This window comes from Talpa occidentalis, unplaced genomic scaffold, assembly GCF_014898055.3.
Source record: "Talpa occidentalis isolate TD23 unplaced genomic scaffold, MPIMG_talOcc4v2.1 talOcc4.10, whole genome shotgun sequence".
Taxonomy (NCBI): Eukaryota; Metazoa; Chordata; class Mammalia; order Eulipotyphla; family Talpidae; genus Talpa; species Talpa occidentalis.
The window spans coordinates 84,490,769-84,705,925 of NW_023600993.1; the positions used below are offsets into that span (position 1 = coordinate 84,490,769).

A 215,157-nucleotide genomic window follows, 5' to 3' on the forward strand; every position below is an offset into this window, starting at 1 on the left:
GAAGAAATAGGCGGGAGTCTGGAGTGTGAACTGTGGCTTTTTATCTCATTTTCCTCCCCAAGACTTGAACCCTCCTCTGCTCACTCACCTGACCCTGCCTAGGGCTAGCGGATGGCAGTGGGAGGGCGGCTGCTGCCGGGAGGACCTACATCTGCGTGAGCACGTGTGTTGCTTGTGAGCACTTGGCGGGGGAGGGGATGCATGTCCATCTCTGTCCTCTGCAATCTCAGCCACACAGAGGGCTGAGAACCACACAAAGCCACTAGCCAGGATGGTGACCCCTGTGTGAGCTCTGAGGGGAAAAGAGAAAAAGAATGAAAACTCCAAGGTCAGAGCAGGGGGAGCTGGGAAAAGGAAGGACATGGCAGGTGCCCAAGGCTGCCCTTGGACTGACGTCGTCTTGTAAACAAGCTAGTTTAAGTTCTCGTTAGATAGAACAAGTAAAAAGACCGCAGTCTGGAGGCTGGGCCGGGGAGTTGCCGAAGTCCATCTATCTAGTCCGCCACGGCCGGCAAGAGGAAAAAAGTGTTTTATAGTTTTTGTTGATTTTCTTTTTGTGTGAAGTCTTCATAACCTAAAGCTGGGAGGGACCCAAAAAAGCCAAATTGTGAGCCCTTGAATGCGTCAATTGGAAAGTTGGCTCAGGGTCTCTGGACAGAATGACCATACTAAAGGTTGAGAAAATTTTGTTCCATTTGCATTTAGTTTGTGGTGGTGTTTTTTTTAATGACTTAAAACGGTTTCCTTCCTGGTCTCAGAGCCGGGTCTGGGCCTCAGGGACATAAATCTCGATGCTGTCTGCGCTCTCTGTGGCTGAGTTCTGCCGCACGGAAGCTGCCCGCTTGGCCGCCAGCAGTCTCTTGCGGGCCTCCTGACGCTGCTTGTCCCCGGCGTCGGAGGCCTTGTCACGGCTCACTGCCGGCTTGGATTTGGCTGGCTTCTTTGGGACTGGAGGGGGTGGTTTCTTCTCTTCCTTTAGTGAGACAGTGAGGAGGGAAGAAAAATAAAATAAAGGTGCCACGTTTTGTGTGGCAGTACCCCCACTAGATGGTGGCAGCTGGACTGTCCAGCCCAGCCTCCCCGCATCAAGCAACACACATTTGGAATCAGGAAGCCACAAGAAACGATGATAGTGGGAACAGCACAAGGCGTGGGAGCAAAACAGCAAGCTATTAGAATCCTAGAATGCTCTAGCAGGAAGGGATGGACAGATCATTGTTCCCACCCCTGAGAGCCTGAAACTCGGGACTTAAATTCAGGGCCTCTGACTCCCAGGTCACCTTTCACATGCTGTTCTAGGGAATGAGAAGTCCCAGGGGCCACAGTCAGCAGTAACCAGTCAGGGGCCACTGTGCCTGTTTCACAGAAGGAAGTCTGAGCCCCAGCAAAGAGGCTGGCGTCTTGAGGCAGACTTGGGTCCAAGACCCCCGACTCCTGGCAGCATGGCCCCAGGGGAAGGACTGGTTTTTGCCAAAGCTCCTACAGCATAGCTACACTGGTGCTCGAGGCTGTGGGCATGTATCTCCTAGGAGCCCCATTTACTGAACATGCAGGGCAGGTATGGGGGAGCATGCTTTTGAGGGGGCAGCCTCAACTACATAGAGCGAGCGGCATGCTGGACAAGTGCCAGGCATGGACCCCGCGCACTGATGGACGTGAGCCCCCAGCTCAAAGACGACACACGGAGAAGGGAGCCAAGCAGCACTGACCGATGTGGGCAGCGTTATTGCCGACCAGGAATTTGTCCCTGGACTTCCCCTCCGCACTGCTCCATGCTCACCTTCCTCTTCTCGGGGGTCTCCACCAGCTGCCAGCTGTTGGCCTTGAGGTGGTAGAGTTCATCAAACTTCATGCTGATGTCCTCGATGGACAGCTGTAGCAGGTCCCAGAACCCTGCCAGGTCCTGGGCTGTTGGACGTGGGTTGGCGTCAGGGTTCTGTGGGGCAGATAGCAATTAGTGGGGCAAGCCATGCAGAGGCTTACACCCCACCCCAAACATGCTATCCTGGCCATAGCTGAAGTCTCAGTGCCTCGTCTTGCTACCCATTGCCAGCATCAAGGTCAGTATCTACAGGCACGAATGAAGTCAGTCCCTGGTCATCCCATGATAGAGATCTTTGGGAGAAGACAGTCCCCTCCTGAGAGTAGATCCTGCACATACATGGGGACTGAGGCCTTCGCCACCACTGCAGGGCTACAGGGAGGAAGGCCCTATGTCCCTGTTGCGTGCCAGGTGGAGAACTGTTTCTATTTAACAGAGAGGACAGAAATGCTTGGCTGTGGTCGGGTAGTGAAGTAGGGCGAGTCGCACCACTCCGGGTGGGTGTGATTACACAATCCATGTGTTTTCTCTCCCATCACATTCCTCATTCTGACTGCCCCAGATCCCTACGTGTCCTGAAAGCACGTTCGTCACCATTGTCCTCCACTCCTACGAATGCACAACCGTGGCTGGCCGGAGAGAGATTTCCACAGGAGAAGTCATCTTCCCAACAGGTAAGGTGAAGGGGAAGGAAATCCTCCAAGCCAAGTGGTGGTATTTCATTAGTTCTTACCTTGACTGTCTCCTCGGAGCATGGTGCACATAAATAAGCAGGGATAACTGATTTTTAACGTTCACGTAGCTGTTTCTTAAACAGAGTTCACTTTTATATTTCAAGAGGTACTAGAGACCTCAGAGGACCATTCCTAGCTCTTTCCTACTGCTGGGCAGTGACAGGCATCACTGTCATCTTCCTCTGCCTCGAGGGAACAGCACCTCCCGGGAGGTGCTCTCAGAGGCTGAGGGCCTGGCTGGCAGTCAGAGCTGAAAGAATCACACTCACCAAGTTTTGCTCACAGAGGCCCCGGAACTGCTGGAATTTCTGGGACATCAGTAGCTGAGCACTGCCCACGGCACTGAGGACTTTTCCTAAGACTGAGAAAGAGAAAGTAGAAAAAGACTGAGCAGAGTGCAGGGTCTGCCATGTGGGATCAGGGTCACGGCTTTCCTCTTACCCCACCTTAGGACAGAAACCATTACCTGGTGATGGCAGTTGGTTTTCATTTTATTTATGTTTCAGTTTGTTCTTGTTGTGAAAAATGCAAACAACAGACATAAAGTGAATCCCACTCCCTAACTCCCCACGAACTTTTATTGCAGTAAGTATTTAAATGGGAAACTTTCCTAGGAAATCAAATTACTATTACAGACTCAAAGGTTAATGAGATTTTCTGTTTCTTCTTAAGAATCTGAAGTTTAAATTCTTCCCAGAAAAGAGGAACCAGGCCTATGTAGTTATGCAATTCTATCCTAGAATTAAATAATCTTAGGACTCCTGCAACAAGCTGTCATTTTCTGAGAGCAGGTAGGACATACCAAGAATAGACGACTTTCACTGTGACCAGAAATGTAAGTGTTAATAGATCATCAGAAGAGTTAACTGTTTTCTAACACAGGAATATAAGGTTAATCTTTCAATGTGACTTCCAGTTTTAAAATGGGGACATAAAGACTCTACTACCTTCTACCCACCCTTCCCGAGAAATCACTGGACAGCAAAATAAGAACTTGAAATGCAAATTATCTCTGATCTATAATTCTGGAGCAGAGTAGATGAGAAAGGTTGCCACATTCAGTGACTCCCGCACATTGGGGTGGGAAGTCTCTGATAAAGATGGCACCTTTAGGGGAGAAGCCAATAATCTGTCATTTGAAATAAAAAGGGGGTATGACTACAGTAGGAAATTTCCTGAAACTGGCTCAGTACCCAGGGGCCCTTATAAGCAGCCCTACAGTTGCCTAGGAGAAGCCAGTGCTGAAGAACATAACCCTGCACCCACCCTCTGCCTTAGGAATTCCTGCTGGCTTGGGATACAGTTCTGGCCCCTCTCCCACAAGGATCTATTTTACAAAAGCTCACAGATATTATGGGAACAGCAAATGGCAGATGGATATTCACCAGAAAACTTGTGCAGTAGTGAAAGTGACATTTCACTAGAGGAGACAGTGGTACAGGGAAAAAGAGACTTAAGACAATAGAAGGAGAGAGTACATGAGCTAGAACTAGTGAAAGAGAAAAACAGGCCATCACAGATAAAAGTATGATTCTGGAAGCAGCTGAAATATATTAAGGACATGGAGACCAGGACTGAAAAAGTTCCTGTTCAAAACACTTGATTAAACTGCTAAGCAACAAAAGTAGACATCTTTTGAAATGAACAGCTTTAAGTGGAAATAGTGTGTCCCACAGGGTAGACAGATAGTGGGTGGGAAGTGTGCCTGGCTGGAGTGGAAATAAAAGGAAAGTTCTCCTGAGAATTCTTTTTTTTTTTTTTTTTTTTAATAGAGGCATGTTTTATTTGTTTGTTTGTTTTGTTTTGTTTATACATGCACTGGGTACAGTCAGAAGCACGGGAGGGTGAGAGAATTCACCAGAGCCAGAGCGGGGAGCAGAGCAGGCAGAAGGACCGAAGTACACTGCTGAGGGGAGCAGCGGGCGGCAGGAGAGGTCTGCGCGCCATGTGGGACCCTCACCTGGTGGCCGGGGAGCAGCAGGGGATCGAACAGGCACTGCAGAGGCTGCGGGCAGCTTCGCAACCCAGTGCTCAATCGCTATGCCACCGGGGAGGCCCTCTCCTGAGAATTCTTAACCATCAAAGCAATGAGCTACAAATTAAACAGCAAACTTACCAACCACACTGATGGTCAAGGTATTAAGAGAAAAATATTAATTCTTTGGGTGTAAATGGATACTAGTGGGGAAAGAACAGTCTCTTCAACAAATGGTGCTGGAAAAACCTGATGCAAAATATGAACGTACTGTAAAATGTTTTGGGAACAGGATCTCTCCCTGCTCTAGCACAGAGAACGAAGCCAGTAGTACAGATTTGAAGTCTGAAACAAGTATGCTGCCTGCGGGTAAAAACAATCTTTTCATCCCCTCTGAGGAAGAAGGGCCCAGATGAGCGGTTAATAGCTGCACCTCGCCTTCTTGAGTAAAGAAAAGAGTAAAGCCCTGCCTGCCTCTGCGCATATAACACCAACATATCTTCCTTTTTTTTTTTTTTGAAGATTTATTTATTCATACATACAAGAGCTGGGGTACAGGCCGGAGATGTGGGGAGTGAGAGGATTCACCAGAGATAGAGCGGGGAACAGAACAGGTAGAATGACTGAAATACACTGCTGAGGGGAGCAGTGGGCGAGACAGGAGAGGTCTGCTGCGCCATGTGGGTTGCTCCCTGGCCAGCCGGGGATCAAACTCATGCTGCAGAGGCTGTGGATTGCTTCATAGCGCGGTGCCCAACCCTTTGTGCCACCAGGGAGGCCGTAACACCAACATATCTTTAGGTCAAAACAACCTAGAGCCAGAAGTCCTGTCAAGAATAATTACATTTTTAACATCACTGAATCACTGTTCCTACCTTTATGAACTAAATCCAAACTTGTCTTTGTTGAAACAGTTCTCAGAGTAAAATCTATTGGACTAATTCCCAGGTTTGAATTCTCACTTTGATTACTTAAAGTGGATCAAAGATCTAAACATAAGAGCTAAAACTAAAGTTCTGACATGAAAACATAAGAGCAATTTTGGGCCTCCCCTGGTGGCGCAGCGGTTGAGCGCTGGGCTGCGAGGCTGCCCACGGCCTCTGCAGCGACGGTTCATTCCCCGGCTGCCGGCGAGGGTCCCACAAAAACAAACAAACAAAACAACAACAAAAAAAAATAGGAGCAATTTTCATAACCATGAAAATTGGTAAGCGTTTCTTAGAAAAGAAAAACAGTAAAACGGACATTAAGATCAAAAGCTTTCAGGCACATAAGGATACTAGAAGAAAGTCTAAAGACAACCACAAATGGGAAAATAACTGCAAATCATGCATTTGATAAAGGTGTGTAACAAAGAATGCCAAAAGTTATGTCTGTAACAACAAAAAGGCAAACCATCCAATTAAAAAGGCAAGGATTTGAGTAGACATTTCTCGAAACATACAGAAATGGCCAGATAAATATGCCTGTCATTAGGAAACTGCAAATAAAAATAATCAGATACTAAGCTCAACAACCAAAAACACAGAAAAGGTGTTGACAAAGGTGTGGAGAAATTGGAATCCCTATGCACTGCTGTTGGGAACATAAAATGGTACAGCTGCTATGGAAATTTTGGCAGTTCCTCAAAAAGTTAAATGCAAAATTAAAGATATGGAAAAAGGTATGCCAGGTAAATACTAAAAAGAAATGCTGGTATATTTATACTAATATAAAAATGGTGGAGCCTCCCCTGGTGGCGCAGCAGTTGAGCACTGGGCTGCAAAGCAGCCCGCAGCCTCTGCAGCGCCGGTTCGATCCCCGGCCGTTGGTGAGGGTACCACATGGTGCGACAGACCTCTTCTGCCTTGCCTGCTGCTCCCCTCAGCAGTGTATTTCGTCAGTCTGCCTGTTCTGTTCCTCACTGTGGTGAATTCTCTCACCCTTCCGTGCTTCTGACTGTACCCAGTGCAAGATAAGTCTACTTTCAGAGTGGAAAAACTTACTATACCTCACTGGGTAGCTAGCAGGTAAAAAATTATTAGTTAAGGTCAGAAAATTTGATTCACTTAATAAGCTTGTTTTAATAGACATATAGAACCCTAAATCCACTCAACATAGATCTGAGTGGGAACACTTTGTTCTCACATCATGGGAACACTAATACTGATCACATTCTAAGTCATAAAATAGATCAAATTTAAAAGAACTGGACATCACAAAAGATTTTTGAGGGGTATAAATATAGTTAGAAACTAGTAATAAAATTACAACTAATACATTTAAAAACAAGCATAAAAGGTTGATGCTTGACCAGCACTGAACTGTGTGGGTCCATTTACATAAACACAATGTAAACTTAGAGTACTGTTAACACGTAATGCTGTAAATATATTTCTCTTACGACTTTGTTTTTTCCTTTCTCTAGCTTACTTTATAATACAAAATACATGTTAATTGATTTTGTTACTGATACGGCTTTGATCAACAACAGACTATTAAATTAGGGGGGAGTCTAAATTTACATGCATATTTTCAGCTGCAGGGGAGTGTTGGTATCTCTGACCACTGTGTTGCTTAAGGGTCAACTGTACTTCTAAATAACCCACTGGTCAGAGAAACCAGAGTGGAATTGATTGATTTATGCATAGAAGAACTGGGGCGTAGTCCAGAGGTGTGGGGAAGGGGTGAGAGGATTCACCAGAGACAGAGTGGGGAACAGAACAGGCAGATTGACTGAAATACACTGCTGAGGGGAGCAGCAGGGGAGACAGGCGAGGTCTGCTGTGCCATGTGGGTAGCTCCCTGGCCGGGCGAACTCATGTTGCAGTGGCTGGCAGCAGCTTGACAACGCTGTGTCTTTAACTCCTGTGCCACCAGGGAGGCCCCACTAGAGTGGAATTTAGAAGCATTACATACTCTAACTTGATAGATATGGCTAAAGTAGTAATTTAAGGGAAGTTCACAGACTTCAGAGTTTGTATTTTTAAAAAGTGAAGCAACACAATTAACCCAAAGAGAAAATTAATGATTAACAGATAAAAAGGAAGATCAATAAAAGTAATAAACTGGTCAAGATAAAAAAGATTGATAGGAATAAAGGATGTAATCATACTAGAAAACTCACCTAAAATGAAAGTTCTAAAAAACAATGAATAAAAGATAATTTTTTTCTTTTCTTTTTTTTTTTTTTTTTTTTAATATTAAATTTTATTTTTATATTCCCCCATACAATTGCAAACGCCCCATTCTAACCCCAATCCTTCCCCACCCGCCCCCCACCCCCCAACAAGTGTCTCTGGTTCATAGTTTTTTGTTGATTTTGATTTTCACTTTCTTATATTCATTTTCCTGGTCCCTTATTTAAGTTTTCTAGATTCCTGCTATGAGTGAGACCATCCGGTATTTTTCTTTTTCTTTTTGGCTTATTTCGCTGAGCATGATCCCTTCCAGTGCCATCCATGTTGCTGCAAATTGCATGTGTTTATCTTTTTTGAATGCTGAGTAATATTCCATGGTATATATGTACCACATCTTCTTGATCCAGTCATCTATTTTTGGGCATTTGGGTTGTTTCCAAAGCTTAGCTATTGTAAACAGTGCTGCTATAAACATAGGAGTGCAGGTGCTCTTTGGAATTGATGTTTCTGTGTCCTTTGGGTAAATACCTAGGAGTGGAATTGCTGGATCATATGGAAGCTCTATGTTTAGTAGGTCCAGAAATCTCCACACAGCTCTCCATAGTGGTTGGACCAGTTTGCACTCCCACCAACAGTGCACAAGAGTTCCTTTTTCTCCACATCCTCGCCAACATTTGTTGTTGCTAGTTTTTTTAATATGTGCCATTCTCACTGGTGTGAGATGGTATCTCATGGTAGTTTTGATTTGCATTTCCCTGATTACAAGTGATGTTGAACATTTTTTCATATGTCTGTTGGCCATTTGCATTTCCTCTTCAGAGAAGTTTCTTTTTAGCTCTTCTGCCCATTTTTTGACTGGATTATTTCCTTTGTTGTTGCTGAGTCTCATCAGCTCTTTGCAGATTTTTGTGATCAGTCCTTTATCATTAGTGTTGGGTGCAAAAATGTTCTCCCAGTTGGTGGGGTTTCTCTTTGTTTTTGTTATTGTCTCTTTTGCTGTGCAGAAGCTCTTTAATTTGATGTAGTCCCAGCTGTTTATCTTTCTCTTCACTATCACTGCTTTGGGTGATGTGTCTGTAAAGATGTCTTTGCTGTGCAAATCCCGTAGTGTTTCGCCTATATTTCCTTCTATGTATTTTATGGTTTCAGGTCTTATGTCTAGTTCTTTAATCCATTTTGAGTTGATTTTTGTGTATGGTGTGAGGTAGTGGTCAAGCTTCATTCTTCTGCATGTAGCGACCCAGTTTTCCCAGCACCATTTATTGAACAAACTTTCTTTGCTCCAATGCATAGTCTTTGCTCCTTTGTCAAAGATTAGTTGACCATAAATCTGTGGGTTTATTTCTGGATATTCTATTCGATTCCATTGGTCTGTATGTCTGTTCTTGTGCCAATACCATGCAGTTTTGATGATTATGGCTTTGTAGTATAGTTTGAAGTCTGGGAGTGTGATGCCTCCATTTCCTTCTTTTTTTTTTCAGTAGAGCTTTGGCTATTCGGGGTTTTTGGTGATTCCATATGAATTTCATCAATAATTGTTCTATTTCTTTGAAGAATGCCATTGAGATTTTGATTGGAATAGCATTGAATCTGTATATTGCTTTTGGTAGGATGGCCATTTTAATAATGTTTATTCTTCCAATCCATGAGCAGGGGATGTCTTTCCATTTCTTTGTGTCTTCTTCTATTTCTTTTAACAGTGTTTTATAGTTTTCTTTGTATAGGTCCTTTACCTCTTTTGTTAGATTTATTCCCAAATATTTGATTTTTTTGTTTCGATAATAAAAGGGGTGGTTTTTTGATTTCTTCTTCTTCAGATTTATTGTTTGTGTATAGGAAGGCTACTGACTTTTGCGTGTTGATTTTGTATCCTGCCACTTTACTGAATTGATTGATGAGTTGAATTAATTTTTCTGTGGAGATTTTGGGGTTCTCTATGTATATTATCATATCATCTGCAAATAGTGATAGTTTGACTTCTTCTTTTCCTATTTGGATTCCTTGGATGTCTTTCTCTTGTCTTATTGCTCTGGCTAGGACTTCCAGTATTATATTGAAAAGCAGTGGTGAGAGTGGACATCCTTGTCTTGTTCCAGATCTTAATGGAATTGCTTTCAGCTTTTCACCATTGAGAATGATACTGGCTGTTGGCTTGTCATAGATGGCCTTTATGATGTTGAGGTATGTTCCTTGTATCCCAAGAATTTCAAGGGCTTTTATCATGAATGGGTGTTGCACTTTGTCGAAAGCTTTCTCAGCATCTATTGATATTATCATATGGTTTTTATATTTCTTTTTGTTGATGTGTTGGATAACGTTGATTGATTTTCGGATGTTAAACCATCCTTGTGCCCCTGGAATGAATCCAACTTGGTCGTGGTGAATTATCTTATGGATACATTGTTGGATTCTGATAGCTAAAATTTTATTGAGGATTTTTGCATCAGTGTTCATTAGGGAGATTGGCCTATAGTTTTCCTTTTTTGTGTTGTCCTTATTCGGTTTTGGTATTAGTGTAATATTGGCTTCATAGAACGTGTTTGGTATTGTCCCTTCCTTCTCAATTTTTTGGAAGAGTTTGTGAAGGATAGGCACTAATTCGTCTCTGAATGTTTGGTAGAATTCATTTGTAAATCCATCAGGTCCTGGGCTTTTGTTTTTGGGGAGGTTTTTAATTACCATTTCAATTTCGCTGCTTGTAATTGGTCTGTTTAGGTGTTCTATTTCTTCTTTATCTAGCTTTGGGTGATTGTAGAGTTGTAGGAATTTGTCCATCTCCTCTAGATTGTTGAACTTGTTTCCATATAACTGTTCATAGTAGTTACTGATTATTCTTTTGATTTCTGCTGTGTCCGTTGTGATTTCTCCTCTTTCATTTATGATTCTGTGTATTTGTGCTTTCTCCCTTTTTTCCTTTGTGAGCCTGGCTAGGGGTTTGTCTATTTTATTTATTTTTTCAAAGAACCAGCTCTTGGTTTCATTGATCTTTTGGATTGTTTTTTTAGTTTCAATTTCATTTATTTCTGCTTTGGTTTTTATTATTTCTTTTCTTCTACTGGTTCTGGGTTTTTTTGTTGTTCTTTTTCTAGATCTTTGAGCTTCGAGATTAGGTTGTTTCTTTGAGTTCTTTCTTGTTTTTTGATGTGAGCTTCTATTGCTATATATTTTCCTCTTATTACTGCTTTTGCTGCATCCCATACATTTAGGATATTGGTGTCCTCCTTGTCATTCAATTCAAAGAATTTTCTAATTTCTTCTTTGATCTCCTCGTTAGTCCAGTGGTCTTCCAGTAGTGTGGCTTTTAATCTCCATGAGGTAGGATAGTTCCTTGCCTTCTTTTTATGATTTATTTCTAGTTTGATGCCTTCGTGGTCAGAAAAGATGGTTGGTATGATTTCAATCTTGGTGTATCTGTTGATGTTTGTCTTGTGCCCCAGTATGTGATCGATCCTGGAGAATGATTCATGTGCGCTTGAGAAAAATGTGTACTCCGTTTTTTTTGGGTTTAGTGTTCTATAGATGTCTGTTAAGCCCAAATGCTCTAGGTCCTTATTTAGAGCTTTAGTTTCTTTACTTATTTTTTGTCTTGTTGATCTATCCATTGTTGATAGTGGTGTGTTGAAGTCTCCCACTACATATGTGTTTTCTCTGATGTCTGTTTTCAGAGAGGACAACAGTTGTCTGATATATTTTGGTGCTCTTTCGTTTGGTGAGTATATGTTAATGAGTGTTATTTCTTCTTGAAGTATTGTCCCCTTAATCATAATGTAGTGACCATTGGGGTCTCTTTTTATTTTTTTGAGTTTGAAGTCTGTTTTATCTGATATAAGTATAGCTGTTCCTGCTTTCTTTTTTGGCCCATTTGCTTGTAGGATTGTTTTCCATCCTTTGACTTTGAGCCTATTTTTATCTTTTGTAGCTAAATGTGTTTCCTGGAGACAGCAAAAGGTTGGGTTTTGTTTCTTAATCCAGGCTGCAACTCTGTGTCTTTTTATTGAAGAGTTTAGTCCATTTACATTTAGAGTTAATATTGATATGTTAGCATCTGTATTTGCCATTATGTTTGTCTTTCCTTTGATTTTATTTATTTATTCTTTTAATAACTTTTTTTTTTTTTTGGTCTTCTTTCGTTGTTATTCGTCCCTCTGAGGTTCTGGCTTTAGGATTCCTTGTAGTATTTTTTGGAGTGGGGGTTTAGTCGCAATGAAATTCCGGAGTTTCTCTTTGTCTGGGAAGGTCCATATTCTTTCTTCATGGAGGAAAGAGAGCTTTGCGGGATAGAGTATTCTTGGTTGGCATCTGTTTTCTTGGAGTCTGTTGACTATGTCCCTCCACTCTCTCCTTGCCCGTAGTGTTTCTTCAGAGAAGTCTGATGTCAGCCTGATTGGTTTTCCTTTGAATGTTATCTGTTTCTTCCCTCTTGTCAGCTTCATTATTTTTTCCTTGTCCTGGATTCTTGGGAGCTTTACTATTATGTGTCTTGCTGTGTTTTTCCTTTCGTCGTGGAAGTTTGGTGTTCTTCTTGCTTCTTGTATATCAATTTTCAGCTCCTTCTTCTCATTTGGGAAGTTCTCTTCAATTATATCCATGAATATTTTCTCTGTTCCTACATCTCTCTCCTCTCCTTCTGGAATTCCTATAACTCTTATATTTCCTTTCCTCATGGAGTCAGATAGTTCCCGAAGTCTTTCTTCATTCTTTTTCCTTCGTACTTCTCTTTCCTTTTCTGTTTTGGTTCTTTTTATTTCTGTGTCTTCAAGATTACTTATTCGTTCTTCCATTTCATCTATTCTGCTTTCATTGCTTTTCCCAGAGTTCTTTAGTTCCTCCATTAATTCTTTGATCTCCTGCATTTCTCTTACTTCCCTCTTTAGGGACTCAATTTCCTTCTTCTGATCTATCACTTTTTTAATCATGGCAATTTTAAATTCTCTTTCTGGAAGGCTCAGAAGTTCTTCCAATTTGCTGTCGTTGCAATCTGGGGAGTGGTTTTCTTTTTGTGGTGTGCTTCTTTCCTGAGGAGTTTTTAGGTTGCGTGTGGTTCTTCTACTCCCTACTGTCTGTTTTCTAATTTGTCGTATGCGTTGGGACACTGTGTTGCTCGGACTGACTGACATCTTGGGTGAACTTCTCCGCTCCCCTCTGGCTCTTCCAGGAGCCATCTCTGTCTTCTGGGGGAGCTTTCTGCTGGTTTTAGGCAGTTTTTACTGAAGAAATGTCCCTGTTCTCAAATGGCGAAGCGGGATGCAGTCCCTGCGCCTCCGGTTTCAGGCACACTCTTCTGCGCCCCCGGTCTGCCCCGGACGTGGGTGCCTGCTCCCTCTGTGGGCTCAGACTGCTGGTCGGAAGGGGCCTGGCGTGGAATAACTTCCCGGCTGGCCCCTGCAGAAGCCTTCTGCCCTTTTCAAGCAGTCTTAAGAAATTTCCTGTTCTATGGGGTGTTAGTGACTTTTTTTTTTCCTGGTCACTAGGTGGCGCCAGAGATCTCTCCTATTGTCCTTGGGGGGCTGTTTTTCGTCCCCCCCACCCCGTGGGACAGGGAACAGAGCGGGAATGGTAGGGTACACCTCAACAGCTTTGGGGTGCTGTGTCTGCCTTGTGCCCCCCCGTCGTGGAGAACCCACGCCCCGAATTTTCGTGCCCCGGGTCTCAGTTCAAAGCCCTCAGTTCCAGGACGCGGGCTGTAGCCCAGTTCAGTGGCGCGGGAATGGCGCCTTTTGCACCGCTCCCGTGCCCGGGTGCCTGGTTCCTGCTCACTCAGGGAGGGACCTTCACCTCAGTGAGGACCTCCGCGCGTCTCCCCGCAAGCCTAGGTCGTCTCCCTGCAACCTAGGTCGCAGGCGCGGGTACCTGGGCAGCCGCGATTCCGGTCTGCACTGGCTTTTCAAGCTCCCCGAGCGCGCCGCGTTTCCGCGCCAGCTTACCGGCAGCCCGGGCTGTGTGCGCGTCTCCCGGGGTCTTTGTTCTTCTCTAATGGCGCCCGGAGCCGTTCGCTCACCGCCGCGGCGGATCCTGCAGGGTTCGCCTCAGCTCCCGTTCACGGGGTGTGGTGGCTGCAATAGTTCCTTTCCGCTCACAGTCCCGCTTGCTGCGTCGTTTGTTCTTGTGGGTTGTTTTGGTTTGTTGTTTTTCTCCCTCTCTGCCGGTCGGAGAGTGCCGCCTCTGTGGGCGGGGGAGGGGAGCAGGGTTCTGCGCTTCCCTCCCTTCTAGTCCTCTTTTATGGCCACTTTCTTCTTCGGGTAGTTTGCTGGAGTCACCCGTTTATCTTCCGTGTCCCAGTTCTCACTGGGACCTGCCGCTTTTCCTCCCTATTCACTTTTTTTAATGGGAGATCTTACTCGCAGCGTCTCCTCGCCGCCATGTTGCTCCGCCCACCCCTCTGCCTACTGTCTTAACTCGATAATTTTTTTCTTAAACTGAAGGGAATATTAGCAAACATCTCAAACTCATTTTATGAAGCTAGGTAACCTAGATACTGAAACAGGCCAAGAAAGGAAAATTACCAATTTCTCATAAACAAAGACAATGATATTAAATCACATATTCACAAATTAAGTTCAGCAACATACTAAAATATAATTCAGCTGAGTTTATTCTGGTAATACAAGACAGACTCAGCAAAGACAGTGTTTCATGATTTCTCATTCTGGCCATGACAAGCCAGTTAGTATCAGACAAACTGAACCTCCTACAAAGAATAAATAAAAACGAACTTAAGAGTGTTTCAAGGGGGCCTCCCCGGTGGCGCAGCGGTTGAGCGCTGGGTTGTGAAGCTGCCCCCAGCCTCTGCAGCACCGGTTCGATCCCCGACTGCCGGGCGAGGGTCCCACATGGCGCGCAGACCTCTCTAGCCGCCCGCTGCTCCCCTCAGCAGTGTACTTCATCCGTCTGCCTGTTCTGCTCCCTGCTCTGGCTCTGGTGAATTCTCTCACCCTCCCACGCTTCGGACTGTACCCAGTGCTTGTATAAATAAATAATAAATCTTTAAAAAAAAAAAAAAAAAAAAAAGAGTGTTTCAAGGAATTAAAAAATTACCAAAGCAAGCGTAATTTGATAAGCTAAGATCCCCGTGAGAAGGGAAACAATACTGAGAGGAGCCTGACATTCTGAAGTACTTTTTACCCTAAGTGACAAATAGCAGAGAGGCTAAGAAGTCAAGCAGCAGGGGTGGTTAAGGGGCTGAGAAGCACTTGTGGCAGTTTTAGGGGGACACACAGAATTTAGAGCAGATGGAACTTGAAATTCATCAAGGATGTACATTAAGCTGAGTAAACGTCCAGCAATCTTAGCTCCCACTGGGGTTACCCCTCAAGGGCCCACACTAGGATAAAGGCACAATAGAAACAGACTTAGTCATCATAAAACACTAGCTAAGAATGAGTTCAATTAGTCTGGTCCTACTGCAACTGTCTGCCATTTGTTCTTAAAAGATTAGAAAATCTTGAGCCTCAAGTTCTCTCTGGTTTTCATACATTTCAGGCAGTGAATAAAAATTATCAAGCACACCAGGAGATAGGACCACACAATAGCAAAAGTTTTGGTGATAAAAAAGAAATAAAACAGAAATAAAACAGAAATAAACAAATAAAAAAGACCTATAGGGAAAGGAATAGAGATACTTGAGTTATTGGACAAGAGCTTTAAAATAACTGAGTATGGGGCCTCCCTGGTAGCGCAAGGGGCTAAGCACTGCATTATGAAGCAAGCCGCAGCACGAGTTTTATCCGTGGCCGGCGAAGGAGCAACCCACATGGCGCAGCAGACCTCTCCTGCCTCAAACGCTGCTCCCCTCAGCAGTGTACTTTGGTCAATCTGCCTGTTCCGCTCCCCACTCTGTCTCTGGTGAATCCTCTCACCCCCGCATCTCTGGCCTGTACCCTAGTCCTTGTATGCACAAATAAATCTTAAAAAAAAAAAAACCAACTGAGAATGTTCATGAAAATGTATGACAAGATGAAGAATTTCAGTGTTTCAGCAGAATTTATCAAAAAGTCTAATGGAAATTCTAGCACTAAAAAAAAAAAATATATTATCTGAAATTATAGACCATATAGGGTGCAACAGTTGAGTTACAGGAAACATCCAGACTGAGACCCAGAGGAGGGAAAAAGAATCCAGAAGAGAGTTAAAATTAGACATGGTAGTCTAATGTGTGTGTAACTGAAGAGTCCAAAAGAAGAGAGAAAATAAAGTGGAGCAGGAACTTGAGAAAATGAAGAAATAATGGTCAAGACTCTCAAACTTGGGTCTCCCCAGTGGCGCAGCAGTTGAGTGCTGGGTTGTGAAGCTGCCCACAGCTTCTGCAGTGCCGGTTCGATCCCCGGCCACCAGAGGAGGGTCCCACATGGCGCGCAGACCTCTTCTGCCGCCCGCTGCTCCCCTCAGCAGTGTACTTCGGTCCTTCTGCCTGCTCTGCTCCCAGCTCTGGCTCTGGCGAATTGTCTCACCCTCCCGCGCTTCTGACTGCACCCAGTGCTTGTATAAATAAATAAATCTTTAAAAAAAAAAAAAGACTTCTCAAACTTATGAAAGTGATTAAAGCTAAAAATTCAAGAAACCCTGTGACATGTCAAGTTGGAAAACTGCTAAGAAAACCAGACCCAGGTAACAGAGTAAAACAGATAAAACTCAATCACAAGGAGAAAATCTTTAAAAAGCCAACAGAGGGCAAAGAAATTATTCTTCAAAGGAGCAGCAGGAAGATCAATAATGACTTTTCAATAGAAAGACTAGAAACCAGAAAATAGTCAAAGACATATATTTGAAGTGTATAGCAATACCAACCTTGGGGAAAAGACATTTTAAGGCAAATAATGCATTTTAATAAATACTAAATGGAGTTTGTCAGGCAGAATGAAAGTGATCCCAAATATAAGCAGAGAAATAAAGCAATGAGGAAAGGATAAATATGTGGTTAAAGTTAAATATTGACTGCATAAAGCAAAAATGTCTCGTGGCAGTATGAATATACACAGAACTAAAAAACTTCACTGCGACAGTACACAGCTGTAATAGCCATGATGGTATGGTGCTGGCATTAAGAATACACATGGGGTGAGGGGGCCTCCCTGGTGGTACAAGGGGTTAATAAGCACAGCACTGTGAAGCTATCCTCAGCCTCTGCAGCACGAGTTTGATCCCCGGCTGGCCAGGGAGCTACCCACATGGCACAGCAGACCTCACCTGTCTTGCCCACTGCTCCCCGCAGTGTGTACTTCAGTAGATCTGCTTGTTCTGCTCCCCACTCTGTCTTTGATGAATCCTCTCACCTCCTGCCCCCGCACCTCTGGCCTGTACCCCAGTTCTTGTATGCATAAATAAATCTTTAAAAAAAGAATACACATGTATATCAATGTATGGAGGAGAATAGAGAACTCAGAGAGGACAGCTTATATTTGAAGTCAACTGACGTTTTGACAAGTATGTCAGGACCATTCAACTGGGGAATGAATAGTCTCTTTAACATGTGATGCTGGGACACTGGACATTAAAATATAAAAGAATGAAGTTATAGTCATACCTCACACCATACACAATTGATCCAATTAAATTGAAGAGAACCGTTGTCAAATTTAAAGGTCTTTAGATTTGGACAAGAAGATAATGCAAAATCTGTTCAAGAGAGGCAACCAACTATGTGGGCACTGCCCAATTTCTCTAAGCAGTCAGAATATTTATCTTGGCCCTAAGGGCAGAACCATGTGACTACTTCTGTCTTTAAGTAGTAGTCACTGAAACAGGGTTGTGTAAAGGTCTCCATTTAGAGGTTGGGTTCAGCAGCAAAGGTTGGGGTCTGGTTATTAAAAAAAACTCCTTGGTGGTGTAGGGGTTAAGTCTCAGTGCTATCACTGCTATGCCCTGAGGCCTGAGTTTGAGCCCCAGCTAACCCACAAATGGTGCAGCAGAGCTCTCCAGTCTTGCCTGCTTCTCTGCTTAGCAGTGTATTTCAGTAAATCCACCTGTTCTGCTCCCCACGCTGTCTCTGGTTGAACCCGCTCACCCCCTGCACCTCTGGCCTGCACTCCAGTTCTTCTACACACACACACACACACACTAAATAAAAATAAAATACTTAGTGTGAAAAAGAATGTTATACTGCAATAATTTTTTATATTGAATACATGTTAAAACACATTTTAGACATTTAGGGTAAAATGCTTATTAAATTTATTTCACCTATTTCTTTTCACTTTTTGATTTCTTTTTCTATATCTATGCATACATAGAACTGGGGTATAGGCCAGGGGCGCCAGGGGGCGGTGAGAGGATTTACCAGAGACAGAGTGGGGAGCAGAACAGGTGGATTGACTGAAATACACTGCTGAGGGGAGCAGCGGGAGAGACAGGAGAGGTCTGCTACGCCATGTGGTTTAGCCACAGAACTCATGCCACTGTGGCTGGCGATGGCTTTATAGCACTGAGACTTTAACCCCTGTGCCACCAGAGAAGCCCTCTTTTTACTTTTTAAATGCAGCTCCTAGAGCATTTAAAACTGCACGTGGCTCATATTTTTGTTGAACAGCACTATTCAGCTGCCCAGAACCTAGGCCACCAGGCAGCATTGAGGGCAATGTCTGATACTGTGGATTAAATGAGTTTGCCAAACTCCCTTCATCCGCCCTGCTTTTGAAATGCCAGGAACCAGATCTGTTCCCCCTAGGGAAACTAGAGGAGTCTTTTCTGAAGAAGATTCTGAAGGGTTCCAGCAAAGACTGATTTTTCAAGGTGCTCTCCTAAAGAACGGGCAAGCTTGTCGCCCAATCGCGCTGCAGCAGGATGTCCTTAAACTTAGATGGGCAACAAACCCGTTTAATTTTATGTTAACAGTAGCTGTCACTTTATCACTGATAGAAGAACAGATAATTTCATGACATTGCAGTTTCACAATTATCTTTTTTTAAGGTATGTATACAAACCCCAACATTTATTATGTGAGCCAAAATGTACAGAAATACAATATATGGAATTCAGAGCGGTGGCTTTTTTTCAAGAGGGCTTGACTCTCACTGCCAGGCAGATAAAGAGACTGCACACTGGTGGAAACAGACCAGGGGTTGGCTCCGAAGTTCTGCCTAGAACTATCTAAATGCCATCCCCTGCACAGAGGATAAGAAGGGAACGTCCTTCTAGTTCCCACCATATATGGAAGCTGCTGTATTTCATTTTATCAGCACCAATATACATCTGGATTAAATGTTCACACAAAAATGAAGCTAGTACATAAAATTCTGGCTAAAGAGGGCACTTTATTCTCATTTAAATGTATCAAGTAAAAATTAACCTAAAGGGGCCTCCCCTGGTGGCGAAGCGGTTGAGCGCTGGGCTGCGCCGGTTCGTTCCCTGGCCGCCAGCGAGGGTCCCACAAAAAAAATTAACCAAAGATTTCAGTGCATTGTAAGCACAGGTTTAGTGTGTAGTTTTAATCAGCTGAAAACAATGGTTTAATGAAACCGAACACTTGCTCCATCTTAAGCTGTGAGTTCTAGGCTTCCACGTTGATGGGCTCCACCTTGTTTTACTAGTTCTTTCAATTAACTGATGTTCCCAACACATTTACTTAGACCTGATCTCATATTTTATGTTGTTTGGGGGAAGGAAGGGGGGGAAAGACTAGACGAGGGGGAGGGGAGGACTAGACGAGGGGGAGGGGAGGACTAGACGAGGGAGGGGGAGGGGAATGGGCACAACACACAGGATGGAAGAAGTGAACATTATTTTACACCACTAAGGGGAGCAGTGGGCAAGAGGAGAGTAGGCCCAACTGCACCTTACGTGGGCGGGCGGGCTGGCTCCCCAGGCTGGGTATCGAACTCAGGCCGTAGCAGCAGTAGCACTGCGCCTTAACCCACTAGGCCACTGGGGAGGCCCTTCTCACTACCTGGCTTATAAGGCTACTAGTACTTCTCTGGAGGGAGCGCGTCTAGCCTTGGCAATGGTGAGGTGATTGATGTAAATGCCTCATAAACTCGGCATCCGCAGGTGTCGCCCATGTCCTGAGAGGGCAGTGAGGGGTAAACACGGTCTGGTATCTGCTCACTGGGAGCCTGCACTACAAGTGGGCCTCAAGTTTACAGTCAGTGTGGCCTGTGTCACAATTATCTTGAAATAGTGTTTACTGTCAGCATTTCTTCAAAATTATAGTAATTTGACTGTTATTGCCTTAACAAAGAAGTACATGTATTGCTATGTCACAAATATATTTAATAACCGCACATTAGTGTGATTGTTTACCTTAATTATCTTGATATAATTTTTGTTATTTAAAACCAGTGCTCCCAGAAGCCAATCTTTCAAACAAGCCCTGCCCACAGAGCTGCCAGTTAGCTTCTCAGTGCTTTGCTTATTTTAATTTGTATAAATTAGTAGTCATTTGTTCATTTAAAAAATAAAAGTAATGTAAAAAACCCCAAATGGACTTCATCTCCCCAAAAAACCCAACTTTGTCTTTGTACATCATAGGACATGATTAAGAAAGTAAAATCTACAGAGTGAGAAAATATTTGCAAATTATGTAGCTGTTGAAAGCTTGTTATGCAGAATATATAAAGGAATTCTTTAAACTTAACAAAAAAAATAAAATAAACAACCCAAATGAAAAATGGATAAAGGAACTGAATTAAGTCTCCAAAGATAATATCCAAATGACCAATAAGAACGTGAAAAGATGCTCATCATCATTAGGGAAATACAAATCAGAATGATAATGACCTACCATTTCTCACACCTACTAAGATGGCTATAATATTTTTTAAAAAATGGAAGATAATTACTAGTGAAGATGTGAGGAAATTAGAACCTTGTGTACTGCGTATGGGAATGTAACATGGTGCAGCTGCTCAGTTTGATGGTTTCACAATAACTACACATAGATTTGGAGCCTCCTTGGTGGCATAAGATGTTAAGTCTCGGCACTGTGAAGCTATCAGCAGCCACTGCAGCACAAGTTTGATCCCCAGCCAGGGAGCTAACCCACATCGTGCTGCAGACCTTTCCTGCCTCGCTCGCTGTTCCCCTCAGCAGTGTATTTCAGTAGATCCACCTGTTCTGCTCCCCACTCTAGCTGGTGATTCCTCTCAAACCCCTGCACCTCTGGCCTACACCCCAGCTTTTGTATGCATAAATAAAGTAAATCTTAAAAAAAAAACAAAAAAAAAACCTACACATAGATTAATTACCATAGGGCCCAGCAATTCCACTCCTAGGTATATAAGCAAAAAACTTGAAAACAGGCACTGAAACAGATACTTGTATGCTACTGTTCACTGTAACAGTATTCCCAGTAGCCACAGAAATAACCCAAGTGCAACAGATGAATGGACAAATAAAATGTGCTATTTACATACAATAGAATATCATTCACCCATAAAAAGGAGTAAGTTCTGATATATGCTACAACATGGATGGACCTTGAAAACACATCAAAGATAAAAGGACAAACATTGTAACATCCCACTTTTATGAAGTATCTAGAATAGGCAAATTCATAGAGACAGAAAGTACACTAGAGGTTACCAAGGACTGGATGGACAGAACGGAGTTAATGTTAAATGGGGGCACAAAATCTCTGGCGTATGAAAAAGTTAGACGCAGAATTACCATATGATCCACCAATTCCTCTCCTAGGTATACACTCAAAAGACCTGACCATAGATATTCCAACAAAGTCATGTACTTGAATGTTCATAAGCGAGTATTTTTCACAATAGCTTTCATCCTGCTATTAGTTTTTATCCAGATGCTTAATTATCTTTGATGTTATTACTATGTCATTAACATACCAGCACATTACCATGACTTACTTTTTTTTTCGTTTCCTGTATTAGCTTTTACAAAGCCTAAAAATTTTATTTGAAATTAAATCATAAAATTAAAAAACAAGTGGAACTATTCAGTTTGAACAAAGTCATCCCCTGCTCTAACCCTTTCCTACTCCTGAGTCAGTTCCTCACTTTTAAATACGAACAAACCACCAATGACCACTGGACATTCTGAAGGTCTGACAAACCTCTAACTCAAAAGACAAACAGAAAAAAGGAACCTAAAAAATGGTGTGGGAGGGCCTCCCTGGTGGCGCAGGCAGTTGAGCGCAGCGCTGAAAAGATGTCTGCAGCCTCTACAGTGCCGGTTTGATCCCCGCTGGCCGCGGAGCAGCCCACATGGCACAGCAGACCTCTCCTGTCTTGCCCGCTGCTCCCCTCAGCAGTGTATTTCATGGGTCTGCCTGTTCTGTTCCCCGCTCTGTCTCTGGTGACTCCTCTTACCCTCCTGCGAATCTGGCCTGTACCCTGCTTCTTGTATAAATAAATCAATCTTTAAAAAAAAAGGTGTGTGAGTGAGAGAAGTGGCGGGGGTGGGGGGGAGTCGTGGGGAAAGAAGTTACTATAACCATAAAAGGACAAATATTTTGGAAAAGGAACAAATTAAGAAAGAATTCTTATGGATGGCCATAGTAAACAATTGCTGGAGTTTGGAGACAAAAGTCAAGAAAACCCCCTAGTCTCAATCCTAATAGAGTTCCTCCAACAAAGATATACAAATAGCCAATAATTTCACTTTGCAAAAACATTTGACATTAGTCACCATGGACATGCACACAATGAATTTACCACCACAATCCTGTGAGAATGCCTACAACAATGTTGGTGAGAATGTGGAGAAAAAGAAACACTTATTCAACTGTTGTTGGGAATGTAATTTGGTGCATTCTCTACTAAAACTGGCATGGAGATACCTTAAAAAAAAATGAATATGAATATGATCCAGTAACACTATTGCTAGTTATTTTTTTTAAAGATTTATTTATTTATGCATACAAGAATGGGGGTGTAGGCCAGAAGTGTGGGGGTAGGGTGAGAGGATTCACCAGAGTGGGGAGCGGAACAAGCAGATCTACTGAAATACACTGCTGAGGGGAGCAGCAGGTGAGACAGGAGAGGTCTGCTGCACCATGTGGGTTAGCTCCCTAGCCGGGGATAGAAGTCAGGTTGCAGTGGCTGGTGATAGCTTGATAACGCTGTCTTTAACCCCTGCACCACCAGGGAAGCCCAATTTCCAGTTATTTACTCAAAAACTATGCAAACTCTAATATGAAAAAATTTATACACTCCTATGTTCACAGCAGCATTATTCACAATAGCCAAGTCATGGAGTGCCCAACAACAGAGGACTGGATAAAAAAATTGTGGAATACTATCCAGCTATAAAAAAAATGAAATGGTGCATTTTGGGACAAAATGGACGGATCTTGAAGTGATTATGCTAAGTGAAGTAAGTCAGAAAGTGTAAGACAGATATTGAATGGTTTCACTGATTTGTGGAATTTAACCAAAGAATGCATAATGGCAAAGCACAGCAAAACAGAATTCTTAGATCGTGCGATAAATATACCAGCTACCAAATGGAACAGGGAGGAGGGAAGAAGGAGCAAGAGAAGGAAGGAGGCAGGTTATGGGCATGGGAATGCTGGTGGAGGGTTGAGTGAAGCATGTGCACATATGGAGGTGTGAAAACGTTACATAGATGCTTAAAAGACTGACAATAAAAAATAAAAACAAAGTCACAACAGAATACTATTTCATACCTGTTAGGATGGCTATAATCAAAAAGAGCAGTATACAAGTGATGAGGATATGGAAAAATCAGAACCTTCAAATATAAGTTGGGAATATAAGTTGGGTAGTCACTATGGAAAGCAGCCTGGCAGGTTCCTCAAAGTAAAGTATAGAGTCACATGACCTAGAAATTCCACATCTAGGTATATAATCAAAAGAAACAAATATGCACCCACATAGAAACTTGTATACAAATGTTCACAGCCACATTATTCACACTGGCCAAAAAGTGGAAACATGAAGAGGTGTGAGCCTGTATTCCTAATACATACGCAGCATTGTAAACCAATGTTACCTCAATTAACAACAAAAAAAGTAGAAATAACCCAAAAGTCCATTAACAGATGAATATATAAATAAAATGCAGTTTGTCCATAAAGTGGAATATTATTTAGTAATAAAAATGAAGTAATGATACTTTCTTCAACATGGATGACCCTCAAAAACATGCCAAGGAAAAGAAGTCAGATATGTTACACGTAATATGTATGTAAAAGAAGAGCCCATGTATGGTATGATTACATTTATGTAAGTATCCAGAACACGTAAATCCATCGAGACAGAATTAATGATTAAGAACTACAGGGAGGAAGAAGTGACTGCTTATGGTTGGGAGTTTCTTTTGGAGTGATGAAAATGTTCAGGTATTAGACAGTAGTGATGGCTGCACAGTACTGAGAGTACCAAGTGCCACTGAACTGTACACTTTTTTTTTCAATTTAAAGATTTATTTATTTATTTATACAAGCACTGGGTACAGTCAGAAGCGTGGCAGGGTGAAAGAATTCACCAGAGCCAGAGAGGGGAACAGAGCAGGCAGACCGACGAAATACACTGCTGAGGGGAGTAGCGGGTGCAGTAGGAGAAGTCTGCCGCACCATGTGGGACACTCGCCGCTGGCTGGGGATTGAACCAGCGCTGTAGAGGCTGTGGGCAGCTTTGCAGCCCAGCACTCAACCACTGTGCCACCAGGGGAGGCCTGAACTGTACACTTTAAAAGGGTAGATTTTATGGCATGTGAATTATATTTCAATAAAGTCATCCTAACTTGAAAGAAAGAGAAAACCTTCCAGAAAAGAAAACAAAAAGGTAGATACGAGGAAGAAAAGATCAGAGTCCGAGGATCAATCCACCTGGTCCAGCAACTGACCGGGATTTTAGAAAGAATATAGACTAAATGGAAGTGAGGAAAGTATTATAAAAAATTAATGCAAGACTCTTCCTCAGAACCAGAAGACCCAAGTCTTCACGTAGAAATATCCTGTTAATGGGCCTCCCTGCTGGCACAGTCAGCTAAGCGCAGTGCTGTGAAGCTGTGCACAGTCTCTGCAGTGTGGGTTCGCGCCCAGCCGGCTGGCGAGATACCCACATGGCGTGGCAGACCTCTCCTGGCTTGCCTGCTGCTCCCCTCAGCAGTGTATTTCGACTGGTCTGCCTGTTCTGTTTCCCGCTCTGGCTGTGGTGAATCCTCTCACCCTCCCACATATCTGGCCTGTACCCTAGTTCTTGTATAAATAAATCTTTTTTTTTAAAGATTTATTTATTTATTTATACAAGCACTGGGCACAGTCAGAAGCATGGGAGGGTGAGAGAATTCACCAGAGCCAGAGCGGGGAGCAGAGCAGGCAGAAGGACCGAAGTACACTGCTGAGGGGAGCAGCGGGCGGCAGGAGAGGTCTGCGCGCCATGTGGGACCCTCCTCCGGTGGCCGGGGAGCAGCCGGGGATCGAACCAGTGCTGTAGAAGCTGCGGGCAGCTTCGAAACCCAGCGCTCAACCGCTGTGCCACGGGGGAGGCCCATAAATAAATCTTAAAAAAAAAAGAAATACCTTGTTAACTACTAGAACAATAAATGAAAAAAGACCCATTCCATGGCACATCATTGAGAAGTTTCACAAGAGAGGTAAAGCTTCAAGAAATTAAAAAAGTACAAAACAGTGACAAATAGTACTGAACTTTTCAGCACAAGTAATGGAACCTAAACACAACTTAAGAATCTGAGAGAAAATTATCTTCAACTTTATTTTTATAAATTATACATATGTAAATATATACATTTATATATGTGAAAAATCTATATTCATTATTTTGAACTTTATACCCAGCCAAGCTATGTGAGGTCTGAATAAAGACAAGCAAAGTTTCCAAAAATGTATCTCCAACTGAAGATGTGCTCCAGTAAAATGAGAGAGTAAAATCAAGAAAGCAGAGGCCATGTGGTCTAAAAAGCATATCCACCTCGGGAAAGTGGCCAAGGGCAGTCCCCGGTGACAAAAAGGGAAATCTCTAGATAGGCAACTGGTCCAAGAAAGTAACCTGGCTGGACCAGACGAGAGTACACCAGGAAAAACAGGAAACGGTGAGATGATCTGATACATTTGCACATTAGGAAAATAGTATTGGTAAAGGTTTGAAATCTGAGGAAACATGAAAAAAAATACCACAAAATTTAAAATGTATTTAAAAATGAGGCAACCATTCATTCTAAGGAAAAACAATGTGTCAGGAAAAAAAGGATGAAATCATAATACAGCATTAGGCTCTCCTGTGAACAATATTTATAAGCTCATAATTAACAGATACATTGTGTTGTTATTTAGCCCAAAACTATGACATAAATAAATGGAGAGGTAGAGCATGGAAGGTGGTAGCCATGCCCAAATTGGCATCTATTATAGCAGGAAATCAATATATATTGACAATTTTAGAGAGGAAATAAAGGGTAATCATATTTTAAAAAGAAAGAAGAGGCCTCCCTGGTGGCGCAAGGTGTTAAGACGCAATCCATGAAGCAGTCCGCGGCCTCTGCAGCACGAGTTCGATCCCCAGCCGGCCAGGGAGCAACCCACATAGTGTGGCAGACCTCTCCTGACTTGCCCGCTGCTCCCCTCAGCAGTGTACTTCGGTCAGTCTGCCTGTTCTGTTCCCCATTCTGTCTCTGGTGGACCCTCTCACCTCCCACACCTCTGGCCTGTACCCCAGCTCTTCTATGTATAAATATATATTTTTTTAAATAAAAAAGAAAGAAGAAATATGAAGTCAAATACCAGAATATACAGCTAATGAGAGTTGAAAGGAGAGAGATGAAGGTAGGGCAGGGGGCTGGGCAATTTCCGTGAGAAGTCTTTTAGTGCTCTGATCCTTGCCTCCATTCTGATTTTTAAAATACTATTATTGCAGAAGTTATTAGGTTTATACCTCACAACAGTTCCCTGCACAACAGTGGGTGTGACATCAAAGCTGGGAACCAGCCTAGAGGGTAGGGAAAAACAAAGACTGAAGTGCTCTCTGAATGATCAAAGGGTGCTTTCCTCAAGTCCTACTCCATCAGTGTCAGTGGGATGTCAGCTCTGTCCCTCTGAGCCCTGTCCTTCCTGATGCTCGATGGAGGGGAGCTAACTGGGAACTGGAGCTTTGGCTGAACTAGCTCAGTGCAGGGTGTGATGTTGGACCACGGCCTGGAGTGTCCCAAACCTGCCCCCAAACCATAGTGAATCTAGGATCGTCTGTTCAACCACAGTGAATCTAGAATCCCTACGTATCTTTCTCGCTCTTAACTAATTTCTCAGAGGAATTTTGAGAAATAGGTCTGGTCCAGTTAAAAGCATAAGTGGACCGATAGATTTCTGTCTCACCCGTTTTTCCTCACACCCTGTTCAGACTCACACTTAGAGTCCTGGTGCCTGGCACACAGCAGGCACCCAGTAAGGAGATGTTGAAGGCATAATTATGTGACCAGCACTTCGGCAGATGTTTACATGCATTGCCTCATTCAGTTAGAGGGCACAGTTAGAAGGCAGGACTAGTTCCACGTCACAGGTAAGGAAACTGAGATTCGGAGTAACCTGACAAAACTTCACTAGTAAGCAAAGAGCTACTATTTAAACCCAGAAATGCCTGACCCTACATCCTGTACAACTAGCAACTCTTGCCATAAATCGTTTCTGGAAAAAGGTTCGCTTAGGTAGATGAAAGAATGAAAATGAGATGAGTTCACAACTGACCCAAGAAGAGCACTTAGGAGACTCCCTGCTCAGAGGTTCTGAAGTTGGAGAACGAGGTGCATCCCTTGTCTCCTCACCAGAGGGACTGTTCCCAGGGTACTCACTTTCTTCAGAGAGGTTGTTCTCTTTGGTCTCCTTGTCCATCTGGCAGCACCAGCCTTCTAGCCGCTCCGTTTCTGCCTGAAGTAGCTTCAAGAACCAGTAGCCATCTCGGCGGCAAGCTCCTGGCGGTGCTGGTTCTGCTGGGGAGCTGGAGGAGGTCTCGAGCCAGGGGTCGGGTGGGGGCAGCGAAGATGCCTCTAGGGCAGGGTCGCTGTTGTCTCCATAGGAGAGGTTGCGCTTGATCTGGGCAATCTTGGGGGCCTGCCGAGGGCCTGCATCAATGCTGATGGAGTTGGGATGTGGGGTACAGTCCGGGAGGCTCCTCTCAGATGACTTACAGCTTGAGTCATTGGCATCCTGGGTATCTGAGTCGGTGTCCCGTCGGGAGGACATGCTGTGAGAGGGCACACTGCTTCTGTGGGTGGGGGTGGAGCGGGGTGGGGACAGGAAGGAGTGCATCACCAAGAGAGTCCAAGACCAGAGGCCACCCGACTGGGACACACGGGAGACAGAGAAACGGATGCATCATCTGCTCACCATGCGCCTGAAGCGGGTCCCACAGCGCCTGTCTCATTCTCTGCTCAGCCCTTGCCCCGTCCCACCCATACACACACGCACACACACACATGGACAAGGTCATAAGGTTGCCTGTTTACTGCAGTGGGGCCAGGAAGACCACCAACGTCAGGGTAGCCGGGCCATGTTTCAGCCTGGCCTTAGCCCCGCCGGGGCTGATTAATCTCACAGAGCAAGTGCTCATTTGCCCGCCCACCTGCCTGCCCAGCCTCCCATGCCTGGGCCACCGCCCGCACCCCAAACCCAGCTTGGTTATTAGAAATTCAGCAGGAAAAGTGGGTTAGAGCGGGAGGAGAAGGCACAGGAGAGGTGACAGCAGAGGGAGGGAGAGGAAGGGGGAGAAGCAGCCACCATCTCTGTGTGACTTACCGCCAGTCGTCCTCTACCTGAACCCCGATGGACTGGAATTTGGTAGCGGGACTGGGCTCCTCTTTTGGCACTGGCTGAATGCAGTCAACCTTATTGAAGGACAACGACAGCAACGGCACGGAGACAAAGACAAAAATAAAAACAAACACCACACTTGCTGCTGAAATTCACATTAGTGGGACGACGCAAACAGACATGTGGACAGACACAGGCATGCGGACACTGCACGTGGGTCCGAGGCCGGACCAGGTTAAGCCGGGCACTGCTCATTCGCGCGGAGGCGGGCGGGCAGGTGGGCGGGAGGTGGGATGGGGTGGAGATGACTGGCTTTCCCTACTCTGAGGAGGGTGCCATCACATCGATCGCTTTGGGTCCGTTGTCCTCCGAGAGGTGGGAACCGTTCCTTCTAGTCCTCTCCTTTACACGCATCCGAGAGAAGGGAAAAAAAAGGACGACGAAAGAGAAAGAAAACACACACACACACACACACAAGGCCACAACTGTTATCTGGTGTAGTTGAAGCTGGGGGCTGTCTCCAGGTAGAGATCACTCCCCCAACCCTGCAGCTGAAGGGCAGGCTGGAGGCAGCTGCACTAAGGGCAAACATTGGACAACAGTATTGGAAACTACCACCAAGGTCCGTGAAGTGCCAGGACACTATGGGATGCCATCTCGGTGCCTCAATCACACTTGTCTGAGTTTACCTTCAAGCACTGGATGGGCCTGGGGGGCAGTAGGCAGGACAGGGGCAAGGGTTGAGTGCAGCTAGCACTCTTCCCCAGCACCCCTAAGAAATGAAGGCAACATGTCAACAGTGCTGCCCTAGGCCTGCCTTTCTTTTCTGGGACAAAGGACAGGCAGTCATCATGGCTCATGAATGAAGAAACTACACTTGACCTAGGACCTGAGACACCAAGGGGTAGGAAAAACATTGACGGGACATTCTTCAAAACTGGGTTACTCTCAGCTTCTTGACTGTGGAACAATTAGGACCAGGGAGGTTTTCTGGGGCAGGGTCTCAGGGCCAGAGTCATACTTGCTTTGGGCATGCAGCTGCATTTCTCCTTCAGCAGGAGCCAGCTCAGGAAATGCAGCATCACTATCTCAAGGAGCTGCTTCGTGGGTGGTGTGGGGTGTGGGTGAACCTGGGAAAGGGGTAGCCCAGGGCAGGCCCAAGAGCTAAAATCTTTGTCCCCTTGTGAACTTCTAGGTAAAAGAATCAAGGGTGGACCTCACTCTTTGTCAGGCCTTCTGATAAGATAAGGGCAGTTGGTTTGGTCAACAAGAGGGTGGGGTTACTGGAATAAAGACCCTTGGTGAACAGGTCCAAAGGTCAGGAACTAGGCTACTTTCTTTGTTCTTAAGAATCTTTCCTGGAGTGGTCATTAGGGCAGGGGCTGGACCCCTATGGAGTCCAGAAAACAGGAATCTTCCGGGCGACTCCCATATCTGGGGAAACTGAAGCCCAGAGCTGCCTTGGAGGAAAAAAAAAAATTCAGCCAAGTGCAAGAAATTCGCCAATGGACCTTTTTGTGTCATTCAGTGCCCTCTGTGTTCCGTGTTCCTTCTGCATTCTACTGCTTTGTCATCAATTTGGCCGTGTCCAACTGCTCTGAGGTGGCTAGGGGAATCCTGCCAACGCTAAGCTATGCACCTCCTTGATCACCCCAACCCCTGGGATTGGAAGGCCCCCAAGTTCTTGCCCACTGCAGAGGCCTTCCCTCCCTGCCCCAAGTGTGCTCCATCTTAGTCTGGAGTTCCAGCCAAGCAGACGGAGGCTGCTCATTTTGGATTTAGGGCAACTCTTGAAAACTGCAAGGCAGAGCCCTACATTTTCCCAGGTTAGCTAACAGAAGACAGATTACTTATGCTGAGTGCATGCAGGTGGTGCAACAAAGCAGGGGGGCAGGAGCTGGTGTACTCTGTGCTGTTGCATGCCACAGCTGCGGGTGCACAGTGAGTTTGGATTCTGGGAGGATCTACTGGCTTTGGCTACTTGGTCCTAGGGAAACTATCTGCCTGGATCCTTTCTCATGGAGAGAGGCATCAGGACTGGCACCACACTTCTTAATTTGACATGGGCCTGGCGCCTCAAACCACCTACCTGTCCCCAAGGCCCGAGAGGGCTCTGGGCAAAGTTCCCTTGGTGTAACCCCCATGGCTCAAAGGCCCTGGGTCTTGGGTCCCTGGCCCATCCGCGTCTATGTTCCACGCTGCTCCCACAGCCAAGCAGGGCTATGGTCTCCGCACCCGAGCTGACCTTGGATTAGAGAACTGTTAGGCCAGTCCCACCTCCCACATGTTGACTGGCAGGGCAAAGGGTGGAGTGGACAGACAGACAGTGGACAGGCAAACAGTGGACAGGAGATGGCTGGCTGAGTGTAACTACATTCACTGGGACATCCCACTGGAGGAGCAGGTGCACATGCCCATGGCTGCAGACTGCAACACGCATGGGTAAACTCCAGGAAGGTGTGGCTATGGGTGGAATTTGGCTTGGCCACTTAGGACCAACCCCCCAAAACAGATAAAACTGCCTTTTGCCCAGGAGACCTAGTGGACCTCCACGAGATGTAATTACACGCAGGTAGGTGCACAGAGCGAGTCAAGGACACAGTGCAAAAGGCGTCCCTACTTGTATTCCTATAGATGATAGCTTCCTTTTGGGGATGGCCTCAAGGTGGGATTCAGAGCTGGTCAGCGTTCCTTGTTCACTCTTCAGAGCTGCATGTTTTGGGGGTGGCTCAGGGGCCTCAGGCGCTGGGATGACTCCACCTCGTGTCACACTGGGTGGTCGGGTACTGCTGTCCAGGCTGTCTGAAGAGTTGCTCAGGCCTGACTGGCTTGTCACCTCGCTCTTGTGGTCCTGGCTGTCCAAGTAGGTGTCCTGGGCAGACTCAGTACTGCTTTGGACGGTGACTGAGATGAACGGCTTTGATGTGGTGCGTGGAGGGACCGGTGGCGGGGTCTTCTTATATGCCACTAAGCATGATGAACCTGTAGATGGATGAGAAGAGGGGAGTGGAGGTGAGGTCCTCAACCCTCTTAAGCCCTTTCCAAATGTAAGGCCCTACCTGACCTGGCCCTAGCTCTGGGCCTCAGCCATTCCCTTAGTGAGAATTTCTACAGCAGGAGAGTTGGGGTCAGACACAGCAATGACCAAGACAGACAGACACAGGTCCTGCCCGCCCTCATTGCAGGTAAAGGAAAAGCCTAGTAGGGAGGCCAATATAGACCATCTTCCACCTCACAGTTACACACACAGTTATTATCGAGCTGGAGCCTGGGCTAGCTAGCAGTGTTCCTGGTGCCACAGTCTGATAGTCTGACCTGTGCCAAGGCATGTTAACCTTGTTTTCCTCAAGCTCACGGAGACACCTACTGTTTCCCTCTACCCCTATTCCCTCTGCTTGGATGCCCCCCCTCCCTGTCTGGTCAAAGACCAGTTAAACTTCCCCCCATCTTGCTGTTCCCACCTACCTTCACCTCATTACATGAAAACCGATACACCAGTCCACCTCCCGCAGGACTCCATCATGGATGGGAGGTGGGGTCCTCTCTGAGTCCCATTCCCAGGCTGGTCTGGGGCATACCATAGACCCACAGCTTGTTCATTAAATGCTAAACTTTTTGCTTGAAACAGAAGGTGCTTTTCAAAAAAGCAATAGCTACTTGCTGTGAGGGACAGGATCACAACCAAGAGCCTTTCTCAGCAACTTAATTCTAAAAGCCCTTTCTCCAGTGAGGTTTGAAACAAGTCTCTTCCTGGGTCTCTGCCTAGGCTGGGAGTGGGAGTCAGAGGAGTGACTTTAAACCCTTCCTTCAAAGGATTACCAATCACAGTGATAGTGCCAAACCAAAGGAAATCTGTGTAACAGGCTCAGTGCCACAGATGCCATGGACAAAACACAGCATAATCCATTCATCTGCCACTATGAGAAATCACTACACAAACCTATTGGAAAAACCAAAATAAAAAAACAATCACACCACCAAATGCTGGTGAGGATATGGAGAAATGAGTTAACTTGTACATTGTTGTGGGAATGTAAATGATACTATTACCATGAAAATGGTTTGGCAGTTCCTTTAAAACTTAACATACAATTACTATAAAACCTAGTAATTGCACTCTTGGTCATTTATCCCATAAAAAAATGACATGTCCACCAAAAAACTTCTATGAATGTCCATGGCAGCTTTCTTCATAATAGCCCCAAACTGGAAGTAACCTCGATGTCTTTCAATGGGTGAATGGTTAAACAAACTGTGGTATATCTAAACTGTGGAATATTACTCAGCAATAAAAATAAATGAATTATTGATACATACAACAATCTGAATGACTGTCAATTATAAAAAAAAAAAACACACAAAAAAAAAACAGTCCCAAGAAGTTACATACCGTATGATTCTATTTATATAACATTCTTGAAATGACCTAATTATAGAGATGGAAAACAGATTAGTGGTTGGGGGAGGAGACTAGGAGGAAAGGGAATGGCAGGGGGCGGGAAGTGGATGTAGTTATAGAAGGGCAACAAGAAGAATCCTTGTGTGCTGACTGATGGAACAGTTCTGCATCTTGACTGTGGTGGTGGAAACATTAACCTATACACGTGGCCAAATACACACAAGTGAGTACCGTGAAAAGCATGAAATTCAAGTAAGATTAGTGCATTGTGTTCTCACTCCAAGATACAGATGTAGATATTATAGTTATGCAAGATGGCATAACTACCACTGAGGCAGACTGGGTAAAGGATACACAAGATCCTTCTGTATTATTTCTTAGAACTGCAGGTAAACTATAATAACCTAAAAATTAAAAATTCAATTTAAAAAGTTCATCTGTTCATCCAACAGACATCTAACCCAGGCCTGTAATGGATTCCAGGAAAGCCAGGAGCCCTGATGAGCAGAGAAACAAACTATGGAAAGTTGAGTGCTTCAGTGTAATAAATGCCACAATGGGAAAGGTCAGGGGCCTGGAGCCTAGTCTTATGCCTGACCTAGTATAGAGATGTTAAAATGCTCTGGGAGATCAGAGCCAGGAGCACTCAATTCACACTCTGTTCAAAATTTCCCAGTTTTTATCAGGCTTTGGTAAGAATTGGGAATCCCCCGACAGCTACTTTTGCAGTCTGACTCCCCAACCACGGAAGGGGAGTGCACAGACAGAAGTGGAACAAAGGCACCTTGGGAAGGCAGAAGGGGGGATTTTGGTCAACGGGAGAACGACTCTCCAGTGCACAGCCCTGTGGAAGAAGGGGCCTGCTCAGGGAAGATGAGCTCGTGTTCAGCTGGCTGGAAGGCACAGGCTGACAGCCAAAAGTGGGTCATTTGCTGTGCTATTGTTGGCAGCAGTGTGGCTTTGTAATTTAAGCCTCACTGTGACTCTGTAAGGTGGGGCTGTGACTGCCCACCTTGCAAATGGCACACGGGGCTAAGGAAGGTTAGAGAGCCTGCCCAGAACTGCATTAAGTGGCACCCACATCTGTTTGTCTGCACATCTACCTACTTCTGCTCCCCAGGCCTTCGGCCCCTCTTTGTAGGTCTGGGGTTGCAGGTGTCTTGTGTCTTCACTGATCACTGTACCCTTCAGCACCCTGTGAACCCTACAGCTCTTTGTGGGGCACACACAAGCTGTAACTTGGTTGCTAGGTAGGAAAGACCTAAACTAAAGGCAGGGGCCTGACTTCTAGGCTCCTCGCACAAATCCAGATCTGGCTGTGGACTTTTCAGTACCTTTATCTATTCAGTTGGGCAGGGGTGGAGGCCTGACTGAGTAACATTACACCATATTCATAAAGCCCTTGACAAACTCAAGGCATTTTCCCATTTGTTCTTTCACTCAAGGATGAGTGTGGAACCTTCCATCACTGACTGAACAAAAGATCTCAGTTCTGAATCCCTGCTCCCCACTGCCTGAATTCAGATACCAGCTCTGTCGTTTACCAGCTGTGTGACCACTGCCCCCGTCCCCCAGGGAGTGATTAATTGGCTATATCACAGAGGTTAAGGCTGAGCCAGGCCCAGAGCTGCTAGGGCTCCTATTTGTTATAGAAGAAATTAGACCTGGAGGAGGATGTGACCCAAAATTTTATCACTCCCCAGCCACTGGTGGAGAGGCTAGGCTGACTCCCTGATCAGCTCAGGGGCAGTTTCCCCCAAGAGCTAGACATTTAAAGCAGTCCAGTGGAGTCAATGGCCACCAGCACTCAGTAGACAGCACTCTTGAGGATTTCAGGATTGATTTGTTTGGCCTACCTATGCCCCAAGGAAACAGGGCTTCAGTGGAGTTTTCTGCCCAGATCAGAATCTGCTCAAAATATTTAAGGGGCTGAGGGGCAGAAGTGAGTATGAGGAGCCATAACTAAGCTCTAAGCCTGGCTGAAGCAGTCACTCATCAGAAAGAAAGTGAACTACTGAGAGGCCAGGAAATGGCCAGATGTGATAAAAGTGAACTAATCTTGGATTCTCTCTGTCTGCTGAGGCACAGGGCATAGGCAGATATGAGATGTGATTAGGAGAGAGAATTATGGGCCTCGGGTGTCTCCCTGAGTGATAGGAATCCATTTGCTCCGAGCACAATGCCCCACTGCCCCTCGGAGTCCTGAATGTATAGGACAGTGCTCATTTCACATGCATGAAACAGCCAACAAATGTTTACACATGTTCCTTCTGCCTGGAAAGCTTCACTCTACTCACATCTCAAATGTCACTTCCTCAAGGAAGTCTCCCCTGACTGCCCTCCAGTGTCATTATCGCCTAGGATCTCCATCAGACAAGCCTATCACATTTGTCATCAGCTTATGCAGGGATTTACTTGCTGATCACAGGTGTGAGAGGTTAGGGGAAATCTGTCTGTCTTGGCACAGCAGGTCATATCCCAGGTCCAGGGTAATACCACAAGCACAAACCTTGTTGAATAGGAAAAGTAACCTCATCATCGCTCTAAAAACTCCGGAGTTGTAAATAAACAAAAATCACAATTATTTACTCATAGCAAAGTCTCCCAACACTTTAGTATCCAAGGTTGTAGTCCCCCTCCCAAATTTGGGGCCCTTCTGCTTGTGCTCCCCTCCCCCACCTCTGCAGCTTCAACTATCCTCCCATGCCCTCAGCATGCCCCTTCCAGCTTCAGAAAACCAAATGCACCATTTCCCAAACACACCACTCTTAGTGCACTCAAGCCTTTGCACATGCACTGGTTCCTTCTAGAATCTCTTTTCCAGCCCTCCATGCCTCTTCTCCTCCTGCCAGTCACTCCACCCCCCAGGCTGACTCTGTCTCTCTCCTTTCTCTGTGGATCAGCTGGAGCACTGAGGGCTGTAACCAGGTCCCCAACAGAGAGCATGCCCCATGCAATTTGGTGGTGGAGTGCTCAGTCCTGAGTGTATATAATTATCTTATGCCAATTTAACTTTATTTTTATTTTTTTTTTTGGTGGGACCCTCGCCAGCGGCCGGGGAACGAACCGGTACTGCAGAGGCTGCGGGCAGCCTTGCAGCCCAGCGCTCAACCGCTGTGCCACCAGGGACCAGGGGAGGCCTTGCCAATTTAACTTTAGAGGGAGCAAGAGCCCAGAAACCCAAGGCTGGACCTGGTCAGTCTTGCATCCTTCAGGATGTGACCACAACCATTCCTGCCTGCTGAGACTTTCTATGTCCTAGAAATTACAACAACATGACATATGGATCCAACTCTTTGCTATTTACTATGGAAAATATTCAGATTTGCCTGGAAGCTTGGGGATGAATATCCCTCCATGAGAGTCTTCTCCAGCTGGCCCTTGTGTACAGTTTCAAAGATCCTGAGTGAAGTGCCTCTGGAGCCACAGCAGTGTGTGCACACCAAGCCACTGTCCCCAGGGCCACATGCTCCCCTGCCTCCTCCCCCCCATGCTAGCCATGCCAGTACCTCATGCCAGGCCTCAGACAGGAGACAATGTGTGATTCCCCCCATGCACCCTGCCCCAAGACCCAGATGTGCAGTCCAGTCTCCCCACCCCAAGGTGTACAATTCTTTGCTTCTTCTAAGTAGATACTCTCTTCTGTCCCAAGATTTTATCCAGCAAGCTCCACTTAACAGATAAGAATGAATTTGTTTCTACACTTGTATTTTAATGTCAAGGTGTATAAAATGATCAGCTTCAGATTCTGAGAGGAGTGGCTATGACCTTACCACCTAAGGACCTAGAGGACATATCCACCCCTGGAAGCTAGCTCCCTGCAAGCACCTTAGAGGCCAAGCTGGATTTGGTCTTGAGAACCAGCCCAGAATAACCCCTATTGGCTCCCAGGGACCTGAACCTGACAGGGTGGTTGAAGAAGAGGCCTAGACTCCCCAAGAGGAACAGATGCAGGGGGCCACAGACTGTGGGAGCCATGGCAGCAGGCTTTACAGAAGAGGTGGTAGGGCCCACTCAAGGTTCTATGTGAATGGACAGAGCTGCTCTTAGAGCCTGACCCTGCACTTTTCCTTTGCTGGCTCTGCCAGGCTGAGGAAAAGGATGGTCACTGGAAGAGCTATAATTACAGCCTAGAAGATCCCCTTCCTCCTCTTACCCAAGTAACCAGTCAAACCTGCTACATCAGGTAACCCATTTATGTGCTATAGTAAAAACAGAAATCAAGGTCCCTACTCAGCCGCAAACTTCTCCCTCCTTCCCTGTTTCTATCCCCTGGGAGAAAATTCTAAGCACAAGTTCTAGGTCAGGATCAGGCACAGACTGACCTCTGAGAGCTACTTTCCTGTTGACAGCCCATGTGACCCTCACTTCCCACTGTGTTGTTCTGAAAGTTGTGCCTGAAGAGTGAGCAACATCAAACTTTAATTTCAAACTCTAGCATGAGAGACTGTCAGCACCTCTCACCCCAACACCCTCCAAGTGGGTACCTGTGAGGTAGTGTCTCTCGCTGCCCACTTCAGATGAGGCCCAGAGAGGTGGAGCGACTAGTCCTAGCTCACTTGGGAAGTGTTGGGCTGGGGCATGAACTCAGGCTGCAGGCACATAAGTTGTTTTACCCAGAAAACAGGGTGTTATACCCAATATGCTCTGAGTAGGAACCAAAGAGATGACAAGACACCAAGATGCTTTGTAATTGTGGAATGGGCCCCTGCAAATTCTGTTAACATGGTTTCTGGATGAAGGAGAGAGTAACAATCTCCTGAGCTAGTGAGCCTTTCTGGAAGATATTGTAAAGCTGGCTAGGAATGGAAGGATGGACCAGAGTCAGTGAGTGGCAAGGATCTTCAGGGTTTTCAGGTGAAGGGATCCTCTGTGAGAGCAGGGCAGAACAGCTCAAGATACAGGAAGATAGGTATGAGCAAAACATGGCTTGCCAGAGCAGAACTCAGGTTATTTTAGCTGGTGGAGGAAAGGGAGGGGCAGAAGCAAGGAGGTCTAAGAGAGGGCAGCCTCTTCTCAGTCCTCAGCTATCTGGAGCCACTAAGGCAGAGGGAACAGAGGCATTTTCCTGCCTGCAGCATCCCTCATAAAGTCCCTTCAAAACTGGCCCCGAGTCAGAGGATTTTATAACAGGAAGACCTGATAGCACCCGGATGGACCTATTACCTCCCATCTCAATAGTCTAGGGCACTATGAAGCTGTGTCAAGGACATCTCAAGAGGGGGATGTCCAGAATGAATCTGAATCTTCTCCTCCTCTGCATCAGCCTTATTCTCCCAGGAAGAAACCCCATGCACTCAGTTACAGCCTCCAGAAGCCTCTCTTCCTACCCCTATCCCTCTACCACAAAAGCACGTCTTACAGAGACCTGCTTCTCTCCATCCCACTAGCCTGGTCTAGGCGTCCACTCTCTACCTTCTGGTCTTCCTGCCTTGTTTGTGGCCCAACTCACTTATAATCACTCTCCAAACAACAGCCTGAGGAATCTTTTAAAATTACAAATTGGATTACTTCCTTCCCTTTCTACAGCTTTTCAAAGACTCCCCACTCCATGAAGAATAAAATCTGTATTGGCAGCTTAACCTGCAGTGGAAACTGGCCCCCACCCACCTTTTCCAGGCTCAGTTCCTACACTTTCCCTTTGCTGATCATTCCAGTCATGCCGGCCTCTATGCTATTCTGCATATACTGCAAACACGAACACACCTCAGGATCTTTAAACTTGCTGTTTCCTGTCTGAAGTGATCTCCACACCCATCTTTGCATGCCTACTTCTTTTCACTCTAATTTCAGCTCCAGGTGTCAGATCCTCAATGAGGGCTTCCCTGACCACCTGTTTAAAGCTGCTGCTCTTTCGTTGAGGACCCTGTGTGTTTCATTCAAGCACTGGCCCAATAACTAGTTAACTTGTCTTTTTTCCTCTCCCCCCTACCAGACTGGCATCCTGAGTATTTAATATAGGTCCCTGATGATGAGGTCTTTGATGTTGTCTCAGCATCAGGCCCAGTGCGTGGTTTGGCTCAGAAAATATTTATTAAAAGAATGAAGAAATCCCTATTTTACAGCTGGATACACTGAGGTTTCAGAAAGCAGAATGATTCTGAGCTGGAATCTAATGCCCTGGGTCAGGACACACACACACACCATTGGTCATTGAATTAGTGCCTGTCTTCCCCCACCTGCCTGGAAGCAGCATCAGGACTGAGATTTTTTGCCTGCCTTTTGTATTTTCAATCCCTGTCACAGTGCTCAGCACCTAGTAGGCACTCAGTGAGTGACAGTGAGCAAATAAATCAATCTGAAGGGCCTAGCCTACTGCCTGTTTCATAATTTAACACCCCCCCCCTTGTCTATAAGAGTACAATCTGGTTTGAGGTACAGCCCTGAGCAAATCTGCTTGAAGTTGGGCAGTGGGCCATGGAAATGAGAGCTCAACAAACCCTAAACACTGAGCAAGCATCAGAGATTGTTCGAAAGAGAAGCATTTCTGAAAGTCGCCTGAGAAAGCAAGCAAGCAGTGCTTCCAGCAACATACACTGTATGCACAGATTTGAAAGAACAAGCATTACTAAGCAAGTCCTGGGTTAGGTGCTACTTAACTCCAGATACAGGCCTGGGGTAGGGGATAGTAATCACTGGGGCTTCAGAGATAAAAAAGAATTTTACCTTTAAAACTGGCAGTACAGGAAAGCTCTGCTCTGTGAGGCTAGGGTGCCAGGTTCTAAACTCAACACTGGCCACGGTAGGCTATGGACCTTGCACAGGGCTTGATCATTTCTGGACTTTAGTTTTCACAGCTGTAAAGTGGGTTGGCCTTGAATGAGGTTCACAAGTTCAAATGTCTAGCCTCTCTGGCTCACGGCTGCCAGGTAGAGACCTGGGCCTAGCATTGTCTGAGCTACCAAATGTGTGAGAGAAGCAGAAGTCTGGATTTGAAAAACATAATTTCTGGACTTTTAAATGGAGTTAATTCAAAGTTTAAAAAATATTGTAGGTAAGTGCCCACAAACTAACATGGCTGGGGGCACTAAAGTTTCTGACGCTAGAGCAGATGTCCCCAGACCTTGTTCTTTTCTGCTCCTACTGCCCAGGCAGCCAGTTCACAAAAGCCTCCCCCTCCCCCTGGGAAAGCCATGAGCCCCACAGGAACCTTTAAGCTGAGGCAGCCAGGAGCTATTTCTGGTGGTTTCTCAGGTCTGGCTGGGCAAAAGCAGAGAAAGCCACTTTTTCCCCCCGGTTGGCAGGTCTGTTTTCAGGCTCTTGGCATCAGGGCACAGGTGGCAGAAGAGCCCCATCCAGAATTCAGATGGACCTGGGGCAGTTGCCTGAGGGGGACTTTCTTGGTTGCCAGGGTAATATGCTACACTCCCTCCAGTGGCAGCTGCTCCTAGGGAGTGTTCACACAAAGTGAGGAGGTCTTTTCTTTAAATGTTCAGGCCAGAGAGGTTTGAGAAAGGAGTTAAGCAATGCTCTCTGGATCCACCCACAGTTTAGGTCAGCTGGTTTTTAGAGGATGGGGAGAGTCCATCAGCCCCAGGCTATCGCCCACTGACTGAGGGCTGGCAATGAACTTGCTTAGCATGGAGGGCTTTAATTCTATCACTTTATCAACTCTCCACAGAGTCTATCACTGTCAACTCAAAGAGGAAAAAACGGAGGCCCAGAGAGATGTGAATTGCCCAAGGTCACACAGCCAGTAAGTGGAAAAGTCAGGATTTGAGCTCAAGCTTTCTTAGTCATGAGCCAGCTCTGTTATAGTTACTACGTCACCATATTGCCCAAAGCTGGAGTTAGGTGCCTCCTAGTGGGGCCTGGCTGAGATCCTGGCCAGGCCAATTCCCTAGACCTCCTATCCTGGGGTCCTCATGCATGGTGTGAGGATTTCCTCTAAAAGGGTTAGATGGTGGCAGTCTCTGGCTCTACCAGCCACAAAGGCAGATGCCTGATGACCCCTGTGTCAGAATCCCAGAACAAGAAAAAGGCACCCGGCCCTGCTTATGACCACTGCTGCCTATTCTCAGGCCCTCCTCCAGTCACATGGTCCCAGTTACTCTGACACTCTCATCAGAAAAAAACAGAACCCCTGACAAGTGCCTCCTAGTAGCGCAGGACTTTCCCAGCTTGGTTAAGTCTTACTGCAATCTCAAATAAAGCTACTTGTGCCACAATGTGCCACTTGTCCCAGGTCACACAGTTGGCTGATGGCATGCTGGGACTGAGATAAGGATGTGGAACCTCCTAATTCCAGGGCTGGAGGAATTCTAGGAGACTAATTGCAGTGATTTTCAAAACAGGTTCAGGGGAAAGTTTTTTGACTCCCACCCTACTGTAGGTCCCTCAGAGCAGCTCCATTTTTTCCCCTCCATATGGAACTCCTTCATGGTATTTTGAGACCCCACTAGAATAATTCAGGCTCCTCATAGTGTAAATAAGGAAGCCAAGGATCTGAAAGAGAAATATACTGTTTGTGGATCGGGTGGCAGAGGAGGAACTCTTGCTGGCGCTTTGTGTAGGTGCGTTCCCCTTCTCAAGCCCTACCCCACCCCCCCAAACTGAGAATGGACAATGCCTCCAGATTTCCCAGGCTGAAGACCATCAGCTCTAGGTGTTCAGAGAGGTACCCACCAGTGGCTGAACACCCTCTTTCCAGAAAGAGCAGGCTATTTCTCAAAATCCACTTCTACCACTACCACAACAGTATCCAGGTAAGCAACCTGACAGGCAACTCACTCATTCTGTGTTAAAATCTGCCAAATATCTTATTTATCCTCAGTGACCCGCCTGCAGAGTCTGTAGTACCAGCAGCTCTGCTTTGCTCCCACCCACTAGGACACCTTATTACCACCACTCCTGGGAAGTCTAAATTTTAAAGAGATGCCATCTTCCAAGATTTGGTTATTGAATCATGATTTCCTTGTTGTGTATGAAAGCAATAACCTCTAGTAGGGGATACTGATGAACAGAAGATAGCCGGTTTCTAGACTTTTATGGCTGCAGTCCAGTGCAAAATTTTGATGGGTACAGTCTGTCTGGTCTGGTGGGGGGAGGAGGAGGCAGGGGGTGGTGACTGCAAAATTTGGGTTTTCAAATCCATTTGGCTTTTCAAAGACTGGTTATAACATTGGGACCTCACTGTTGGTTTTCCAAAGCCCTAAGGTCCCAGGAGCCCAGCTTGGGAAATACTACTTAAAAGAGCCTCCCCAAACCACCCTTACTCCTAGAGGGCTAATGTCAAACTCTGGTGATGGGTGGCAAAAGTCTGGCTCTCTGTCAGTTGTCACATGCATCCGAGTCCAGTGTGCAAAGCCACATACTATCAGGCCCTGCACACCTCGATTGCTGGCCTCTTTCATCATTTTGAATGACCAAGCGGATCCCAGAATAGAAAGACTGTGTTAATAGGTTCATTCACTATGCCTGGAGTGACAGGTGGCATATCGGGTGACAGAATCAAGAGCCAAGAAGCCTGGGCAGTCGAGAGATGGGATGAAATGAATAGTGCGGAACTGAATGGAGAAAACCGTGAGTTCAGCTGAGGTCAGCATGGGCAATGGCTGCCTCCCTAAGTGCCAGGCCAAGGGACAGAGACAGAAGAGATTCCTGTCCTCACAGCTTATATTAAGATCCTGAGTTTGGGATCCCAAATAAGAGACAAAAGACTAACATAAGAAAGCAGCACGTGCGGCCTCCCTGGTGGTGCAAGGGGTTAAGACACAACCTGTGAAGCTGTCCGCAGCCACTGCAACACGAGTTCAATCCCTGGCCGGCCAGGGAGCAACCCACATGGCGCAGCAGACCTCTCCTGACTCGCCCGGGGCTCTTTGGTCAATGTGCCTGTTCTGTTCCCCACTTTCTCTGGTGAATACTCTCACCCCCCACACCTCTGGCCTGTACCCCAGCTCTTGTATGCATAAATAAATCAATCTTTAAAAAAAAAAAAAAGCAGCACATGTGCAAAATATCTTAGTGACCCTAGCTGACCAGACACTGAGGCTAAACTAACAGAGGAAAGGTGCAGGATCGGTCAGTGGGCATCCTCCACTGACCTCTGGATAACACTGTGGGTACTGTTGGTGATTCTGGAAGAGGGACATTGCCAAACTAGAATGAGAGAAGAGAGCAATCTGTATAGGGAGAAATCAGACCCATTCCAATGCCGCAGTGTTTATTCACAGGAGGAGAGCCATACATCAGGCTCTAGGCGGGCACTAGGGCCCAAGATTAGTAGTTGTCCTCAAGAAACTCACAACAAAATGCTGAGGTAGCAAAGAAATGCTCCCTTTCTTGATTGGGTGTAGCTATAGGGAGCACTGCATGAGAAAGCCTGGGACTGACTGAACTAGACTGCTATGACTGATTGGAGATGTCTGTCACTGATTTGCCACAAATGAGGTATATGACCCACGTGTACCACGAGCAGTGTCTGTGGTCTAATGTGAGGGAGGGTTTGAAGAGACAGGGACGGTGTTCTGGAAGTGGTAATTCAGAAAGGCACGGCTACTGTCTTCAAACACCAAGCAGACTACATACACGTGTGGCCAACCAGAGCGGGGATGGCAAGGTGTATGTTGGGGTGGGGGTGGGGGGGCTACTAAGGGGAAGATTATAAGGAGATACTTTCTAAGTGGAGCTGCCCAGGAGGTGGCCAGGGAGGCTAGATACAGGCATGATGGATGCTAGGAAGGAAACTCAAGCCCCTGTGGGTGTGACCTTTATGATTCCTCCCCGGCCAGAGCTGTTTTTTTCTTTGCTCTCCTACTTTATAGCCAATTCTGGATGTGACATCAGACATTATTTCTGTGTGTATGACATTCAGAGTTTGTTCAAACTTATTCTTTCGCCTCCAGAGAATTATCATCACCAAGCAGAAAAGACAGAGGAAGAAAACGTTCATACAGCCTAACCACAGGGGAAAGGGGTGATGACAAACACCAGGCCCTCAGTCCAGTCAAGACTTAAATGCCTTCATCTGGGAGCAGGGCAGCACAGAATCCCTGCTTGAGATGATAAACCCATTCTTAGAACATGAGATCAGTGACACTTGCTCCCACCCTCTAAATTCCTGCTGCTGAGTTCCAAAGCAGCCCAGGGGTTAGGAGTCCCTGAGTGTGAGCGCCAGTTCCCTTTCAACTGCATGACTTGGGAGACCAACTACGACATGTGAAGAACACTGACTTGCACTGCCCACTGCTGCAGGACGGCTGTGAGAGTCTCTTGAGAAGACAGGAACTGTCAGTACAGTATCTTGAGGGGCCTATCCAGCTGCTACTCAATCCCAGGTGCTCCAGAAGGCAGGAGCTAGGGCAGAAGTGAGGGGCCATATCCCTTCAAGGGTTTGGGTTAGAAGTTTCAGTGCCCTGTCTGAGGATGTATAGCTATCCATCCTCTTCATGCCATGTTCACATCAACGTTGTAATATTTTAGGGCAGTGACCTCTGGTATCCCAGCCTTGCCAAGCACCCCTCTAACCCCTCTCCACACCTGTTCACACCAATGCACTATGTACCAGCTGCCCTCTGCCTGATGCTCCCTGCCTGCAGCACCCTTCCTCCTCCCTGATTTCACCTCCTTCATTAGGTCTCAGTACCAGCATTACTCCTTCCAAAAGGCCTTTCCTGATGGTCTCTTGAGCTCCCATCTTGGTTCCCCCTCATAGTCAATACTCATTTCAGACGTACACAGGCCTTTCCCACCACATTGTTTTATAGGCCTGTTTACATCTCTGCTTTTTTTCTTTTCGAAGGAGTCCCCTGAAGGCAGGAATCAAGTGGTTCCCATGCCTGCGGGATGGGAAAGAAAAGATAACTAAGCAAATGCCTGCAGATACCTATCAGGACCCCTGTCTGACTACTCCCCCAAAGTGGTACAGGCCTTTAGGAACTTCCCTTTGAATGACCCTGAGACCCATTAAGTAGAAACAGGTGACTTAGCAAGCAGAAATCAGAGGCATTGGGACAAGTCATGATTACAGGTTCCTCTCACTTATCTGCACCCCCTGCCTACTCTATTTTTTCTCTCCACCACCTCTGAAACCACAACATGGTGACATGTGGAAAGATCTCTTTGAAAGAACTTATCCATAGGATGGTTACCAACCTCCTCACTCTGACTACAGAATTCTGCCCTGCCTATGTCAGTGTTAGGCACACTCTAGGAAAAGGTTGAATATTAGTGGCTAATAATCCATTACTGGTGTTTTTGTCTGCTTAGGAATCAGTGGCTACTGTAGGGGCCCACTGACTCAGTGTCTCAGGTTCTTACACCTGCACCTTAAATTTGAGATTGTCTCACCATCTCTTGTAATACTGAGGAAATGGAGGCTCAGAGGGGTTGAAGATTTTCTTAGCATCACATAGCAAGACACCTTTTATCTGCTGAGTGTAAACCTATACTTTTCAATCTCCAGAACCCAACCTTCACAGCATCATCTCACAAGTAACAAAAATACGAGCTTGAGGCCTCCCAGGTGGTGTAACTGGTTAAGACACAGCACTATGAAGCTAGCCACAGCCACTGCAGCACGAGTTCAATTCCCAGCCAAGAAGGTGACCCACATGGCACAGACCTCTTCTGTCTCGCCCGCTGCTCCCCTCAGCAGTGTTTCAGTCAGTCTGGCTGTTCTGCTCCCCACTCTGTCTCCGGTGAATCACCCTCCCACACCTATGGCCTGTCCCCTAGTTCTTGTATGCATAAATAAAAATAAATCTTAAAAATATGAGTAAGTAAGCAATACTGACTCACGTTCCTACGAAGCTTAGAAGTCCCTGCAGGTTACGTTTGGTCTCCTCCTGCTGGCCGATTGACCTGAATGCACTTTCACAAAGACCTTAATCCTAAGGAGGACCTGAAGAAAGCAAACTTTACCGTGACAACTTCCACTCCTATGGGAGTAGTGCCCTGATGTTTCTGCAAGTGTACTGATCACCTCCCTAGGCTCTGGGTCTGTCTTGCCAGACCCTTTTCTGCTCTCACAAAGAGACCTGTGACGTCACTTGTCCCTCAAACAGTCCCTTCCCCTCCCAGGACTGTCACCCCCCTGTAGAAGCTGGGACTATAGTAGGTTGGGATAGTACAGATTGTATAGGTTGACTGTTAGTGCATGTTTGTGTTAAGAAGGACCCTGAAGCTGTGTTGGGACTCAGTGGGAGTATTGTGATTAATGCTGACCTAGTAAGGGAAGTGCCAAGTGCAAGGTTATTGTTGTACCTGTACAAGATAATCATCACAGAAATGCCTTAGGACTCTCTTTCCATCATTGTCCTTAATTCCCCACTAGAACCTTTATTTCTCAGGCTTCTGTGCAGGCCCACTGACACCAGAGCTTCTTGGGCAAAGTTATAAATCCAGTAAGATGGGAAAGCAACCATCCGTTTCATTGTCTATGTCCTTTAAAGTACTGACCAACAAGGAACTCTACATAGCTGCAACTTGTAGAGTGGGGGTGGCTGTGTTTGTTACTTATGTGCTATGTGACCTTGGGCAAGTCACTTCTAAGTCTGCTTCTCCTGTAAAATGGGGATCAGGAGCCCTGTTTTCCCTGTATTTAACCACATCTGAACACTGTGCTAGGATTCTCAAGGCTGCATTATCTGTATCATTGACTTCAGGACATGTAGGAAGTACTGTCCCATTTCTTAGAAGAGGAAGCTGAAGCTAAGAGTGTTGGAGGGACTTGGCCTAAATCCTACAGCATGTAAATAGTAGCCAATTTAGGAATTAGGTCTGGAACCTGTGATTAAGTCCACTTTCCTCCCCATCCCATTTACTTGCCTCCACAGGGGGGCTGTGGCCAGGCTCCATGCAGCCACCACGGGCTGTGGAACCAAGACTGCCTCTGAGGAAAAAGCCATCTCAAATGATTAATCTTTTAACAACTCTGCTGGAACACAGCCACATAAAGATTATATAGTTGTGTGTATAACCTAGAGAATTAATCATCACCAAAAGAGTTAACTATTCAGACACATCACCTATTCCCCTTTCAAATATACCTCCTAAAAGAGGGCTACTAAGACTAGTCAAATTCCTATCAACAGAAGCAGAAAGATGACTGTTGGGGTGGGGTAGAAGGGTTGGGGAGGGAATGGGAAGCTGTTGTTTAACAGGTATATTAAAGTTCCAGTTTTCCAGAGTTTTGGAGATGATAAACTTATTATATAACATGGAGAAAAGTCATTTTGCCCTAACAGTACTACTAAATCATTCTATACCAAAACTTTTTATTACAATAACTTTGGAATGGCAACCTTGCTAAAAGTATAAACTTTTGACTCAGCAGTGTGTTAGAAGAGAAAGAAAAGTGAATCTGGACTTCAAAATTTGATTCAGCTGTGTGACTTTGGGCAAGTCTCTTTACCTCTCTGTTCTATCACCTCTAAAAATGATGAAACTGCAACACACTTCCCTCAGCAATAGAAACCAATAGGTCTTTGTGAACCATGAAGTAGTATGGAGAGGAAGTTAACAATAGGGAGTGCTGAAGAAGCTCTATCTTAATGACTGATGATCAGTATGAAAGCCAGTAATTAGGTAAGTATCTGAGGTTCTGATGTTAATTTTAAAACAAAATCACTGTAGTACTTTATCTTTTTGTTTTTTAAAATCATATCTCTTAATTAAGTGACACCTCTGTCTCCTACAGGTGAGCAAAGCTGTGCCTAAGAACTAGCTAGCTCACCAGGCCAACAAGCTCTGCCTTGTCTGACCTTGCCGGCAGCTCCAGATAAAACCAGTACCTCTCCTTGCTCTCTCAATATCCCGAACACACTCCACCTCACAGTCCTGTCCCTGCCAGTCCCCATCTACCCCTGACAGCTTCCTTTTGCTCCTCCATCTCACTTTCTCTGAGATGCCTTCCCCATCCTTTCTGAGTATGTCCTTCTCCACACATATTTGTTTCTCTCAGGGCTCTAATTACCATCAGTATCTTGAGTATCTGTTACCTGCTTGGATGGGGACTCCAAGTTGATGGATGTTCCGTGAGGAACGAGACCAAGGCCTTTCCTGTTCTGTTCCCTCCCTCTCGCTCAGCACCTGGTACTCTGAGTACAAGAATGGCTGACTGGAATGCGAAGTAGAGATAGCGTGGGGAGAAGGGAGGAGCTGGCTGAAATGAACTTAAATCCTCCTCTCTTGGGCTATCCCCACGCACTGCTGCATGTGCTCTTTAGAGGGAACTGCTGGGGTAGTAGTAGTAGGGGCAGCCCCGTTTTCATAGGTGCTGTTAGACAAGCCCTGCTCCTCCCATTCCGGCCCACACTGGCAGGCAGACACCTCCTGGCTGCCACCACACCCCTACGCAGGGCAACAGCCACATCATGAAGCGTGGGAAGCATGGGAAGGCAGAAAGCTCCATGAGAAGCTAGAACTATCAAATCTATTCACAGCACACTAAAAAACAAGTTTCTTGTTGCAACCCCCAGCAGAAAACTGCCCTGATGGATAGAGTAATGACCCCGAAGAGAAAAATCTCGGTTCTTAACTCTCAGCATATGCTCTGACAGCATTGGGCAGGGTGCTCTAACCTGATCTTGGCGCTCCTCGTCCCTGGCCAGACCACCGCTAACTTCCACCCCTACCCTGAGCATCCTCCCCTCAGAATCTCTCCACCAAGAGCCTACCCAGTTTTTGAGGTCCTGAAGATCACCCCTCTCTAAAGCCTACCGTGATTCACTCCATATCCCCCATCAAAGCCCAGCGCTCAGCAAATAACCGTCACATGACTGACTCCAAACAACCTATCGAGCCCACCTGCATCTTTACAGGCACGGGCAATCTTTAGCTATGCCAAGTCTTCTCTCTCAGTAACGGCAGCAGCTAACATTTTTTAAAGTAGTTCCTCTATATCAAGCACTGCATGCTTTACAAACATTCTCTTGTCCTCATGCTTGACTGGTATTAATAATATTATCATTTCTTTGGCCACTACAGAAACTGAGGCCCGGAGAGATTAAGTTACTTGCCCAAGATCTCAGAGCTCTAGGTGGCAGCCCAGATCTGAACCCCAGAAGTCTGACACTAATTATGCTCTTAACTACAGGTCTGTATGACCTTTGTTTGGGGCGAGGGCTTTGCCCCACGCTGCCCGGCACAACTGTACATGGTTGGGCTTCATAAATGCCAGCTTTCTGCATCCCATGGGAGCAGCATGACCAGGTGTGGATCATCAATGCAGCCATTTCAACAACACTTTCCTGATCACCTACTGTCTGCCCTCAAGTAGTGGACCTGAATAAACACAGCTCTATGCTTGTGTCTGTGCGGAGGGGAGGGGAGACACAACAAATCATAAGTGTTGAAGCAACAAAACTGATATCATCTCTGTTTTGGCAAGTCTGAGAATTTCCTTCAAAAAAGCATAGAGAAACAGGAACTTGAAACCCCAGCTAGTTAGATAACAGCTAATCTTTGAAATACACAGGCCAACAAAGATACTCTCTCATCAGCTTCCAAGGGACCAGCATCAATTCAACCAAACCACAGAACTAGAAGAACTCCTTCCTGCTAAGAAACAAATGGGGGATCTGAGGGACAGAGCCGGGAAGGGCTTGCATATCAGCCACAGAAACACAAAGACCTGAGAAGCTCCTGCCCTGACAACTGCTCCACCCCGCCCTCCCGGCAGCGGCAGCGGCATTGAAATCAGGGAAAGAAGACTCCCAAGCTCCTGGGTCCTTAGGAAGAAAATGACAGGGGTTAAGGTAAACAGTCACGGTGACAGAAAGTTTAAAAGTCTTAATGATGGAGACGGGGTGCTGGTTCTTACCTTCAGGGAGAATGGAACTATTCTGTGGAAGCAGGACTCAGGCGGCCAGGGTTTCTTTCCCAGGCCAACACAGGCCCAACTCCAGCTCAGCCCTGCCCCGGAAGGATAGGAGTTTAAAAGGCACTAGCTCTCCACCTGGGGCCACACCCAGGTGAGGCTGACTTCACCAGGGAACCTGTCCGACTGGCCGTCTCCCAGACAGAGCAGGCCAGAATGCCACCTCCTGTCTGCAGCCTGGCGCCTCTTCTGGAGGGGCCACACCTCCCCCCTCCAGCTACCCCCCAGCACACGGGTAGTAAAGCGGTCTCCCCTCATGGGGAGGCCGGTGTGGCCTGAATTCCCCAGAGCCCACCCCAGACTGGGCTGAGTCTGAAGCAGCTGCTTCCTGCTTTGCCTTTTCCTTTCACTTTGGTTTTTAACCCCAAGTGAAACTAAAGACTGGGCCGATGTGGGAAGGATGGTGGGAGTGCGCACGAGAGTTTAGACTTCCTATAAACTTGACTCACTGGGAAACTTGGGAGGTGGTCCTCAACTCTATGGCTCAGTTTCCCCATTAATAAAATGGGAGGGACTAGGCTAGTGATTTTAAACATCACTTTAACGTAGGCAAACAACAGAACTTCCCCTTCTTCATCCCTGTCACAACTGAGCGTCAAAGGAGCTGTAGAAATGACCCATGAGGGACCCAAAAGGGCAAGGTGTAGGTTGGGACCAAGGGTAGGCAGGAGAAGGCAAAAACTCTGGCTGCTAACTTCTTCCCTGACTTCTTCCCCGTCTGGCATTTTAAAGCCTTTACCCCGAGTGGGCTCTGGCATCCCAGGAAACTGGGATAGAGCATATTCAGGAAGCCCCTAGACATAAGTCTGACCCTATCTTGGCACAGCAAAAGGAGACACCCACCAACAGCTGCCTGAAAATCCCCAGCCCTAGGGCTGACCAGGTCATCTGCTAAGACAGATAGCACCTGGGTGTAGTCCAAACTTTAGATTCTCTTCTGTCCCAATAGTGCTAAGACCACTAAATCTGTCTGATGGTGTTTTCCCAAAAATCTTCCTGCTAGCCCAACAACAGGAGAAAGAAAGGCAGGGACATAGTAGCCAAGGGAGCATGAAGATTCAGGAGCTCGGTAAATATTTGCTGGATGAATGAGCTCACGGGGGCCGTTGCCAGTTGCCAAGCAGGTGCGGCATGATGCAGTGTGGGAGTGGTCTCTCCCAGGAGACCAAATCACAAAAAGGTCCCAAGTACCCATAACAGACACCCCTCCCCCCAGTTCGGGCTCTACTCCTGCTGCCCCCACCAGCCCACTTCGTTCCTCACTTCCTGCCTAAGACACTTCATTCACCTTATGATAGAGACACTTCGTTGGCTGAGGACTGTTGAGTGACGCTGCTCAATCTCCTTCCCCTCCTGAGGTTGGGTTAAAAAAGTTGATTCTTAACCAAGAAAATGAATTTGAATCCTGGGGTGGCGGCAGGGTGCTTTACATATGTTTTTAGAATACAAAAGAAGGTAATTTGAAAATATCTGATAAAATTTTAGCTACACAGACTCTTCCAAACAGCAATTCCACGTGGAGGAATGGCTCCCAAAGCCCTGCACCCACTCACATGCACACGGACATGTGGGCAAGGTGCTCCCTGCTGCCCTGCTCCTACCAGCAGGAAGAACCACCTACATGACCTTGAGTAGAGCAGTGGACAGCTAGCGGCTCACCCATCAATGGACTTCTCGTCATGGAAAAGGAGGCCACAGGGAGTAACCTACGACAGATTTGTAAAGCGACTAGGTACCGAACCAGAGGGAGAGAGTATGCCGTTTATGCAATAAAGAGATGCTACTGACATAGATGCCTATATATGCAGAACATTTCTGGAAGGAAACATCAAAACTGCGCACAACTGTTATCTTGGAGTCTAGGTGAAAGAGATTAATTTTTCACTGGGCAATGTTTTCAGCTAAACATTTCACTGAAATGTTTTGCCTTTTCAATGAAAATATAATTTTATACATGTATTGCCTTTTCAGTAAAAATATAAATTTATACACAAAAAAATAATTCCAGCAAAACACTCTCCGACAAGCCTCCCTCTAGGTCTCAGGAACAGACTCCCTGGCTGGAGGAGGGACATAGGAACCTGTATTCTGCAGTCTCCTCATAGGCTGCTGATCTAGCCTTGCAGAACAGATGGTTAGTCTCTGAGGGCAGACAGGTAGCCTGGACACTCTAGGACTCTGGGTGGGAGAGAAAGTGTCAGAAGACTCAGGAAAAACTTGGCCTGAAGCCATAAGAAGGCTTTGAAGAGGGCTTCAAATTTTAACGAATACTGCTGGGAAGTGAGGATTCCCACCAGAAGGGCTAGGGAAATGAAATCAGGCTATAAGACAGGGGAAGGATGTCTCTCAATGTATGATCCCAGCATGTCCCATCCCCTCTCTCCCGCCCCCATGCTTGGTTCCCACTCCTGGGAAGAGTGGGGTTGTGTTAGAATCCTCTCCAGACCTGATATACTAGGATCTGCCTGTACCTCATCTAATATTAAAGGATGCAGGGAAGGTCCCAAGCTCAGCACATGGTCACCGGGCTCCACACCTGTACAGATGGTAATTAAGTATTTGGAGGCTACAGAAAATTCAGGCCAGGATCTTAGGTACAGCAGCCCTTAGGCGACTTCCTCTGGGGAGAAGCAGATGGCTTTCTGTTGAAATGTCCTCCCCGTCTTCTTTAATAATTAAGTCATAACTGAAGATTGCTTTTGTCACTTTTGAAATTCAGTTTGCAGAGGCTTGCTTTACCATGATGCTTGAAGCTGAGGGTTCACAGGTTACAAGAGTCTAAATGTAACCCATAGGTCCAAAATATAGGAATCTGCAGCGGGAAGAGCTCAGGCTGGAGATCAGGAGCACTGGGGTGAATCCTGACTAGACCTACTGTGGACTCTGGAGGTCGGGAATTCAGGTTCTTCGACTACTCCGCTTGCCACCGTAGGCCCAGGTTCACCATCTTGGAATGATGGCCTTGGTTCACCATCTTGCACAGAGCAGACATCTAAATATTTTTTTAATAAATGAGCAGCTCAGTCAGCCAGCAAATCCTGGAGTGACCTTAGAAAAGTCACTTTCTAGATAACAAGAATAGTAATAACCTCTTAGGATTGTATAAGGATCTACTGAGATAAGGTGGATGAAAGTGCTTAGCCAATGAAAAATAGGCTAGCCAAATATAAGGATCCAGCACCAAGGTGCTAAAGACAAAATAAGAATGGATATACACGAGGATGATCAAATTTAGGAGAAAGCACCTGGCAAAAGGTAAAGCACTAATCAAATGAGCTACAATTGAAAAGGACAGCACAAAATACTTAAGTCTACTCTTTCAATGTCAAAATATTTCTCAGGCTCTGTCTCAAAAGAGTACAGAAATCCCTCATCAAAAGTTTTGTCCAGATTTTGGTATGAAAAGCAATGGTACAGGGGCCTCCCTGGTGGCATAGGGGTTAAAGACAGAGCTATCAAGCTATCACCAGCCACTGCACCAAGAGTTCGATCCCCTGCAGCCAGGGAGCTGACCCACATGGCATAGCAGGCCTCTCCTGTATTGCCTGCTGCTCCCTTCAGCAGTGTATTTCAGGATCTGCCTGTTGTGCTCCCCACTCTCTCTGACGAATCCTCTCACACCCCACTCTGCACCTCTGGCTTACACCCCAGTTCCTGTATGCAAAAATGAATCTTAAACACACACACACACACAAACCCACTGGTACAGTTACAATCATATTCTGCAAACAGATGTGTTCAGAGAATATTTGCCAAAATGGACTGACAGAGGGATCCTGAGGGTGTTTACTGGAGGCAAGGGAAGAGTGGGGTGAGGGGAACATGGACGCTGTGCCTGCCATGTGGTTACTATGCCTCATTACCCAAGGCTAAGGCCCTGCTGGGGGCCGGTGGGGGGCGGGGGAGGACACACACAGAGGACAAAGACTGGCTAAGCCAACAGTTTCCAGCTGCACACTGGGACCAACCACTATCTTCCATAGCATCCACTTGGTAAGTACCAATCCCCTCCCGTTTCCCTCTGCCCAACAGGTATCCCTGGCTGCAGCCTGGGAAATCAGACTGAGCTCAATCACTTCCTCTCCTGTGCTGAGCACCTTGGGACAAGTCCCTTCCTGCCTTTCTGGGTGACTGATTCCTCTGGCTGGGCCAAGGAACACCCTCCCTAGGGGGTGGGAGTGGGTGCTGGATGAGAATCCCAATGGGTCCAGTCATAGACATGCCCACTGTTGACTGGACACTTATGACGCCAAACTCTGGAGGTTGCTCAGTCTGACAAGTAAAACTGCTGATGTGAAGGCCCTTCACTTTGCTCTCTCACACTGAAGAAAGTTTGAGCTGGCAACCAGTCCTGACCTCCTGGCCTGTTCAAAAGGCTGGGTTTCTAGGCTTTAGGGGATATATTTAAATGCCCCCCAACTCAGGGTTGCAAGAAGGCTCATATTCCTGGGACCCTAACAGCTGGATTTCCCTTTCTAAGCAGAATTGAGCTATGGGAAGAGCCAGGGTTTGGAGACTCAGCCTTGGGTCTGAGTCACATTTTCGTTATCTGTAAAACGGGGATGGTAAGTCCACCTGCCTCAGGGTTGTTGTAGATTTCATGAGAGCGCCTGTGGAGGCCCTGGCACAGAGCCTGGTATACGACAGGTGTACAGGCAATGTGCTCAGACTGTTATTTCCTGCCCCAAAGCAGCAACACCCAACATCTTTTCCTCTGGCCCATCAGGCTTTGAGTGAGCTCTCTTCAGGGAGTACAACATCATCCGTCCTCCAGCTGGTCCTTCCCACTCCCTGGGCTCCACCAGAACCTCACCCTCTTCTTTCATCTAGATGCTTGCAAAGCTTTCATTTACTCCAGTTCATTTTGCCTGATTCACCTTCTGCTACCACTGCATTAAAACCTTCCATGGACCCGCAAAATCTCTGCTTTTCAGCTGATATTCAACATTGCCTACAACCTCCCAGGTGCACCAGATTTTTCCTTAGAGCTGTGATATATCAGCAAAACTGGCCTCACTGTTTCCCTAAATGCATGCTAATGGCCAGCTGCTATACCTCTCCCTTTGCACAAACCACCTCTCCCACCCCACCCTCACCCCTCCACCCCCCATTAGCCCCATCCTTTGTCTGTGAATCCAGCCCCCTTCTAGGGACTCTTGTTTCCTCTGGCTCACACTCAGTTCTTCCTACTTAGACAATGCTTTTCCTCAGCAGACACTTAATTACAGACTGTCACGCAGTCTCTCATAATTGCAGGCCTTGTCTCCCTCGTCAGACAGTAAGTTCCCAGGGGCAGAGGGCCTTCCTGTCTGTTCTTTCCCATTCTCAGAGCCTGGCCCACTGCTGGGAGGGCAAGTTCCTGGTCAGAAAGTGATTTTCCGAGCGCAAGTCAGCTCCAGGCTGTGCTAAGTCTAGCTCAGGCCACATGGGACCATTTCTCTTGCTCTTGTCCTGTGAGGAAACCATTCACTAACCAAACCAGCCCTTGGAGCTCCAGCTTTCTATCAGGGGAGCCAGACCAGTGATGTGCAGAAATGAGGGTGAACTGGGCAGGAAGGTGGGAATAAGCTCTCAGTAACCCTGATATGGTCTTGCTCTGGGATCCCAGGCACTTCCTAATCACTACCCCTCCCTGGGCATGCTTCTGCACTATGGAACAAGAAACAGTAATTTTTTAGCTTTGGCATATGGATGTGATTTGATTTTAAGGTAGCCTTGGTTCCCTGGAGTGGGTAGACGAGGATCCAGCTGATTCCAAAATAGGCCGAGGGAGGGGAGGTAGCCATAACAGAACTGGGAAGACTGGGAACCTGAGAGGCACTCACATGGCATATACCTCATCAACCTCATTAAATTCCTGTTGATGACTAGATTGCATTCCTGCCCAGGTGTTCAATTCCCCAGCCCTCAACCTGGCCACAGCTGACAGTATCTGCTGCCAGGGCTAAGCAAGGGAAGGGTAACTTGCTTCTGAAAACAACCAATCCTGAAACAAAAACAGATGAGGGGCCTGTTTCCTCACCTGTAATATGGAAATACTGGCACCCATATAATAGAATGTTGCAATAATACAGTGAAATGCCTCAAGCACAATTCCTGCCACCCAGTGAACAGAAGAGTGGCACCAAGGTTCCCTTGACTACATGGGTTCTCACTCTCCCAATAATCTGTGACCCAGGTATTTTCATTCAACTTGACAGAGGGAAAAAAAACTGAGGCATAGAAAGTGCTCAATCCCAGGTGACACAAGAAGACAAGCCAAATTGTATTACAAATCCAGTTTGGCCTTTCAGAGCGCAGCCCCCAGGTTCTCAGTATCAGACTTCTCCAGGGGCTTCTTTAAAAAGTTGGTTCGTGCCCTCAAATTTGCCAAATGAGAAGCTCTGGGGATGGAGCTTAGCAACCTTACGTTTATAAGGATGAGAAACCTACATTTTACACATGTGGAAACAAAGGCACAAAAGGATGAAGGGAACTGACAAGGTCACACTTTTTATCAAGTATGGATCTGGAACTGAATTCAGTCTAACTCCAGAGGCAGTAATCAGAGTCTTCCTGGAGGAGGTAGCCTTTGACAATGTGGGCCTTAAAGGGGAGAGGACACCACAGAGGGAGGGTACAGCACCAAAAAAAAGGCTTCAAGCAGGAAAGACCAGGCAATAATTGCTCCATGTGGATTGAGCTTGTTGGGGAGTAAAGAAATGGAGCCACTGCTGCAGCCTTCCCTTAAGAGCCAGGGAGAGACATTCCTAAGCCCATCTGAGCTTCTGGGAGGAAAGCCTGTTTTATATGATGTCTACAAAGAAAGTCACCAGCAGTGGCCCCCTCTGGGTGTGTCTGGCTGTTGCTCAGGATGAGAAAGCCAGGGAAGGTAGTGACTCAGTCCCTATCCAGCCTCAAGCTATTCCCATTTAAATTTGAGATGAGCTCAGAGGCTGGGGAAATGTCAAGTAAACTCTCCTTACAGAACAGATGCCAAGCCCAGAGAAAGCAGCCTTAAGCGGGTAGGCCACCCGGCATAAAAAATAAATTTGTGGGATGTGGGGGATGAAATGTCAAGAGGCCTGGGCTGGAGCCCACCCAGGCAATGCCATGCCACGGGACACGGAGCAGGTGCCTGCCGTCTCTGGAGTCCTCCGCTCTTCATTCACCTGTGAAACAGGGACACCTCCACTGGCTTCTGACTTCCTCCCAGAATTGTTGTGAGGAACAATGATCAGGAAAGAACCTGGCAGATTACACAATGCCTCACACTGCAAGTGAGAGATTTGAGGATTACTCCTATTATTTATTATAACAGCCAAAAGGTGCTTTCCTGTTACCTGAGCCCCAACCACAGGGGGTGAGGGTTTGATCAGATGTTACTGTGGAGTGAAAGTTCACATTTATTAAGTGCCTACTGCGTACTTTTAAAAATCTATAATATCACATAATCGCCACAATCCTGTAGTGTAAATGTGATTATCCTGAGTCCAGTGGAGGAAAGTGAAGCTCAAAGAAAGCAACCTGCTTGAGATTACACAGCAGTAAGTGATCAAGACCAGTTAAAGCCACGTGTTTGTGGCTCTAAAATCTACACTAGTTCTATTCCCTGGAACAGTTAAGAGGCAGAACACGCCTGGTAGAACCCCAACTCAAACGCTGCTGCCTCCTGGAAGTCTTTCTGATCTGACAGCTCTGGCAGCACTCTGCACATTTCTCTCTGTAAGCAAGTACACCTTTAACAGGTAAGCAAACACACCAGGTACAAATAGATGGCCTTTGAACTCAAACCTTAGAATCCTCAACTGTCAGACCTGGAAGCACCTAAAGGACCATGCCTCCAACTCCCACGTTTTCTCAGAAGGAAGAATACGGAGAGAGGAGGACAATTGTCTTTAGTCACATAGCATCTTAGCATCAGAGGCGGAAATAGAACCTTGACATTCTGCCTCACAGGACTTCTTCAGGAATTCTATGATTTCAGAATCAGTTTCAGGACAAGGATTTATTATTCCAGTTTTACAGAGAAGGAAGCTGAAGTCCAGGGAGAAGTAGGGACCAGAACCCCGATCCCCTCACTTCCACACAAAGGACCAAGTTCTCCTACCCACTACAAGTGGTCTATGTAGTGTGCCAAGTCCAGGGCCCACACTAAGAAGTCAACGGGAGTAGAAACCATCATGATTCACTAGTGGGCAGGTGACACCAGGCTGACAGTGACTTCCTCAAAGGCAGCGCCATGGAATAGGGCCCAGTAGTCCTGGTTTGACCCTCTGTGTGTCCCTGGCCTCTCTGGGTCTCATCTATAAGACAAGGAGGCTACACTAGCTCATCATCTCCGTTCCAAAGTTCTCTGACATCACAGGCTGCTTAAGAGCAGACCCCAGCCGTCTGTGGAGCCTCTATCAACTAGGTCCTTTCTTCCCCTGCTCCACAGGGAAACAGGAAAAGCAGCCAGGGCTCAGAACTACTAATAAATTGACTTTATTCCTAAGTGCTACTGGCTAAGTAGGACCCACCCTCAAGCAACGAGATGGAACATGGAAAATTCAACTGGGTGCCCATCCAGATGGGCACAACTGTCTATTTGACAAACTGACAAAGAGCCACCAGAAATCTGGGCATATATAAGGAACAGCCTGCTCCCTGCCCTATTGGAAGGGCAGGTGTATTCCTGAATAACCAGGTGGCAATGAAGTGCAAGGTAAAACTCTGAACTGTGAAAGCCCAGGCCTGGATCCTTGTCCCAGCTCTGCCATGAAATAGCTTGTGCCCCAAGCAAGCTGCTTTCATTTTGTAGGGCTCAATTTAAAGACAGACCGATAATTCATAAAGCATGCCTACAGATGTTTCATTTGCTCCTGCTGACAACCTTGTGAGGTGGGCACTATTTCCTTTTTACAGATGAAGAAACTGAGACTTGTAGAGGTCAAAGGTCTCACTCAAAGGCACACAGCTTGAAGCTGGCAGAGGAAGGTTCCAGAGGCCTTAGAATGCCAAACCCAATACTCAAGGGTGGTCAGAATAACAACTCCTCTCTTCCATCAGCCTGACAGAGAGCTGCAAGATCAAGGCAATGCAGACCCTTGTTCACCTGCCCAATCTGGTGGCCTGCAAAGTTCTGGCTACAAACCCCACAGCCCAGCTGCCTAGGAGGCCGCACCCCCTGCAAAATTTCATTACTCAAATTGGCAAGAACGCAGCCCCCACCCCCAGCCAGGTCTAAATAAACGCCCAGTGATATCACATCCTGCTGGCTCCAAAATAGCCCAGGCCTGCCCACAAGCGATCACAAAGTGCCAGGCCATGCAGGGCCAAGTGGGCAGGGATGCCCAGCCCATGGCACCCTCCACACACTCAAGCAACTAAAGCAGAAGCCTCAGAGCAGAAAGGCCCCCCCTCCCCTGCCAGACATCCTGGCCCCTCCCTCCTTGCCCCCTTTGTTGGGAGGCCCCACTGCCTCCTGCCCCAGTGCCAGCCCTTGCCCCGTGCCAACCCCATGGAGCCTCAGCCGCGGCCAGCCTGCAAGCGGGCTCCGGCCCGACCCAGACACCCCACCACTCACATTGCTTCAAGAGCTCCAGACACAAAGCCATGAGGGCCGGATGGGGGTCAGAGACCCAGAGACCGGCAAAGACAGAAAAGGGGAGAGGGAGAGACACAGGAGCAGAAAGAAAGGGAGACAGGGGGGCTGGGGCAGTGAAAGCACAGGGGAGCCAAGGGTCCTGGGCAAAGCAATAGGCTCAACAGGGGGGGCTTTAGTGCAAGAGAAACAGTGTGGTGAGACCACCAGGCAGATGTGGGGGCACAGAGAGGCAGGACAGCAAAGCAGGGGAACCCCACCCAGACAAATGGGGGGGGGCACGGACGCCTGAGAGAGTCCAAGGAGAATCAGCGACAAGGGAAGAACCAGGGCAAGTTAGGGAGGGGCTCTGAGGTCGGGAGTTGAGGAGGTATCAGGGGTCCCAAGGAAAGAGACCCCACGGGATCTTGGAAGTCCCAGGTATATGGGGAACGCTAGAAGAGTAAAAAACCCTGAGGAAAAGGGAGCTCAGATGAGGCAAGACCCCAGGGATTTGGGGGTACAGATGGAGGGACCCCCCAAGGGATGTAAGGGCAGCTCAGAGGGGATCCCTGGGAGAATGGAGGGTGAGCTGAAGGAAAAGCCCCCAAAGATTTGGGGGTGCTCCGAGGACTGCCGAAGAATGGGGGCGCTCAGAAAAAGACTGCGGAATGAGAGGAGCGCTTTGAGGGGGACCGGAGAACGGGGAGCGAGGGAGGGGCTGTGAGGAGCGCGAGGGCAGAGACAAAGAGACAGCGAGCCAGGGAGAGACAAAGCGGACGGAGCGGGGAGACGGGCCCCAGGGCTGGTGGCCGGACAGAAGGACGGAAGCGCGAGCGGGTGGACGGACGGACGGACAGACGGGGAGAAGGGCGGGGGCAGGGCCGGGCGGGGGCGGCGCCCGTCTCCTCGCGGGGCCGCGGCTGCTCCGGGCGGCGCTGGGCGGGCCCCGGGCGTCCGGGCTGAGGAGGCGGCGGCGGCGACGACGTGGACCGGACAGACGGACGGAGTGACGGACGGGCTGGCGGCAGCTGCGGCCAGCGGCGGGCACTCACCCTCCTCCCTCACGCGGCCCGGCCCGAGGCTCCGGTTTTGTACGCCCGAGGGCGGGGCCTCCGGGTTAAAGCCCCGCGCCGGCCCCACCCCGCCCCGCCCCTCGCGTCAGCCGCGCGCGCGTCGCCCGGGACTCCAGGCGCGGGCGGGGGCGCGCGCAGCCCGCTCGGCACGTGGCCCGCGCGCCCGCGCGCCCGCGCGGCGGGGTCGGCGCGCAAGCGCGCGGGGAGCTCAGTCCCGCCCAAGCCCAGGCCGAGCGACGGTGGAAGGGAGCGCGCGCCCACGTCGGCGTGCGCACGCCTGAGCACGGCGGGAGGGGGGCCGCCGCCCCTGGAGCCGCCCCGCCAAACCGGTTCCAGCTGGAACCGGACGCAAGCTTCAACCCGGAGGCGAACCCCTAGAGTTCCATCAGTTCACCGCAGCGACACCTCGTCGTTGGGGGCTGCGGAAGTGAAGTTCCGCAGGAGCCGCCCGAGGTGACCTCCACCCTGCCTGGTCAAATAAACCCTCAAGCACCACAGCTCCACGCCCGGAGTGTTTCTAGGGGTCCCATTCACAGCAGCCTGGATTTGCTGTTTTCACCTGGAATCCTCCGGATTGGGCTTGATTCCCCGCACAGCCTCTGGAGGGCCGTGTGACCTTGGACAAGATGCTCTTTCAGCCTCCCTCAGCCTTCGTTTCCTCTTGGGCAAAATAAAAAGAGCACACCCACGGTGCCCTGGAGGGCAAAGTGCATGCAGTAGGCGCCATCTAAATCCATAAATCGCTCCCTTCTGGCCTCAAGGCCCTGCCAGACCCCGGCTTCTCGCTTGTGAGCCGTCCCTTCCTCACGTAGTCCTGGTGCTGGGTGGCTTCTTGCTGCTCTGTTTCATCTCCTGGTCTCACCTACAGTTGGTTTGCCATCCACAGCCCTACCCAAGTCCCTTCCCTTCTCAAATGTGCGTCTCTTTTCCAAACTGGAAAAAAGGATCTCACTAAAGATGATGATACGATGTTTCCAATACCACTGTTGCGATCTTTGCATAAAGGTACAATAATAACAAAAGCAACTGAAGGTTACTGAACCGTTTTGATGCCAGACAGTGCACTAGGCATTTTTAAACCATTAGCTTACTTCTTCCCACTCACAGTCACTATGCTCACCTGTACTATTCACTTAGTATTTAACGTTAAATTGATTTACTTAGAAGCCCTTAAACATAGGCCAGACTGGGTCTTGCTCTGCCCCAGTCCCAGGGCCTTCTGCTCCTCCTTCAACACACCTGGCAGTCTCCTGCCTCCTGGCCTGGTACCATTAGTCCCCCTGCCTAGCAAGCCTAACGAACAGACTCACTTTCTCCAAGTCTGTGCTATGGCATAATCTTTCTCCAAGACCTCTACCCATAGCGACCCTGTTTAGTACCACTCCCCTCACTCTGCCAACACTCCCTGGTCCCTTACCCTAAGCTAGTTTACAGTGAACCATGTTTGTGTGTGTTTGTTTTGTCTGTCCCCCACATCCAACAGAAGAATGTACTTTCCATGAAGGCAGGGGTTTCCATGTAATTCACTGATGTGTCTCTGATCCCTAGAACACGGCATGTCTCACTGTAGGTAAACATCTATCCAATGAAAGCGCTGCATGATTGTATACCACCATACTGTAGGGCATCCAAAGTTCGATTAAAGTAACAAATCTATCCTCCTTTGGCCTGACCACTCTGCCCCTGAAGGTTAAGAATGGCCTTTCTTGTTCAAAAATCTCAATCCTGGAGTTTGAGGCCTACCTACCAGTGCTTAAGCCCAGTTACTATTTCCACCAGAAGGCTCAGTGGGTCTGCCTAAAACCTGGACTTAGAATGGTGATCCATGCATTGAGCACATAGTAGGCACTGAATTAACCCGGAGCACCCTGATCCAAAGGTTTGGTAGCGCCCAGGGAGGAAGCCCACCTTCTGTCCACTGCTCTCCATAAAGAAGCGTCTAATTCAACAGCAGAAAATTCTGGTTCCTCATCACTTACTCTGGGAAAGCTGCCTGGTTCATCCCATTACTTTGTCACTCTGGCCCCTGCCCAGGCCTCACTATTTATTGCCTGGACCACTGCACCAGCCTCCAATCCATTCTGCCCACGTTGCCAGATGATTCTTCCTGAAACACCTGTGACCACACTGTATCTTTTTACTAGGATCTCAGACGGCTCCCTCACCACCACACCAGCCCCCTCCTTGACCTACTACTAGCTGGGTGACTCTGACTTGACATTCACCCTCTCTAGGCTATAGTTTCTTTGTAAAATATCTGTAAATGTGTATACGTGTATGTGTATGTGGTTAAGCTGGGTTAAATTAGGAATATCAGATATGTGCAACCGTTCAGACAGATATCCATAATCTATGGTGGCACACTTCTCTGCTTAACTAAATCTCAGTCCTGAGCTCTGAGGATCAGAGATGACACATGAACTGAAGTCTCTGTAATGTCTGGATATGTGGGTCTTTGAGATTCCTCTCAGCCCTGACACTTGGGAGACTGGCATGTCCAATTTGACAGTCTATAGTATAATAACCAGAGATTATGCAGGGCTAACTCTGGGAGTGGCCTGGGTGACAAGGCTGATTGGGGGGCTGACTGCTTACTGGAATTTTATCAGTGTCCCTTACTGTACCTATGGAGGTAGGAATGAATTAGCGAAGAAACTGGGGAGAAAAGGGTTCTGGGGGGTTGGCAGGGGGGACAAAGGAGGGCAGAGCATTCTGTGATTTGGATGGGATTGCTCACCACACTGATGGGAGAATCTGAGGCACAGGGAGGCGCCAGGACCTGCTCAGAGGGACACGGAAGAGTTGACAGTAGAACTCAGGGTCCCTGAGCAAGAAGCAGATGTGCTTCCCAGGCCAGAAATCTATCCAGATCAGCCTAGAGTCTCACATACTGCCAGGGAGTGACCCCACATATGTGTACCTATGTGTGTACCTATATATTGTAAACATGTACAGGTGCAGAGAATGCAATTGTAGAGTGGGGGTGTCACCCAGCAGCCTACCCCACCAGGCTCGCTGAGGCTCCTGGGAGATGTCATAGCTTCTTGTGATTCAGAGGGAGTAGGAGAGAGCAGAAAGGGAGGGGGGGGAAGGGAGAAGGGCCAGAAATTAAGAGGGAAAAAAGGGATGGAGGGCAGGGGAGAGAAACAACTGAACTAGACAGACAGAAGGCTAAGATGGTGGGGGAGGGAGAGAGGGGAAGCCGGAAGAAGGGGATGGAGGAAGGGAGGAGAATGAGCACTAATGGCAGTTGGGTAGAGAAAGAAGGGAGGAGGAGGGAGGGAGGGCTTCTATTTTTTCTTCTTTTCTTTCTCAGAGGTGGAGACAAGAGACAGGATGGTGCAAACTGAGGGCTGATGACCCCACCTCCCAGGGTCCCCCTCCTTTGGCTGGGGAAGGGTATGTATATGCAGCCAAGCTGCTGCTTCCCCTACCATCCCCAGCTGGAACTGACCCTGCCTGCCAGTCACCTGCCAGAGCTATTTCTGGAATGTGGAATCTGGGTCAGAAAAGGGGAGGGAAGAGGGGGAAAAGGCTGCGGCGCTGGCAGCTGGGAAGCTGGCCAGCTCTGAGTGGGTGGGCGTGCAGCTCCACCCTCATGGCTGCTTCAGAGGGGCTCACCCCTTCCAGGCACTCACTGCCTCAGTAACCACCCTCACCTGTTTCTCCCCACTAGCCTGCATGTGGCCTGAGTGCACACATGCCCTTATGTGACAAAGTACTTTCATGACCCTCAGCAACTTGAGGGCACAGAACAGCCCTGGGGGGAGGGTGGGGGGGGGGGGGCAAGGCCTAGGCCTGCTTGCTCACTCCTTGGAGACAGATGCTCAGGGGTGAAACCTGCACCATGGCTGAGGGAGGGTGTGCCTGTGTGTCGGTGAGTCCCTGGATGGAGGGAGGTGGTTACCATGTATGGGTGTGCACAGTTTGCATGGATGAAGGATACCACCTATGAGGGGGTGCTATTCACAACACAGACATAATTGAATTATATACTTATTACAATCAATTTATGGCAGATGGCAATAAAAACCTTATTCTAATAAGAATTGTGCATCATGACAGTTTGCCAGCAGATGGCAGTTAAGTGTCTTAGAGGGAGCTCTCTTTCCTAAGCAGCTGCAGCTCTGAGCACAGGTTTGAAAAATCTGTGTTTGAAATCTGGCTTTCATTTCCCCCATGAGGCAAGTGGGTTTACGAACTGTGCATGAGGGGATCCAGTATATCATGTAGGCCATATACAGTATATGGTGGTCACCTGGTAGGGGGGGTGTAGGGATGGGTGTGGGTGAATATCTTTGGTGCCTCCAATTGACTAGAAGCATGCTTTCCTCACAAGTGTGGAGGTGGCATGACCTTTGAAGGAGACATGCATGTATTGGTATATGTAGATATCAGGTGTATGTGTGCAGATGAGAATATCAGTGAGCATGTTTTAATGTGTTTTCGTATTACATATAGGTCTAAGGGTACAAATCCTTATTTATGTGTATGAGCAGGTGCATATGTGCACACATGTCAGAGTAAATGTGAGATGTTTCTACATGATACCTCCTTGAGTATCTTCGTTTGGGCTAGCTAAAGTCCTCAAACTAAAAATAACTGGAGCCACACATCCTTACATTTAAAACCAAATGCTGGGTTATCCAAAACCATATGCAGGGAGTGGGGGGCTGTGACTGATTGGGTTATTGACCTCAATTCTCACTCCTTCCCAGTACTCATACCATTTGCTATTGTAGTTTCTGCCATGAAAGCTGCAGTATATTTCCTGGATGTTGGCTTTGGTATCACATGACTTGCTTTGACCAAACAGATGTGCTACAGAGACTTGAAATGTGCTTGCACAGAGGGGTTTGCGCTCTTATATTTATGCCAGCCCAAGAGAGGAGCATGTCCTGGCTAGGACACTGATTCCAGGAGCATGCTTGATTCCAGGAGGAGGATGTAGGACATACAGAGAGAACCGGTGACTGAGAACTAACGCATAATATTGTGCACCACTGAAATCATGTGCCTGCATGTTACACAGCATTGTTGTAACAACAGCTGTTGACCAATATTGAAATTGGTGCCCAGAGTGAGGTGTGTTAGCAATAAAAATGAAAATATGTAGCATTGCTCTGGGACCAAATGGTGAGCAGTGAGTAAACTGTTATAGGAGGCCTGAAAAAAGGTAATGCAGGTTATCTAGAGACAAAATGCTTACACTGTCAACCTAGAGTGCAATCAGAGTGACTTTTTTGTCAACAACAGACCACATACACGACAGTGGCCCCATACACAGTTTAGGTGTGTAGTAAACTATCCCTTTTGAGTTTGTGTGAGTACATGCTATAATGTTTGCAAAACAAAATTATTTAAGAACACATTTCTTAGAAGATATCCCTGTCAAATAACATGAGACTAGAAACTGAAGGGAGCAAATGGATTTGGGCAAGTTTCCAAGTAAAATGTTGAAAGCAAGAGCTGGCTCTTTTGGGATACATTTGATAAGGACTTATAAGAAAAAAAAAACTCATCAAAGAAATAGGGAGTGTTGCAGGGAAAGTTTAGAGGGAATACAGAGAGCCCAGAACTTGCTGAGTTGGAAAATACATCTGTCAACTCCAGCCCTTCCAGTCAGTAAATCATTCTCAAAATTAAGATATAGCCTGGGGACAAAGATCAAACCACAATCGTGGCCAGTTAAGATGTAGCTTATGAACCAGATCAAATCAAGGGTGTGATTATAACATTTTAAATTAATGCTCTAAGATAATAAGACACTCTCTAATAGATGTTCTCAACTGCTCAAAAGGCTTCTGGAAAGCTTGAAGTCTTGGCCCCACAGAAGCCTTACGCACCCAAAGTAGTCGTGACTGAATCAAATGTAACTGGTATAACTCAAAAATAATTGTGGGCATAGCTTTTGGCACATGGACTTAAATGGAATCAAATACACAGAAACTGCATAAAGTATTTGAGGTAGGTGCATGGTCAAAACTATGACAAGCTTAGGCTAAAGGGGTTGGGGAAAGGGTATAAGAAAAAAAAAAAAATCTAGGTTCCTAGCTCTCCTCAGGCAGTGAGCAGGCTCAGAAAGCTGTTCACCTGCCCAAAAGGCACTCTTAGGAGTGGCCAAAAAAGGCTAATGGAAAAGGAAGGGCTTTCACAGTAGAGCCAAGAGCTGTGAGGACAATCCATTAGGAAATCAACACCAGGGAACAGAGTTTATGCCTACAAGGAATATTCCCTATCCCAGAATATTCACCTAACATTTGCCTAGAAGGACTTCAGAATTGTCATGGATTAATTAAATCTCTAATCCCTAAGCTCCCCTTTCTGAACAGGTGTGTGAATTGCAGTTATCCTGTTTTTCTTTCACCAATGTATGTTGGGGATGGGGTAGAGTGAGAGGTAGATAATTTTCTTTTTAAATTTTTGGTCGCTGGGCCTCCCTGGTGGCACAAGTTGATTAAGCACAGCACTGGAAAGCTATCCCCAGCCTCTGCAGTGGGAGTTCGATCCCTGGCCAGCCAGGGGCTACCCACACGGCGCAGCAGACCTCTCCTGTCTCGGCTGCTGCTCCCCTCAGCAGTGTATTTCAGTCAGTCTGCCTGTTCTGTTCCCCACTCTGTCTCTGGTGAATCCTCTCACCCCCAGCACCTCTGGCCTGTACCCCAGGTCTTGTATGCATAAATAAATTTATCTTTAAAAAAATAAAATAAAAAAATAAATCTTAGGTCACTCAAGAGCAACCACATCCAGATCTGATAAAGATCATAAATCTTAATGCTATGATTGAATGAGACTTTGGGGGTCTTCAGGATAAGCACATTTTCTATGTGAATAAATGTGGCTTGGGAGTAGATTATAGCAGATAGAATTATTGTCCTGATTCTTCACCCTTCCCTGTATCTACATCCTTTGCCATCTAAATAAAGTTTCTTACAAAAAGGTGGGCGGTACTTCTCCATCTCTTTAAGTTCTTTTCCAACAGGACTTTAGAAGATGTGCAAACTGGGGCTTTGAAATGTGCTTGTGTAGTTAGGATTGCTCTCTTGTGTTTTTGCACCACCATGTTCTCATAGAAGAATAAGCCCTGATCCCATGAGGACCCTTTGGACTCAGGAAGAGGATGAAAGATGTGGAGCAGAGCTTTCCCAGCCGAACCACAATCTTGGAAGCAAGAAACAAATGTGAATTGTAATATACCAATTTTGTGGTTGGTTGTTACATGGCACCACTGTAGCAATATAGGGACCCAAACAGCTCCAGGACATGTAGCCTCTCATCACCCATTCTCATTCCACTTATGAATGATTGGGCTGGGAGAGACAGGTTAGTAGGAACTTATTTGAAGAAAATTGCTGGGGCCAACTCATCAGAGAGAACTTTCCACAGGTTCAATGATGTGGGGTATCTGACCTTTACTTGAAGCCTCCGTGGGACTGTAGTGGAATGCCTGGGAGGACTTCCTTGATTTGGAGGTCACAGAACCTGGGCCTCAAAACCTGGTGGGAGGGAACTCCCTGGTGGTTAAGACACAACCTATGAAGCATTCAGCAGCCACTACAGCATGAGTTCAATCCCCCAGCCAGGGAGCTACCCACATGGCATAGCAGACCTCTCCTGACTCGCATGCTGCTCCCCTCAGCAGTGTATTTCAATAGATCTGCCTGTTCTGTTCCCCACTCTTTCTCTGGTGAATACCTGCACCTCTGACCTGTACCCCAGTTCTTGTATGCATAAATAAATAAATCTTAAAAAAAAAAAACTGTTGGGAGACTTCTAAGATGGAGAAGCTGGCAGGGCTACCTGAGAGAGCAGGTGTAGAAGGCAGGCTGTGGCAAACTAGTCCATCAGAGTTCCACAGGGCAAAGGTCCCCCAGCACAAACAGGCTGAGTGTTGAGGAGGGGACCATCGCTGAACAAGGAACAGAGAAAACACTGATGACCCTGCCTGGCCTCAATTAGGCCCCAAATGCAGGTGCATGAACTTTGAGAAGACTAAAGTTTGCAAACAAGACCAAGCACTACTTTTAATCCTGAAAATGAGACTGTTCCTTAAGGTCTAAAAAACCTAAAGGTCTAGAAAAGCTCAGGGTTTTGCCCAGATACACCTAGGGTTTGAAAGGCAACAGTGATGTAAAGCAGTTTCTAGTTCTGGCCCCTGCAAAGACTAAGTGGTTCAGTCAATAAGCTGGTTTCCTGCGTGGAGACTATCTACCATGGGATTCAGGTTCATTTATTTACCCCAAACACCAACAGAGCACTACAAACAATGCTCTCTTCTTACAATTCAAGTCCAACTGCCTTTAATTATCAAGAAGCTCAGAGTCAAGTTTGAGAACCAGCAATGACAGCTACTACTTGTCAGCTCCTATCCTGTATAAGGCCCTGCCTACCCCAAGAGTTCTCTGGGGTCTGACTTATGCCTGTTTACAGACAGGGAATCTGGGGCTCAGAGAGGAGAATGAGCTAGCCAGAGTAGGCTCACAGCTCTTTCTACTAAACCAGAAATTGCTTTTTTTTTTTTTTAAGATTTATTTTTTATTTATTTATACAAGCATTGGGTACAGTCAGAAGCGCGGGAGGGTGAGAGAATTCACCAGAGCCAGAGCGGGGAGCAGAGCAGGCAGAAGGACCGAAGCACACTGCTGAGGGGAGCAGCAGGCGGCGGGAGGGGCCTGCGCGCCAAGTGGGACCCTCCTCCAGTGGCCAGGGAGCAACCAGGGATTGAACCGGTGCTGCAGAGGCTGCGGGCAGCTTTGCAACCCAGCGCTCAACCGCTGCGCCACCGGGGAGGCCCTAAACCAGAAATTGTGCCGTCATTTTCCTTGTGCTTGCTCTGTGACACAGTTTCTTCCTTTTTCTCTGATCATTCAGAAGGTTTACAGTAAGTATCAAGAGGGGTAGTTTGTCCCTGATTGTGCATGAGAGAAACCTGCAAACCCATTCCTTCGAGAAGGTTCAGTGCAGATCCCATCCTCTCCCTGAAGGCTCTGCCCTCCCCACAGGTATGCCTACCTGCTGCACTAATGCTGAAAGGTAGGTAGGGTGTCAGTAAGCAACATCCACTAGCAGGTGGCAACAGAGTATCCCATAAGCTCCCCCACTCTTGAACCCCACTCAGCCCAACAGTGATAGCATCTGCCTCTATGACCCCCATTTGAGCTCCAATCAGCCAGTTAGCAGCAAATTCAACCATAAGACCTGCTTTTTGTCCTAATCACCCCTCCAGTTCTGGCCAGCCCACCATGGATTCCTCCCCAGCATTTCCCACCAGTTGGCTCACCACAAATTGTTCCTGCAGTCCCCTTGCTAAACAAACACATAAACAAGACCACGCCCCCCCTCCCCACCCCCTTAGGTACTCACTTGGAAGCGTCCGACTGTTGCTGAGGCTGCCGGTGCTGGGTGGGGGTGAGAGGGACTGCAGGGAGACACTGTCTTCCTCCTGTGAGCAGCCTGCCTGAATGGCGCGAAGGTAGCTGTGGCTACGGGAGCGAAAGTAGCTGGGCAGAGGCAAGTCAAGAGCCTCTGCCACTGCTGACTCCGCTTCACTGCAGGCTGACTCACAGGCAGCTTCGTACTGGTCACTCAGATCTGCGTCCCGTACCTGTGCCGGCAAAGGCAGGCATCAGGGGCCAGCTTTGCCCATTCTGGAGGGCTGGGGTGCTTGGTGGTTGGCTCAGTAAGCAGGGTTGGAATCTGTGGCGCCTCAACTCAGTTCACCCCCCAAACTCCATCTCAGAGTATGGGATGGGCAGATAGAGCCCCTAAGAAATCCACAGCCCCTTTCACCTCTCTGGGCCTCAATTTTCCCATGTCTACAATGGAGGAAAAACTACCTGGGATAGTTTCTAGGATATTAAATAGATTATATCTCGTGTGTCCACACTTATCAATTAATAAATCTTGATGTTCCATCTGAATTCAGTGGGAAAGAAAACTGACCAGTCAGTAATGCCTGTCTTGCATGTTGGAATGGGGGTGGCAGGAAGAGTGCTGAGTATTTACCATCTCATGGTCCACTATCTTCATTTTTCAAGCAAAATAACTAGAGATAGTGAGGGGAAAATGCTTGCTAGGAGTCACCAGTGAGGAACTGGCAGATCCAACATTGCAAATTTATATTTAAAGATCAATCTAACTCTGGTATTTAGAGTAGGTGTTGGGGAGGAAGTCTGGAATGGAGGCAGAGGCCAGAGATGAAACTAATGCAATAGTCTGATAAAGACATAAGACTGGAATGAAAGTAGTGGCAGTGAGGATTGATTAGTGATGTCTGCTACAGACAGAATGGAGAATGGTTGCAGGTATGCTAGGTATCTCACATCCAGTGGCGTCTCCTCCAGAGATGACATGAAGGATCCTGCAAATCTGCTGCTGGGAGTGTGACCATAGAGGGGCCTCATCATCAGTGTACTCTCAAGAGTTCTATGAGGGTCTGTCTGATCTGTGTCTCAGGCCATTGGTAACTAGGGATCATGGAATGTAAGTTGAAGCATCCATCAGCTAGCCAGAGATGAACACTGGGTGGAGGTCCTGGGGGAGGTCTGACGTACAGGGTAGGGAGCACAAGTTCACTGAGCATTATGAGGAAGAAAAGATGGAGTTGAGCCTAGGATCAGCTCTGCCATGGAGCTGGCTGTATGATCTTGGGCCATCACTATCCTCTGGGTCAGTGTTTCCTCATCTAAATGAAATGGAATGCCTGTGTACTTATTTGGCACTGCATTAGATAAAATGACAAGCAGGCTCATCACCCAATTTGGACTGAATGTTTGGAAAGCTCTAAATCTGTGCTGTCCAACATGGTAGCAACGAACCATATGTGGCTATTTAGGTTTAAATTAATTAAATAATAAATTCAGTTTCTAGCCACATTTCACTTGCTCACACTATCTTATTGGGCAGTGTGGATTACAGAATATTTCTAGAGTTGCAGCAAGTTCTATTGAACAGTAATGATAAAATGTAAGTCATGTGACTTCAGTATTCACTGAAAAGAGGTAGGTATTTATCCTCCTATCAAGGTACTACCTATCAAAGAGATAGATATTTATCCTCCAAGATGCAACCTGCAATTTACTGAGGGGCTCCTATTGGGATTGCACAGTAACAGCACAACCCTGAAATCAGACTACAAGGGTCCATTATTCCATGGCATATGAGTATGGGCAAGCCACCTACCTGCTCTGTGCCTCAGTATCCCCAGCTACACAATGGAGGCTACTTATAGATCATATTTCATAAAATTTTTATTGAAATTAAATGAGGTAATTCATATTGTGTGCTTAGAATAGTTGTCTGGGAGACTAGCACCTTGTAACCTGTACCTATTATTGCAGGTAGCTTTGTGGGGTGAGTGCAAGGATTTGGAAATGTGAATCAAGCTTCTTTTTTTTTGACGGGGGTTACCTGGGCAGTGCTGTTGGTATGTGCATCACTGAGGTATGTGTGGGGAACTGCCTTGTATATGTTAACACATCAAATTTTTATCATGAGCTTGCTAAAGTTAGAGGAGGAAGCGCTCACCTGGCCCACTGTGGGCTCCCCAAAATCTTCTCGAATAAAATGTTCAAGAGGTGATGGGGTCACACGAGGCATCCACAGCTAGCATCAGGAAATATGGTGTCAGTCCTAGTTTTGCCCCTGTAGGACATGTGGTCTTGGCCAAGTCACTTGGCTACTTCTGGTCACCAAGGGTTGAGCTCAAAGGGCCTTTCCGGTCCTGCTTTCTGACCTGGGGGCTGGGGCCTGTCAGGGACAAGGGGTCACTTCCAATGGAAGGATGGGTATGCATGGGGGCACCATTAGGGCAGTCAGACAGTGCCAGGACTGGCATGCCCAACTTTTATAAAATTGAAAAGTATCTGCATTCATTCCAAGGCCCTAACATCCTTAAAGATCTTGCTGGAGCCCTGGAAGGGAGAGAAGTCAGCGGACCTGGGGCTAGTCGCCAGCTCTGTTATGTTCAAATGAAGCAATCTCCCCAGGCTTTTCCCAGGTTTTATGGGAGGGATGGAGCCAAGACTCTCAGAGGATGCCTTTCCTCATCCTGCACCGGGGGCTAGGACCACTCAGAAGCCAGGCCTATGACCCAGCCTGGACTCTGGAATTGGGGTGTGAGAAAAGGGGCAAACATACTGACCTGCTGCTCATGGCCAAACAACTGGGGGATCAGGGAGGCCTGTCCAAAAATCTGCAGGAAAGAGAGGGGGAGGGTTATGGGGAGACCAAGGCTGGGGACTGGGGTGGGTATGCAGGCTTGTGACTGGTTGGTCTAACCTCCTCCCCAGATCAGCTGAAGCCCAGGCAGTCTCACTTGGCCTCCTTCAGGGGTGGGGGGCTACTTCCTTCCAGAGCTGGACATTGCCGAGGACTGGTGATCAGCTATTTACAGGTCTTTCTCTCGTTCTGGCTCCTGGATGCCCTGTCTGCTGCCTCTTACTTGGGCAGGCAGACCACTAGGGCCTACGGACTAGGCACAGAGCCCAGAGTTTTCTCCCTGTTCATGGCCTACCTAGTCCAGCGCCCGGTAGAAGGGGTACTCCTTCTGGCAGGAGTCGAGGCTCCAGAGACATGGCCAGAGCTGGGTCATCTCTGACTTAAGAACTGTATATGTAGTTCAGGTCAGTCAAGGTTTTGGGAGGGTCCCTAGACTAGAAGAAGGCAGCAGTGGGATGGCGGGGTGGGCGATAGTGGGTTCCAGCCTGGTTGATTTTATGTGCCTTTTCGTGTCCAAAGGACAGACATGTTCCAAGTGCCAGGGCAAGGTAGGAACAGCTGATGGGGTGTGTGAGAGGGATAACATGGAGTCAGAGAAAAATGTGAAGGAGGACAGATAGGACAGAGTGACAAAAGCAGAGGAAGATAGAACAGACAAGAAAACTGAGACACATGGAAGAGACAGGGAAGGAAGCCATCCATTCAGCAAATACTTCTGTGCCCTATACCACGTGCTGGAGACACTGTGGGGAGCTGGAGACACTGTCCCTGCCTGCAGGGAGCTCCCAGTCTTAAGAAAGAGACAGGCATCAAGTAAACAAGCACATAAACATAATTCCGGATAGTGAGATGTCCTTTGAGAATTAACCAGGTAAGTGAAAGTGCCCTGGGGGCTCCTTTAGATGAAGGCCCCCCTGACAAGGTGACTTTTGAGCTAAAACCTAAAATGCAGTGAATAGCCAGCTTGCAAATATTTGAGAGATGAGTACTCCTGGGCAGAGGGAAGAATAAAGGCAGTGAGTCTGGGGCAGGAGTAAAGTGGAGCTTTGTTGGGTGAGGAGCGGAAAGGAGACCAATGTGATTGGCACAGGGAGAGGGAGCAAGGGGGAGATCTTGTCCACGAGGGAAGCCAGGTCTCACGGGGCGCATAAGGGCACTGGCTCTCACTTGGGGGAAGGGTGAGGCATGGAGGTTTTGGAGTCTGGGTGTGATGTGATCTGACATATAGCTTTTACCAGCCCCCTCTGATCATTGAGAATAGACTGGAGGTGGCAGTAGACTGAGAATGTGCAGGATGACCATTCAGGTGAGACTTGGTGGGGTCTGGATGAGGGGCAGAGGGTCCCACAGTTGGGGTGTCCTGTCCCTCCCTGAGTCTGAGGTTAGTCTCCTTGGAGTTTGGGAATGACCGTGCTGTAGGTGAGGGTCTGGGTAGGGCTTGGCCAGGACAGGCCAGGAGTAATGTGCTGGTGAGGAATTGGGGTCCCAAAACCTTCAGTTTGGTTCTAAGCAGTATAACAGCCTTCCTGGGCCATGGGATTGCACACAGTAGCACCTGTGGCCTGTTCCTGCTCAGAGAGGAGGCTGGGTCTGCATCCGCCTGCTCCACTGACTCAGTGTCTACTCTCTCTGGGCCTTGTCTCCCTACCCACACCACTGGGATTGCCTTTGCCCCGGTTGGCCCTCTGCAAAACCTAAACTACTTTGTTCCAGGTCTGAGCTGGAGCTCCAGGTCTGGGGACTGATAGTTCTAGGTCCCCACCCAGCTTTGCCTCTGCCTGACTGTGTGACCTCGCCTCTCTGTGCCTCAGTTTCCTCATCTATGAAATGGGGATATGGATAATAAGGCCCATTCTGGGGTGTGGCTGTGAAGGCTCAAGGAACTCAAGGTTGAGAATTAACAGTGTAGCACAGTGTGCTTATCTCTGTTAGTGGCAGAGTTGTCTGGCCCTGGAAGTCCACCTTTCCACTGAGCAGATGGGACATGGAGGCCCAGAGTACAGAAGCAACTTGCCAGAGGTGACACAGCAAGATGATAACGATAACCATAAAGGTTATTACCCCTCTGATAAGCACATTATGTTGGTTATCTCATTGAATGCTCACAACCCTTCACAATAGAAATAATCACTCTCCTGTACTAAATCAGGAAATTGAGGCTTAGGGAGGGGGTGACTTGTCCTGGGTTGATACTGTCAGTGACAACCTTCCCTACCTTCATGGCTTAGAGGCCAAGGAGCAGTAAGGCCCGCAGGCCCCCACCAGCAATCTGGGTGTGGCCTCTCTTAGGCTATGCATGTCAGACTGTGACCTCTCTCCAGCCACTGGATGGTCACTGGGGCAGAAAGACACACACAGGCAACTTCAAGAAGAAAGACCAAATGAAAGCACAGTGCAGACATCTGGGACCACTCAACAGGAGTGGGGTGTCAACGTCCTGGGGGGAGCTGGGGCTCTCCCAAGCCCGCTGGTCACTGGCTGCCCACCGCCCTCACCTGGCTGATGCAGCTGGAGTCGTTGAGGCTGTCGCTGATGGGGTTGTAGTCCTCCTCCCAGCTGGGACACTTGGAGGGCAGCAGCATGTCCACTGAATCCAGGCGGTCCAGACTCCTGGTGGGGGGTGGGGAGCAGACAGGGCTCAGCCCACATTCAGCCTGGGACACAAAGGCCCAGGCAGGGAAAGACTGGCCAATATCATCCAGTGGCAAAAAGAAAAATGGAAGTCACTGCCAGACTAGCTAGTGCAACAGGCAGCGATGAGTAAGGGGAAAGCTTTTAGAAGCTTTGAGGACATAGGCAGCCTGTATCTGCCATGCCTGTTGCAGCCTCAAGGTGGCAGTACAAACCTGCTTTTGACTGTTTCAAACCGGCATGGTCCAACCTAGCCCAATGTTACAACCCTTTCTCTTGGGTTTTAGGGGCTGGACCCAGACAGCAGGTCAAGACCCCTAGCCTTGACCTGCGGTTAGCATTGTCCAGAGGGCTTCAGTTTTGACACAAGTGGCCTCCACCAGGCTCCCAAAAACATCACTTTTCCCAGGCTCTTTAACCTTTCTCACACACACTTGATCCTGGGCCACCTGCTGCATTGCCCAGGGGATAAGGTCCAGGCAGCCAGCAGCACAGAACCTTAAGATAGAGGGCTTGGGCTGCAATCCAGATTTCTCACTGGGTGACCCCGGGCAAGTCATCGCCCCTGGCTTAAGTGTTTGTTTCCACACCTATACAGTAGGCATGGGATGAGGTCTAAGTGACGCAGACTGAAGTATACTGGGGCAGAACAGAGCCCAGCAGGCAGCAGGTGCTAACAGAGGGCACCCATCATTATTACTGCCACTATTACTGATTTTCTCTCATTAAAGGTCTGCACCCCAGACCTGCCCACTGCTCCCACCTCAGTGGCCACTGGACATTTGTAGAATGCCAGGATTTCAGGACTAGAAGGGGTCTTAGAGATCGTCCAGCTCAGCCCCTTCACTTAAAGATGGGGAAACTGAGGCTCAGAAAGGGGCAGACCTGAGACTGGCTGCTAGTGTCCTGAATTCCCACCTGGAAGCTTTTCCCTGCCTTCCGTCCTAGCCAATGAGATTCCTGGTTTCTCAGAAGGCCTACCTCTCCCTACTTCGTGTGTGTTGCTAGCGCCTCACTTGCTCTCTGCCCTCTGCTGCAGTCTTCCCAGTCTACTTCCTCCATGAAGCTGTGGCTCAAGCTCCAGTAGTGGAAGATATAGGATTAAATTTGTTTCCTTTAATTCTTCCAAGTTTCTCCTCATCAATGACTTTGACTCTCCTATGCCAAGTTTCACCCATTTTATACCCCACTGGATGGATTCTGTACTTCCACTCCATCCTGGTCTAGTCCCCACTGTGACTGCTGTTTGCAAAAGGCTCACCTCTCTAACATTTCAACTGTTGCTTCCTGTGTTACATGCATCTCGTTTGTTCATCAATTCACTAACCCTTCCAAGTCTTAAAGCAACAGGATGGGGTTTGAATGGTGAAATTCCAGGCAGCGTGACAGGACTGGTGAAGGCAGTCTATCTCGCTTTGACTTCTGGATTCACCCTTGTCCCAATCTTGGAGCTCAACAAGGCAGTCAATTACAGGGTCCCAGGCAGAGGGGGATCTAGCTTCCCTGGGCAGTGATGGGTGCACTCAAGGCAGGGTTCTCCTAACCTGAAGAAGTGGGTCCTCTGGGGCCGTTCCCCTGAGGAGTGGAACTTACCTGGGATGCGGTTCCTGCGGGCAGGGTTTACCAGGCTCAGTCCCTCTAGAGAGGCTTTCCTGGCTTATCAAGGATGTGGCTCACCTGTGCTCGAACTTGGGTGGGTGGGACTGACACTAAATGGCAGGACCCTCCGGAGCCCACTCATTAAAATGCAGGGGCCCATCTAAGGACGTGGCTGTCAGGCACCAGGCTAACCCGGAGGAAGGTTTACCCGCGGGGGCGGGGGGTGTCCTAGGTCACAGTGGGCGCGTTCACCTGAATTTGGGGTTGGAAGGCAGAATTCATGTGTAGGGCCTGGGCTCTCCAAGGGTGGCCGAAGGGGTGGAAGGCGAGGCTCTCGGGCGGGCACAGCTGCGAGGGGCTCGCCCAGCCAGGGGGCCGGCCTGGGGCGCGCAGGAGGGGGCTCCCCCAGGGCGGGGCCGGGGCCGGCGCGCTCTCCGGGGGCGGGCCCGATGGGCCGGGGCGGCCCGTGGGCGGTGCCGCCAGGGGGCGGGGCTCCCCGACTGGAGTTGTCCACCTCGGAGAACTCACAAGCAGCCAGAGCGTCTGGTGGGTGGGACTCAACCCCCAGGTGGTGGCGCTTCCAGGCGAGACTCCCGAGAGCGCAGCGACCTCCCGGGGCGGGGACCCCGGGGCCGGGCTGGCAGGGGGCGGGGCCCGCGGGGCGGGGCTGCGCGCTCACCGGCGGGGGTTGCTCTGCTCGCCCAGAGACTGCTGCGTGGCCCTCAGGTAGCTCTGGCGCCGCGCCGCCGTCTTGGGTGAGGGCTTGGGGCTGCCGCCGGACTCGTCGCTGTCCTCATCGCCCATGGCCTTGATGTAGCTGCCGCTGCGCATGCGCCGGCACGGGATGGGGCCCTCGGCCGCCGCGTCCGCGTCGCGCGGGGACAGCAGCGCGGTGCTCCACTCGCCGCCGCCGCCGGGCACCTGGGGAGGGGTGGACAGGCCGCAGGAGGGTGGCAGGGCGGGCAGAGCACACTTCCCGGGGCGCCACCGCCTCCCAGCCTCGGGCCGGGGAATGAGTCGTGGGCGAGAACCCTCAGCTTCCGGCTCTGAAGCTCCCTCATCCCCCTCCGAGATTCAGTCTTTGGGGCTGGGGTACGTGCCGCCCTGGAGGCCACCCAGCAACAGAGCAGAGCCCTGACTGGGAAGGATACCTGGGTTCCCGCCCTGCCACAGCTTCCCCGTGTGGCCTTCAGGAAATCCCTGCTGCTTTCTGTCCTCAGATTTCTCCATGGATCCCAGGATGGGTGTGCCACATCAAAACGGCCCGGCGCCTCTGATCACAATGGGCCCCACCAGAGCTACCCTTCTGAACCCCCACTGTATTCCCATCACTTCCCCTGCGATCTCAGAGGCTTATAGTCCTCCACAACCTGAGTACTCCCAACCCGATCCTAGGAAGAGGGGCAGGAAAGTCAGAATGAAAGGGAACTACTAAGCAAATGAAATCTTTTCCTGTTTCCTGCTAAAGAGTCACAGGCCTGGTGCAGTAAATAATGCAAAGTTAGTGTAAATAACAAAGGAGGTGATCTAAAGGAGGTGACATTCTAAAACAGTGGGAGCACTGGCCAGGCCGACTGATCTCCCAGGCCATACTCCAGTATCTGCAGTTTTCCCCCTTTTGTCAAGAACTTTTGTGCTCACTGACCCATGTTATCAATATCTGATGGTTGTGTATAAAAGAGACCCTTTGTCTCTGGACCGGTGCTCAGACCTTAAGGGGCTACCCAGGTCTGGGACCTCATGCATGAGTAATAAATCTTCTCCTCACCTCACCATTCCTTAAGTACCGCTTGTTCTTCCCCTGCCTGGTAAAAGGCTAGAATTTATTTCTGCAACATAGAGGACCCTAGCACTTTAAGTATGGAGACAGAGTCCTGGGAGCCAATCAACATGCCTTTTCCCACAGATAATAAACTGAGGTTCAGTCAACAGAGGGGCTTTTGGGGTTGGGCAGTCACATGGTGAGCGAGAAAAAATGGCTGTGTTTTCCCTACTGAACCTCAGGCACCCCAGTCATGGAAGAGGTGATAAAGGCAAGTGAGGTCACAGCTATGAGAGCAGTCCTGGCCCCAAGGGGTTATGGTGGCAGAATCCAATTGCCGGGCCTCCCCAGCCTTTTTGAGGCAGGTTCTGCCAGCTGCTCCAGGACAGCATCCAGCCTATATCCCTGTTACCTAGTACATACTCACATGTGCACACAGTGAGAGGAATTCCCTTACAATCAAGTACCTCCTGGTGACTGAATGAACATGCCTCGCCAGATACACATAACTCAGGGAACAAGCTCACCCTTCCCACACATACCCATGTCATCAAGGACACACTCCAGTAACTACTTCATTGTGTGTGCCTCCCTCAATGTATATACACCGTGAACACAGATCACATGGCCCTTTTCACACACCAGCAACCACTGCACAGTGGACACCCTCCAACAGAACCCCTCCTCAACACAGTGCACACCCTCACTAGATTTACACCCTTCACCATGGATGCCAACACACACACATTTCTCTGTGTACACAGCAAGCCCGTTCTTCATCATGTGCACAAATGCACACTCCTAGTAACTCTCTGGCACAGGTATCACATCCTTCTTGGTGCTCATATTGCCCTCTGGTTGATTCCCAGCTGAGGAAGGGTCACTTTCTGGGCTCCCACTGAGGGGGCCCCTTCAACTTTCCCCTGAATACCCTCTTCCCCTGCAGCTGACTTCCCAGCCAGTCACTAGGGCCTGCACATTCTACCTCCCTTACATGTACTTGCTAGTACATCCTCCCTACCTCCATCTTGGGAAGATGACCTTGGACATCTCTGCTCAGAATCTGTTGCTAGCCCAGGCCCCACACCCCTACCTCCTATCACCCAAACAGACAGGACAAATCCCTAGGGCCTGCAGGGTCACACTTTCATGGTGTTTCTGAAGTCTTTTCACATGGCCAGACCAAACCACACTGTTCTGAGACGGAGCCAAGTCACACACCACCCTCTTTGTCTGTAAACGAAGGAAGTAAATTGAGAACCTCATATACCTTAAATATATAATACTGCCTAGATTTCCTTTCCTTCTAGTGAAAAAAAAAGTCTCCCTCTGCCCCTTCCCCATAGTTTCACTGTCTTTGGGATTTTATACAAAATAACAAGAACTCAGGGCTTTGTCAGACTTTGATGTTCATCTGGTTCAAAATGTATCTAATGTGTTCCCAAAGGCTGGCCAGGCCTGTGCTGGCATAGTCCCCAGGATGAGTCTCTTGCTACCTACACAAGCACCCCCTTCCATCTTGACAGGGACTGAAATCTACTTCCTGTAACTTTCATCCACAGTCTGGACTCTGCCCTTGAGAGTGCAGGAGTCTTGGTGCATAAATGCTACAATAAAGTTAAGTTTCCTGAACTGTGTTAGGGCCTCTGGGCTCCTGCAACCCTCTGCACTGCTGTCCATCACATTGTTCCTACTGATACGACTATCTATGCATCTCTCTCTCCCAGCATCCTAATTATCGGCACTACGTCTTATTTCTAGCTTTGTTCTACTATGTCTTATTTCTAGTTTTGTTCACTTATTTCTAGCTTTGTTCACCTGTTCGTCTACCCCCTCTTCTCTCACATTTCTCAAGCATTTCCTCTTTGCCAGACTGTGTCCCAGCTTTGGGGACACAAAGCCATATCCGAAGTGGTCCCTGTCCCCAAGAAGTCCTGTGCCCTCAAGAAATGCCATGCAACTGCTCCTATAAAGGGGATGGATGGCATAGCTTTCCAGACTTGCCTTCTAAATGGCAGGGACTTTTAATTCCTACTCAGGGCTAAGGCCAGAAAGGCCCTAATAAGTATCTGCTGACAGCACTGATCAGCAGGAGGAATTCCCTTATTAGCAAGTACATCAGCCATGCATACATACGGGAGTAAACAGAGGCTGAGAGAGAACAACTTTCCAAGTATACCTAGTGCCTTCCTCACACCCCTCTGCCCACCCCATCTCACGCAGGGACTTACCTGCAGGTAGTGGTATGCTAAACCCTGGTGGCAGGATTTGGACTTTAGCAGGCTCTTATCCAAGGTGGCTGAGGTCTTCTGGCAGACCTCGTGGGCATGGCTGAGGGTCAGAGTGGACCAGGAGCCCCGCTTGACATAGTTGGTGTCAGTTCCCACCCCAAGGCTAGGGCAGGTGGCTGGGGGTGCGGGTGGGGGTGGTGGGGCAGTCAGCTCAGCGGTGTTGTTCTTGGCGGCTTTCAGCATGTGCCCACTGATGGTGTTGTAGGCGTGCATGAAATAGCGTGGCTGGCTGCGTTCCGCCTGGCGGCCTAGCGTCATCAGCCCTGAGGCTGGGCCACTGCTGCGGAAGGCGCCACTCTCGCCGTCCAAGTTGTCATCAGAGCTCCACCATCCAGAGATGTTAGAGCGGCTGCGCCGTTTGGGCTCCCCAGCCTTGGCTCGCTCCTTGCTCTTGGCCCTTCGGCCTTTGCCGTCCTCCAAGCCACCTTTCTTGCTGCCATTGCCACCAATCTTGCCAGCTGTGCCCTCCAGTGAGGGTGCCTTGGTGAAGAAGAGCCGCTGGACAGAATGGACCAGGTGGCGAATGCGGCCAGGACTCTCACCGCGGGCCTTGGCCTCACCGCGGGGGAACTGAAGTGTGCTAAAGCCATCGCGGTGGATGGGCAGCTGCTTCTCAAACTGGTCCAGGAGGTTGGCGGGCAGCCGGTTGATCTTGGTGGCCTGGGCATGGCTGGGGAAGGGGCTTTCCTCTGGGACCTCGAAGTGGGAGTTATAATGGATGCGAGGGAAGGTGCTGCTTGGAGGTGGCAGCTGGTTGTTGAGTGGGAAGAGACCATCCCCTGGTAGAGCATTCTGCCCAGGGAAGCGAGCCTCACGGGCAAAGGCCTCCGTGGGAGACAGCAGATAGGGGTTGCGGTCAGGCCCTGCAAACAGGGGCTCGTGGGGTTGGTCCAGGCTGTCAGAGAGGTGGCGGGGGCGGCTGTCACCGAGGCCTTTCATGATCCCGGGCCTCGGAGCAAGGGCCGTTGCCCTATCGGGGCGCCCGGGTCACTTCTCCCAGGCAGCAACTATCCTGGGGAGAGAAGACAGAGAGGAGTCAGTGGGATTGGGAGGAGACAGAGTGCTGGGAAGGTTAGTCAGACCTCAATAGGCCTCAGGCTTGGGAGGATTTCTGGATTCTTGGTTGCTCTGAACATGGTGGGCCTGAGGACAAGAATACAAAGGGAGTCTGACATACCATGAGTACAAGTGAGAGTTACAATTCAGGCTCGGCAACTATTAAACAAAGTATGTTCTACTCTCCTTTGAAGACTATATCTTCATAATAACTTGGAAAACCAAGTCTGAATTCGCATTTTGTGGTTTCTTCCAAACACGCTAGTGGAATGCGGTGGCGGTGGTGGGGAGCTGCCTCTCCTCCATATTCCTCTCACCTCCGATTGTTCTGTACTATGAGGAGTGGCACACATGCGTGCACCCCAGCCAGCACATTCAAGTTTATTCCACATTTCCCCCCAAAAAGCCATCCTTCGGCCCTAGGGATGGTCCAACTGGCAGTGCAGGCCACTCCCTGGGAAGATCCCATGCTGGCTCTGGATGCAGGCCTGAGGTCATTCCTTGCATAGGAAATTCCAGGGTGCCCAGTATCCAGAGTGGGGCCAAAGGGGGGGGGTGTAGTTCTGGATGGAATGTTCCCTTGGCTCCTGAACACTCCTTGTCTCATAGGGAAGATCAAGGTCAAAAGAAGGCCAGAGAGGCCCTTGCTGTCCTCCATGCCACCTTTGTTGTTCTAGAGAGTAGGGTCCAGGACAGGGGCCCATCTTACCTGGGTCTGTCCAACTCTATTTTAGCAGAGCAAATGTTACATCACATGCAAACCTCTGTTACACCCACACTGTTCCTCAACAAATGTGTACCAAGTGTGAACTCTGGGCTAGGTGCTGGGGCTGCAGACATCAGAAAGGCCAACAAGCCCATTGGCCCATCATTTCTAACTGGGATGAATCAGTGATGGCCACCGCGGAAGAGAGGTCTCAGCCAGTCAATAACGTGAGCACATCGTCAGGACTGGATGCACCGGAGAGAGGATGGTGTTAGGTGTGTGCCTCAGTTTCTGTACACTGTGCCTCAGTTTCTCCATCTGCAAAATGGGACAGTGGGTCCCTCTAGTCAGGACCAGCCTGGAACCACCAGTTCCAAACTTAGGCAGGCCCTTTCCTTTTCAGGACCTCAGTCTTCCCATCTGTACCACAGAGCAGAGGGGAGGTTAGTGAAGTTTCTAAGCTTTGCTTAGTAGTCCCCCAATGCTTGGTCTGGCCTGTGTGTCTGACCTATTGAGGATGTGCAATGAGTCAGTGTGGCTGGAGCAGAGCAGGTGAGGGGCAAGGGCTCCCAGAGGGGCTGGGCAAGGTCAGTGTGGACAGACTCTGGTTGAAGCCAAGTGTGGGGGGCAGAGCGACGGCTCCCACCCAAAGATTCCTGTTCCTAATCCTCAGAATCTATGATTGTATTATTGTCAGAAGGCAGTTTGGGGCCTCCCCTGGTGGCACAGCGGTTGAGTGCTGGGCTGTGAAGCTGCCCGCAGCCTCTGCAGCGCCGGTTCGATCCCCGGCCACCAGCAAGAGTCCCACATGGCGCACAGACCTTTCCTGCTGCGCCCGCTGCTACCCTCAGCAGTGTGTTTCGTCGGACTGCCTGTTCTGTACCCCACTCTGTCCCTGGTGAATCCTCTCACCCTCCCGTGCTTCTGACTGTACCCAGTGCTTGTATAAATAACTAAATAAATCTTTAAAAAAAACGCAGTTTGTAGATGTGATTCAGAATCTTGAGATAGGGAGATTATCCTGGATTATCCAGCAGGGCAATTTAATCACGTGTCCTTGTAAGAGGATAGGTGCAAGGGCCTAAGTCAGAGAAGGAAACATGGAGTCTGGAGCAGAGGTCTGAGTGATCATGAGCCAAGGGATGTGGGCAGCCCTTAGCAGCTGGGAGAATCAAGGAGGCAGATTCTCCCCATAAGCCTCCTGAAGGAATGCAGCCCTGTGACCCATTTGAGACTTCTGACCTCTAGCATTGTACATAATAAATCTGTGTTGTTTTAAACCACTAAGTATGTGGTCATTTGTTACAACACTTAAGATACCACTACACCAAGCAAGGATTCAGGTATCTGAGACCCTCCCTACCCCTCAGAGTAGCTTTTGAGGCAGAACCCCAGACCCCACCCTACACTGGGCAAAACTTCCATCTTATAGATAGGGAAACTGAGGCTCTCAGAGGGAAGACCTTCCCCAAGATCATAAAATGAGTCCAGAGGCTGAGGCAGATTGGCACCCAGGCTCTTCCTACTCTTCCAGAGAGGAACTGCAATTGTTACCCTCAGCTGGCTGGCCCCGAGACCCACAAGGATCTCACAGTTCCTGGGACCCAGTCAATTGCAAGATAATCAGTGCCCTCAACCTCCCAAGCTCAAAGACTTCCAGAGTCCACCTGGCTCAAATTCTCCCTCTTCTTTGCCACAGTCCCTCCTTGCCTGCAGGAGCTTGATGGAGCCCACTCCTGGAGTCCAGGGCACTTTAGCGAGGTCCTGGGGCTGAGCTGCTTCCTTGGAAATGTCTCTACTTCCACCAGCAGCTTGTCAGTGAATTTATCCCCAGCCTGGAGAGGAAGTCTGCTGACTGACATCTTTATCTTCAGACCCTCATAACAGCCATATGAGATAGGGGGCCATTAGCTCCCTTTTACAGATGGGGAAACTGAGGCTGAGAGAAGCAGTTCTAGCTAAGGTGAAATCACTAACTTCAGTGTCCTGGACAGTCAAAGGTCCTCTTCTACCCTAGATAACTCCCTCTGGGCAAATCTCTCCTCGAAGACAATTACAGGCAAATATTGAACCACCCCCACATCCCTTCTACTCCTCCTGTTTTCTTGGTCTTCTCACATCCTCTGAGGGCCACAGTGATCTTAAGACTCCAGGGCCTGGGCCTCCCCGGTGGCGCAGCGGTTGAGCGCTGGGTTGCGAAGCTGCCCGCAGCCTCTGCAGCGCCGGTTCAATCCCCGGCTGCTCCCCGGCCACCGGAGGAGGGTCCTACGTGGTGCGCAGACCTCTCCTGCCGCCCGCTGCTCCCCTCAGCAGTGTACCTTGGTCCTTCTGCCTGCTCTGCTCCCTGCTCTGGCTCTGGTGAATTCTCTCACCCTCCCGCGCTTCTGACTATACCCAATGCTTGTATAAAATAAATAAATCTTTAAAAAAAAAAAAAAAAAAAAAGACTCCAGGGCCTGGCCCCCTTGGCTGTTCAGCTGGAGAACTGTGGGTGTGGCAATATGTCCTTGATGCCCACTCACGTAAAACCAGTGCTACAGAAAACTGAGAACACTGTTTGCAAACATAGACCGTTCACTCAGCAGGGGCCCGACTCCCTAGAAATGCTGTAGGTGGAGAGGGTTGGTCCCCAGAGTAGAAGACAGCTACAGAGCCCTGCCCTCACAGCGCACGCTACACTCAATTGTCCCAGTGAGAAGTCCGTTTCCATTTCACATCACAGGTGCTACCAAAGCAGGAATCCAGGGTTGTCCCAGGAGGACTGTGTGTGCCTGGGCCCAGGGCCACCTCCCTGGTTGTGCATCTGCCAAATGAGGCCAGGAGGTGGGAGCCAGGGAAGGCGAGGGAAAATGCTGGGTGAGCTGTGGAGTACTGACACAGGCTCCGTCCCCTGGGGACAAACCTTACAGACTTGGAAGGGAAGGCTCTACCTGCCCAGTCCTGGTGGTCTGGACTAATGAGGCTTTTTCCTGACTGGTAAAGAAAACAGGTAGGCCCCTGCCTTGGAGATACCTCTGGGATTACAGAAGGAAAGTGGAGCTGCTGCCTTAAAGGAAGAGTTCCAGAGACTGGCAAGATACTTCAATGACCACAAGTGATCTCCCAGCTGATGTCCTTCCTGTAACAGGGCCCTCATGGTTCAGTCTCTTCCTCTGGCTTCTGGGGCCTACATGTCTGTCCTTCTCTCCTTAAGTGCCAGTGCATCCCAGCACTCTGGTTAGGCCCATAATGACTCTGTTGCAGTAAAATATTTCAATGTCACCCAGTGGGTCTCAAGCCAAACACCCGCACGCCTTCTTTGAATTCTTCCTTCTGCTAACCTTCTGTGTCCTTCCCCCAAGTAACAGCCCCCACTGTTTCTGGCAAATGATTCTGGTGTAGGTGGAGCCGGCTCTACCCCAGAACCCCAGGGTTCCCACAGGACCCAAGCCTGGCCAATCAAAGCCTGGTATCCTTGAGTATGGATTGGCTCAGAGATGGAGACAGGATCCTTGCTAGTCAGTGAGTGGGTGTTGGCCCGGGGTTATGGCTGAACTCTGGGGAAAGAGGCACCCTTCTTTCTATCAGTATTCCTGTGCTTGGCAAGTGTCAGCCTGGAGTCCTTCGTTAAGATCTTTCCTGTTGTCTTATATATGTGAGGCAAGAGTCTTTCTGCTTAAGTTTCAGCTGGATTTCCGTCTCTTTCAACAAGAGCCTGACTGGTACAGCTGTGGCCATGGGGATCCCACCTGCATCTCCTGTGGTCTCACCACTGTGATAGCCAATGACTGACTTCCAACTGTTAGCATCTGCAACCCTGCAGGGGGCTCTCTTTAGCAGCTAAATGCTGCTTCACTCATACATGGCCAGCAAGATCTGCAGGAGGATTAGTGACCCCCTGACCTGGCAGCAGCTCTCAACTAGCACCTGTTCCTGTTGGTGGGTTGGCGTGTAAATATCCCACCTCCAGGGGTTAAAGACGGCGCTATCAAGCTACTGCCAGCCACTGCAGCACGAGTTCAATCCCGGCCTGGGCAGGGAGCTAACCCACATGGCACAGCAGACCTCTCCTGTCTTGCCTGCTGCTCCCCTCAGCAGTGTATTTCAGTATAGTTCTCAAACATCAAATCCATCTCCCATGACCCACTCCCAAAGTTGGGGTCCAGAATATTCTCCTTCCTTTAACCCTTTGCCCATCTTTGTGAGTTGGAAACATAATTTATTTATCTTATGACTTTCTGCTAGTCTAAAAATGTGTCCATGGGAAAGGCATATTTTCCCCCTGAGTACCTACTTGGCTTCATACCATCGATTTTATTTCTCCATAGGTTATTCTCCCTTTAAAAAATAAAAAAACTGTAATTTTTTCACATAGCATAAGCTAACCACTTTAAAGCATACAATTCACAATGCTGTGTATCCACTCCTTCCAACTAGTTGCATAACATTTGCAGAATGCCAAGGAAAAGCTCTATATCCAATAAGCAGTCACTCCGTTTCCCACTTCTTTCCAGCCTTGGCAACTGCCAATCACTTTTCCATGGATTTCAGTCTGTCTCTATGGATTTACTTATTTCCCAATGGCTTCATTTTTATTGTGGTATAATATACATAACTTAAATCTGCCATTTTGACCATTTGTTGTAAACCACCACTATTATCTACGTCCAAACTTTTCACACCCCAAACAGAAAATCTAACCAGTAAGCAATAACTCCTTACTCTCCTCCTTCCCCCAGACCCTGGTAGTTTCTAATCTACTTTTGGTCTCTATGAATTTGCCTATTCTAGATAGTTCATGTAACTGGAATCATACATTTTCTTTTTGTGTCTGGTTTATTTCACTTAATGCATTTTCAAGGTTTATCCATGTTGGAGCATGTATCAGAACTTCATTCCTTTTAGTGGTTGAATAATATTTCATTTTAGGTAGACAGCACATTTTCTTTGTCCATTCATCTGATGGACATTGGGTTGTTTCTACCTTTTGGTTATTATGGATGTTACAATGAGCACTGGCATGCAAATATCTATTTGAGTCCTTGCTTTCAATTCTTTTGGATACACCCAGGAATGGAACTGCTGAGTCTCTCTCTCTCTCTCTCTCTCTCTCTCTCACACACACACACACACACACATATCCATGCACATACTCGCACACACAGCATAGCTGGGTCATTTGGTAATTCTATGTTTAACCTTTTGAGGAACCTTCTAAACTGTTTTCCACAGTGGCTACATCATTCCCTCCAGCAATGTTAGGGAATTCCAATTTCTCCATATCCTCCCCAATATTTGTTATTTTTTTCCTTTTTTATTTATTATGTCCATCTTAGTAGGTGTGACTGGTGTCTCATTGTGGTTTTGATCTACATTTCTCTGTTGACTAATTATGTTGAGCATCATTTCACGTGCTTATTGGCCATTTGTATATCTTCTCTGGAAGAATGTTAGTTTATGTCCTTTGCCCATTTTTTAACTGGGTGGTTGTCATTTTTGTTGTTAAGTTTTATGAGTTCCTTGTATATTATGGGCATTAGACATTTATCAGATATGACCTGCAAATATTTTGTCCCTATAGGTTTTTTAATATTTTTATTTATATATTTTAAAATCGTTTTTCATTCTCCTCTCAAGTGTAATCCCCATAAAATTACCACCACCAAGACACCATGAACTGTCACCATAGACTCTTGTGTTCTTTCCTTCCCCGTTTTGATCCCCCTCCCTCCTGCTCCTCAGCTGAATGCCTCAGATTTATAGTTTGCCTGCTAGTTTTGTCTTTTCCTACAGATTTTTGATAGGTAGTGTTTTTCAGCTTTGGTGGAATGGACACTCACTTTTGCCTTCCTCACTAGCACTGATGGCCGCCCCTTCCTCCTTCCCCCTTCCCGCCCCTGGCCTGTTAGCTCCATCAAGAACATGGGTCCATGGGCCTCCCCTGGTGGTGCAGCGGTTGAGCTCTGGGCTGTGAAGCTGCCCACAGCCTCTGCAGTGCTGGTTCGATCCCCGGCCACTGGGCGAGGGTCCCACATGGCGCGCAGACCTCTCCTGCCACGCCCTCTGTTTCCCTCAGCAGTGTACTTCAGTCCTTTTGCCTGTTCTGCTCCCCACTCTGGCTCTGGTGAATTCTCTCACCCTTCCGCACTTCTGACTGTACCCAGTGCATGTATAAATAAATATTTAAATAAATAAATGAATAAATCTTAAAAAAAAAAACAAAACATTGGTCCATGTTCCCATAACCTCCTTGTGGAGCAGGAGTTGGTTCTTATCTGAAGGGGTGAGGGGGACAGGAATGAGCATTCTGGGAAAGGACGTGCAGTGGGTGCTGTGGTGGCTGCCCAAGTCTCCCATTTAGGACTGAGGTGCTCCAGTCTCCAGTTGCCAAGAGCCCTGGCTGCTGACAGTTCACAGCTGGGTACCTGCCAGAACCTGGCTCTCAGCCAAAGGGAGATGCCCCACCCAAGGTTACACTCCTTCCCCAGGGGCAGCTTGTGTCCAGTACCGGGTTGATATGCTGGCACCATAGCCTGGTACCTTTGCCCCAATTCAGAGCAAAAGGACCATCCCAGTTCCTGAGTTCCTGAAGGATTAGCTGAGAATTCTGTTGTGACAACATCTCTATGTTCATCCCCTCCCTCCCCCCAATGCCACACCCCTCACCTGTCACATGTAAACCTCAGAGCATGTTTCCTGGGGAACCTGACAGATAACAGGACACAACTAGGTTCTACTTCTTTCCCTCCTTATCCCAGGACATTCAACAATTTGACTATTCCTTCTAAGCCTCCATTTCCTCTTCTATAATATGGGGTGAAGATCCTCACTTAACTGTGATGTCATGTAGACATCTGGCACTCAGGTGCTTGACGACTATCAGTCATGCTCCCCTCCTTGCTCCAGTGTACTTGGGCACAGGCAAGGCCATGGCTTCCAGGGCGGGGATGCTCATAGTGTAGTAGAAAGTGTTTGTAGGTGAATATGGACTAAAATCCTGGCTCTGCCCTTTCCTTGTCGTGACCTCGGGTTGGTTCCTTCCTTCTATGGCCTCAGTTTCTACCTCTTGGCAGTAGGGGTTTGAAAGAGGGTGGTCTGGGTATCTGATCACACTGACTCCCTCTGAACTCTCTGGCTCTGAACCCTAGTCACCCAACATCCAGGGGTGACAGAAGCCTCACCTTGGGGAGGTCTTAAAATAGGCAGGCCTCAGCCTTGCAGGAGAAGCAGCTGGCTGCCTCGCACTGCCTTTGTCTCTGAGCTATACTTAGGCCTATCCGTGTGCCCATAATTACCTCTCATTAATATAAGCCTCATTGCCCTCATGGAAACATGGAGGAACCAGTAGAGCTGCTGTCTCCCTAGGAGGCTTCCCTGCTCTGTGATGCCTTAGTGTCTGCAGCCACTACTCCCACCTACACAGAGTGGGGCCTCCTTGCCCTATCCAGTTCACCCTGGAGCCAGAATTGGCCTGTGAGCATGTAAGAGCTAATTAGGGACGAGGCCAGAAACAGAATCCATCATAGCTCTTTCTGAAGCAAAACTCACCTGACTGCATAAGTCCCCTAATCTAGAAACTTCTGTGGATCCCTCCTGCTCCTAAGTCCTAATTTCTTGGTGTGACAACCAAGAGCCTTGCTGATGTAACCCCCAACCCCCTTTCAGATATCACCAACCCCATTTCCATTACTGACAGTCCCTCTTTAAATGAATCCAATCCCTCACTATTCGCCACTCATACCTTCTGTATTTAGTGCTACCAGAGAGGCTGGTTTTGTCTAAAGTTGCATTAACAGAGACAGAGAATCTAAATGAAAGAAGGAGATGGTCCTACTGAATGCTGAGCCTTGTTGGTAACAGAGACAGAGAATCTAAATGAAAGAAGGAGATGGTCCTACTGAATGCTGAGCCTTGTTGGTAACAGAGACACAGACAACTAGAGAGAGCACAGGGGAGGATGAGTACAGTGATGAAAGCCTGCAAATGATGTGGGTGAATGGCCGAACACTGGGGGGGATGTTCACAGAAGTCCATGGAGGACACTGTCACTTCCTTAGGACTCTGAAGGGATGATGTGTAGAGGGGTAAGGACGAGCTTTTTTGGGTCTCAGAGTCTTATTGGTGGCTGGGTACAGGTAGAGGTAGAGAGAGGCAGGCCAGGCTCCTGTGACTTGTTTCTTCCCACTCTCCTAAATCTCTTGCAACACCTACTCCATCTCTTGCTGGCTTCTCCTCCTCTGACCTCTAAACACAGAAGAACTGGGTGCTTCTGTCTACACACTCTCTCCTGCTGATCTCATCCAGATTCATGGCTTTAAACAATACGTTATCTGACAACTCCTAAATTTACATCTTCCACCCAATCTCAAACACCAACTCATATCTTTTTTTTTTTTTTAAGATTTATTTATTTATTTACACAAGCACTGGGTACAGTCAGAAGTGCGGGAGGGTGAGAGAATTCACCAGAGCCAGAGCAGGGAGCAGAGCAGGCAGAAGGACCGAAGTACACTGCTGAGGGGAGCAGCGGGCGGCAGGAGAGGTCTGCGCGCCATGCGGGACCCTCCTCCGGTGGCCGGGGAGCAGCCGGGGATCAAACCGGCGCTGCAGAGGCTGCGGGCAGCTTCGCAACCCAGCGCTCAACCGCTGCGCCACCGGGGAGGCCCACCAACTCATATCTTTAACTGCTTCCTTGACATCTCAGGTTGATGTCTGACAGGCCCAAAATCAAATGCCTGATCTCTCATCCACCCTGATTTGTTCTTCCCACAGTCTGCCCCGATTCACGACAATAGGATCCTCCTGTTCGCGCAGGTCAGACACCTTGGAACCATCCTTGACTCCTCTCTCACCCTCTACATTCCATTCAACAGCAAATCCTACAAACACAACTCCACCTATAACATATCCTGGAATCCTACCACCTCCATGCCCTGCCCGGGGCCAGGCTCCAATTGTCTCTCCTGCAGATGACAACTCCCAAGACCCTTAAACTCAGCCAGTCTTCTTACTTCTTCCTGCTTTTTTCCAGCCTCATTTGCTGCCACTGCTCCCTTGAGCCTCCACTTCCTGGAGCATGATCGTTAGTTCCTGTCTTTGGGGTTTTGCCCTTATCAGTCTGGTTACTGGAGATGATCTGCACCCTCTGAGCACATAACTACCTTCACTTCATTCAGGTCTCAGCACACAGGCTATCTCTGCAGAGAGGCCAGTACGGCCTCTGTCCAAAGCAGTCGCTCACTTGCCAGCCCTTTCTGCTCCACACCCTTATTTATGTCTGATGGAGGTTGGAACAACAAAGATAAGGTCTGTCACCAGCAGTCACACAGGGCCTGGATGCAGGACTGACTCATTGCTTGCGCTAAGTGAAAGTGGCAGAGGGTCTTGAGGGTGCCTGGAAATGAACCGGAAAGGGAGGCAGCTGCAGGGTGGTACATTATCAGCTCAAGCTAATCACAGAGATCCTTTACTGTATACCTTTACTGCATGCAGTGCTCACGGTATACCAGGCACTTCTATATGTGAGCTCATTTAATCCTTACTGAAGCTCTTCCTGGTGGAAATGATGAATCCATGCTGGTGGTCAGCCTTCAACTCTGGCGATCCCCACCTCCCTGTACCTACATCCTTGTGTGCCCACCCCCCACTCCAACATGAGCAGGGTTGACTGTGTAACTTACAAGACATTGTGGAAATGACTGGTAGGCAGGGCAGAAAAGTCACTGCTGCCTTGCTCTTCTGGGTCACTGGCCCCAGGGTTAGTCAGCTGCCAAGGACACTCAAGCAGGTCCACATGGGGAGGTGCTGAAGCCTCTTGCTCACAGTCAGCGCTAACCTGCTAACCAGCGCTAACCAGCCCTAGTGAGGACTTCAAGTGACTGCAGCCCTAGCTGATGAACCAGATGGCAAAGTCATGAGAGACCCTGGGCCAGAACCACCCACCTGGACTGCTCCTGGGTTCCTGACTCTCAGAAATGTGTGAGGTAATACATACTTATTGTTTTAAGCTGCTGTCAAGTTTTGATATTTTTTATGCAGAAATAAGTAATGAATACACTCAAGTTAGAGGAGAAAAAGCAGCTCAGGTGGCTCACGTCACCTACTCTAGGCCCACAGCTGATGGGGGTGTGACTCAGTATGTCCCTTGAGCCCACATTCCACGGCCTTGCCCACTGGGCTGAGGTTCCAGTATCCTTTTCATCTACGATGGATCCATTATCCTGATGGATTCAAGGTCCAAATTGTTTTCAGCCTAAGTCGGTGTCCATAGCAACTGTTTGAAAAGCATGACATTCTATCAACTGGTTGTTTGGTCAACAAAACAGCAAGTGATGGCTCAAGCAGATATCCCTAGATGGACTGCTTGGGATGTAAGGCTGATAGGGTTTCCATCTTGGGTCCTCTCCTTCCCTTGAAGCCAAATTTCTGTGAACTCTGAACACAGGGCCTGGGATGTGGGTGCTGCACTGCCTCTGGAGTGAGGGAGTACAGAGTTGGGGTCCAGTGGGGACAGGGATGCCTAGCAGGAATATAAATCTTCCTGGTCTCAGTTAAAGCTTTGGAGGTCAAAGGGTCACACATCTTGGCGTGGTAGATACAGAAATGATAGCATGACCTAGAGCATCAGAACAAAATAACTACAAAGGCTACTAGAGCCACATAATCACCCTTTTAAAAGAGCCCCCAAATAGAATCCCTCTGTAGTTCCCTTACACCCCTTCAAGGTCTCCTCTGACCGTCAGGCTAAACTCCAGTTTCCTTACCCTGATACAGCCATGCTGGCCTCCTCATTCAAGTTATGTTTCTGACACTAAATACTAAATGAATGAGATAGTCAGACAGACAGAGCCGCAAAGGGAGAGGAGCTGAAGAGGGCTGGGGCTGACCTACAGAAGGAGAGGGAGTTAATCGTTGGGCTGCCACAGTCCCCTTTCTTGCTTCTTCTCTATGTCTGGGTCCCACATAGTCTGGGCTGGTGTTTCCATTGCCCAGAACCTTCCTGAACATGTTCTATCTCTAGCCTCTGTCCATGCTTAATATTCTTGAAACTCAGAAGAGAGATATCCCTTCCTCCAAGAAGTCTTCCCTGACCTTGCCAGTCAGGGTAAGGCTTCCTCTGGGTTTCCCTGTGATGGGAAGTAAAACTCTAAGGAATTGCCAACAGTCATGAGTGATCCTCTGTCCAGAAGAAGGCCCCAGCACAGAGTTGGCACTTGCAAATGTTGATGCATGAGTGGTGACATAAGGGTTGACATATGAGTCAGTTACCGAACCTCCTTGAGTCTAGGGTTTCAAAGGGTGGCTAGGAGAGACAGGTAAATGGCTTGGCACACCCCTGGCACAGTAAGCATTTCTACAAGTATTCACTGTTACTATCCTTATTGATGGGGCTGGGCCACAGGAGGAACTCAGGGTGCCAGAGGGAGTGTGGGCTCTGGAGGCAGAAATGACTGGGCACCATTCTTGTTTAGCCTCTTAGACGTTCAGAGAGGGAATGGAATTTGGCCAGAATGACACAGCATGTTGGTAGCAGCTGGGATTTAAACCCAGGCTCTGGACTCACATTCCTAGGCCAGTGCTCTATGGAGGTCTCAAGCCAATAAGGGCTGAGTATCCCTTACCCCTCTTTATGTTTCCAGAACTCAACTGTCTAGATCTGGGTTTGGTTAAACTTAAGTAGAATTAAGTACAAATGGAAATTCAGTTTCTCACTTGCTGTAACCACACTGCCAGTAATCAAAGGCCACACCAGCCCAGTGGCTACCAGAAGCACAGTGCGGCCATGGATCATATCATCAGCACAGACAGTTCTATGGGCAGCCCTGGCCTACATCTTGGCCACTACCTATGATGCCCATGATACTTACTTGGGCTGGGGGTGGGGGGGTGGACAGAGATGGGGTCTCAGCCATTGGCAGTCCCCTCAAAAGTCCATGAATTGTGGAGTGTTGTTCAGCATGGAACTTGTCTCATTCAGACTGCTCATGCTATGCTTTGCTAACTGGGCTCAGGCAGGGGCTGGGACTCACCCAAGGCCACACAGCAGGTGGAGCCTGTGAGGGGCTCAGGTCTCCTGACACTCTGTTTGCTGTGTCCTAGAACCCCACTGCTCAGGCTGCAGAGTCAGCAGCCAGGCCATGCTTGGCAGAGGTGCTGGTCAACAGAAATGCCTTTTTGCTAATGAACAAAAGCCAAAAAACCACTCTGGGATGGACAGTGGGGGACAGTCGGCAGAGCCAGTGCCCATCAGCCCCATGATCCACTGCCCAGGTCACACTGGGACAACTATAGGGCTGGGAAAATGGCAGGCAGGGTTCATCTCCCCTTCCCATCCCAGCAGGGTCTGAAGAGACCTCAATAACCACCCTCTCCTCTCACAGCCACTTCAAGTATTTGTTACTGTGCTCTCATAGTGGCTGGGACCCTCAGTCTTGGCTTACTCACCTGAGGGGACCCCCCCAACTTCAGTTTTCTCATTTGGAAATAGAGATGACGATCCCAACTTGTGTGGGGCCAACAGGACTAACTGGATGGGAGTGTGTTTGACAATTAGCGGCACTGAAGTGGAGAGAAAACATGTTTTGGATGCCAGTTGACTTGAGTATGACCAGCGGTGTGACCGTAATGTGGGTCAGTCAGCACGTCCGGGGAAGTATGCATAAGATAATTTGCTCGCTATTTCATGGAATACTATTGAGCCATAAACAGGAATGAGGTGCTGGTACAGGTGACAGGGATGAACTTTGAAAACAATTATGCTAAGTGAAAGAACATCAAAGTCCACATACTATATTATTCCATTCATATGAATGTCCAGAATAGAAAAATTATAATAGAAACAGAAAATAGACTAGTGGTGACCAGGAGATGGAAGGAAGGGGCGTGAGCCATGATTGTTTAATGGGTACATGGTTTCTCTTAGGGGCGATGAAAGAGTTGTAGAAATAAATAGGCGATGGCTGCACAACCCTGTGAATGTACTACTGCCACTGAATTCTACACTTTTGAGGTTAAAATGGTAAATTTTATGTGTAACCTACCATATTTAATAAAATTAAGATACTTCACCTGTAGGTATTTTGGAGCTTCAGTCAATCAGAGTGTCCAGTACAGTTACCAGTAGGTGCTTGATAAAGGGGAGCTATAGTTGCTACAGGTCCCTCAAGGAGCTTTTCAAAACCCTCCTGAAGCTTACCTATCAAGTGCTTCCTACCTATACATAAGCACTGTACATGAACTCTCTCTTTGAATCCTCAAATTAGCCTTCTGAAATGCATCTTATCATGTGTCCCATTTTATTGAGGCACAAAGAACAGTGACTTGCCCAAGGTCACACAGGTAGGATGTGGGGGAGCTAGGATTTGGTTTGGTTCCAGAGCCTGTGTCCCCAGTCACCTTCCTGAGCTACCTCTCAGCTTCTAGATGACAATGCCCCTTCTGCCGCCCCCTCACAGAGCTCTGAGATTGGGCTGCGTGAAGGGGACACAACCTCTAACCACCTGGTAACCTTGCTGGGGGAGGGCTATTAGGGGGAGGTCATTCAGGGGCCACACTGCTCTGCTGTCTGGCTTCAGAGCTCTGACTGTGAGGCAGGCAGCCCTGAATATCACCTGCCTCGACTTGTTTCATTCTGGCTCCCGCTGAGGGACCATCCAGGAAGGTTGTGTTGGCAAACAGCAGTACAAAATGGTCAGAATGCAGCAATTGCCAGGACATTTAATTCAATTCTTCCAACATTTATAGGGCCTGCTCTGTGACTCAGACGGTTCTAGCCCTTAGAGAGCATGTGGCCAAGCACAGAAGGCAGAGAGACACATGGCAATTAGACAAAACATAAAAATAAATTCCAGCAATTGTGAAATCCAGGGTATGCAGTCCAGTGAAAGGTGGGATTAATACTCACTGGGGCACCAGGAAGGCTCCTTAGAAGAGGTGGCATTTCAGCCAGATCTCTGAGTAAGATTTCAATAAATAAAGGTATAGAGAACATTTCATAAAAGGGAAAAGCAGTGACAAACCACAGTTACAGATGATTATGGAAGGAGTGCTAGAGACAGCAAGTTGTCTATGTGGTGAGGGGTGCACTTTGAGAGGAAGGGGGAGGCAGACATCTAGGGTTAGATCATGGAGGGCCTTAATCTATATTAAGATAGTCTCTAAGATTCTATATTTAAAATGTAGGCCACCTGCCATCAAAATAGAGCAGGGCCCCAAAGGCCACTGGTACCAATAATTCCACTTCTCAGAATTATCAGTAGCCTTTCCTTATTTATATATGGGAAGGTGTGCAGGGTTCTTTTTGAAAGCTTGTATTCTGAAAACTTGTACTAACAAAAGTCTGAGAACAGCCCAAATGTCTATCAGGAGACTAGACAAATAAATCATGATTTAGCACACTAGGGAATACTATGCAGCTGTGAAAAAAAGGACAAGGGAGCCCTAAGGGTACTGACATGAAGATCTCTCCAAAATATACCATTAGGTGAGAACAGCAAAGGGTGGAACAGGATGATATATCTGCCTTACTTTGGGTTCTCTCAGAAGCAGACCCCTAGACAAGGGTTTGAGTCTATTTGGGATATGATCCCAGGAAACACAGGGAGGGAGTGAGAAATAAGGACAGGCAAAAAAGAATGTGGGCAGGGCCTCCCTGGTGGCGCAGAGGTTGAGCGCTGGGTTGCGAAGCTGCCCGCGGCCTCTGCGGCGCCGGTTCGATCCCCGGCTGCTCCCCGGCCACCGGAGGAGGGTCCCACATGGCGCGCAGACCTCTCCTGCCGCCCTCTGCTCCCCTCAGCAGTGTACTTCAGTCCTTCTGCCTGCTCTGCTCCCCGCTCTGGCTCTGGTGAATTCTCTCACCCTCCCGCGCTTCTGACTGTACTCAGTGCATGTATAAACAAACAAACAAATAAATAAATAAATAAACATGCCTCTTTAAAAAAAAAAAAAAAAAATTTAAAAAAAAAATTAAAAAAAAAAAAATTAAAAAAAAAAAAAAAAAAAAAAGAATGTGGGCAACTGTGCTCAGTCCTGCTGGGGTAGAACACACATCTGAGTTTCCCCAGGGAGCTTGCGTGTTTATTCTCTACCCACTTCCACAATGGCCTACGGCTATGGTGGGGCATTAACTCCCCAGTATTTCCACCCTCCTGTAGATGCTTCCAGAAGAATGAAGTCAGCATGAACCAGACAGTGGTTTGAGGTGGCAGGGGCCAGGACACCCATGGTTGCTGCTACAGAATGGAACCAATCATATAAAAATGAGTGCAAAAGAATATCATCCATATTTGCTTATCTCTGGAAGAGTACCCCAAAACTAGGAACAGGGTTGATGGAAAAAATTCCATCTAAAATTCCATTCTAAATTCTTTAGAATTAAAAAAAAGGCTTTTATTTTATGTTTTTTCTATTTTTTTTTTAAAAGATTCATTTATTTATTTATACAAGAACCGGGGTACAGGCCAGGCAGACTGACGAAATACACTGCTGAGGGGAGCAGCGGGCGCGACAGGAGAGGTCTGCTCACCATGTGGGACCCTCGATGGCATGCGGGGATCAAACCTGCGCTGCAGAGGCTGCGGACAGCTTCACAGCGCGGTGCTCAACCACCTGCGCCACCAGGGGAGGCCCAAAGTCTTTTATTTTGGAATGATCTTAGCTTACTTCAGGTTGCAGAGTACAGAGAGCTCTCATATAACCTTCACCCAGTTTCCCCTAATGCTAACATTTTACATAACAATGGTACTTTTGTCAAAACTCAGAAATTAACATTAGTACATTACTATTAACTAAACGCCAGGCTTTATTCGCAATTCACCAATTCCATTAATGTCCTTTTCCGTTTCAGGATCCAATCCAGAATACCACATTGCATTGAGTCTTTAGAATTTCTACCCATGCAAATATATTAGCTAGTCCAAAAAATTATTAATAATTAAAAAAAAACCAAACAAACCAACTGCAGACTTCTGGGAATCATTTAATCATCTGAGCCAGCTTGACATGACCCAGGGTGACTGGACAGAAGCCTCAGTAGTGGATGCCTGAAGAAAGGGAAGTTTGAGTTGCACAAGCAGCACTCGGGGGCCCCTTACACTTCAGGCTGATGTTCCCTGGCAAGGGTGTTTGCTGGTCCTTTCCCCCCACAAAACGAGTTAGGATGAAATTGTAGCAGATGCCACAGTAACCCCACTCAGATCCCCAGGATACTCAAACCACACCTGCAAAGGCCCATGACTGCCTGTAGGAGCAAGCTCAGTCTATGCAGAGGACAAGCGGGAAATATCAGAGAGCTGATGGTCCCCCAAATAGATGGAGAATTCAACCCAAAAGAGATGGAGAATTGGTGGATGAACACCCAACCTTCTCAACCTCTCCGTGCCATAACTCTCAGTTGTGTGTGTGTTCTCCTGTCACTCAGGGTTCCCGCTTGTCCACAGCCCTAGCTGCCAGGAGAACTATTCTTTATCAACCTCTCTTTTTCCCCTTTCCCTCTCCCTTCCCAGGCTTCTCTGGGGCCACCCTCCAAGAGGTCTCCCTGAGACCCTTGTCTCTGAGTATACAGGAAAATCCAAAGTGGGATAAAACCCAAGCCCCTTGTCCTGATCCTTAGGCTGTTCCTGTCCTACCAGCTCCTCATCGGCCTCCCACCTTGAAGCCACATACAAAAGTCTTTTTGGGGGGTCCCTAGAACATGGAAATTTTAGACATTCCTGACCTTGCATGTGCTGTTTTCTCTGCCTGGGATGTCCTCCCTCTCCTTGACGGCTTGGGAAACTCCTGCTCAGTCCAGTGGCCCCACTCTAATGTCATTTCTTCTGTGACCATTTCTCTGACCCTCAGGGGCACGAGATGCTTTAATTCACCGCTCCCCAACCCATCCCCATCCCCACGCCCAACAAATCTGGTATCGCCTCCTGCACTGCGAGCTCCTTGAAGGCAAAAATGCTCCTGAATCATGTCTGCATCTGCAGCTTACAGCCTGGCATACAGCAAGTGCTTAATAAAAGTCTGGTGAACGAATGAAACAATGCAAGAAGTGAATGACCACGGAGGACCACATTTTAATGGTGTGAACCTCACTGAAGGTCTACTATGCACCAACCCCTCTAAGACATGGTATCATTTGACTCTCCACCACTCTAAGACTGAGGATTCATTCTGATAGGAAGATGAGGAAACTAAGGCTCAGAGATGAGGGGCTTGTCTAATAAGTAGCAGAGCTAGGACTGGAGGACAGGTCTATAAGACTCCTGCAGCCTTTCCATTGTCCTCACCTACCTCAACTCCACACTCGTTACCTGGAGCACAGAACTTGCCAACTGGTCCTGGTGGGTCTCTAACCCACATTGTGAGCTTGGGCTGCCCCTGATGGCTCCTGGGCCTCAGTTCCCCCATTTGCACAATGTTGGGGGTTAGCTGAGATAGAGAGTCTTCAAGGTCTCTTACTGCTCACGCAGTCTGGGATTCTAGGGTTTGCCAGCCAACTGCCCTAGGTGAAGGGGACTTAGCCCTATGTCCTGCTCTCTCAGAGATGGGAAGGGGTGTCAGGCATAGTACTTGATAATTACAAACCTGTATTGTAGGATTAAGGACCATCCACACATCCTGCTACAAGTCACACTACCCCTTTAAAGAGGGGTGTCAACAACTGGTGAGCCAGTCCCTAGGTCTCCCCATGTCCTCTTTCCAGCCCCAAGACAAGCAGGGCCTCTGCATATTACAGAGCAGAGGGACTCATAGAAATAGCTTCAAAGGGTGAAGGCTTCACTCCACTCAACCCCTTGCCCAGGTGAGAGGCTCAACAGTGGAGCAAAGGATGGAGTTCCCTGCTTTAGCCCCAGCTGCCAACAGGCACTAGCCTCCAAGCAGACAGCAATGATCTGCTTTGATTACTGTCTCAGCAGCTTGGAAGCATCCCTGGGCCCTGAGTTCTTACCTCAGGCCCTTCTCTTAGAGTCCAGTCGGTCATGGTTTCCTGGCCTACCCTCCACAAAGGCGCCCCTGCCTGGGGCCCATTTGGGTCTGAATGTTCCAATATGGGTATGCCAATTTTGGGGTGCCCTCAGTCCACCCTCTCTCCCCCTTTCCATGTAACAGGTCCCTGGGATGGCAACATCCTGGGGTGGGAGGCAACATCTAGTAATCCAGCTAATCCATCCTAATGGCAACATCCATCCTAATCCAGCTCTTGTCTCCATCCCCATGTCCTCTACATTCCTAGACCCTCATCAGCTCTGGTTCAACTAGTCCCCAGCCCCTCTGACCTCCCTGGCCCATCCACAATCATTACTAAAATAGCACATGAGTTAAAAAAACAAAACAAAACCAGCAAGTCTCCCTCCCACCTAGGCCCCTATGAACTCTCTCCTGGGGTCTTCCAGAAATGGCCCATGCCTCCCTCACATGTGTATACAATACTTAAAATGACTAATACTATGTGTCACAGGCTGTTTCAAGCACTTTCAGCACATACATAAATTCATGTTAACCTCCCACAGTCCTGAGGTCGGGAGCTACTATCAGCAACTCTATTTCACAGGTGAAACTGAGGCCCCCAGGACAAACAACTTGGCCAGGGTCACAGAGCATGCTGAAGGTAGAGCTGGGATTTGAAACCAGGCCGTCCAAGTCCAGAGCCCATGTCCTTAGCTATCTCTTCACTCTTGACTCCAACCATGTCCTCCTTTGCTAGAGATGCTTCCCTCGCCGTCTTGCAGTCTAGCATCCAAGGCCCTGTACAACCCTGCCCTGCCCATTTCTGCGGCAGCATCTCCACCCCATATCATTCACTCTTTCCAGGATACTCCCTGCAGGCTCGTGTGTGCGGGTTCCATTGTGTGAAGGCCCTTCTCTTCCCCCAGGCCTGAAGTAAGGCCTGGCTCATACCCCACCTCCACAAGAGATGCTCCCCAACCTGCTCACCACCAACTGCCCCTCACATGCAGCCTCCTCAGGCTGTCTCTCCCTCCAGGCTTCTCAGTTGCGGAAGGTGCTAGATCATATAGCACATGTGCTGTAATGAGCTGTCAGGGTCCCCACTGGACTAGGGCTCCCCACAACCTGGGATGGCAGCTTACTTAGCTCATTCATTCATTCAGCAAACATTCATAAATACTGCCCATGAGATAGGCCAGTGCTCACCAGCAGAGATCCCTTGTGGGGGAGACTGACAACACACACAGACTCGCCCATCCTTTCTGCCCCCTCACTTCTTTCCACCCCTTGCAATGGCTCTCTGGAGAAGCTTTCAGGAAAAGCTCACTAGAAGGGGAGATGAAGTAAAGAGTACCCGATTTGTGCAGGAATTTTCAGGAGTGGAGGGATGTGCCCGGGCAGCTACCAGCTCCTGAGATGCCCTCTGCAACATCAGAGGTAGGCTGGTAGCTGGGCTGGTGCTCTCTAGGGAAACATTCCACAGCCTGTTGTGGTGCTCTTGGGGACTCTGGGGTGACCAGGGGCATTCACTGTCCCCTCTGGTCTAACCTGTTCCTGAGTTCTATGACCTAGGGCTCTGCAGATGACCTGACATACTGACCCTGGGTTCACCCTACCACCTGTAGAAACCCTTAGGAATCAACCAACCCAACCCCTATTATACAGATGGAGAAACAGGTTTGGAGGGGACACCTAAAGCTGGAGGGTATAGTGAAGGTTTCATAGGTTAACATTGTGATAGCAGCATCCAAGATAGCGCCCCATGAGAAAAGAGAGAGCACAGGGTAGGTAGAAAACTGGAGCCTTGGCCTCTGAGAAAGGAGACCAGAAAGAGGGGTGCTGGTATTCACAGCCTTAAAAGTCAGTCCCCTCCCATATTTGCTGAACTTGGCCTGTGTAATCAACAGAATATTGTGGAAGTGACAGGAGTGACTTCCAGAGTTAGGTTATAAAGGACAGAGTGGTTTCCGTCTTGCTCTCTCGGTTCTGCTCTGGGCCAGGGAACCAGCTGCCATGCTGGAAAGGTACTCAAGTAACCCTGTGGAGTGGTCCACATGGCAGGAAACCGAGGCCTCCTACCAACAGCCCTGTATGTGAACTTGGAAGCAAGCCCCCCAGTCCCAGGCAAGCCTTCAGGTGGCCGCAGCCCTGGCAGACACCTTGACTGCAACCTCGAGACTCCTGAGCCAGAACCACCCAGCTACACTGCTTTGAAATTCTTGGCCCACAGAAACAATATGACAACTAAGGTTTATTTTTGTTTTAGGATGCCATATTTTGGGGGTACTTGGGTATATGGCAATAGATAACTGTTACAGTTCTCTGGAAAAAACATTGACATCTGTTCATATACTTCCAGGAGTGGGTAGCTCACTACCTCCCAAAGCTGTCTTCTCTACCACTGGGCAGCACAGATGCTCTCTCTTGAGATTTCCACCCTGGCCCATTTTTGCCCTCTGGACTACAGAAGACATGAACTCCCTCTTCTCTTGGCTGGTCATACAGGAATTGCATCTCCTCTGGCTTCCTCCTCTGCTAGCTGCACAGCCCTGGGAACAGCACCCTCTTTCTGGTCTTCTTTCTTGTAAGACAAGACTTCAACTTCCTACTCACTCTGTGCTCTCTCTTTTTTTCCAGCCATGGTTCAGATTATTACAGACCCGAGTCGCCAAAAGGAAGTAATACCAGTTACAGAATCCAGCAGATGCAGATTTGAATCCTAGTTCCTCCATTACTGTGGCCCTGAATCTCTGAGCTACTATAAGATCTGGGTAGTAACAGAGGATTATAGGGAGGAGTGAATGAGTTGATATGATGATGACAATATAAAACAGAGACAATTTCACTCACTGGGCACATATGACCCACCAGATACTTGACACGCAGTGGCCCATTTACTAGTCCTGCAAGATGGAATTATGCATCATTTTACAGAGGAGAAAACTGAATCTGGAGAGATGAAGCGACTTGCCCAGGTGGTGAGATCTGAGCCCCAAACCACTCCACCCAGTTGGAGAGAGGGTTAAGGGGCAATTCCTTTCTGCCCAGTCCTTTTTCACCATCAGAGCTCCTGCAAAGAAACCAGATCTCACATATGAAAAAATGTTCAACATCACTTGTAATCAGGGAAATGCAAATCAAAACTACCATGAGATACCATCTTACACCAGTGAGAATGGCACATATTAAAAAAACTAGCAACAACAAATGTTGGCGAGGTTGTGGAGAAAAAGGAACTCTCCTGCGCTGCTGGTGGGAGTGCAAACTGGTCCAACCACTCTGGAGAGCTGTGTGGAGATTTCTTGACCTACTAAACATAGAGCTTCCATATGATCCAGCAATTCCACTCCTAGGTATCTACCCAAAGGACACAGAAACATCAATTCCAAAGAGCACCTGCACCCCTATGTTTATAGCAGCAGTGTTTACAATAGCTAAGCTTTGGAAACAACCCAAATGCCCAAAAATAGATGACTGGATCAAGAAGATGTGGTACATATACACCATGGAATATCACTCAGCATTCAAAAAAGATAAACACATGCAATTTGGGGCAACATGGATGGCGCTGGAAGGGATCATGCTCAGCGAAATAAGCCAGAAAGAAAAAGAAAAATACCGGATGGTCTCACTCATAGCAGGAATCTAGAAAACTTAAATAAGGGACTAGGAAAAAGAATAACTATAAGAAAGAAAATATCAAAATCAACAAATAACTATGAACAAGAGACACTTTATGGAGGGTGGGGGGCAGGGAAAGGAGGGCTTGGGGTAAAAATAAGGGGGTTGTAATTGTATGGGGAATATAAAAATAAAATTTAAATTAAAAAAAAAAAAAAAGAAACCAGACCTCAAATGCACTGACTTTGTGCTCTTCCTATTGGGGCCCTGCCCATGGCAGCTGTGAATGGTTTTACGGTTCATCTGTTGCCAGAGATGTAGCACAGACCTGACCCCCTACTCTGGCCCTTTCTCCAGCTTCTCCCATACCTCTCCAATCACACTGGTTTTCCTGATTCTCACACTCACTAAGCCGACCTCAGGGCCTTTGCATCTGCGGAGACCTCGGTTTTGTCTGGAATACTATCTTCAATCTAGATCCTGGCATAAATGTCACCTCTCCTGGGAGGCCTTTTCTGACCTACACTCTACAATAGGTGTTCCCTGTTTGACTCCAACATAGCAGCCTGACTGCATCTTTTGCAAAACTCATCTGAACAGAGGCTTTTTTTTTCATGTGTTAATTTCTGTCATCCTCCCAGATCACGAGCTTGTTCATGGCTGTGTCCTCTACAATGACCACAATGCTGGTCACAGCAGCAGCTACTCAGTGAGATGGACTATTTGTGAGATGGATAAACATGACTATTTGTCAGATAAACAAACATGAGTTTCCAGTGTACCTGGCATCTTGCTCAGCACTGTCGGAGGAGGAGGGCGAAGGATGTATCAAGCCTGTTTTGCAAGTAAGGTCATGTAGTATCCAAAAAGGAAAAGCTACCTGCCTGAGGTCACGCAAGGGATAAAGCAACAGCTCACAGCACAGGCTAAGGGTTCTGTCTCTCTGCTCAGAACCTCCTCCTCGCCAGCAATGTCTGGACCCAACAGGGAGGCAGAGGGAAGCTGCTTGATATTCTGCCTGGGACTGCTTGGAATGGAATAAAATATTTATCTGTGGCTGGAGGTTTGCAGAGGACATTTGAGATGGATCGTGTTTTCATGTGCCTATGAAATCTAATTGGATTCATTGAAGGATATTTGGTTTCTCGGAACAGACACATCGTTTTCTCAGGGAGCGGAAGCCTCTGTCACCCAGGATTGGGCAGAGCTGGTTTGGCCTCAGGCTGCCTGATTGGCTGGGTCCAGTTTGGGTCTCTGGTTGCCCTGGGGGTGGGAGGCAGGAGATCTGTCTTGTTTTTATGGGGTGGCCTGATTTCCTCTGAGGTTCTTAGTCAGAGATGGCCAGTTCTTCCTGCAGTGGAAGGAATGTAAGCAAGGACTAAAAGAATGTCCCCCACCCCGCCGTGCTCTAAGACAAACCCCTGCCTGGCCTCCAAAACATCTCTCAACTAAGTTTCATCCCCATGGCCATGACCAAGCACTCCTTTCGCCCTCATTCTTCTACACTAGGCACTTCACTGGCAGCCTGACTTATGCTTCCCCTGCTCCAAAGTGAGACAAATCTCTCAAAAGTATAAGCTTCAAGTTTTCCCTCCTACTTGCCGTATGAACAAAGGCAAGACTCTTCCCTCCTGGGACCTCAGTTTTCCCATCTGAAAGGAAGGGATGGGGTTATAGAAGCAGTTCTCAACCCGATCCAAACCCTCTCGACTCCAAGTCCCACTTTTATGACAAATATTTGGTAATGCTCCCCTTTACTATCCTGACATGCAATTCACAGATAACACTACCTACCTACACATACAATTAAAATAAAAATACAATGCCCTAACAGAAATAAAAAGAAGTGAAAGGAAAGTGATTTATAACACATATTATAAAGCTTAAATGCTGGGCCATGACTCCACTAGAAGGCATAATGAAGGAATCAGATGCTGGCACCTACACGCAGCATTAGTGACAGCTACAGATACAGACAGAGAAAGATGCGCTGTTGAATCAGCTACTCAAACACCACAAGGATCACAGCTAGAGGGGGTGTGCTTCTTCTAAAATGGTGACCAACTCCTGATAAAGTTCTGTACACACAGGCCTGGCCTATCCTTTCCTTGATAAACATGATAGGTGCATACCTGGAACATTCAGGGTATGTCAAACTGTAGAAAATGCTTCATGCACATTTATGAACTAGAGTGAGGGTACAGGCTCAAGGAACTATAAACAGATTTTTCTGCCTGCTGGAATGGCTGACAGGACATTTGAAATCATGTAGAATGCAGAGGGGACACTTCTTCACAGTCCCAGACATGCTGGTCAGAGCAGTCCCGGTTCTGTCCTCTAAATGCCACTAGTGCTTGCCCAGTTACAGTGGTAACGAAAGTAGTCCCTAGGGGGCAGTGCCGCCCCCTCCAAAGCCTCTGGGCTGGAGGTGGAATGGCAGGCACAGAGCTCACCACCACTGCTGTTTCCTGCAACAGTGCAGACAGGGCTAATGGAAATCTCACTTTCTCACTGAGTGGACAAGACTTGGGATAGTCAAATCTGCTCTCTCTGCAATGCACTGGAATTGACTCATAGGCTGAACCTTGGCTCAGAGTTGAAACTCATTCAACTCTTACAAATATTTCTTGAATTTGACAGGGTGGCATGAAGCATCTGCAAGGTTCTTTTTAGCGTCAGGCTCAGGATTCATTGCCCTTCCCCAGCTCAAAGCTCACCCATGGCTCTCCACTGCAGACAAAAGGGAGCCCTGTTCGCTTGGCCTGACACTGCAAGCTCTCCTGAGTTGGTGCGACAATGACACATGTGAACAGAACACCCCAGAGGTGGCAAAGCATACAGAGTCTTATTTGATCTTGACACAGCATCAGAAGGCAGGTAGGGCAGGTGCTATCAGACCTGTTTTATAGATAAGGAAACCAAGACTCTTCAAGTGGAGGTGACTGGCCCAACATCACAGAGCTGAGTAGTGAGCAGAGACACCTGATTCTTGAGTGTAAAACCCTCATTTGTCCAGACTATGCTTTTCAACCCTGTTCTGTCTCAGGTCATCCAAGTTCAATCACAGTGGGCCACATGTCATCCCCCAGTAACTCCTATCATACCTAGGAAACAGCAATCCAGTGGCTAAGAATGGCAGGCAGACTTAGATTGTATCTGGTTGGCTTCAAATCCTGGCTCCACCACTTGGTGCTGTGTGACCCAGGGCAAGTTACTTATCCTCTCTGGCTTTTGTTTCCTCATCTGTAAAATGGAGCTGATATTGACCGTACGGAGCTATTGAGGGGATTACAGCTCTCTCTCTCTCTCTCTCTCTCTCTCTCTCTCTCTCTCTCTCTCTCTCTGTGTGTGTGTGTGTGTGTGTGTGTGACAGAGAGAAAGAGAGGATGAGCACATGTAGTTTATCAGAGTGTGTATGAGGGGAGTGTGTGAGCATGTCAGTATGCTTGTCTGTGTAAGAGTGTGGAGTATGTGAGTGTGTGTAGGGTGAGGGGCATAGGGCAAGGAGGCCAGAGTAGCTGAAGTGGAGGAAACGAGGTGTTGTGTGTATGTGTGTGTGTGTTGAGGGGGTGGGCAGGATCACAGGGTCCTATGGGCCACAGACTCTGGGGGTCATTATTCTTAGGCCATACAACCAGGGTGAAGGAACTGGGTATCAACTTAGGCAGACACATGCCAGTGCCCCCTCTCTTTCAACGTGGCCTCAACCAGCATTTCTGGGACCTAGAGCTGATCTTGAATGAGAGGTGTGTCTAGGGAGAGGCCCCTGAACCCCCAGCATTCAGAAGCCAGAGCCCCATGGATGTGGGAGGCAAGGCGGGCAGAATCTGGGTCATGGAGAAGCCAGGAGGGGAGCCAGAAGGGGTGGCAGAGGCAAGACACCTGGGGCCCGGGGCGGGTGGGGGCGGCCTCTCCATGGAGATAGCGTTTGGAAGCACCACTGGAATTACTCACGGAGGCCCGTGTGCACACGTGCATGCACCCAGGGCCATGTGCATACACAAGCACCAGAGCCCACACAATCCTGGCTCATCTCAGAAGCCATTTAATAACTGACATCATTCCCAGGAGGAGAGGGGGCCGTGGAGTTCATCTCAGGAATGGGGGTGGCAAGCATCCACACAGATCATCTGGAACATTCCTCTGTATCCCCTGCAGTTTCACACCCCTACAGGTCAGAGGTACACAGAGCAGCAGCCCCAACGATCCATCCAACCAGTGGTCTCTGTCCTGAGATACAACTGGTCAGTCTCTTGGGGGAGAAAGAGCATTAATATGTGACTACAAGTGATTATGCAGGTAGATGAAAATGACAGCAGTGACCGCAGCACAGGAGAAGGTAAATCAAGCATTTAAAGGGAGAAAGTCAAAAAAGGCTTTCTGGAGAGTGAGGTTTGATCTGAGATCTGAAGATAAGCAGGAATGAACAGGATAAAGTGTGTGTTCTCCAGGCAGGAGACAGTGTATGCAAAGGCCCTGGGGCCATGAGAAAAAAAGAAACAACTCAAAGGTTCAAGGAAATAGTGAGAAGGCCAGAGTGGCATAGGTGACAGAGGTACACCACTAAAGTCAACCTTCCCTGTGTATCAAGAAGGTCCAGGACTGAATGGCTTGGCGAGGGGATAAATCCCTCAGCTTCCTCTCCAGCTGTCTCAGGACCATCTGAGAGGCAGGCCAGGGTTGTAATATACTCATTTACTGTGTGACTTAGGGCAAATCATCTTGCTCTCTAAGCCTCAGTTCCTCATCTGAGACTTTAGCCTATGGAGACTTTAACCTATGCCTTTTTTTTAAGATACCACATATAGAGTACCACAGAGGGTACAGGCACATAACAGCTGCTGAGTAAATGGAGCCTTCCTGCTGTTTCCTTCTCTCTGATGCGCTGGCCTCTGCCTCTCTTTCTCATTCTGCACACCAGTTTCTTTAAGGGGCTCGAGTCATACTTTGAGGCTGGAGGGCTGGGACAAGCTCTAGCCAGGGGTCAGTGCTCACCCAGCCTACTGCAGACTTGCCCCACTAGTAACTCCAAGCTTAGCTCTCTCCCGGGTGTGCTGCAGGAGCTTCACCTAAGGGGAACAAGTCCAGAAAACTTGTCAGCCCTGCCCTCCTCAGAGGGGCACCATGAGGGGCCAGATTTTCAGATAATCTTAGGGCTTCCCAAGTGCATAGTACTCCACAGTTCAGCAGCTCCTTCCTCTACTGCCCCTGGGAGACAGGTATCAGTGTATATGGTAGATGAGGAAGCTGAGCCAGGGGAGAACTGCCCTAAACTTCCCAGTGAGTGAATGGAGGGATCAGGGCTCTAACTCAGGATTCTCTGACTCGAAGGTGGGGATGGGGGCACTTCTAGGCCAGTGTTTCCCTTAAACCCCTTCTCCTTTGGTGTGCTTCATCCCCTTTGGGATTCTAATCACTCTCACTGCCCTGATAATACTCCCAGTTCTCCTGTCCCATCCCAACCTCACCCCTGACTTCTCTATCCAAATCAACTTCTTACAGAGGTAACAGGGCTCCTTCCTAAGTCCTTACATCCACCCCACCCACCCAGCATTCAACCTGCCTGGCCTCCACTGGCTGTTCCCTCTACTAGCAGTGCTCTGCCCCAGATTTTCCTGTGGCTCTTCCCTTGTTTCATTAGGACTCAGCCCAAATGTTACCTTCCCAGAGAGGCCCCCTGAGCCCCTCCCCATAAATACTGTCCCTCCCCCACTCCCATGTTTCTTCAGAGCATTTGTTTATGTTGCTTATTGTCTGTCTCTTCCACTAAATTGAGAGCCCCCTGAAAGCTGGGCTGGGTCCTGTCCACTGAAATATCCTGAGCTCTGATATAGTGCTTGAAACATAAGAGGTGCTTAATAAATGTATGTTGAGTGAATGAACGCTTACCTGAATGAGTGAATGAATGAATGAATGAGCCACCAATAGCCCTGACAATCCATTACCTCCAAGATGCCTCCACTGGCATGTCAATCAGGCATCTGAGACCACACATCTGAACTGAATTCCAGGTCTCCTCAGGCAGACATGCTCCTTGCATGTCCCCATCCTAGTGGCTGTCCCTAGCACCTGAGCTGGAGGCTGAGATCCTCCTGGTCTCTGTCCCTTGCTCCAACAGCCCCTTTCCCCCTCTAGCCTTCTGAACAGGTCTGGCAGTCCCATCTCTGAGCCAACTCTCAAATCTGCCCATTTCTTTTCATCCCTGCTGCTGGAGTCCTGGACCTGGCCACCATCCCTGTTAGGAGAGTTATAAACAGTCTAGCCCCTTAAATCCACACCACCTGACATGTCTCTTACCTCCTCATTGCCTCCATGGTGACCACACACTGCAGCCTAAAATCTGTAGCCCAATAACCACGATCCCTTGTGACATGACTCAGATGGATTCTCTAGTCTCAACTGCCACTGTCCACCCAGGCTCTGCCACCATGACAGCCTGTGGGCGTCAAGCCTCCAGATCTCCAGTCAGCAGTTCCCACTGCTAGAAGAGGCTTCTCCTCTCCAACTGCCTCACTGAACACGTGAGGGTTTGCATCACCTTCTCAGAGATGTGCCCCTGATGGAGCATGGGCTACCTCTCCCTCTGCTGGGCAGATTTCTGCTCCAGACGAGGCCATGTCTTCCTCAGCAGGTATGCTCCAACCACTGGGCAGCTCCTGCCCACAGGTCAGCCTGCGTCCCAGCAGCTCACCTGCATTACCCCTTATCCTTGGCATGGCAGCTCACTGTATAGATGAGGACACAGAGGTAGGGTGACCTACCCAAGGTCACACAGAAAGAAACAAGTACTCTCAGGATTCAAACGCAGGTCCATCTGTGGACTGTGAATTCCTTTACAGCAGGGATCATATTGGGTTTCTTTCTTTGGGTTTTTCACAGGACTGGGCTCAACAATAAATGTTCTAAGGGGAAGCATCAGAGTAAGAGGGGAAAAAATATAGAAATGATTTTGGCATGTTTTAAGAAGAACCCCAAAGACAAGGAGCTGCCTAGGAGACAGTGAATTTGAGAGCAAGTAGAAGCCAGAGGAATGCTGGCAGAATGTGAGGGGGGGTTCTTTCCTGGGAGGGGTGACTTGAAAGACCTTTGCGGTCTCTGACCTATTGATGGAGGTGGTGTTGGCACAAGGGACTGTTCAGGGGCACAATCCCAAGGCATTCCCTGCCTCTTCCCCAAGCATGGAGGCCCACCATGTGAATCAGGATGTTCCTAGGAGACTTTGCAACACTTTGGAAGGGCAGCCATAAGCTGCTTCCCCTCCAGGGTGATGATGATCTGCTTTTAACTAAGATTTCTAGATAACCCAAATAGTACCCCTGCAGGCACTGTTCGGGCTGCTGGGAAGTGACAGCAGGTCCTGCCTACTTGCTCACTTGTTGGGGAGTAAGCACTGAGCAGCTCCCCTTTGCAGTCTGAGCACTTTGCACCTCACTGAATCCCACTCCCAATCCTGGACTCAGGGGCCACTGTTTCATTTGCAAGGCGAAGAGACAGGCCTTATAGAGGCATAATGATTCATCAGCGGGCACCAGTGGGAAGCAGAGGACCTTGTGCCTTCAGCGCCTGGCCCCTTCCAATCAGCCAGGGTTGGTGGCTGCTGGGAACTGTGTTCCAAGTCTGGTGCAGAGCAAAAGAGGGGGCATATCCTCAATGCAGGATCTGTGGCTTCAATTGGTGACAGGTGACTGTGAAGAGGGCCCTCTGCTGTGGATGCAGTTTGAAGTTTTGGGGGTTTTAAAGGATGAATAGAGCTGCTTTGCCATTGGTCCCTGGGACTGGCTTTCTCATGAAGGACACAGATTTTATAAATACCTCAACCCTCACCATGGATCACATGATATAAGGAATTAGAAGGCAAATTAGGAGGAAAGAAAAAAGAGGGTTTCAGCTGTCCTGGCAGCCCATTTGGGGATGAAGAGTTCATGGTTAGAGAAGGCAGGACTGAATGGCTTGTCTGCAGGTCACTGAGGCCAAAGCCAGGCTGTGGGGGGCAGGTCTTTCAGACAGAACTCTTAGGGCACAGTCTGAGTCAGGAAGTACTAGTCTTTATTGGGGGAGGGGTCTCGACTGAGTTTTTAGCAGTTGTGGGGGAAAGGGCTGACCCTAACTATTCATGTCCCCAATTGCCAGCCATCCAGCTGAGCCAAGCTCAGGGATCAGTCTCAGGGATCAAGGTCAGAACTTAGCCTGGAGACAGGGTCAAGATTTAGACCAGAATCAAAGTTGGGGTTTGGTATGCATCTATGACTCCCCAGGTGGGTACCTAACCTCATAACTGTGTCTGATTTAGGGACAAGTCAGTTTTCTTGCAACAACATAGAGGCCCAGGATCCAGGACTCTGCTCTGTGCTAGGGAAGGAGCTGTGACCATGAGGAGTTCACTGAGATGAGAGGGGAGGGCAGTGGATGCATGCCCCCCACCCTCACCCTTTGACTGCTATTCTGGGCTTCTGTAAGTCACAGTGTGGGAGTTAAATATAAGGGGACACCACGTGGCAGGCAGTAGGTGGTTAATGACCCTGCAGGAGGCGAGTCAGAATCCAGAGCAGGATTCATGTGGGTATGGAGAGCAGGAGAACTAGCCGTGGTCAGGGAGGCAGGAGGCTTTGGTGTGAGGCCTGCTATGTCCCTGCCTCTCTTTGTGACTTCAGGCTCCTCCCTGCTTTCTCCGGGCCTCAGTTTCCACCTGTATGGAGTAAGCAGTTGCATTCAAGTTGCAGAGGTCTGCAAGATGCCATGGGTAGGTGCTCCTCCCCCAGGCAGGACGTGGTGGGCATCTCATGACCTCTACCTTAACCTTCACTGGTCAAAGTCCTATTTGGCCTTGGAGGCCCAGGGTAGATATGCCTCCTCCAAGAACCCTCCTCACCTTCCCCATGCCAGGACTGAAATTCACTGCCTGTTGATCCAGGTGGCATAATTCTGAACCCCCATTTCAGTCTGGAGCCCACTCTACCATGTAGAAAGGTAGTGTGTCCTGCTGTCTCCCCCACCAGCACTTGGGGCAAGGAGTTCAGGCTCTAGCAGCCAGTTCTGGTATTTTGGACTCTGGGGTCCCATAGACACCACCCTTCTGAACCTCAGCTTCTTTAGAGATGTTGTTATTGTAGCCCCACTGCTGCTGTATATGCAGTACACATGGCCCTGAGGAAACAGTCACTCTGCAAACACCTGAACAATTAACTACCTCCTCTTCCTTTCAAGGGCACTGTGAATCCTGCCACTTTTTATACTTCCATTTTTTCTCTGTCTGCTCAGCAGTTCAGAGGCAAATTTACAGCCTACCCTTAGCAAAGTATAACCTGGAATTGTCTCATTTCTGTCTTTGTTTTCTCTTTTTCTGATCTCTTCTCTACTTCTTTTCTTATATAAGGGAATAGAAAAAAAGAAGAGAGGAAGACAAGGAACAAAAGAATGAACCAAGAACTCTTAGACACATAGCTATAAATGATAATTACTAGAGTTTATATATAGAGAGAGTGCTTAGCCCAAGAGAGGCCTCAGCTAAGCCCAGGACCTGGCATTCATTATCTCCTGTAATCCCCCCATTCCGCTAAGGGAGAGGTAGGCATTCTTGTTACCTCGTGTTGTGGATCAGAAAGCAGAGGCACAGAAAAAGGAAGCAACTTGCCCCTGGACACACATGAGAAAGAGCTGGCACTTAAACCATCTGACTTACAAACCTGCCTTCTTAACCACTGTGCTTTCTTACCTCCCCAGTCACAGATCACTGGGTTCTCTGGGCTGCTGGGGTCCTCAGGTGTATCTGTAGCTGTGAACTTGGGCCCAGTTGAAGGCCTGGCTCAATAAGTACTTGGATTCAAACTTTCCAAAGCAAATTTTAAAACAAACCCTAACAGTTAGTGACTAAATATTGAAAAGTGGGAAGCCTGGAGCTGCTACCAACAACTTCACAAACCTGAGGCCAGCCAGAACAACTCCAGTCTCTTGTAAGAGGAGAGCTCTGCAAGATTGTTCACAGTGTACTAAGTAAGAGAGGATGGTCAGAAACAACCAGAGTTCAATAGTGGGAAACCAGAGACATAACTTCCATCTACCATAGAATATTAGAATATTATGCAGACCATAGAATATTACGCAGGTAAGAAAAAGAATGAGGTCTATCTCTATGTACTAACCTGAAGGGAAAAAAACCCTGAAAAACACAGGATACATGAAAAAAAAAGCAGACTGTGGATCAATTAGAGTATGGTTCCATTTGTAAGAGAAGCACACAAAATAAAACAACACTTACGCAATTGTAGTGGAAGAGATCTGGGAAGGTTGGATGACTCCCACATTTACATCTTTACCTGGATCCCTCCCCTGAACTCCGGACTCATATCTCCAAGTGGCCACACCACATCTCTACTGGGAGTCTAAAAGGCATTTTGAACTTGACATGTACAACCTGCACTCTTGACTTCACAAATCTGCTCCCTCAATCTCTCCTTCCCAATTGATGGTAACTCCATCCTCCTACTTGATCAGCCCACAACCTTGGATTCTGTCTTGACTCCTCCTTGTCATCTCCTCACCCAGCCCTGCAGCAAATGCTGCCATTTCAGTTTCTCAGAGAAAGGAGGCAATGTGGTCACTGCCCTGGCCACAGTCTACCTGGTTGCTTCTCACAGCTCCGGGTTCCTCTCTTGATGGATGAGCATGGAATAGTGACCACCACGAGCATCAAAGAGAAGTAGCAATTGCAGAAACAATGTTAACAGCTATCACTTCTTCAGCAACCCCACTAGACCCAGGACTTGTCAGTGTCCAAATCATTTTCCCCTCTCAATGACCCTCTGAGGTGGGGGACCTATCACCTCCATTTAACAAATGAGGTATATATCCAAAGGACTGTGTAAGGAGTGCAGTTCTGCTGGCAATGAGTGCCAAAGATTGGAACTGGGATACTAAATGAGTGCTCCAGCCCAAAGAAAAAAGTGTCCTACCCCAAATGCCAATATGTCCCTGTTGAAAAAAACAAGATATAATAATTAGTATATAGTTGGAATAGACAAAGAGATCAATGAGACAGAACAGCATTCCCAGAAATAGATCCATAAATACATGGGCACTTAAACATAAAAAGGAGATGTTATTTCAAGTCAGTGAGAAAAGGATAGTGTATTCCACTAATGCTGCTGGGACAACAGGTTCTCGATATAAAAATAAAATTAGATCCTTACTTCATACCACATGCAAAGATAAAAGCTCAGATGTATTAAAGACCTAAACAAGAAACATAAAAGGAAAACAAAACTTTAAAGTTATTAGAAGGAAACACAGCACATCTTTATGACCTTGGGTAGGGAAGGCCTTCTTAAACAAGTTTCAGGGAAGTAAAAGCAAACAAGGGAAAATGATGCTTTACTACATGGAGAATTTAAAACTTCTGAATTAAAAAGGCACAGAGTTAAAAGGGAAGCAACACACTGAGAAAATATTTACAATGAACATAACAAGGACTAATATCCACATATACAAACCTCTTTAACAAATTAATAAGAAAAAGATAAGCGACCCATGAAAGATGGGGGGCAAAGTATGGGATCAGGCATTTTGCAGAAGAGGACATTCAGATGACCATTAAACATGATGAAGCCCAGCATCTCTAATAATCAGGTGAGGCTAATGAAAATGAGATGTTTTCTCCCAACAGATTGGCAAAATTAAAGAATGATAAATCAACTGACGGTGAGGTACTGAGGAAATGGGACCACAGATATATTACTAATAGGAATACAAACCAAAGAAATAACCTGAAGGGCATTTTGGCAGTGTTTACATTAAAAGAGAAAAACCTTGTCCATAGGAAGTTCATGGCAACACTGATTATGGTGAAGAACTGGAAACGCTGGAATGCTTGCTCTGTGCTGGCAGGTGTGGGAGGTGAGGTCAAAGCCCCAAGTTGTACCTCTGCCATGAAAAACATTCCACATGATTCCAGCTCCAGAATGACCCGACCCTGGCCTCACAGCTTGTGCCACATTGTCTAGATGTCTGTGATATGGACATGATGGCTGTGTTCTGCTGGCTGCACAGGCTGTTGAGAGATTCACAGGAGAGTGTGGATGGGGGTTCGTGTCTCATAAAGTGTCTGTGGGAGAGGTGGGTGCTAGGGCTGACATCAGCCTCAGCGGAGGAGATTAGCTGATGCTGGTAAGTTCCACACTTTCCTTTCTTCTCTGTTCTCCTGTCATTTCCCCCTCCTTTCCTTCTCTAGTGCCAAGTCTTGGAACCAGGGTAGGGTATGGTGGGGAAGTGCAATCAAAATTTGAGATTAAGGCCTCCGGGGTTGGGCTGAGGAGACAGGATGTTTAGACCATAGATGACTATAAGAGCAGGTGATCGCCTTCTCCCCTAAGCCAAACGGAAGCCAAAGGCAGCAGTCATTATAACATCCAGGGCCTCAGATGGTCACAACAGGGCCCTGGAGAGAGGGTGACTGAGGACGGCCTAATTGGGCATGACAGCAGCCCTGTAAGGCACATTAAGCTGGGAGTTGTTAGGGTGGCTGGTGGAGGAACAGTCAGAACTGGCCCAGTTACTGATCCCCACAGGACACTTGGCTCTGGGGGTCGAGTCTGCCAGCCTGAAGGAATGTCTGTTAGCTGGGCCTGCCAGGTGCTACCCGAGCCTGCTGCCTATCCCACTGGGAAGTGGCACTGGTGGCAGTTCTAGACCCTTCTCTGCAAGTATCCTCTGATACTTGCTGTGCCACCAGAGGGTCCTTCCTACCTTCATTTCTACTAATAACAACTAACCTGTCAGTCCTTTCCCGCCCACTGTCTCTTCTGATCTTCAAAGTCACCCTGCAGGGCAGTGATTACAGTGCCTTTCTGCTTTAGTGGAGATGGGGTAACAAGCCCAGAGAGGGTAAGTGACTTATCAGAAGCCACACAGCTCACAAATGGCAAATCCAGAACTTGAATTCTAGACCTTGTTGATATCTAGTCCCTGTTTGTGACACAACACCAATTTCTCACCTTCCTGGAGCCGAGGCGAGTGGTGAGGGGAGAGGGTGGTCCCACAGCCTTGGGAGAGGAAAAATGCTAAAGGAAGACAAATCCAGTCTGTGTTCTTCTGCCATCTGATTGTCCCTAGCAGGCCATACCCCTTCTCTGGGTGGGACCCCATGACACCCAGGGTCCTTTCCAGTTCCAATGTTCAAGTTTGTGGTTTCTAGTACCCAAGGTCTTTCCAGTTCTGTCACTTTTAAGCTAAGTAACCATGTTTAAGCTAAGAACCTCCTCTCTGCCTCCTTATCTGCAAGGGCACTCTTCCTCCTTGTAGTTGTAGGGTAGAGGAATCTGGTCTTTCAGGTACCCTGAACAGGGCCTGATGCATAGTAGGTGCCCAGTAAATGGGCATTCCCTTCTTGACCACACAATTCATGAAGCCCTTTTAGATCTGGCTCAAATCTCATGCCTTCCAGGAAACTCCATAAGAGTATAAGAGCATATGTTTAACATTGCCCTTATGGTTTCCTCTGTGTGTAAGACTAGTGTTACCTCATCTATGCATCAGTTTACAAAGTATGGCCCCACCCATTTGTTTGTGTAATATGCCCAAAAACCTTCCTATTATAACTAAAGAAACCGATGTTAGATAGAGAGTACTCAGGTCACTTAAATTCTACAAGCTTGAGTTTTCTTACCTCTAAATTGGGCATGCAAATTAGTACTTTTTCTGCATGTTTCGGCTTAGAAATAAATGGCATAAAACATAAAATGTTCTTGAAAGGTTGCTTGGTAGATAACCACATAAGCCTGAATCTTACCTCAGATATTGTTCCACTTTTTTCAGTGCTAGAATCAAAGCCTCTGACCTCTCAGCTGGGCACCCAGAAAACCAGTCTTGGAAATGATTCATGAGGTCTCTCTGAAGAGAGCGCCATGGACAGCACCCCAGACGTGGGGACAGGGCCAAACTCTCTCTTCAGCACCATGGACAACACCTCTGCCAACAACATCAGAACAGGCAAACACATCCTGCTCATTCCGAACACCTCAGAGCCAAGGTCAGTGGCAAAATCCCCCCCCCCCCCGCTCCCACCATGGTGGGGTGGCACTGGAAAGTGTTATTTTTTTCTAAATTTAAGATTTATTTATTTATGCATACAAGAGCTGGGGTACAGGACAGAGATGCAGGGTGGGGGGCGGTGAGAGGATTCACCAGAGATGAAGTGGGGAGCAGAACAGGCAGACAGACTGAAATACACTGCAGAGGGGAGCAGCAGGTGAGACAAGAGAGGTCTCCTTCACCACGTAGGTTTCTCCCTGGCCAGCTGGGGATTGAACTTGTGCTGCAGATGCTGCAGATTGCTCCATAGTGCAGTGCTTAACCCCTTGCACCACCAGGGAGGCCCTAGAAAGTGTTATTTTTCAGGTAGCTACCTGTTCCACTATTTTGAGGGTTCAGAACAGGCTACTTTCATTTCTATTTTCATTTTTAGTCTTTGTTCCAGAAGCTTGTTTTCCTATTTCTCACCCAGTGACTGGAATACCTCAAGAAGAGGTACATAACAGGGGAAACAGTTTACAAAGTATGGCCCCACCCATTTATTTATATAATATGCCCAAAAACCTGGGGGCACACAACAGGGAAAAAACACCTCCTTAGGCCAGGAGAGCCTCCTTAGCCTTCTCTGTTTCTACTTATGGCCTAGTTTTAGACACAATGATGGCCACTGGGCAGTGTCCCAGCCAAGAGTGGCAGCAAGGGCCCGACCTGCTGCCACCTCATCTCAAGGACTGGGCTTACTGCCCTGTTCTTAAGACACTGAATAAAGAGGGAAAGTATTTCTGATCTTTCAACTTGTCCCACTCCATCATTCATCCTTGAAATCATCTTTTATTGGCTCCTCAGCTATCTGAAGAGGACTAAATTCCTGTAACAATCACTTCTATTTCTGACCTCACAGGCTGCCTGCACGGTCTCATAAAGAACATCTTGAGCTGCCTCAGGCTTTCCAGGATCCCCAGGTTTCAGTTCAGAGGGACCCCAACGAAGCAAGCAACTCAGTCCTTCTGAGGCAGAAGAAGGAGAAGATGAGGCACAACAGAATAAGATGAGGTGTGTTCAGCATGGAGGCTGGCACATAACAGGGCTCAGTAAATATCTGTTCCCCCTTTCTAAAAAGGAAAATACAGCAATGACAATGATGACCACTACCAATGAGTGTCTACTGCAAACTAGGTGCTGGGTCAAGGCCTTCAGGGGTAGGGAAGGCAAGGATTATTATACCCACTTTGTTGGATAAGAAAACCAAAGCATAGATGGGTCAAGAAATCTGCCAACGATCACCCAAGCAAGCAGTGACAGAACCAGATCTTCATCCTCAAATTCCAGGCTGCTTTCCTACTTCCAGGAAATATGTGATTACTACAATCATCCTTACTTCTCACCTGGGAGGCCTGGCACAGCCCATTCACTGCTTGTCTACAACTAAAATTGGAAGCTCCATGCCTTGTTGTCAACAAGCTACCAGGCCCAGATACTGGAGTGGGTGAGGATGGGAGCAGAGCTCAGTCTCCTTGCCCTTTGGGGTTGAGATGCAGTCCCCCCGCCCCATTCTTGCAGTAGTTGTCTCCTCTCCTTTTGTGGCAAGCTGGCATCTAGTCCATCTAACTCTATACTGTCTATACATACAGAGGACCAAGGCTTATGAAGCAGTCGCCATCATCTCTAGCACCACTGATATCCTACAAAGGGCCCAGCACACCTGTCATACAGGCGAGGACATGGAGGCCCTGGGGTTGGGGGGGAGATAGGGCTTACTCTGTAAGCATATGTGATGTACATGAACAGATTCAATCTTAAGACTCCAGATTCCATCTCCAGTGCTTCTGGCCCTAGAGGCACTGTGGGTTCAATTGGGGTAAGGAGGCACAAAACCTTGCTCATTGCAAGGTCTCCAGCACCCACATCAGGGCCTCACCCATAACAGTTTCTTTCCCTACTTCTGTGGGGAAGGGCAATGTGTCACCCACTTTTTCCTCTCCCAAAGAGCATTGTACACAGTAGGCCCCCAATGAGTATTTAAGTGATTTCATTCATTCAGTAACTATTTATTGACTGCCTCACAAGGATCAGACTCTGTTCTAGGTGGGACCATAGCAATTTGAAAAAATAGACACAGATAAGTGGACATCCAATCTTCTCTTATGACACTGACTAGAACGGACTGAATCTGACTGCTTCCTTGATTGATTTCCCTAGTCACTGTGCCAAAAGGGCAGGGACTGCCCCTGTCATGTCTTCAGAATGGCAAACAGTGCCCAGAACACAATATATATTTGCTGAATGAGTGAATGAATGAATGAAAGAGAGGATGAATGCAGGTAGAGCAGTATAATAAAAGTAGCTAGTGTTCAGTGAGAGATTGCTCTAGATCAGGTACTAGATGTTTTATTTTTATTCAGTATCTCCTAGAATGTTCCCAACAGCCCCTGTGAGATGGGCATTTTAAAATGGATCCTGCTAGTCATTCTTTCTTTTCACCTATTAACAGAAATGCCCAGTTAGAAATATTCACTTCACCATCTTCCTTTGCAGCCAGGGTGACCAGGTGACCAAATCTGGCAAACACGGTGTGGGCAAAAGTCCACTGAATGAGGCTTCCAAGAAATCCATGTTTTCCTGATAGGTAGGCCAGATTCAGAAAAGCATGCAGGGTTTACTTCTCTTGTCCTTCCTGGGGTTCAAACAGCATGTGGAGATGGAGCAGCCATTTTGTAGCCATGAGAATGAAAGATACATGGTAAAGAAGGCAGAGGTCTGGACCCTTGATCACTTATTTGAATTGCTGTACAGGCTCAGGCCAGCCTGCCTTTGGGATCCTTGTTACACGACAAAAATAATCTTCTGGTTTTATATCACTACCTTTTTCCTTCTGTTAGGAGCAGGCAAGTGCAATCCCAACTGATTCACTATTACTATAAAAGGTGAGGCTCAGAGAGGTCTAGTGACTCTCCCAAGTCACACAGTAGATAAGGAGATTTGGAATTGACCTGTGGATCTAACACAGGTAAGTGCATCAGCCTGTGCTCACTGCTTGCATGTCTGTCGCCTATGCACGCCGCCCCCCTGCCCCTCACCAGAACCAGAGCTTCTTGAGGGCAGGAAACATGACTATCTTTTTCACCAGTTTGCCTAGTGCCTGGCATGAGGCCCAGTTACTTGGGCTCAATCAGAAGGTGCTGAGTGAAGCTCAAACTTTCTTCCTGCACCTCCCCACCACCCACTTTCTATTTCAGTCAAATAGAACTACTCGAGATTCCCTGAGCCCTCCTACAGCAACTGTTGCCCAGAGCCTCCCCCAACAGCCTCCAGCCAGGCCTTCCTCTCCCTGCCACCCATCTAACCAAGCTGTTCTGTCTCATGCCCTTGGGATGTTGCTTTTATCTCAGTACCAACAGAATTCAAGCAGATGGGCATTCCAGACTCCAGTGGGGGTGAATGAAACTTTGGGACAGAGTGCACTTGTGTGTGTGTGTGTGTGTGTGTGTATATGTGTGTGTGTGTATGTATGTGTGTGTGTGTGCTTACGCGCACGCGAGCCCTTGGGTGTGGGGGGAGGACTGGACACCTATACTCTACCCTGAACGTATGTTCTATAGCTTCTGTATGTTCTTACTCTTGTATTTCTGGCTGTGTTGCTGTGTTTAGCCTCTGTAGCACTTCTGTTATCCCTACTTGAATCAATTCTAAAATGTATACCTGATTCCCTAAGTAGCCACAGCTGTAAGAAAGAAGATTAAAAAAATGCTAATATTTACTGAATCCCTGTTATGTGCCAGGCATTGTTTTAGGTCAAATAATAAGGATGACAACGAACAAGATGATGACAGTAGCTAATGTTTGCTGAGCACTTAACATGAGCCTGACACCATGTTAAGGGCTTTTAATCAGATCCTATTATCATCCCCATTTTACGGATGAAGAAACTCAGAAAGGTAAGGCCACCTGCCCAAAGTTAGAGACATAAATTATCTTGAAGTCAGATCTCTCTAATCCAAAATCTGTTCCTCTGCCAGGCTGAGCTGGGCAACACCCAGCTGTCTTGGTGTTGGGGGAGGCGGCACTGCTTCCTCTAGCAAACTCCTACTGCCTCTGAATGGAAGGCTGAAAGCACAACTTCCGGACCAGGGCTCTCCTGGGTGAAGGCAGGGTTGGTAAGACTTACCCCACCTGCAAGGCTGTAGAATGGTGTTCCAGCCCCCAGTGGGCCAGGCCCAAGGAGTCACAGGATGGACGGAAGTCAGTGAACCTGGGCTCTGCTTCCCTGGTAAGGCTGAAGATTTTCCCAACAGCCAGGGCCAAATTTATCTGCCAATCCCCCGAAGAGCTGATTCCAGCGTCTGTCTGGAAATGTCAGCCCGTGTGGTTGGAGGAACGCGGGGAGAGTTTTCCTCTAAATAGCAGGAAGCATATGGGAGGCGGATGGCGCCCGCCACACCAACCTGCCAACTCTCACTCAAGGGAGCTAAAAGGGGCCCAGAAGGGTCTGGAATTCCTACCACCTCCCAAGGTGGGGGTAGGGTTGGGGTGGGGCTAGAGACAGAGATGGTGACAGTGAGAAAGGCAGAAAGTGGGTGCTGAAGGAAGGGCAGGTAGGCAGAACGATAAATAGGATTCACAGGAGCGACCTGAGGCCCTCAGATGGAGGGTCATACCCAGCATGTAGCATCGGATCGACCACAGTAAGAACAGCTGTGTTCTCCAAGCACCTGCCACATGCCATATAGGGTCAGCACTTTACTGGATGATACCACTTTTTAAACTTTGCAACTGATTCTAAGATCAGGCTGTTCTACCCTAACCCCCCCTCCTCCCACCCATTACAGATGAATAAACTGAGGCTCAGAGAAGAAAAAATACGAGATCAAAGACTGAACTAGAAAGGACCTTCCAGATCTTCAACTAATCACAAATACTTATGGAATTTTCTGTCCAGTTGTTACTCAACAACTGCCTGAATAGTTCCAGACATAGGGAGTTCATTACCATTCAAGTCAGTCTACCTACAAAGAAATCTTTGTATCCAAAAGGTTTTCCTAGCCCAAGTTAGAATCTCCTTCCTTAGAGCTTTTCCACTGAGTACCAGACTCAGACTCTGAGTCTTGCTTTCCCTACAAACAAAAAGGCAGGGAGTAAGGCCCCTCAAGTCTCTGGTTTCCACTCTCTAGGTGATATACCCAGTTCCCTTGCTCACCTCTGCACCCCTCACCACCGTAATCAGTGCAGCCTCCAGTCACCAGCACTTACTGTGTGCCAGGCACTGGGCAGAATCTGCCCACACATGCCTCTTCCAATCCTTGCCATAACCCCTTGGGAGGTACTGTCATCACCCCATTTTACAGAGGAATAAACTGAAGCTCCACAAAGGGAAGAAACTTTCCCCAGTCATTTGGTGGAACATGGGGACCTTGGAGACCTCACTAGATTGCTTCTCTAAATCTCCTAAAAGCTGACGAGGGTCTTGCTGGCCCCACCTGGGGACCGTCTCACCGACACTGGCCTAGCCTTTGCCAGGGTTCACCTTGACATTAGTCCACAGGGCCTGCTCTCACTCCCACCCAAGGATTAAATAAGCCCCCTTTCTCCCCTTCTTCAGGACCCACTAAGTCCCCAAGTCCTATTAAGGTCCCTGCTAACCACCCCTCTGCACTATCCCCAGAGTCCTGTCCTGTTCACCGTCACCAACCCAAGGAGAAAAACTTTCTAACAGCCAGACCTATCCTGCCCTTGGCTCCCTTCTACCTTAAAAATCAAATGCATACTCTTAGTCCAGTAGTTGAGGCCTTGGAACACCTCCAGCCTTGTCCTCTACACTTTTGTGGTCTAAGAGTTAGCAGGAGGCAGACATAGCCCAGTCCCTCCATCTGTTTCCCTCTTCCCAGTTGTTTCTCCTGAGGAACTCCTAGTCATCCTTTAAGGTTCTGCACAAAGGGACAAAATTAATTGCTCTAGCCCCAAAGATCCCTAAACAGTTGGCACTGCCCTCTACCTGCCACGTATCCCTTATGGTGGCTGAGGGAGACGCCTCTCTCCTTGGCTGAGTCGTGGACTCCCCTGGGCAGGTGCTGCTCTGATGGATCTCTGTAGCTGGTGTCTAGCACAGCACCTGCCATGAGGTAGGTGCTAATAAATGTTTGTGGAGTGTGAGAATAAATGATTCAATGGGGACTGTGGGCATGATGAAGTATTAGCAATGACCCGTAAAACATGGCTCATGCATGTCACAACTTTGATGTCTAAAAAACAAAAAATGCTGCTGTCAAAATGAACAGTCACAAAACATTTCATCAGTGGGGATTTTGATGGCTGCCTACAAAAATAAAGGCAATTAGGGGATGATATGAGATGGTTGGAGCTTCCAGAAAAAAGCTGCCCAAGTAGGAGTCGGTGAGGTAGATGAGGGTTCACCTGAAAGGTGGGCAGGGGTGAGCAAGAAGACCACAAAGAGGCAGGGGTGTCCCACACCTGCCTCTTACTTGTTCGATGTTGTTATACAGGTGGCTTGGCCTTTCTGATCCTCAGTTTCTTCTTTGTAAAATACAGATGTGTGTCCAAAAGCCTAAATTCTCTCTCCTGTCAGGCTGATATAATTCTCTTTGCCTCCTCCTCTTCATCCATGCTCCCAAGGTATGCAGACACCCAGGGCAACCTGGTCTTAGAATCTTCTAACCTGAAAATGCAGATAGATCCCTGTCTGCCCTTCTGGCAGGTCATTCAGGAGAGAAACCTTAGTAGTGATTGGTGAGAAATTTTCCAGGTGGGGCTTGGGCAGTGCACAATTGTAGACTTGGTCCTACAAAGGAGCTTTCTAATCAAAGGTGGAAGGAACAGAGAGTGAGCTCCCCATCTCTGGGGGTATGCTATCAGTGGCTGGATACCTCAGGACTATTTGACCCAGGATGGGGAGGAATTTCAATAGATTTCTAAGGCTCCCTTGAAGGGCCACTGGGTCTCTTCTCTCTGTCCCCACAATGGGTGTTGACCTGACCCCTCCAAGGTTGTGCTCTAGTACCAGTCACATGGAGCTTGCTGATTCATCCCTCCTCCCTTAATATCCCTCAAAGGCTTCCTGCTGCCTTCAAGTTTAAGCTCTTAACCTGACATCTAAGGCCCAAGGGGAACAAAGCTCATCTACTGTTTGTTCCCCTAACACATGCCTTGATAAGTTGTTTTTCTTGCTTACAATGTTTTTCATTTAATTTTTACTAGCTACTCAGAAGGGGGGTTGTTTGATCTTTATGTGGGAGTGGTGTGGGCCCTGTGGACTAGTGTCAAGGTAAACCCTGGCAATCTCTTTCCTAGAGCTTTTCCTCCTCCGGGAAGCCTTCCTTGCTACCAGGCTGGCCTTTGTGTTCCCCCAGCTCCTGTATGTACGCTCACATTCCAGATGTGAGTATAAAATTACACATTCCACTTTCCCAAAGACTACAAGAATCCTGAAGGCCAGGAAGGCTCCCCACCAGGGCCAGTTCCAGCTCTGACTTATAGAGGGTGATGTCTCCTGAGCTCAGCTGCCACTTGAGAGATTCTGATGTTCTGATTCCAAAAGTCTGAAGTTGCTTCAGTGAGCTTCTGACTGTAAGATCTGGGCCCAGGACTCCTTGCAATGGTTGTACAGATATTCTTCACTTTATGACGGGGTTATGTCCTGTTAAACCTGTCATAAGTTGAAATATCATCATCTGAAATGCATTTAATGCTCCTATCCTACCCTACCTCAGAATAATTGTATTAGTACAGTTGGGTAAAATCATCTAACCCAGAGCCTAGTTTATTATAAAGTATTGAATAACTCATGTCATTAACTGAGCAATGAACTGAAAGTGAAAAATATTCCATAGAGTGTTGCTTTTTACCCTTGTGATAGTGGGGCTGATGGGGACCTGTGGCTCGCTGCTGCCCAACATCGAGGGAGAGTATCTTACAACATATTGCTAGTCCAGGAAAAAGGTAAAACTTTAAAATTCAGAGCACAGTTTGTACTGAATGAATATTTCTTTTGCACCATTCTAAAGGTGAAAAATCGTAAGTGGGATAATCTTTAGCCAGGGACTGTGCACATTTTTTTTTTCTGATTGCAAAACTCACGCATCGTGGGACATTTAATACACGAGGAGGGATGTGCCGTGTTTGGTCACTGTCTACATTCTGTTTGGGGAAGGCACTCTTTCCCATTCCCTATTTATGAGGTTCCATGTTGACTCTACCTCTGGCTGGGGGGCAGTGCATAGGCCCAAGCTGCCAATCAGAGTGAATGAGGGGTGGGTACATACACAAATATAAACAATCAATACCAACACTCAGTTGTGGGACTGGCATTTGTGCTGCCCTGGAAGAAAGCTTGCATATTTCTCTAGTGAGGCATCTTATCGCCTGTAAAAGATGCCCTATAAGACCCTGGGAAGCAGAGTTGAGAAATGATGAGAAAAATCGGGTCCTAGTGACTGTGCCTGAGCTTCTGGATCCAGCTGAGCTGAATTGAGTTAACTATTGACTTTATAGTTACTACAAGTCAGTAAGTTCAATTTTGTTTAAACCAGTTTGGGCTGAGTTTTCTGCCACTTGCACCTGAAATGTACTGGAATGATTACCAGCAAAAATAAAAATAGAGTTTATCCATATCTCACTAAGCAAAGGAAACCACTATGAGCAATTTAATGATTGTCTTTCTGGGTGTGTCTTTGGACAGGAGCATACACATGTATGTATTTCTTAACCAAAATGAGATCATGTTGGGACTCCCCGGTGGCGCAGCGGTTGAGCGCTGGGTTGCGAAGCTGCCCACAGCCTCTGCAGCGCCGGTTTGACCCCCGGCTGCTCCCCGGCCATTGGCGGAGGGTCCCACATGGCGCGCAGACCTCTCCTGGCGCCCGCTGCTCCCCTCAGCAGTGTACTTCGGTCCTTCTGCCTGCTCTGCTCCCCGCTCTGGCTCTGGTGAATTCTCTCACCCTCCCGCGCTTCTGACTGTACCCAGTGCTTGTATAAATAAATAAATAAATAAATAAAAAAAAAACAAAAACCAAAACAAAATGAGATCATGCAATGTACATCATTTTATAACCTCCTCTTTTTTCCTCAATGCACTACAGACATGTTTCCTTATCAACAACTACAGATCTACAGTATTGTCTCTCCAGCCCATGAGAATACCATTGTCTGGCCAACTAATTTATTTAACCATCTCTTGCTGATAGATAATTGGGTAACTTCTAATTTATAATTGTCATCAAGAAAGGTGTGGTGAACTTACTTATAAAATGCATATGTTTACTCTTGCCAGATTATTTTGAACAAGATTCCATGATTCCAAGAGTTCGACTTTGCAAGTATAAGTTTCTCTCTGTGTCCTTAAAGTAGTATCTGTCTTTCCAAGCAGGTTTAGTGGTCATAAAAAAAAAAAAAAAAACAACCAACCAAATCCTGTGCCAGGGTGTCCCCATTACAGTGTCTCTGGTGAGAGTGTTCACATGTAAGTTGGTGGGGAGGTAGCCAGGGCTCATTCCCCAACTGAGTCTGATTCCTAGTAACTGAGGGCAGATATGAGCTTTGAGGAACAGTAAGGATTGGAGGAACTGTCAGGACATGACAAGCACACAAAAGGTGTCACCTCAGTCACGGTGATAATGGCAGCTGCCACCAGTGATGCAACCCTGGGATTGTCCTAGCGCTTTGTACCTTTTAACTCTTTGAAGCCCCACAACCACCCTCTGATGCTATTCTTATCTCTGTTTCACAGAAGGAAAAATTTAGACTCAGAGAAAGCAAGTCACTTGTCCAAAGTCACACAGCCAAGAAGTGGTGGAGCTGAGACATGACCCAGATTCAGCAATTCCCCAGGCCATGCCTTGCCCAGACTTACTGGGGTAGGCAGCAGGGGAGAACTGCCCTGGGCAGGACAGAAAAGCTCCCAAACTCCCTGTGCCTCCCATCCTCCAAGTCCTAACACTAAGGAAAGACTCAAATCCAGAAAAAGCAAGAAGACAACAATCTCCTATGCCCCCACATCCACTATGAACAGTTTCAGAAAAACACGTAGTTCTTACAAAAATGATATCATGCCACCCATGCTGTTTTATAACCTCTTTTTTTCCCAGTTCTACAACACACTGTGAAGTTTTTTCGGCAACAGGAAATTTATATCCATGGCCCCATTTTTGAGTGCTGCAGCAGGTGCCACTGTATGACTGCAGTAAATGGATTTAACTCATCCCCTGGTAATGGATAAATAGGTTGTTCCCAATTGTCCTATCAACAGTGTTACAACGAATACTCTACAGCACGGCTGGATCTATGTCATCCTTCAGGTCCCCACTCACATGCCACCTTCTTAGAGGTCTTCTTTTACCATTCCATGTCATGCAGGTCCCCCGCCCGGTTAATATTTATAAGGACATCATGGTAATTTCCTTCATTGCATTGATGGAGTTTCTGCTAATTCTCTTTATTTGTTCAGGTGATTATATAATATCTGTCCCATCTCAAGGCTGTGTGCTCTGTGAAGGCCATAGACTAGCAGGGACTAGCACTCAATAAATATCCTGAGAATGCAGAATGCTTCTGGGGCTGGTGCCTGTCTGCAGAGTAAACAGTCCTACAGAGGAGCCCTTTGTGATACCACCCTCCATACCATGTCCCCAGAGCCAGTTCAGGAACCCACAGATCTGCCCCACGGCTCCAGTTTAGCCCATGGCATACTCCAAGCTTCCAAGCCATATTCCTGTCTAGCCCAGACCCCAGCGCCGAGCAGCACTTGCTGCCGAGGCTACAGGACACTGAGATTGGCAAAGCACCTCAAGATTACCAGTCACTGACTGTGTGACCTTGGGGCACTCATTCCCCCTCATCTGTAAAATGAGGCCAGTACTACTGATCTCAGGTATTGTTCTGAAGATTAAGGGAGATAATGGATGTGCTTAGCATCCATGGAAATGGCAATTTGACCCCACTGGCAATTTGGCAATTTGGCCAGTTAGTCCAGAGGTTGGGTCTGACACTATCTTATCTGCATGACCTCTTTTTACTTTGAATGATTCCTGGGTGTGCCCTGGTCTCCTTCCCTGGACTATCTCTAGGGACACCCCATCGCTATTCTTTGTTACTTATTATGTGGCTAAATGCTCTGCTTGGACCCGTCAGGCTCCTGGACACCTCATCTGCTGCATATGGTCACAGACACCTGCTTGGATTCCCAAGCCTTAATAAAAAATGCCAGATGGAGGCACTGACACATGTCTGGGGAACAAATGGAGGAAGCCCCTGCCCTCCTGGCCCCAATGCTCGAGCACAAGGTAGCGATGCTGGCCTGAGTCAGGATATCTACTTTTTCACCTGCCTCCTCACCCCACACCTGAGCACTCTTGACCACATGAATAGTAACTTACTCTCTAAGCCTCACTTTCTTTGTAAAAATGGGTAGAAGAGGGCCTCCCTGGTGGCCTAGGGGTTAAGTATCAGCGCTGTCACCATTCACGATGGCCTGAGTTCAATCCCCAACCAGGAAGCTAGCCCATATATGGCTCAGCAGACCTTTCCTGTCTCACCTGCTGCTCCCCTTAGCAGTGTATTTCAGAAAATCCACCTGCTCTGCTCCCCACTCTGTTTCTGGTGAATCCTCTTAACCCTGTCACTTATGGCCTATACCCCAGCTCTTCTATGCTAAATAAAATCTTTTTTAAAAAATGGGTAGAAGAGGGCCTCCCCGGTGGCGCAGCAGGTTGAGCGCAGCGCTGTGAAGCTGTCTGCAGCCTCCGCAGCGCAGGTTCAATTCCTGGCCGGCCAGGGAGAATCCCAGGTGGCGAGGCAGACCTCTCCTATCTCGCCCGCTGCTCCCCTCAGCAGTGCTTTCGGTATGTCTGCCTATTCTGTTCCCTGTTCTGTCTCTGATGAATCCTTTCACCCTCCCGCGACTCTGTCCTGTACCCCAGCTCTTGTATAAATAAAAATAAATCTTTAAAAAAAATGGGTAGAAGAGAATACATGAGGGTTCAATGAGGTAAGGTAAAAATGCTTAGCAAGGAGGCTGGAAATTAGTAAGTGCTCAGTAAATAATAACTATAATTGTTATAAACACTTTTCAGTCTTTTCACTGTGAAATATAATACACAGAAAACCCAAAAATGTTTACTGCAATAAATTATCACACAGGTAATCCTTCCCCAGACTTCTATAGTGCCATTGCTATAATTAATAATAACAGGGAAATGGAAGGAAGCAGGTGTGTGGCTACTCTGTCCTGACCCAGCCAGGCTCCTGGACCCCTGGCTACCTCCATCTTGGGCACAGAGATGCCCCATCTGATTTCCTGACTTTGACTTTGGCTGTTCCTTAAATAACCAGCTTGTTAGCAAAATAGCAGCAGTAACACCTCCCTCGCTACAGCCCGGGGCCTCCATCTTTCGGCGCAATGCTGACGGCTGCTATCCCAGCTTGTGCCAAGGAATCCCGTTCTCTGTCACTGGGCCACACGTGCCAGCTAGTCTGTGCTCCTGGTGGCTACAACCTGCCCCTCTCACTGGGCCTGGCCTGGGGGGCAGAAGTGGGCACCAAATGGCAGTCATTTTCTGGGAAGATTGGAATGTTGACAGAGGAGCCTTCTCCCCCAGGGCCATGCCTCAGTCTCCCCCTTGACCTCCCCAAGGATCATCAGATGTTTAACTGAGATGATGAAGAGAATGAAATATTTAGTGCAATGCTGGGCATGCAGTAACTGCTCAAGAAATACTCGCTAGAAATACTCGCTGTTATTCGGGTTGCCCTTGCTACATATTTAGTCCCTGGGGAGGACACGCTGGCTGGTCCATTTTTAGGGCACAACCAGGGATGTTTGCAAATGATTAGAGCCCCAATACACAGTTCTCATCTTTTCCTGAGACGGCTTCTCGGCCAAATACAACAGCTGCCCTGGGGTTGCTACAATAGGCCAGGGGTCAGATCAAGGGAGATGGGCTAGGGGCCGTTAATTAATAGGGTCCTTCCCACAGTTATTAATAATCAGGCTGGCACTGCATGAGTATGCAACTCCTGGTTCTTGAAGAAGCCCTTCTACATATATTATCTACAGCAAACTTCACGAGTTTGTTATTATCTTATGATATTAGCATATTATACATATTTACGAATCTTTCCCTTCTTATAAGCATCCCATCGGGGGGCTGGGCAAGTGTTGGGAGATGAGAGAATCAAGATGAGAGGGCTGGCCACCTTGCTCAGGCCTGATCTGACCACAAACTCTGTGGGTGCAGCAGGGACCAACAGCCAGTATGGGTGGAGGGAGGTGAGGGAGTCTTTTCTTCTTTTCCCCCCACCTTCCTTCTACAACTATTTACCGTGTTCCCATTCTAGGCTAGGTCCCGTGCCAGCAGCTGATTATCCGGTGGGAAATGGAGTAGTTGTTCCTCCCTCTTGGGAAGCTGAGGCCAGATAAGGAGGCAGACTATAAACCAATGATTCCATGCAGCCCTGAGTGGTGGCTAGGTGGCTCTGGGCAAGCCCCATGAGCCCATTTGGGCCGCAGTTACCTCATATGTGAACTAGCCTCATCACGCCTGCAAGGCCTTGAGACGATGAGATGCAGGAACATGGTGAGGGTCCGGTGCCGTGGACAGCACTGAGTCAGGGATGCTGTTGGGATCGTCTTGGGGAAGGACGATGGGACCAGCTTGGGCTGGTGTGTGTGTGGGTGGGCTGTGGCATCCTCAGGTGGACGGTCATAGATGCTGCTGGCACCTCATCCCACGTTGAGGTCAGGCAAGGTGTGGACTGTAGGAAGGTGGGTGGGAGAAGGCTGGAAAAGCAGGATCAACAGGGCTCCCCAAAATTCAGGAACTCTGACGATCCCCCTCAGCCACCTGGGGCTGATTTCTGGCACTTGCTGGCTTCCAGCATGGCTGACTGCTCCCCTTTCCTTCCCACGCCTGTGTCACCAATTGCCCCACCCCTTGGGTGGGGCAAGAACTGGCCTTGGAGCAATATAGAGCTGGGCTGGTTATGCATGCTCTGGTAGCTGCTGCCCCTCTGAGGTTGTTTCCTCTGGAAAACAGGCATAGCACGGTGCCCACCTCCAGGGTTGTTAGGAAGACTGGGTAAGACAAGCAGTTAAACTATAAATTAAGCCCAAGCATATAAAAAAACTCACTGTGGTCCCTTTGCTAGCATGTGGGTGCCGCAGGGTGGGAAGGCTGGGCATTTCCCAACTGTGCCAAGCATGGGTGGGCGGGTGAGCAGCCCTGATTACGTGTGCGCAGGCTTGCCGACGCAGTTACTTACCAACCAGGGAGCTACGTGCAGAGGGAAAATGGGAACCAGTCTGGAACCAGCAGGTGAAATCTTGGGAGGGGGAGCTGGACCGAGAGCTGGCACACACATCCCTCCGGGCACTTGATCAGAGGTGCTGGCAGGAAGCAGGGTGAGACAAGGGCCCTTCAGCACCCAGAGTGACCAGGTTCTGGTCACACACAGGTCCACCAGGCACCTGGCAGAGGGAGAGATACTGGTGCCTGCAAGAGTGGGTGAGAATAACAATTAGGAGTTGCCCAGGATAATCCCTCTTCCCTGAGACCCTTGGACAAGCCCTGGGGAGAAGGACACACCATGGAGCAATCGTCATAGAAACCCAAGTGTTTGTACAACACTACATCTTCCAAAGTACTCTGGCATCTCGTGTGGGCCCCCACATTGTTTTACAGAGGCATATTTGCATGTCATGCATATTTACAATGCCTTTCCTACCACCCACAGAATCCCCACAGCAGCCGGGTAGCTGGGGCTCCAAAGGCGCTGATCTGTGCCGTCTTGGTTTTCCCTCCTTTTCCCTGGATGGGGCAGTTAGGAAAGGAGCTGGAGTGACACTGTCTTGGGTCAAACCCCTGGTTAGCCCCTCACTTGCTGGATTACACTGGGAAGGCAGCTGCCCCTTTCTGAACCTCAGTTTTACCATTTGTCACATGGGAATGAGTGTCTTCATTGAGAATTAAGAAGGTAATGCAGGGAGACTAGCTGGCAGAATCCATGCCTGCTAAAGACTCTCCAAAGAGCTTTGCCTTGTCCCCTGCATGCAGAGCAGGAGGCCCTACGTGCATCACCACTGCCTCCACCTCCCACACAGCACATCTTGTGTGAGAGGCAAAGGGAGCCAGGTGTCTCTTTCCACCCACCTCTCCTGAACAGGTGCCACTTCTGCTTGGGTGTTTAAATCAGCAGGAACCAGGCCCTCCTGAGAGAAGAAAAGGGCCCCTCTATTGAACACTCCCCCCACCTTCCAGGAGCCTCTTGGCTGCCTTGGAGGCCTCAGAGAATAACTCCCCCCGCCCCCCGCCCGTCACCCTCTCAGTCTCCAGGTGAAGTAGCTGAGACAAAGAAGGAACCACGCTGACGCAGGACGAGGCAGCAAAGTGTTTGGACTGGGATTTCAATTCAGGCTTTCCACCAAGGGTCAGTCTTCAACGGGGATGAGGAGGAAGGGGCAGTCAATGGTGTGTGTGTAGGGGGAGAGGATTCACACACACACACACACACACATACACACACCATTGTGTGGGGGCTCTGAAAAGCCCTCACAACATTTCTAAAGGGACCCAGTAAATCCCAACCTCCCTGTATTAGCACCCTCCCTGTGCCAAGTCTGTAACAGGCTTTGCCTCATTTCTTCCTCCCCATGGTCTGATAACGTTATCCCTGTTTTCCAGAAGGAGAAACTGAGGCTTAGAGAGCGCCAGTAATTGCCCACATAAGTACACACTAAGGAAGAGGCACCACCTGGAACCCAGGCAACTCATTCCAAGACCCGGCCCTTAATTCTGCTGCTGCCCTTGCCCAGCCTCTCCCAGTGGAAAAATCACCCACTAGGAAAAAACAGGCTAACTGCCTGGATGAAAAGTGTTTAAGTAGCAGGAAAATAAAATACCAAACTCCAAGAAATTCTAGATTAGTGGATGCAAATTCTTAAAGATGCATAAAAGATTTCAAGATGCACCATGGGGTGTGAAAATTGTCAGCGCATGAGAAATAGTGCTTGGGGGATGCATTCCTGACCATGCTGTCACTTTTAGCCCAAATCTGCTGGAATCCAAAGCTGAAGGAAGAGGGGAGATAGCAGAGGCTCAGTGCAGGACAGTGGGGCAGGGTACCAACATAGTGGGTCCAGGGACCCACCTTGGAATCCCTGCCACTTTCTAGCTGAAACCAGAGAAAGTCTCCCCCCAATTTCTTTATGTGTGGGAGAAGCACACAGACAGGCTCTCAGGTCCCCACAGGCTCTGATGCCGTTTAAGACTCTGGAACTTTCAACAAGGATAAAACTCGAGAACATTATGTTAGGTAAAAGAAGCCCAGTCACAAAAGACCACACAGTATATGATTTCACATACATAAAATGTCCGGAACAGGAAACCATTCTAGGAAAGAAAGTAGATTAGTCGTTGCCAGCGGGGAAGACTGGGAAGGACAGACAGCTGAGCGGTACAAGGTTTCTTTTGGTGGATAATAAAAATCTCCTAAGATGGATGGTGGTGATGAATGCCCAGTTCTGTGAAAACACTAAAAGTGACTGAATTGCACACTTTAAATGGGTAAATTGTGTGATGTGTGACTGCTATGTCAAAGCTATTACAATAATCCAACACTAAAACGCAAGGATTCTGCAACTTTCCAGTGGACAGCCATCCTCTGGGAGACTGTGTCCCCACTGGGGTTCTTCTTCTGTGGTTCTTCTTCCTAAAGGCCTTTGTACTTCACATTCACCTCCTCCAGGAAGTCCTCCCTCACATCCAGCTAGATCAAGTCCCCTGTTACTGGTTCCTAAAGATCCCTTGGCTTCCCCTTCCTGTCATTTACGATAATGTGAAGAAATCATTCCATGATCATTGGTGAATGCTGCCTCCTCCATCAGAGTGGGAACTCCACAAGGACAGGCACCATCTTCATGGGTTATCATTATCAACATTTAGTGGGGTGCCTGGTACATAGTTGGTGCTCTAGAAATGTTTATGATTGAATGAATGAATATAAATTTCAAACCCTATGATGTACACTTGGCTTCCGGTCCTGATTCCATCGCATTCCAGATGAGTGATCCTGAGCAAGTCACCTAACCTTCAAGAGTCTCAACATCTACCTCAGAGAGTAGCCAGGAGACTAAGTGGCGTAAGAGACATGGAAAATACCTTATGAAGTGGCTCCTCTCACAGCTGCCCATTTGGATTGGTGGACTCCCCTCTTTCCAACCACTCAAGCACAAGCCCTGGTGTTATCCTGATGCCTCTCTTTCCCTCACCCCCCATTTTCAAGTCATCAGCAGCTCTTGGGGGACCATCATAAAGTATAAAGAAATGGATGCACCACCTGCACTGCCACCACTGTGGACTGAGCCACTGTCGTCTCCTGCCTGGGGTAGTTGTGTCTTCTCTGGTTTCCTGCTTCTGCCCTTGCTCCTGACTCAGAAGCCACAGGAATTGGGTTAGAACACAAGTCAGAACCCTGCGCCTCCTCTGCTTGTAGTCTTGCATAGTAAAAGCTGGCAGCTCTATGGGGGCCACAGGTGGCATCTCCACCCCCTCTATTCTCCTCTTTACTCTCCGCACATTCCCTGGGTTATACTGGTTTCCTTGCTGTTTCCCAAATATGCCAAGCATGCTCCTACCTCATGGGCTTTGCACAAGCTCTTCTGCCTTGAGTGTCAGTCACCTAGATGTCCCTGAGCACCACCCAGTCACCTAGATGTCCCTGAGCACCACCCCCACTCCTTCAAATCTTTGCTGAGATCTGACCTTGTCAATGAGAGGCAGTTTAGCCTAATGGTGAAGACTCTACACTGAAGAGCGTGGACATCAGGTAAAAATCCAGGTGCTGCCAGTTACATAGCTGAGTGACCTTGGACAAGTTTCTTAACTTCTCTGCGACTCAGTTGCTCATCTCTCAGAGGGGAGTAACTCCAACTCCTTCCTCATATGTGGAAATAAATTCAGTGAATGTAACTTCTGTGTCTGCTGAGAGCACTGCTCCCCAGCCATGCCACCTAACACCCAGAGCCTGGCCCTCCCTGCTTAGTGCTGTCCTGGGTGGGCATGGAGCATTGATAACAGGGTATGGAAATAAGCAGGTTATCCTGATGACTGCCTGCCCTCCCCCCAAAAAAAATGTCGGCCCCACCAGCCAGAGCTTTGTCTGTTGGGTTTACAGCCAGATGCCTGGTACATAGAGGTGCTCAGTGAGCACTTCACTCAACAAATATTTTCAGTCCTGAATCAATATTTATTGCCTAATTGTCATGAGCTCTGGATTTCCCCTACTTCCCTGTCAGACATTCTCTCTCCAGCCAGCTTGCTCCTCTGCGCTCCATGTTTGACAGCCAAATTCCCACTGGCAGCTCTGCCTTCTGCCTCGTGGACGCCTCACGCTCTCTGTGTCCAGCGCCCAGTGTGGGGCATTCCCCAGAGACCTTGCCCTTTTCCAGCTCTACATAACCTGGTACCTGGAATCAGCTCACCCTCTTTGTTAACCATGAAGTCAGCTGGATACCATGTCCCTTACTTCTCACTCCCTCATCCATAAAACTCATATATATATATATATATATATATATATATAGTAAACTTCCTAAACCCCTCTCAAATTCCCTCCTCAAATCCCCTTTTTTCTCTGATTGGGCCACCAGGACCCCTCCTCAGGCCACTGTGCCAGCCTCCCCCCTGCCAGTGCCCTGCTGCCTTGCTGGGTCCAGCTTCTACGCAGCAGCCAGAAGGGTCTTCTCAAAGCACGTTTGGAACAAACAAAAGCCTCACTCTGCGAGCTGGTAAAGTCAAAATCCTCACTGACTAGGAAAACAAACCAACGGGGGTTTTTCAAAAGAATTCAACTCGGGGTTCCCCAACACTGCCACCTCAGGCCCAGGCAAAATGGTATTTGTTGCACAAAGATTTAATTTACAAAACGGATTTACACAGAACCTTTAGCTCAATAAATATTTGTGAAGTTGAATTGAAATGGAGAAATGGTTTTAAATAATACCATTTATGGACTGCCCTCACATGCTGGGGGCTTCTCATTCTCCCACATCTCCTTTACTTCTCTCACAAACCAGGCAGGCGGCACTGACCCCAGCTTCCAGATGAGGTGACTGACCCAGAGAGGGAAGGCGATGTGTCCAAAGTACCATTTCCCAGACTCCTGAGAGGAAAGAAGCCGACCCTCCTATTCTCCAGCGAACTGCTGCAGGCTCCGAGGCCCTGTGACCACAGGGACCTAACTTGCTCATGGTTTCCCTGATGAGGGTAACCATTACCCAGGTTGGTCAAACTCTTGCCACCCTTTACAGCCTGCTTCTAGCACCGAGCCTCCTAATTGCACCTCCTCAGCACCAGCTGCCCCAAACACATAGCAACCAATTTATGGATATTCCTGACGAGGCAGTGCCCTCCCCCACCCCCTTGTGCCATGTCCTTCCTGGCCCTTCTATTTCAGGGACCTCTGTCTCCTTGACAAGGTGTTCTCCAGCCCTTTGTCTTGAGAGCACACTGACCACTTGAGTCTCTCTATACAGCCCAGCCTCGCCTGGAACCAGACCAAGACTCATCGCCTAGCTGCTCCCAGACCTTCCTTCCCTCCATAGGCCTCTCATACCGTCATGTTTAGAATGGACTTCACACCTTCTTCCCTAAACCTGCTCCTCCCTACAACACTGATCCTCCCAAGTCCCCTTGTTAGAAAATTGGGCATCACTCTGGACACTTTGCTGCCCCTCAGCCTTCCTAAAGCCATGGTGATTTTGCCCCTCAAACCATCACTTCTCTCCATGCTCACAGCCCTGTGCTCAGTGCAGGCCTCAGCCCCCCTCAGGATATTTGAGCACCCACATGCCCACCTACCTGTACATTATCCCTCCATCCACTTTGCCAACCAGTCACCATCTATCTACTCGCCCCTGGACTCACCATCCACCCACCAGTCTTCTTCCCCTCCATCTACTCATTCATCCACCCGCCAGTCTAGCACCCATAGTCACCGAGGACGCCGGTGCTGGACCACGTGCTGGACATTATGAGACTGAAATATCTTAGACCCACTCTTTCGTCTCCAGATGCTCACACCAGAATGGGGTCTTGAAGGTTGAACAGGAATTTATGGAGGGTGGAGGGAGATGGGGATGGCATCTTGGTCAAGGAATAAGCAAGAGTGCAGACATAGCAGGGACATACTTGGGTGGTCTGAGGAACTTGACCACACAGGTAGTCACAGAGCCACAGAGGTGAAGATGGAAGAGCCAAAGGAATTGGCTCCTCAGGGGCATTCAGTACCAAGTAAGGAGTTTGGGCTTTATCCATAGTGTGGACTCTGGAGCTAGACAGCCCAGGGTCAGCTCTGCTGCCTCATAGCTGTGGAATTACGAACAAATGACCTCAGTTTACCCTATCTGTAAAATGGGAATGATATACTTATTACAAAGGGCTGTTGTGAGGACTAAATGAGCTAACCCATACAAATATTATTCCTGTTAGCACAATGCCTGGTATATAGAAAATGCTCAGTAAATACAGTTGCTGTTATTGCTCACATTGTTATCAACCAATATCTTCCAGTCAGTTGGTATACAACAGAACTTATTGGAAAGAAAGAACATTCTGCTCTGGACTGCAAAGCCTCAGCAGCTGGGGGCTCTCCAGAGAGTTTTTTTGCCCCTGCCCAGGATTTCCTGGCCTCTGGCCAGCCCAGCCCCACCAGCTCCAACCTTGTCTCCCCTATCACTGCCTTCAGTCAGTCATGCCTGCCTAAACCAGCCCCCAGGGCCCAGGTGAACTCCAGCATATTTTGCTCCTGGTTTTGAGGAGCACAGGCAGTTGAGCTCGAAGGTCCCAGGGTCTGGAAGGCTTCTCCTCAGAGAACCTTCTGACACAAGCAGCCTCTTAGCTCTCTCCCAGCTCAACAGACACAGCTCCTTGCACAGAACTCTGAGCAGCCTTTCCCATCACTTTCTCCTCTAACCCTCAGGTGTATGGTAGCCCATTCTGCAGATGAGGACACTGAGCCTCAGGGAGGAGGCAGAAGTTCCTTTGCCCAATGCTGCACAGCAAGCAAATGTTTGAGCAGAGACCCAAACCCTGGTTGGTCAGTCTCCAGAGCCCCAGCTCTCTCCCCTAAGTCTTGATGCCCCATAAATTATCTGGGCTTAAGATAACATATGGACATGAATTTTCAAGGTACCATGGAGTTGCTGTCCAATAGGTCTCTCCACAATGATGGAGTCCTCTCACTGGCACCATTCAATGGTAGCCATGAGCCCAAGGCGGCTACTCAGCGCCTGAAATGTGCCAAGTGCATTCTCAACCCCAAGATTTCATTTCCAGACACTCACAAAACTCACCAAACATTTTGTTACAAAGATTTCTACCACGTACCACCTGGTCCCTCTTTTTATAAAATGAGGCTACCCAGCACCCTCAAGTTAATTGCTTCTTTACAACTCCAGGCCATTTAAGAACCAGTTGCTAAACTCCTGCTCTGGACCTGGCAGCAAGCCAAATGCTGAAGACTAACTGCTTGTCCCTGCCCCCAAAGGGCTCAGTCTGGTGGGAGGACATGTTCTACATTAGGGTCCATGTCAAAGTGGATGGGTATAAGAACAAGGTTTATACACAGTGTGGAGATCCCTGAACACAGAGCAATTCAGCTGGCATCACTGCACTTTATAGTTTGCAAGATACTTTCATATTCATTGTCTCATTTGTACCTCAACATAGCCCCATTAGGGAGTTCAGGCCTAGTCTGGCTTCTTATTTTCTGCACACTGGATTCACATCAGCACGTGCTTTTGGAAATGAGTCCTAAGTCCTGGGATACGGAACCCAAGGCCCCCACAGTGGGTGAGGGCAGAGCTCGTTCAGATTCTCCTGACTCCCCCACAGCTGCTTCTTGAGAAGGGTAACTCAGGACCAAGTCAGCTGGTGCCCAAATTTGTTTTCCATCTGGGACTGGAAATCCCTAAATGTTCCCTAATCCTCCAAAGGGTCAGTCTTGTAAATCCTTAAACTTTCCAGCAGCTTTCATGGGTCCCAACAGTCCCGTCACTGGCCACCTGGTCTCCTCTCAGCTGCTGACTTCCAGAGGCCATGGGAAATCTTCACTTTAATGACATTTCCCATAATCCTTTCATTTCTATCCCATGCTGTCAGGGCCCATGTGGTGGCCTATTCTCACCTGTTCTACTCTTCCTTTCTCCAAACCCTTCTCCGAGTTCCTGATTTGTTCATTTTGTTCTCCTTGGGAGGCGGTTTCTCTGCACTTCCTGAGGGTGCACCAACCTGAGGGCCCACACAGCTCCAGTCTTTCTATCTCCCTGTGTTAACACTGAGTCAATGGTCCTTTGTTCAAAGCTTTGTCTGACCTGGGGCCCTTCACAGTGGCTCTGGAATATAAGGCAGTGTATACACTGTCCCCCACAATAAACATTTCTTGTGTCCCTACTCTGTGCATTTCCCCAAGCTGGGCCATGCTGAGGAAAAGGATATGAATTAGTCAGTGTCCCTGCAGCTTCCAATCTAATTGGGGTGGCAAATATCTGAATAGACATGTCAGTCCATGATGATTGCAGCTGCCCTGGATGGACGCTCATGGACCCACAGAAGCCCTGAGCAGCCTAGAGGAATTAGAGAAATATATAAAAGGAGGTGAGGCTTTGGCTGGGACTCAAGAAGATGCACAGGACACTAGGCAGACACCAGGAAGACGAAGTAGGGAAGGGCTGTGGAGGTAGAAGGATGAGGAACAGAGAATGCCATGAGCCAGGAACTTGAAGTTATTCTACATGCACAGGTGGTGAGGTGGGCTGTGTGTTCTTGGGCAGAAGGGGAGGAGAAAGGAAAGAGACAGGACTAGAAACAGAGGCAGGACCTCCGGGAATGTGGCTTTTACCTTGGGAGCAGTGGGGAACCCAAGGGCTTAATCAAGCTTGGGTGGGAAAAAGATCACCAGCAGCTTTGTGGGGCAGCCTACAGGTGGGTGGTGCGATGTGGGTGATTGCTAGCAGTCTATCTAGGGAAGGAGCCCTGGGGCTGGGAGCAGCAGAGAGTCAGAAGGTATTTAGATTATAAAAATCAATCAGACTTGGAGTTAATCAATTAGATGTGGAGCATGAGGTAGAGGGAGGAGACAGGGATGATTCCTAGGTCTCTGTCCTGAGTGACTGGAGATTTATATTGAATACTATAAGAGGGTTCAGCAAATTTATTCTTTTTTTTTTTTAAAGATTTATTTTTTTTATTTATACAAGAGCTGGGGTACAGGCCAGAGGCACGGGAGGGTGAGAGGACTCACCAGAGACAGAGTGGGGGGCTGAACAGGCAGATGGACCAAAAGCACTGCTGAGGGGAGCAGCAGGCACAACAGAAGAGGTCTGCCGCGCCATGTGGGAATCTCCCTGGCCAGCCAGGAATCGAATCTGCGCTGCAGAGGCTGCAGACAGCTTCACAGCGCTGTGCTCAACCCGCTGAGCCACTGGGGAGGCCCAGCAAATTTACTCTTAAAGGGACAATGGTAAACATTTGTTGGGTGGGATTCCTAAGTCATTTGGTTCTCCAAAGCAACCACAAACAAATACATAAATGAATGGGTGTAGGTGTGGCTCACCAAAATACTTTTTTTTTATAAGAATTAGCTAGTCATGGCCATCATTTGCTGACCCCTGAGCTATAAGCAACACTAAAAATCAAACTGGTTTTAGCAATAAAGTGAATTGATTAACTCACATAATTAAAAATTCCAAAAAATAAAAAAAAAAAAATTCCAGAATTTAGGTGGACTTCAGACACAGTCCAGAGTTTCAGCTGTTCTGTTGATGTCTTGTCAACCCAGTTCTTCTCCATGAATCAACTCTGTCCTTAGGCTGCCTTCCTTCATGCACACATGAGTGCAGCTATTCCAGGCAAATCACACCATCAGGGGGTATGATCAAGGACTCACTAGTGCAGCCCAGAGTCATTCTGATTGGAAGAGCTTATGTCACATGCCCATTCAGGAACCAATCATTGTGCCTGAGAGATGGAACACACACTGATTGGCTTATCCTGGGTCACATGCTCTATCCCTCAGTAGGGGAGGTAAAGTAAAGGTTCCCAATAAAAATCAGGGTATGGTGATATGGTAGGAAAAAGGGAAGAACACACAAAGAACAAAGCATATGTCCCCACAAAGACGTATATGTGAATGTTCACAGCAGCATTATTTCTAATAGCCAAAATCCAAAAGCCACCAACCAGTGAACAGATGAACAAAATGTCATATATCCATAAAACGATATCACTCAGTACTAGAAAAGGAACAGAGTGCTGCTACGTGAAACTATACTGATGGACATCAAAAACATGCTGAGTCAGGCCTCCCTGGTGGCACAAGGGGTTAAGCACCGCACTATGAAGCAATCCACAGCCTCTGCAGCATGAGTTCGATCCCAGGCCGGCCAGGGGGCAACCCACATGGCGCAGCAGACCTCCCCTGTCTCGCCGGCTGCTTCCCTGAGCAGTGTATTTCAGTTAGTCTGCCTTTTCTGTTCGTCACTCTGTCTCTGGTGAATCCTCTTAGCCCCCTGCATCTCTGGCCTGAACCCCAGCTCTTTTATGCATAAACAAATAAATCTTAAAAAAAACACACACACAAAAAACATGCTGAGTGTAAGGAATGTGACAAAGACAACATGTTACATGTTTCTATTTACATGAACTTTCTGGAAAAGGCAAAACTATAGAGGCAGAAAACACATCAGGGGTTACCTGGGGTCTGGGATGGGAATGGAAACAGACTGCAAATGTGCACAAGGAGATTTTGGATTGTGGTGATGTCTAGACACAGCACAAGCTCATTAAAACTAATCAAAAATGAGGAAACTGCATTAAAGTAAACTTTATGGTATTTAGACTATACCTCAATAAAGCTTTGTTTTAAAAGGCGAGACTGGTGATGGGGAGACTGGTGATGCCGGGTCCCCAAGGACGATGGTGCCCCTGACTAGTTGGGGGACAGAGTGGCAGGGGCAAGTGCCATCTAGGAGATCTCCAGGGAACAGCTGGTGGAGTCAGGAGCTGGGGGATTGTGGGTGTTCAGGTTCAGAGGGACACTGAAGCAGGGGCAGCTGGTGAGTCCTGGAGAGGGTGTGGCCTGAGAGGAGAAGGCTGATGGGACAGAGTCCTGGGAAATAAACATTTAGACAGAGGAAGGAAAGCCAGCAAAGGTGTGAGGTGGGGCATCCAGAGTGGTGCAGGGCTGCGGGTCCAGTGGGCCATGGAGGGGGCCATTGGGGGCCTGTGTGGCTGTGAGAGTCTGGGGGAGGGGAGGGCTGAGGTTGGCCACCAGGTGAATCACAGGAAGTCCTGGTGGCCTTGGTGAGAACAATGAGCGTGGAGGGGTGGGATGTGATCCAAGCCACAATGGGTGAGGAATAACTGAGTTGGTAACACAATCAACGCCCGTGCAAAGCTCAGCTGGGAAGAGAAGGAGAGAGTGGGGTAGCTGGAGGCAGCACAGAAATAAAAGGCAGAAGCAGTGGGTTAAGGAGTAAATGGAGGCCGTGGGCACAGTCCACACTCTTGATAGGTGTTGTTGGGAAGAAGAGGAGACACAGCAGTGTGGGGGCAGATGCTGCCACTCTACACGCTGTCACACTCTGGGAACCAGGCAGCCTGCCTGCTGTGCCGCCTATCCGTGAGGCCCCAGCAACCTCTCCTCCCACTGTGGAGACAGGGCTCTTTCTGGGGCCACTTCCCAACTTGCCCAGCCACTGTCCACTGACCAGGATAGTGGGAGCTACAGGTCAAAGTCCCAGCACACAGGGCCAGGCCGGGCACAGAGGAGGTGTCAGTGAATGGAGCAGAGGATGGTTCTGTGTCCCAACCACTGTCTGCTCTGGCCTTTTCTCTAGACCCCTTCCAGAGAGCCTGGGCCCTCTGAGACAAAAGAAATTCTGTCTAAGCTTTACATGATTTCTTTGTGTGAAACAGCAAGTGGGAATACCTTCAGGAGGATCTTCACTTACGCTCTAGGCCTCTTCTCTTACACTGGATTAACCACGTGCTTGTCAGCACAGAGGGCATGAACCTGGCATCTGCCAAGGGCCTCCTGTTGGTTCAGTTCTAGTGTCCAGTTTGCCCTTCCCCACAGTGATGGTAGGTTGTCATTGTTACAATCATCTGACCGACAAGGAAAATGAACTCAGAGAGTTTGAATAGCTCCCTAAGGTCACACAGCCAAGTGGCAGAGTTGGGTTTGGTCCCCAGTTCTATTGACCCTTTCCCCACTGGCCCTTGACAAAGGGGCATGAAAAAAAAAAAAAAAAGAGAAGAGTAGGAGGGGGGCTGTGGAGAGACAGAATTCTGAATGGCAAAGCAGACAACCCACAGCTCTGGCCCCGCTCCTGCAGCCAGAGTAAGTGAGTCTCCCAAATAAAGGCCTCAGTTTCCCCACGTACACAATGAGCTTGGAGGCCCCTTGGGGCTGTAACATGCTGAGTTCTGTGGCCAGGAGCTTCTCTGAAACTCTTCTCCCCTCGACAGAAGAAACAAAAGTTCCAAAAAGGTGAGCAGCAGAGCAAGGCCATGGTGTCAGGGAGGAGGCAGAAGGGCCCTCCGCTATCACGCAGGTCCTGGAGAAGCTGCCCCTGGGAAACATAGCCAAGCAAGTCCAGGTGCTGGCTCAGTCACTTTGCTGGGACAAAGGCCCAGCCTCAGGTCACTGCCTCCCGCAGGAAGTACAGCTTCTCAGTCATCACAGTGGGATCTGCCTGGGCAGAGGACTGGGGCAAGAGTCAGTGTCTGTGTGTCTCCGTCTCTGTCTGTCTGTATTTCTCTCTCCCCTCTCCCTTTCTTCCTCCCTTCCTCCCCATCTTCTCCACATAACCAATCTATCATGAGATTCTGTTGTCCCTACTTTCAAAACATCTCCAGAATCCAACCAGCCCTCGCCACCCCCACCTCTGCCACGTGGTCTAGCCAACACCATCTCTCTCCTGGATTAGAGCAGTGGCTTCTGCATGCTTTCCCTGGCCTCCCCTTGGTCCCTTAGCCTGACTCCCACACAGCAAGCAGCCAGAGGGGCTTGATAAGACACAGGTCTGTTCAAAGCCTTCGGGGGCTCTCATCTCACTCAGAGTGAAAGCCAAAGGTCTTGCCTTGGCTTTTGAGGGACCTCCACAGCCTGGCCTCCAGATGGCCTCTGATCTCACCTCCCACCACTCTACCATCAAGCCCTCTGTTCTCGCCACACTGCCTTTCCAACTGTTCCTCCCTCACACCTCCCTCCCACCCCAGGCCCTGCACTTGCTTGCATTTACCACGAGAAGCACTCTTCTGGGCATATCCTGGCTGTTTCTGCCCTCCATCATTTCCTAGAGGTTTCTATCAAATGTCACCTTCTCTGAAGCCTGGGTACAAACTCCCTGTCTAATCCTCACTGTCCTCCTTTGCCCTGCTTTATAGCCTATACCCCTACCTGGCACTGCAGTACATCACACCTACTGACTGGTTTAGATGAGCCCCAAGAGATAGACAGACACTGTGTCTTTTCCTTACCCATGTATCAGCAGCCCCCAGCAAGTGACGGGGACATAGTAATTGCTCAATAAACATTTGTTGAGAAAATGAAGAATGAGATCTGCACCTTCCCTACTGCTTGGAGGGAGTCCTCCATTTGCAGTGCCACTACAATAGCACACCAGGTCCTGCCACCAGTAGAGTTGGCCTGGGATTAAGATTAAGTTGGCCTGCAGGGCGGATCGCACCTTTGTGCCAGGTAATAGGGGCTCCTTGACTCTTTCATTATCTTCATTTTACAGAAGGGGGGTAATGAAATGACTTATTTGAAGTCAGCCGGCCAGTCTGCATTAGAATTGGAATTACATCTTAGATTTGTTTGGTCCTTAGCCCCTATGCCCCCGAAATCTAGCTTCCCTGGCCTGGCATCTGACCCCTCAGGCCTCAGGATTCCTCATTAAAGACTCAGGGTGCTGCCAAGGTGAGAGGCAGGGAGGGGTCACCCCAGTGGCAGGGATAGTGTCCCCCTACTCAAAACCATTCTCTGGGAGCAGCAGAGACTTCATGCCCATGGGAAAGAAGTTAGGCAGTTACTGCATCCCCCACCAGTCTCTGAGACAGAGGCCTCAGCATGCATCACCTCCCTGCCATTTGCTGCTGGTCAGCACTATGTAATCACCTATGGTGTGCAGATGCCTGTGCTGATGCTTGTGGGAACAAAGATATGTCTCCATTCACCTCTCCCCACCTGCTGGAAGAGTGGGCAAGCCACTTGTGAGCCATTATGTTATCTGACTCTCCCCACAGAAATAACAGGTAAGTAACGCTAGGCCCATTTTATAGACCAGGAAAGTGAGGCACATTTCTTTATCAAGCACAAGCAAGTCCAGGTATCTGAGCAAGGTGAATTTTGAGTCTCATGAGGGTCAGGATGGGGCAGGTGCTGGCATGAGGAGGCAATATCCTGAGGAACAGAAGGATGGACAAGGTCACAGGAGGCCATCCCTGCTGCCCCACCCAGGAGGGACCGCCCTTACCACAATCCAGATGCTATTCCCATCTCCCATAGCTCACTGAGATACTCATTTGTGCCCTCACATATGCCAAGGGGCTGTATCTCCAGTGCACAAAAACCTGGTGCCAAGAGTGGGCAGGCGCAAGGTCAGGCTGAGCAAGGGGGATGAACCAAGCTGGGCACGTGTGCGCCTCCTGTCTCCCAGTGCAAATTGCTTTCCTGTCCCTAGGCACCTCCTCCAGAGACACATCTGGGGAAATCACACAGCCACCTGAGACCCACAGACTGAATATGTGGCAACTACGAGACAAGGGCATCCTTACTCGCTGGGGAGCACGTGGTGAAGAGGGGCTGGAGCAAGCACTGCTATGCCCAGTGGGGCTGCTCCTCCTGGGGGAGAAAAGTGGGGCTGGTTGTGGGGAAGGATCTCGGTGTGGGAAAGGCAGCCCATGTCTCAGGGATGCTGCTTTCCCAGAATTACCTTGGGGAATTTAGCTTCCCAAGAATTAGCTATAATTTATTGATGTGATGACCATATACTTTCTCATCAAAACCAGGATACTTGTACGCTGAAAGGAAAGCTGTTAATAATTACTCCAGAACTGGGGCCTCCCTGGTAGCGCAAGGGGTTAAGAGGTAACCTATGAAGCTATCCGCAGCCACTGCAGCATGAGTTCGAGACCTGGTCAGGGAGCTACCCACATGGTACAGCAGACCTCTCCTGTCTCACCTGCTGCTCCCCTCAGCAGTGTACTTCAGTCAGTCTGCCTGTTCTGTTCCCCACTCTGTCTCTGGTGAATCTTCTCACCCACCCCTCTCCCCACACCTCTGGCCTATATCCCAGTTCTTGTATGCATAAACAAATAAATCTTTAAAAAAAATTGGTCCAGGGCCTCCCCAGTGGTGCAGCAGTTGAGCGCTGGGCTGCGAAGCTGCCCGCAATCTCTGCAGCGCCGGTTCGATCCCTGGCCACATGGCTTGCAGACCTCTCCTGCCGCACCCGCTGCTCCCCTCAGCAGTGTATTTCATCAGTCTGCCTGTTCCACTCTGGCTCTGGTGAATTCTCTCACCCTCCCACACTTCTGACTATACCCAGTGCTTGTATAAATAAATCAATCTTAAAAAAATAATAATTACTCCAGAACTGACCTAGGAAAATAATGACATATGGGCTCATTATTTACTGAGCACCTACTATGTGCTAGTATGAAAGCTGGACACTTCACACCATCACAACAGCCCATGAAATGGTACTGCAGCTGCTCTTGCCTCCCGCTGTTTCTCTATCATGCCTGAATTGCCATTACAGGAGTCCCTGCTTTGGGCTAAGGTAGTGAAATTCCCTGTTACAACGCACAGCCCTTTCAATCCCCCCTTAGTACTTCATCAGAATCAACCCATTTTGGGCCATTATGACTTCATCATGGATTCATTTCATAGGGGATAGATTTCAAGTCAATTTTAAGAAGAGAGAGTGAGTGGGGATGAACTGGGGTTGGGGAGGGGCATAAGTGGTGTAGGAAGGTTGAACAAATGGGTCCTAAGACTTGTGAGTGTGATGGAAGGAAAAGAGAGAAAGGAAGTAAAGGGGCTTGTATAAGACGCAGCATTGGAGGCCCTTGACAATCCAGATAAACCCCACCTACTTCTCAGAATATGTCATTTACTAGCTCTTCCCACACCACACACCAGGCACAACCTGTCTTTCCTGCCTCCACTACTTTGTACATGCTGCTACCCCATCCAGCGATGCCATCTGTCAATCTCAGCTGGGCAAATGCTCTGCTCTTTAAGACTTGTTTGAAACACCACCTCCTCCAGGAGGTCTTCCCTGATGGCTCATCTCTGTAGTTTACCCTCCCTCTCCTGTGCCCAGCACTTTGCTCAGGCTTCTAGTACCTGTAGAATGAGGCCCAGGGTCCTGCTGAGGGTAAAGAGAGCTGCCTCATCAGCCTGTCAGCTCCACGGCTGCAAGGCAGTTCACCATTGAATGCCTTATGGTGGCCATGACATCTTCCAGTCACTGATGGCAAGTGTGGGGTACCTGTAACAATGTAGACCCTGGACTCTGTCCACAGTTTAGATCCTAGGGATCTAGGTGAGAGCAGGGTCTGCATCCTCAAGTTCCTTCAAGGGATTCCAATGTATGCTAAACTTCAAGGCCCTCTGGGGAGACTGGTGAAAAGTAAATGTCTGTTGGAATAAAAAAAAAAAGTGAAATAGGGAATGGAATCAGGAGGCAGCTGCCCCTAATATTCTGAAAGAAAGCCCTTATGGCGGGGCTGGTGGGCAGATTCTGCTCATTCATTCACCATTTATCTAGCACCCACTAACTAGTAACAAAAACAACAAGTGATATTAGCTGGCATTCACCACACACAAGGCCCAAAGCTTGTGCCACTTGAAAAAATCTTCACAACAACCCCACGAGGGTCCCCATCTCACAGATGGAGAAACTGAGGTTCAGAGAGAAGTGATCTGCATGTCTCACAGCCAGTGCCAGAACTGGGATGTAAATCCAGACCAGGTGGTCCCAGAATCCATAGTTTCACCAGTGTGGGTGTGCATGGGCCCTGGGATAAGACCGTGGACCAACAGGCCCAGCCTTCATTTTTCTGCCAGCAGGGAAGAGACACTAAACACACAAGCAACACATACTTTCATATTATGGCACACACAAAGGAGAAGAGAAGTGAGTCCTCTAGAATACAACTTTGAGGGTCATTTATTGCTGGTCTCCCTGAAGAGACCTTGCCTACATTTTCTCATCTACATAATGGAGCAGTGGGGCCTGTCCAGCTGCTGCATCCAATGAATCAGCCCTCCTTTTTCTAGCCTTCAGTTTCTCCATTTATACAGTGGGCTGAGAGGAGAGTAGAGAGTAAAGCCAGTGGTAGTCCCAGAACCCTTCCAACTCTGCCCCTTACTTCCTAAGGCCAAGTCATCCTGGGGTTCCTGGAGCCAGATATTTGAGAGCATATGCCACTCATTTCCTAGGATGGGGATGTGGTGATGCTGGAACCTGGAACCTGGAGGTGGCACCCTGGTTCCAATCCGCCCAGGAGTAAGGGCCTCTATATGCAGTGGAATCTCTGAAGAGGGGGAGGGGTGGGCCCTTGGCTTTGCTGGATCATCCAGAGCCCCACTGTTTGCAAATGGCAAGGATGAGGAGCAGGGCCTCTCTTTCCCCCCTGCACTCCCTCCCTTGCAACTTGAAAAGGACTTGCCTCCAGGGCCACAGGCAAAGCCAAGGCCCAGTTCCCATATTTAGTGGCAAGCAGAAGAAGGTGCTGAGTGCTGTCCGTGGTTCTGGAATGAGGTGGGCTGGACTCCTGAGACAGGGTCCCCCTTGGCAAACACTTCCAAGAGCCAATTGTCTGGAATGGGGAGTTCAGGAAGGATAGGCCAGGAACCATGACCAGTTGGGGTCTACACTTCCCAGCACTGCGACCTAGGGCCATCCCTTTTCCTCTCTATGCTTTAGTTCCCTCAAATGTAAAATGGGAACAATAACCAAACTGGCCTTGTGAGTCAGTAATGAAGGGTGAATGCAGATGCTAGAGAGGCCCAATGAATGTTGGCTATTATTGTTCGATTGTGTATTTGTAATTATTTGGGGGAGGCTAATTTTGATAGTGTGCCTGTTCTTTTTTTTTTTTTTTTTAAAGATTTATTTATTTATTTATACAAGCACTGGGTACAGTCAGAAGCGTGGGAGGGTGAGAGAATTCACCAAAGACAGAGCGGAGAACAGAACAGGCAGACTGATGAAGCATACTGCTGAGGGGAGCAGCGGGCGCAGCAGGAGAGGTCTGTGCACCATGTGGGACCCTCGCTCGGTGGGCAGGGATCGAACCGGCGCTGGAGAGGCTGCGGCTAGTGTGCCTGTTCTTTCAGGAATTTTACCTGCTTCTACTCATAGAAGTTCTGTAAGTGCTATGTTGGGGATAAGAATTCTCAGGCACAGAGAAATTTAGTTAGTTGCCCAATATCTCATAACTAGTGAAATGGAGAACAGAGATTCAGACTAGTGAGCCTCTGAAATCATAGGCTCCATCCCACCCATTTCTAGTATCTAGATGGGGAACCTAAGGACCAGGGAGGGACCTGGCTTACCACAAGTCATCCAGGAAACCCAGGATCCCACCTCCCAGTGCAGACCTCTTCCCATCGCTCCAAGTCACGTTCTCTAAGGCAAGGTGAACAGGACTCCCCCATGCCCATGACAGCTGGAACTGTAGGCAGGCAGGCAGCTCCCTCCATTGTGATCTCTCTGCCCAGCTGGAGAGTTCTCCTCTGTCAAAGGCAGAGATGTGAAGTGGCCCAGAGACAATGTGTCAGCTGCAGCTATGGGCCAGAGGCTACTCAGGGCCTGCCAGTGCCCTTGCCTGCAGGCATCTGAGTGCCAGGGAGAGGGCGGGACTAGGACAATACTGCTGGGGTCCTTCCAGCTCTGGCCTGGTTTCCCAGCAAAGAGAAGAACCAGATATGCATCCAAGCTTCTCCTATCCCTGTTTCCTGCTGAGTGGAGCACATGTATACAAACATAGATATAGTTCAAATCCACCATTCACCAATTTCACCAATGGGGGGTCCTTCCTGTAGCTTCAAAAACCCAATTGTTCCCTTGTGGAGGTACAGCCTTAATCTCTGGTGGGGGATAAAGGGAAAGTGAGGCATTAAAGAATGATGGAACTCAGAAACTTTACTTTCCACACCAGTTCTTCTCCTTCCAAGCTGGGTGACCTTGAGCAAGTCATAAAGTTGGTCTAATGTAGTGTTGCATCTACAAAAGGGGTTCCTGGGCCCTGGTGTGGTGCATCAAGGGGATCATGGATTGAAACAGGTTTGAGACATTAGAACTATGGGGAACAAGAGGCTTAAAGAGGAACCCTCGGCACAAATTCCAGCTCCAGGGTTTGGTTCTCCTTGGTCACTTTTGCCCCGTGGCAGCCTTTCCAGGCTCCCCGTTTCTCTGTATGCGTCTCCAATTCACTTTTATCACATAGAGGGGGGAGGGCTGTTAGAAAATATAAAGCGGTTCCAACACCTCCAGAGCTTTCCCAGTGTCCAACCGCCTCGCTGGCACCCACAAAACCCCTAGGGATCTGATCACCCCTCACCCCCTTCCCCAGCATCACTTTCTTCTCACTCAGCCTGAGCACGCACCTTGCCTTTCCCTGAACATACCAACCTCTGTGCCACCTTACACTCAGGCCCATGCTGGTCCCTCCCTCCCTCCCTCCTTCCCCAGCAAGCTCCCTCCCCCAGCATTCACAGGACTAGCTTCTTCTTATCCTTTAGGGTTTAGCACAAGCATCACCTCTTCTAAGAGGCTTTCCTGGTCACCCTGAAATCTAACATACCCCCTGGCAGTGCTCACTTGCTGACTTTTGGTTTCTGCCTTGAGTTAGAGGAAGAAGCCTCTGTCAGCAAGCAAATGGTACAAAACGTGTGTTCCAGGCAGCTTGGGTGTGTCTCCTTTCAGCTGCAAGCAACATAGTAACAAGTCCTCACTGAGAAATGCCTCTGCTGAGTGGCCCTGGGCATGTCACCTGCCCTCTGGGCCTCAGTTTTCCTACCAGGACCATGGGGCAGAGGAGTCAGTCTCAGAGCCCTTTCCAGTGGCTGAGGTTGCCTTCTTCCAGGCCCCACCCTGCATTGACCCATTTTTCTGAAGCTTCTCCGAGCTCAGACAGTTGCTCCCGAGGGCCTCAATCCCATAAATCACTGCTGATTGCACTGAGTGGGGTGGCTCCTGGCGCCCAGGCATTTTGTTGCCATTAATCAACATCAGCAGTGCCGAGACTGTTGCAAGGCAGCTTTGGCAGGAGCTGGGTCTGGCCTTCAAGGCTGGGGAGCCAAGGTTGGATCTAGCCCAGCTAGACTTTCCTCTAGCAGGCTTCTCTTGCCCTGACAGGTTCCCATCCAGTGACACCCACCTGCTTACCCTGCCTGTCATCCGCTCCCCATTCAGTCAACAAATGCTACTTATGTTACTTGCTCTAAAGGCACCCCCTCAGCTTCCCAGGTCCTCAGTGTACCATGAGACCAGAGTCATCCTGCACTCCACTTCATCAAAGAGTCTGAAGCAGGAAGAGGAGGAACAACTTGCCTCAGTGCAAGTTCACAGTGCAAGTGTGTGTAGGCCCCTGGCTCTAAAGCTTTTAATCTTTGCCCTTCTCACTGGGGAGATCCCAGCCTAGACCTGGGCCTGGGGGGCTGAACCATTGCCCAACTCTGTCCAACTCCTGGGAAAACCTAGCAAGCTCCTGGGTGGTGACTGCATCTGTGTTCACAGGCCCCTCTCCCACCCTCAGAGGTCTGATCCATCCATCGGGAGCTCCTGGGAAATTAAACCTCTCATCCCAGATGCCCCAGTCCAACTGGCTGCCTCTACTCCCACTCTTTAATCTGCTCAGAGAAATGAGGAGAAAATCGAATGAGGTGTCTCCAGAGAGCTGAGCCTGTACTTCTAGGTGGCAGGAAGGCGGGAGGCTGTCGTGGTGCCCACTGGGTGCTGAGGGTGATGCCCCAGCAGCATCAAAAACCACCAGGAGACAAGCTGAAGTGACAGGTTGATTCTCCTCTCAATCTTTAGGTGATTCTGGGAGAAGCCTGTCTGCCCATCTGTTTACCCAGTTACTACTTACTGAGTGCCTACTGTGTGCTTTAGGGTAAAGGGGATGAACCCAGGAGCAGATGTGGGAGCACAGTTATGGGCAGATTGCTGTCAACCAAATCCCACCTCCTCCCTGCAGGAGCCTCCAAGGTCCATCATCTAAAATAGTGACGATGGACACTGTGCCTCTCTCAAAGGCTTACTTTGGATCAAAGGTATATGAAGGTGGTTACATTGTGCCTGGCATGTAAGATGTGCTCAGTAAGTGCCAGGTATTTTTCTTGTCATTGTTGCCTATGCCAGGCACTATGCCAAGGGCTGGGTGAGAACACTGGACAAGATGGATGTGACTTTAAGTTGCAAAGCTTACCTCCCCGGAAGGAAGAGAGACGAAAGTGATAAAACAAATTATGATAAGTGCTCCAATGGCCGGGGACAATGAAAACGAGGGGGCCAAGTCAGGGTCACAGAGGCCCCTCTGAAAAGGAGAGTCAGCTGAGAACCTTGACGGATAACTGGACAAGTGTTTGGGTAGAGGGAACAGCTGAGCAAGAGCCCTAAGTTATAGTAACTTGGTATAGTGTTCAAAGACTGGAAAGAGGGCTGTGTAGGCAGAGAACAAGGAGCCAGGAGAAATGCATTCCTGTCTGGGTCTCAGTTTCCCTCTCTCTGCAGAAGAGTGATGGAAGTGCCTCCAGGTTCAGAGATTATCATGGAGTGGGCTTTTTTGTTCCAGGAGAAACCTAGGGGGGCAGTGGGAGATTCTCAGGGAAGCTTGGCCCAAATCACTCTCATGTGACCTTGGTTGTGTCCCCTTCCCCTTCACCTCCTGGGGCTGACTCAAAGCTACCAGTGGTGCCTGACTCACTACTTCGGTGACAGCTCATTATGCCACCCCCTCCACCCAGGAGAGAGCAGCACCTGCATAAAGCACTTTGGTCCTGACCTCCTCACCAATCTAGCAGCCTGACAACCCCCTGAGGGGCCAAGCCTAGTTGGGAGGACCACCCTGGATCTCAGAGGAGAGGCTGGAGGGAGGCAGTTTGGGGAGCAGCTTCTTCCCTTCTCACATCAGGGCAGGACAGCATGGCGGTCTGGTGTGGCCATTTTTGAGGGCCAGAGAGACCAAAGTGCCCTAAGACTAGGAGTGCAAGCTCCTGACTCAAACTGGAAGTATGTGTCCAGGCTCACTGGAACGTGGTTGGCAGTGGGGATTGTAGGGAACCCTTTGCAGCTTCTTCCCTGAGACTCCCCCATCACCATCCTGTGCCCCTGGGAGGGTGAGTCACTAAAGTCCTGCTCACGCTGCCACTGCTCCTGCAAAGCCAGCCATGTGCAGGCGGATCACAAGCTGGGGCCCAGCCCTCAGTATGTGTGCACACACGTGTCCCAGGGATACTCCTCTTCTGTACCACCCCCATTTCCGCAACAGAATTTCTGGGAGGGAGGGTGTGCAGGGACTGACTGGCAGAGAGAAGGGAGAGTTGACATAGGGGATATGGGGAACTCCTCTGCCCACCTCCTACTTGGGACTTCATTCCCAGAAGGACAGGGTGTTGGGAACTTAGTTCTCCCTCTATCACAGAGGAAAGATACCGCCCACACAGGCCTCCATGGGCTGACCAGCACATTTGTATGGGGTTATTACGATCGTGAATGTGTTAGCCAGGCACGACTGGCTCCCTGCATCCTCATCACAGTGCCAAGAGGGGATGGTGATTGGCCTCTTCTGGGATGAGGAAACCGAGGTCCTAAGAGGGGAGGGACTCGGGGCTTGGCAGACCTGTGTCTGCTTATGTGGAGAGGAAGTGTCCCCCACACCCCCAGGTTTCCTCTGCCTTCCCTAATCTAGCCTTCAGCTCTGCTGCCACCACAGGCTCCTTTCCTCCCTCACTCGGCCTCAATCTCCCCCATTCTTTCCTAGGTCTTAAATTCAGGGTCCACTGGGTTCTTCCCTCATCTGCCATTTCCACATTTACAAGTTTGCTAGAGCTACGACCCCACAAACACCAACCCTCAGCTCTGCCTCTCCATAGGCATACACCCCACCTCAAACACTACCGTGTGGTATTTTGTAGCTGTCCCCAAGCAGAACCTGTGCCTGTCATATCCCCACGTCCACAGCGGGCCCTCTGGCCTCCTTCTCTCGGGGGTCAGAGTAAGCACATCACCACGCACATGGATGACATTAGCCCCAGCCTAAACCAACCCCCTTCCCCTCTCCCCTGCCCCGTGACTCCCACTGCTCTTGAGATGCAGTCTGAAGTGTCTCCTGTGGGTGCAGAGTCCACAGCACTCTGAGCCGCACCCCTCCAGCTCCTCCTCCCTGGGCTCACGTGGGGCCAGCTTCCCAGCCTTTCCAACTTGTCCTGTACCCTCCTGCCTCAATGCCTTTGCCAAACTGTCTCCCCTTCCTGGAACACCCTTCCTTCCCTCTTCACCCGGTAGCTGTCACTCATTTTCCAGAGTTTAGCTCAAATGACCTTCTCCAGGGAAGGGCTCCTATTCCACTAAGTTGGGATCCTCCACATTTTTGTGTGGCTGCTTTTATTTACTTTTGTGTTCACTTAATGACTATTTACCCCAAAAGGCTGGGCGTTTCCAGGGAGCAGAGACCAGTCTGTGCAGGGTCTTGCACACAGGTGGCACAAAATAAATGTTTACTAAATGAATAGTCGGTGGGTTTTAATATCCTTCCAGCAGACTCCAGATGGGCCTCCCTGACTCCCTCCTGTACTTGTGGCTGATTCTCCACCAGCGCCCAACTCTGAACAGAGAATGTTTCCCATGTGTGCCCAGTGTATCACACACAGTTTAAGAAGCTTCTCCGTCACTTTGACTCCCAGCTTCCTGGGCAGGGCAGGATAGAACCATGAGGCTAAATTGTATAAGCAGACACAGGCTTGCCAGACCCATGAATCCTTCCTCCCTCGGGCCTATGTTTCCTGAAAGAAGCCAATCCCCATCCCCCTTGGCAAACTGATGAGGATGAAGGGAGACTGGGGTAGATAAGAACCTGTGGGTGCCTGACAGGCTGGCGTCTGCTCTGTAGGTATCTGGGGCCAGAAAGTTCCAGGCAGAAAGAAAAGCAAGTGCAATGCCCTGGGGCAGAAACGTGATGGTGGAGCTGCCAGCATAGGCCAGAGGAGCAAGCAGGGATTGGGAGTCAATGGTCGTTGACTTGGTGACTTGAAGGTGAGAAACTTCAGCCATGTAGCCTTTGGCTCCTTACAGGCAAACAGACACAGAAATATGTCATGAACAGTTACGAGAATGAAAGGGAGAAAGTCAGTGGAGGAAGAGACCTGCAGCTCAGGAAAGAACACACTAGAGGCTCAATAAATGCCAACCAGATTGGCAAACTTTCCAAACAAAACTGGGGTGGGAGGGGTGCCTGGCCACGGGCTTGGGGCCGCTCTAGAAACAGGAGTCTTACAAAAGGGCTGCAGCCTCTTGTGGTCCCTGGGAGTAAATTAGCACTGAAAGGCAGGAGACCAGGCTCCTAGGAGGAATGTTCAGGCAGCTTTGGGAATGTAAGTCCCAAGGAGGAGTAGGGGAAAGCTTCCTAGGGGAGGCATCTCCAAGCCTGCATTTGAAAGATGTCCAGGTGGGCAAAAGTGGAGAGAGGCATCGTAGATGGGGAAACAGCATGTGCAAAGGTAAAGAGCGGGTCAAATCTGCCTGTTTCAGAAGAGGGAGGGGGAGGGGTGGCGAGGAGAAGGCAACATCAACTGGTGGTAAGAGTAGCTAACGTTTACAGAGCACCTGCATGTGCTGGGCTTACACACACAGTCTTGAGAGCCAAACCAATAGAAGCTCCATTCAAAGAGTTCAAGAATGTTCAAGAATGTCCATTCAAGAATGTTCAGTAGGGGCCAGATGTTTGGATTCTCTCTGTTTCTCTTAACAACCATTCAGGGCAGTAGCTGAACATTCCCATTTTACAGATGAGCAAACTGAGGCTGTGGGTCGTTAAACTACTTGCCTGAGCTCCTGCAGCCAGTGACTACAAAGACAAGACTCAAACCTAAATGTGTCCCACAAATTCTCCATGACCAGCTCCACAGTCTCCTGCAGAAGAAAGTACTGGGGAGCCAAGGAAGGTTTTGAACAGGGAACTAAAGTTATATTACCTGTTCTTGGAAACTCTGGTTGCCACATAGGAAGGTTGAGGTTCAATAGGGGCTGCTGCCACAGTGTTAATGGCAGGGCCCCTGCCTTAGACTCCCTTTGGAAGGCGTTACAGACCCCAGTGCAGAAGCTTCCTGCTCTGTGAGGCTGGAATGAACACTCAGGAGGCCTCCTCCCACCTACCCTAAGGGCTTAGGCACCAGCTCCAACCTGCAGCTTTAATTAAAAGGCCCTTTCAAACCATTAGTGGCAATAATAATAAAACCCCAAATAGGAACAATAAAACAGTATGACTGTTGGAGAATTAAAATGGGCACCTGGAGTTCTGCCACCCCCAGGGGGCAATTTGGGGCTCAGGCGGGAAGCATGATTTTCACCTCCAATAGACATGTCAATCCCAGACACAGCAGAAGGGGCAGGCTTGAGGGAAACGGAAAGGACCACCCTGTGTCAGGGACCCAGCCACCATCCAGGCCACCTGGGGATCCGCTCAAGCAGGGTTCTGGCTGTGAGTCCCAGCCCCATCTTAGAGTTAGTGGCCCCCACCTCCAGGGCTTACCCAGCCTTCCCTCCTTTCCCCTCACCCAGACCAGTGCAAAAGCCAGTGTGCCTGCCACTAAAATCTAATTGGCCCCTCCCTTCCAGGTCCCAGTCCCTGTCCTGATTCCCTTTGCTTTCATCTCCCCTGAAAACCCACACCAGCCTCCTACACAGCAATCCTCATATTCATCTGGGCCCTGCAAACTGCTCAAACCAAACCCTCTGCTGCTGCCACCTCCTCAGATTCAGCCAATGAGTCCCCACCTCCTCTGGCATGCTGCCCTCGCCATGGTCCCAGGGTCACACACCCTCCCATTTGTTTCCTGAGTGAGCCCCGTCTTTCTACATTCAGGGCCTTTGCACAGTTAGCCTGAGAGAACCCACACCTCCCTGACTGACTCCCTCTCACCCCAGAGAGTTAATAATAACTCCTGAAAAGTCTGATACTCACCTCCCCATACACAGGCTTTGTAAGGGCAGAAACCGGGTCTTGCTTGTTCACAGCTGTGCCCCAGTGCCTAGCACTGTGCTGGACATACAGTAAGTGCTCAATCAATGCTGCAAACACAACCTCTCTGTCCACAGAGCCAGGCTCCCCAAATATCTGGTCACCACTTGGGTACAGGGGGCAATGTTTTCCAGCCTCCCTGGGTTTCCTGTTCCCAAGGCCTCTGCAGACAGGTCCCATGAACCTTCTGAGCCTCTGCCTTCACTCCACAACAGCAGGGACTGGGGAAGACATTCTCCAAGATCTCAGATCTAGGTTTTTACCCATTTAGCAAACACCTGTCTATGCCTCCTTAGTACTAGCCCTGAGCTAAGCACATAGGATTCTGGGGGTTTCCTGGCCTGGGGGAGACCCAGTCAGAAAGACATGTGCTACCAAGTATTGTATGATGTGCAGGAGAAAGGGGGTAATTGAGAGAGGGTGCAGCACAGTCACACAAAATAATCTTTCAAATCCTCGCTTGCTGTGTGACCTTGAATAAGTGGCCTCACTTCTCTGAATCTGTTTCCTCATTACATGTGGGATAATTCTGCCTCATGGGACTGCTACCAGAAACCAGAACCATATTCTGGACAAAGCCCAGAGCCTAAAGCAGTGTGGGCACTGATGGGGGATACTGGGGAGGGAATATGGACGAGGGGCTCTGAGAGAGAGGGGTGTGTGTAGAACTGTCTGAGGGAATCAGGGAAGGCTTCTAAGAGGAGGTGGCATGGGAACTAAGCCTTGGAGAACAAGAGATCATGAAGTATGAGGTGAGCAGCACATACTTACAGTGAAGCGAGGTGCTTGGGGAAGAGAGAGCAGATATTTGCTGTGGCCACGCCAGAAAAGTCTCATAGAGAAGGTATGGATGCCACGCCTAGGAGTGGTGGCTCCCACCGGAAGGGCGCCAGCATGCAGGTGTTTTTTGTTTTTAGTGTTTGTTTGTTATTTAAAAAAAAAACTTTATTAACTTCTTATTTTGAAAATTTTCAAATATGCACGAAAGCAGGGAGAAAAACCACATTTATGCAGTGCTTTTTAAGCAGGGTGAGTAGGTAAGCAGCCACCCTGAGGCCCGGTGACCGTGGCATACCCATGCCCTCTCTGAACATGTGACTCAGAAGTGAAACCAGATGGCTTTGGAGGTCGCTGAAAGGCCAGCAGCTCTGAAGCCCCCTGGCCTCCACCCTCTAGAACGAACCAGGCAGAGTCTGAAGCAACCATGTTCAGTCTTCAGAGCTTGAGGTAGCAGCTTTCTTTTACTAACAAGTAAAAAAAAGCAAAAAAATTCCTTTTCTAGCCAGACTACATTTCCTGCATCTGAGAGGGTGAGAATTTGCTCTTGGAAGGAAAGAAAGAGTCTCCTGTCTGGAACTTCCTCTTTGAAGCTCCATGAATATACATGGTGGTGGGCAGAGAGGGTTCTTTGAGATGCTAACAAGCTGCCTTACCTTGGGAAATTGAGGTCACAGGCTTTGAGGGGGCCTCAACTGGTGGGGGGCTGGGTGGGAGAGGAGATGCTGGAGAGAATGGAGAGAGGCAGGCCCTGCTCTGACCCTGGGCAACTCCTTTCCTCTCTGGGGTTTCATTTTTTCATTTGTGAAATGGGGATATTCCCTCCTGGGGCCGCCAGGCACAGAAGGCGATGTAATGAAGCACCCACAAGGCACCTGGTACCCAGAGCACCCAATATTTGCTGGTACTTTTTTTTACATAACTCAAAGCCAGAATAGAATGTTGGGACAGATAATGGTGGGGATAGAGGAGTTTGGCAATCCATCCAACCTGGGTTTAAGTCTTTGTTCTGCTTCCATTAGCTCTGTGCCCTTGGGCAATAAACATGACCTCTTTTTACCTCAGTTTCCTCATCAGCAAAGTGGGGGGAATTCTGCTTGCCTACAATGGGTGCTGTGGGAATGAACTAAGATACATGCAAAACAAACTGAAACGCTTATATGATACGAAAAACAAATTTTAGTCCTTGAGGTTCATGATTACATTGACTGATGCTGCTGTAGCTGAGGTCTGGGTTGGGTGGATGAGAAGTGACAGGGAGAGGCATGGGCAGAGGTGGAGATAGGCTGCAGGATGTCAGGAGATGGGCTTTGGAGATGGGCACATTTCTTGGTAAAGAAGATGAGGCTGGGAAGGCTGGAAGGACTCACTGGAAGGACAGAAAACCTTTGCCCTGCCCAGCCCTGATTCATTTCTCATCCCCAAGCCAACTGTACTCTTTAGCGCCTCGGGTCATGCTCCACAGGGTCAGTCTCCACCATTGCCTGGAAGAGGGGCCCAGGCCTTTGTGCCCCTTCTCCAGACACAAAAAAATCTCCTGAAATGTAAATGTGATCACACCAAATCCTCACTCCAAGCGTTCCAACAATTCTAGCTTGACTCAGGGAAACAACTAAGTTCTTCCTACAATTAGTTACATGCCCCCCTTATTTCTACAACTTCACCCTAGTCACCTCTTACGCACCCCCTACTCTCTCCCTGTCACACATGAACACAGCAGGCCCAATCTCCTCAGTTCATAGTAGGTGCTCAATTAACAGCCACAGAATGACTGTGAGTGAATATGTGAACAGAAGTCAAGACTTTGATTTCTGCATCTGTCTTTAGCGACATAAGGAATTCTGCTGCCAGAGAAACCCCTTTCTCTGACCCCATCACCCAGGGACAGGATGAGGGCCAACCCCTGCAGAGGTTGGGCAGGCAGGAGCCCAGCAGCATGGGTGACCCTTGCTCCGCTCCTGATGCTGCGCAGACTGCAAGTCTAATTGCTACAACTCTGGAGCAAAGTGAATTAATGAGGTGGATTAATGTTCCCATGTTATTCCCGTTTCCTCTGCAGCCATCAGGGAGCTGGAAGAGGGGTAGCTTAGGCTTTGGAGGTCAGGTCTCTGGGTGGCTGGGGTGTCTGACCCAACCCATTCTGGCCACTTGGCCTTTCCCACTCTTCGCAATGCTCCTTGATTCCATAGGTTATCCATAAAGGAATCGAGGCAATGACAGATGATGATAATGGAAATAATAACAGTGACAATAGCTAATATTTACTGTGCACTGGATACTGTGCTAAAAACAAAAACATGAAGCCTCAACAATCTTATGCTGTAGATCCCATTATATGCCATTTTAGGGATAAGGAAATTTGAGATACAGAGAAGTGCAGATCAAGGTCACACAAGGTGTAAATGGATTCAATACTAGAATTTATATTCTCCACTACCTCCCTCCATGGCCTCCATTTTGATTCCAACCCAAATGGGTTGACTCTGGTGGGGGACTAGCTAACATGCCCTTCTCCAGCCCTGAAGCCTCTGCAGCTGGCCTGGCCTATCAGTCTCATTCTCCTCAAAGGTAGGCTCTGGAAAAACAATACACCCTGTGTTTTAACTGCCATCATTTTTTTCTCATTACAAATGCAATGTATGTTCATTGTGAAAAACGAAAAAAACAAAAAAGGTACTTGGAAAATAAAATTATTCCTCTCCCAGTAAGGAATATCATTTCTGGTATTTTGGTGCTTTTGACTCTAATCTTTTTATTTTCTAGATATAATCAACATTAAGACATCCCCCAGCAGCACAAGATTTGTTCTGTGCTTGGCTCTGTGCTGAGTATCTTGCGTAGATAATCTCATTTCACCCTCACATTATCACATTTCACCCTCACTACAACCAGAAAACATAAGAATTAAAACTTCTATTTTATAAACAAATGGAAATCAGAGAAGTAAAGTAACTTGTCCAAGGTTGCACAGCTACTCAATGGGTATAGCCAGGTTGAAACTTTATCTCTTGGCTACAATAATCTGAACTATTTTCTTATAACTTCCTGGAACTAGAATTGCCAGGTAAAGCACATGTAAAATTCCTAACTTTCTCAATTTAAAAAAAAAAAAATCTAAACCAGGGCCTCCCCTGGTGGCGCAGGTGGTTGAGCGCAGCGCTGTGAAGCTGTCCGCAAGCCTCTGCAGCACCAGTTCGATCCTGGCCAGCGGGTGAGGGTCCCACATGGCGCGACAGACCTCTCCTGCTACGCCTGCTGCTCCCCTCAGCAGTGTATTTCATCAGTCTAACTGTTCTGTTCCCCGCGCTGGCTCTGGTGAATTCTCTCACCCTCCCGTTCTTCTGACTGTACCCAGTGCTTGTACAAATAAATAAATAAATCTTAAAAAAAATTCTAAACCATCCTGCCCTTAAAAAAGGGTCACCAGTTTATACCCTTGCCAGTAGGATCTAGGTAGGACTATTCCCCCTCACCCTGGCCCACACTGAACTTTTGTTTGTTTTTTTAATTCTAAAAATTTATTTATTCATGCATACAAGCACCAGGGTACAGGCCAGATGTGCGGGTGGGTGAGAGGATTCACCAGAGACAGTGGGGAACAGAACAGGCAGAATGACAAAATACACTGCTGAGGGGAGCAGCGGGCACGACAGGAGAGGTCTGCCTCACCATGCGGGACCCTCACCGGCTGGCCAGGATTGAACTGGTGCTGCAGAGGCTTGCGGACAGCTTCACAGCGCTGTGTTCGACCGCCTGCGCCACCAGGGGAGGACCTGCACTTTGTTTTTTAAAAGCCTGCCCGTGTATGATGGTGCATCATATACAAATAAGATGCACCATCTCTGTTTCTGATGGTATTTCTTTAATTTCACTGTGTGTTTTTAGCCTCTGTGTGGATGAGGGCCAGGGCCTCATGTTCTCCCAGCTGGAACCCCCTGCTGCCTCTTGTCTCAGCACAGGAAGTAGCCAGGAGAAGCTGAGTCATCAAGTCAAGGGTCATATCGAACTACATGGTGGTACCTTGGCAACTCTTTCACTGTATATTTGTACCTTAGAAGCAAGCCTTACTTGGAAAACAAAATATCCTAGAATGCAAGTATCCCCCAACCTACCTACAGACAGGGAAACCTCATCAGGAGTGGCCTCAACCCAAGCTTTTGACCCTGACACTTCCTCTTTGTCCCTGAGTCACACTCTGTCATGTGAAAAATTATGAATTATAAGCCTTCAGATTCAAGAAATTCAATGAATCCAAGGACAAGAAGTATGAAGAAAACTATACTAGGGTAAATAAAAAATTATGCAAAACCAATGATGAAAAGAAAATCTTTTAAAAAGTCTGGTTTAAAAAAAGACATGTTGTAAACTGAGGAACAAAAATAAGAATCACAGCAGATTTTTTTTTTGTTTCAGTCAAAAACAATGCAAGCAAGAGGACAGGAAACAATATCTTTAAAGTAATGAAAGAAAAATAATTTGTCAACTTAGACGTCTATATTCAGCAAGAATAACTTTCAAAAGTGAAGGTTCAAATGAAGACTTTTTTTCAGACATAGAAAAGCTAGAAGAATTCATTACCAGAAGACCCACACTGCAGGAAAAGTTCAAGTCCTTCAGCTTGAAGAAAAATGATAATAGAGAAATACAGATCTACAAAAAGAAATAAAGAATGTGGAACTGGTAACTATGTGGCAAATATAAATGAATATTTTCCTCCTCATTTAAATATCTTTCAAACATGACTGTTTAAATAAATATAACAATGTATTATTCCTGTAACTTATGTAAAAGCAAAATATGCCATACTACAAGAATGTAACATGTATACTATACATAAAACAATATGAAGTGTCTTGAAAGTAGGCTGTAATAAGTTAAAGATGTATTATAAAGCTATAAACAACAAATCACACAGCCATCACTAAAATAACAAAACAAAGAGTTACAACAAATAAACAGAATTATAAAAACATTTAATTAATCCACAGAAGACAGAAAAAGAAAAGGAGAACAAGAAATTGAAAGGACAAATAAAAAACAAATAGCAAGATAAAAGATATTAACAATTAAATTAAATGGTCTCAATATACCAACTGAAAGAAAGGTATTTTCATATTAAGTAAGAAACAGACCCAAATATATGCTGCCTGTAAGAAACTTACTTCAAATTTAAAAACACAAATGGATTTAAAAGGATGAAAAGTTAAATCCACAAATGGATTTAAAAGGATGAAAAAATAGAGAACAATTTAACACTAATCAAAAGAAAACTGGAGGGCTGTATTAACATCAGAAGATGTATGCTTTTTGGAGGGCGGTAAGCAAATTTCATAATAATAAAGGGACAACCATCATAAGGGATACTGATTCTAAATATTCATATTGGATAACAAATTATCAAAATACATACAAAAAATGAGTAAAATACAAGAAACAGACAAATCCCCAATTATAGCCAGAAATTTTAATACCCCTCTCTTAATAATTGATAGAACAAGTAAACGGAGGTGGGGGTGGGGAGAAGATATGGAAGATTTAAAAAACACTCCCAAAGAACTTGAGCTGACACTTAGAGAATACTCCACCCAATAATAGCAGAATACATATGTTTTTCAGGGAACATTTACCAATGTAGACCATACTCTGGCCCATTAAACAAATCTCAATACATTTTTAAAAATTCAACTCATATAAAATACGTTCTATGATCACAAGAAAATTAAAGTTAAAAATCAATAACTGGAAAATCCCCAAATATTTGTAAACAAAATAATACATATATAAATAACCCATGAATCAAAGAGAAATAAGGGCCTTCCTGCTGGCACAGGGATTAAGCACTATCAAGCTATCACCAGCCACTGCATCAGGAGTTCGATCCCCAGTCAGGGAGCTAACCTACATGGTGCGGCAGACCTCTCGGGTCTCGCCCACTGCTCCCCTCAGCAGTGTATTTCAGTAGATCCTCCTGTTCTTTTCCCCACTCTGTCTCTGGTAAAACCTCTCACCCTCCACACCTCTGGCCTATACCCCAGTTGTGTGCATAAATAAATAAAATAAATCTTAAAAAAAAGGGAAATCAAAAAAGGAACTTAGAAAATATTTTGACTGAGTGAAAATACTGATATATCAAAATTTGTGGAATACTGCTAAAGTGGAACTTAGGAGAAACTTTATAGCACTTCATACCTATATTAGTGAAGAAAGGTTTCAAATCAATGACCTCACTATCATCTTAAAATATAAAACAAGAACAAATTAAATCCAAACTAAGTAGGAGAAAACATATAATAAGATTAAAACAGAAACCAATAAGAGAGATCACAGAAAAGCAATAGAGAAAAATCAGTGACACCAAAATCAGATTATTTGAAAAGATCAATAAAACTGATAAATCACCAGCCAGCCTGAAAATAAAAAAACCCACAAAATTTTAAAGAAGAGAGAAGTCACAAATTATCAATGTCAGGAATAAAAGAGGTAACATCACTATAGATTATAAAATCATATTAGAAAGATATTCAAAGAATCATAAGTTTCAAAACTTACTAAGAGCTCTAGTAGTCAAGCCAGAGTGATATTATAAAGATAAATCAATGGAACAGAATTAGGAGTTCAGAAAAAAATAAGCCTCACATTTGTGATCAGTTGATTTTCAACAAGGATACCAGTAACATTCAATTGGGGAAGAACTGACTTTCAACAAATGTTTAGACTGCAACTGAATATCCAGATGCCAAAAAATATGAAGTTGGACTACTACCTCATACCATGTACAAAAAAAAAAAAAAATAACTTAATGGATCAAAGACCTACATGTAAGAGCTAAAACTATATTGCTCTTAAAAGAAACCTAGGTGTATATCTTCATGACCTTGAATTAGGCAATGGTTTCTTATATGTGACACCAAAAACAATGTAGTAAAAGAAAATATAGATAACTTGGACTTCATCAAAATTAAAAGGGACTATGAAGGACATCACTTTTGTTCTGTAAAGAACACTATCAAGGACATAAAAGATAACCTGCAGAATAGGATAAAATATTTGCAAATCAAATATCTGAAAATAGACTTGTACACCAAAATACATAAAGAACTCTTACAATTCAATTATAAGAAGATTAAGTAGTCCACCTCGCTTTATGGGGAGACTGATACCAAAACCCAAATGAATTAACTAAAATAAATGAAAACTACATGCCAATATCTCTCATGATCATAAATGCCAATATCCTAAACAAAATTTTGGCAAATTTAATTTCACAAGAGACCAAATGGTGCTCATCCAACGAGTACAGGGTTAGTTTAAAGTTGAAAATCAATCAAATGTAATTGACCATATTAACAGACTAGAAGAGAAAAACCAAGGGTTCATCTCCAAAGACACAGAAAAAACATTTGACAAAACAGAGCATTCATTCGTGATTTTAAACTTCCCAGTAAACAGAACTGAAGAGAACTTCCTCAACCCTAGAAGTTCATCTACTACAACTTCAAAATTAACATCATACTCAATGGTGAAAGACTGAAAGGATCAGGAATAAGACAAGGATGACTACTCTCACCACTTACATTCAACATAGCATTAGAGTTTCTAGTGAGGACAATTAGACAAGAAAATGAGGTAAAAGCCATCCAGACAGAAAGAAAAAAGTCATCTTTATTGCAGATGACATGTTCTTCTACATAGAAAATCCAATAGAGGGCCTCCCTGGTGGTCTAGGGGTTAAGTCTCAGTGCTACCATCGCAAAGGCCTTCGTGGCCTGAGTTCGATCCCTAGCCAGGGAGCTAACCTACATGGCACAGCAGACCTCTTTTGCCCACTGTTCCCCTCTGCTGTGTATTTCAGTGGATCTGCCTGTTCTACTCCCCACTCTGTCTCTGGTGAATTCTCACAGCAACCCTCACCACCTCTAGCCTGTATCTCAGTTCTTCTACACAAAAATAAAGAAAATCCAATAGAATTCACATGTTAAAAGCTATTATAACTAACAAGTTTACTAAGGTTCAGGATATAAATCAATATACAAAATTCAGTTATATTTCTATATACTACCTATGAACGTCAGAAATAAAAAAAAAATTCTAAGTACTGTTTACAATAGAACAAAATACCAAATATTTAGGAATAAATATGACAAACATGGGAAAGGCCTAGATATGAGAAACTAAATTTTTGCTGAGAAAACTTGAAAAACAAAAACCTAAATAGAGAGTTAGAAGACTGTTTATGGGTTAGGAGACTCAATGTTATTAAGATGCTCATTCTCCCTAAACCAAACCATACATTCAAATCAGTATCAACCAAAATTTCAACAGGACGTTTTGTAAAAATTGATAAACTATTCTAAAATTCAAGGGTAAATGCAAAGGACCTACAATTGCCAAAACAACTTTAAAAGAGAAAAGTTGGAGGCCCTGATTTCAAAATAGGGTGACCCTGGCACAAAGGTAAACTATTAAATAGAATAATGGAACAGAATAGAAATTCCAGAAACAGACCTAGACACAGAGATTCTTGACAACAAAACAAAGATAGCACAGTGGAGGCAGGAGAGGTTTTTCAACAAATGGTGCTGGAATGAAGGTATATTTAGAAGCAAAAGGTGAAATTTAATTCATATCTCATACTACATACAAAAATTAACTCAAAATGAATCATACTTCTGAATACGAAACTTAAAATGACAAAACTTCAAGGAAAAAAACAGGCAAAACCATTATAAAATTGTGTTAGGTGAAGATTTCTCAGATATGATATCAAACACAATCAATAAAAGAACAAATTAATAAATCAGACATCATCAAAATTTAAAACTCCTGTGCTCTGAAAAGCACTCTTAAGGAGATAAGAAATAAGTCACAGGCTAGGGAAAGACATTTGTAAAATATGTATCATTTACAGGAGTTGTATCCAGAAAGGGAAGAGCTCTTGAAACTCAATAACAAGAAGACAACCCCATTTGAAAATGGGCAAAAGGGGCCTCCCTGGTGGTACAAGGGGTTAAGCACCGCACTATGAAGCAGTCCACAGCCTCTGCAACACACATGGCGCAGCAGACCTCTCCTGGCTCACCCATTGCTCCCCTCAGCAGTGTATTTCATTCAGTCTGCCTGTTCTGTTCCCTACTCTTTCTTTGGTAAATCCTCTCACACTCCACATCTCTGGCCTGTACCCCAGCTCTTGTATGCATAAATAAATAAATCTTTAAAAAAAATAAAAAATAAAAATGGGCAAAAGATTTGAATAGACACTTCACAGAGGAAATATACAGATAGCAAATAAGTATAAAAAAAGCTGTTCAACATCATCGGTCATCAAGGAATTGCACATTAACACCACAAGGAGATAACACATCTGCTAGAATGTTTAAGGCTGGAAAGACTGATGATGCCAAGTGCTGGTCTGAATGTGTCAGAACCGGAACTTTCATACATTGCTGGCGGGAATTTAAATTGGTACACCCACTATAGAAAAAATGCTGGCAGTTTCTGGAAAAGTTAAATATACACCTACTGTTTTGTCCAGTCATTCCTCTCCTAGGCATTTACCCAAGAGAAATGAATGCATATATTCATACAAAGAGTTGTATACAAACATTCATAGAAGCTTTATTTATAATAGGTTCAAACTGGAAACAAACCCAAATATCTACGAACAAGTAAAGTGGTGGCATATCCATGCAATGGACTACTACTCAACAACAAAAAAGAATAACTATTGACACAAATTACAACATAGATGAATCTCCAAGGAATGATGCTTAGTGAGAGAGAGAGAGAGAGAGAGGATAACGAGAATAATTCCATTTATATAGAACTCTAGAAAATACAAGTGAATGCTTGCCTGGGGATGGGGTAAGGCAAGAGTAAGGTGGGAGGGGGGAAGGGGTGGAAGAGGAGCAAGAGGAAGGGGCGGCCCAAGGTCATGAGGAAACATTGGGGAATGATGAATGTGTCTGTTATCTTGATTGTGGTGATTGTTTCATGGGTGTATACATTTGTCAAAACTAATTATATCTGATTTATTGTAAACTATACATTAATAAAAGCTTTTTTTAATTATTTTCCCCCCAAAAGGTCACTTAATTGACTTCAGTCACAAATTTATTAAGTTATCATGTCTTTATTCAAAATTATGACTTATACGGACATGACAACTGCATGTGCACCCTTATATTGTACACAGTGAAACTTTCAAGAGGTTCGTCTAGTTTTTAGATGAAAAACCATACCTTGAACTGAATAGCATGATTACAAATAGGTATTATCTAAAAACAGCAAATTAATATGCTTAACAATAGCACCCCTGCTCTCTTCATTCCAAAGTTATTTTTTAAAAAGAAAATACATTAAAGTTCACCCTGGGAAAAGATTAAACTAGAATACCTTCACTGGTTCTTTCAATTAGAGATTCTAAAATTCTTTTATTCTTGAAATATTAAATCTCATCTGCTCAAAGATCTGTATTCACTTATTTCCAGAATGTAAACATACTTCATTCTACCATTTGAAGATAACTGTACTGAGATTCTGTAATACATTGGAATCAAGTAAGATGCTATAGTTCTAAATCATTTCCACTAAAATATAACACCCATAATCTGAGATCCCACAATCTCCATATTTTTCCTCTCAATCCAAATGGCTCCTAATCCATCATCAGATTTTCAATTAACCACCACCTCTTACCTCCCCCCCCCCCTTAAGACATCATTAAGATGTTTAGGAAAGTTTTAAGTGATATGGGATGTGTCTGGTGCTGGGAATGAGAACAAGGAGGAAGGGAACAGAGGCAAAACACAAAAGTGCTCCTGGAGTGTCATATCCCCCTTGAAAAAGGAATCATCCCAGGAGAAAGGTCAGTAGGAGATTCTCCAAGCGCGGACAACTCCAGGGACTTTTGATTTTTTTTTTTTCCTTTGTAATGATTTTACATTTTAATTTTTAAACTTATTTTTAAAATACACTTTTTTAAAAAAGCAATTTTAGGTTTACAGGAAAACTGAGGAGAAAGTCAGAGTTCCCAAATCCACATATCCCTCCCCCCTCACAGTTTCCCCTATTATTAACATCTTGCATTAGTGTGATGTATTTATTACAAATGATGAGCCAATATTGGCACTTCAGTATTAACTGAAGTCTACAGTTTACATTAGGGCTCATTTTTTGGGTTGTAAAGTTCACAAAGGTTTTGACAAATGTATAATCCATTTTATATTTGGTCATGTAGCCACCATTTTAGGATCACACAGAAGAGTTTCACTGCCCTAAAAATCCTTTGTGTTCCTCCTACTCACCTCTCCCTCCCTCCTCTCAAATCCCTGGCAACCACTGATCCTTTTACTGTCTTCATAGTTTTGCCTTTTCCAAAATGTCATATAGTTGGAATCACACAGTATATAATCTTTTCAGCTTGGCTTTTTTCACTTAGTAATTGTGTTTAAAGTTCCTCCATGTCTTTTTGTGACTCGATAGCTCATTTCTTTTTATCACTGAATAAGAATCTATTAAGTAGATGTACCTCTATGTTTATTCAATCATTTGTTGAAGGACATCTTAGTTGCTTCCATTATTTATTTAAACATTTTTTATTTAATTGCTTTATTTCTTTGCTTTTTAACTTTAAAAAATCATGTAAGTGTTGGCAACAGCCTAATGCCCATCATTCAGGAACTGATCTGACCGTGTAGTGGCGTTCCCTGCAGCTATTAGAAAAGATTTGTAGTCAGCATGTTGATGAGGATGTGCAGCAACTTATTGCTCAGATTCTGCTCAAATTCTAAATTAGTATCCACTACAAGTTAAACATATTTATCCTATATGGCCCAAAAACTCCAATCCGAAAACACATGTATAGGAAAGTTCACAGAAGCACTATCCATATAGTCAAAAACTGGAAATAATCCAAATGTCTGTTAATAATAGAAAAGATGAAGGATGAAATTTTCACTATGTGGAATATTAAGCAGTGATGTAAAATAATGAACTATTAATCCACACAATGACATGGATTAAATTCATAAACAAATGATCAGCAAAAGAAGCCAAACATAAAGAAACATCCTGCATGATTCCATATTTTATGACAGTCCAGAAGAGGCAAAACTAACCTATGATTTTAGAAGTCATTATAATATAGGTTATCTCTAAGAGTAAGGGGCAGGAAATTAACTGGGGAAGGGCAGGAAGGAGCTGGAAATGTCCTACCTATTGATCTGAGTGGTGGTTCCAGGGGTGAAATATATATGTACTTATATATATGATACATGATATATATACAAATGTGTGCACACGAATCAAACTATAGCTTGATATGCTTAAGACAGTGCATGCTACAACACACATCCTCAACATAAACATTAAAAATATAATAATATCCTCTCTTAGAAATATGTTCAGCATTAAGAGGAAAAGCAGCTATAGATAACAGGATTAATATGATCCTATTTATACAAAATAATCTACACATAACTTCAAAATTATATGAGCTGCCATTTATGAGTACTTTCCGTATACCACAGGCTATCTTCAGTGCTTTATTAGACTATTTAATCCCCACAACAGTTTTGGGAGGTAGGGACCAATACTAGTCCCACTTTATAGATGAGCAGAATGAGGCACAGAGAAGTTAAGTGACTTGCTTGAAATCAACCAGCTAAGTGGCAGAGTTAGACTTGAACGCAGGCCTTAAGACACCAGAGTTCATGCCTTTTATGTAAATCCATACATAATCTTGACCAAGCCCATGAGGTCCCATATAGTGTGATGGTGCCTAACACCTCCTCATACTTTGTCCTCTCTCCTCACCCCAACACTCCAGCCTCCCCATTACCCTTCCTCTTTCTTGAAGACACCACTGCCCTTATACCACAGGGCTTGCACATTTGCTGTTCTCTCCACCAGGAATGATTTACGCAGTTCCTCTTTGCTAGGGCAACTTCTTGCCATCCTTCAGGTCTCCCGCTAAGTGTCACCTCCTCCAGGAAATCTTCTTGACCCCCAGCCTAAACTGGGTCATCTTGTTAGTGCCAGGGTTCCTGTGGCCATCCCCTATGGGGCTTATCACTGTTTTACCTGCTTTCTGAGTACCCCAAGAGCAAGGAAAATTTCACTCAGAGTCGTTTCCTTTGCTCACCACAGGGCCTGGCATGAAGTGGACACTTAGGAAATATTGATGAGTGAATGAATGAATGAATGAATGAATGAATCCATCTGCCAGGGCAGATTAACTTGGAGAGATATCAAGAAGGCTGGCATAATGTGTTAATGACAGGCACCATAGGGAGGTGGCCTGCAGGGTGTTCTTATACTCATCTTTGTACTCTGGGGGTTATTTGGCTGGATATTGTTCTGGGGAGCAGGTATCCTTTTCCACCACCTCAGCATTTCCCTTGTCTGAGGGACCCGTCTGCCACCATCCCCTCTCCCACACCCACTCTTCCACCTCCACCTGCAGCCCCAGTGGGCAGTGTATTAATAAATGGAGGGAGGTCATCTGCTCACAAGCACTGCTGTCCTTGACTTGGTGCCGATGAAACGCGCAGAGGCAGGGTGGGGGGAGCTGCTTCACCAAGCGCTGAGCACGTGTGAGCTATTTCTGATTCCCACCCGGCCGGGCACAGCACATCTGCTTTGGAAGCCAGAGCCAGAGCCAGCCTGGTGAGCAGTGGGTGCAACCACTAACCAGCAGCCAGGCCATACTCACACCAGATCAGGCAGTGTCCTGCTGAAAACTCCATGATTCTCCAGTGCCCAGGGCAGGGGAAGATGGAGAGGAAGGAGGAGCAAGACCCTCAGGCTGGCGCTTGAAGCTCAGCAAGATCCAGTCCCTGCCCTCACTACTTTCCACTCACCCTAGTGCAGCTGGGTCCTCACTCAATTCTTGGCCTTGGCACATGCTATCCCCTCTGCCAGGAATGACTATCAATCTCCAACTGTTGGCTCACTCCCACTTTATCTTTAGATCTCAGCTCGGACCACTCTGTTTTCAAAGAAACCTCCTGGATCATCGCCCAGCTCAGGGGTCCCTTGTCCTAGGTCTTCCTGCTCTCCTAACAGGTATCTTCATTTTGACTCAGTGGCCTCTGACCCCTCTTCCAGTCTGTGAAGTGGTCACCTTGAAGGCCATCATCTCATATCCCACAATGGACAAGAACCCACATTTGCTAGCAGACTACACAAGGGAGAAAGCTCTCCGAGCACTGAGAGGGCAGAGGAAGTGGGAGGCAAGGGAGTGGGCATCAAATCTGAGTTTGGCTATGCCTTGGAGGCAAAGGGTCAGAGAGTTGTGGTTCTAGGGCACAGGGAAATGGAAAAGACACAAGACAGTCAGCAGAGGGCGTGGGAACAGGGTAACTCCTCCAGGCTGCAAGCCCCTGGAGGTCCAAGGCAGCCCAGACTCCAAGCGCCAGGTGTTGCTGCTCCCAGACCCTGCCTCCCTCCCTCTACCACCTTGACTTCCTCTTCTTCCCCCTCCCCAACAATCACGGAGGATGCCAAATTTGTACAGGATGAGCATTTGGTCTAAATATATCTGCTCCCCAAAGCAGGACATGCAGGGAGGAAGTAGGGGGCACAGCAGGCCTGCAGTGCTGGGGGAAGGCTGACAGGAGCACTTGCTGCAGAGGGAGTCTACCCTGAAGCCCTGGGTCAAGGGTGGGCCTGGGAGAGCCCCTCCAAGTGGGCTTCCCACTGCCTGTCATCTCACCCCAAAGCTGCTGCCTTGAATGTGGGCCACAGGGAAACCAGGCCAGCAGAGGAGGGCGGGGACACCGAGGTAGGCCTGGGGGAGGGAACATAGAGGTGAGTCTGGGGGAAGGGACACAGAAGCAGGGTTTAGGGGAGCAGGAATACAAAGGCAGGCCTGGGGGAGGGGGCCTTGTTCCCAGGCAGTCCGGGGTTCAGGCTATCCCCCCAACCACCTTACAATGAAGACACAGAGTGGGAGGCAACTTGAATGTGGACACACAGGGACTCAGGGACAGCAGGGAGAGGTGGAGGACCCAAGGAAGGCACTCTGAGCATACCTAGAATTCTCTTCAGCTTGACATTCTCCCAAGGACCCTTCAGAGAGGGACAGCAGGAAGAGTACTATATTCGGAGTCAAGAGGCCTATGCCTCAGTCCCATCTCCACCACTGAGGCTGGCAGGCAAGTCATTGCTGGGCCTAAGTTTCCCATCACTCTGTGTGCTGGTCTCACTGGAAGGCCTCAGGGTGACCGTCTATGAGCTGATCTGGACTGGGGTGTAGGGAGGAAACGCCAGAGGGCTCCAATGTGTGCGTGTTGATGGGAGGGAGGAGGTAAACAGTCATAGAGTGCACAATATCAGCTGTTTTTTCTTGAGCACCTACTGTGTGCTGGGCCCTGTTCTTGGTACTTTAACACACAAGATTCAACTTGAGCCAAATCTCAGAGTTGGCTCACTTCCTCCTGTGGGTGGCCACCCAGGAAGGTCAGCTTGTGACTCTGAACAGCCTTTCCAGGGTCCTGGGATGACGGGGAATTGTCACCTTTCCACTCAGTTGTGCTCTTTCGATTAAACACAAAACAGAAAAAGCTGTTCATTAAAACAGCTGGATGCAAATACTGCTCTTAATTCCTCATTTTTGAACAGGCAATGCCACTCCACACAGTCTGGAGCTTCCTCCCCACCTCATCCACTCTCACCCCAGGTAGGATGGGGCTGTGGTTATGAGCCTGGGCAATGAGGACGATGGATCTGGGCCCAAATCCAGGATACACCAGATGCTGGCTGGGTGACCTTCAGAGTGTCAATCTCCCTCTCTGTGCCTCATTGACCTCCCCCCCACTCCCCACCCCATGATGGGACAGTGGTCTCTCCAACCCAAAGTCACTGGAGAGACAACTGATGTCAAGTTCTGGCCCAGATCCCACCGGAAACAGCTGCATCACTCCTGCTTAACCATGGAGGATGAATCTAAACTGGATTCCCTCAAGGTGGCCCTAGAGACAGATTGTGTGTGAGAGAGATAATAAATGTTTATTACTGTCTTAAGTCACTAAGTTTTGGGGTAATTTGTTATGCAGCAGTAGGCAACTAACAGAAGGTAGGGTCTGCGGTGGGGGAGGCGAGAGAGCAGCCAGGAGCTAGTGCCAGAGGATAGCACAGACAGTGCTCCCGGCAGGCCATGTGGGGCTCCCCCTTCTAGTGGCACAAGATCATCCAGAAGCACAGCCTTCTCTGTAAGACTACCTCCTGTAACTGTTTATAGACTTAAGATCTGAAATAGTGCATCTAATCCACAGAGCCTACTGTGTGCCAGCAAAAAGCTGACAGCTTTCACTTATCACTTTTCATTTCATACTCACAATAGCCCTTTGGAGGTGAATATTATTATCCCCAGAATAATATCTGGAACGCAATAGATATTTATATTAGTTAGTGTGAACTAGGCTGCTGTAATAAACAGACCTCAAATTAGGGGCTTAAAGAACAAGAAATGTATTCCTTTCCTGGAGATAGATTTTCTCTTCAGGTTGGCAAAAACAGTCCCGGTGGGTCTCAAGCTAAATAGAGGGCAACCAACCTGTCTCCGGGCACCCCAGATAACTCACACAGCCATCATGCCCACTCCCAGGGCCAGTGAGAAGGGAATGAGAAGAGACAATGGGACATTTGGCTAGTTCTTACATGAGGCACCTGTCACGTCATCTGGCCCCTCTGGGGGAGACAAGGTTCCAGGCTCAAAATTCAGGAGCTCTGCACCCAATGTGTCCCAGGCACTAGGCTAAACACTGCTGCGGGGGCGCCCAGGGGCATCAGCCTGGAGTGGCTGGAGGGGCTTCCCCTGATGGAGAGGCAGACAGATGTGCACACCTCCCAGTGCACAGGCCGTGAGTCTGGGCAGGGTGACACATGGAGGAGCAGGCAGTCTCCTGGGAGGGTGAGGCCTGAGTTAGATAGCAGATAACAAATAGGAGGAGTTTTAAGCAAAGATTTTGGGAAAGAGTTTTCTGGGCAGAGGGAACAGTCAATGCAGAGGTGGGGGCCAGGGCACAGGGAGTGCTCTGGGAGTAGCATTATTCAGCTGAGCTGCAGATGACAATGGTGTGATGGAGACAGAGGGACTGAAGGGGGCACAGAGGCAGGTGACGGGCTGACTGGCCAGGGTCTGGGCCATGACAAGTGTAAGGGGCTGGGTGAGGTTTCTGGATCAATCATTTTGCTTAGGTGTGGAGGACTTCGAGGGGGCAAGGGCAGACCTGGGAGGGGATTTGGACTGTCATCTTGGCCAGAGGCCATGAAGGTTGGAGCCAAATGATACTTGAGAAGGGAATGTGTGGCAAGGAAGGAGCCCAACTTTGCTTTGTAGCTGAATCCCAGATGCACCCCAAGGATTCCAGACTGCCTCCCTGTTGGCCTCCAGGAATGCCCTGTCATTTAAATCCAGCCTGGCAAATGGTTCCTGGAAGCTGCAGGCCTGCTGGCCCCATCCAGGCTGCCCACTGCCTCTGCCCCTGTCCCGTCTAGCAGGGGAAGCAAAGGGTGGTGACACACTGGGTCAGCAGCAGTCAACTGGCTCTGGCCTCAGCCTTGGCCTCAGTGGCAGGCAGGCAGCCAACACTCTATGCTAGTGCCGGGAAGGCCTGGGGAGCACTGTGGATCTGCCCTGCTCCAGAACCTCCTGTGACTCCCCACCTTCTTTCAGTAGGAAGCACCCAAGCAGGAAGGCCATGCTGACTTGCTGCTGGATCTCAGATAAGTTGCTCAAATTGTCCTGATTTAGACTCAAGTGATAGCCAAGGCTCTGCTGCTACAGCTGGTGAAGACCCTCCAAGAACCCCTTAGAAATCCAATCCATATCCAGTTGGTTTCCAGTTCCACCGGAGACTTCTCTGAGCCTTAGTTTCCTCAGGGGTCAGCAACCTACCCTGTTGCCCACAGGTTCAGATTCCTCTTCACATTAAACTCCTCCTTGCTCTTTTCAGGCTTTAGACCTTCCCACTCTCTATGCAGTCCCCACCACAGGGCCTCTGCATCAGCTGTTCCACTCAGCTGGTTAACCTCACTCTCAGGTCTCAAGTCCAGCATCACCTCCTTGGGGCAATCCTTCCTGCTCTCTCAGACTATGTCAGCTATTCTTATAATTCTCTGTGGCAGCAGCATCTCTCACTGATAGGAGTTTACACTCATCTGGGAGGCCATGTCATGATTGCTGACCTCCCAAGAGGTTTGTGGGTGCCACAGGGCAGGGTCCAGGGTCAGTGAATCCATGATTCACTGATATATGCTTGGCACCTGCTCTGGGCACAGAGAAGTCACTTAACATGTGTTTGTTGAATGAATACTTAGAAAAAGAAAGGGAGGTAGGAAGGTAAGTCTGGAGGGAGTATAATATCTGCCTATAGTATCTATAATATCTATTGTTGAGGGGAATCTGACAATATACAAAAGGCCTGGCCTGCATCGGGGATATGTCTGTCACACACACACACACACACACACACACACACAATTTCCTGACCATGCCTGCACTCTCCCAGAGTTCCTGGTGAACAAGAAACACAAGGCTCAGTTGCTCAGACGGGTGTTGGTGGGGTGTCCCAGTGGCTAGCCAAGAACTCCAGGCTATACAGAGTCAACCAGCCTCTGTCCCCACCCACACTGTCCCTGGAAGGCTTTGCACAGACCCAGTCCTCCAGGAATCTCTCACACTGTAAAGGTGGTGGTAGGTCCCCCTTCCTCTCCCCCCAGGAGAGGCATTAGATGCTGACACCTCCTTGCCTGCCATCACACCTCTTCAAGGATAGGAGCTGGATGTTGGTGAGGAGGCTCAGAAAATTCCCAGCAGTGCCAGATAGGGCTGGCACTATGGGCTGGGGCAGCCCCAATCCCATTCCCACCCCATTCCCACTGCACAGATGGGGAATCTGAGAACCCAGAGAGAGCACAGTGGGGCTCACAGTCACCTAGTTGGCCCCCCGCCTGGGGCTGCTTTATCACCTGGATGCCTGAGTCACATTGACCTGGGTACCAACCTCATTCTACCACCCACCATCTGTGCGGTCTCAGTTTCCTCAGAAGTAAGGTGTGGATAACCATAATACCTCACTACCTCCACTGTGGGCTGGACACCAAGAGAACATAGGTGGTGGGGGCCCTGAAGCTATCTCCAGCCCAGTGACTTTGGATTACAGCCCCATCCTCCCCAATAGCAGGCAGAGTCTAGCTGGAAGCTCCTTCCCAGTTGCAAGGACCCCCTCAGAGTCCCCACTGCATAGCTGCATGGTCAGCCTCAGAATCCCGAAGCCCAGCCTCTCACAGTACAGTGCCCAGAAAAGACAGGCAACCATGTCAGGGTCACACAGCATACCGAACCTTGAACTTAAGCTCTGTTCAGCACAGCCTCCAGTCCCACACCTTCCACCCCCACGTGGATCTAACAGAGCCAAGGAGGTACCAGTGCTTGGTGGCAGCCCAGGGAGGGAGGCAGGCAGTTAAGGGTGATGGGAAGGACTTTTTCCCTCTTTCTTTAGCAAACCCCAAGCCCCATTTCTAAGCTGGCTCCAGAACCCTTGGTTGCTGGGTCACCTCGTGCAGAAGGAAAGGTTCCCTCCCCTCCAGTAAAGTCTAGAGGGACAGAGGGAGGTGAGAGGCCAGGCAGAGGGTTGGGAGTGAGGACTGTGAGGGCTCCCTGACACTTTCTAGAAGGAGGCCCAGTTGTGTCATCCCTGTAGTCATATAGGTCTGAGCTGGGAGAGCACTGGAGAACAAATCCCGGCATCCCAACAATTAGATGGAGACCAGAAGCTTGAGAGGTGCTGGGCCTCAGGCATGGACACAGCAGCAAGCCAGCTCACTACTCCTACCCCAAGCCCTGTCACCTGGCAGCTGCAAAACCACATCTCGTGGATCCACCTCTGCCACTGCAGAAAGAGAAATATCTGAACCCAGAGTCCAAGTTCTCACTCCCAGCCCTAGCATCCAGGGGGATAGAGACGCCCCCCCCCCAATCCCTACACAATCATAAGCACCTCATCAGGAAGTGTTTCTGAGGCCCTGTTTCAGGCCAGGCACAGTGCAAGGTACTCAGCAGGCACTCGATAAACGGCGTTGTGCTGCATTTATACACCAGGACGCCTGCCCCATTTCTACATTATCAAAGACAGAACTCGCCCACATCATGTATTTTCTAAAGATGACCCCTTCACACATCGAATGACATTTTAGCCATTTTTGAAGCCAAGTCCTGGGGATGGACTACCCGCGCCGACCTTATACTGAAGAAAGGAATACAAATGCAATATCTCCTTTGCTGCCTTCTCAGGAATGAGGGGCTGTACCCGCTATGATCTGTCCACCTCTAGCTCCTGGGGGCTGCTAAGTGTGGAGGGATCTGCTCCTTCATTGAATGATCCCAGGAACCAATAATTTCGTCTTCTTTTGTTCTGCCAGTTGAGGTCACTTCTCACCCCCCATATCACACCCTCACCTGCACTGCCAGGAAACCTGAGATGTGAGCTGCTAACCAGGACTAGGTGTTAGTGAAGAGTAAAGGAGCTAGGAAGAGGTCAGCCTCCTCTTCCCAAGAACCATGACAGGGGGCTCTGACAGGGCCTGAGAGGTAGGCTACTTTTAAGAGCACTCCTGAGGTTGCCCTCACACCAGACCAAGCTCCACCTCCAGCATATGGGTCAGGGGTCCCCAAGTCAGGAACTGGGTCTGCTACATTTGACTCCCAGGTGTTTGGCGGAGTCTAATATCCACCCTCCACCCTTACATCACTTCTGTTGAATAAGTGGGGACTTCAGAATCTCCAGAATATGGGGCTAAGAACAGCCTCTAAACTATAACTGACTTGGATTCAAATCCTGGCACCAGCACTTTGCCATCGGTGAGGTCTTGGACAATTTCCCAAAGCTCTCCATGCCCCAGTGTCCTCATCTATAAGATGGGGCCAATGATAAAATAGTGTGATGTGACTTAAAGAGAAGCTCGATTTAAGGAGCTTCTAGCTGGTGCTCACTAGAGGGCCCAGCACGGTGCTGGGCGCCTGAGAGATAGTCCATGATGCTTTGTTGAGTGAATGGATTTGAGCCAATGATAGTGCTGTTGTTATTATTATCATCAACATCAGCAGGGATCCCCAAGCCTGGTTTTGCAACCAGCCCTGATGAAGGGTGTAGCAAAATTCTCCAAACAAAATTTGCTTCCATTCATTTTGGGTTTTTGAAAAGGCCACGTCAGACAGCTTGGTGGGGAGGAGGAAGCATTGTGAAACCCAGCGCAGAGGGATCTGTGGCCCTTGGCTCAGGAAATGATGTGTGAGCAGTCAGCAGGAGAAAGTCCCCATGTGCTGGCACCCTCAGGGCCCCATGACAAGGAGCACCTGGGTTGTGGGTTCATGCCCCACCCCGCCACCTTCCATCCAAGTTGCCTTGGTCAGCTACCCAACCTCTCCAAGGCTCAGTCTCCTCATCTGTCAAATGGAGACAGCATCTCTTTTCATTTCTATGCCAGGGGATGGTTGGAAGAAGTGAAATTAATGTGTTTTATAGAGCATTGCACATACCCTAAAGGCTTCAGTACTGTTCTGAGGCGACCACCAGGAGACACTGTGGAGGGAGAATAGGAGCAGAACATTCAGCCCCCATCCAAAGTCACAATAAAAGAAAGTCTGATCATGTGAGTCTTAAAGGGTCCCCACAAAAGTCTGATGAAGTATGTGTGTATGTGGAGTGGGATATGGGGTGGTGGTGGTGGTAGTGGTAGTGGGTTTGTCTTTGGTCCAACACACAGGAAACTTTTCAGTGATAGCTTTTCCTGAAGCTTGCAGTGAGAGGCTGATAAATGGGGAGCTGCCTCCCAATGCAGCCAGTTCCAATACTCCCTTAACCCACAGAGGCATCTGTTAGAAGACACCACCCGGCCTCATTAGCCCAGCCCTGGGTGCTGCCCTCCAAGGGCATAGAGCAAACCAAGACCCATCTAGTGAAAGCACCTCCCCCCCTCCCCACTGGCACCTCTGCCCAAAGAAGAGGCAGGGATCTTGAAGACCCTTCCTGGACTCAGCATCACATGCTTCAGAGGGATGGTGGAAGGGCCCTTTGAGGTGTGAGCCCAAGTGCAAGCTTTCACTTTATCAAGGGAGCCAAGTAAGGGCCCGTGCCTCAGCCCAGGAGCCACAGCAAGGCAGCAACAGTGCTCCTGGCAGACTAGACACCACCGTGAGGGACAGTGCCCATTTCTGCGACCAGCTTCTCCGTGGCCACTGGGGAGGGCCTCCTGTGAGGACCTTCACCATCCCAAGCCCGGCCAGCACTTACCCCCTTTATCCATACAATTCTCCCGGCCAGCAGTGCCCTTCCCTGCCACTCTCCATTTACCCAAATCCCACTAATCCCCTGAAAGCCACACCAGACCCCTTGGGCATCCTCTAGGAAGCGCTTTTCACAGGTCTAACCCAGTGGTTTCTTCCCAGCCCTGGGACTGCACCAGCCTCCATCCTGGGCCTGACAGGATGAGTTTATACAGCAGGCCCCCACGGGTATCCCTGCTTGGCACAGGGCTAGGCCTTGGGATGCACAGGTGGCCCAGAGAAGGAATGGAGGATGATGAAATGGAGGGATGAACAAACTGGTACCTAGTGAAAGAAGGGGTGAACCAGTAAACAGGTGGTGCTGTGAGCAAAAGATCTGATACAAGAATAAATGTCCTACCAGACACCCTCCCCTCACCCCGAGCATGCAGGGCACTATCAAGTATGGCCCCTCATCTGTAGAGGCTTTGGGGTCCCATAGATAAACACTAGGATTTTAGAGGCCATGGGTCTTTATCTCCCATAGAGCCTGGTCAATACCTTTGAGTTTCCAGACCCAGCTGGAGGCCAGGAACCCACAGGTGTGGTCATGTTGGAAACTGGGCCTGGCTAAGGTCCTACCATGTTCTACCAGCCAGCCCTCAACTTAGAATAGCCCAGACCATGCTCATCCAATCATTCAACCAAAAGAAATGAACTGAGGACCCAGGCCCAGCCAAGATCTGCTGTCAGCACCAGAGGAACAGCATAAACAGTCAGGCCTGACCCTATCCCTCCCTGCAGCTACCACACCAAGAGATACCCAATAATAAGGAACAGTAATTAGGTAGTGAAGGCAAAGACCCTGAGGCTGTATATGATGGTGACAGGGACACAGTCTGGCCTGGATGTCAGGGAAGGCCTTCCGGATATGATGCCTAAGCTGAGACCTGGAAGATGGGTAGTAATTAAGTGAGCAAATGGAGGCAGGGGAGCAGGATATTCAGGTAGGAGAAGCAGCACGTGCAAAGACCCTGAGACTGGAAGAAATGGCCTGTTTCAGGAACTAAAAGCAGTTCCTGTTCCAGGAACTAAAAGCAGAGGACCACAGCCAGAGGGAGGGGAAGGGGGTACCAGATGGGATAGAGAGGTGGCTAGCAGGGAGAGGAGGATGGGTTTCATCCCAGGAACCAAGGACATTTATTGAGTATCTACTGTGTGCTTTTAAAAACAGATTTGCATTCAAGATTTCATTAACTCACACTTCAGAAGGCATAAGTGGCAATGTTTAAATGCACTGTAGTGAGATACTGCTATTTTTTAATGATTTTTTAATGAATGAATCTACCAGTCAATCACAGATGTATGGGAGGGTGGAGACCACCTGCTCCCTGTCATATAGAATGCCCAACACAATTCCTCACAAGCCTCTCCAATCATGTAGGAACCCTGGCATTTATGAAATCAGTAGCCCATACCATAAAAGAACCTAACGAAATGCCAGTGAGTAGTACCCCTAATACATCCAATACATCACTGAGTCTTCCGAAAACACCAAAGTACACAATCTATCCTCAGCTCCCAAGTCTGCATGGTCTCTCTTCAAAAACATCAACTCAGCTGCCAGGCAACCTTGCACCCAGAGCACAGCTATCAAACCTGTGGCTCCATCTCAAAGCTGACACCAGCTGGATGCCTCCCTGGGTCCCACCTAACTCAGCCATCAGCCTGGCTCTACCCTACAGTCTTGTCTGGGCTTCAACTCCAGTACCCTGCACAGACCATATTCTACCACAAAACAGGGACTCCTTGAGGGTGAGGATCACACCAGGCCATCACATGTCACCAGCACCCAGCCAAGGTCTAGCCTGGCCTCATGGATAAATGCAGTGAGGGTACCACGAACAGCACGCAGACACATTCCCAGAAGTTGACCTTCTGTCTCTCCGCTCCAGGAGGACCCAGGAGCCCTGGAGCACCCCTGCCACATTGCAGGCACACGCACACATGCCTGCCCCACGCGCACAGCCAGTGTCTCCAGGAGCTGCTGGGAACACACTCAGCATCTGCTGCTGACTGGCCGCCAACAGTCGGCTCTGAGGCCTGGCAGTGACTCCCAACGCTCCAGCCACTGATCCGCCACACCACTGTGCGGCCCCACCCAGCCCTGCCACCTACAGGAATCTGGCTCAGGTCCCTCAGGCCACCTGGGGAACATGAAGCCCAGAGTCCCCTCTTTGGGACAGAAGCTGGGCTCCTCCAACTGCCACTCTTTGAAATGGTCCTGCACAACCTCCATCTACCATCTCCAGCCTGGCAGAAAACATTGCATCCTCCCACAAGTGAAGGTACAGAAGCAGAGAGAGCCAGGCCCTGGGGGAACTGGGCTGAGAGAGGTGGTGCATTGGGGGTAGAGGCAGGCCAGTCCAGCCTCCCTAGGGACAGGGGACTGCAGCCCCCTCCCCCTCCGTCATTTCCATCTCCAGGCATGTGGGGGTGCAGAAACCCTCTCCCCCTAGCGCTACCCCCCAAGCTTGAGACTTCCCATCCTCAGGGTATCTCTTCCACCCCCTCACCTCCCACCCCCCACTACTGCCTTCACCAACTCATAACCCCTTCTCCCATTTCATCCCCCCCAACCCCTCACACATACACAGCATCAACAGTCGAAGGCAATCACTCCGCAACACAGCGTGGAGGAAGAGGGAGGAAAGGGGAAGGAACGGAGGGATAGAGGAATGGATGGGCAGAGAGATCCGTAGGTTCGGTAGAGAAAGGCCAGGGGCCATCACACATCCAGGTAGCATATGTCCCCTCCCAGCAGGCCCGGCACATCTGGATCCAACTGGCTTCCCCAGCCCCCTGGTCCACCTGCCACCCGTTCTAAAAGCGAACCCCTTTTGCCGTGGGGCGCCGCACGTGGGGGCCTCCCGTAGCCATGTGAGCCTTTCCCCAGCCCAGGTGCCGGGGTCGGCCCGGCCCCTCCCGCGTACGCCAACAGGGAGGGGGCGCCGTGTAGCGCGGGGGAGGGGGGAGTTGCCCCCGCCCCCTCCCCAAATGCAGGTCCGGGGCAGCGCTTGGGAAGGGGGAGCCGGCTGGACAGGCTCCCGGGGCTGCTGAGGTGGGATGGAGGCAGCCGGGCGGAATGGAGGAATGCCCCGGCCGACGGGAAGAGCCCTCCCGCTTCTCAGCTCCAAGGCTGGGGGGCGAGGGAGGCGTCCGACTGCTCCCTGGACTGCCCCGCGGGTTGAGGGTCGGGTCTGGGGAGGGGTTTCCCAGCTCTGGCAGCTCCCCGGCAGGGAGAGTCCGCGGGAAAAAGAGCTGGAATGAGGGTCCGGCCTTGGACAGGGGGTTCCGGGCCCCAGCGTTGCCGACCCCCCCGGTTTGAGGGTTCGGGGAGACCTGGATTGGGGGTCCCACACAGGAAGGGGGCTTCCCAAAAGCAGAGACGCCCCTTCGGATTGGGGGCTTGGAAGACAGAACTGGCAGGGGGAGGGGGCTTTTCTGCGCCAGCGCCGCCCCTCGGTTTAGGGAGGTCTCTCAAAAAGAGGAGAATTTGGGGCTCTTGTCGAGGGACCGGGCGCACCGGCTCCCAGAAGGGGGCCGGGGCCACCGCGCGCCACCCCCGCGCCCTCACCTGCGCCCGGCGCCTCGGCCGCCTCTGGCCCGCCTGGCCGCTGCGCTGCGCTGCCGCCGCCGCTCGGGTCCGCTCGCAGGTTCGCCCGCCTAGGCCCGAGCCCCGGCCCCCGCCCCGGCCCCGGCCCGCGGGCGCCCCATGCCTCTCTCCGGCCGGCGCGGCGCCCCAGATGCGGCTGCGGGAGGAGGAGCCGCGCGGCCCCGGCTCCCCGGGAGCGGCGGGGAGGGGGCGGGGGGCGGGGAGATGCGCGCGGGGGAGGGGGCCGCACGGCTGCGCCCAAAACCAGGCGCGGATTCCGCCTCCGGCCCGGGGCTGGGGGGTGGGGGGACGCTGTTTCCAGCGCCCACCCTCACCCACACCCCCGCAACGGGAGGGGCGGGGAGAGGCTCCGCCGCCAGCTACGTTCGGGCGCCCGCCGGAAGGGCGCTTGGAGATCCGCGGGCTGCTGCCCAGAGAGTGTAGGCGACAGACACAAGGTCACACAGCGCCGGCTGAGGTGCGCGGAGACCTGGAAGCCCAGGCTGTCCGGCGGGAACTTGCGTTAACGATCTCCGGCCCCGAGGAGGAAGGAAACTGAGGCCTGCACCGGACGAGATTGGCCCGGGTGGCTCCGCGCAACTCTGGAGGCCCTAGGGATTCGAACTTGGAGCTTCTGCCTCTGGGAAGGTGTGCCCCCTCCTGGTGACCCGTTTCCTGCACAACTGTCTACCAGGTGCCTTCTCCCTGCGGCCACACCCAAGTTAAAAACAAAATAATCCCTGGAATCAGTTGAACCTGGGCTGAGTACCCACGCTACTTTCCTGGGGCTTTGTGATAATAGATAAAAGAGCCTGTGCCTCCTTCACCTGTAAAATGGGACAACACTAGTATAGTATCCCCAACTCGGGTAGAGGAATCAGAGATAATGTATGTAACTCCTTGCCAGTGCGTGACATTCAGTTAAGTGTCAAATGAATGTGCTCACCCTTTCTGACTCCCATGTACCGTCATCTCCCAAGAATGCCTGTTGAATGCAAGCAGCGTCTGAACGGTGTTAAAGGGTGGCATTCGGGCCTCCTTGGTGGCTCAAGGGTTAAGCACCGCACTATGAAGCAAGCTGCAGCCTCTGCAGCACCAGTTCAATCCCCCAGCCAGCCAGGGAGCTACCCACATGGCACAGCAGACCTCTCCTGTCTTGCCCGCTGCTCTCCTCGGCAGTGTATTTCAGTCAGTCTGCCTGTTCTGCTCCCCGCTTTGTCTCTGGTGAGTCCTCTTACTGCCCCCTCGCCTTTGTATCTCTGGCCTATACCCCAGCTCTTGTATGCATAAATAAATAAATCTTAAAAAAAAAAAAAAGGTGGCATTCCAGGCTCTTCACAGCCCTTTTCCAACCGTATCCTTTTCCTCAACTTTTTCCTGCCTACAATCCCATCCTGGAAACCTCGGTTTCAGTGCTTCTCTGCTTTTCCCTGTGCCTGCAATGCCCTTGCACTATCTCTACCCCACAAACTCCTATTCATCTGTCAAGGAGCCCAGCAATCCATTGCAGACCCCACTTGCTCATACTGCCACCATTCTACCGAGTCTTCCCTCTACCATTCCTAGCATCTAGTCTAGGTTTCTCTGTCTTCATGTGCCTTGACAACTGTGGTGAGAGGATGTCCGAGAAGACAATATCAAGAGGACCAACACTGCTCGAGAGAGCTCTCTGAAGGAGGTAGGGATTCATCGGTTCTGGAAGGAGAGGTGGGTTTGAAGGTGGGTTGAGGGGGAGGAAGGAGAGTGTGTGGTAGACAAAGAGGTGGCTGTACATTTGCACAGGCTGTCAGCAGGGAGGAGTGGGCGCAGTGGGAAGAACTTAATGACTGAGCTGGGAGCCAGCTAGAGCCACAGACTGAACAGCAACCTGGCAATATATGGTCAGGTTGAAAATGAACAGGCTTTGCCCTGGAGGACAGCTCACATAAGGGTCCTGCGAGACTTGTACAAGGATGTTCACAGAGGCATCATTTGTAATAGTGAAGAACTGGACACAGCCTGACGTCCATCATCCAGCAACTGGATAAAGAGTGATGAATTTAGATCATGGAAAACCCTCCGTGCCACGCAACTCAAAACAGGTGACTGCAAGCCACATGCATTCAAGAAGATAAATCTCAAAAACACACTGTGGGTTCGGTTTGTGAAAACTCAGAGTTGCACACTTGTGATTTGTGTATTCTTTACATGAATTTCATATTGCAATACTATTTTTTTAAATAAAAAATATATATTGTTGGATAAAAAAGCAAATTGCATATGGAAAACAGTTTGATGCCAGATATATGAAGTTTGAAAACATGCAACACAACACTATATATTGTTTAGGGACACATACATATGTAATGTAAGTGTAAAAACACACATGGGAATGATAAATAGCAAATTCAAGAGAGCAGTAACCCTGAGGGAGAGAAGGAAGAGAATATAATAAAGGTTTCAAATATACTTGAAATGGTTTTTTTTTTTTAGATTTATTTACTTATGCATATAAGAACTGGGGTACAAGCCAGAGGTGTATAGCGGGGGGTGATTCACCAGAGACAGAGTGGGGAACAGAACAGGCAGACTGAAATACACTGCTGAGAGGAGCAGCGGGCGAGTCAGGAGAGGTCTGCTGCGCCATGTGGGTAGCTCCCAGACCGGGGATCAAACTCTGCAGTGGCTGCGGATAGCGTCATAGGTTGCGTCTTAACTCCTTGCGCCACCAGGGAGGCCCGAAATGGTTTATTTTTTAAACTGGGTGATGGGTACATGGTTGTTTATTATGCTGTTTTCTAGACTTTGCTGTAAACATAAAATTTCATAATATTTTTTTTAAAAGGTGGTTCCTGGGAATATAATGGGTAGCCATTGCTGGTTCTTGAGCAGGGTTGTGATCTGGTCTGTGGACTAGAAGGAGCAAAAAGGAAGGTCTGGGGAGGCTGGTGTGATGGTTTAGGAGAGAGATGTAAAGGCTGAGCAGAAACAGGGACAGGGTTATGGGGAGGGTGGGGAGGAAAAGAGATGTAAAGGAATAAATAACCTGCATGCTTAGGCAAACATCACAAACTGACATGCTCACAGGTCATTTCAGCAGGGCCTGAGCATGAAGTCTTGGGGACTGTGGCACATGTTCTGGCAGAGATAAGGACTCTGCATCAGGTGGTGGTTGTCATGTAGGAAAGCTGCATCTTCTCTCTCTCTCTTTTTTTTCCCCCAAGAGAAGTCAGCAATTTAGATATTTTTAAATGCAAACTCTCTTGAATTTTAAATTATGGCAACTAAATTAGAAAAAAAAACTGCAGGGGATAAGCCTTATAGGTTTGCAGTCTCTTTGGTGAGGAAGAGGCTTCAGATGAAATGAAGGGACACTGAGTTTTCCTGCCTGTAGGACTGAAGAGGTCACAACCTCAGCAGCAGTCAGAGAGGGCTTCTTGGAAGAACTGACACTGGGCAATGAAGGGAGAAGGTGTTTCAGGATGCGAGAAGAGCAAGTGCAAAGGCAGGGGTTGAGTTAAATGAGGCCCAACAAAAAAACAAGCAAAAACCACCAATAGGGCATTTCACAAAAGTGAACATATGGACAGTAAATACTCAGGGAGGTGCCTGATCTCATTTGTCATCAGAGAAATATAAGTCAAGACTATCATGAACTGCCACTTTATACCCATTCAATTGGCAAAAATCAAGACAGTTTGACAATAACAAGTGTGGGTGAAGATGAGAGGAAGGTGCCTTTGTGACCCAGTAACTCCACCGCTGGTATGTGTGGCCAAGAGAAATTCCTGCACATGTACGCTCAGCCAGGGTGTCTCAAACTTTAGTGTCCCTCAGAATTCCCCAGGAGTCTTGTGAAAAGGTAGGTCCTGATTCAGGGCCCAAGATTCTGCATTTCTAACAAGTCTCTAGATGATATTTCAACCATATTTTGCAGATCATTAGGAGAAGTGCACCAGACTATCCATAGCACCACTGTTTGAAATAGCAGAGACTGAAAACAGCCCAAGGATCAATTGATGGGAGAATGAAGAGATAAATAGATTACAGTATAGTTCCACACAGCACCCAAAATGAATGAATCACAATTATTTACGACATAGATGAATTCTCACCACTATAGCATCAGGTTGTTTTTTGGTTTTTTTTTTTTAAGATTATATACAGGGGCCTCCCCGGTGGCACAGCGGTTGAGCGCTGGGTTGCGAAGCTGCCTGCAGCCTCTGCAGTGCCAGTTCGATCCCCGGTAGCCGGGCGAGGGTCCCACATGGCGCGCAGACCTCTCCTGCCGCCCGCTGCTCCCTTCAGCAGTGTATTTCGTCGGTCTGCCTGTTCTGTTCCCCACTCTGGCTCTGGTGAATCCTCTCACCCTCCCACGATTCTGACTGTACCCAGTGCTTGTGTAAATAAATAAATAAAATCTTAAAAAAAAAAAAAACCCATCATTTAAAAAAAAAAGATTATATACAGGGGCCTCCCTGGTGGCACAAGGGGTTAAGTGTCAGTACTATGAAGCTATCCACAGCCACTGCAGCACCAAGTTCGATGCTGGCCAGGGAGCTAACCCACATGGTGCAGGAGACCTCTCCTGTCTTGCCCATAGCTCCCCTCAACAGTGTATCTCAGTGCATCTGCCTTCTCTGCTCCCCACTCTCTCTGGTGAATCCTCTCACCCCCAACACCTATGGCCTGCACCCCAGTTCTTGTATGCATAAATAAATAAAATAACTCTTAATTTAAAATTTTTTTAAGATATTATATACAGTATACCTTTTAAAATAAAATTAATAAATAAGTAAAAACTAACAAGAAATTGTCCAGGCATTTCTACATGTAATAAATGTACTACATGTATGAAAACTATTACATGTATGAATGCCTAAGCTTAGACATGAGTGCTCAGGCATTCATACATGTTTAAGAAAAATAAACTCGAAATTCAGCATATCTGTGACCACAAGCTGAGAACTGGGGAATGGCATGGGGTGGGGCACACAGGGGATACCAGATTTTAGTTGTGTTCTAGTTTTTGGAGTGTGGGCAGTGGTTCACAAGTGCATATGTTATATTATGTTATGTTTTATACTATATTATCTTAGACTATAATGAGATGTCATGAACCAAGAATGCTCTTAACTCAATTGTGTGTGCCTAAAATGCACATTTTGAGAGAGAGAGAGACAGAGAGAGAGAGCGAGAGAGAGAGAGAGAGAGAGAGAGAGAGAGAGAGAGAAAGAGAGAGTGTCCTAGAGTCAGAGAATCAGAGAGAGATGGAGAGATGAAGAGAAATGGGCAGAGAGAGCTGAGGACAAGTACGGCTCCTTTTGGGTGCTCGGACACAAGCATGGCCTGGGGCAGTCAGGGCTCTGATGGGAGCAGAAGTTGTGGGACTTTGGGATGTTTGTCTGGCCCACCCTGTGGAAGGACCTGTGTCGGGAAAGCGGCTGTGGTATCAGCTTCTCTCTGCTAACTCCTGTCATCAACCCAGACCATGAGGACACTGAACTGTGGGCGTCAGGAAGGACAGTGCAAAAGAACAGACTGACTGCAATTAGAACAATTTCCAGTGAAGAGAGTCCACTGGGTGGCAGTTAACTCCAACCATGGGTAGTGACCAAGTAATAACTAGATCTAGGTAGTGACCACATGACAGACTTGGCTTGTGACCAAACCAGACAATGTCCAGATCCCTCAAAACCAGACTGAGGGATGCCTGGTCCAGCACCACTCTCCAAATCAATCAGCATTTGGTCAGGCTAGAGAGCCCCTGGGGACATGGAGACGGAGGAATCAACCAGGATCCCTACAGTAAGGAGGGTGGACCTCCCTGTCCTCACCATATCCCACTCAGTGAACTTTCTCATTCCTAAACAGTCCTAGGGTCTGACCCCACTTCCCCATTGCTCTGTCCCTACCCTGGCTCAGCCTCTGCATCCTCAGATTCCTCCCATGGCTTCTCTCCAAGTCTCCTATTTTCCAGATCCCCCGTCCACACCAGCCCCAGAGAGATGATTCTCTTACATACATCTGTTTACCTCCCCTACTCAGAATTCTGCAGTGACTCCCTAGCGCCTGAGGAGAAAGTCCCCTTAACCGAGTATTCCAAGCTTCACCATTTGGCCTTTACTCACTTCCAATTCAAGTCTGGTCATATCTCATGACTCAGACTCTGCAGTTTCTCCAAAAACAAGCCTTTCACACCTCAGCATATGTGGATCCTTCTGCTTGGGATGCCTCTCCCCCCATTAAATACTTACCTTTCAAAACTCAACTCCAATGTCATTTACTCTGATGAAATCTTCCCTGACACCTATGTCCTGCTCCCCATTCCCAGTCATCCCCTAAATATGTTTACCCCCATGATATTTTCAAGCATTTCTTTCTTTAGCTTTGTTGAGGTATAATTGACAAATTGTATAATTTTAAGATGTACAACATGATAAACGTATATGTTGTGGAATGATCACCACAATCAAGTTTATTAGCATATCCTTCACCTCACAGAATTACCTTTTTCTCTTGTGATGAGAACACTTAAGATCTACCCTCTTAGCAAATTTCAAGAACACAATACAGTATTGTTAACTATAGGCTCCAAAAACACTTTAGGATGACAAGACACGCTTTGTCTCAAGCACCCCCTCACAAATGCTTTTGGTGCCCATTGGTGGTATCAGGCAGCCTCTGGACAGTCCCAGACACTGGTCCCCTGCAAGCACCCATCATTCTCTGTTTCTGCTTGATGTTGTTTTCTGAATTCACAAGAGCTGGCTCAGCCTGAGCACAGGACAAGTAGGGATGCAGGGGAGTTGGCGCCCTCAGAAGCAACCACCAAACATAGGTGTTGGGAATCTGTGGGTAAGTGCCCCAGCCCTCCATCCTTCAGGGAGACAGTTCTGAGGCATGTTCTCTGCTACTCTTCAGAAGGTCCCAGCAGGATGGCGTTCCACTGGCTGCTTGCTAGCGCATGTCTTATCAATCTTGTCTCACTCTCCACACCCTTCTGCTTCCTAGTATCACCTCCCAAATAAACTACCTGCGATCAAGTCCCTGTCTCAGGATCTGCTTTTGGAGGAACCAAAAGTAAGCCTGTTTACATCTAGCTCTCCCATAAGACTGCAAATAGCTCCTTGAGGTCCATGGCCACATTGAAGTGACCTCTAGTTGTGGCATTCAAAAGTCTAGGTTCAACTGACCATGTTTGTGTCCATGTGACCTTGGCCCTACCAATTCTTTGCACCAATAGGCTCAGCCAAAATCAGTAGGATATTCCCAGACTCTCAATGAAATACATACCGTAGGATGGGGGGACTATATAAACCTTTGCCCCTCCTTTCCTAAATTTTCCCATTTTTTCCCAAGTACTCATGTATTTCTTTGCTTTTTTATTTTTATGCAGTGTTGAATGAGTTTGGGGTCTAGAGTGAGCAGGCCTGGGTTTCAATCTTGGCTCTGCTACATACCAGCAGTAGAAGTGTCACTCAACCTCATTAGGCCTCAATCTCCACATCTGGAAGGTAACACAAGAATGAATACCTAATTTGTGGAGTGGTTGTGACTTTGATGATGGAAGCCCTTTGTAAATCACCAAGTGAATTGCAAAACTGAGTTATTGTCATACCTGGAGCTGGCATGGAGGAGGTACCTGGGTAATATTTGGAGAACAAAATGAGTGAGGTGAGGAGTGAAAAACCCAGCATGTTCCTTAGCTCATTCACTCAGTGTTCCCTGATAGCCACTTGGGCCAAGTCCTGTGCTGGGGATTAGGGATGCTGAGTTGCAGGAAGAACTGATATAGGGGCTTACTGTGTCCTAGGGATCTCCAAGAAACCACCATTCTCATAGAGATCTTGGCCAAGTGTTGAAGGAATATGGGAAGACTTCAGGAAGAGGTGATGCTCCAACTGTGCAGAATTTAGCCTGTGAGCAAAGGGAGGACAGAGAGGACATCCCAGCATGAGGGGACAAATGTGCACAATGTGGATGCCAGATTGGGCCCATGCAAACCACCATAGGGAGTTCATTAGGGCTGAAGCCTCAAGAGTTCAAAGGTGAAGCCAGAGGTCAGCATGGGCTGGATCATGATAATCTTGAGATTCTTTGAAGATTGAGGATTTCCCATTGAAGGTGTTGGGAATCTATGGGAAATGAGGACAAGATTAGGAAAGACTCTTTGATTTCCTTTGTGATCCAGGGCAACTCATTTTGCCTCTTAAAGTCTTGGTTTCTTTATCTGTACAATGGGAGCAAAAATCCCACAAGAGGGATATTCTGAGGAAGACTTGAAATGAGGTATGCTCATTGCCTGCCAGAGGAAAGATGCTCAGACATGAATTGAATGAATAAATGAGCGAGTGAATGAATGAATTTCTGCCAGATCAGGAACACTCTGGTACCTTCACTTATACAAGTCTGAGCCTGGAAATTACCCTTTCCCCAAATTCCCCCATTCCTTACAGCAGGGCCTCCTTTCCACAGATTCCCCCTTTCCTTACAGCAAGGCCTCCTACTCACCAACAGGCAAAAAGGCTACAGGGACTGGGATTTTTCTAGGGTCATCAAGTGGAGGCAAAAGCACAGCCAGGTTCAGTGCTCTGTCCCTGCTTTGTGATGTCAGAAATGGTTTTTCTCTGCCCCTCAATATGGATTTACCTCCAGACCATGCCCTGGTGCCTTCTGGGATGGGGAGGCCCTTGGGATCTACTGTCTCCTTGAAGGGCCAGAGCCACCTGCCTCTGCCTCTCAGATGCCCGAGCCACCATCTGGTCCCACCCAAGCCCTTGGCTCTTTTCTTAAAATAATTTCTCCTGTTTCCTTGGAGACATCTCTCACATGGAAGAAAGGAAGGGAGGGAGGGAGGAAGGGAGGAGGACAGGTTGAGTTCCATTTCCTAAGCACCTACTATGTGTGAGGTTCTAAACTTCATCACATCCATCTCAGCTGGGGATCACTCCCTGCCCCTTTTCAGACACCTGTAATCAGGTGTCCCAGATCTCACAGCAAGTAAAAGTCAGAATTTGAATCTGGGTCCGTAGGACTCAAAAACTAATGCCTGTGTGACATGATGGGGAGGTACATTTGTCCTAAAACCCTGGCCAGGGCACTGCCCACCACCCCCGCCCACAGCTCCTCTGCCTAATTTGATTGAAATCACTCCAGATGTATGAACACCTGTTGTAAGTTCAGCCCTGGGCCAGGCATGGAGTAGGAGGAATGTCTGAGATGTGAATGTCTTCTCCCAGAATGTGGGGGGCCCAATGAGAGTGGCAAAAGTCAGATAAAAAACAATCACCCCTGATTTCCTGTGCATAGCTCAAAAGGCTTCAGAGGAGCTACTTCATCTGATCCTCCCAATGGGAGGATTTAAGAGCCCCATCTATAGAAAGGAAACTGAGGCCCAAAGAAAAAAATTCACTTATTCAGGGGCACATGGGGAACAAGCGGTGGAACCAGGATAAAGTCCCAGATTTTGCTAAAATCACAGGAAACTTGCACAAAGACCTGGGATTGCCCCCCAATGACCTGCATGAAGCACTGCTGTGGAGTGCAGAAGGGAGTGATGGTTGGGAACCCAAGGGCCTTCAAATAGAGGGGACAATTGAAAGAATGTGAACAGATGGATCTTTGCCCCTTTCTGACCTCAGCCCTCTGAAGCCACCTCCAAGGCTGACATCCCCAAGGTATCTGGCATTACCAGCCTGAGTGGGACAACCAAATCACACCTGCCTTAGTATCTAGTAAATCCCATTCAGAGTTTCTCGTGGACATGCCTCACCCGGTATACATTTAATCAACCTGAAGCCTTTCTGTCCTCTGGCTAACCCTACTCAAGCAGCGCATCTGGTTGACCCTATTATCCAAATCTTGGGTTTAAAGGCAACTCTCACATGTGGTGATGAAGCCTAGAAGAGGAGAGGCCATTTCCAAAGACTTGTGGCAAAAGTGAGATCACCATTACATCAACATGCCTGCATGCTGTGTGCACACAGATAATACCCTGCCTTTAATTCTCCTATTCTGCAATGCATGTCTTATGACAGGGGCTGTGGCAACTCTGCATCAAGCAGGGAAAGAAGGAAAGGAATTCTAGATGGAGGGACTGGCATAAACTAAAGGAAGGAGGCACAGGTAATTCATGGGGAAGCAAACAGGTTATTCAGAGAGAAGCCAACAGCTAAGTGCAGGTGTTTGGGGAGAGGAGCAGAGCTGAGACCAGGGCAGGGAGTCTGATCAGGAAAATCTTGAGTGCCACGTGACTTGCCAGCCTTCATCTGGGAGGCCCAGGGCTGCTATTGTGAGAGCCCAGGGAAAGGTTGATCAGGCATTATTTTTTTTTTTTTAAAGATTTATTTATTTATTTAGACAAGCACTGGGCACAGTCAGAAGCACAGGAGGGTGAGAGAATTCACCAGAGCCAGAGCAGGGAACAGAACAGGCAGAAGGACCGAAGCACACTGCTGAGGGGAGCAGCCGAAGGCAGGAGAGGTCTGCGCGCCATATGGGACCCTCGCTGTCGGCCGGGGATCGAACTGGAGCTGCAGAGGCTGCGGGCAGCTTTGCAGCCCAGCACTCAACCGCTGCGCCACCAGGGGAGGCCCAGATCAGGCATTATTTAATGATGACCCTGGGGGTTAGTGTGGAAGGTGGCTATCAAGAGTAGGTGAGGCAAGAAGGGACACCAGTGAGGAGGCTGCCACACTGTCCAGAGGAGACTTGACAGGGCTACATGAGGCTGGAACTGTGGGAAGAAAGATGATGAGGGTTGAGAGAGAAGGTAAAGAGGCAGACAAGCAGTGGATGATGCATGCTGATATGGGGCAAAGGAAAGAGGAGGAGGAAAAATGAGGTTCAGGTTTCTGGTGTGGGTGACTGGTAGGACTTCCCTTGAGATGGGAGGTCTGGGCAAAGGGCAAAGGAGATGAAGGAGGAAGAAGATGCCGTTGCGGACCTGAGTCATGTGAGGTGTTTGAGGACTCACAGCGCTGCTCCTGCCCTGGGCTCCGTGTTTGCAGTTCACAAAGTTATTGTACCACAGACTCTCTAAAACCTCCCAACAACCCTCTGAGATAAAGTTCACTTTTCTCAGACAGATAATTCAAGGATTAGAGAGTGGCGATGACCCAAGAATTCATAGAGTGGATGACAGAGAGAGGTGTTTTGCCTTCCATACGAAAGCTATTCCGCTGCACCCAAGGAGTCTCCCAGTCAAACCGAGGCTTGTAAGAAGCCATCCAAGAAAATGGGCAATCCTGGGAGAGGCTGGGGCTGGAGACTGTGATGCAAGGCACAGCGTGGACAAGGTGATTCAGAGAAAGCATCGGGAGTGACAAGAAAATCACCTGGGCAGAACCTCAAGAAACAGCCACCATTTAAAGTTAAGCAGAAGAAACTAAAAGGACATGAGCAGAGAAGCAGAAAGAAAACCAAGATTGTTCTGTGGGACGAGTTGGGGGAGATTATGCTTCCAGAAGAGAGAATAGCTGACAGTGCTATGAAGTGAAGAGTTTTTCCTGCTCCTGCTCCCATACACACACCTGGGGCCTGGGGCAGGTTTCCAAAGGAGCTTCAAAGCTGCAGGGTAATTGTTCTGGTCCTGGCTCTGCCACCACTTCTCCGGGTGACCATGACAAATCCTTTCTCTCTTGAGACCCCTGTTTCTCCCTCTGTCCAATAAAAGTTTCAGCTTCTGGAAGCACATTCCTTTATTCACTCACTCAACTGAAGAAGTATATGCTGAGAACATGTTATATGTCAGTAACTGTTCTAGGAATTTGGAGACTTCAGTAAACAAAACAGTTAAAGATTCTACCCTCCTAGAACTTACATCTACCTAAGGGAACTGGCCAAGCAACAACAAAAAAATAATTAAAAAAAAAAGGTAAATGAATATGAGAAGATGGATATTAGCTGAACACATCATGGTAACCACATCATAGTATATGTAAATCAGGTCATCATACACATAAACTTATATAATGATGTATGTCAATTATTCCTCAAAAAAACTAGGAGAAAAGAAGTAGGCTATATGATATTTAGATGGTAATTAAGAGCTATGAAAAAAAGAAAAAATGGTAGATTAGGTTAAGAGGAGTAGGGGGTGCTATAGTTGGTGCAGACTATTTTAAATAGGATAGTCAGAACAGTGAGGGAAACAAAAGCAAAAATAAACAAATGGGGCTACATCACACTAAAAAACTTCTATACAGTGAGAGAAACCATTGTGAAAATGAAAGGCAACTACTGAATGGGAGAAGACATTTGTGTATCATGTATCTGACAAAAGATTAATATCCAAAATATGTAAACAACTCATACAACTTAACAACGACCACTCCATTAAAAAATGGGCAAGAGGTTCTAAATAGACATTTCACCAAAGACACATACAGATGGCCATCAGGCACAAGAACAAATGTTCATCATCACGTATCTGAGGGAAATGCAAATCAAAGCTACAACAAGGCATCACCTCACACCAGTTTGAATGGCTATTATCAAAAAGACAGGATGTTTGGTGAGGATGTGAGAGAAGAAAACCCTACACGCTGGTAGTGGGAATGTAAATTGTTATAGCCACTTTGGGAAAACATACGGAGATTTCTCAACAAATTAAGAATAGAAATACTGTACAATTCAGCTATTACACTTCTGGGTTTTTACCAGAATAATATGAAAACACTAATTTAAAAAGATATATGCACCCATGTGCAGCATTAGTCACAATAGTCAAGATATGGAAGCAGCTTAAATGCCCACCAGTGGATGGGTGAATGGCATATAAACGCAATGGAAAACCACTCAGATATTTAAAAAAATTTGAAGTATTAACAAAGATGTAAAACAATGGTACTTCATTAATAAAAAAAAAATAAAAGGCAATAAATACTAAAAGAAAAAGATCAAATCTTACCATTTCAACAATATGGATGAACCGTGAAGGGATTATGCTAAGTGAAATAAATTAGATGAGAAAGACAAATACCACATGGTTTAACTTATATGTAGGAGATAAGGAAACAAAGCAAATGAACAATAAAACAAACATAAACCCTTCAATTCTGACAACAGAATGATGGTATGCCAGTGAGTTAAATGAGTAAAGGGAATCAATTGTATGGTGTTGGACTTTAGGTGATGATCATAAAGTAGTATATACAGGTGTCGACAAAGCTGTACAACTAAATAAAGTAATAGCTTCCTTTCACATTTAGGCCAGCAGAATGGCTCCCGCAAAGAGTGTGGTGAGAAGGGCCATTCTGCCATGAGCAAGGTAGTAACCAGAGAACACACCATCAACATTCACAAGCATATCTGCAGAGTGGGCTTCAAGAAGCCCAACCCTTGAGCACTAAAAGATATCTGGAAATTTGCAACGAAGGAAATGGGCACTCCAGGTGTGGCCTTGACACCAGGCTCAACAAAGCTGTCTAGACCAAAGGAATAAGGAATATTCCAGACTGTATCCGTGTATGGTTGTCCAGGAAACATAATAAGGATGAAGACTCACCAAACAGGTGGTATACATTGGTTACCTATGTCCTTGTCACAACTTTCAAAAATCTACAGTCAACGTAGATGAGAACTAACTACTGATTATCAAATAAAGTTGTAAAACTAAATAAATAAACAAAAAAGAGATATATAAATAAATAGACTCATTGAGAAGGTAATAGTTAATGAACAGTGAAGGAGAAATCCCTGCAGATATGGGGGGTGGGGGAGCATCCCAGAAGATGGTAAAGTGAATGCACAGACCCTAAGATGACACTAAAATTTCCCTACCACAAAACTTCTAAAAGTACTAGATTTAAAAAAAAAAACAAAAAACTATTTGGGGCTTCCCTGGTGGCACAAGGGATTAAGTCTCAGCACTAGGAAGCTGTCCACAGCCATTGCAGCATGAGTTCAATTTCAGTCAATCCGCTTGTTCTGTTTCTCACTGTCTCTGGTGAATGCTCTCCCTTTCCTACAGCCCTGGCCTGTACCCCAGTTCTTTTTTTTTTCCCAAAATTTATTTATTTATTTATTTATTTATACAAGCACTGGGTACAGTCAGAAGCGCGGGAGGGTGAGAGAATTCATCAGAGCCAGAGCGGGGAACAGAACAGGCAGACTGATGAAATACACTGCTGAGGGGAGCAGTGGGCACGGCAGGAGAGGTCTGTCGCACCATGTGGGACCCTCGCTGGTATCGAACAGGTGCTGCAGTGGCTGCGGGGAGCTTTGCAGCCCAGCACTCAACCGCTGCGCCACCAGGGGAGGCCTAGTACCCCAGTTCTTGTATGCATAAATAAGTAAATCTTAAAAAAATCTATTTGGAGATGGATAAGACTTAAATAAAGTAGGGGACTATTCTCATGCCAGAAACAAAGCAGGAACAAGAGATCAAGGAAGTTGTAAACATACATTGAAGCTGCAGGATAGCATGTAGACCTCTACACCTCAAGTAACACAAAATTCCTAGAGGACAATAGAAGAGAAACCTAGGGCCTCCCTGGTGGCACAAGGGGTTAAGACGCAACTTATGAAGCTATCCGCAGCCACTGCAGCACAAGTTCAATCCCCAGCCAGGGAGTCACCCACATGGCGCAGCAGACCTCTCCTGACTCACCTGCTGCTCCCCTCATCAGTGTATTTCAGACACTCTGCTTGTTCTGTTCCCCACTCTGTCTCTGGTGAATCATATCACCCCCCGCACCTCTGGCTGGCCTGTACCCCAGCTCTTGTATACATAAATAAATAAATCCTTAAAAAAAAAGAATTAAAAAAAAAAGAAGAAAAACCTAGATGACTTTGGGTATGGTAACGAGTTTTTAATCACAACAGCAAAGACATAATCTATAAAGAAAATAATTGATAGGGGCCTCCCCGGTGGCGCAGCGGTTAAGCATTGGGTTGTGAAGCTGCCCGCAGCCTTTGCAGCGCTGGTTCAATCCCCGGCTGCCGGGCGAGGGTCCCACATGGTGCGCAGACCTCTCCTGCAGCCTGCAGCTCCTCTCAGCAGTGTACTTTGGTCCTTCTGCTTGTTCTGCTCCCTGCTCTGGCTCTGGTGAATTCTCTCACCCTCCCGTGCTTCTGACTGTACCCAATGCTTGTATAAATAAAAAAATGAAATCTTAAAAAAAATTGATAAACTGGATTTCATTAAAATTGAAAACTTTTATTCTGTGAAAGGCAATGTCCAGAGGGCTAGAAGACAAGCTATGGGCTGGGAGGAAATATTTGCAAAAGACATCTCTGATAAAGGACGGTTTTCCAAAATATACCAAGAACTCTTAAAACTCAACACTAAGATGAACAGTCCTACTTAAAAATGAGTGAAATTGCTGAACAGACACCTCACCATAGAATATATACAGATGGCAAGTAACATGAAAAGATGTTCACTACCATGTATCATTAGGGAATTCCTAATTAAAACAATACTATATACCTATATTAAAATGGCTAAAATCCAACACATTGAAAACACCAAATGCTCGCCAGGATGTGAAGCAGCAGAAACTTTCATCTCACTTCCAGTGGGAATGCAAAATGGTAAAGCTACTTCAGGAGACAGTTTCCTACTAAACTAAACATACTCTTAACCAGATGATCCTGCAATTGTGCTCCTTGGTATTTATCCAAATGAATTGAAAACCCAAGTCCACACAAAACCTGTGCACAAAGTTTACAGAAGATTTTTCCATAATTGCCAAAAACCTGGAAGCAACCAAGAAACCCTCTAGCAGGTGACTAGATACATAAACCGTGGTACATTCAGACAACAGAATGTTATTCCATGCAAAAAATGAAATGAGCTATCAAGTCATGGAAAAACATGAAGGAACTTAAATGAGTATTACTAAGTGAAGGAAGCCCGAAGCCAACGTGAAAAGTCTTCATACTTATGATCCTAACTAACATTCTGGAAAAAGCAAAAGTGTGGCAACAGTGAACGATGAGTGTTTGTCAGAGGTAAGGGGGAGGGATACATAGTCAGAGCACAGAAGAAATTTAGGCCAGTGAAATTACTCTGTATGATACTGTAATTACATGTCACTTACACATTTTTCTAAGTCCATATTATACATGGCATCAAGAGTGAACCCTAATGTAAGCTATGGATTTGGGATAACAATGATGTGTCAAAGTAGATTCATAGATTGTAGTAAATGCACCACTCTGGTTGTGGATTTTGATATTAGGGCAGACTGTGCAAATGTAGGAGCAGGGGATACATGGGGATTCTCTATACCTTCTACTCAATACTTTTGTGAATCTAAAAATAAAATTTATATATGTGTGTGTGTATAATGTGTATATATACATACATATATGTGGAGGAAATATGCAATTGCCACACATCTTAGAAATGATACTCTTTGTCACTTATACAAGAGAGAAATAGAAACAGGCTCACACAAAAACCTGTTTATGAATGTTCATAGTAGCTTTATTAGTAATAGTTGAAAAATGGAAACAATTCGATACCCCTCATCAGGTAAGTAATTAAATAAATTGGCACATCTATACCATGAATATTACTCTGCAATAAAAAGGAACACACTATTCATACACATAACAAGGGGTGAATTTCAAGTGAATTTATGGTGGGAAGTCAACCCTAAAAGCTTAGATACTATGCCATTTTATTTATATAACACTTTTGAAATGACAAAATTATAGAAATGGAGAACAGATTAGTGACTGCCAGAGGTTAGGAATGATTGATGTGTTGGGGAGCGAAAGTAGGAGGGAGGTGGATGTGGTTAACAAAGGGAAACAGGATTATTGTGGTGATGGAAATTTCTCCAATTGACTATGGTATATGAACCTACGTGTGAGATAAAAGTGTACAGAAACACACACACACACACACACACACACACACATACAGAGTACAAGTAAAATGGGAGATCTAAATAAGATCAATAGATTATATCAATATCCTGATTGTTATTTGGTACTATAGTTTTTGTTTTGTTTTTTAAAGATTTATTTATTTATTTATTTATACAAGCACTGGGTACAGTCAGAAGCGCGGAAGGGTGAGAGAATTCACCAGAGCCAGAGTGGAGAGTAGAACAGGCAGAGTGACGAAGTACACTGCTAAGGGGAGCAGCGGGTGGCAGGAGAGGTCTGCGCGCCATGTGGGACCCTCCTCCGGTGGCCGGGGAGCAGTCGGGGATCGAACTGGCACTGCAGAGGCTGCGGGCAGCTTCGCAACCCAGCGCTCAACCACTGCGCCACTGGGGAGGCCCTGGTACTATAGTTTTGCAAAATATTATCATTGGGAGAAACTGGGTAAAGAGTATATAGGATCTCTCTGTATTACTTCTTAGAACTGTATGAGAATCTACAATTATCTTAAAATAAAAATTTAATTTTAAAAATAAGTTATAGTTTGAAGACAGTGTGGAATTAGTACAAAGACAAACAGAGCAAACTCTATTCTTTACAGAATAGAGAATGCAAAACCAGACTCACTCATATGATCACCTGGCTAATAGGTGTCCTGCGATTCAGTGAGGAAAGGATTTTTTTAATAAACAGTGCTGTCAAAACCAGATATCCATATTTAAAAAATAATCTGACACTTATCTCACACCATACATAAAAAATTAATTCAAGATTCAAAAATTAATTCATAGATCTATATGTGGAAATTAAGTAAAAGTTGTAGAAGGAAACAGATAAACAACTTCATTTCTGAAATACTTCTTAAAGGGTATCAGAAACACTAGTGATGAAAGAAAAGAATGATAAACTCGACTTGATTAAAATTGAGCAATTCATTTAGGAGAAGTCAAAGACAAGCCTCAGACTGAGGTATGTTTCAATACATGTAACCAACTAAGGGCTCATATCCAGAACATACAAATAGCACCCGCCTATGACTCTGTAAGAAAAAGACAAATAATTCAAAAAACACACATCAAAACATCTTAATGATGAGGACCTAGAAAAGGTCACTGGGTAGGCTCAGGTCTCAAAGGCAGAGCCACTGCTCCATCCCCAGTGGGCTTTCCCTGGACTAGGCAGCACAGGGAGCACAGGGAGTAATGTCACGATGTCACAACTTCCACAGCCCTCAGTGTCAGGAGAGGGACCTAGAACATGGTGTTTCAGACTGGCTGAGAGGAAGAAAAAGACAAAACTGGGTCTAAGAGAGCTCACAATGGTGGATTCCAAACTTTTGTCAGGGTTGCAGGGAGGCCTGGGATGGGATGTTTCTAGGGCAGGGAGGGAACAGGCCTGGGCCAGAGCACCACTGACCAGCCACAGTGGGCACGGGCCATCACAGTAGAAAGATGAGGAAACACCAAGTGTGGATGATGCTAGGCACTCTTGTCACTATAAACCGTTTGCCCTATACCCATCAACATTTACTGCCTAGAGGTATTCGATGTAATCTGGGGTCCCAAGCATGGGGGAGCTCCCGGCAGGCAGCTTGGAAATGTCCCCAGGAATTCCATTTTTTTAAACCTTGTTTTTAATATCAGATGAGGAAAGTGAAGCACAGAGGGATTTAAGGCGATTTGCCTGAAATCAAAGAGAAGGTGTAAAACCAGTATTCAAATCTAGACCTGACTGTAAAACCTTCTGTGGCTATGTGATCCCTGGCTTTTCTGGCTCCAGAAGTCATATTTTAAAAGCCTCCAGTCCAGAGAAGTACTAAAATAGAAATAAAGCAAAGAAGACAATTGGTGAAATATTTCTTGAGTTTTTAGCTGCAGACTTCCAGAACTAGAAGGGAACTTGGAGGTCATTTAACTCAAAATCATTATTTGTTGACTGTGCACACAAGATCAAGAGGATTTCCTGAAGGGCCCCAAAAGCATCAGCAAATCTGCAAGCAGTGAACTAGAAGTAGAGACAGATCCACAATCTTTGAAATGTGATGTGAAAATCCAAAGGGCTCCCCTATCCTGGAAGTTCTTCTTTTACAGTTAATTGGTCATTGACTCATTTGCAGGCAAAAGTCTGACCTCCTCTGATGTGAGGCTGTTTTAGACTAATTAGTGTGAATATTTACATATTTTGCCGCAGAAATATCAATTAGTTTCATTAGAGGTCTCCCCCGACTCAGTGATGTCCCACAGCTCCTCTATTCTGGCTCATGGGAGCGGTCTGCTAAATATTCAGGAATTTTGTGAGCCATTGATTTGGTAGCTTGAAATTGGCCAGGACTAGAGTATTTGCACTACAGAAATCAGAAAATGCTACAAATCAGACTTTTCATTTATTCTTGAGAGCTATTTTGCCATAGCACCTCTGCCCGAGACTCTGCTGGAGGTATTACATAAAATGGAGTATCACTTTACTTTTCCAGTGAATTCCAATTAATTCTAAGTTAAAAAGAGGCAGCAGCAGATTTGAGGAAGCGTCAAATAGGGTATCAAAATAGTCAACAAATATAATAGATGTTCCACATCATTAATCATCAGGAAAATAAAAATAAATTAAAGCCACAATAAAATACCACTACAGTCCCTGCTCCCCCCCCCAGAATCAGGGGGTATAGCACTTGGAATTCTCGTAAGTGGCTTGTGGAGAGTATATTGGAGAGTAAATGACACAACTATATACTCCATCACCCACTAGTATCAGTTCTAGGTATTTACTCGAGAAAAGAAGTACTGGGCCTCCCTGGTGGCGCAAGGGGTTAAGCACCGCACTATGAAGCAATCTGCAGCCTCTGCAGCACAAGTTCGATCCCCGGCCAGCCAGGGAGCAACCCACATGGCGCAGCAGACCTCTCCTGACTTGCCCACTGCTCCCCTCAGCAGTGTACTTCAGTCACTTTGCCTGTTCTGTTCCCCACTGTCTCTGGTGAATCCTCTCACCCCCCGCATCTCTGGCCTGTACCCCAGCTCTTGTATGCATAAATAAATCTTAAAAAAAAAAAAAGAAGAAGTACTTATGGTCACCAAATGTAATAGGTAAGAGTGTTCATAATACACCAAACTGGAAACAACCCAAATATCCATAAACAGGAGAAAGGATAAATGAATTGGGGTATATCTATACAAGGGACACTATGCAAATTATTACTACATACAATATCAGGAAAGAATGGTATAAATATTGCATCAAGATGAAGAATCCTGCATAATTTCATTTGTGTCAGTAATAATTTGTGTCAGCAATGGCAGAAGGTAAAACAATGGTTCTTTTTAAGGTCTTGTGGAAATAGCTTTAAGTAAATAGCTCAAGGGCCTCCCTGGTGGCACAGCGGTTGAGCGCTGGGTTGCGAAGCTGCCCGCGGCCTCTGCGGCGCCGGTTCGATCCCCGGCTGCTTCCCCGGCCACCGGAGGAGGGTCCCACATGGCGTGCAGACCTCTCCTGCCGCCCGCTGCTCCCCTCAGCAGTGTACTTCGGTCCTTCTGCCTGCTCTGCTCCCCGCTCTGGCTCTGGTGAATTCTCTCACCCTCCCGCGCTTCTGACTGTGCCCAGTGCATGTGTAAACAGAACAAACAAACAAAACAAATAAAGAAATAAACATGCCTCTATAAAAAAAAAAAAATTAAAAAAAAAAAAAAAATAGCTCAAGTTTTTAAAGTGTAAAAAATATAAAATAAATTTGTGGTACTCCAGGTGCTCAACTGAGGCATAATCAAGTCCTCCCTGGAAGAACATATCCTTAACCCAGTACTCAGTGAACTGCCACAGCTGCAGGTCCAAATGACAATTTTAGAAAGTTAAAACATTCAGGAAACATGCACCTTGGATAAGACAGAGAAACAGCAAACAACAAAATCAGATCCCCCCAACTCCAGATATTTGTATTATAACAGTGAAAATATTAAATACATTTAATGTGTTTAGAGAAATAATAGAGGATGTTGAAAACACGAATAAAAAGCAAAAGACTCTCCAAAAGAACAAACAGATTTGAAAAGAACCAAAGCAAACTTACAGAAATGGAAAAGATAATGGATCTTTAAAACTCTCAGAAAGACTAAACAGCATGGGCCTCCCTGGTGGCACAAGGGGTTAAGCACCACACTATGAAGTGGTCCACAGCCTCTGCAGCACAAGTTCGATCCCCGGCCAGCCAGGGAGTGACCCATATGGAGCAGCAGACCTCTCCTGTCTTGCCCGCTCCTCCCCTCAGCAGTGTATTTCAGTGGATCTGCCTGTTTTGCTCCTCACTCTGTCTCTGGTGAATCTTCTCACCCCCCACACCTTTGGTCTGTGCCTCAGTTCTTTAATATATATATGTATTTTTAAGATTTATTTATTTATTTATTTATTTATTTATTTATTTATTTATTTATTTATACAAATAGTGGGTATAGTCAGAAGCACAGGAGGGTGAGAGAATTCACCAGAGCCAGAGCAGGGAGCAGAGGAGGCAGAAGGACGGAAATACACTGCTGAGGGGAGCAGCGGGCGGCAGGAGGGGTCTGCGCGCCATGTGGGGCTCTCCTCCTGTGGCTGGGGAGCAGCCAGGGATCAAACCGCCACTGCAGAGGCTGCAGGCAGCTTCGCAACCCAGCACTCAACCGCTGCACCACCGGGGAGACCCTGTGCCCCAGTTCTTGTATGCATAAATAAATAAATCTTTAAAAAAAAAAAAGACTAAACAGCATGTTAACCTCAGGTGAAGAGAAAAAAATGTGACCTGAAATCTAAAGAAATTATCTAGAATCAGGGAGAGAAAATAAAGAGGAAAGAGAATGAAAACATAAGAGACAGAAGATCGAGAAGATATAACAAATGTCTGCTTGGAGTTCCAAGAAGAGAAAATAGAGAGTAGAAGGAAAAGGTGAATATTTCAAGAATTTTCCAGACCTTATGAAGGGTATGGATCCACAGGAATCACAAAAAGTCTCAGCTGAATTTAAACTAGAAAAAACAACACAAAACAGAACCATAGTCAAACTGCAGACCATCAAGAGAAAGAGATCTTAAAAAAATAGTAAGACCAGCTCTTCTGGCACTAAGCACCTGGGGAGCACTGGCTTGGTACAGACATGGTCAGGTCCAAAAACCACACCATGCACAACCAGTCCTGAAAATGGCAGAGAAATCGTGCCAAGAAGCCCCTCTCACAAAGATATGAATCTCTTAAGGGGATGGACTCCAAGTTCCTAAGGAATACGTACTTTGCTAAGAAGCACAACAAGAAGGGCCTGAAGAAGGCCCTTGTTGCAGGCCAACGATGCCAAGGTCATGAATGCATGAGCTGAGGCTATCAAGGTCCTTGTGAAGCCCAAGGTGGTCAGACTAATATCCCAAAGAGCAGCAGCCACATTCAGTGGACTTGCCTACATTGCTCACCTGAAGCTTGGGAGAGTTGCCACCATTGCCATGGGGCTCAGGCTTTCATGACCAAAGACCAAGGCTCTAGTCCAGGTCCAAGGTATCCCTATGGTGCTCAGGCTCCCAAAGATGCCCATGCCCCCACAAAGGCTCTAGAATGGAGAACCCTGTCTGTCCATGTGAGAACAGAAGGACTGGGGTGACCCCTGGGCTGGTGTCTGCCAGGGCACTGGTGTCTTCCTGCACTATTTATACAAGAAAACCTGAAGCAGAAAAAAAATCAAAAACCAAACAAACAAAAAAACAATATGGGCCCTTTCCAACACCAGGCAGGCTTCATAGGACCGAGGACCTAAGCCCTCAAGCTGACTTGAGGGGAGTAATTTGTCATGTTCACTTACAGGCTAGTGAGGCAATATATTGGGGCTTTCAAACCCCAAATGGGAAATGTACTAGGCTCTTACTTATGAATGAAAGGGAATCATAGTTCACTTTCTCCAGGCCTTTTCTGTGGCAGCCACACCTGGAAATTTCTGGAAACCTAGGTGGCACTCACCATCCTGTTCTGTCTCCCTGCTTCCAAACTCTTCCTCTCTAATCCATTCTTCATGCAGGCCTCAGAGTGGTCTATTTAAAACACAGCTCTGATCCTTACTTTCCTCTGCCTAACCCCTCTTCTCCACCTCCCCATTCTGAAGGTCCCCAACCAGCAGAATAAAGCCCAGACTCCCTTAGCTGCACTCTTGTGATCCAGCCCTGATGACTTCTCTACACTATCTCCTTTCACTGCAGTCTACCCAGTCTGCTCTTCGTTGTCTCAACATTCTACATCCTCAATATCTCTGAACAATGTCCTAGTACCTCTGTCTGTCAGAAACTTCTTGTGTCTTAAAATTTTAAGTGTGACCTTTAGAATTTGCTTAAATATCACTTACTCACAAAGGTCTCCCTGATGCTCTCCTATCCTAATTTGCCCCTTGATATGTCCCCAATTTCATAATTGTGTTTTCATTAAAGTCATGGTGTTGGGCCTCCCCGGTGGCGCAGCAGTTGAGCGCTGGGTTGCGAAGCTGCCCACAGCCTCTACGGCGCCAGTTCGATCCCCAAATGCTGATCCGCAGCCACCGGAGGAGGGTCCCGCCTGGCCGCAGACCTCTCCTGCCGCCCGCTGCTCCCCTCAGCAGTGTACTTCGGTCCTTCTGCCTGCTCTGCTCCCCTCTCTGGCTGGTGAATTTTCTCACCCTCCCGCGCTTCTGACTGTACCCAGTGTTTGTATGAATAAATAAATAAATAAATCTTAAATAAATAAATAAATAAATAAATAAATAAATAAATAAAATATTAAAAAAAATAAAGTCATGGTGTTTTTCATATCACACTGTAATTATCTGTTTCCATATATGTCCCATTGCACTTGCCACAGACTGTGAGCATACTGAGGTCAGGGACTAAGTCTTACCATTGATGCACTACCAGGGACCAGGCAGGGTCCATCACGAGGAGGAAGGTGCCATCCCATACAGAAGGTAGGCAAGTCAGCATGAAAAGTGAAACATGAACCGCTAAAATTACCCTCAAAGGTTCAATAAATCACCCTGAAATGCAGCATATGTGATTCTGTTTTCACTAACCTATTTAGTAAATGTTCTCCTACAATGACTGGAAAGTCACATGGCTCAGCTCATACTCCCTCTGGGTCATACACCCACTGAGTGGAACAGTATAGTCATGGAGTTAATTTTGCTTTTAAAACTAGTTTTCCCTCATTATTTTGCTAGGAATATACTTGAATTCATAAAATTTAAATGTATATTCAAGACTGTTCAATAAATGAAAGAACAGATGTATGGAAGAATGGACAGAACAGTGGATTTATGAGTACATGGCTGAATAACAATAGCAACAGTACCAAGGCTAATGATAATAGTTAATGTTTATTGAGTACTGAACAGGTGCTGGTCATTACTCTAGATCTATTAACTCTAGATCTATTACTCTACATCTATTAATTTATTGAATCTTCAAACAAACCTGTGAGTTTTATATTATCATCCCCATTTTACAGATGAGGAAACCGGGCCATAATGAAGTGAATGAGATATATAGGTGGGTGGATACATGGATGGAGAGATGGTAGATAAAACAAATAAAATAATGTCTCTTTCTTGGTGCCAGCTCAATTCATAATGCTAGTGCTTCCTGAATCAGGAGCAGCTGCTCACCCAACTGGTTCAATAGTTTTGACAGCCAACACCCACCTACTGCCTTTGGTAGCATATGATGTGGCTAGCATGGTCACAACAGCATCTCCAGTCCTGCATACTACCCCACTGAGAGGGGAGGTCCATGTTCCCCTACTGGAATCTGGGTGGGACTGTGACTACTGCAGAAGTGATGCCAAGGCTATGTGATAAAGGCGAGATAGCTTCCACTTGGCCCTCTTGGAATGCTTTCCTTTGCAACCCATAGCTGCCATGCTGTGAGGAAGCCCAAACCAGTCTAGGGAGAGGCTGCATAGGAAAGCCACATGTAGTCGTTCTGGTTGACAACCCTACTGAGGTCCCAGAAGTCAACTAGTATCAACCGCCAGATGCATAAATGAGGTAATCCAGGTCTTAGATCACCCCTAGCTTGGGGTCTTCCCCAGATGAGGCCCAGACATCATGAAGCACAAGTCCTCACTATGCCCTGTCCAAATTCTTGCCTACTGAGTCTTTGGGCATAGCAGAATGGTTAGTTCGTGCTATTCAGGTTTATGGTGGTTTGTCTCACAATAACAGTGACTGAAACATCTCCCCTGCCCCCGCACTCCCCATCAGCTTCATCTGTCCTTGGGGAGGTGAGGGGAAGGTTTGAGCCCTGGGCTGCACTGAATCCTGTGTCAGTACACATAGCGGGCATGGGGAAGGGGCCACTACCAAGCTCACCATCCCTGACACTTCAGGGTGAAATGAGGTCAGCTTCCAGGTGTCCTGGTTTCCCTACCCTCAGAGGTCAAGACCAGGCTGAGCCCCCTGTTGATGAGGCAGTGCCTAGGGACAGGAGCTCAACCCCAGCAAAAGCTTGTTCCGGCTTCATCTGAGACTGGCCTGGTTTGCTTCCAGATTTTTGTTCTTTTAAAAACTGGTTCACTCAGTGGGTATTTAAGACAAAAACCACAGACCTTGGTCTGATTTGAGGGGAAAAAATAGTATTGGGGGCTGGGAATCCGACAGATCTAGGTTGAAACCCAGTTCTACCACTTACCAGCTGTGTGGTCTTGTAAGTTACATCACCTTCCTGGGCTTCTTCTGTGTAGTGGGGATAAGAATAGCTGCCACCTCATGGGTTTGTTGTGAGATGAAATGGGATGAGCAATGGAAAGCATACTAGCTCAGTGCCTGGCACACAGTAAGAGCTCAAGAAATGTCAATTAACTTTCTTCATTTTTGAGTGGTGTATGGCCATAACCCATCTCTCTTCCATGCACAGGGCCTAACACAGTGTTCTGTGACCCCAAAGTGCTCAATAAATACATCTTAAATGAATGGATGAATTTCTCAAAGTTTTCTCAAGTCTTCTCAGTTCATCTTTAATCTCCATCCTCAGTGTCTCAAGAGACACTAATCTCCCCAGGGACAAGGACACTTGTTTGTATTCATTTTTTTTTTATCCTCAGCATACAGCAGGTGCTTAATCAGTGAGTACTAAAGCAATTCTAGTGCCTCCTGAGTTCAGCATGGAGTCTTCAGTTCAGAATCTGCATTGGCTTCTTCTTTTTTTTTTTTTTAAAGATTTATTTACTTATTTAAGCACTAGGTACAGTCAGAAGTGCGGGAGGGTGAGAGAATTCACCAGAGCCAGAGCAGGGAGCAGAGCAGGCAGAAGGACCGAAGTACACTGCTGAGGGGAGCGGCGGGCGGCAGGAGAGGTCCGCGCGCCCTGCAGGACCCTCCTCCAGTGGTCGGGGAGCAGCTGGGGATCGAACCGGTGCTGCAGAGGCTGTGGGCAGCTTTGCAACCCAGCGCTCAACCGCTGCGCCACCGGGGAGGCCCTGCATGGCTTCTTTTTAAAAATTATTTATTATTTATTTATACAAGCACTGGGTACAGTCAGAAGCGCGGGAGGGTGAGAGAATTCACCAGAGCCCAGAGCGGGGAGCAGAACAGGCCGACTGATGAAATACATTGCTGAGGGGAGCAGTGGTTGTGGCAGGAGAGGTCTGTGCGCCATGTGGGTCACCTCCCTGGCCGGGGATCAAACTCGTGCTGCAGAGGCTGCGGGCAGCTTCGCAGCCCAGTGCTCAACCACTGCACCACTGGGGAGGTCCTGCATTGGCTTCTTGACAAGGTTTTGAGGTGAAGCTGCCACAAGGTACAGCTCTGTACTACCCACTTTCCACTTATCCTCTGCTTCTATTTACCATCTGCTGACCAGCACTACCCACCTGCAGCCTCAACCCCACATGGTGGCCACCATAACCCATATGACAGATAGACTCCCAAGGGCAGTCATAGGCTTTTATACCTTTCAAAAATTTTTGTAGGTCAGGAAAGAACACACAATTTTAGAACGTCTTTTAGGCTAGGTTTCCCAAATTGCAGACCCTGGATAAAGACTGGGATGACAATTTATCTGGGATGAAGGGAAGGAACCTAGAAATGGTGCTAATTTTCGAGTTACCACTGTGGACAATTGTCTCACTGAGGGCTGATGAAATCTTTCACCAACTCCCAGTCCCCTTGGTTGAGAGCGGCTCCTGAGGCACTAAGCACCTGACACTTCGAGCTATGTTCCAGGAGCAAAGAACACCTTTGGGCAGAGAGTCAGGGGGGTATCAGCAGGTACCTTAGGAACATGGGAAGTGCACAGCAGGGTATCTGTGCAAACATTTACATCACTGTAAGTGGCTGTTAATAGATACCAGTTTGAGGCACAGGCTTGAGGCACAGGTGAGAGACAGACGTTGCAGTTTCTGGGAACTTCTACTCAAGGATGCAAGTGAGTGGGGACACCACCATTATAGGGATAACTTTTAATCCACTCAAAATTGATCATTTGGAGAATCTAGGGCTTTAACAATTCTTTGTGTAACAAATCTAAGATCCTAATAGAGAGGTTGGAAACCACTGCCAAGGTTAATAATACTGATTCCCATATTGCTTTCATTCACCAAAGGCAGATTCCTTTAGAACCACCTTCTGTGAGTGAACTGCAGTTTCCAACTCCTCTTAGATCTCTGAAAATCCTAAGTCCCCCAGATGACAAGAGGAAAGGAGGGGGGGCTCTTCCAGGATCCCCCAGGTTATGGCTCACTGTGTAGCCTAAAGGTTTCTGCACCTATCCCCAGCGGTCCCCTCTAGAAGCCAGGTCTCCTGCAATCTACCCTCTTAGCAGCCACCTGTGAATTAAAGTTCCTTGCATATTTCTAGACCTTTTCTTTTTTTTTTTTTTTAAAGATTGATTTATTTATTTATACAAGCACTGGGTACAGTCAGAGGCGCGGGAGGGTGAGAGAACTCACCAGAGCCAGAGCGGGGAGCAGAACAGGCAGAAGGACCAAAGTACACTGCTGAGGGGAGCAGCGGGCAGCAGGAGAGGTCCACGCGCCATGTGGGACCCTCCTCCAGTGGCCGGGGAGCAGCTGGGGATCGAACCAGCACTGCAGAGGCTGCGGGCAGCTTCACAACCCAGCGCTCAACCGCTGCGCCACGGGGGAGGCCCTCTAGACCTTTTCTGAACCCATTGCAGGAAGGGCCAATTCTGCATAGCAGACTTAGGGCACAACACTGATAATGACAAAGCTAACAATGACAACGACAAAACAACAATACTTGTCTCATGGAATCCTTTTTATAGCAAGCCAGAACATAAATGGAGAAAATAGTGTCTAATATTTATCTAGCATTTTGCAGCATATCAAATACTGTCTCAGATGCTAACAATTTATTTATTGAACATTACCGAGCAACAGTTGCTGGAGTTACAGCAATAAACAAGATGGACACGGCCCCTGTCTTCAGGAAGCCCACATTCTATCGAGTGAGATGGACAAGAAATAAGCAACTACAATAAAATGTGACAATAAATAGTAGCATTTAATATTTGCTGAGCACTAAACACTGCGAAGACTTTTTGTGTGGACTGTCTAGTTGAACACTGGAAGTAATAGTGTTTTGTCCTCACAATATAGACAAAGAAATCAAGGAATTGAGAGGGTAATCAGTCTGAGGTCACACAGCTGGCAACAGGCACATCTGGGATTTTTGAACCCCAAATTTTCCAATTCACATTTGCCATCTGTTAAATGGGAGCAAATAATAGTACTCCTCCATGGCATGTCATGAGTGTTAACCAAGACAGTGATGGGGACACTATAATGACCAAGTATGAGCCACTGGTTTTCTCATTCCTGGCTGAAGCGGGAACTCTCTGTGCCTGCCCCTTGCCTGGATGGCTGCCTGTGCTTGACCTAGGCTATAGTCACTTGGCAGGGCTCTTGGTTGTTAGAGAAAACACCATCTGCCTCACCAGCTCTCTAATAACAAGGTTCTGTGGCATCTGTGCTGATTTAACTATAGATTGATCAGGAGAGCTGGGGCGGGAGCTCCCCTGTTTTGTCCAGCAAGCTTGACTGTGACCCTGGTGTGCATAGAAGCATGTAAGGGACAGAGGTGAGTCCCCTCCAGTGCTCTGCCTCAGGGGGTAGCTGAAGTAAGTCAGGGCACCTCTACCTAGAACTTGTGAATCTCCTAATCTCCATCTGGATAATTCCCAAGGTGAGTTTCCATCATCAGGGCTTTGTCATTGCTATCCCTTAGACCCCAAACGTCCTTATTTCACCTTATCTCTTTACAGTCATGCTTTTCAAAGTTTAGCCTAAATGCCACTTCCTGCAAGAAGCCTTCTCTGATGTCTCAGCTGGGATGACTTCCTCCTCTTTTGAATTTCCACAGAACTTAATGTGGCTTCATCTGAAGGCTCTGACCACTCTCTCTATCCTCTTTCCCTCCCTCCCTCTGGGGATGAGATCTTATTGAGAAACAATGCAGTGCTCTCCCCAGTGCCCAGCATAAGGCTGGCATCAATACAGTGGCTGAATGGTAAATGGGGGAAATCTACACAGAAATTCCTATGGGCTTAAAGGATCTGGAGCTAAGAGCCCAGCTTCCTTCCAGGCTTCCCAAGTGCCTGCTGGCCCCTGATAGAGCTTGCACATTCAGGCAACCCCATGGCCCTTTCTCTGAGGCTGAACAACTAACTTCCACCTTCCTAGGGCTTCTCCTGTCTTGCTAGGAACTGGCCTACCTGACACTCACTGAGGAGGGAGGGAGGGAAGGTGTTGGGGGGAGGAAAAAGGGGGTTGAGCTCAGATCAGCAAGCAGGCAAAGGCTAGAGAGAAATACTCTCCACATCCTTCCCCTGCCAGAACCGACCCATGCACCATCCTGTTGCCTTATATCTCCCCATGAACCAAGCAGAGGAACCACAGCTGGGCAGTGGCTACATTGGCAACAGTGGAATGTGTTGATCACCCCTTCCCCCCTGTGATTATTTACTCGTATTAGCTCATTCAATCCTTCAAGTGGCCCAGGGCAACTGTTACTAGTCTCTTTTGAAGATGAGTAAACCAAGAGGTGAAAAACTTCATTAGTGTTGGCAGAGGATTTAAACCCAGTTTAGCTCCAGAGCTTCCACCCAGTCAATGTCCTCCCCCTCCCAGCCCTACATCCCCCACCACTGAGTTACCTACCACCTGCCTGGCTCCAGCAAGGCCCTTTGACTCCAGACCCTACATTGCCCTTGCTGCTAGGTGGAATCCATGGACCCAGGCTGCTGCCCACAGCCCTGGCATCCTCTCAGGTGGCATGAATGAACCAGCTCATGAATATGCAGGCAGGCCCCGTGTGCTGAGTGCTCTCAGCTAAATCTGATCACA

The 215,157-nt window shown here is 47.7% G+C and overlaps 1 protein-coding gene across 6 annotated transcripts; it reads right to left on the minus strand.

Moving 5' to 3' along the window:
* Window positions 1–555: 555 nt before the first annotated feature.
* DLGAP4 (DLG associated protein 4) lies at window positions 556–132,483 on the minus strand. Of its 6 annotated transcripts, XM_037495547.2 has the most exons (12): window positions 132,254–132,483; window positions 80,611–81,682; window positions 77,297–77,538; window positions 74,883–74,997; window positions 72,311–72,361; window positions 69,532–69,772; window positions 30,948–31,309; window positions 28,313–28,401; window positions 27,370–27,782; window positions 2,826–2,917; window positions 1,781–1,936; window positions 556–973 (listed from the first exon to the last, which is right to left on the minus strand). In XM_037495547.2, exons 2-12 carry the CDS (start codon window positions 81,607–81,609, stop codon window positions 755–757), a joined length of 2,979 nt encoding a protein of 992 aa, XP_037351444.1. In that variant the 5' UTR covers window positions 81,610–81,682; window positions 132,254–132,483; the 3' UTR covers window positions 556–754. The 6 variants fall into 6 exon arrangements, with proteins under 6 accessions (XP_037351444.1, XP_037351447.1, XP_037351453.2 ...); XM_037495550.2 differs by lacking the exon at window positions 72,311–72,361; XM_037495556.2 differs by lacking the exons at window positions 80,611–81,682; window positions 132,254–132,483 and adding an exon at window positions 71,695–71,772 and having other exon boundaries at window positions 77,297–77,455.
* Between the last annotated feature and the right edge of the window lie 82,674 nt (window positions 132,484–215,157).

Bases quoted from the DNA above. Each gene is read 5' to 3' on its own strand.
- DLGAP4 (XM_037495547.2), bottom strand. From the start codon at position 81,609: ATGAAAGGCCTCGGTGACAGCCGCCCCCGCCACCTCTCTGACAGCCTG. The intron at 2,918-27,369 runs GTGAGTACCCTG...TCTCTTTCTCAG, and splicing joins GAACAACCTCTCTGAAGAAA to TCTTAGGAAAAGTCCTCAGT. The intron at 1,937-2,825 runs GTGAGTGTGATT...TCTGCCCCACAG, and splicing joins GCCTCTGTGAGCAAAACTTG to AACCCTGACGCCAACCCACG.